General features: G+C 42.6%; 1 protein-coding gene and 1 pseudogene across 12 annotated transcripts; one reads left to right on the top strand and one right to left on the bottom strand.

The window, feature by feature from the left end:
* Positions 1 to 24,108: 24,108 nt before the first annotated feature.
* On the bottom strand, positions 24,109 to 252,863 carry DYNC1I1 (dynein cytoplasmic 1 intermediate chain 1). 12 transcript variants are annotated; one of them, XM_040964608.1, is made up of 17 exons: positions 252,753 to 252,860; positions 245,736 to 245,850; positions 243,070 to 243,211; positions 232,806 to 232,865; positions 220,557 to 220,672; positions 126,423 to 126,512; positions 123,661 to 123,666; positions 119,590 to 119,752; positions 117,833 to 117,932; positions 114,090 to 114,215; positions 81,851 to 81,997; positions 77,887 to 78,000; positions 74,830 to 74,963; positions 70,563 to 70,707; positions 42,936 to 43,076; positions 39,075 to 39,203; positions 24,109 to 24,249 (listed from the first exon to the last, which is right to left on the bottom strand). In XM_040964608.1, exons 1-17 carry the CDS (start codon positions 252,858 to 252,860, stop codon positions 24,139 to 24,141), a joined length of 1,947 nt encoding a protein of 648 aa, XP_040820542.1. In that variant the 3' UTR covers positions 24,109 to 24,138. The 12 variants fall into 12 exon arrangements, with proteins under 12 accessions (XP_040820542.1, XP_040820545.1, XP_040820544.1 ...); XM_040964611.1 differs by having other exon boundaries at positions 243,070 to 243,160; XM_040964610.1 differs by having other exon boundaries at positions 39,078 to 39,203; positions 243,070 to 243,160.
* On the top strand, positions 61,202 to 62,056 carry LOC121145867 (annotated as a pseudogene).
* Positions 252,864 to 259,269: the final 6,406 nt, after the last annotated feature.

The raw sequence follows: 259,269 nt of genomic DNA, 5'->3' as shown, positions 1-259,269 counted from the left end.
GTGGCTGTTTCCAGTGCCTCCATTGCTTCTCCCTACAAGGCTAGGAAACTGAGGCAGGCCTACTTACCTGCCTGTCCAAAGGGGCTAGTGCCCTCCCAGTGTCCCACCCCTACCCCAATGCTGAAGGCCCCTGGCTTTGTTCTGGTCTACCTCGTGATGACTTGGGGGTGGTAGGAGAGAGACCTGACTTTCATAGCAGCTTCTCCCCTCCCCATCCTCCAAAGAGGGGAAAACAGGTGGAACTGGCTACAGATGAACACCCTGAGGCTGGACTTCTGGAGACTGGGTGATGCTGTCACCATGCCCCACCTTACCTAAACCACAACCACTTGAGGAACCACCTGGGGTTGCCTTAGTGCCAGCAGCTGGGGTCACACAGGGCAAATTCATGAATCCTGGAACACAAATAGGGTGATTGAAATGCCCACTGAGTTTGAAGCTTCAATTTTGATTTAGCCAAAATGTTGACCATCGTTGGGAAACAGTGTTTAGAATTCTGTGCTGACATGGTATTGAATGGTTGGCCTATAGAAACCTCAGACGCTTGCATTTAGACAGAATTCTGGAAATGTTTAAAGTATACCGCTCAATGGGCACAGAATCAGAACGGGAGCAAATTGTGTTTGAAACTGTTGGTCACCTCCTCCGAAAGGGTAAGTCAAGGTAGAGATCAGGGGGAAGGAGGGAGATCTGCCCCCCTCCCGCAGGGGACTTTGATTCTTAGTGTCTCTCTCTCCACTTAAGCAGCTTCTAGAGACACATCATTGTGTCTTTCCCCAGGGCTGAATTTGAATCCTTGGCACAGAACAACAACAACAAAAACCCTCTAACTTGAAGTTCTTGGTAATCAAGATGCTTTTGGAATGTGGATTTTTTCCAAGAATCCTTAAAAAGACATACGCCCTGCTCAGAGCAGTGAGGTGCTGCCCTGCCCTGGAAGGGACCTGATTGGGAATGGTTTTGACCTATGGGGAATATCCCTCACCAGAAAGGGCAGCCTAAGGTTTTAGGGAAACATCACAGGTGTTAAGAAGTGCTGGTTTCACCAGACTGGCACACACGAGGGCATTGCCACCTACATCTATGAAAACGGGATGGATTGAGCTCCACAGCCTTAGGGGCATTTATTTCCCTTTCGCTTCCCCTTCCTTTTCTTTCAAAACCTGGGAGACTTACCTTCCATCTGCTGGTTCACTCTAAGTTCCCCAGAGCAGCTGGGTTAAGTCAGAACACAATCCAGGCCTCACCTTGGTGGCCGAGACCTTGGACCTGGAGCCATCAGCTGCTGCTTCCCGGGGTGTGCGTTGTAAGTAACTGACCTCAGCAGCAGAACCGGATTCCACACCCGGGTGCTTGGCTATGGGACGCAGGTCCAAACACCTGCTCTGCATCTTAGGTTCTCTTCACCAGCTCTTGGTTGCTGTTTGGAAGGATGGATGTTGTCAGTGTTTCCCCAGTGAAAGCACCATTCAGATCTTTTCTGTTGCTAGGATTTAAAACAAATGAAAACACAGTCTAATGTATTGTACTTCCTTTGTAATCCAAGTGGATGTTTCATTTAAGCAACTGCTGCCATTTAACATTGGTTACTTTGCATCAGGTGTGTCACATGAACCGTGGAGAAAAATTTAAATTCTTAATCTTTGCTCAAAATAAAAACTTTTTTTAAAAAGTCACATTCTTTGAGATGACTGCTGCCTTCGGAGGGAGGTGGGTCTCAAATCATTTTCCTTAGTGATGGAAGTCTTGCCTTTTTCCAGCTCTTTCTGTTTCTCAAGTTCAGCCTCAGCGCTAAAGACAATAGGACCTCTTCTTCCAGAATGGTTGTTTTTGTTTTTAGCTAATGCATTAATTGGCTCTACAAAATGCACGTGGGACATTGCTTTCATCTGCTGGGGTAACCCAATAAAATAATGTCGCTTGCTTTTATATTGCTAACTGTTAAGGAGATTTTGCTCAAGGCGAAACCACAGCCCCCCTGGAATAACTTTAGAAGGCACAGTAATTGCCTTGGCTCTCTGAGGTTGCAAACCCACCCTGGCGCACAGGCACCAAGCCCTCCTGTCCTTCCAGGGCTCCTGTCAAGGCTCCAGAAGGCGCTTCACTTTGCAGTGGAGTCGTTGTTGGGGAGATTTGGAAATGATTTGCAAGAGAAAGCAGTGTGGCGCAGTAGTTCAACGCCGCCATCCTTTGTGAGCACCAGTTGGAGTCTGAGCTGCTCCACTTCCCAGCCAGCTCCCTGCTAGTGCACCTGGGAAAACAATGGAAGATGGTCCAAGTTTCTGAGCCTTCAGCACCCACGTAGGAGACCCAGGTGGAGTTCTAGGCTTCTGGTCTCAACTGGCCCAGCTGTGGACCTTAGAGCAATTTGCAGAGTGAGCCAAGATAGGAGATGTCTGTACAACTCTGCCCTTCAAACCGTTTACAAATTTTGAATTAAAAAATAAGTAAAACAAACTTTCACTCTTAGAATAGACTGCGCAAACATGCTATCTTCTGTCCCATAAAGTGGGCTAAGAAATACAATTTGGTAAACAAGCAACTGGAACATTCTTCATTGCCTCCGCCCCTGCCCCAGCCTTCACTACTTGATCCCAGCTGTAGCTGTGGTCTATTCAGTTGCTTTCAGATGAGAAGGAAGCCAGTGGCTTTGTTGCAGCTCCGAGTCTCCGGCCACTAGCGAGGACTCGGTGAGACCCAGCAGTTCCTGCCGACAGCCCTTCCTTCTACCACCCCAGCCCCCTTGAGGTAGGTGCGCTCCTTTCTCTTGTTTAAAAAGTGAGACCAGGACTTGGATTCTCTGAGTTGGCGAGTGGCAGAGCTTGGATTTGAAGCCAGGCCTCCCGGGCAGCCAGCTCTTGCCGTGAGCATCTGTTAGGGAAGCCAGGTGCGGCAAGCTCTTCGCACAGCCTTTGCCCGGCCTTCCTGCCTGCGCTGGTTTTTCCATGGAGCTGTAACTGTCTTGGCTTAGGACAGAAGGAAGCAGTGGGCTGAGACTCTTGTCCTAGGAAGCGGGTTTGGTTCCTCTACGGGTACTGGAGCCCCAGCACCAGGTGACTCCTGAAGAAGCTTTGAAGTATCCCCTTAAACTGTTTTTTTACAACATGTTCAAGTCAGTGAAGAGCGCATGCAGGTGGCCCGGGAAGCCTTGGCTTCAGAGAGTCCTGGAAGGTAATGTGGAAAAAGCAGAGAAATCAACAAACAGTTTACAGTGCAATGCGATAGGATGCCAACTGCACTGGGCCATCCTAAAAAAAAATTGCTGTAATTAGGAAGTGCCATTCTTCTACCAAAGTTGGAAATAATGGAAAAGTAAGTTGAAAGTAAATGGCGATGATACTCAGCCTGCAAGTGTGTGTGGAGGGAGTGGAGACAGTTTATAGAACATGGGACTTGCTGAAGTTATTTTTGGACAGGAAATGCGCATCACCACCAGTGGTGGAAAAGTCTGTGTGTCCCCAAGTGTCCTGCCCCCCTAAAGTTAAGAGAGACTGCGGTACAACTGTGTGTGTGTCTCCCTCATTCTTAGACAAAGGAAAGCAGTTCAGATTCACACAGAAATGTACAGCGTTTTGTTTGGGGGCAGATTTTGAAATATCTGTCTTGAGATGGTATGTTTCAAAGTGTGAATTTTTGTTTTGGAGAGATTCCCTTGGGGCGGTTCTAGGTGGACAGGTGAGCTCCATCAGCTTGAGGATGTGTCTCCTGGCAGTTAACTGCCCGTGGACGAGGCTGCTCTTCACCTGGGCTAGCTCTGAGCTGATCAAAGGCTCCCACTGTGTTACAGTGAGGCCAGAAAGATGAGAAATTGGGGTTGAATAAAACTAAAACAGGCATTCTGTTTTCATCTTTAGAAGGAATGCCAATGTTTATTGACTTTTACTGCTTCAGAAAGTAGAGATTTCTCCGCTTTTTCGTTCTCTTTTTTCCTGCCTCGCTGTGTGGTGTTCACCCCTCGTTCCTAATTGAAAAGGCAGGTCACTCTCAACTAATGTGGAACTTCAAGTTCTTTGGACCACTACTTAGAAAATACGTGGTTTCCTGCTTTCCTTCTTTCATACTTCCTTCCTTTCTTCCTTCATAAAGCTTGCCTGTATGAGAGTAAAGGTAGAGAAACCACCCAATCTTTTTGAAGTTGGAACGTGGGATTGTTTCCTTTTTTCAGTTTAGACATTTTCTTGATATGGTTAATATGTAAGCCGCCCAGCACTGCACATACCTAAAGAAGATATTGAATTCTGTAATAATGGCATTTGATGTAAATTAAACTGCTTATTTTAAAAACTGTCCACGGGCCCCGCGGCATGGCCTAGCGGCTAAAGTCCTCACTTTGAACGTGCCAGGATCCCATATGGGCGCTGCTTCTAATCCCAGCAGCTCGACTACCGATCCGGCTCCCTGCTTGTGGCCTGGGAAGGCAGTTGAGGACGGCCCAATGTCTTGGGACCCCATGCTCACATGGGAGACCTGAAAAAAGTTCTGGCTCCAGATGGGCTCAGCTCTGGCCATTGCAGTCACTTGGGGAATGAAACAGCAAATGGAAGATCTTCCTCTCTGTCTCTCCTCCTCTCTGTATATCTGACTTTACAATAAAAATAAATAAATCTTTAAAAATAATAAAAACCTGTTCAAAAACAAGTTTCATAAAAAAAACCCCTGGCATATTATCAGAAACCCAATGTAAATATTAAATGCTTTTACCTCCACAGACACTGAAAGTATGCATTTTAAAATGCAAGACAGATGTTTATTTTTGACATTGTTTTTTGTCTTTTGTAAAGAACTAATTAATTTCTTAAGGCTGGCTTCATTTAAGCTACAGAGAGAAGGGGAGACAGTGAGAGCAAAAGCAGGAAAAAGAATCTTTGATCCACTGGTGCAATTCCCAAAAATGGCCATAATGGCCAGACCTGAGGCCATAACATTGTGTTTTTATACTCTGCATATTAATTGTCAGAGATCAGAGAGAACGTATGATTTCTCCTTGGGACTTAATTTACTCAGCATGCTGGATTCCATATTTTCTTTGTTCAGCGATCAGTTGATGAACATCTATGTTGGTTTCATGACTTAGCTGCTGTAAAGTATGCTGCTATACACACAGAATACAGATAATTCTGTTCAGGTTTTTTTCATTTGGATATATTCGTAGAAGCTGGATGGGTTGTAGCATAGATCTATTTTCAGATATCTGAAGAATATCCCTGCTGTCTTCATGAATGGTTGCACTAGTTCACATGCCCACCAACAGAGGATTGGGTTAATTTGCCACACAGTCTCACCAGTATTTATTTATTGGGTTTTTGAGTGGTAGTCATTCTAACTGGGGTGAATCCTCATTGTGGATTCTATTTGCATTTCCCTGGTAGCTAATAAACTTGAGCATTTTTCTTAGGTGTTCTTTGGCATTTGAATTTCATCCTTTGAGAAATGTGTGTTCATATTCTGTGTCCACTCTTAACTGGATTGCATGTTTTACTATTCTTGAGTTTCTAGAAGTCTTTATAGATCTTGCATATTAACCCTTCATTAGTTGAATAGTTTGCAAATATGATATCCATGTGTTGCCTGCTTACTCATTTTATTGATAGTTTCCTTTGGTGCAGAAGCTTCGTTGCTTGATGCAATTGCATTTGTTTATTTTTGCGTCTGTGGCCTGTGCTTTGGGGTCCTTTGCAAGAGGTGTTTGCCTACACCTCTGTCTTGCAGAGTGTTTTTGATATAAATCTGATGGCTTCAGATCACAGATTTAGATCCTTGATGCATTTATAATTGTGTGTGTGTGCATGTGTGTGTGTGTGTATGTGTGGTATAAGTTAGGAGTCTTGTTTCTTCTGCACAGAGACAGTTTTCCTGCCCTAGTTGTTGAAAAGTCTGTCCTTTCTCTCTGGATGGACTTTGATGCACTTGTCAGTAATTCGTTGGCTACAGGTGTGCAGTTTCATTTCTGAGAGTTTGATTCTGTTTGTTTGATGTTCTGGTCTGCTTATGTGCCAGCATCAGGCTGCTTAGGTTGCAATTGTCTTGTGTACATGTTGAAGTCTGACATTGTAATGCCTCCAGCTTTGTTTCTGTTGTTTAAGATTGCCTTAGCATGTAGGTCTGTAATGTTACTATATAAATTTTAACATAGCTTTTTCCTAGATCTGAGAAGAATGTCTTTGGTATGTTGACTGGGATCACATGCAATCTGTATATTGTTTTCAGTAATATTGACATTTTGGTTGTCAGTTCTACTAATCCATGAGCAAATGGCATTTTTCTCATGTTTCTGTCTCCTTTTTTAATGTTTGTAATTCTCACTGTTAATCCATGGTTACATTTATTCCAAGATAGTCAAATTTCTTTGCATCATGAAAAGAAATTGCATCTTATCAATTTTCTCTACATCTATTGAGATAATCATGTTTTTAATCTTCAGCTTATTAATGTGATATGTAGCTTTTTTTGTTGTTATTTGCAAGTGTTGCACCATACCTGCAAACCAGGGATAAATGCCGTTTGATCTGGGTAAATGATCTTTCTGATTTGTTGTTCAGTTTGATTAGTTGGTATTTTATTGAGGATTTTTGCATATATATTTATCCAGAATATCAGCCTATGATTGTTTCTCTGTATCATTTTCTGGCTTAGGAATTGATGTGATGCTGGTCTTGTAGATGGAATTGGAGAATTCCCTCCATTTGAAACATTTCAAATAGATTTTGAAGTATTTCTTCTTAAATTAGATAGAATTCAGTTGTAAAGTCATTGATATATATATGTTTGTGGTAATTCCTAATAATTTTTTGTATATTTGAGGTATATTGTATATTGTGTTTGAGGTGTATTGCATATTCTCACATTTTGTTTTTCAGGTTTGATTTTACTGATTTGGCTCTTCTTCCCCTCCCCCTCTTTTTATTGGTTACTTAGCTCAATGGTGCACTGATTTTTTTTAAGCTGATTTTTTTGCGGGGGATGTTGGCTGGTGTTTTATTCTCTAATTGGACTGTTGTCTAAATTCCCTTTCAGGAGTTTTAAATGTCTCTGTCTGCTTCCGTGACTCTGTTCATTGAGTACCATGTTGTTCAGTCCTTTCCAGCTCTATTCCCTGATGGTCAGAAAAGATACATGTATAATTTCAATTCCCTTGATTTGGAGGCTTGCTGTATGGCCTAGCATGTGGTCTGTCCTGGAATAGGTTCCACGAGCTAATGAAAAGAATGTATTCTGCATCCGTAGGATAAAATGCACTAAGGGCATCAACTAGATCCATTTGGTTCATAATAGTAATTCTGTCTAGTCAACCAGTCAAATGAGGAAAGGGGTGTCTTCAAATACCCCATTATTATTATACTGGAGTCTGTCTCCCTTTAAGATCCTTTAGATCCGGTAGATCTCAGCTGGCTTGGTGTTGGGTGCACATTCAGGATAGTCACTTCTTGTTGAATTGATAACTTGACCATTATGTAGTATTGTCTTTGACTCTTCAACAGTTTCTGTGTTGAAGTCTGTTTCGTCTGACTTTAGGATGGCTACACTCATTTTTCCTTTCTTTTGGCATTGGAGTATCTTTTTCCATCCTTTTACTTTCTTTATGTGTTTTTTCCGTGGTGAGGTTTGTTTCTCATAGGCAACAAACAGATTTTTTTGGGGGGAGGTCCATATATTCAATGTCTGTATCTGTTGGTTGGAGAGTTTAGGCCACTTGTATTCAGGGTTTATTGTGTTCAGGGTTTATTATTGAAAGGTAATGGCTAGTCATAACCATTTTTTTTGGATTTTTTGTACTTCTTTTTAAAAGATTGATTTATTTTTAATTGGAAAGACAGATCAGATTTATGGAGAGAAGGAAAAACAGAGGAAGATCTTCCATCTGCTCGTTCACTCCCCAAATGGCTGCAATGACCAGACTGAGCCAATCCAAAACCACGAGCCAGCAGCTTTTTCCACAACCCCCATGTAGGTGCAAGGCTTTGGGCTATCCTCTACTGCTTTCCCAAGACCTAGGCAGGGAGCTGGATGGAAAGTGGAGCAGCCAGGACACGAACCGGTGCCCATGTGGGATCCCAGCTCTTGCAAAGTGAGAACTTAGCCAATGGGGCCATTGTGTTGTGACCTCCCTTGTACGTCTATTGGAAGATTCATACCTTCTCATTTCTTTCCATTTTGATTAACTCTCCCTATTCCTATGTGTAACAAATCCTTAAGCGTGTTTGTGGAGCTGGTAGGTTTGTAGCACTCTGTTATGGAAAGTCTTTTTTTCCTCTTGTGCAAATGAGAGCTTTGCTGGATGTCATATTCTATTGGCAGTTTCTTTCTTTTAGGACCTGGCTAGCCTACAGCATTTTTTAATGATAAATCAGCTATTAGTGTAATTAGAGGTCCTTTGATGTCAACCTGGTTTTGCTCCTATGTGCATTTTTAGAATCTTTTAGAGTCTGTTGGAAAGTTGAACATGAGTGCTGTGAAGACCATTTCTGTTCATGCCTGTTACGACTTTGGGGTGTTCCTGCACTTGAATGTCCCTTTCCACATATTAGTCAAGTTTTCTGCTCTTGTTCCACTGAATAGACTGGTAGTAGTAGAAGTAGTATTTTCTATGATAAATTTGTAGATATAAGCATTTCTAATCTTGCCCCTTCCCTTTTCGCGCGTCCTGCTTTTTCTCTCCCGTCATTTTCCCCAGGGTTATCACAGTAATATAATCCTTTAGTAACAGTTGCAAGTTTAACATTCTACACTGTATCATAGCACTGTAGTTGAACATAGAAAATCTAATATATACTGTCAAGATATATTTAGCAGTTTCATTGGAGTCTTCTTTTTTATTTGACAGTAGACACGCCTATTTCAGTGTATCATCCCTTCCCAGTATGCTAGTCTCCACTATACAGCTAATTGATGAGCATATATGTATACGCTTGGTTCCCTATGTATGTTTACTTTGTATTTTGCAAGAAAGTTGTATTATATCAGTGAGAATATATTTGTGTTTTGGGAGTAGCTAATTTCACTGAGCATAATGGTCTCTAGCTGGGACTATTTTGTTACAAATGGTAACATTTCATTCTTTGCTTGGCTTTGTAAGTAGTCCAGAGAGTAGATACAGCAGTTACTTTATTTTTCTTTCAGTATCTGGGTTGTTTCCTTGTCTTTGCTGTTGTGGATTATCCTGCTGTGAACACTGGATTGCAGGTCCATTTCTCATTCGCAGACTTCACTTCATTTGCATAGATTCCCAGAGTAGGATAGGCTGATTCATGTGGTCAGTCAATTTTCAGTTGTCTGTCCTCTCTCCATACTGAATTCTATAGTGGTTGCACTAGTCTGCACTCCCGCCAACAGTGGATTAGGATACATTTTTCCCCCACATTCTTGCCAGCAGTTGCTAGTTGATTTCTGTATGTAGACCATTCTCACTGAGATTAGGTAGAACCTCCATGTTGTATTTCTCTGATAGGGAGCTAAGCATTGCTTCCATATGTCTATTATCCACTGGAATTTCTTCTTTTGAAAAATGCCTGCTCATCTCCTTCACCAATTTCTTAACAGGGTTGCTTGCTTTCCTGTTGTTGAGTTTCTGAAGCTCTTTATAGAATCTAGATAGTAGGTCTCCAAGTATGCACAAAATTTTCTCCCATTCTGTTGATTTCCTCTTTGCTAATCATTTCCATTGCTATATAGAAACTTCTTAGTCTAATATAGTTCCATTTGTTTAGTTTGGCTTTGGCTGCCTGTGCTTTTGGTGACTTTTCACAGAGATCTTTGCCTATGCTTGTATCTTATAGTGTTTCTGTTTTCCTCTCCTAGTTAGATGGTTTCTGAGTGCAGATTTAAGTCCTTGATCCATAGAGATAATTCTTGTGTAAGAGAGAGACAAGTATCTTGTTTCTTATGCAAATGGATATTCAATTGTCCCAATAGCACATGTTGAAAAGACCAAACTTTATCTTGGGTTATTTTTGCTTCTTTTGTCAGATTCGTTGACTATACATGTGTGGGCTCCCTTCTGGGGTTTCTGTTCTGCTCCATGGATCTTCCCTATATTTCTTCCAGTACCAGTCTATTTTGATCATCACTGCCCGGTAGTATGTCTTGTGGTCTGAAATTATGACTGCTCCAAATTTGTTTTTATTCTGTAAGATTGCCTTGGCTGTTCGTGGTCTCTTTATATTTTTAAAAGAATTTTTGTATCGTTTTTCCAGCTCTGAGAAAGTTGGGATTTTTATTGACTCTTTAGATTGCTTTTGGTAAGAGGGACATCTTGATGGTATTGAGTGTACAGATCCGGGAACAGTATAAATCTCTCCATCTCTTAATGGCTTCTACTTCTTTCTTCTGTAATTTTCTTTAGAGGACTTTCACATCTTTGGTTAGGTTTATTCCAAGGTATTTAAGGTTCTTCTCCACTATTTTTTTGAAAATTTATTTATTTTTATTGGAAAGGCAGATATGCAGAGAGAAGGAGAGACAGAGAGGAACATCTTCCATCCGATGGTTCACTCCCCAAGTGGATGCAATGGCTGGAGCTGAGCCAGTCCGAAGCCAGGAGCTCTTTCCAGGTCTCCCATGTGGGTGCAGGGTCCCAAGGCTTTGGGCCATCCTTGACTTCTTTCCCAGGCCAAAAGCAGGGAGCTGGATGGGAAGCAGGGCTGCGAGGATTAGAACTGGCTCCCATATGGGAATCCTGGCGCATTCAAGGCAAGGACTTTAACAACTACGCTATTGCACCGGGCCCTTCTCCACTATTTTTAAAGGGGAATGCATTCACACATTTTTCTCAGTCAGGGCCCAGGGGAGCTTCTAGCTGCTTGGCAGGGCCCGGCGGATGTCTCTCTGACCGCCTTGATGCAGTCTCACCCCCTTTTTGCATGGACACTCAACCTCTCCAGTAAGAATTCTGTAATCTGTTGAGGCATTGTTGTTTGCCCCTGTGAGGTGGCTTCTGTAACTGATGTGAGCTTGGGAGTTAATGTCACTGATAATAATGTCTTGGTGAGTGGGCCTTTGACAATTTACACACAGGAGCACAATTAAGCCCATGCCATTTCTGGACACCTTATTGGGTAGTTAGCCATAGCCTCAGAATCCAGCCCAGACATGTAGCACACCTACTGGGAAAAGGCTTAATAAATATTCTAAATATTAATGCAAGTGAGGGGAGTAAGAGCTGAAACTGCACTGGCAATAAATATAGTTATTGTTATCTCAAAGGCTAGCCTGTCTTTGCAATTTCTTTGGAGCATAGGAAATGTAACTGTTTTAGCCGCTTTTACAATTTTTAGTTAGAGGAATTAAGGATGCTTTTATTAAAGAAATATGCTTTTAGTCTAAGGCCATATCACCCTGAACATGCCTGATCTCCTCTGATCTCACAAGAAATATACTTTTAATTGTTGTTTCATTGTTTATGGGGTTGTAGAGCCCATAGTTGTAGTGGGGGGATATACCATTTGAAACTTTTGTCTTGAATTTTTAAGTTTTTTTTTAACCTATTTTCCCGTTAAATAATGGGTAAATTGTAGAAATAGAAATGTGGTAGGAATGTATTACTGATTAGCAGGTAATCGCATGTGCCTTGGCCTTGGAGTCCTGGCTGTCACTCCATGGCTACTATTGAAGAATGAATAATGGCTTGCTTTGAAGAATATGAATACAGTATTTTGCAGAATTATCTTTAGGGGCACCTGCTTGGCCCTGAAGTGCAGACGGAATGATCAAGTGTCTGTACTTGCCCCCTTAGTCTTGAAGCAAAAATAGAACAATTAGTTGTTTGTGTAGAAGCTTGTGAGGTGTCTGAGTAAATAAAAAAGGACAGCTGCTTCTTGAGCTGTGGCGAGAGGGCTCCAAGTGACAGTGTCCATGTCTTTCCTCATCGCCGACTCCACGTACCCTTCCCGAGCTCCGAACTCAGCTGGAGCTGGACTCCAGCACCTGGTCAGGGTGAATAACCTGTCTGATGTACTGCTGGATTCTGGCTAGTATTTTGTTGAGAATTTTAGGATTTGTGTTAATCAGGGATATTAATCTATAGTTCTCTTTCTCTGTTGTCTATCTGGTTTTGGTTTTACATTATATTGACTTTATAGAAAAAGTTCGGAAGGATTGCCTCTCTTTCTATGCTTTTGAGCAGGTTGTGAGGAGTTGGAGTTAGTTCCTGAAAAGTTTGGTAGAATTAAGCCATGAAGACATCCAGTCCTGACCCTCTCACTGTGGGGAGGAATTCAATGCCGATTCAGTCTCCATCTTAGTCTATTTAACAGTGAAGTCAACTGGTCCTGTTGTGGATTTTTTGTTTTTTAATTGGGATAGTTTTTGTTGCTGATTCAATCTTTATCTTAGTTATTGATCTACAGGTTTTCTGCGTCCCTGTTGCTCAGTTTCGATAGAGTGTATGTTTCTAGAAGTCTATCAATTTCTTCTAGATTTTTGAATTATAGGTATATAACTGTCAGTAGCAATTCCTGGTGACTTTGTACCCCTGTGGCGTCTCTCATTTCCCTTTTTATCCCCATTTTATTGATTTGGGTCTTCTACCTGTTTTTATTTATTTTTGGTTAATTAGGCTCATGGTGTATCAATTTTATGATTTTTTTTTTTACTAATCAGCTTGTCAATTCACTGATCTTCCATATCTTTTGAATTAAATTTGTTAACTCTCTACTTTTAATTTTGTTTACTAATGCTTGGTTTTTCTGGGTCTTTGAGGTGCACTGATAGATCATTTTTGACACCTTTTTGATTGCTTGGTATCAGCATTAATTGCTTTATACTTCTTAACTGTGCGTTTGCTGCAGCCCATACATTTGGATATTTTATGCTGTCCTCTTCATTTTTTTCCCCAGAAGTTTGTACTTATTTCCCTTGTGGTTTGTTCTGTGATCTACTGTTTATTCAACAGCATCTTTTTCAGTTTCCATGTGTTTAATATTGTTGGAATTTCTTGTTGATGTTCAGCTTCATTCCTTGGTGGTGAGAAAAGGGGTTTCAGTTGTTTTGTATTTGCTGAGCTTGCTTTATGGTCTAGCATGTGGTCTAGCCTGGAGCAATTTTGTGAACGGATGAAAAGAGTGTGTATTCTGCATCTGTTGGATGAGGTGTTTTGCAGGTAACAATTAGGTTCATTTGCTCTATAGTACTGATTAGCTCTGTTTCTTTGGCTTTTCTGCAGTTGATCTGTTCATGAAAGTGGGGTGTTAAAGTTTCCTGATATTTTATTAGTTCGACTTTAGATTCATTAACATTTGTGTAAGTATTAGGCGCCTTGGCGTTGGTACAGTTACTGCAGTCACGTCTTCCTGTTGAACTGACCCCTTCATCATTATGTGATGCACTCTTCATCTCTGCAATAGTTTTTGTGTCAAGATCTGTTTTGTTTATTCCAAGAAATTGAAATGGCTATGCCTGCTCGTATTTTCCTTTCCATTGGTATGGAATATCTTTTGCCATCTTTTCAATTTCAGTCTGTGTCTTTTTCTTAGGTATATTTCTTGTAGGCAGCAAATAGTTGGGTCTTTTTTTTTTTAACCCATTCGGGTCTATATATTCTTTTGTTACTTATGATGAAATGAGTAGGTTTCATTTTTTTTTTTTCACAATGCAGATTTAGAAGCCGTGGGGCTCCTCCCTTCCCTCTCTCTTTCTCCTAGCCTATATTCCCCATTTTATTGTCTTCATGAAAGTTATTTCTTTTTAAAAAAGATTTTATTTTTATTTTTATTGGAAAGTCAGATATACAGAGAGGAGGAGAGACAGAGAGGAAGATCTTCCATTTGATTCACTCCCCAAGCGGCCACAATGGCCGGAGCTGAGCCAATCCGAACCCAGGAGCCAGAGCTCCTTCTGGGTCTTCCAAGTGATTGCAGGGTCCCAAGCCTTTGGCTCCCAGGCCGCAAACAGGGAGCTGGATGGGAAGCCGGGCCACTGGGATTAAAACCAATGCCCATGTGGGATCCATTAGGCTACCACTCAGGGCCTGACTCCAAGTTATTTCAATGGCATCTCTCTCCAGGAATAGGTTTAACATTCCAATGTGCAAAGCTATCAGGACAAGTAGGAAAAAAAAGGAAAAATGCATATCTTATTATTCAAGAGTATAGAGACAGACTGTGAGCAGCAGTTCATTCCTAGTGTGTTGATTTCACTTAGGAAGATGCCATTTTTGTGCTTTGTGTAATGGTTTTCTTATCAGAGACAACATAGGCCATTTGCATTCAGGGCTATTGGAAGCTAATGTCTGGTCTTACCATTTCTGTATATTCTTATTGCTTGTTTTGGATTCTTTTTTTTTTTTTTTCGTACCCATCACGTGAAGATTTCCTGCCTTCTCATGCTGTTATCATGGTGACTATTCTCTCTTTGCGTAGCACATCCTCAAACATCACTCATAGGACTGGATGGGTGGTAACAAATCCTTGTAATTTGTTTTGGAGGGTCTTTGCTTTGTCCCCAAAATCTATCTTTACTGGATACAATATTCTGGGTTAGCAGTTTCTTTCAGTCCATGAGTCTCCACTCTCTCCTAACCAGTTGGTTTCTGATGAGAAGTGAGCTGTAAGGCCAACTTGGGGGGGGCGGGGTCTCTGAAGATAACCTAGCACATTTTACAACCTTTGTTTTACTGTGGAAAGTTAGAACATGTGTTGGTAAAGGTCATTTCTGATGGTGCCGAAAAGGTGTTCTGTGGGCTTCCTATTTTTGGATGTCCCTTTGTTTCTGCACATTAGGGAGCTTTTCTGTTGTATTTCACTAAAAAATCCGTTAATCCATTCTCTTTCCACTTCTTCAGAAATTCCTAAGATACATCTGCTGGGTCACTTAATAGCATCACATGTATCTTGAATTCCATTCTGGGCTTCTGCTGCAGGGCTAGCATTCCACATGGTTTGGGGTTAGCTGGCATTCCACATGGGTTAGGGTTAGCTGGAATCCCAGCAGCTCCACTTCTAATCCAGCTCCCTACTGTTGTTGCTGGGAAAGCAGCAGTGAATGGAAGCAGTGTGAGACAAAAGAACCTGCACCCCATAGAGAATGATCCTAGCAGAATTTCTAGCTGGAATCCGACATAAGACAGGAGACCTTTTAAGGCTTTAAAGAGCACTGTCACACAACCTATGCAAATGTTTTTCAAACGGTGGCAGAATTATGCAGGTAAAAGCTAAGAGGATTTATACTGCTGTTAAATGAAATTTTACAAACTTGGGTCATCGGGCAGAAGAAAATGATATCAGATGTTAATTCGAATTGATATAAAGAAGTGGAAAGTGCCAAAAGGAAAATGGGTAGACTAAGAAATAGCACATGTTTTTAATGCCCTTAAAATAATTAACTCTTTAAAGCAGAATCATGTATTGTGAGATTTGTGGCATGTATAGCAATAAAATGTACAGCAGCCCAAAAGGAGAAGAGGGTGGATATAAAAGTTATCACTCAACGCGTAGGAGAACACGCTTATCCAATAACTGGTCTAGCCAGCACTTACAGAGCATTAAAAACACAGAACACATATGAAAAAATCCATTTATCCAAGACTGGACACACAGTTGGATTCTGCATTTTGGCTGTTGTGAAATTGCTACAATAAACAAACTAGGATACTTATTTCTTGGATGGATAAGTTTCCATTTTTAAAAATATTTACCCAGTATGGAATTGCTGGATCCTGTAATAATTCTATTCCTAGTTTCTTTCTTTCTTTTTTTTTTTAAATAAATCCTTTTTTTTAAAGATTTATTTTTATTATTTTTTTATTGGAAAGGCGGATATACAGAGAGGAGAGACAGAGAGGAAGATCTTCCGTCCGATGATTCACTCCCCAAGTGAGTGCAACGGCCGATGCTATGCCGATCCGAAGCCAGGAGCCTCTTCTGGGTCTCCCACACGGGTGCAGGGTCCCAAAGCTCTGGGCCGTCCTCGACCGCTTTCCCGGGCCACAGGCAGGGAGCTGGATGGGAAGTGGGGCTGCCGGGATTAGAACCGGCGCCCATATGGGATCCAGGGCGTGCAAGGCGAGGACCTTAACCACTGCGCCACTGCGTCGGGCCCTATTCCTAATTTCTTGAGGAAATTTTGCACAGTTGTGCATAATTACTATGTTAATTTCCATTCCTATTTTCCTTACCATTATTTGTTGTGCCGATCCTTATTCCAGCTGGTGAGAGATGGCAACTCCTGGTGGCCTATTTGAATTCCTTTGGTTAGTGATGCTGAGCATCTAAATAATAGAATCATTGGCCACCTGTATATTCTTGGAAAAAAAATCCATTCGGGTCATTTAATCTTAATACCTCTATGCAATTTTTGTGTCTGTTTTTGTTTTGTTTTTTGCTGTTGTACTCTTTAAAAAAATGTTCCATCAGATGAATAGTCTGCAACTATTTTCTCATCCTTTCATTGTCTCTTCTTCATATTTCCTTTGGACAGAAGCATTAGTGTGATGTAATCCCGATGGTCAATGTTTGGCCATGGTCATTGAGCTTTTAGGGTTCTATCCAAACTTAATGCATATTCATCTAGAGGGTTAAAAGTCTTAAGTCGGGCCTGGCGTGATGGTGCAGTGGTTAAGGTCCTCGCCTTGCACGCCCTGGATCCCATATGGGCGCCGGTTCTAATCCCGGCAGCCCCGTTTCCCTTCCAGCTCCCTGCCTGTGGCCCGGGAAAGCAGTCGAGGACGGCCCAAAGCTTTGGGACCCTGCACCCACGTGGGAGGCCTGGAAGAGGCTCCTGGCTTCGGATTGGCTCAGCTCCAGCCGTTGCGGCCGCCTGGGGAGTGAATCATCGGACGGAAGATCTTCCTCTCTGTCTCTCCTCTCTGTATATCCACCTTTCCAATAAAAACAAAATAAATCTTAAAAAAAAAGTCTTAAGTCTTTCAAGTCTTGGAGTTCAGTTTTGTACACTGTGACACAGCGATACTTTTTCTTTTGCTGTGAACACCCAGTTTTCCCTTCTCTGATGTACATTTTTACTTCACGTGCCCAAAAATGGACTACAAATATGTGGATGAATATAATCAATGATGTCCCAAGCAACATACATGTTTATTAAATATTTGATATATTTAAAAGGCAGAGTGGCACACAGAAGCAGAGACACAGGGAGACAGAAGTCCCATCTTGGTTTACTCCCTAGATGGTCCCAACAGCCTGCGCCAGGCTGAAGCTAGGAGCCTGGAAGTCTACCTGGGTCGGCCAGGCAGATAGCAATGATCTATGCATGAGTGCCATCCTCCTCTGCTTTTCCAGGCATGTTAGCAGGGAGCTGGAGTGGAAGTGGAGTAGCTAGGATTTGAACTCATGCTATGTTATAGGATGCTTATGTCTTAGGTAGTAGCTTAGTCCACAATGCTGCCACTCAATATAGCTTTTTAAGACTTTTTTTCATTTGAAAGGCAAATTTATAGAGAAGGAGAGAGCCCTTCCATCTAGTGGTTTACTCTCTAAATGATTGCAACAGCTAGAGGTGAGCTGACTGGGAGCCAGGAACATGGAAGGTCCTCCAGGTGTCCCACTTGAATGCAGAGGCCCATGGACTTGAGTGATCCCCTACTGCCTTTCCAGTACATAAGCAGGGAGTTGGATTGGAAGTAGAGCAATTGGTAGCGGGCTAGTCTGTTGAGCCACCAAGCTGGCCTCTCAAAATAGCCCTTTGACATTCATTCCTGTTCTGGATGTTCCAAATGCAATTTTGTAAATAGCTGGCTAAAATCCCATTTTGTAATTATGCTACTATTTATTTATTAACTCAATTCTTGATAAACATTGGTGTTTCCAGTTTTAGGCTTCTCCCACACCCTTGTCTGACAATGAAATAGATACTCTTATGTGAATCTCTTTATAGGCCTGTTTGCACAGGTAAATACTACTAGTGTCACTTCTCAGTTAAGTCTGTGTAACTTAGAAATGTTCTGCAAAGCAATGATATTTTGAATTTTAAATTTCCACCAATAATGTATAGGATGCTTTCTAGAGTGTCTTTGCTTGTCACAGGTCACAAATGTGTTCTTAGGTTTTCTTGCACACATCTTACTGGTTTTGCTTTATCATTAGATTTATGATACTTGTTAGATTCATTATGGTACATAAAGTCAGTGGTTATGGTTGACTCTTTAAGCCTATGGATATCCAACTTTTTTGGCAATATTAGCTGAAGATATTAAAGTCCATTAACTTAGCATTCTTCATAAATGCTGATTTACCATATATGTACAGAGCTAATTATGACCCCAAATTTTCTTTTTTTTTTTAAGATTTATTTTTATTGGAAAGGCAGATATACAGAGAGGAGGAGAGACAGAAAGATCTTCTGTCCACTGATTCACTCCCCAAGCAGCTGCATTGGTCAGAGCTGAGCTGATCTGAAGCCAGGAGCCTCTTCTGGGTCTCCCACATGGGTGCAGGGTCCCAAGGCTTTGGGCCATCCCCGACTGCTTTCCTAGGCCACAAGCAGGGAGCTGGATGGAAAGTGGAGCCACTGGGATTAAAACCAGTGCCCATATGGGATTCTGGTGCTTGTAAGGTGAGGACTTCAGCTGCTAGGCTACTGTGTAGTGCCCACAAATTTTATTCATTTGCTTATCTTTTCTACTGTCTGAATTCCAATAGGTTTATATTAAATCTCAATGTTGTGCCATAGATAACTATTTACTTTGAATATCCATTTTATGTCTCTTGTATCTTTAGAATTTTTAGAATTCCACAGTGTTTCTTTCAAATCTTAAGAAAAAGAGGGAGGGGAGACAGAGAGAAGTTTTCGATCTGATGCATCACTCCCCAGGTGGCCCCAACAGGAGCCCCAACAGCCAGGTCAGACCAGAACCAGGAGCTTCATCGAGGTCTCCCATATGGGTGATGGCAAGGACCATCTTCTGCTAATCCCAAGCTTTTCCTGGGGGAGCTGGATTGGAAGTGGAGCAGTTGGGACACAAATTGGTGTCAATATGGTATGTCAAAGCTGTTGGTGGCAACATTCCCACTGTGCCACATGTGATTCTTGTGGTTCTGACGTGGTTCAAAGGGTTAACTGCCAACTGCAGCCCTGGCATCCCATATTGGAGCCTGTTCAAGTCCCGCTTCCTCTGCTTCTGTGTATGAATGTGCCTGTGAAGGCAACAGGATGGACCAAATGTCCACATCTCTGGACATGTGGGGAGTAAGCCGGAGGCTAGATGATTCTCTGTATCTCTGCTTCTTCCTCTGTCACTTGACCTTTTAAAAAAGTAAGTAAATCTTATATTGAGCAAACTAATCCCTACATTAAATAAGACCTAATGTATGATTTCCCTTATGAAGGCCAAGAACAGCAAAAATCCATCTGCATTGCGGAAGTCACCGCCATGACTGCTGGGAAAGTCACGGACATTTGCTGTGCTGACTTTGAGTTGTGCATCTTGTGGTTACATGGATGTGCATAATTGTTAATAATTTAATAAAGCAAACTCATTTTTCAATTTATCATATGTAAAGCATACTCCAGTATAAAAACTCAATGCAAATTTTTTTTGTTTGAATCTCATAACCTTTAATTTTCTTGGTATATTTTCTGGTAGGGACCATTGGGCACATTTTAGTCTATCTTCCATTTCTGTTTTAAAGATTTTTTCTTGTTGACATTGAACTTAGGCCTTTAAAAAACTTGCTACTTTTTCAGATTAAAAAGTTGACTGAAAAAAAATCAGGAATGACCTTCTATAAAGGAATAAAATTATTTATTTTTTTTTATTGGAAAGGCAGATATACAAGAGGAGGAAGAAAGAGAGAAAGGAAGATCATCGTCTGATGGTTCACTCCCCAAGCAGCCACAACACCTGGAGCTGAACCGGTCTGAAGCCAGGAGCCAGGAACTTCTTCCAGGTCTCCCACGTGGGTACAGGGTCCCAAGGCTTTGGGCCATCCTCTACTGCTTTCCCAGGCCACAGGCAGGGAGCTGGATGAGAAGTGGGCCCGCTGGGATAAGAACCAGCACCCATATAGGATCCTGGGCATGCAAGGCGAGAACTTTAACCACTACGCTATTGCACCAGGCCTGGAGTTTGAATTTCTAACCTCACCCATGTGACTATATTGAGGTGAGACTGAATGGGGTTTAAGTGGAAGCTAAGGTGGATGTCAAGGAGGCTGTTGCTAAGGATGGCAGTGATGGTGATGGTCTGAGCTGGCTGATGGTAGGCTATGCTTCTGGTCACTTTGTCTACATCAAATGGATGACTGTGTGCGTAACTCAAGGCTGTGTCCACTGTCTTATCGCTCAGTCAGCCCTGGCTGCAGCTCTAACACTGCTGTCATCCATTTCCAACTTTTACTCATAAGCCAACCCATTTTATACGTGAACAAGGCTCTGACTTTTTTTTTTTTTTTTGAGCAGATCTTGAAGAATTTGCTCTTCCAATATGTGCTGCTGCCTGCCAGCATGGAGAAGGGGTGTCGCTCAGATCCCGTTGGGTGACGTTAGCCTTCTGGAGTACTTGCTGGTGCAGCACACTTATGGGTAATTAATGTGGATAATTGCCTGAAGGTAACTCCCACGTCACAAGGATCTCCTTGTAGGTCTCGGAACTGATGGCTTGCAGTGGGCCGTCCAGATGTGGGGTATGTTTATAGGCCGTTGTGCAGGGCTGCATTACTACCAGCGCCTAGTGACAACTAAACCTAGTGACAAGGATTCTTCTCTTTCAGCATCCAATGGACCACTTGCTCAGGCACCCACACTGCATGCAGCACAGGAAACAGAGATCAGCCCAGCCCTGAGGCCAAACAGCAAATGCACAGTGTTCTTTCCAGGTAAGTTCTGCACCAGCTACGCTTCCAGTTTCATGGCACCTGCTAATCACACTGACCAGCTGGAGTTCCCTGCACAACTGGATTCTGCTGGAATCTGCTTTTTCATTCTGAGTCCCACCCAAAGGCTCGCATGCCACCAGTACATTGCCAAGACACTATTCTTAAACACAGACTGAATTTACTTCAGGACCCAGAGACCCACCAGGTATGTTTGTGTGTGTAAATGTGTATGCTTCAGCAGCTTGTCTCCAACTTTAGAAGGCATAGGTCTGTCTGTTTGCTAACTTTTTACTTTGCAAGCACTGGGGAACCAGTACAGGTGCCAGTTTGTGTCCTGGCTGTTCTACCTCCCACCCAGCTCCCTGCTTTATGGCCTGGGAAAGCGGCAAGGGGTGGCCCCAAGCCTTGGGACCCTGCACACATGTGGGGGATGCAGAAGAAGCTGCTGGCTTCAGATCAGCTCAGTTCTTGGCTTTGGAGCCATTTAGAAAGTGAGCTAGCAGATGGAAGATCATTGTTTCTGTCTGATCTGCCTTTCCAATAAAAAAACTTCAACATGCTGAGCTGTACCTCTTTAGTGTTTTTGAAGTTGCACATCCCTAAATTTGCCCTGGATTTCTGTACCATGTTTTGGAGTTGTGGGGTTGTGCTAACCCCGAGGTCTCAGGCTCATTGTACTACCTACCAAGGGGCTAAGGGACCAGGATGAATATGTTAGAAGACCAACAAGAAAGTTGCTAGTTTCCGTATAACCTCATTTTGGGCCATAGCCTGAATGTTTGTGTCTTCCCCAAACAGCAAAATGTTGAGGTGGACCGGGCCAAAATCAAGGGCCTAGAACTGCATGCTGGTCTCCAAGCACTTGGGTCCTCTTCTGCCTTTCATGGCATGTTAGCAGGGAGCTGGACTGGAAGGGGAGCAGCCAGGTCTCGAAGCTGCTCTCTGCTACGGGATGGTTGCTTTTTGGCGGCGGCTTCCCCCGTTGTCTTTCAAGGGAGCCCCACCCCAAAACTTAGTGAAGCCTAAAACCCCAATGAGAAGACTGTTGGAGATGGGATCTTTTAGTTTAGGATTTGTTTTCATTGGAAAGGCAGATATACAGAGAGAAGGAGATACAGGGAAAAAGATACTCCATCTGCTGGCTTACTCTGCAAATGCCCTCAGTGGCCAGAGCTGAGCTGATCCAAAGTCAGGAGCTGTTAGCTTCTTCTGGGTCTCCCAAGTGGGTGCAGGGTCCCAAGGCTTTGCGCCGTCCTCTACTGCTTTCCCATGCCACAAGCAGGGAGCTGGATAGGAGGTGGAGCAGCTGGGACTTGAACCGGTGGCTGTATGGGATCCTGCTTGAGATGAGCAGACCAAGCCATTGTGCGGGGCCCAGCATAGGATCTTTCAGGAAGTCATTAGTTCATGAGGAAGCCCATGAATAGGACTAAGATGTAAGACCGGATTTCTTTTTCTATCACTTCAGGATATGACAAGAGTGACCTCTGCAACCTAGGAAGAAAGCCCTGATTGTGCATCTGCTGCGGCCTTGACCTGGACGCCTGCAGAACTGTGAGAAAAAAGATTTGTTGCTTGCAACACTCATTCTATAGATAGTCTGTTAGCTCAGCATGCACTAAGACATCCTGGGGACCAGATGGCATCACTCAAGAACCAAGGGGTGGTCTCGGCGTTGGGCTCTGTGGTGGGGTGTAGACGCCCGTGAGCTGCCGTAACCCTGCAGGAGCCTGTGAGGCGTGGTGCTTCGCACGCCTACAAGCCACCAACTGTAACTTGAGGGTTTCTGGTTTACCGTTAGGAACTTCACGGTAAAGGTTACTTGAGTTGGTTGGAAAAAAAAAAAGACGTTTATTTTGGTGCCAAAAAAATGAGATCCATTCATAGCTTTTTCATAATAGGCATTTTCCATAATAACCTTTGAAGACCTCACATGTGTGGATTTCAAAACAATTTTGCATCAAAATAAACGTATCATTTTAGTTCACTTTCTGTGGATGTTTTGAAATACTTCTGTGTGTTTGGGAAGCTCTTACCCCCGTCTTTTGCAGTGCATTAAAATTGATTTTGACACTCCCTGTAAACCCTAGATCAAGGGGCGTGTGTCCACAGGGCACCCAGGCTGGCTCCTTCCTGAAAAGTCAGAAGCTTGCCTTTGTTTCTTCTGACTCAGCCACTGTTTATTTTCATTATTTCTAGGCATGCAAAAATATTCTGAAAATGACCGAATTTTACAGGCATATTTCCTTGTTGGGTACTATTTTCTGATACAAAGTATTTCTTAAATACCTGTACATTTTGACCCACTTCATTTCACCATTTGTACCTCTGATAAAGGAGACAGGGCCAATTTCCTCCTTTCCTCTGCCCACCCCAGACAACCACGTGTTGTCTCATAAGAACTGGGGGGGGTCTTAGCCGGGTGGGCTGGCCTTAAACTGCCTACCAAACGCGCCCTAATGTCTTTCTAGTCCTGGTCAAAGCAATATCTAAGCCAGGCTCTTCCCCCATGGAAAGGATTTACCCACACTGCTGCAAGACTGGGATTGGAATGTTTTATTAGCAATTCTGGTCCTACTTAGGAACTACAGACTTTTGTCAAGACTTGTGTAAACGACAAGTATCAATGGTCAACTCTATTTGAAATATCGCTCAAGTACCTAGCAATAATAGGCATTAAAAATTCATTCTATTCACTACAACCAACCTCTAAGGACTCTGGGTCCTGGGCGGAACTGGCATACAGTAATTCTGATTTGGAACTTAACGTAACCTCCAGAGTGGCGTGGAGAATACAGTCCTCTCATTATGCACATGCTCCGGGATCGTTTATTTTAATACTTTCAAATAAATATGTTCCATGCAGCACACTACAATAAATAAGGAGCAGCAATGTTCTCCTAGTAAATCCACTCATAGCGTGCGTCACCGCGCAAAAGACCACATCGCAAGGCTCTGGCCCGCTACCATAGCATGAGGCACGCCACATCTGTACCCAATCATATCTGGCTTCATATGGATTTAATAGAACTGCGCCAGAAGTGCATGTAAGCACAAATTGAACCAGAGGTTTCCAGCTATTAAATACAGCTACTAAGCAGTTAAAAGGCAACAACTAAGCCCCTAAAGGTTCCCTTCCACCCCACCCCACCCCACCCCACCCCACCCCCTCGTTGTGAAACACAAATACTCTGGTGATTCTGGGTCTGTGGTTGGCACGGCAGGACACACCCGGGCTGCTTGGCGAAAGGCCGGCACGACGATGCTCCAAATGCCACAGCAACACTGATACTGGATGGACATGGAAGAAGGCGGACTCAACTGCAGATGCTAAGCCCTGGAAGGTGGGGGCTGCGGCGGGAGGTCCCCGTGGCCTCTAGGCAGCCAGCTCCACTGCCCCCTCTTCCTCGCTGTCCGCTCTGTTGGCGCGGATTTCCACGAGGGTCCTGGCGAACCGGGTCCATTCGTCATTGTGTGGCACTGCAAGCTGTAGAGCAAAGAAATGCATGGAGACGTGAGGAATGAGGCATCTTTTACAACTGGGGGCTTGGGTGCCTGTGACCCTGCCACCAGAGGTCGACAGTATCCTTGAAAGCGAAACCAAATGTTCTAACTTCAGAGAACAATGTCATTCTCGTGGAATGAGAACTTACTCTAAGCCATACAATTATAGCAGACATGTGAAATTCCTTGTTTCAGTAATGCAGATTCTTCCCAAACTGAACAGACTCACAGTGCTAAATGGCATTATGGAGCAAGGTTTCAAATAAATGTGCTGGTGCCTCCCTCATCGATGCCATCGATTGATCCCTTTCCTGAAGTGTTGCTAATGTTGTCAATAGACACGGCAGAAGAGGAGCTTTCGTGTGCAAAGAGACCCTCCCACCAGGACACAGGGCTTGACCTTTACCAACAAAACCTGTGTGACAATTACAAAGGACGGGCAGGGCAGTCACCACTTATTTACCAGGAGTTCTAAGCACCTTAAATATACCAACGCCCATTTCAAAAGATATGTGCTAGGACTCTGCAATAGAAACTATTTCCATTTGAAAGAAGGGGAACCTGAGGCATACACAGATTAAGTAATTTGACCAAGGGTGCAAGCTAGCCAGCCTCAGTGCTAATGCACTCTGCTGCCAATGTCTGCATCTCTAGCCAGTGTGCTAAACGGACTTGCCAAAAAAAAATGAGGGTGTATGTGCACACATCTAATGACTTCTGTGGACAATTTAGCAAGCAAGGATGAAACCCCAACTCCCTGCAAATTGTATGTATGTATGAATTTTTGTTGGTTGTTTTAAAAGATCATTTCTCTACATAGCTTCCAAAACTATAGTGCTTAACGGCGTCAGGCAAGTGGTTGGACTAGAAAATGATTTGAAGATGAAAAACAGGACTGAGTAGAAATCTCAATGATTCCATATAGGGTAAAATTGATTTAGGCTTTAGAACCATTTTCTTTGGGATATTACCTTATAACACGGTGTAATCCTTTTCTATGTATCTGCGCCACACTTGCTACATACTCAAACACACATTCATCCAAATCAATAGGCACTTTCAAAAATGAACAAGGACAAGGGAAATAGCTGCAGACACTGGGATCATTCTGCAGCAGGAAAACGACCCACTGCACAGAGCCACATAGAGAGAACGTTTGCTTTTAAACTGTCAGACGCTGTGAACCCAAAACTTACTGCAGAGTAGCAACATGGCTTCACGAAGTATATATCCTTAAGGGTATAGTCCTGAGAGTAAGTTAGCAGACTAGATAATTCTGGAAATATACAGGTGGAGGACACTCTTTTTTTTTTGACGTATTTTGAGAAGTAGTTTCAATAAGGCAGCTTGTTTAGTTCTGAGTTTCTTTTTAAGCATCCACACAAGTTCTCAATTGCAATGAGTGAATCTGTTAACCCTCTGCTCAGATCATTTTCCTTACTTTGGGCTCCTCTGTATTCCAGCATTACTTCTTTTTTTCTTCCAGTTTGGAAGATTATGCACTTGGGGAAGTGAGACCCTTGCCTTCAAATAAATCATGCAAAAAAGCTCACAAACATATACGTGAAACAACGGCAGGGACAGGTCCACTATTTTTTTCCCCAACAGTTTCAAAAAGAATCACAAAAAGCCCAGGAAGAGAGTAAAAACTCACGGAAATAGTTATCACTTTTTCGCTTAAGAGGAGAGAAGCAAGCTAAAGCTATTTATCCAACGAGGTCCTAGACGTTTATATATTTGGAAAACAACACAGACAAACAAATAGCAAAGCACTCACTCAGTATGGCTCCTAAACAAAGCTATGGTTGTTAAAATGGCTCAAGTTTAAGTTAGTATGTTACCACACAGAATAGTTTCCGGAAAGGAAATACCAAAACAGGTTCATGTGTTGGGTGCCAATAGCAATAAGACTAAGAAGCAACTTGAGTAAAATGATAGAATATTATGGTTTGGACTATAGGCCCAGGCAGTTTCAAACAGAATTATCAATGATGCTGCATCAGATTGCACATCTGACTTCTCAAAGGTGAATCTGTCAACTTTAAACATCACTGTTATGCAAAAGTGACCGAGTGGGAGCGGTACACCTGACCTCTACAGGGATGGAACTGGAGCAGTACACTTTGCCAAAGTACAGATCGCCCCTGACAAAGGTTTCCATAGTCGTCTGAGTATGTCCCTTTTGATCGGTTAAAGTTTCACACAGGTGGGCAAAACGTAATGCAATTGTTCTGCTAAGTATTTCCTGTCCAAAAGATTGAATGTTGCATAGCAAAATGTTATGGGTCAGAAACAATTCCAGAGTATTACGGTTGCTTCTAGAACGTGAATGAACTCACCTCCCTTAACATCAGCCCTTTCTCATGTACTCATCTACAATAATAGCTCAATGAGTGTAGTGTTAGATTTAGAAGGTGAGATACAGATGTTCTTATTTTTAGGTTTATCACCCTCCGGAAGCACTCTAAGTAGCATCTCGGCTTGAACGTGTGAGTGTATATTTACAAGCTGTTTCTACACCTAAAATAGTAACTTTTGCAGGTGAAACCAAATGCCCAGTCATTCAAACAGGTGTCCGGACCTACAAGTCAGCCACTTTGCTCATCTCAATCTCCATAGTTGGAAACACAGTCTGGACAGAGCTGTCCTCTGTACCCTAGGCAGTTCCTGCAGTAGCCATCCTCCTGGCTCATCAGCTATTGCTAGCCATGGGCACTCAACAGCATAAATCCATTTCTTTCTGGGAGCCTTTTAGCCCAGTGACCTTACCTATTCAATTGGTGGGGGGAAAAAAACACCCTTTTGTTAAAAAAAAAAAAAAAAAAGGCTGCTTTCCTGTCCCAACTAGCACACACATTTATGCAAAACTCATTCAGTTAGCACCGATTGAATACCAATTACCTGCCAGGCTCTGAGTTAGAACTAAAGCTACAGCAGTACATCTTTAGGGAAAATGACAACTATGAAATACAGATAGAAATTAACATGTTTTTATAGGTCAAAAAATGTATGAACACTGGCACACAGTTTTAAAAAATTCTCCCTGTCGTTCCAAAAACGCATAGTCTAAAATTTATCTTCTTACGGTGACAAGTACAACGTTGCCTGATATCTGTTGTGTGTCAAGCAAGTAGCAGGGAAGCGAATGGCAAGTTAATAACATTGTTTCAGCATGTCTTCAAGTTTCTATCAAGTCACTGAGGGGGTAGGTCTACGGCCTCACTGCGGATTCACAACCCTGAACTCGTTATTGTGTGGAATCACTCTAACCCATTTTCATTTGTGATAGGGGGAAAAAAAATCCGCAAGTACCTTCTTCTGATGAACAATTTCAATTAAAAATGAGAAGCAAGAGGAAAACGGGACACTGCTAAACCAGAGGAGCACGCTTCAAGGACTCCTACAATGATCTTGTGTTGCTCTAAATCTGAAGCCACAGCACAGCTCAGGGAAGAGGACACACGTGTTCCTCCAGATCCCTGCAGCCACTGCCCCGGTAGCCAGGCTGCCCAGTCTCTCTCCAACAGCCTCATTTTGCTAACTCAATGAGGCACTGCAACGCCCAGCAATAAATCCCAGCTTTCACCCACACGGAGTGATACTACTTTTGGACCCGAGGGAACCAGGGCTGGAGGGAGTTACTGAGGTAGCGATCTAGCCACAAGGAGGAGGCGAAATGAAGCTGGCATTTGGACAGGAGACTTCAGTCCTGCTGGCAATGAGCAAGCGCTTAACCTCTCATTGCCTCAGTTGTCAATAGGGATTGGGGGGGTCTGGCCCGTGATCCACTGGGGCGTGGAGAAGAGGAGCAAGGAACGGAAGTGAACAAAGTCCGGCGAGTTCATCAGGGAACAGTCACTCATTGGTGGTCCTGAAATTGTCACTCAAACGAAACCGCCTGGAAACGAGATGCATGTGGCAGGTCTATTCCCAAAATCTCCCTGTTTTTAAAAATGTTACCTTAAAAAAAAAAGTTGCTGTTAATAGTTAACTCTGAGGGCTGGGAGTCGTCTGTGGAGGAACCCTGTGGAGACCCTCCTTGAAGGGGCAGGGAAGGCAAATGCTCCCAGCCCGCGTTGCTAAAGACCACATAACTCAGTCAAGGTATGAGGCAGCCCAGGGCCTCACCCCGGGGCAGAATCGCCTGCATTCCAGGGCAGAGCAGTGGGCAGGGAAGTGTGAATCACCTGTTAGAAGATTCTAAAGATTGTTGTTTGTCTTCGGAGGCTGTTGGGAGAAGGGTCAAAAGTGAAAGCAGAGCAGCACGGTGGTGGGAAGATTTGGGGGGTTAGGAGGGGAGAGATGGCTCTGGGGGGCTTCCGCATTTCCCCACTGCCCTCAGGGATCTGTCCCCCGAGAGAGGGCTGGGGCTGCCTAGGCACCCCACTCCACCTCCACGAGCTCCGCAGCCCAACCACTGGGGGCCTGGGGCCGTGGAAAGTCCCTTCGACTTGGAGGACAGAGCCAGGGACCCCAGAGCCCCCCCAGGCCATGCTTTTGTTCCCGTTTTTTTCACAGCCTGTTTGCTGCAAAGCCAGCGCGTGGTGTGACCAACACAGTGTGAGAGTAGGCAGCTCCGACTGATGTTAGAAATGTTAAAGACCACCAAACTAGATCAAGTTTAGCACATTGGTACATCCTAAACACAATGTTGCTTTCTCCTTGCAAGTTTTTGCCCTCTTTTTCCCCCCTATTTTTTTCTTTCTTCACCTCTCTAGAGTATATTTAATTTTTTAAAAGCTCGTATCTTTAAAAACAAAAAAAGCTTTCCTAAGCAGTCCTTGAATCACAGCTGTTTTGCGCGAGCTGTGTGTGTAAAGACTCCTTTTAGATCTTCACAAAAATTCTGGTTACTTTTCATTGCTCAGTTAAAAAGCAATATATAATTATTCCATGAGTGCAGACGCACACACGGTGTTCTTCCTTCACGTATGATCAGTGCATCCTCATTTCTAAGGTCCCGGTTCCAGGACTTCCTGCAATGGGATTCTACGGTTTCACCCAACGTCGTAAGAGTTTGTAACTGCTGAACATGCCGTTATAAAAATCAAGGGGGTTTTTATAACCAGGGTTAAACATACAAATATTATTCATGTGTTTCTTTTTATAGGCACATGGCTAACCATTTTGAGCAGTCCTCAGTCAAGCCTCCCTCCTTTTCTAAAGTAATTTTTCAGGGTTTATAATGCCCAGCAGCTGATTTTAAATAGCCGTGTTGTCAACAGGAATTCCTACTAGCCCAATGCTGCATTTCTTGATGGAAAAAAAAAAATCTGTCTCAAACATTACTTAGTTTAAAAGTAGGTTGATTTAAAAAAAAATACCCATCTTGGATAGTTAAGACATTAGGAAAGCACTCAGTCATTTTAGTTTGGTTTCTCAGATACATTAGGCACGGCAAACACATTAAGTGGGTAGGACACTGGGTTTCCAGATAAATATTCCATGGCTGTGTGGTTCATCGGCATCTTTGTAATTTTTCAATTAAATGGAGTCATTACAAAAAACTCTGAGACTATTAACTTAACCGCTGATTCCAAACAGATACAAAACAATTCATCTGAATTCACCCAAAAATTAAGATTTTGCTGTTACAGACTTCTTTCCGTTGACCCCTTCACGCTAATGCCGGATATTTTCGGACGCACTTGCAACAAACGAACGGCGCATACGTTGGTTTCACAGAATGACTGCTAACCCCCTCCTAAATCTCTGACAGCCGTTTAAAGGACCATTCTCGATGTCCCTAAATTCAGGAGGTGAGTGGCTTACTAGAGTACAAGTACTGTCTGTACTCGGGACAGTTTTTTTTTCTTTCCAGGACAATTTTCTTTGCCACACGCACACAGATGGCATCCAAGTGGGAGGCCGTATGCACCCCAACAGCCATGGGGAGGTCCCGGGCATCCACGCTGCAGGGCAGCCTGGGATAGCCCAGCATCACAGCAAACAATGAATGAGACCACGGACCAGAACTCTGGCCAGAAAGCAGGATGCAGGGGGCACCGGGGTGCTGCCGTGTTCTACCATGGGTGGCCAGAGCTTCAGAGACGCTGAGAGAGAGAGAGAGAGAGAGAGAGAGAGAGAGAGAGAGAGACAGCGAGCGAGCTGTGTTAGCCTTTGCTCTGTGGAGTGTGCTACTGCCAACAGGGGGGCGAATGGTGCTGTAATGCATCGCAGTGCTCGAACCTACTGTGTGTGGATGATAGCTGACTACTTGTGAATTTGTTTTCCTCCAAAAATCCTACCTAAGGAAACTGCCCACTAACTCTGGACCTTTTCTGCTACTTCTGGTCCCTTTTGCTGGAACTTCCAAGTGACTCCTTTATTTTTACTGCATGTTTCTCAGACTGACACTTTGAAAACACCCGTTACTACCTAATTAAGGAAAGAAATGAAAGTAGGGCATAAAAAGTATCCAATAGTTACAAATAGGCGTCTTTCTCTATCAGCCAGCAAAATCCAAGGAAATATTTATGGACTAGTGCCTTGAGAAGCACATAGAAATGTCTTCCACATCAAAATTTCGCATTGTAAGTAGCATAGCAAAATTCTACGGGTTTTAAGTCACCGAGATTAAAAAATCAACAGAGACAGCAGAGAGGTGAACGCACAGGTTAATGTTCATGGTTCATGGTTATGTTAAAATCGTCCCCTTTCTTCCAAAGTCTTTCAAGGATTCTACATATATTTTTTCCTTCTGTTTGAAAGAATCATTTCTATCCAAAGGAGAAAACGCTAAAAACAATGGCTGCTGGGCAATCGCAGAAAATAAACTTCCTAAACTTCACTTTTTCTGTAGCACAAAACAGAGCAGGAAGGAGGGAAAGCGTGTGCACTCGAGCCAGTCCGTCCTGCAGCCGAGCAAACATCCCTGCTTTTCTAGTACATTCCTAGCAACCGCTGCCTCGCAGTAGTTTTGACAAAAAGAAGGCTTATTGCTAAACATTTTAAAAACATTCACCAAGGTAATAAAAGACATGTCATTCTCTCCCACCGAATGTTTGGGCATAAAAGAGTAGTTTTATAATGCTGTTCATGATTTACTGTATCTATAGTGTCCAAAAAAAGCACAATGAAAAGGAAGCATTTTTCCAGTGGTTTGACAACTCTTGGACTCAGTGGTTACGCTTTCATTACACCAGTGGCCAGCTGCTCACTTTTAAAAGCACAGGATGGAGGAAATGAGTGGAGACCGAGGGGTAGGCACTCTCCCTCTGAATCTGTTTTCACCATAGCCTGGTCTGTGCGGCTAGAGTGTGTGCCCATCCGCACGCAGCCAACCTGGACGCTCTGTTCTGAGTGTGGCCAACAAGTAGGCTTTCCCCGGGGAATTTCTACCTGGGGACCCTTGGCTCATCCCTCAAGAAGTTACTGAAAGTTGATCTGGGTTCAGGGTCAGCCACCTGAACTTGACGGACCCCCAAAGGGAAGCTAGTCTTCGTTATACTACAAAGCACTGCTTTTTCATCTAAAGGAATTTAATGCTGAGACCAATAAAAAGTGATGAGTCCATCCAAAGGAAACTGCCAGTGGGCCATTGGAAGGAGCCGAGGACCGGCCGGCCCACGGATCACTTTCCTGTGTCTACCAGCTTAAGAGGGAAATGGTAAACTGTCTTCTTTAGCCTTAGAGGCCTGGATATTCCTTCAATAATATTTTAATATTTAAGAGCTGTTCCGATAGCTGACATTCTCAAAAACTCATGTAAACACTCCTTCCAAGTAGAATATAATTCACTCACTTCATTTCCCAACTCACACAGCATAAACATGCAGAACCAGACCTGATTTCACACAATGTAGCTAAGCCAAAGGCAGCACACACACACACACAGAGGAAATCAACAGTGCACTGTCACTTTCTACGCCGAGAGGAAGCTCCGATGAAGACCACTCCAGCTGCGCGCTCGGCTTTCTAAGCTGTGATTTAAGACTACTGTTTTAGGTGGCAAATCTTCAAGATAGAATTCAGCAGTTTTGAAATTCTAAAACTAAACACAATTTTGTCAGCCATAAAAAAAAAATTAACACTATAATTAATGGCTGCTTCAGACCCCAAACTGCTATTGAAGATGACAGTTTGAAACCACAGAAGAATCATAAAATAATTAATTATACAAACTGGTTCTTGCTTCAGAGTATTTCATTGAGTGTTGCAAATTACTGTATACACGTTAATTTGGCTTTTATAAAATTAGATGCTAGGGTTTTCTTTTAATCAACTACCCCATAGTACATATAAATCAAATATTTTCTTATCAATTCAGGAAAAATTCCTTGAAGACATTAATCCTGTAAGTCCATTTTCTTAAGCTGATGCTACCTGTGTAAGCACACTATTTATATAATAATTAGTTTAATCATGGTCTTTTACATATATAATTATCAAGATGAAAGCTACCACTATTAAATTTGCTATGAGTAATTGTAACTTTATTTGGAATTAATAGTACCTTTTATTTTTGAAATTAGGCACTTTTTCTCCTCAGAAGAAACCGGGTTAATACTAAAATTACAATCATACTTTATCCAAATTATTTCATTTCGAATGCTACAATTTAGCACAAAAACTGAATTTATATATTATTTCAAAGTGGCTTATTTTATATAATTATCTTATTAGTAGCACTCCAAATCTGCCTTTACAAATGTGCATCTCAACTCTGAGTTCATTGTATTTCCAGAGCTGTGGCTGCAACACTCGTAATTCATGGAAAAGTCACCAAGTCCAGTGCAGTTTCTGTGTCATGAAAGACCCAAACGTCATCAACAAAACCAGGTGTGTGGACTTCGAGTTTCTGTCTGAATGGCTGGCATCACAGAAGAAATGATATCCAAGCCTTTCTTTCTACGGTGGGCAACCCCAACGCAGTGCTCAGTATCAGCGAGTAAGAATGTTTATTGTTATGGTGGCTGTCGTTTATCCACTAAAGAATAAACCATTACTTGCAAATATCTTCAAGAATCTGGCAGGTGCCTTGGGCACTCCTCCCTGGACTTTGCTAAGCCGAGGCCAGGATTGCTCTGCAATTCGGGAGGTGGCCAAAGCAGCCAGGTGTACCTTGGGCAGGGCAACTATCTCCCTAAAGCACAGTAATGGGAGCAACCGATTTTAAATGCAGTTCTTTCGCAGAAAAGGACTCGGGTTTAACAGTTCTGATTCCAGTAAACTTCATATTTTCGGAACTGTACAGCCCCATCTTCACGTTTACACACATAGGCTTCTTGCGGCAAATCAACGTAATCCTGTCCTACTGGAAAACCTGAAGGAGATCCGTAAAGTAAACAGTTAGGGACTAAGTGTAATCCACACTCGAAAACCACAACCACGCTGTCTTTCTGTCTCCCAAAGCCATGTGGACTCTCAGCGCTCCAACATATTAGCTGCGACCACACTGACCTGTCCTGTAAGACACAGAGAGATGGCTGGATAACTCTCCTGCTATTACTCTGCCTGCCTGTGCAGACCCCCCGAAGCTGTCTTCCTACGAACACATCTTATATTCTCAAACATTTTGACCATCATTCTAAAGTGCATCACACAGGTCATTTTCCATCTTGCAATTCCATTCAAATAGACTATAAACTTTTATTTTAAAAGTTTAAAAAGTATGCAAGTAGACACTGAAAACTGTAACTTTTTAAAAACAGTTACTTTGTTCTCCCATACTCACATTTTCCAAGATTTTTTCCAGGCTTTTAAAACATATTATGTGCTGTATTTGTTGATGTATATTATGAACTGAATGCTATTCTTTTGAGCTCCTAATAGTCATATCAAACAAGCTATTTGAAATGCTACCAAAGTTAAGAATTAAAATGTAAAGATTTGTGACCGTCTCCTAAGGCAATTACTGAAAGGGATAACAAACAAAACTAAGACAAGAAAAATTAAAATTTCCCAAATCACAGTTTTTAAGCTCCCATTTTATTTTTCAAACCCCGCTTTAAGCTGAAAATGATTTGGGAATTTGGTCATGGGACTACTGCAAAAAAAAAAAAAATGTAATCAAGGATTGGAAACCTACATGCATTTATCACAACTGAAAACAAAATCTCCCCTGGAAGAGGTTAATGGAAAAAGAAATAATAGGAGGTGGAAGATAAACTGCTTCTTTCTAAACTGGCGCTGCAAGCAGCATTCTAACTAATTCAGATAAGCAGCAAACATGGTTGTTAGGGGGTATTTACAGCAGCCGCATGTGTGACAGCGCGGAAGCATTAACAATGGCAGTGGGCTTTCTAGAAAACACATCTGCAAGAAAGACAGGTACACAGGCTGACTGTCAATCACCGGGACACGGGAATAATTCTACCCTCACTGGCCCATGGGCTCTTCAAGTCAGCTTCCTAGATGGAGAAAAGCTTGCTATTCAGTGGGAAAAGCCACAGTGGTAATTTTCATTTCTAATTCTTTAAAATATGTGTGTTCACACATCATTTGAAAAACAAATCCAACAATGAATAACAGCTCTCTCCAAGTGTATTCTAAAGAGAAATACACCTGATATTTTCAGGTTATATTTAGAGTTAATTTATGACTTGTTATCTTGCCCAGCCCTCAATTAATTGAATGGGATCATATGCCACCCAAACAGACTTCATCCCTTAGTTTGGGAGTTCTCACAAACTTATTCAAGAGCTAGGCTTTTTTTTTTTTCTTTTTTTCAGATCTCAGAAAATTTAAATAGTGCCGGCACCCACTAAGTAACTTCTGAATGCACAAATAGAACAGAAACTACAGGCAAATAATGAAAAGCAGTCTCCTCTTTCCTTGGCTTGGTGTAATAACTTCTATTTATGCTAATGGGAATAAAGCACCTGCTCTGTAAAGAAAATAGACCTCTATCTGTGAAAATAAATATGTATAGTGTATTTTCCAGATAGAATGCTGAGATCCAACAAGCAAGAATGCGTGCTACATAAACACAGCGTCATGTGTCCCACCCGAAAACTCGGATGCTCTGTATTTCCCGCTTTCGTCAGAGGTGCTAGGATACCTAGCTCTGCCATTGGAATGTAACAAAAAGAATAAAACAAGGAGGATGGAGAAAACTCGCTGTGATGATTTCAATTTCACATCCAATCCTCCTCCGCTTTCCCCCTCGGAAGTTCATAATAAATGGCATCAGAGAATCTGGACCCAAGCCTCGGCCCTCCGTGATCCTCTGGATAATTGTACATAATAGAAGGGGGCCCGGCACGGGGCTGGAACTCCCTGCAGCAGCTGCAGCACCAGCTGAGACAGGAGCCAATATTAGTAATGGGTGACACCCAGGTCCCTCTCCTCAGGTGCCAAAGCTCACGGGGAGGGAAGTCTCCTGAACTCAAATGGGATCATCTCCGCTAGAAGTCACAGAAGTCTTGATCAGGGAACTCAGGAGCCACGTGGGCAGCGAAGGCCAGGTGCACCCATCACGGAGCGCTGATTCCCCGGTCCTGCTACACTTTCAGTAGTTTTCATGTGATCATGATGGCGTTGTAGGTTAATTACAATCCCAGTATCAGCTTTATATGTGTCCAGAATGGTTATGATGTCACATCATCACCCTTCTCATTCAGTATTTTAAAGATTATTTCTTAAAATAAGAAGATGCATTCAACAGCACATACTTCATTTCTTGAACTACTTCTCCCTGGTGATGGAGGCAAAGGTTACCTCGTGAGTGGTATTAACAACACAACTCTCACGGACAAAGCTGGCTCTGGGCTTACTGAAAAATTTTTATTACAGGACAATAGCAGCATAATGCTAAACCAACAACATGGCTCTCTTAAGACAGGGCTCAATGTGTTGCCCAGGTCCCACACCCATAATGCCAGCCTCCCTCAGAAAGTCGGACCTTGGCACGAGATAGCTTTCCTCTCCCACCTAGCAGGAGTCTCGACCATATCAACACCAGGAGAAGGAACAGAGATGCCACCCACGGACGGGCATCCACTCAGTGCACTGGGCTCCAAAGGGACATGGGTCAACAGCGTGCACGGCACCCTTTGCTGTCTCATACAGATAGCATGACGGTCCTTTTCCTGGTGCCACAACCCGCTCAATGCTGTTTTTCGCTTTTAAATAGTTTCCTGCCCAAACCCAGTCTCTCTGCCCAACCACACACCAGTCACAGATTTGAACTCTGATTCTCAGTGGGCTGGCTCACCCTATGGGTGCCTATCTGGCTTTCTGTAGCTGCGCATTGTCTCAGGCAGTGGGAAAGCACAATGATATCCCATCAGTGCTGGTCGGGGGGGACGGCACAGCAGTCACTACAGCAATGGCAGAATGTCACAGCGGGCTTCAGTCACAACCCAGTCATAGCGAAGTCACCCTGCCCTGAGGACATGGCACCTCCCCCAGTGTGCTCTTCAGAGACTCACAGGAAGCCATGGAGGCGAGCAGGGAGGCAGAGAACAGCCTCTCCTGACCCCGAAACAGAGATGAGATACCTTACCAGAAACACTTAGAACAAAACTCTGCAGTTAGGATGAAATTATTTGGTTAAGTCAGTTGCTGTGAGCTATGGTTGGTTTTGTCCAGTACCAAATAATACAGGAAGAACTGTTCAAGTGTATAAGCCTATCCTGATTTCCGGTCATTCCGAGAAAGGCTAAAAGATTGTAATATTACCTACTCTCAATAAAATACTATATCCTTTTTCCCCCAGTAGTGAATTTGTAGGGATAAACAAGTCTACAAATTGTTTGGCCTATTATATGTCACAGGGAGTTTTCTATAGCCTGTCTAGACTGCAGACAATAGGCGAGACCAGCCTATGGCTGCAGACATTTCTTTAGTCTGTAATATCACTTAGAAAAGTAAGGGCAATAACACAAAAATGAAAACCAGCCTGACCTGCCAGGACCATAGCAGAAATCCGAGTGTAACAACACTTTCCAATTTAGAAATGATGATAGCGTCTTAGAAAGAAGTTTTAGCAGCCACATATCAGCCAAAGCAACTTTGCAAAAATCATATATACCCCCAAATGAGTCATTTTCAAGAAACTATCCATAGCTACAAAACCACTGTATTTCAGACCATTCCACATATGTTATATTGCTTTCTTCCTGTGCAGTGATGTGTTCCATATTATTTAAGTCAATAAAGATTTTTTTTCCAAACGCCCTTTAACAATACACCAGATGATCAAACTGTAACCCTCTTGGAATACATCAAAGGGAAATGGGATAATTCTAGTCGCATAAAATAATTTTTAAGTTTTATCCACATTCTTCTATTTCAGCTGAGCTTGCTTCCAGATATACTTCTATCCTGTAATTCCACTTATCAGAAAGAAAAGCAAGAAAGGGAGAGCAGAAATGGAGTGAATGTGAGAGCCTGGTTTCTTCCTAATCTCCTTTGCCCTTTTTCATTTTTTCGGAAATGATTCCCTCAAGAGTACTTATCTTTTCGTTGTTTAGTTTTATATTGGCGAAGATCATGCAAAAACATGAATCAAATATTAAGCACACTCATTGAAGAAAATACTGCCATAAAACTCTTGGTGGTATTTCCAACCCAGCCAGTATTCTTTTTCCCAGAGACTCTAAATTGCATCAACAGGCACCAAACCATTTGCATTTTCTCCACTGGGGGGCCGATATTAATTAACACAGCCATTGTCACCGTTACAATGACTCAGCTCCTGGCACCAGGAGCAGTCAAGGGGGTGTCCCATCAAACAGACAGCAAGCAACAAACTCAAGAGACCCTGCTGCGTTTCTCAGAGCCCACCATTTGAGAATGGAAAGCTCCCATCTCCGAAGTCCTTCAGCTTCAGCTCCCCACTGTATTTTAAAAGAATCTCAGGCAGCTGGTTTCAACTCTATCAACTGTACCATAACAGCATCAAGTAATACATCATCAGAAGTTCCACCATAGAGCTAACCATCTATGATTGCCAAGTTTATAGCATGATGACCAAGGAAGCCATGAAAACCCCTGCTCCATGCGATCAGCTAAACCCATCTTCCAGGTACTGAGAGAACTTTCAGTGTAAATAAGGCGGAATGCACACAGATGTGGGAAACGCCTCCCACCCCAACCCCTAGCACGTTAGATTCCAATTATGCCAAGAATATTTACCCAATGCTCATGTTTTGTTTTGCTTGAAAGTGCAATAGTTTGTCTTTCTGGAAAACATTCCTTAGCCTCACCCAAAATGAAGGTTTTTGTTGATGTTTTCTCATATAGTAAAAAATAAGCAAATAAGCTTAAGCATGATTGATAGGTTATGCAATATTAAATACAGTGCAAACATCTAAAGAGGTTTTTTGGAAATAAAATAAGCAGATTTTCCTTTAATATGTGCCATGATACTCAGACCTGCTTTAGATATCCTGTAATAAGATATCAGAAAGGTATCTGTCCCACATAGTAACTTTGGGAATCTTTTATAAAACTGATACAAAATTCTGATTAACCTCAGATGTTTTCACTGGCTGCACTTTAATTAAAGAGAAAACCATATTCATTGCAATTTAGCATCCCAACTAAAACTTGACTTTTCAAAGCAAACAACCAATTCCAAGTTCACAGTACGACGAATTTGGCAAAGTTGTCATTCTCCAACTGCTGGTAAGTGCCGTGTTTGCGCACAGGGCTGCTGGGAAGTCTGAGTACCAACTAAAGTGTCCTGGGCCTGGAGGCCGGAGAGCGAATGAGGCCCTAAGAAATCTCTCCGAATTCCCACTGAAATCAACAGAGACCTGCCAGCACACTGGAGTCACCATGGAGTCACATCAGGGGTTCCTTAGGACTTCAAGCTACAAGCATAAATTCAGTAAGAACCCAAAGGAGCCAAGCCACAGCTACCTCTCCGACGTCGTAGACCCAAATGCGGCCTTCAGAGTCCCCCACTGCGACCTCCTTGCCAGCCTGGGCCCAACGGACGCGGTTCAGGGCAGATGCCCCCTCAATGGCGACACTCGCTGTTGGAACCTGCCGAAAGAGTTGTGACAGGGGAAAATGATTTCTAACTATGAATGGTAAGCACACGAATTAACAGTGACATGTTGAGCTGGATGAGTCACGGCTGCCTTTGTGGGCATGAAGTAATACATACATTTTTAACCACATATCTTCCTATGTATATACATATATCTGTACATAACATAGGTATCTGTATACATGCATATCCATAAGCCTTGTGCAGGATAAAAGAGGGACATTCGTGGAGGAAACACTGTGGGCTGCAAGTTGGCACCTCCAGTTCACCCTATAATAATCATTACTATAATTATTCATGTTTTCACGTTTGGGGTGTTTGTATTAAAGGATATAGAATGTAGCCACCCACTTGTGGAAAATGCCTTCTGTCAGGACAACACCCTGGGGGACCACTTCCCAAATCCTAGAGGTGGGGGTGGGGAGAAGGGGCACAGACAGAGGAAGGAAGGAAGGAAGGAAGGGAGAAGTTGAGGTTTGCAAGGGTTTACCTGCATGCTTGGTTGTCAACATCTGGCCACCCCCTCAAACACACCCCCCACCTCACCACCATCTCCATGAGGTGTCAGCTGCACAGATTTCTTTTCTAGAAGACTCAGGTTAATGACTTTCATTTGTACCTTTCACAGTCTCCTAAACCTTGGTAAACCCCGCAATCTCCCGGTTGTGAGCTGACGGTGTGGCTTGGAGCCGCTGTGGTTCCGTGTAACTGGTACCATGCAGAGAAGCAGTGGCACTCACTACCACTGCCCATCCCTTGTGTTGTTAAAGGAGCTCTTTTTCACAATTTGGGGAACATATAATTTATGAAGAACGAGTCCTTTTTATCCTGCAGCAGCCTTCGCTGGTTGCATGAACTTGGGTCATTCAGGTTGGAAGTTTTTCACTGTCCATAAAGTTCAGATCTGCTGAGTCCTCTACAAGAATACTAAGCAGGAAATAGCATGCCACCAAGACAGCAAAGGGTACATGCTGAAACAAACAAACAAAAAAATGTGGCAGAAGGAGAACCACCCAGGACCTACACGCCACTGTCTCAATCTGTAGCCAGTGAACACAGACTGGCCAGACGGTCAGTCTGCGCCCCAGCACTCCCGGCCTTCTGCTGCTCAGAGAATTGAAACCCCCTGTTTACATGAAATCTCTGACCCAACACCCACTTCTAAAATAAAAACTATCATATGTAAGAATCTGTGCTTAAACTTAATCTTGAAATAAAATTTTCACCCGCTTAAATCATGACATGTCAGTTGTGAGCAAAATTATACAACAGCAGCAAACAAAACAAAACCAAAAAACCCTCCCACATTTTGTTCTGTGCAAATGCACCATTTCTGCAGTAAAGGTACATGGTTGGAGCTTGAACTTGTAATCAAAGCCTTTAAAAGCCGGGATGAATTTAGGTGGACCGTAATTCTGATCATGCTTTTTATTATTAGCGAGCTGCATGGGAAACAAATCCACTATTCAGCCACAGGGTCTCAAGAGTTAATTTTTTACATCATCGTTTACAAGGATCGCATAGGACCCTATCTCTTAATTCTATGAGTATCAAATTTTATCTAGCTAGCGTTTCAAAAATCAAAAATATTTTGTACCTCAATATAATAATCACTAATTCCCTGATCTTTTCATATGCTTAAAAATTATGACTAAAATATTTTTAAAATTGCATTTGCAATTTAAATACAGCAAACTGAAAAAAAATATGGCAAACATTTTGTAAAACCTTCTTTTTATGGCTTAAAAAATACTATCAGAGCCTATTATAGTATATGCTAGAAAAATGCATGAAGGAAATGACTAAAATATATTTATATAATGTGTATTTAATTGGTAATGACTTGTCAAAAGCTGCTGAATCCATAATAATAAATAACCCATGTGCTGCGTCTGACGCTTGAGCTCTGGTTTTACAGACGTTTTCACATTTCCTGGCTCAAGCACAGTACCAGCAAAGGGGGCATGCATGTGTTTATGCAAACATACAAGGCAGCTACCGTGAGCAGAGGTGGCCAGATAGGAACCAGGCCACAAGAGCAAATGGGACAATTTGGTCTCAACACATAGCAACTTGAACAGCAATTACAACCCTAACAAAACCTGCTACCTCACTAGAAAAATCAGGCTTTAAACAAATTCATCCCTAACCTGATGAATATTTGAAAAATCTTACTAAACTTGCTGGGAGACAAAAATGCTTTGAGGGTATGAAAAAGCCTGCAGCCAGTTCCTGGACTGCGAGCAGAGTTCAGGTCCCTCCACCCAACTGACTTCCACAACACTGCCTGCTTTGGCATGAAAGCATTCAGCTACCTACGCTTAGATATTTCTTTACTGCTATCTAGAAAATTATGCTCGGCACTGTTGAGGTATCAGCTTTGTTTTATTTAAAAGAAAAGAAAAACCCACCAAGATTTAAACAAACCCCAGGAATTACTAAGGAGTTTGTCCTGCACTCAGCTCCTGGCTAGGCGCTGGTCATTACGCACACATCGGCTCAACAGACCTGGATCTCGGGTGAGCGCCTGCCATGTCCGAGAAGAGGTTTGTGACTGGCTTGCTGTGAGGGGGTCTGGCTAGCACAGAGGAGCAGTATGATTCTAATCAACAGTGATGAAAGACTGGGAAGCCATTACAGGGCAATGCAGTAACATCTTTCTATTAAAAACAACCACAACGTAAACATTTCAGCAGTCCAAAGAGCGACGATGATTCACCGCGTCAGGCCCGTTGGGTCTCTGCGTCACAGAACTCCCAGCCTCCTCACTGCGTTTCTTGTTGGGCAAAGACTTAAACGGCAAGAGGGCAAGGACAGCACTGCTCGCTCTAGGGACCCCGAGATACAATGTTTCCATACCCATACCTGAGGGGGTCTGCCACCCCCACTCCCTACCCCTGTGCCCTGGGAGCCTGCCCCTCCTCAGCCCTCCAGCTTTGGGCTTCCTAATTAAAAAGGCTGCGCTGCTTCCTGCTCCCAACACTTCAAAAGACCTCGCTCTCCTCCTCCACTGACTGGCTTGCAGCCCACAGCACTCGCCTGTCTTGCCTCTCTTACCTGTCCATTCTCAATATGTGCAGATCCGGAAGGATCAGAAATCAGAGCCAGATTCACAGCCGACTTCAGTGTATCAAATTAGAAGCCATTCACTGGCCATGTGAGAAACTGTCCCAAGACCTGAGTTACCTCCACAGTTTAGGGCTGCTGTGCGCTTGGCATCACAGGGCACACCTAGCCAACAAGGATATTTCTTCATCATCAAGTGATTTGCTTTTCCCTCGAGAAGACTCCAACTGGAGCACCTTAAAGTAAACCCCGAGTTTAGAGACAAGTTCCAATAGAAATAAATATCTGTTCTTGAGGTCGTCATCTGAGACATGTACTTTGGATTTGGGGGGAGGGGGAAACTGCACAGGTGCAGTTTGCCAACAGTCAACAGGATCTACTCTTTGGGGAGTGAACAAATGGCACACACCGAGAAACAGCCCCATTCAGAAACAGCGTGCGCCACAGCCAATGGATCTCCATGCCACTCGGGGAGAGGCACACGCAGTCATCATCCTTGTGCTTCCGGAGAAACCAAACCAAACCAGAACCCCCAGTGCAACCGCCTAGGGGGTTGGGCCGAGGCGCGAGAGCGGGTACCCCAGCCGGTCCCAGGGCGCTTAAGGTGCCCAGCAGGGTCTGCGTGGGCTCCCGACCGCGCTGCCACCCGAGCCGCTCACCTCCGTGTCGTTGTTGAGGTTCCAGAGGTCCAGGCGCCCCATCCCGTCGACGCAGGCGAAGAGCGCAGGGTGCACGGGGGACCACATGACGTCGTACACGTAGTCCGCGTTGTCTTCAAAGGAGTAGAGTGGCTTGTTGTGCTGCAGAGAGGAGACACCGTGAAGACTCCGTGGCGCTGCCGCTGCCCCAGGGCTGTCTGGGGAGCCTAATTAAAAACTTGGCACATTTCACCGAGTGTCATAAAACTGCCCCAGATGAAAGTCCCCGGGAAGGGGACGCGGAGCTTTCATGTGACTGCCACTGTCCGCTGGCGTAAATACACCGTGCGGGGTGGAGGGCGCACCGGGGTCAGAGTGGGGGGAGGCAGCGGTTCCCACCCGGCTGGCGGCCGTGGCAGGGGGACATTCCAGGCAGGTGGACAGGCCCGCCCCCTCACTCAGCCAGGCCCCCGAGCTCCGCAGGGTCACTGGGAGCCCGACCCCAGCCAGCAGCGGTGTGCCCGGCCCAGGTCCGCGGGTGCGCTTGGCGGCACCGGGTGCCCAGCGCATGGAAGGTGACGCCTGCCACCTGGTGGTGCCGGTGCAGTGCTGCGACAGCTGTGCTGCTGGCCTGCGGTGCTGGGTGCTGAGCTGTGGACAAGGGCCGGCAGCACGCACTAACGACCCATCTCTATACAGGAGCAGTTCTTCCAGAAGAGGAAGCCACTACGGCTCCATGTAGGGACTCCCGAAGCTACGCAGAGGGAACCCGACTTTGTGGCTTACTGAGATTTTCTTTGAACCACAATGTGGTGTTCTGGGGCGGGGGTGGAGAGGGATGAGGGGATGTGATCCAAGACCCTTCCTGCATTAAAAAGATTCTACTCGAGAGCCCTATAATAAGAGAATGGCATCCTTGATTTCCGTGAATATTGTCACGTCAAAACAGCACCGAAGTCAGAGGCAAGTTTGAAAGTACACCAGAAATGAGATGTAATTGGACTTCATGAATTATTCATCCCATCTGGCTTGTCTTATTTTAATTTCTGCATAATGGCTTTACTAATCCCTGATCAATTAATGTAAAATGAAATTTAAATGATAATGAAAGCTCTAGAGAGAAAAGAAATTAAGTATTCCTACATCCTCTGACGAAAATCTAAACAATGGGAGTTACCTCCCCATTGGCCTCAGTGCTCCCGTCCACTGGTCTCTCCTGGCCACGGGCGGTCCGAAAGCCTGTGCAGCACCCAGGCCGCGGGACCTGGCAGGGAGTTGCGATTCTGCGGAGGATGTAGCGGGAGTGTGTCTGCCCAGGCTGGCCCTTGGGCATCAGTCTCTGCCAGGGCCCAAGTAATGCACAGCCAGAATGCGAAAACTTGTGCCACTTCCACAGAACGCTAAGATCTAAGGAGGCAACGATGAGTGGCTTCTTTGGCTGTGGATTACACTGCTTTGATATTTAAAATTTGCAGCTTACAAGTAGGCAAACATTTTAATACACTAAAACAATAGGACATTAAGATGTGTGATTGTGTGTGTGAGAGACAGAGTCAGAGTTAGAGAGAGATCTTATTTTGAATTTAAAAATAGCTGACCAAGGACATCATTTAGGAAGGAATATGTAACATTGAAACACCAAACAATCAAAAATTTCCCCGAACATTTGCCTTGGGTTTGGTATTTTATAATTCTGTATTTTTTGTGCCAGTGTAAGTTTATTAGGCACCATTTTCTGCAGCGTGGCTTGAAGCCAGTTCTTGGTTTATTGGCTACTTAGGTCTTGTTCTTCCTCACTGATTGCACCTAAGTGATTCAAACTACTTTCCCCAGAAAATTGGAATACTCAATGACCCCAGAACTCAGCGTGATGGATGGTATCATTTTTCCTAAATGAAATTATTTAAAGGCACTTGGAGTAGCTGGTGCTTCCCTGGCCACTGTGAGCAGAATTCCAGCTCTGAGACAAGACACTGCCCACTGCCCATCTCTGTCGCTTGGCAGGGCTGAAGGTTCGGGAGTAACACATGGTCCTTCAGGTCAGCGGTGCAGACACTGGCGCACACCTCCTACAAGTCGTGTCTCAGCGTCTTTCAGTGCCCCGGCTCTGACTCCGAGGACTTGGAGGCCTGAAGATGCACGCGCATACAGGCAGGCAGAACCCAGCACAGCACAGCACTTGTTTCCGGGATCAGTGAAAGCACCATCAGCTTCCAACGCTCCTCCAGAAGCTGGCCTTACTTGATCACTCATTCCCTTAATACACGGGCCGCGCCAGTGTTCTCATCTGCTCTCTTGGGCTTTTTCTTCTTTCCCTCTTTCCTCTCCCTCCAGTAGTTTCTTGCCCGAGAAATTCAGTTAAAATTGCAGTGTATTTTGGAGACCACCTCTTAAACATCTGGAAATGATGGCTATTACTCGTGCTATCAAAGACCAACATCCTCAGGGTTAAGAGTGTGGAGCCAAATGCTCGTATTCACCAGCCCTCCTCCAAACTTCTTCGTCAGCCGTCGCCCGTAGGATCAGACCTTCGATGGCAAGGCACCTCGGAAGGACTCCTAGGCTGAGTTAAGCAGGAGTCTGGGAGGATGGAGGAGGGCTGCTATTTTCAATGGCTTCATTTAAACTTGATAAATACACAGTTGGGGCAAGTCTTGATTGGGATTGATTGAACTTATCAGTATAACAAGTGGGTTGATGTCTACAAACTATTATTCCCTGTGCATAACAGGGGTCTAAACTCCTAGGTAAAGTTGGTTTTTTCTTAACCAAAGAACTTTTGTGAATATTAATTATACTTTTTGATGAAGAAGGGTTTTTTTTTTAAATCATTTTATTCTCTTCAGGCTCACAGGGTAATCTGAAAAGCTGACTGACAATGTTTCAAATGCTTAACCTAAAAGAAAATTTTATGGCCAACATTTTCATGAAAGAATCAAAAAACATTGGATTCCAAAGACTGTGGTTTTGAATTTGCAAAATGTACATTTGTAGATGCTCAAACTTGCTGCAACCTGCACAGCCACTGGGTTTGGAAAGCCACAAGTTCTGAACCAGAGACTGTGGAAGGCAATTCGAACACTGATTTGGGGGAGGAGCCCTCCCGTATCATTTGTATATGTAAAAGCCACAGAAGCTTCATGACTTTAAATATTTACTCTGCAAAATACTCAAGTCCATTTAGTAAAATAAATATTTCCCTACCAGCATGTCAATGTTGAAAGTGTCTTTCCAAACAATCATGTCTCAGCAGACAGAAACCTGCTCACCTGGGTGTTTCTGTTCCCAAAGCCATGTTTAGCATCAGTGAAGTGTTGGAGACAGGCTACACTGCTAACATGGCCAGCTGCACGTGTGGTGCATGTCAGTGAAAAACAGCCCTGATGCTCTGCATTTAAGGGAAGTTTCCAGGGCTGTGCCAATAGGGCAAAAATGTCCAGACCCACTCCGGAGGGACAGGAGAATGGGGGAAGCCGGCTGGCAGCTACCTCCCAGACAGATGTAAAGGCCAGGTAAGGGCAACTTGTTGACAACCTGTCGTGTCTCTCATTCTTGTCTCACGTTGTCTAATCTAATCTGCATAAAATCGCTGTAAGGTAGACTGCATTTACAGAAAAGAAAATTATAGCTCAAGAAAGTCAGTCAGTTTCCCAAGGTCACGAAGGTTGTTAGTGGAGCAGGTAGATTTACTTGTCAGGTTTTCCCATCCTCTCACCATGGGAACAGCACAGGCCTACGAAGAGTCTGGGTCCGCACAACCTTAGGAAAGCAGCAAGAGACCCATCCCCTCTTCTCAATACGCCCTATATTTCTTTCAACTGTTGACCAAGCATGCACCAGGTAATTTGCAGCAACAGTTAAAAACCACAGCAGCCTTAACTCGTCTACTCCCCTTCCCGGAGTCTGCTCTTAATAAGTCTGAGGATGTCACTCATACATTGGCCAGACTCATTAGCCAGGAGCAGGACTCTTAGTCCTCTGAGAACCAGAAAACAACAGGAACAGCTCTGAGTCCACCCAATGAGATCTGTTGCTGACTATGTGCTGGGAAGTCCATCCAATGAGCTGGGAGGCAGAGCTGTGGTCCAGTTTCCCAAATGTCTGGATAATGTTGGGTGAGGGACTCTGCTTATATGATCACAAAGCTGAAGTCACTAGAGGAGCAGAGAAAAAGGTGGGAGAAAGCAGAAAAAGCTACAAACACTGGACATCCTTCAGTTTTCCCATCTGTGAAATGGGAAGCTGGAGCCACTGACGCCAAGGTTCCCGCTGGCTCAGTCATTCAGTGTCTGTGGGCTGCGTCTCCTAGGATGCATGCTGGTCTGGGGTTCTATGTCCTTTCCCGTGGTCAGGCAGAGTGGAAGGAAGTAGGAGGATGTTTTTCCCACAGTGCTATTCAACAGCAAATATTAGAGCTAAAGCCATCTTCCTTGATGTTCTGTGCAATTCCTGTCACAGTGATGTTTACTCTTACTTCGCATTTCTTTAAAATGTGTGTGTGTAAAACTATGCCAGGGTGTTTTTTAAAATGAGAAATGTGAGCTTATGAAGCAGTAACAGTCCTTTAGGTGGATGAACTGGAGCAGGACTAAAGTCTACTAAGTTCATGTAGCAGAGACAAATAGTGAAGACTTTAAAAAAATGAAAACTTCACAATATACATGAACATTTTCCAATCAAGATTTGATGCGTAGAATTTCTGGTTTTAGAAGCACACTTCTGAATGCAAATATACCTTCCTGTCTTCCAAGTTAACTATGATTTCCCCAATCGACTTCCTGTGTCTGAAGTTAGATTTGTGCCAAAGTCGCACTTAGGGAATATAATGTTTATATGCATATGTGCGGAGACAACTTTCCTCTTATCAGGCATCTTGTGGCATCCTAATAGGAGTTAGTGTTTTGAAGGTTGAATAGCAAGCTTTGCATTCAGATCTCTCCTAAATGGCCAAACAGAGTGGGTACTGAGGTTGCAATCATCTCTAAATGCTCAGTTTTTTTGAGTCCCCCCAAACATGGAAACTGCTTTAGGAGGTGAGGGTAGTGTGGTTGGTGGTCCTATGTGGTGGGGCGGGGGAAGCGACGTGTAGCAACATTTCTCAGTTTTATTCTGAAATAAAAAAAAAAAACAAAATGGAAATTTACCTTGAAAATGAAATGATCTCCTATTGGGAAAAACTATGGCCAAAATAATAAACAATGAGTAATAGGAAAATATCCTTCAAAAATTGTCCTGTGGCTTCCTGTGAAGTAATTAAAATAAATAGCCAGCTAGTTCTTCCAGGAAACATGAAAATGGGAGACCACAATCTTGCCTTTAAAAAAACCACCAAAGGACCCCAAAACTTCAGGCTGACACAAAAATGGATCCCTCTACCATAAAAACACAGTGGTTACACAAATAAACCGAAACTCACAGACCACACCACTACACCAACCTTCTAGATCCCAGAGAGGTGTCGCACATGTGGTCCGACTACTAGAACATGGTATTTACTGTTGATTAGGAGAGCTGTCACATGCAAAACATGCCTTACATTTATCCTAATTTGGGGGGGGGGGTGTTAATATTTAAATATTAGAATGATGCCTAATTAATTCCATCAGCTTTTTTAAAAACCATGGCTCTAAATTCCAGATTAGACATGAACACTTCGAACGAGTTGTGTTCAACAGCATAGAGTTAGGGGGTTTATTTATTATTTGAGCAGATTATGCAGAAATATCCAAGGGTTTTCATTGGAATTCATTTGAAAGAAGGTTATGGAAGCCCAGGAATTTAGCATTTGTCTTGCTAAAAATGTACAAGTTGTGCTAAGTAGGAGCTGAAGCCACATGGATGCTGCTTGTGGCCCTGCCTTCCTCTATTGCTTATTTGCATGGACGAATCCTTTTAATCCAGGAGGCGCCACCAATAAAGAGGCTAATTATCCACATGAAGGAATGTGTGCCTAGTCACAGGTTTTGACTAGTAGCTGACTGAGGAAAGCCATGGAGAAAGCTGCAAGCTTTGCTTAATTCATAAAAGCAGCACCCCCTGCACCTGCATGATTTTTTTTTTTTTTACAAGTATCAGCTCTGCCTAAAGGTTCTCCAAAAAAACTAGTATCTGAGTAGCACATATCTACGGTGAGCTATAGTGAGACCTCCAAGCAAGGGGTGGGGGCAGGTGGGTTTTGCTTCTGAATCATCTTGCGCTGCTCTCCTGCACTGCTGTGGCTCTTCTGGCCTGTTCTGCCTGCTTGCTTGAGCCAAGGCTGGACATGGTGATCAGTATGCATCCAGAAACAGATTTAGCGAAGTGGGCTAACCGGAGGTGACTGTCCTACTGAGAGCCTTCTCCTGGGTCGGCGGTGCTCTTGGGGAAGCTCGTGGGATATCAGAAGGGTGGAAGCAGGCTCCAAAGAATCTCTCTCAGGTTGCACCTGCTTCCCACTCTTTCTACTGAAGGAGGCTGTTTTCCTACCCAACACAGTGTTAGACAAAAGAGCAAGTGAATGTGTGTAATGGTCAGGTTGATGATGTGACACCATTATATAGGGCTGGGGGGACAGAGATGGACCTGATATTAAGGGGAAGAGGGGGTAGTGAGGCTTGAAGCCTTGGACAGGTTGGATAAATAGGTCAAGTGGCATTTGTAGGATTGGGTTTTACTACTTATTAAAATTGTTTTTACTCAAAAGGCAGAAAGAAGGTTCACTGGCTGGTTTACCTTCAAAATGCCCACAACAGCCAGGGGCTGGGCAGCCTAAACTTCATCCAGGGCTCCCACATGGTTAAAAGGAACTCAGCTACCTCAGCCATCTCTTGCTACCTTACTAAATGGGCAGTAGTAGAAACCTGGAATTGGGCATGGAGGCAGGAACTGAACCCAGGCAGGAATTGGGTCCAGAGCAACTAGAGTGGTATATTAGCTGCTCTGTCAAATGCCTGTCCCATTTACTATTTACTTAATGTCAAATTGTACAACCGCATTTTATTAGTGGGTAAGTTGAATGGCAAAATATTTCCAAATATCTTAAGCTATTTAAACTGTTAAATCCTTAAGTATTTAAACTGTCAATCTCTACTCTAGCATCTGACTTAAAAATCATGTCTGTTGTAAATTGATTTTATATTGAGAAACACACAGTTCTTACATATTTAAAACTATGCAATTATAAACCTAAACTCAAGTATTACACCTGGATTCCTCACCCATACTAATTTCTAAAATGCACAAGCTAACTTTTGCCAGTGCAAGAGTTATTGTGACACTTAATGACTTAGCACAATTCAATATAACAATTAACATTTAAACTATAAATAAGGGTAACACACACACACAATTTATGGAAAACACACTTTCAATTCCATTTTTCTAGGAACTTTTTGAAGTATTCTTATACATATCAAAGGTATGTTTTTAGAGAAATGATAAGGTTTCCATAGCCCTATATTCCTATGTCTTCTGGGATAAAATGAAATCCATCTTTTGTATTAAACACATGTTAGTACAGCTGATATTTTTATTTATTTTAATGGTGGAGAGAACCAGTATAGACAATTACCAAGAAGCAGATATTGGAAACCTTTTGGTCAGATGTAGAATATCTCTTAGACGCTTTTGCTTTGTAAAACATTTGTTTACCACCTTTCTGGTTCAGCTGAGGCAGACTGGAAGGAATCTCTATATTCTAGAGGCACACATGCTGAACGAGAGGTGAGGGGTGCTTGATGTTGCAAGTAGCCTTAAGAAAATGGCCTGTTACCAACTTTGGGTCCCAGAAAACACAAAAATTTAGGAGATCACAGAAGATGTGCCCCACATGAATTTGGGCACATGTGGGGATGAAGACAGATTTGAGTGGGTTTTCCATTAGACATAAAAGTCAGGAGGCACAGGGAGATGGGGGAGGACCACATCAGACTCGAACAGGGCCATTCTGTATATGCCCCTCTCCTTTCCTCGTCGCTGCTTTGGAAGTGAATGTTGAAGAAGGCAACCCATGTAGGGTATCATTCAATTACGAAGACACACCTTTCCATGTGGGTGGGCTAAAGGAGCCAAAGAAAGGTTCCCCTGATCCTTCACATTTTGTAATGGGAAAGGCCAGTCAGCTGAATGCAGTGCAAGTCTCCAGTGTTTGCACTCAGACGAATTATTCACACACGTCTGTCTGAGCAGTCACAGCCAAAGGCAAGTGTGGGTGGCTGGAAGTTCAGGAAGGAGCAGGGAGCAAAAGTGGAGATACTAAGACAGGAAGTGTGAATACAAGCCAAGTCGGGAGGTGACTTTGAGATTACATTCTTGTGGTTTCTGTCAAATTCAGAGTATTCTCCCTGGGTGAGCTCACAACAATGTTCAAAAGAAAGAAAAGAATTTGATGATTGGGACAGGTAGCTTTATAGAAAGCCTGTTTTAACATCTTCTAGCTTATGTGGGAAAGGAAGGTGGGGAGGGAAAATGGGTCTGGTGGAAAAAAGGGCAGCCAATGCATTTAGTCTTGTGGTTAAGACACCTGTGGCCCACCTCATAGGACCTGGGTTCAATTCCTGGCTGTTGCCCCTGGCTCCAGCTTCCTGCTAGTGCAAGCTCTGGGAGTCGGCCATCCACATAGGAGGCCTGGATTGCATCCTTAGCTAGGGGTGTTGGCCCTGGTCCAGCTCCAGTGGCATTTGGAGTTATGGACTAGGGGATGGGAGCCCTCTTTCTCTGTGTCAGCCTCTCAAATGATAGTTTTAAAAATGCCCTTTGATGGTGCTAGGAATGGGCCAGGCTGCTGCTTCTGTTGGTGAGAGCAGACTGGGGGCTGAGCCAGGATCCAGCATCTGCTGCCGAATGTTGAGTTGGGGGGTGGGCCATCTCAGACTTGGCCACAGTACCCTCTGGCATGAGCAAGACCCAGGGCTGGGACCAGGCCTAAAAGGAGACTCTCTTGAACTCCCCTATTGGGTCACAGCTTCTATGGCTGAGCATGAGAGCTGGAACTGGGGTAGGCCAAATTGGGCTGGGTTGCTGCATCCTGATGTGCACAAGAGCCTTAATGGGTATGGGCAAGCCAAGCTAGTCCACAGCACCAGTTGAAAAGTTCCAGGGCTGGCTACAAGTCATGTCAAATAGCACTGTAGTATCCCTTGGCAGGTGCAAGATCCAGGGCTGGGAGCATGCCTGGCAGCGGAATTGTGGGCACTCCCCTGCTAGGCTGTACCTACTGCTGATGAGCATGAGAATTAGGTTTGGGGGCAGGTTAGGCTGGTCAAGGTGGTAGCACATGTCAGCATACAGGATGACTGGGTTTGGGGGCTGGGCAGGCTGAGCTAAGCTGCAGCACCCATGGGTGTACATGAGAGTGAAATGGGATGCAGCTAGGCTAGGCTGCAATGGAGGCTGGCACATGCAAAAGGTGGGGATGGGGGAGGTTCTGGTGGGGATTATTGAGGGTTGGCCCAATCAGGCAGCACCACCAGCTGGAATGCATAAGGACCAGGTCTGTGGCAGGCTGGCTGGACTAGGTTTAGCCACAGTGCTCATCAGTTTACATTGGGGTTGGGGCAGAACTGACCAGGCAGCTGATTCCATGCATCAGCATGTTTGTTGGCTGGTGCAACTGATGCATAGAACCAGACCCTGCCCTAGCTGGTGCCCCCAAGAGTAAAGTCTGAAGTCAAGTCAGGTAAGTTTCTTGGGGGACTCCCCAGCAGAACTGCTGGACTCTGACCCTGGCCACAGGGACAAGTCACAGGATGTGTGGTCCCACCTTGGAATACATGTATTGGGACTGGAACTCCTTGGTTACTAACGCCTGTGTAATGAACAGCATGCCCAGAGGCACACAGGGGACATGACAGCCAGCTCATCTAGGGCCGCAGGAGACATTGAATGCCTTGTCAGAGGACGGAAAATAGAACAGGTTGGACAATTCTCCTGGCCAAGCTTTACAGCATGTTTCTAGGTCTGTAGATGCACTAAGGTGGACTTTATCAACCAACAGACCTTGGAAAATCTCTCAACTCTGGACCAATGAAACCAACAACTTCTAAGAATCATTAAAACTATTCAGGTAACATCCTTGGAACACTTTTCCCTGTATTGGGGTCTCTTAGGTATCAAAGGACCATCCCCATTCCCAGATGCTGATGTAGTTTGACAGCAGGGATCAGCCCTTTTCCCTTCCTCCTCTGTGGATATAGAAAAAAAAAAAACCCTCAAACATTTGTCCCATCCTCCTCCAGACCTGACCCTCCCCATCCTAATCAGAGGCCCAAGTGGGCATGCATTCCTCTCAATTATGTAAACAATATTAAAAATTTTAAAAATTTAAGAAAAAAGTTTAAAATGCCTCCTGTTGTCTTTTAAGGGCTACTGGTGGTAAATTACTTCATAAGATGACTTGTTAATCATGTTGCATATTTAGATATTATGTTTAGATATTGTAATAGCTATAATCTTAACTTGATTTTTTGGGTGTTTTTCCTCTGATTTTGAATATTCAATAGGGTGTTAAAAGAAGTAATAAGGATAAAAGCTCTTTGTGAAAAATTTGGAAAATGTCTCCTTCAATTGAAGTTGGTCTAACCTGCCTCAGTGAAGCACATATTACCCCATTGGTGATGATTTATTAAGGATGGAACACAGACTTTCTAATTTTGATGTTTTCTTGGAAATACAAGGCCTGACCTCCATTCACAAGCACTTGTAAATCCAAGTAGGAAAATTAGAATTAGGATGTAAGAAGAGACTGTCTTTTGACTTGGTGATCTTTCCCCCCTCTATTCCAGAAGGCTTTGTGGCATTGAACAAGTTAAGCATGCAGCCAATCGTTGAACAAATGCACCACAGAGAGTTCTAAAGAAGACAGGCAGACTGGATAGCTATTACTAGTATCCTGCGATAAGCTGATTATTACACTCCAGTACTGACATGGCTCTCATGTTCCTGATAGCTAAGACAAAAGGGAAAACAGAGCAGATCACCAGGAGGTCTGCAGATTCCACCGTCTTGAAGAAAGGAAGAATAGCAATTCCTCCTCCAAGCCACATTCCTGGGGAAAACTCAAGGAGGAATTTACCATGTCTGCAAATCCCTGGAAAATAGACGGGCTCTCTGCCTTGTTTACACCAAAGAAAGACAGCAGGTATGCAGCCAGGTGCTAAAGTCTGTGGCACAGATGTTAGGAGCCAGAGGAATTCAAAGACTGGGAGTGGTGGTGGGGTGGGGGTTTCCAGGTTCTGATGTGGTCAAGGGAGTCATTACCTAGGACAGGTGAGGGAATCCGCCTTGCAGGACAGACAGACTCTGAGACACGGGCAAGATGACAGTTGGGGAGAGAAGGCGGAACATGCAGAAGCTTGGCTCCGCCAGCTGGGATGGCGTTCCCAGATGAGTGCAAGCGTGGGAGGTGGGGACAGCCTCGCTGGACTTTGGGGACAGTGGAAGAGTCCGCACGGTTAAGGCTTTTCGTGCAAAAATGCTACTGAGTGTTTCTGGTTTTCTAAGGCGCATGCCTGCAGGACAAAGCCTTCTTATACAGTAGTAAATAGCAGAGGTGGAGTAGTGTAGGACAAAATAGATGTGCATATCACACACAGTGTGTCAGTGTTTCTGGCAGAACAGTTCAGGTAACAATGCAGGGAAGGGTTCAGTTGACTGTGGCGACATAGGTCTAGAATGGAGACGGAGCAGGCTTTGGAGCCCATGCTTAATGGTCATTCACAGCAGGTGTTGAGGGAGAGAGGTGAGGTGGGAGAAAGGGAAAGAAATAACGATTATGGTGGTGAGAATTCTGAAAATCCAGCAAAGGTGGGACAAGAGGGTGATGGGGAAAGAAGCAAGTGAGTCTCAGAGTGAGGCAGGCTGCCTGGAGACGGGTGGCGGGAGCGGGGCACCAGGAAGAAGCCCTTTACCCTGCATTCAGTAGGCAGCGGTGCCTTGATGGTCTCAGAGAGAGAATCATCAGAAGACTGGCTTACATGAATTTGTATCTCATTGAGTGCGAGTGAAGTTATCTTTGGACATAAAGTATCCATGAGTCATTTGAAAGACATAAGTATCAACTGGGGAAGGGTGATTAATCTACTTTTCCACGTGGAGATTCTGACAGCCTGTCACAGGCCAATGCTCTTGACTAAAGGAGCCCAGACCCCATCCACACAGCACCGTGCACCTTGCATTGTCAGTAAAGTACCGCAAGAAGCACTGTCATGACAGAAAGGCCTTTGCCTTCAGCATCAGCAAGGTCACCTTTCTTGCTAACCATGCAGCATACATACTTCCTGCCACTTTCACTCAACATCCACTCCTATACAAGAGCCTGACTGACTTAGGAGGGACTGGAGCGAGTCTGTTGCCAGGTTAAGGGACAGAGGGAAAAGACCTCACGAGAAGCTCATTACTATTCGTATGTGCTGTCCATGGCCGAGGGTCTGCTATGATCATGAAATACCCTTGGCTCTTATCTTGCACAGAAGGTACCCTCACTCAAACATCTATGCTACAAACCTGATCTCCAGTCCCTTGGGTCACTATTTGCAGGTAAAGCTGATAGAGATGGATTAAGTTGAAGTGAGGTGCCATAATGGTGGGCTGTGCCCCAACATGATTGGTGCAGTTAAACCACATGGAGAAGACACAGGGAGAAAACCACCATTGGCAAGCCAAGGACAGAGGTGCTGGGAGAAACCAACGCTGACGATGTCATCTTGGACTTCCTGCCTCCTCACCTTGGCAGAAATCCATGTCTGCTGCCTACGGCCCCTGGGTCCTGTGTATGGCAGCTAAGCAGAATAAAACGACTCTTCAAGGATAAGCATTTTCTTCTTTCTCCCTCTCTTGGTCACTAGTGTTGACCCACATGGGTCCAGGTCTCCAGCTTTACTTGAACTAGAAATGAAATTTCTGTTTGACTTAGTCACTTTTGCCTGAAGGCAGACATCTATTTTTTTTTTTTTAATGTAAACTGCAGTTTATTTAATTTTGCCACCCTCTGCAGACTCAGCCTCGACTCCCCTTTCTTTCAGAAAAGCCGGTTAGAGGGTGTGAGCAGGAGAAGGCCTGGCATGGCCTGTGGGGAGGGGGCCTTCTCCCCCCAGGGACCGGGTCAGTCTTTCCTGAGCCCCTTCTCTCAGCTGCCTACGGATGAATTACTGCAGAATGGCCTTCCAGGCTGGAAAACTTTCAAAGCATTTTCGCACACACTTGTACAGTTCTGTTAACAATGGGATCTATCAAGAAGCAGGCAGCAGGCTCTGCCTAAAGCAGCGACAGGCCATCAGAAGAATACCTTTGACTCATCTGTTTTTATAGAGGATTAATGATGCCGCAACAACCCCTATCTATCGCTTGATTTTGACAGTTTGCTGCGAGGGTTGTATTGTTTAAAAAAACAAAACAAAACAAGAAAGTACCAAAGAGAGAGAGTGTTTTATTTTGCTACATTTCCATTTGTTAACAAAACTCACCATAAGGAAAACCAGAGGTCATTAACAACCAACCAAAACATGCCTGTCTCCAGCACAATTACAGCCCCCTCGTCAGGAAAACACAGCTCTGCCGAAAACCCAAATCATGACAAATCCTTCACTTGAAAAACTCGGTGCAGACTTGAAACCACCTGACTTGACGCTGGGTTTGTGCTCCCTAAAATTACCTAGAAAATACCATAATCTTCTCCCCGTGCGGCTGGAAGTCGGCCAGGAGCCTGGCTCCACAGGCGAAGGGCAAAGCTACAAAATCATGTCTCGGAGACGGCTACGCCCTTTCTCCCAAGTCCACTTGGCTCAGGGACAGAAAGTGAGGTCGAAAGCACATTTATTCCGGCCCTGGGCTTTTTGGCCAAAACTCAAGTCTCTTCTAGAATACACACAAATGAAATCCGAGATGCTATCAGCCTGACTTCAGAAGTCACATGAATTGATGCTCGTGTCCCCTGTGAGGGGTGGAGAGTCTTTGCCTGCTATTTAATGGGGGCACCAGTAGAACTGTATGAAAAAGTCTCTGGGATTCCCAGAGGGGTGGGTAGCCAAGATTCTTAAGTACTAAAGTCATGCTTGGTAGTTCGGGGTGTGTGCTATGCGTGTGCCAAGAGAGGAGAGAGATTCCCTTGCTATATGGAACCTAGCACCCAGATTGAGTTAACTCTTGAGTGTGTGTGTGTGTGGGGGGGGTATGGGTTTACAAGGACTCTATTGTCAGTGTCTGCTTGCTTGGAAGGGGGTTCACAATCATGGGCAAGCCCCCAAAGTCCTCCAGCCTCCTCTGCTGGAAGCTGTACTTCTTAATGCCTTCCCTTACCCCGTGTCCATCTGCTCTGCACCTCCTGTCCCTCTCTCTCCAGTTTGGGATGGGTGAGAGCCAGGAGAGGTTGTTATGTAATTTTTACCTCCTGCTGAACTGGTGACAGGCTCAGCTCAAACAGCTCCCTGAAGTAAATGCCTGCAGGACACAGATCCCATGGCCAGCCCTGGGGCAAGGCAACTAGGGCAAGACCACCCTGTGAACCAGTGGGGCCAGCTCCTTGCTGCAGCCACGTGGCCACTTACAATCCCCTCTGCACACACAGTCCTATGCAGTGGCACAGGCTTTATTCACGCTGGTTCTGCCTTGCGAGAAAGCACCAGTCTTTCTGCAAACCTCCCCTCCTGCCCGGCACCATCTTGATCAAGGTGCAACAGAAGGCAGGAAGTCCCCACCTTTCACCTTATATAAAAATCCACTCTAAATAGACCAAGGATCTAACTGTGTGACCTGACACCATCAAATTACTAGAAGATTACTTCGAGAACATTCTGCAAGATATAGGAATAGGCAAAGACCCCTGGCTCTTGGCTTTGGATAGGCTCAGCTTCTGGCATTGTGGCCATCTGGGGAATGAAATAGCAAATGGAAGATCCTTTCTCTTGGTTTCTCCTTCCCTCTATAAAATCTGCCTTCCCAATACAAACAAATAAAACTTTTAAAAAAAAGTGAAGGAGTGGGCCCAGCATGGTAGCCTAGTGGCTAAAGTCCTTGCCTTGCATGTGCTGGGATCCCATAAGGGCTCCAGTTCTAATCCCAGTGGCCCTGCTTCCCATCCAGCTCCCTGCTTGTGTGCTGGGAAAGCACTTGAGGATGGCCCAAAACCTTGGAACCCTGCACCCATGTGGGAGACTCAAAAGAGGCTCCAGCTCCTGACTTTGGATCATATCAGCTCCAGCCATTGCAACCTTTTGGGGAGTGAATCAATGGATGAAAGATTTTCCTCTCTGTCTCTCCTCCTCTCTGTATATCTGACTTGGCAATAAAAATAAATAAATCTTAGAAGTGAAGGAGATTTAAATGATTAAGGAAGATCCTAAGTGAGAAAGAAGCTGATGAATTGTAAAGGACCTTTTCTTACTTTTCAGTTGGCCTTAGTTCAAGCCAATGAATTAAGGGACAGGAGAGAAAGCTATTTCACTGTATTGCCAATTCCACAACATTCCTTTCCAGAAACTTCCACAGAGCCTGGGAGCGTCCAGTAGTAAACACTGAGGTCTACTTCCCCAGAATTTATGGGAAGACCAGTTACTTCAATTGAGAAGGAAAAAGAGGAGTTTTCAAAGATTAATTATATTTATTTCCACTATAAAACCCTTTAGAAAGCAACCGAACAAGTTTCCCATATTGACTACCCCAAGTTTCATTAAGCAGCAATGTGTCCTAACAGGAAAATTCTACTCATTCCATAGTATGTAATATTGGCAAAGTAACATGCAAAGACAGAATAGAAATGAACAATCCAATATCCTTTTCTGAAAAAAGAGTGCCTAATTATGTATTGAATGGCCAAACAAGTTGAAAAAAATATATCTGTAAGGATATCATAAGTGGTTGATATGAGAATTTCTAAGAAGTCTCCCCCTGCAGATACCTGCCCTGGATATATGACACATGAACTACCTATACCTTCCAGTTTTCAGTGAGTACTTATGAAAGCAGATGTGAAAAGACTCACAGGACATTAGATGACGGATCAAAGAACTCGTCATAGAAGTGTGTTGGCACTAATTAGTATGCAGAAAGGAATTTTTTGGTTCCAATTTATTTTTTTTCTGAAAAAAACTAAAAAAAGCAACTGAAGACACAGGGTGGAAGAAAGTTAAAGGTCAAGTGTGCAGAAAGATCGAAGGAGTCAGTTCCACAATGAACCATTCCAGATGAGGTCACACAGTGGCAAATCATTAAAAACACACTTCATGAGGTGTGACACCACGCATGATGCCTACCATGCAAATATTCGGTGAAACGCAGTGTCCAGGGTTATGATGATGGCAGACACCAGGATCAGGCTGCACCACACATTAAGTGAAGCAGTGAATTAGGAGGGTGAAGCTATCCGTTTTCCACTACTGAACATGACAGAGCTCACCGACCATCAAGGGGGATGAAAGAATCCACATTAATTTACAGGAGATCTGATGGAGCCGTCCTCAGAGGGAGCCTTTGCTTGGACTCTATTGTGACTGCCTAGTGAAGGTGGGGTGTTCCAAGCACCCACACTTCCCCTGCGTGACCTCAGGAAGCAGGAGATGAGTCTCCTTTGAGCCTGAACTGTCACTCTCGTTATGGTCAGAGGCAAGTCCCACTCCTGCTCTAGACATCACGGCCTGCCTCTCAGAGCCAACCTTTCTGCATTCTCCCTGGTCACTGCCCCTGTCCCACGAAGCCACTCTACCAACCAAAGAATAGCCACCATCACAGTAGCAGTGGTTTTGTCTAATAAGATGACTAAGTCTGCTTGTTGGGTCTTCTCTATGCTTAGCACTACTAGCAAAGCAGCTTAACACTACTGGGAAAATTAGCTCAGCAGGCAAAAACTTAGACTCAGGGAGAGGCTCAGATGGGAAGTGGACAGCTGGGTCACAAACCAGTGCCTATACGGGATTTTGGCACTTGACAGAGAATTACTCAATTGAACCATCACACCATTTCCCCGCAACTCTGCTTGGAAACAATTTTGGAGGGCACTCTACGCTTGGATGGTGTCTTGCATTTTTCCCCTCCTCAATTACCTTAGTTTCTCAAATACTTAACAGGATACAGAAAGCCTAAGTTTTCTAGCTAGTGCATTTTTTGTAAAAAAAAAAAAAAAAAAAAAAAAAAAAGCTAATTATGGGGTATGGGGCCAGAACTATGCTGTAGTAGGGTAATAGGCTAAGCAGTGTCAACCTCCCCTAGGGACGCCAGTTTGAGTCCTGGCTGATCCACTTCTGATCCAGTGCCCTACTAATGACGGGAAATCAGAGGAAGATGGCTTAAGCACTTGGATCCCTGCACCTATGTGGAAGACCTGGAAAAAGCTTCTGGCTTCCTACTGGCTCAGCCAATAGAAATGGCTATTGTGGCCATTTAGAGTGATCCAGTTTTTGGATCTCTTTCCTTCTGTCTATAATTTTGCATTTCACATTAAAATCTTTTTAAAAAGCAAAAAGTAAAAAGTACATGGAAAAAAGGAATTAAAAGATGCTGATTAAAATGCTAATTATTTTTATTAGCTTCTGGAAAGGCAGAACGAGAGAAACAAAGAACTCTATCATTTGCTGGCTCACTCCTCAAATGGATGCCACATTGAAGGCTGGGCCAGGCCAAAGCCAGGAGCCTGGAGCTCTATCTAGGGCTCTCACGTGGATGGCAGGGGCCCAAGCACTGCTGTTTCCCAGAATGCAGTGGGAGGAAGCTGGATGGGAAGTCGGGTGGCCAGGACTCCAACAGGCTCTCAGGTATGGAATTTCATATAGCAGCTTAATCTATTGTTGCATTTGCCCCTAATGGTCGTATTTCTAAACTATGGCTATGGATTGTAATACCATACTCTGTAATAGTAGCTTCAATGTGCATTTTTAAATGCCCAAGGTTTATTAGCTGGCACGTAATATAATTTATAAAGTACCTTCTAGGTGCCAAACAATAGGACAGGTGCCAAGGATATGGTTAAAGAGTTCTCAGTATTACAAAGGGTGGCAACCCTATCAGCTGTATACTCATTGTCATGTCAGTAAACATATTTTTACTATTATGCTATTTGTAACATTGCCATCTTTAACATTTGCTATGGTGCATCATCAGTTTTGGTGAATATATGTCAAGGGTAATTTAATGTTGTTCCTTAGGGAAAAAGTTTCCCATCTTTTTATTCACAAGAAATTAAAATTATTTTCTAGTAGCTAAGAGGAAATAACAATTACGTTTAGACAGGTAACATATATTTGCTGATTTCACAGAAGTCAGTGGAAAATTGAAGATTATCTTTAAAATTCTTTTATGTATTTGAGAGAGAGCCAGCACCCAAGATGTCAAAGAGAGGACATGGTGAATCCTCTGGTGCAAAATTCTGCACTTCCCCGGGTCTCCTCACGGGTGCCACGATTAACTGTGCTGATAACACAGCATCTCTGTGAAGCGGATCAAGGGACAGCTGAACAGACTTCCTGACACCAGTGTTGGTGACACTGTGATGGCCACGTTCAAGAAGGACCAGCCAGAGCTCCGGAAGAAGGTACATCCAACAGTGGTACTTCAAACATGGAAGCCATGTTGAATAAAAAATGGGGTTTCTTTATTTTGAAGATATTGCTGGGGTCATGGTAAACAATAAAGGTGAGAGGAAGGGTTCCGCCATCACTGAGCCATTTGCAAAGGAGTGTGCAGACTTGTGGATGGAATCCAACACAGGCAACACTGCAACACTGATTATACGGTGTTTTTGTAAAAAAAAAAAAAGAGAGAGAGCACGCCCATTAAAAAATATTTGTTCCCCACCACCCAAAAAAGAGAGAAAAAGGGAGAGGGATTAAGAGTCGGGGCAGGTAGGGGTGGACACTGAGATCTTCTACCTGTTGGTTCATTCCCCAGATTGGGCCAAGCCAAAGCCAGATGCCAGAAACTCCATGTGAGTCTCTCATGTGTGTGGGAAGGACCTGAGTACCCAAGCTGTCACCTACTGTTTCCAGGGTGCATGTTAGCAAGAAGCCGAAGAGCAGAGTCAGCATTCACGTCCAGTCACTCTAACAAGGAACATGATTACCCAACCAGCAGCTACCTGCTGGGCCAAATGCCTGCTGTGAAGGTGATCTGTTTAACTTGCACATTGTCATCCCCACAGTCATCATTTTGCTAAAAGTCTGGAGGACCGAGGCATATGTTAATTGCTAGGACAGCTCATATAATGTCATGATACGTTTGGAAGAAACCGGGGATTTCCATCAATCAAGTGTGTGCTGTGAAAGGTTCTTGGATGACAGCACCCCACAAGAGTGTCCAAGAACCACATCAAATACCAGAACATGGGTAAAGTCAGGCCACACTGTATACCTGACCAGTTCAACATACAGGAATCTGATGGGAAGGCCCAAACATCGAGTGCAGAAAGGATTTAGAAGATAACACCATTGCCGGTAGAAGAAATGTCAGCTTTTTGAAGGTTACAAGAAGGCTGCCCTGGCAAGTACAGGGCAGCATCAGGATCCCAAGTCCACACACAGTTGTACTGAGACCAAAAGAAATATTAACCCAGTGTTTAATTGGAATCCACTGAAACTTTCCAAACTGGATGCAATGATAAAAAGTCCAAAGGCTCGTAACTTGTCTAGCCACTAAGCTAAACTGCAGCACAGGAAAAAAAAGTTCATCCAAAACCTCAGCAGAGAAGCTGAGGGAATAATAAATGTTTTAATCCAGCCAAGAGTACATATTTTATTTCTAAGCACCAATTCCAGCATTTTTTTTTGATGGATGGGAAGTTTAATGTGCTGAGATATAGTAAAAGGTAAGAGTTGGTACTCAGCAGGCATTCCTCAGGCAATGCATTTTCTTCTCTGGTTTAAAAAGATCATCAAGGATTGACTAAGGTAGGCAGCTTTAATTGTACTCTGAAAGCAGCCCCACTGATACGTTTAAAGCAAGATGTTCCAGAGGAGTCGTTAACACTACAAATGCAGTACACCCATCAAAGGAAATGAAGATGATCCAAGGACCCTTGGAACAGGCCAGGAAGAAGTCCAAGTTCCTTTTGCAGGAGCAAGTCCAACATCAATCTTGGGGATGGCCAAGGGCAAAATCACAGTTTCGGGGGAAAAGGCAGAAGAGAAACAGGTAGGGAGAGAGGCAGTGAGGTTGGGCGTAGGAGCTTGGTTTTTAGCCGCTGGAGGGATGGGGAACTCAGGAACATACTAAAAGAGATGGGGCCAAACAGGAGAAACCACAGGGACAACTTAAGACAGTCTTCAATGGGAGTCAGAGGCCCCTCAATATCGTTTGGGTCCCCCCACCAAAGACCCATTCAACACACCTTTGATGGGCTATGCTCCTAGTCCTTGGACTCTTCCATGTTCTGTGTATGTGTTCACCACCAGAGTAATACTTTTTCATATACATGGCTTCATTTTCACTCTTCATCTACTAGGGTAAGGGTCATATGGTCTATTTCCTGTATTCTTCTCACATGCTGTCTTGCATGAAGGTGATAACTAATTTGGGGTTTAAAATACATTGCCCCATAAACCCTTGCTGGATAGAGTTGGAATATTAGCTTTATCTATAAACGCGGTTGTGTGGAACACTGCTTTTCATTCCTTCACCCGAACACCAAACTAGCTCCCCAGGTTCTCCAACACACTCCTGGGAGGATGGAGAGGGGTCCCTGAAAGTCACTGAAGCACTCCACAGGCTCTATAGGATAGAGTTGGACCAGAACTCCACAGTGGTGTAGCCAAAATCTCCTGTTGGGTAGTAAGGACCCAGCCACCTGCACTATTACCTGTTGTCTCCCAGGGTGTACGTACATCAGCAGGAAGCAGGAATCAGAGCCCAGACAATACAACACAGAAGGCAGATACCCCAAGAAGCACCTACATTACTCTGTCAAATACCTGTTCCAGATTTTTTTCACCAAAATACACTGAATGCACCATGACCTTGCCTAAAGTATTCACACACGGCGATCCCTATTCTGCCTGTATTTCAAAGCAAAAACCTTTGCTCTTAGCTTTGATATTGCTGTGGTCTGCATGTTTTCACTTCTACTGTTGAACTTTAATTTGCACTGCATCAGTAGGAAAAGGCGGGAGGAAGTTATGATGTCATCATGGCTCTGCAAGTGTGGGTGGGGCTAATGGGCTGTGAGTACAAGTGTCTGGCCTTCTGCCTCAGGAGGACGTAGCATTGTCTCTGAAGCTGAGGCTTCCTCGACATGCTGCACCTGCTGCTGCCTTGACTGTGGCCTTCCCAGCCTCTAGAACTATGAGCAATCAATTGTGCTGTTTCTAAACTACCCAGTGTATGGTAGCCTAAGTGAACTATCATGGGTATCTTAAGCTACCTTCCAGAAATTTCCAGGGTCCTCAGCTTGAGCATGTTCACCTCCACCCCACATCTGCTCCTCTCCCTGTCTGTCCTGGCTCATTTGTGGCATCATTGTCCTTACATTCAGGTGCCTAAGGCAGAATTGTCAGTTGTTCCTTGACTCCACTCCCCCATCTGGCCAGCTGGTCACTCTATCTGGTGAATTGTCTCTTGGGCTTCTGACTCCCACAAGCTTAAAGCCTACATTCTGATCCAGATGGTCAATGCAGTCTTCTGAGTGGATCTGCCTCTGGGTTTAGCAGGTTGATATGAACAAGACATAGGCTTTGGATCACACAAACTTGAGTTTGAACCCATTTCCCCACTTAGCCACCGAATACACCAGATAAAAGCCCTTTCTGTGGTAATTATCTTTGCTACCAAACAAGATACTAGCATCTAATCACAGGTGATTGTGAATACGTAATAACCAAGGTGCTTAAAATATTTAGCAAACTAACTTGTACACAGTATAAGCTCAACACGTTACTTTTGGCTACCCCTACAAACACATTGTCTATAGTATTGAAAAGCAAGCATTTAAAAAATTAAACCTTAATTACCTCTAAAAATGCATTCTCATAGTCCATAAAATAAAAATCCACACAGTCAAAATAGACTTCTCATTCCAGGGTGGCCCCCTAATTTGGTCCCCATATTTCAGCTGTTTGGAGCAAAATGGCTATGTATGTGTTTGTTGGCTCAGCTGCCTGGAATACAAAGAAACCCATTCCAATAAAGCCCCTGCTTCAGTGTGAGGTCTTCCCTGAGTGTGGTTTATGAAGAATGGTGTGGTAGTGGTAGGGTAGGATGGAAAGAGGGCTGTGCTACGGCCTTAATCCTCTCTCTTCCCACCGCCTGCTTTGTGCTAGAGTTGGCGGATTGACATCTTCTCTTGTATCATTTCTCCCCATCTGTCAGTCCTAATCTCACCAGAACTGACACCCCACAGTCCTTCCGTTCCAGATGTTTCCATCATGTGCTTCCCACACTCCTGGGTCTCTCATTCTATGGTGAACTCTTTTGCCTCTGTCTTCAGCCTTCTCATTGGAAGCCCTCTCTGCCGGGGCCCGAGTGGCATCCCAGCTCTTATTGTAAGCTCACTGCATCCCCAGGTAGAAACTGCTTGTTAAGGTGACTTCTGTTTTGAGCCCGAGTCCAAGGGTCCACTTTCTACTTGAACCTCATGGCAATTTCACTGGCCTCTCAGCCTCCTGCACAAAGTCTTACCACTTTCAAGCTCAGGCCGTTTGGCTGTGTCATCCTTTATTCCTTCTGTGCTCACTTTCTGATTCATTGAGGACATTAGCACTCTGATCCCTGGCTCCTTACCCAACCTTGCCTGGTGACTGTCCTGCTCACTGCAAAGCCCAAAGCATGTTGACCTTGGACCTTTGGATTCTATGCCCTCCTCATCTTCACTAGGTTTTCAGCTTCTCATGTGGCCACAACAACAACAACTACTACTTTTTTTTTTTTATGACTTGGAACTGCTCCAAGTGTGAAATACTAAATCCCACTTTCCAACAATCTCTTTTTTTATTAGCTCTTATTCAATTCCTTCCTTCATTCTTCTTCTTTGATCTTATAGGAGCGTCCAATGGCTTGCTCCCTTTACGTTCTCTTGTCTGTTTCCATTTCCTTTCTTCTCCCTTGCCATCCTTCATCTGGAACATCAAACACATTCTTATTCATAGCTCCAAATTTCATGTTCTACCCTTTCCATCACACTGGGCTGAGGGGCTTCACCCCCTAGCCATCTGATTGTACTTCTCATCCATGTCCACACTGCTACTGTCAAGCTATCTGGGAGGAGATGAGCCCTGAAGACTGACACCCATGAATCCTCTTCAGGTTTTTGATCTAACTCTTCCTGTTTCCCCATGTACTGGGTGCAGTCTGCTCCTTCAGGCCCCGACTCCCCTCACTCAACAGCAGATTTAATCTTCTAAGAATAAAGCCATCAGAGTTGACTTCCATTCACTAAACCTACACCTACTTGACCACCAACCCCTCCTGTTTTCCTATTACAACAGACAGTGCTCACACACACACATAAGATTTGTTCCTCCAGCCACCCTGCTCTTCACACAACATTTACAGATCCCTTTCTCTACATTGTGAAATTTTTCTAACCTGCTTTTTCAGGAGAATAACTTAAACAATAAAAGGAATGGAAAAAAAATCATTTTTTCCAATACTTTCTCACTTTCTATTTACTCTTTATCCCACTGGAGTTCCTGTCTGATCCTCTATAGATTTGAAAGAAACAATATTAACATTGGGCACCAGTGGCTTCTAAGTGTGTAAATAAAATGGACATATTTTAAGTATTATTACTACTCCCCTGATGTATTTCTCACTGTATCCAGTCCACCCTCTTATTTCTAGTTTATTGTAGAAAATTTCAAACATGTTCATAAATAGAATCACATCAATCATCCATCTTCAATAACCCAATGCACAGCCAATCATTCCCCCTGCAGCCATATGCCCCCACCCCGCCTTCCAACCACTTATTTTGGAGCAAATCATTGACATATGATTTCTTCTGTAAATATTTCCGTATCCATCCATAAGTAACTGAATAATTTAAAGTGGTCATAATTATCACACCTAAAATAGTAATACAGGGATGTCATCAAATATAGGTCATCATTGACAAGTTTCTTATAATACCGACTTTCAGTTATTTCAATGGTTTGAAACAAGATCCACATAAGATCCATATTTTGAAATTGGTTGGAAGACATGTTTTTTTCTTTTAAAGTTTGATACATAGTTTTCATTTCTATTTTTTCTGTCCTTGAAAAACTTGATGTTTGTGCAGAAAAGGAATCAATTGCCCTCTAAGTTTCCCCACAGTAGGGATTTGGGATTGCCTTTCTGTGGCTGAATTCAGTAATTGGCACTTGTGTCTTCCACAGCCCCTAAATTCAGAAGTGACTTTGGGCTTTCATCATTCATGAGGAACCCGATACCCTAATGGGTATTCTTTGCCCAGCAGAAGCTTTTTTAACTTGGCATATAAATGCTTTGACAAGAACTTTGTCAGTGTTTGGTAGCTTGCTTTCTTTCTATTATTACAAATTATCTAATGTACAAAACTATGCACAACATTTTAGGCTCCAGACCTAAAATCAGTCCATTTTTTTCAGGATCACCAGCTTCTTTTTTGGTGTTTTTATTTAGGGGGCACATGCTTAGGCACCAGGAGTGTCACTGTCAAGAGATTGCTCATTATTTCTAGAGCTTTTTGGCAGATGGACCAATGAATATGTATTAACTTGTATGTATTTAACATTACTCACTTAGCCCATTTATTTAAAATGCAGAGAGAGAGGGGTGGGAAGATAAGAGTGTGAGTGCGAGCACTTGCCAATCCACTGGTTCATCCCACGAACATCTCTTATGGCTGGGCTGTCAGGAGCTGTTCACTGAATCCAGGCATCTCATAGGAGTGGAAGGGACCCAACTACCTAAGCTATCATTTGCTACCTCCGGGACCGCTGTTCTCCAGAAGTTAGATAGAGAGCAAAGCTGAGCCTGGGACCCAGGCACTTTGAAATGATAGGTGGCTATTTTAAGAGGCAGGTTCATGCTGGGTCAAATGCCTGCTACCTCTTTTATATTTAAATATAAAATCATGAATTCTTGCCAATATCTGCGACTGAAATTCAGGATTAACACTTAAATTCATGCGCCTGCATCTCCTTTCAATTGAGCAGGTAATCACAGCTCTGAATGAAAGCGGCATCGCTGTTTATCAAACAATACGATACAAACAGCAACCTCAGTAACAGGAACTACACAGCCATCAGCCACAGGAGCACGAGGAGTTATCTCAGATTTTTGGAGATTTCTTTTTAATCCTTAAAATATATCCTTCAAAACAGACTGAAATCATTTCCAGGCATTCTTTTCTGTAAGGTTCTGCCATCCATTTGAACCACACTGCACTTGGTTCATTTCATGTTACTTTAAGTTGCTTGCACATCAGTTTTAAATTTCGGTATGATTCCTTAAGATATTTTCATGATTCCAAGTTTGAAAGCACAAAGAAGATAGATTCAAGGAAATTTGGCTATTTGTTGCTTTCAGCCTCCTGCCTTCATGGAAGTAATTTTTATGTGTGCAGTAGATAAACCATGCATATTAAGCAACACATAAATATGCCTCTGAACAATAACTTATTATTTATACTTCTTTCCACATTTAAAATGACAACAAAGAGATCAGGGCCTAACAGTATGTAGAAGTTTTTGGTTGTGGTTTTTGTTTTTTCCCTACACATGAAGAGAATGTCCCAGTGCAGACAGAACAGACATTTGTTTTACCTGGTGCCCTATACCTGGAAACTTTTGGGTCCTTTCTCGTCTTTCGTTGTTCAAATAACTTTTTGCTGAATAGTTTACATTTTTGCTACTACAAGAATATTTTGAAAAATTTAGGAAACATGTTATGAACAAGATACATTTAGTTTGGGGCAAAAAGAATAAAATCCAGGGTCCGTGTTGTGCTGTGGAAAGTTAAGCTGCTGATGGAGAGAGGCTGGGATCCTATATGGGTGCTGGTTTCTGTCCCAGCTGCTGCACTTCCCATCCAGCTGTTGGCTGAGGTGCCTAGAAAAGCAACTTAAGATGGTCCCAATGGTTGAGGCCCTGCCACCCAAATGGGAGAAGAGGCTAAAATTCTCGGCTCCTGGCTCTGGCCTGACCAAGCTTCCACCCCTGTGGACACTGGGGAGTAAGTCAGCAGAAGGAGAACTTCTCTCTATCACTCTCTTTCACATAAATAAATTAAAATGTTGAGTTCCATGAGCTTCCTGAAGCACCCTTGTAAGCTTTGGCATGGATTCACAGCAGTGGGAATTGCTCAGTTAAAAAAATTGTTTTTTGATATTGCTAAATTCTCCTTTCTGAGTTCTGTTATTTGGCATCTCCATGGCAACACAGGCACATGGCTGGTTTCTTTCTGTTCCTCGCAGCGTGTGCTAGGAACATTTTTTTGTTTTTGTCAATCTGATAGTGGAAGATCAGCTTCCTGACTTGGTTTTTGTTTGCCTGTCTCCTATGGGGATGTGCATCTTTTCAGAGCGAAAGGCTTCTGATCTCTTGCCTCGGTTACCTCCACTAATACCCCTTAAAGCCGTGCACAAAATTTAGAGTTTAATTTTACTTGTGGTGTTACTTTCAAATCTTTTTCACTAGCTTCATTTCCTTAGTTTATTTCCTACATATTCCTTTTCCTCCAAATTCAGTTGTAGTATTTAAAGCCCACTCCTTTAGGAATATTATGGCTAGTCTGGCTATTGCTAAGCACATAGCTGCAGCCCAGGGTCCTCTCTTCTATCCCCCAGAACAAGCTGGGGAGACTGTGAAAGGCATCCCCTGGCTGCCTCAAGCAGCACCAGCATAGTTCTTTCCCAGCATACCCTGGTGCTCCCTGGGGCTGTGACGTTAGCAGAAAGCTCTGCAGTCCAGGCCACCATCCTGGGTTCTCTGTGCCTACTCCTGTTTTCACCTTTTTTTCTTCCTTTCATCCAATCAATCATCAGTTTTTGGGATTTTTCTCTCCAAATGGTTCCAAATCCACCAACTTCACTCCACCTCAAGCTACTGGCCTGTGTCACTGTCATTTCTCCCCCAGACCACAGCACCTTCCCTGCAGAGCTGCTTTGCTTCTCGCTCTCAAATACTGCAAGAATTACCTTTGAAAAACACACATAATCCAGGGGCTCCCACCAGATGTGAAAACTCCAAAGGTGCCAAAACAAACCAAACGAAACCTGCCCCTTCCCCCACTCAAAAAAGAAAAACATACATACACACACACACACACACACACACACACACACACACCCACAGAACACAAAATCCAAAGAATTCCAGCCTCATATCTTATGTCTCTATTAGTACCCAAGGCCAATGAGAAAGAGCTATACAATTCTAGAAGGAAGTAAGAAGAGGAGCAACTTGTCCTGTGGGAAGTCCTGAGATGGGGGTAGGGAAGGGGATGTTGTGGGTGGGTTCTAGTGGTGAAGGGCGACTTCACTTTCAACTTTATTAAAAAAAAAAAGAATCAAACAGTCAATGTTCCCACACATTAGTCTTTTGCATATAAATAACAACAATTGGCTGAGAAAGTCTTGGCCAGCTTTGAGGCAGACTTGGGCAGCTTTGGGGCAGTGGATTGTAGGAACTCCTAGCATCAAGTCATGTAGAACAAGGCTTCAGGAATAGCCGACTGCTAGAACTCCACCCCCTTCCCTGGTATTTCACTTTGGCACTTCACACTCAAAGGCGCTCTTACCTTTGTGGTCCACAGTTTGACAGTCCAGTCAAATGATGAAGTGACAAACAGGTGAGAGAAATCGATGGGGCCCACTGCCATGTGGCAGTTAATTCCCGTCACTGGTCCTTGGTGACCTTCAAAGACCTCACCAATGCCTGCCTTGCTGCATGAAGAACACAGGGGAGAAATTCAGTAACCTTCAGGTAGACCTGGTTGTCTTGGAACAGAAGTCTTTCTCTGCATCATTACTTTTCCATCATTGAGAATCGCAGCCACCCAGCACAACTCTACCTTCACAGTAATCTTGAGACAACTTGTTTGCAAGCATGACCGTAATTTTAGTGATTAAAAAAATATCAGAGGGCAACATCATCTTTTGAACCTTCAGAATTTAATATCAACTTTTACCATCTAATCATTTTCCACAAGTGCCTCAAATCTTATCATTGTTCATGCAACTATCTTTATGGTCATGGATACATCTAAACCTGGAAGATTGTTATCCAAGAAGCTTATTTGATTTTTGAGTTGGCATTTTCACCATGTTTCATTTTAATTGCTTTTGGGGACCCTATTTAATATGAAATTACACATATGCTCGGGGGAGACAAAGTTTATTCTCTCAAGAAATTTCTTTTGCTGGCATAGCTCAAAAAGATAACATTCTGGAAACTTTTGTTATGACAAAATACAACAATAATCTGATGACTCGTAGAACATGGAGGAAATGATGCATCCTTACCATTGGAAACAGAGCAGAGATTTGCAAATCAGTAATCAAGGATACATTTATAAGGGCAGGGGTCTTTCTTGCTACTAAGTGTCTAACCAGTACATGCTCAAGAAAAGTTTCTTGAATGAAATGGCCTGACAAGGACAAACTTTGCTTCTCCATGTCAGAAACAGAAGTATTATTTGAGAAATGACATCACATTTTAAAAGGTGCTATATATATTCAATCCATAGCCAAGCTGGTATTATTTCCAGACTTCTATTATCACAAAACAGTTTGCATAAAATCACACACAATTAGGAAAATCTGAGAGTATACTCAAAACGCTGTGTCTTAAAAATTCATGGGCAAGAAGTTATAAATACAGCAGAGATACAGGAATCGTAGAAATTCAGTATTATGCCACATAGTTAAAAATGAATTCAGTTGTTAAAACATTTAGACTATTTAAATTATTAAAACATGTAGAGCACCAATAAATGTCAATGTACCGAGTAAAATTTAGAATCGTGAGCAAAGTGCAACAGCCTATATTCCATGTAACAGGCACTCAAAAATTATGCCCAATGCAACTGCTCACAGCAGCCCTCCATGTGCTCATTTACATAGGTTCTAATGAACACTAGGAGCAGATCTTTGAAGTGGCCCCTTGTGAGACCCCTTTCACTCTTTAACAGCATCCTGAAGTGGTTTATAGGGTGCAAAATGGGGACCTTGTTTAATTTATGGAAGTGGATTTGCACCTTCCCAACGTTAGGGGAAAGACAGAAATATTGGCCTCTCCCTGTAGCCCTATCTGATCCATTTACAATGTCAGCAGAGCCAAGGGCTGATACTTTATGGCTTTGCCAAGATCTGTGTTTTACATTTCAGATGGGTAGACCAAAATAGGAAGTGAAATGATGTTAATTGTAAAGGGAGCTGTAATGTATGCCACAGGGAACTTTCATTTGAACTTTTGTGCTTCAAACAGACAAGAGCCATGGAACAAAAATAGGTATTATGTAAAATAGTGACATCAGTAAAAACAAAAAAATATATAAAAAATATCTATGAGTGTGTTTCAAAGCCTTCTCTGGTAGCCGAGGACCAAAGTAATATCATGGGGTAAGTCAATTAGAATCATGGCCTAGTGTTGATTTAAAGATTCCACTTATTTTTATTGGAAAGGCAGATTTACAGAGAGAAGGAAAGGCAGAGAGAAAAATCTCTCATCTGCTGGTTCATTCCTCAAGTGGCTGCAATGGCCAGAGTTGAGCTTATCTGAAGTCAGTAGCCAGGAACTTCTTCCAGGTCTCCCACATGGGTGCAGGATCCCAGGGCTTTAGGCCATCCTCCAGTGCTTTCCAAGGCCACAAGCATGGAGCTGGAAGGGAAGCAAAGCAGCCAGGACACAAACCAGTGTAGTTATGGGATTCTGCTGTGTGCAAGTTGAGGATTTAGACACTTAGCCATCATTCCAGACCCCTAATGTTCATTTTTTAAAAAGAACTTTTGAATTTTTAAAAATTTCTTTTTGGGGTAAATGCAGTGGCATATAAAGTTAATCTTCTGCCTGCTAATACCAACATCCCATATGGGCTCAGGTACCTGTCCTGGTTGTTTCACTTGTGATCCAGCTCTCTGCTAATGGCCTGAGAAAGCAGTAGAGGATGGTCTATGTCCTTGTGCCCCTCCACCCATGCAGAAGGACCTGAAAAAAGCACCTGGCTCCAGCTTTGGATTGGATCAGCTCTAGCCCTTTGCAGTCTTTTGGGGGAGTGACTGGCAGATGAAAGACCTCTATGGCTCTCCTTTTCTCTCTGAAAAACTGCCTTTCAAAGGAAAACATTTTAAAAAATATTTCTTTTTTTGAAAATCAGCATAATAGTAGTGGGTGGAATGGTCGGGGGAATTACACATTCCCTGGTACACTCCCTACATTACTGTAACAGTCAGGACTGCATGAGGCTGAATCCAAGCACTCCACCCACAGGGTGGCAGGGGGCTTGAGTATTTATGCCATCTTCGGTTGTTTTCCCAGAAGAATCAGTAAGAGGCTGTATCACAGAAAGTACAACCAAGCCTCAAACTAGCACTGTAATTGGTAGCTTACCCTGTGACAACACAATATCCACAAGCTTTATCCTATTGATTCTAATCTGTGTGTAAAGTTGTGTGACTCCATGTTTGGGCTACTGCATTCTCTGTGCCTTTGTGCTACTAACAATGCTCTACCTGTGTTAGATATTTGTGCATCTAACTGTCCCCTTGTCATTAGTTTTTTGAATACATGAGCCAGACTGAAATAACTATCTGCCTTGTATCATCTGACAGTGAGTTCTGTGACAACTAGAGGTGGCACAAATGTTTGTATGAATGAAAACCTTTATGACATCAATTTATATGTTAAGACATTAGTGAGTACATGAGTGGGTGGTTTTAGCCAGACTTTCTGGAGTAGCAAGGCCAGGCATAGAGCTGCAAGGCCTGTCTTCCTACGTCACCTCCTGGTCATGAGCATGTGAGCAGGGCAAATGCTGCTTGTTGCCATGTACACAGCAGCAGGGACCTCACAGCTTGTATTGTGTATATGGAAACAATCAGGCAAGTGAGGCACAAAGGCTTGTCACTTCTACAATGCACAGAAACACTGCAGAATGTGGCTCCCCATTAAGTCTAAATAGGCAGGGATGAGTGCAAGCAATGATCCATCAACTGAGCAAAGTACTGAGGTGTAGAAGGAATTCATCCCCAGTGGGAGCACAGCGAACCTTCTAAATACAGGGAGGCTGCCTGTTCAGTCCTGCATCTAACTATACAATCTAGTCCAAATTAGTGGATTGCACTTTTGTTGGTTCCTCAGTCAAGACAGAGTTCTCATCACTTGGGAACCGGAGGGTAGTTTGTGTCTCTCATACTGTCCCAGCTCCATTGAGTGTTGAGTAAAGGGTCCTAAGAACCTTATCTGTAGTATTTGGACCCTGCTTCTTGAGCCTCCACATAGACATTTAGCTTGCCACTTATTACGTATGGAAAGAGTTTGGTAAGAAACCTGGAAGATGAATGGTGAACCGGATGTGATCCAAATTATTGTAGGAGCATGTCAAAAAATATACAAACTAGTGAACAGTTGATAGTTGATGTCAAACACTTGATAGTGCCATTCTGAGAACTCTATTTCAATATTCTCCATAACACTTAGCATCTTCTATCTATTTATTTGTAAGTCATTTGCCCCCCAACTAGAATAAGAACTCAACACTTAGTTATTCCTCATGGTTTCCTTGTTATGGCGCCTGTTGGTTCTTTGCAAGTATTTCAAGAATGAACGAGTAAAGATCATTCCACGGCATTTAAAGGAGGGAGTCATTTTCTTTGACTAAGAGAACCAGGAAAGGTTTTATTCTAGAAGGAGCTCTCTGCCTGCTTTTGAACAATGGAGAAGAGCTAACGAGACACAGAAAAGTTGGGTTCTGTAATTTCCTCAGAAATACGTTTCTCACCATGCAAGATGGATATAGTCTAGGCTGCGAGAACCTACATTGACAAGGTAAGACAACAGAAACTCACCTTCCATGACGACAAGCTGTGTAGACTGTGCCCTCTTCACTGCCAACCACAAAGTTATTGACATCTCCCATTGGGAAAGCCATTCCGGTAACAGCGACAGGCTTCGACTTATTGTACACCAGCTCCATGCTCTCCTACCAAAACACAGTGTGGTTATATTTCCATCTCTCAACTCCTTGCTATGCCAAAGACAGCATGGAAAAATCATTTGGCTCAATCATCTGTTTGCCTTTTCCCAGCTGTGCCAGAGACCATGCTTTCCTGCCCCTGACATTCACGTGGCTGTCCATCTCTGGTTTCAGGTTGGCTGGATTTCATCAGTGTGTGCTGTCACTTCTTAAGTCAGGCAGACATGACAGGTGAGAATTCTGAAATTAATGGTGCAGAAACTGAAGATAATACTGTAATGGTTACGCTTGTCAGCCCTAGGCTTTAATAAAACACACAATACCCTTATATTTACAAACATTTTCAAAATCAATTGTTCCTGAGAATGCACAAGTGCTCGTATCGAATGGACGAAGCACATTTGTCAAAGCAGGATTATGTGTCTTGCACAGACTAAACCCAGAGCTGTCACGCAGGTTGTAAAGACTGGATTTCATAGGGACTAGATGTCCTGAAGGGCAGCCACTAAGTGGCTAGGCTAGAAGGCCACAAAGCCATGGTGACTCAACAGGTCTTGGAAATTATACACAAGAGTCTTTATATACAATTTTTACAAATAAGTTATTCTATTCATCTTGTTTTCTTTGTATATTCTATTTATTTCCCTTTCATTAGAAAGGCAGAGAGAGAAAGGGACAAATCAGTGTTCACTTCCCAGCTGCCCATACTTGGCTAGGTTAGAGCTGGGAACTGGGTACTCAAAATAGGTCTTCCACTTGGGCGACAGAAATGCCACCATTAGCGGCCTTCCAGGGTCCGCATTAGCAGGAGCTGGAATTGGAAGCAGCCAGGACTCTAACCTGGTACTCCAATATGGGAGGTGATATTGAAAGTAGTATCTTAGTCACTGCACCAGATACTTGCCCCTAAAAGGATTTTTAAGATGGGATATTCAAGAGTTTTGGAAAACCTACCACTGAATTCTGTTTCACAGTAATGAAGGACACAGGAGTATTTCTGCCTATTTACATCTGAAATCATTTTTACAATCCTTCTGGGGTATCATGTCATTGTAGTTGCTTGGAAGTCTAGCTTGGGAGTCTAGTTTTTCTTATATAAACAAACCAGACCATTTTAGCACTGTCTGCCCTAAATAGAAAATTCATGTGGATAGTGTGGGCAATGCAGACCACAAGGTCCTGGGATGTGCTCCACAATGCAAAGAGTCACACGTGGCAGGCCATCAGCATCTGGGCTGGGAGAACGTTGTAACTGCTACAGCAAACGTGCCCATTTGGGGTGCTGTGTATCCCCAACGTCAGTTGCAAGGCAGTGATGTTTCTCAGCTGCCCACTTTGGGGAGAGCAACCAGGGTACCCGTCAGATGCTCTTTGCTCCACCTCCTCAATAGCCATACCATGAAATTCTCCATCTCTACAGAGAGGTGGGCGCTGTTAAAACTAATAAAAACCATCTCAGTATCCCTGCATGACTGGCTTACATCTAAACGAATGCATATCATCAGAAGAGGCCCACTTAGAAAGTGCTACATAGAGGCCTTGTTCCTGTGTGTTTACACTCTCCACACTTTTCAAGGAAAACAACACTTTGATGAGAATTGTAAGAAAAGGCCATATAGCATGCACAGGGCCTGAACTGTATAAAGTTCAACATCAGCAAGCAGAGGGACCTATATATAGTTTCTTTGTTTGCATACATATTTTGAAATTTTAATGCCTTCTGAAATTGTATGAGCAATTCTAGGTCTATTATCCTTGGGAAGAGAACAGGAATATTAAAATTCAGAATTATCTTGTAGATATCTATTTTGCATTTTCCTCAGCAGCTTTGAAGGTTTTTGACAAAGGTTAAAATAATGAACTTGTCTTGGTATTTTAAAAAATATCTTTTGCTTGAAAGGCAGAGAGAGAACAGAATTCCCACATGCTGGTTTACTCCCCAGATGACTGCAACATCCAGAGCTGGGCCAGGTTGAAGCCACGAGTCAAGAAATCTATCCGGGTCTCCCAAGAGGGTGGCAGGCACTCATGTACTTGAACCATCATCTGCTGCCTCCTGGGCACACATTAGCTGAAAGGCAGAGTCAGGCGTTACATCGACCCCAGGCACTTGAGTACAGGATGCAAGCCACCCATTTTTTTTTTTTTTATTGGTATTTAGTTGGAGGTACTTCTTGTTATGCACAAAGAAATGTGAAATGCATTCTACGAGAAACTCTGCATGATGTGTGTTTGTGTCTGTATGCACACACACACATCTATATGCATACATACATTCTGGACGTTCCATGTAGCTAAATTTCTGCTTCCAACGATTTCCCACTTCTGTTCCTTCAACTAGTTCACATCACAACAAACAGTAGTGCTTTGTAAAGTTTGGAACTACTTCATTTACGGCTTCTCATTTGTGGAAGAAGGAAGGGCAGGAGCCATACTACCGACCATTCCAGAGGCAAAACCAGATTGTTTGACACATTTGCCATGCACACAGGCAATTGTCTGGGCTGCAATACAAGCGAGGGCTTGGGTTTCTGTTTTGTTGGGACACCTATCTTCCCAGACAAGCCCCAAGTGGGATAGCCCTGAGGAGTCCTAGCCTCATTTGCCTGTGTTTAGCTGTACAATTGGTGAGCACAATTTACGCCACAGGCAAACTTGTATAATGACTGTGATTTAAAATGGATTATTTCATTTTCACATGAAACTGACCTGAGGATTAATGTATTATGATAATTACATGATTTGTGGTATAGGAAATGGGTTTTGGCTTCACTCGGAGTCTGCTGAAACCAGGCTCTTCTCTTTCAAATGCATCCATTGCGCTGATCTCCTATAGGATGTGAGGGTTTGGTTTTCAGGAGCCATATTCCATTAAGTCGGTGTCTCTTTTAGCCAGGATGCTCTTTGGTGTAGGGGAAAACAAACTCACCTGTGGCGTGGAGAGCATGTCCAGGCTCCAGGAACACATTTTCCCATCAGTGGAGACAGTGATGAGGTTATGAGCATTCTGGGTCCCAACAACATTTACACAGTACACAGGATGCTGTGAAAACGTAAACACACAGGATCAGCCACAGAGCCAGGAGGAAGTGCTTACATTCGAGTCACAAACACATTACTGCACAGCAAGGATTAAAGAGTGACATAACTCCACCAGAACACAAGCCTCCAGCCATTTGCCACTTTTGATTTGAACCTGATTTCTTTCTGAAAGCTCTGGCAGTAACACAGGGCAGTGGGAATACTTGCAGAGTTTCACCTTGTTCATTGAGACGCGATGCTAAGACACTGAACCAAGGAGTGCCCAGGAGGATGGAGGGGGCAGACGCAGCCCAGGAGGCCAAGCTGCAATACCTAAGTCCCTGCCAGCATAGGCTTTCAGTAACAGGGGACAGTCCTCAAAATGTCCAGACTGTTGACTTCGGAAGGTGTAGGTGTCCAAATCTGGAATCCGGACCTGTGACTATAATGTGTCAAACAAGTCTTTATAAACAGTGGACCTTTTGAGACAGAGGCACGAATGGTGTATTGTTGGAACAATCTATTCAAAATTGTCCTCCTTTATGTTACTGTAAAATATAGCATAGTGCCGCATTAATTTATTTTTCAAAATAAATTAATTTTGGAGGCTAAGCTTTGGCCCTGGCCCCGAGAAAGACCATTTATGCATCTCGGGAATGATGGAAGACTCTCTAATCTTCTGTCACAACTGCACAAGATTAAACCTCCTCTGTAGAGCCTTAACTCAATGGTGGGCTAAAATCATTTGCAGCTGGGCCCTCAGCAGTAAATGGAAGGTTAGCAAATGCAGTGCCTAGCAACAATTTGGGCTGGATTTCAGGCTGCTTGGTCATCAGCGGCCAAACCACAACTTGCTCCATGCAAATAGCAGAGGGTCTAAGCCTTACTGGTGATGAGTTACTGTCCATAATACCTAGCCACAACTACAATGAAACAATGTTTAATATTGGAAAGTTGGCATTATAGAAAGGATGCTTCCCCAGCTATGATTATCATATAAACTCCTGGTCAGGACGAGTGGTGATAATTATCCAGAGGAGGTACTCAACCACGCGGTGGTCCCAACTCCACTTAGAGGGCTGTTGAAAGAGAAGCCAGTTTTAGCACTGATTCCTGGCAAGGTTTTCCTTCCACAAATGGGGACAAAGTTCAACGACATCCTTCCAGGGCTGTACAATCTTACAGATCAAAATGCTATAGTGATTTGAATATTCATAGATTCTTTTATGTCTCCCATATTCTGTGCTCCTAAATCTTGCCCTACTTAGACAAACTGATATCAATTATTTCAACTCTTCCCGGACTATTTGGTTTCCAGAACCTTCCACAACCATCCCAGTCAGCATTTTTTTTTTTAAACTACGTGTTATGCTGCCTGAGTTCTAATAGTGAAGGTAGGAGAATGAAGCAAAATGCTCCACTTAAATTCTGACCACCAGGAGATGCATGTCTGGTGTTGACTCATGTGGAACAACATGAGAAAATATATAACAATATGCCTTTAGTATTCACGCATCAGTTTGAAAGAAAAGAAACTGCACAGAGGCAGACCCTGGGGCATGTCTACTATGTGCACACACAAGGCTACTTAATAGAAAGGAGCAAGGCAATGGTATAGCTCATTTTCCTGGCATAGATGCCAGATTGTTTTTATTTACTTTAGGAATAAACTTACTGTGTGGCAGCAGGATTTTGTTTTAATTATGATTTCCTGTTGTCCCAAATGCATATGTGCGGTGGGTGTGAAAGGAAATTAACAGTAATCTGTGGTGGGCCTCTTTTTCCTTTTTGATCCTGGTTCCAATCAGCCAGGCAATAATGGAGGTGGAAAGACAAACACAGAATTAGGGCACTTTGAGCTCTGGATGAGACAAAACACAACTAGAAAAGTGTGCTTTGTTCTGCTTCCTTACAGAAATGTTATTCTGTTTGATAACGTTAGTGTTTCAGGTGTGACAATCATTCTAACACACACACACACACACAAGTCAACTCTTTGGAACAACTCTTGGTTTTAAATTCTCTGCAAGACATTCTTGCTAAATCCTTTAACATTTGGACTGACAATTTTTGAAATTGTGCAAGATGCATTTCCAAGACACATCTTTCCAGTGAGCCAAGAAACGGTGTCACACTAGTAGACCAGACACGTGCATAAAGCCTGCCTTCTCTTGGACCCCAATTTTTTGTTACTAGTTTTTTTCTTTTGAGAAACAGGGTAGGCAAGAGCCATTTCCTAAGATTCCCAACAACTACTTTCACCTGCACGTGTCTTTGGCTCCAATGAATTGAAATCAACGTTGTCTTAGTGTTTGTCATTTCCCACTGTCAGTCTTCAAAGACTGGAAGAATTTTCCTCCTTGTGGTCTTCCCTAGTGCAGCTAGCAATCCTTCTTCAAGACAGAATGGCTGGAAGGCCAGCACATGAGACAGATGGGGCAACCACATTAAAAAACTTGAGAACAATAGCAGAGCTATATCATTGGGCATAATTTGGATATTGGAGAGAATCCAGTCAGTTATCCTGAATGTCAAGGTAACAAGAATTGATGGAGACATGCCTGTCTTCTCATTCCTCCCAACAATTGCTATACACACCTGTCATTCTCTTAAAGGAAATGACAGAGTAGTTGTCTTAGGAGCACGACACTAAAGCTCTCTACTAAATTATGGGTAATGGTTTTGAGATGTTGACTTTTAACCCTTGGGATTATATTGTCACTGCAGACCTTACATTGACATGTATACCACGCATTCCAGAATTTAAAGCCACAGTGCCTCCTCAAATTAGCAATGGAAAAGGCCTGTGGCTATTGTCCCTAGACCTGAACTGTTTACTCTTCATGGTCTAGTTGAAAAATACTTGCTTCAGGGCCCGGCACGATGGCGCAGTGGTTAAGGTCCTCGCCTTGCACGCCCTGGATCCCATATGGGCACCAGTTCTAATCCCGGCAGCTCCACTTCCCATCCAGCTCCCTGCTTGTGGCCTGGGAAAACAGTAGAGGATGGCCCAAAGCTTTGGGACCCTGCACTGGTGTGGGAGACCCAGAAGAGGTTCCTGGCTTAGCATAGCATCGGCCGTTGCGCTCACTTGGGGAGTGAATCATTGGACGGAAGATTTTCCTCTCTGTCTCTCCTCTCTGTGTATCCGCCTTTCCAATAAAAATAAAATAAATCTTAAAAAAAAATACTTGCTTCTTCCTTGTAATTCAAATGTGTAAGGCTTCTTTAGGAAAAAATTCCATAGCTGTCTTGCAAAGTTCCTTTCTTTTTTGTGTAAATTTTTACCCTCTTGACTCCTGGTCCTTGGGATGTCCAAAGTTATTATACTCTGTTCACTAGAGCCTGCAGATTATTAACAGATTTCTCTGAAGCCAATGTTTGCTTCATCTACTTTTTTCCTAGGCTTTTTTTAAAAGAAATTTATTTAATTTTATTGGGAAAGAATCAGATTAATGGAGAGGAGAGACAAAAAGATTTTTCATCTCTTGGTTCACTCCCCAAATGACTGCAATGGCTGGAGATAAGCCCAAATGAAGCCAGGAGCTTCTTCCAGGTCTCCCACATGGGTGCAGGGTCCCAGAGCTTTGGGCCATCCTCCAGCTTTCCCAGGACACAAGCAGGGAGTTGGATGGGAAGCAGGGCAGCTGGGACAAGAACCGGTGCCCATATGGGAATACTGGTGGGTGCAACGTGAAGATTTGGGCACTGAACCATTGTGCCAGGCCCCAGATCTTTTTAAGATCTAATGACTATGTACGAGATTCTTCTTAACCAGAATTGCTGGTACTATCCACACTTTTGTGAACGGTGGTGTTTGTCTTTTGGGTCTTGAGCAGGGTTGGCAGAGATATGACAAACGTTTGACTTACTGTGTGTGCAGCTGCTGACAAGGGCGTCCGTTGCACTGGTGTCCTTCGGTGACTGCGATTGTCCCAGAGGACAATCTGGCCGGAGTACGTCCCACCAACCACCAGGTTTGGATGAAAACGGGCAAAACACACCGACATCACAGAAGACTGTGGGAAAATGGAGCGAGAAGCACTGTCAACTGTGGTAGAAAGGACAGTGACCCTTGCTTGTGCCTGAAAAAGAGTTCATCACATGTTGGCCAACAAAGCAGCTGAAAGCTTGGCATGGGAAGTGTGTCGTTAGGAGGGAATTTCTATTCCAAGGTTGGCCAGTGGTTCCTCCTTGGAACCTGAAATTTCAAGTTCTGGCCCTGTTGTCAAATAAGCATAAAACCTATCTTAAGTACATCGTTGTTTTGTGGTCTGTAAAGCTTGCTTGATGGACATTTCCCATCAATTGAATGAAACAGCAAGAGAACTAATATTAACGCCCCACTCACAGCCTCACAAAGCAATTCTCCACTCTAAGGGTATGGTCACATCAAGTTACACTATGTGTAGTGTTGAGAAAGGCAGAGGAATTCAAACCCCAGGGTCTTTAAGAAGAGGTACTTTTTTTAAAAAAATATATTTTGGTTTTTGGATTACTGCAGACTTCTAGGAAGCGAGCTGACCTTGAGTGATCTAACCGGCTTCTCCCTAAATTCCCACACCTCCCACAGTCATTCTCCCTGCCCTTGATCCTGACCACTTCACACAGTTCTTCGTGTTGTTCTTTGGCTATTTTAACGGATAGCTGGCAGTGGACTCTGGTCTGCATTGCCTGGGACTGTCATAGCTTCACAAATGTGGTTTCTTGGCACCACATTTTATAGGAAATGACTTATTTGGGATACAACCATGATGTACTCAGCATCAGACAAATGACCCATTCAGAACTGTCCAATCTCATGAGTCCCACAGTAGTCTGTGTATACATGTATTTATAGGCTGTACTCATGGTTTTAGTACATACATTTTAATCCTGCAACTGTGTTCATTGACCAGTCTTTGAGAAATTATTTTGTGTCAGAAGAGCATTGTGCCAGGAACAATGGGAATCAAAAGGTAGACTTTGTCTGCAATGCACTTGCGCCTTGATAAAAGGAATTACAAAACACAGATGAACTGAGCTGCTGCCAGACTATCCAGTGCCTTTGCATGAAATAGGAGACAGGTGCTCCCTTTGTAGAGATATTGCCCTATAGGCACGGAATCACTTTAGCAGGCAGGCAGCGAGGTGAGTTTGTCACCCACTTGTCTTTTCAGCCTGACATCCTCACACGGGGCACACCAAACAGCATCATTGATGGATGTGTGTGGTGGCTCAGCCATGGGAGCATGCGTGGGTCTCTGTGGAGGTTGGGGGAAACAGATGGGGGAAAACTGTTTTATGTAGAAGAGGGTGGAAATGGTGGGAAGGTTGGAAAGACTTGTCCACCAAAGGCGACAATTCTCCTGGTCTTTTCAACAAATGTTATTGGGACAATTGGATAGCAGCCTGCAGAGGTAAGAAGCAAGACCTGCACCTGTCACATTATACAAAAATCAGCTCTAAATGGATCAAGGACCTAAATCTACACCCCAAAACCATCAAACCAAGAAGCACTCTCCAAGATATGGGAATATGGAAAGACTTCGTGGGAAAGATTCCAAAAGCATAGGCAGACAAAACCAAAATAAACAAATGGGACTACATCAAACTAAAAAGCTTCTGTACAGCTTCAGAGACCCAGAAAACAGTAAAATAAACACACTCTCCAAAATAACAACCCTGTGAAGATACAGGGAAAGAAAATGAATAGACATTTTTCAAAAGAACAAATGCAAATGGCTAACAGACATATAAAAAGATGCTCAGGCTCTCTAGCTGTCAGGGAGATAAAAATGAAAACTACGCTGAGGTTCCACCTAACACCAGTGAGGATGGCCTACATTCAGAACCCTATTAAAACACCTGCTGGTGTGGATGTGGGGAGAAAGGTACCCTCCTTCACTGCTGGTGGGAGTGTAGGCTAGTACAACCTCTATGGAATCAGTATGGAATATGCTTAGAGAACACCAAGTGAACCTGCCATATGATTCAGCTATCCTGCTCCTAGCAATATACCCAAAGGAAGTGACAACTGCATATGAGAAGGGGATCTGTGATCCTATATTTACAGCAGCACAATCTACAATAGCAAAGACATGGAAACAACCCAGATACCCATCCAAAGAAGAGTGGTTAAAGAACCTGTGGTACATCTACTCCAAGGAATACTACTCAGCCATTAAAAAGAATGAAATTATACCATTCGTAACAAGCTGGTCCTAACTGGAGACCATTATGCTCAGTGAAATAAGTCAATTCCCAAAGGACAAATACCATATGTTCTCTCTGATATAAGGCAGCCTTCACACAAATTTTAAGATCAATAACCTTTTCCATACTGTTTCACTGCAATCCATGCTTTGGATGTCTTTATTTTCATTTCTTCCAAATGGTTTCTCTTCTCATCCAATTCTTCACTGACATGTAGTGAACTGTGTGAACAGCAGCATCATTTTACCAAAGGAGCTTCTGTGTTTTCTTTTTCATTTTTTCATCAATACTATGGTGATTCAGTAGCATGTTGTTTAACTCCATAGTGCTATGAATTTTTTTTCTTTTAACTTCATTCCTGTTGCTGAAATTGTTTCATGGCTTCTCTTTTGGGAGAGAATATTGCTGACGGTCTAATGGAGACTATTATATCCAGATGTGAAGATACAATGCAGTATGCATCTCTACTTCCAAATCAATAATGGACTGCCAGTGAAACTGTTAGATATATTTTGACAATAGGAGGTTGGATTATCTGCCATTGTCTGTGCCAGCAATCTCAGGATGCAAATAACAGACTGATGGACATGTCATTCTCATGAAGGACTATACTATTGTAATAATATGGGGTGGAGAATTTGGGAGGGGGTAGGGAAATGGTAGACCTTATGTAATTGTACCATAAAATCAAAAAATTAAAATAAAATTACAAACTAAAAAATGTTCTCATGGTGAAACAGCTCTCCTTATGCCATGTCTCAGAAATGCTGGTTGTTTCTCCCCACGGCCCAAAGTCCTGTGCCCTTGGGCTAAGTAAGAGACGTCTTTGACTGACACTGTTTGGATCTTTTGGGGGAGAGGGTGTGGCAATGAGAAATCACAGATTTCTGAGAAAACTAAGATTCAACACTGTAACTGACACACCAGCAAAAACAATTCTAGCAGAAAATAAAACTGCAATCTTTTCCCAACTATAAGCTAAATGTTCATTTCTAAAAACAAAAATAAACCAACCTCCAAATCTCCTCTCAGCCTAAGCACTCTTAGACGCAGTCTCAGATACTCTGACTTAAGAATGCAGACTATTTTTCAATGTCATGGTTTCCTAGTTTGAATGATTTTCAGATCCAATTCCAGGAACATGATGCGACGGAGAACATGCTCATGCCCCAATCTGGTTTTCATAAAGTTCAAGAATAACTCTCAATAATGATACTGAATTAAAGAAAAAGAAAATAATGCTGGTCAGCTTCTTGTTTTACACATCCCACAGAAATGATTCTTAGCTTTCAATTGATGAAATTCTTATGTTGCCTGAGCTATGCTGGAAACATTTTTTTTTTAAAGCTTCAGAAAGACTTAAAATTATCCAGGTGGTATCAACAATTGAATTTACCAAAGCTCAAATCAATATGGATAAAGGAATGCCATTCAATTTGAAAAATACAGAATTCCAACTACTTGATTGCTTCCGTGTTTCAGTGAAATCCCAGCAAATACCTCTCCAAATCTTGCACAGTTTGCTCAGAGACCAAACCAGAGCCCAACCAATGGTGGACCTATTTCACAGGGCTGGCAGTCAACCAGAAGCCCACCCCACAGACTTGGAGCTCTATCTACTGCCCATGTTTTCATCCATTCATTTGTTCCATCTTCTTGCATTCATTCAAACGCCAACCATCATCTAAAGATCATAAAACCATTCGGAACCATTTCAAGGATGTGTATCTGGCCCGGTGATTAAGATGCTTGCCTCCATCAGAGGCCTGCGGTCAGTTCCTGGTTCATGCTCTTGACTTTAGCGTCCCATCAATGCAGACTCTGGTAAGCTGTGATGAAGATGCCAATCCCTGGGTTCCTGGACATTCGCTTGGGGGACCTGGACTGTGTTGCCAGCTCTTGGCTCCAATTCTGGCCCAGTGCTGGGCATTATGGTATTTGTGGAAGGAATCAAGGGGAGCCTTTTCTCTGCCTCTCAAAAACTGTCACATAAACCCTTTGTTTTAAATCCATCATTTTATTTCAATTTAAGAAATACGTAATGCTGAAAAGCAGTAACAGCAATCGTAGATACCAGAATCTGCTATATTTTGTGGCAAACTCATTTTTATCGTACATTGAGAAGGAACAAGATTGGATTTTATTTTCATTTTATGTTTAGAAGATGAGGTGTAATTATGTTCAATCTCTATTTTCTTCTTCCAACTGAAAGGCAATCACTCACACATGCATACACAGGGAGGGAGGCAAAGAGAAAGACTTTCCATCCACCCTCTGTCCAAACGCCATTGTAGCCAAGGCTGGGCCAGGTTCAGACCAGGAGCCTAGGGTTCCATCCAGGATGCCCACGTGGGTTGCACCAGCCCCAGCCCTTATCTGCTGCCTCTCAAATTGGACAAGCAGCAAGCTGGATCAGAAGCTGAGCATCTGAGACTCAACTTGGCATTCTGATAACGGATGTGGTGTTGCAAGGTGCAGCTTCATCACACTGTCACAATGCCTGCCCCCATTGTCCTGATATTTGAAACATTACACTCATTATTTGAAGGTTCGTCAAAAAGCTCAGAGGAAATGGCAATGATTTTGATGGAAAGCTTTTTGAAATCCACGCATAGTGTCTTCATCAGATGCATTTTCTGTAAGCTTTTTCAAGACTTATGATAAATTTAAATACCTAATAAATCTCAATGCAATACTGGTATGTTGTACATACATATACCTACACCCAAGATTTCTGGGAGATAAGCTACACTTGACACCGTCATTCAGGCAGTAGGACCTCAGCTTTGAGTAAAGTTGAGAATTAAGTCATTTTTGAGGATGTTTTTAAGTCCTGTGTGTTTGCTATAATGGTGACCAACAGACAAGTGGCCTGACTTTGGTGGTCTTCAGCCCCATGTTTAGGTTCCTTTGGATATGTGAGAGCACTCCCCCATTGACTAACAATGTGAGTACCTGCTCTCATTTGGGGAGTCTGTATCAACACGTCTCAGGGACCAGGGTCCCTCACCTCGTGCCATTCACCTGCTTGTGGATCCACTCATTGCTGTTGCTGTGACTGTCACAAAATTCACCGTCGGTGCAGTCTATGACAACATCATCCTGTCAGTTACACTTACTGTAAAAGCACTTTTCAGAAAAACTGGTTGAAAAATATGTTGTTGTGTCATCCTTGCCTTCGAGTTTTTTTTTTTTTTAAGTTTTGGATTTTGCAACTGGTGCTATGGCACAGCATGTTAAGCCTTTGCCTGCGATGTAGCATCCCATATGGGTGCTGACTCCAGTCCCAGCTGTTCACTTCCGATCCAGCTCTTTGGTAATGCACCTGGGGCAGGAGTTGAGGTGGAAGAAACTCAGGGCTCCAGCTTTGGCCTGGGCTGGCTCAGCCAAGCCCTGGCACCTGCAGGCATTTGGAAGGTGAGTGAGAGAATAGAAAACCTCTTTTTGTCACTCCTCCTCTACTCTGCCTTTCAACTAACTACCTACCTACCTACCTACATTTTTAAAAGAAAAGGTCTAGATTCCTGTGAAATTGAGAGCACTCCATTCTGCCGACTCACTCCCTAATGCCTGCAGTGGCTGGGTTGCAGCGGGACCTGGGAGCCTGGGGCGCAGTGCAGGGTCGTCAAATGGATGATAGAAACCCGGTGACATTAGGCATCACCTACAGCTTCCCAGGGGCTGTACAGACAAAGCCAGAGTCAGGAGCAACTGTGACTCACCGAGCTATCCCAGCTGCTTGACTAAAAGTCACTACCATGTAGTCTGCATTTTTAAAATTAAGACTTATTGTATCTCTATTGGAAAGTCAGATTTATAGAATGAAGAAGAGAAGGAGAGAAAGATCTTCCATCCATTGGTTTAGTCCCCAAATAGCCACAATGGTCGATGCCAGGCCAATCCAAAGCCAGGAGCCTCTCCCGGTTCTCCCAAGCAGGTACAGGGTCCCAAGGTTTTGAATCATCCTCTACTGCTTTCCTAGGCCATAAGCAGGGAGCTGGAAGGAAAGAGGAGCAGCTGGGATACAAATTGACATCCATATAAGATCCCGGTGTGTGCAAGGTGAGGACTTCAGCCACTAAGCTATTGCACTGGATCCTGTAGCCTGCATTTTTAACAATGCATCTTCCAACGTAAATTTAATGGAAGCATTATTAATAAGATATATTATTTTAAATTTTTCATTACTTTCCTGGGCATTATAGCTAATTGGCATAACAAAGCATTATTAAGCTATTTAATATTTTATAACAAACTAATTTTTAAATCAACTAATTTTTCTTGTCATTAAGAATAGATGTTTATGTATATATTTTTATAGCATTATTTAATCTTCTAAATTTTTTAAACACTACAACTTTAGAATTATTTTAAAAATGCATGCTCATCAAGAACTTGTATCAAATGGTTTCCATGAAAGGAAAAGCGACTATGAAGTTGGATGATATTAGTGAAAGTAAGATTTACTGACATGATTTGAAGTGGGTACTCTACACGGCTGCTCATTTTTCTGATGTGGCGATGTTGTTAGTTAAATCTTGGGCCCCGAAACCTGATAAGCTCCTATGTTAAAAGCTTGATGTACAAGTGGCAGGTCCAACTGGCTACAGTCTAACACACACTTACAGAGGCCACTTAAATGAGGAGTCACTAACGCCAAGGAGATGGAAATCCTGCTTGACTGTTGGCACAATGAAGGGACTTCAAAAAGCTACGGAATGCTCAGATTATGAAAAAGTCACGTACGAGTTTCACATTTTTTTTGCAGTGAAATAAGCTTTCCTTGAATGATTTTTTTTTCATGTTTACTTGAAATGGAGGGAGGGAAAGGGAAGAGAGGGACAAAGAGGTGGGGGGGAGGGAGAGAAGGAGAGAGTGAGAAGTGAGGGGTAACAGGGATCTCCCAGCCATTGGCTCCTACTAAAAAGGCCCATTAAGCTGAGGCTAGGTCAAGGCAAAGCGAATATCCACTTGGATCTCTCACGAGTGGGGAGACCTAACTATAGTTGAGCCTTTCGTATGTAGTGGAAAGATCATGAAAAAACTATGCATGAGTTTCCATTTTTTTGTACCAAGATATCTTATGTGTGGTTTTAAAAATTTTTTTCATATTTACCTGAATGGCAGAGGTGCGGGGGCGGGGGGGCGGTGCGGAGGAAGGGAGAAGACACAAAAAGGGGAAGACAGGGAGAGGAAGAGATCTCCCACCCATTGGGTTACAGAGCAAATGCTCCTGACAGCTGGGGCTAGGTCAGGCCTGAGCCAACGTCCAAGAACTCCTCCTGGGTCTCCCATGGCAGTAGCTGGGACCCATCTCCTTGGGCCATCACCTCTGGGCTCCCAGGGTTACTTTAACAGAAGTTGGAATTGGACATGGAGCTGAGACTCCAACCCAGGCACTCCAGTGTGGCACGCAGATATCTCCAATGCTGTACCAAGTGTTGCTCGCAAATTCATCTTTCAATTTCACTTTTCCATACATTTTTGAAGCTCTCTCCTGTAGTCCAGACAAGGGAAGTTTTGAGACTGTGTCACAAGGTCTAAGCCATCTCTAACAGTTGTGGGTATTTGGGAGGCTACCTTAGGCCAGGTGTTCCTGGGAAAACTTGGTTTGCTTTTTGTGCACACTGTCCCTGGTTGTCCCTGCCAGGGCCACCTTCCTCTTTACCCTCAGTGTCGCTCATCCCCTTGCACATGAGCTGGCCTCCTGAGCAGGGGTACTTGTCCTCATTAGTGATTTTCAGAGAAGTCAGCTTATTTTTTATCCCTTTTCCAGAAGGAATGCCACCGAGACAAGGGAATGGAGACCACTGCTGACATCTCTCTTCACTCACTGCACGCCACGGCGTTCAAGTCAAGTCAGCCCAAACCCCTGTGTGTATGCTGCTGTGGGGCTGTTTTCTATTTTGTGGAGCTAATCGACGCCAGCTTAAGGAATTGGACTTGCCTTTAACCACAGCCCTCTGAGCCCAGGGCGAAGAGCCTTTGGTCACTGCCGGCTGGGATGCTCGCCCTCTTGGGCTCACATTTGATCTGGTTGCCCATGTCCTTCTCTGTGTGGCACTCTGCCCACTCCCACAGTCATCACACCTAGGTAAGAGGAATGAGGGTCATGTACTCAAAAGCATCCAATTTCATGTACCATCTCTTTGGGGGTGGGGAGAAGTCCCCAGAGAGGGAATGGCATATTGTTGCCATATGCTGTTTAATGGTGGCTGACATTTTATTTGCCTAAAAGCAAATGCTTGAGTGTCAGTGGGTGGTGAGGCAGACACATCAAATGCGTCTGGCTACCAGTGAACTTCTGTACATTTCTGCTAGTACCTAAGAAACCCGCAAAGATATCTCTTTTGTTAATGGAAACACATGTGCTTGGAGAACTCGGGTGGATACCATTATTTGAGGCAATCAGGTAGTACCATGCTGGTGCTACGTAAGGATGGTATGAAAGAGGTGAAGTCAAGATGAGTGATGAGTTGGGGAATTAATTAGCATGACAAGAAGGGAAAGGGACAAAGTTTTGGAGAGTTCCCCTCCAGAACTCTCCAAAAGCTTCCTGTCTCCAAGTCTGCCCATCACACACATGTCCATCTTTCTGACTCAGAGAAGTAGCCACCTGCTAAAACTTGATACCCTTACAGTGCAAATGGTTAGATGCAAACACCAAATGAGCATCCCTGCTGCTTCTTGACTCAGCTTATTTTAACAAAAAGCAGCCAATGCTCAAATAATCCTTTGCAAATGATGAGACCGCTATCACTCTGCTGGTATTTCTTACAATCCCTTTGCTTTGGAGTGCCTTTTATGACCAAGAGCTTACCACGTGCTTCACCTTATGCTGGGTACCAATGATGCAAATGGTAGTGTTGCAAACCACAGAGAGATATCGCTTTACATTCACTGGGTAGAGGGAAATAATGAGCGTGGAGAAATGACAATGCTCACTCCGATGCTGGTAGGAATGTAAAATGGGGTAGCCATTCTGCGAAACAGTCTCGAAGTTTCTCAAATGTTAAGGAGTTATTATATGTCCCAGCTATTCTATTCCTAGGTATACATCCAGGATAACTGAAAACAGACATCTATACAAAAAGAGGTGCATGAATGTCCACTGTAACATTATTAATAGTCCAAAGTACAAGCAATTCAAATGTCCATCCAACAAAAGGTGGTAAAACCACCTTTGCTCATGAGCTCTGAATGCAGTATGCTATGTAGACAAGTCACAAAGCCCACACTTAGGGGATGGCGCTGTGGTATAGTGGGTAAAGCTGTGATTCGGGGCATTGGCATACCAAATGGGCATCAATTCAAGACCCAGCTGCTCCATTTCTGATCCAGTTCCCTGCTCGTCTGCCTCGAAAAGCAGCAGAGAATGGCCTAAGTGCCCAGGTTCCTGGACCAATATAGGAGATCCCGATGAAGCTTTAGGACCTAGCTTTGGACTGGCCCAGTCCTGGCCATTGCAGCCATTTGGGGAAGGGACCAACAAATGGATAATTTTTTCTGTATAATTTTTTTTTTCAAATGAAAAAAATCTTTTTTAAAAAAGCCACCCACAAACGGTCTTCAAAAAGTTCCTGTGAAATGTATTATGGAACTGTATTAAGAAATGCATTATGGAAATGTATGTATGGGCTTCAAAATTTTTGGTATCAGAATCATTTAATTCCTTTTTCCACAATACTTTGAAACACTCTGATATTGTAGGATCAGTTACGTAAAATGTCCAGAAAAGGCAGATCCATACAGGCAGGAAGCAGATGAGTGGTTGACGAAGGCTGGGGAGCAAGGGGGAATGACTACTGAACTGACTCTTGGAAACTACCTCCTGGTAGTTCTACCTCCTGGTAGTTCTACCTCCTGGTAGTTCTACCTCCTGGTAGTTCTACCTCCTGGTAGTTCTACCTCCTGGTAGTTCTACCTCCTGGTAGTTCTACCTCCTGGTTGTTCTACCTCCTGGTTGTTCTAGTGTTGTGAAGCTTAACTCTTTTAGGCCCTCATTCTTATCATTGTAATCTGTCATCAGAGCAGGGAACCAATGATTTGCAAGGTGACTTTTACATCTGATTATCATGCATTTGTCCGATGTAGCACCAGTGAACAGTTTCAATAGTTGAGTAACTTCTCATATATTATATATGTATATATATATGCATATATATACATATATATTTTTTTCAGAGTATTAAACAGGCTCAGAGAAGTAGACGTTTTCTTAAGATCAAATGAACAGAAAGCCACAAAGCCCTGACTTGAATGACAGCCTGGATGCATATACAATGGAACGTCCTCAGCTGAACGCAGGTGCATTTGCTCCTTGATATCCACACTTTTGACTCCCTCACCTCTAGGGCACTGGCTACTACACACAGACCCTCATGCCTCCCCACTTGCCAGAGGAGCAGGTGGCTCTCTGTCTGCTGGTGTGAGTCTGAGGTTTCTGTTGTGCCTTAGAGACCTCTCACCTCCCAGGCTATCAGTTGACTACGGAGCTAATTAGTGGCAATTGTGGTGGTGTTTACCGAGAGATGGGTACTTCCCATCGAGGACTGATTGAGACCAATTAATCATTTTATGAGTAACTACCGAACAGCTAGCGGCTAAGTCACCAATTGGGGAATCTGTGATAATACTTTGTTTTCATCTTGCTACTATGCAATCCAACCAATAACACTGTTAAAAACCCATTAAGTTTTAAAATGAACGTGTCTACTCCCCCAATAATTACATGACTGATTAACTATTGTGAAAAAATGTGCACCAGTGTGCTTTAACGAACTGAAGAGACTTCCTACTTAGAGGTGCAGACACACGCCCTGTGGAGCTAAACTGCTATCTTGAAGTACTGAGAAAGACAAGCACAAATTGGGTTTTAAGTGCTTGCAATAACATTGTTGCAAAAGGCAAGGGTAAAGCTATCTTTGTGACTGTCACGCAGTGGCAAACCACCCTGAGTTCCACCAATACCTTTCCCACCCCAGGCAGTTTGATGGTTCACAAAAGACCTGAAGACAGAGAACTAGAGGCCCAGAGGGAAAGAAAGCTGTCCTGGAGAGCTCACCTCTATGTTGAGGTTAAATATGCTGCTAACACATGCTTATTTCCCTGCAAGTTCAACAGATAAATGAGATCAAACTCCTTATAGTACACCTTGAGCTAGCTTCTAAAAGGAAACAGTAAGTTAATCAAGAGATAAACATGGGTGAATCAAACTTCCTCTTGAAGCAAATATTTTTAAAAATTAAATTCACAGCACTCCAGGGCCTTTTCTCAATCCACAGGGTTTTAAAGGCCTATCTTAGCACGAGCTCTAGAAAAATATTCTCACAGCATTAAAGAAACCATGTGTCACTAGAATCCTATCCTGAACCATGTCTCTTATTGAGTTGTAAAGGTGATTAGTGATGACCAGTTGGAATAAATGTGATCACAATTCCTAAACATATGTTCTAGTACACCCCAAATCTGTGTCCATCAACAATCAGAATGTAGTGGATACAGGATATTTTGCATCATGCAAATCTAAATAAAAAAATACACAGGACAATATTTTCCTTAATAAACAAGAAAAAGAACTAGTTCAGTAACCATTTGTTTTGTTTATGGCTTTGTGGCCATAAAGTTGGAACTGGTGGCCTCTGGGACCCACAAAATGCTTGGAGCACTTCTCTAACAGTTGGAAAAAGAAAGGTGTTCAGTGGCGCTGAGGCACCAGGAAGACCATGAGAGTAGATGATGAAAGAGTTAAGAAAAGCTTCTTAGCCCAGCTAATGAACTCCATCCTGCCCTGGTGAGACCACCCTCCTTTCAAGTAAGGGGTAATTTAATATGCATTTAATTCAGTTGTGTTCGGGCTTCATCCAATCGAAGAGCATCACTGTGATAAATTACAATGAATTGTCTGCAAAACTTCACAAAGTGACTGTCACAGACCTGCCAAACAAGGTCCCTATGCCTGATGCTGCAGCTTCCTTGTCTTATTCCTCTCAGAGCATGCCAAAGCTTGAAAATATTTCCGATAGCTCCTCCACATTGAAAGCTACAGGCTTCGAGCCCCATCTGATTAGATCCACAGTTTTTGGCTGTCTATATCAAATCCCACACTTGAAAGTGAAACCAGCACCAAGACCGGCCAAATAATATAGCCAGAGAACAACATGGCTCCCTAGGTTTCCAAAGGTTTTTCTTTTCACATATATATTTTCCCTTTGTAATCCACACGTCTGCTGGGAAGTTGGTAAGTGAATGGCATCAATTCCTTGCTTAAATTCTGAAAAAGCAGCTGGAGTGAAGGAATCCTGCGGTTAAAGGGCAGAGATTGAAAGAACAGAAACGTCAGAGGTGCTCTCTAAGGACGGTGACACTATGTGGTTCAGGACAGAGCTTAAGAGAGCTCCTCCTGGAGAGAAGACCGCCTCTTTCACTTAATGGCTACATAGCAGGCAGTTCCAGAGCTGCAGTTTGCATATTCTCACTGATCCTTCATTAGCATAACTGATAAGATGTGTCTTAAGTTACTTACTTTCTGCTTTGGTCAGAGGACAACAGTCCTTCAAATAACTTACTAAGATTAGGAGAGAATGGCAGGGTAGAATTTTCCCTTCCACACCTGTAGGATACAGATGTAGTGGGAAGATCCATGAAGGGGCCATGAAAACTGGCTATGATTTCACATTCACGCTGGCTGACTCTATGGGCCAAACAGAAAGGGCAGGCTGGATTGGACGTGAGCTTTTGTTCTCTCTGCACCTTTCCTGGCACTCAAGCTATCTCCTGAGAACTAGTAGGCCTTGGCATTGATTTCCCACTACTTATTAGCAAACAACCACATGCACATCGACTGAACGCAATTCAATTCATTGTCTCACAGTCCAGAAGGCCAGAGTAGGCAGGATCAAGAAGGTAGACACAGGGCTATCTTCCTGTTGGGAGGTTCTCTGGGAAAGCTCATCTTTTTGCTTGTTTCTACTCTTCTTGGATCATGGTCACCACCCATCTTCAAAGGCAGCCACAGACAATAAAGTCTGTTTTCGTATTATGTCTCCTGCTTTGCTTCTATGATACATCTTCTTGGACCCTCGTGTCTCCCTTCTTTTACCTGTAGGGTTCTTTTGCAATTAAATTGGGTCCACTCAGAGAACCCAGGTAAACTTCCCATTTCAAAGTCCTTAAGGCAATCATATTTCCAAGGTCCCTTTGCCACATGCAGTAACATTTATAGTTTCCTGATCTTAGCATCTGGACATATTTGGGTGGCCATTATCCTGCCTACCATTACTACCCAAACATATGACAAAACTAAACATCTTAAGAGAATAAACACTTTCAATTAAGTCTAAGATTAGCTAGCTTCCACAGCTCCTCAAAGTTAGTCAAAAGTGTTGAGCACACTTTGGAGCACTTCCAGACATACAACCTTCAGACTCAGTCAAGTGATATTCACCTTATCCTATGATTTGGCATAAAAAAGTTTCCTCTGGTTTTCTACTTTTCTTTTCCTGGTGCAATATAATTCGTTGTGACAGATTTTCCTAACCAGGCTATAGAGATGGCTCACTTTCACATTGAGACAGTTTAAGGCTCGGCAAGAATAGAGACGTAAAACTCTTTTCCACATCCCTTGTATCCTAGTTTAGACTTAACTCTTTCCTCCAATCATCATTTCAAAGGGATCAACTACCAGAAAGACTATAATCTTCCAATCTTCAAGAAGGAATAAAGATGTACAGAGCATATTGGAATCCTACCAGAAAAACCCCAAGTCCATCATTCTTAACCTCCAAGTCACGTGTCTGTTTCCAAAACAAACTCTTCAAATTCAGGTCACATTCCCTGATCTTCTCTCACTGGAGGGCAACAAACCATCACATTAGCCATCACCTACCAACCGACATGCTCTGCTGTCAAAATGTTTCTCAGATTTAGACTTGTGGCATTAAAAAATGCAACAATAAGTTGACTCCCATAGCTACCGTACCCTCCTTTTGCCAATGAGAAATTCAGGATGATTTGGCAGCCAACCTACAGGAGCATATTTTCATTTTTAGGCTTTTAACTCATCTTAAAGCGGTAGCTAATCAGGGTCATTTGAACAAACCTGGGCCATTACTCTGTCAAAATAATTACAGGAAGCCCATCTTGTCTTTAACAGAAACGCAGCATTTGGCAAATGACCACAATCCCATATCTGCCCCATGCCAGCTCTACCTAGGTAGCATGTACAAATTGTGTAAAGACTAATTAAAAATAACTAACTGAACTCTGCCTGGAAGCATGTCACAGAAACCTGTGCACCAATAATTAGATAACACAAAAATCACACTTCAGAATTTCGTATCTGGGACATTCTCCTTTAAATGGCAACGAACCCACAGTATTGATCAAGTTCAGATTTTCTTATTGAGAAACTCAAACTATCAGTGTGACCTGGAAAAAACAACTGTAAAGCTCATAAAGTATAAATTCTCCCCAGCCATTCTCCCTGCAGTTTTTCTAGCATATTTAGTACCTAGCATGTGCACATGTAGATATTCTATCGTAGGCTTACCACATCATATCACTCACTCAGTGAAATGCCATGCACAAATTCAGTTCAAGGACAAATAAATGGCTACTATATTTGTTTTCTTCTCATTTAAATCCATATTCTTGAGCAAGAATCTTGAAGAGAAACTGGGAACATTCTCATACAAGGAAATAATAATATTTAATCCCAAGAAGGAAAGAAAACAAATACTAAGTAAACCTGGCGTTTGAACAGCTAGAACATTTCCAAAATGAAAAAAATGTCAAACTTGGTGGCAGTATCTTTCATATGACCAATTCAAGGTAGTGTGGAAAGTTCTACAGTGTCTATATTTGTCAGGTCAAGTGCAATGTTGACGAAATTGGTAGACAGGCCAAGAAAAATTAAACTACCTTTTCCCAAGGCAATCAGACTGGGAAGGCAATAAGAGGTCTGTTTTCCTGTATAATTTGAGTAACCACCTCAGTTTTCCATGCTCCCCACCCCCCAACCTTCGAAAAATGTAGACAAGGGTGATGGCTAGTCGAGTTGTCACACATCTGGAGGATTTTAAAAACACATTCCCAAATGTTTTGACTATGTGATGCCAAGCATCTGGTGACGTGAACTACTCTTTGCTACCTTCCTTTTTAAGATGTTAGTCCTGCGCATTCCGTTATGTGCCACTTTTTGTGAGCTACATTTTAATTTGTACAATGTAAAAAGCACACATGAGAAGACTATGCTGGCTTTATGATTTTGATCAGGTCGTTTTGACCAAAGGATGTTCACAGAGTTGCCTTTCATTCTGAAATTATTTGAATCTTCCTCTTGCTCTGTCCTCCTTCTGCCCTCCCCCCTCAAGAACCCATCAGTGGCTTCTACAGGTCAGCACTGGCTCCTTTGTCTAAATAGTAACTGACTTCATTGGTCTCATTCCACAGCAAGGACTAGGAAAAGTGAGGTTTCTAGCTTTCCCTAATAGGAAGCAGCCCTAGGCATACCTGTGGTTCACCAACCACCCCCACACCATGTGCAGGATCTTGAGGTAGGAGGTAGGTCTTCTTCATGTGAGGTCGCCCTCCCCCTTCCTCCCCCGCCTTGAACTTGAGCTAGCTCAGACTTCCAAAGGCTTTCCCCACAAACTAACCATGCCCACCTCCACTCCATGGTTCAACCTTTCACAGTAAGTCTTAAGTCAGGTGAGGCCAGTGGTTTTGTACTGTGCATTCAACCTCACATCATTCATGCTTTTCTTTGAACTTGTCAGGGGAGGCACAGATTCCTCAAAGTCAAGGAATAGGCTCATTGTGGCCTCACTCCCTAGTACACCAGTGCGCCATTGTCTGTGTGCTCTGGGAGAGCCCAAAGGGTTGAACTGCACACAGTTGGGGGGTCTGGGATTAAAAAAATAGTTGATATGACCTAATTTTATTTATTACTATTTTTAAATTTTATTTATTATTCCATGATACAGTTCCATAGGCTCTGGGGTTTCCCCTTCTCTCCTCTCCAAATCTCCTCCCCCGACTAATTTTCCTCATGTCATTACAATAGTACAGTCCTTCACAATCAGTCATCACGCCATCATTCTGCTATTTAAGTGTTTCCTGACATTGCAGTCATGGACAAGGCAGAGAGCCCGGCGTCCTACTGTCAGGATTTATTCAACAGTTTCATTAGGACTCCATCTTTGATTTGGAAATAGAAGTAGAGATGCACACTGCATTGTATCTTCACATCTGTATGTGATAGTTTCTATTATACAACTATTATACATTCCCTCAAATGAAAAGCATAGAACAAAACCAACAGAGAAAAAGAAAATTTGCAACAACATGAAGTTAAATAACATGCTACTGAATGACCATCGTGTCGCTGAAGAAATGAAAATGAAAATCAAAGACTTTCCAAAAGCAATCAATGATACTGTGTGATCTATGAGTCAGTGAGGAAATAATCTAGAAATTATCCTCACTTTATTAAGATATAGATACAGAGGAACAAACGTGATAGAACATATTTTGCTATCTGAAGATATTTATTATTTAGTCTTATCTAATAGAAGATATTGCTGTTTCTCTTTTCAAACTACTTAAAAACAAGTACTTGAAAGTTCCATGTTCCTCTGAACCCAAAATATGCCAAAGGAAAAACATAGAAAGTCTCTTAAAGGGTGAATTGTTTCAAGGTAGTGAATATATTCAAAGTCCAACTTTCTCAAGAAAAACCAACCTACGCTTTGGGTTCTCCCCACAGCAGCCATCGGCAGCTACTATTCCTAACCTGGAGTTGGGATTCTGTCGATGAGAACTCAGCACGAGGGATCATCACTTTCACGAAGAATGTTTAGACATCCCAGTGACATGATCGCTATACGAAATATAATTCAAATTACCTCGGTTTAAACACCAACTTTGACAGTTAGTAAAATCATTTAATTTTCTGCTCTGGAAACTATTTTAATAATCTTAACCACGTTTTTAGATTATATCAACTCTTTGTGATGAAGTACGACGGAGAATCAAAATACTCTGTAAATTGAGCTCTACTGCCAAAAACAGTTGTCATTCTTCAGGAGGGGTTTTAACGGATACCCTTTCGAACGCCTTATGCTTGCATTTCTCTCCTTCCTCTATCTCTCCTTTCTTCAGCAGCTCAAAGAAAATCTAGCTCATGAAAGCCAACTCTGGCTAATGATTCCCTTCCCTTCTCTTTCTCCCATTCTCTTTCATTCGCATTCCCAACCTTGCATTTCTCTTCTCATTTTCCTTCTCTTTCCGGAGAATGACCACCTCAAAGGATTAATTCAGAACAGGCACCAGAAAATGGTAACAAGAGCGGGCAAATCAGGATGTGGATTTAGAATCAAGAGCTATTTTAAAGGAGGAGAGTTACTCAAATTAAACATATGTTAAGAATATGGGTTTGTTGTTCATGGCATACCTGCTGCTTGCAATCCCTGCCTGGTCAGATCAGCCTTAAAACAAGACCATTCCCTGGTGGAATAATCAATCCAGCTCCTTGGGCCAGCATGGATGTGAACAGCTCAGCTAGCTTGCCTTCCCCTGGCTCTGAGGGCACTGCTGGGACATGCAGGTGGCACTGATCTATGGATTATAGCCCCACAGGCTCCTGCTCAGAGAAAGAATTCAGGCTCCCAGGAGTCGGGTTTTGGGCAAGTACAAGTGTGGATTCTAATATGAGCCTTGGCATCTGTCTCTTGCTTTGTTTTAATTGATATTGCCTGTTCTGCAAGGTGTCATCTTTCTTACCATGATACCAGTGACCTTGGCAGGAAAAACTCAGCTGTCTTTAAGAAAAATGACATACAGAGCCTTAGTGTTTTTCCTGTGGGTTGATGTGCCATCAACCTAAGACTGGCGTCGAACTCCCCCCATTTGTGTGTGTGTGTGTGTGTGTGTGTGTGTGTGTGTGTGTGTCAATCTTTGTGGTTAAAGAAACTTTTGCTTGGATTATGGCGTTTCTCTTAGCCATTCAAAGCCACCATTCCAGTCTTTAGGTTTGAAAAATGTTCCAGATGTTAATTGGGGGGATCCAAGAACAGTGACAATCCCCAAGAGTCAAGCCCTCAAGAGCTTAGCAATGATGGTTTGGGATTTCCTGACTGCATTTTTGGCAAATTGTGCTCTGTAGGGAACAAGGAAAAGTTTTCGGTATTTCTGTACCTTTCTTCTCAGAGTTTCCTCTGCTGTCTTCAGGATTTTACAATCAGTCATTATCAATATGACACAATTACACCTACAGCTCATTCAGGGTTTTCATGAGAATTATGTATGATAGAAAAGAATGGAAAAAGTGTAGCAAGTGTAATATCCATTCACCTTCAAGCATCGTTGCTTTCTAAGAGTTTTGGGCTAGAAAACAGTGATGCACCACAGCTATGGCCTGAACTCATTTCATTGATACACAAGATTCAATACATAGGCTGAGCTGCCATCATATGAAATAATTTGAGGATGGGATCTCTCTCTCCCCCCTTTCAAATAAAATCTTTTTAAAAATAACCTCTTGGATTTCTCAGGATAAATATCAGTGCTACGGACATTAGGGAATCCACAAAGCATTGTGAGAAAATATTTTAAACTTAATTTTGGAATCATGCTGGCTTGAGACGGTCACAGGTCCTTTTTCTCCTTTTTTCCCCACAGTATTCCTGAACACAAGTGCTACTTCCCTAGCTAGGAAATTATACTTGCTATTTAAATGACAAGTGCGGGGCATTGCAATGCTCCTCAGTCTTGCAAGCATTGTCCAAGCACCAGTTACACAATCTGTTATACAAACAGCAAAACTGTTAGTTCTTCTAAGGTAGGCAGGCCCCAGTGTTTGGTCACAAGTCAAACTTATCCATATAGTATTGGTGTTATTCTTTAGCTCTGTAACAATCTGCCGACCTCCTACCAAGGACCTGGAGACCATAAAAACTCCTATTTACACGAAAGACAGTTTGGGAGTGTGATTATCTTTCAAAGGATCACTGAACTATCACGGCTTTCCCTAGTGAACTGTAAGATCTGGCCTTTCTCCATGATGGCCGCATCACTAACGTTATATAGAACTTGGCTCAAATGTATCTGCTATCCAAAATTCTTTCTTCCCAAGTTAAAATATAAGGCACACTATCTGGTCATTCTATTGTCTAGAACACCGGAATTTCTTTCTCCTAATTGTAATTAGGTATTTGTTAAACAGCCTATTGCCGTCACACCCTTGCAGTCCTCTCCCTAGCTTCTGCTAACCACCATTTCATTTTCCATTCCTAGGAGATGAATCTTTAGATTCCACCTATGGTGAGATTGTATAGTAGTTGACTTGAAGTGCCTTGCTTATTTCAGTTAACATACTAACTCCCTAGTGGCATCATGTTGTAGCCAATGACAGGATTCTACCATTGGCTTGTCTGAATAGTGTTGATCACATATGTAAGCACCATGCTTGCTTTATCCATTCACCAGTTGATGGACATTACATTGGTCCTATTTTTAGCTACTGTCACTATTATATGATTAGAAGATGAAGTAATAACAAATAATCTGGTTACAAATACTGAGTGCAGGGGTAGAAAAATTTCTCGGTACTGGCTAAAGATTTCTAATGGGAACACTTATGAATCCATACAAATTCTGTGCACAGGAATCTCTTTATTGTATTGTTCTCTGTGCATGAATGTGTGTGGATTCATGTGTGTTTGTTTTCAAAAAAGCACATCTACTTGGTGGCCCTCCCTTTCACCAGTGAAAGCCATAAGTCCAGTTTTCCATGCTGGGAAAGTGCTCAAAGCTAAATACTTGGCCACTTGGAAAGCTGAGCCCTCCGGAGCCCAGCCACAGTTATTTGGACATTTTTGATTCTATATCTGTCCCATGATTCTAAATCTTTATCCCAGGCTTTCTTTGCGTTGATTTATGAAAGGCCTCGAGTCCTTGAGAGAACACTCTCCTAATGGTAGTTTTAACACATCAGTCACCCGCACACTTTAGTTTGTATTGCACACTGTATGTGTGCTATGGCAGGCACATCATTAAACTAACTTTGGTCCCATGCAGACATTCTTTTGTAGGAGTTGTTTGCTTGCCACCCAGCTGTGGAATGGGCAAAGACGGGGGTTGCTGCTGCTTTTAAGTGCAACAAAGTCAACAGTGAGTGGGAGATGGGCTTTCAAAAATGGAGACTTCTGGGCTCCTGGAACCAGAATGCATGCCCTCCCTGTATACACAGAACTCCTCCACTTTTGTCTTCAAGATTAAAAATTATACCCGAAGCACAATAATCTACCAAAGTCGATACAAGTATGCTCTTTTTAGAAAGTGTACAAAAGAAAAAATCCTTGAAGATGTTACAAGAAATCTGGAATCTAAAAGGCTTGTCTGGCTCTACTAGCAAGGTGAGGGCATCTAGGCAACACTGAGTCATCTTTAAGGACATCCTGGCTTCTCTCGGCAACACACTCGGAAATTATTTTTTTCCCATCTTTCCTGTCTTCTGCAACCCACTCTGTTTGCGTAGTCTATCTCAGGAAATGACAATTGGCTGTCGAATCCCATACAAATTGATTGGATATGACAGCTTAAGGAATAAAAAGTCTGCAGAGGAAAAAAAAAAGCTTTTACTTACACACTCATATTTTAATCCTATTTTTCTATGCTGTTCTTGGTTAATTTTGTTATTTCAATTAGATCATTTAAAAATCAACACATCACATACCAGCCTCCCCTAAGAGCAATCATAAGATTTGATGATTTTTCTGATACACAGGCTAAGGTTTCAAATTTGCATTATTTTATCTACTGAATTAACTATGAATTCTAAACCAAACTAATGCTGCCCTGTGTTTTTAAACATCTCTAATCTAAACCATCTGGAGAGGAATGGTTTTGCAAAGGCATCCCTTTCAGGACACTCTGTGGATTTTGTCACTGCTTGAGGTTTTGGCAAACCATCAACATGACTATAATTCTCTTTTATGAAATATAGCTTTTGACTAAGATTTAGTTGTGTGTGTGTGTGTGTGTGTGTGTGCATTTCTGAGTTTAGGCATTTGTATGTTTTTGCTTCTGTTTTTTTTTAAAGGCCATTATAACAAACTTATTTCAAAGAAATAAAGGATTTTTCTGTATACAAGGCATACTTTAATCTCAGTTACAAAGTAATACAAAGTTATCAGAGAGGCAAGGTGGCAGTGGTAAATAACACTGTTATACGAAGGTGCTGGAAATGCTTTTTAAGCCAGTCAAAAGGAAAAATGCACATGAGCTTTAAAGAACTAGTCAAGTGATTATACAGTGATTATGACAACAGCAATTTGTTGCATAAAACAAACAACATTTTTGAGGAGATTACAACCAAAAAAGTGCTAAACTTATTTACCTAAAAAATGTATATCTTGCTTAATTCTTTGGGTAATAGTGGGCACGCCATTTTAAAATGGTAATCAGTGTTGAGTGTAACATGGAATAGGCTGAGTATGAACTATTTGTGATAACCAAGGCTTGAAAACTTTCCCTAGAAGATGATGATTCTACTCCCGCAGATTCTCTTTGATAATAAGTTCTTTCAAAGGATTTCAAAATTAAGTTTCGCTGAGGGCAGTCATCTGAAATGATTCCAAATGCAATGTGACTATTTGGAAACACAAGCCTCTGGGTTTTTAAAAAGCATGCTAGGGTCCAACAGCCTCATGTGCCTGACCACACAAGGCATGCCATACACACACATGCAAGTGCGAGTTTGTCAAATTTGTGAACAAGAAAAAAAACAAAGACAGGTTTACTTTTTAAAAGGAACTATGTGATCTGAAATCTAGAGGTTACTCCATCTCTAAAACGGCAAAAAGCAGAAGTCATGCAAAGGTACCCTTCCCAGAGGTGGTGCATCTGGAGGGGCACTGACAGGTCGTGGGACTGCAACACAGCCCACTCAATGCTGTCTACTCGGCCTTATTCACTGCCCTGACAGAGGGCATGGCCTTTCCTAGGGTTATCTTTTCTTTCCTGTATGAAAATGTTGAGGCACAGGAAAACCCAGTTTCAGAGAACAGAAGCACCTCCATTTCTGGGAACCCTGGCTACACAAGTTTCTGCAAGTGAGTTTTTCTCACCTATGCTAGATTGGAATTAGATGACAGGTGCAAACATTTGCCAGCCCCGTTTTCCTGATTCTTGCTCCAAGGTCTACAGAATGGGTTGAGCATGGCAATGCCCAGCTGCTTTGTAAGGTGTTCATGTGCCATGTCCACTGTGAAACAGAAGTGAAGGCTGTGCCCAAGACCATCAAGACAAGCACGCCAGTTACTACCGAGCTCATCTGGGACCTGTTGGTTAGGTGAACACCCTGCCCTTCCCGTTAGCTGGCCGCATTGCTCTCCCTCCCACTCCCCATCAGACCCTGTCAGTAGCGTGCTACCACTCCATGCTACCTTGGCAGCACATGCGTTGACTACCTATGCCACTCTTGCATATTAGATAGGAATTGTAGTAGATGACATTCACAGCTTACCATGTGCCTGGCATTAAGTGTTTGTACAGAAGTGCTTAACAACTCTTTGGTTCACTCAAGTTACAGTTTCAGACTGGTACAATCAAATCCAATACCAGGCTTGGTGACCCTGTATCTCACTCATAGCCAGTATGCACTTAACTACCTCCAAGGACTCAGCAAACAACGTCACTAGGAAATGAAGTTAGCTGATCAGTGTAAGGCAACTCAGGTTCCCCCTCACTGAGCATTTGTAGGGAAAAACCACAGCTAAAAACCTGGCCAATATGAACAGGGTTCAACTAACATAAATGGGTGATAGGAGATTCACCCTGGCAGGCATGCAGGCAAGCTAGAGGCTGCTTGCAGAGGGAGGAGGGCCATTTTTAACTCCAGTCAGTCATTGCTATGATCACTTGGCCACGGTGGGTACCCCATAAGTATCCTGTAAGTATCTCTTGAATGGATGAGTAATGGAATGAATGAATAAATGAAATCTAAGGCAAATCTTCAAGAATGTTTGAGCAATGTAATTAAAAATGCCAAGATTTAAGTGTTCTCCTGTATGATCATTGTGCAGTAGTGAAATGGGCAGATGTGGAAAGAATACTGCATCTTTTCAAAGCAGTCTCATTTATCATATATACACCTATTACAATAAGAATGCATATGCACCCGTCACCCACTCCAATAGGGTTCATTAGTTGAAACCCTAATTCCCAATGTGACTGGACTTAGAAACAGGTCCTAGAAGGAGATGTTTGAGGTGAAAGGAGCTAAAAGTGGTGAGAGGATATGTCCTTCCTGGCAGAGAAATCAGACAGCTCATTCTCTGCCTTGGCCACATGAGGACACAACAAGCAGATCATCGGCGAGGCAGGAGCGTCCCAACCAGAAATAGTGTCATCTGGAACTAGATGTTGGACTTCTCAGCTCCAGAAATGTGGAGTAAAATGTCTTGTTTACAACTTGCCAGATTTATAGTAACCCTGTAATGGCATGCCACACTAATGTCTGCATCCTCTCTTAGAAAAGGTGAGTTCAAGACCATCATCAGGCAGGGCAACCATTTTTCCCAAGGCCAAGGCTTCTCTGACCACAATGAACAGCTGATAGGGAGAACCAAGAAGAAAGGGCCAGATCATTCGCTTCTCCATGCCAAGGTCAGGGGGCAGGCAGGGCTTACATTGTGTCTAAAGTACAGGTAGAAAAAGTCAGATTACAGTCCAGAGTATTGGAACACGATGGAGTCCATTAAAGAAGCTGAATAAAATGTCCAAGGCTAGGATTTTCTGCCTACAGTGTGTGAGTCAGTAGCTACTAATGAAGGACTTCTGCAGTCAAACACATTTTTAGCTTGATCACTCATAAAACAGAATTTGCTAGAAGGTGTAGGAGGGTACTTCAAAAAGTGTTGACAGTGTAAGAAGAAAGCTTACTTTAATGCAAAACATTCTGAAATCTACATCTAGCTTCTATAATACATATTTCCTATGAGTCCGTTGAAGACCCTTCATACGTGCATAGCATCCCTTGTAGCAAACCGTCCAGCCACTGCCTAGGACACTTGCTTCAGTACCATCTACCTCGCTGCTGTGTCAAGATGAGGAACTGCCCAGGACATAATCTGCTGTAATCCACCTGATGGTTCACATTTCCTTAGCTGTATTCCAATGACCCTTTCTGCTTCCTCCTGTGTTATTCTTTGGTGAGGATTCCAGTAGAGGGAACAAAAACCATGAAAGCTGGAGAAGCAATCTTTCTGCTTCTAGCTTTCAGGCTCAAAGCACAAAGTGACGTCTCTGCTCTTTCAGATTTTTTTTTTTTAAATTGGAAAGTCAGACTTACAAAGAGAAGGCGAGAAGGAGAGGAATGTCTTCCATCCACTGGTTCACTCCCCAAGAGGCTGTAACAGCCAGAGTGAGCTGATCCAAAGCCAGGATCCAGTAGCTTCTTTTGGGTCTCCCATGTGACAGGTGCAAGGCCCCAAGGCTTTGGACTATTCTCTACTGCTTTTCCAGGCTACAAGCAGGCAGCTGGATGGGAAGTGGAGCAGCTTGGACCTGAACTGGTGCCCGTACGGGATCCCAGCGCATGCAAGGTGAGGATTCAACCACTAGGCTATTACACCAGGCCCAGTCTCTTTAGTTTAGGAGGCATCAGTGTCTAGCTCATGCCTCAGTCGTCAGAGCAGCCTACCCAATGGGCGTAAAGACATGCTTCCAAGCGCCTGTAGTTTCTGCCAGCGTGTACATTTAAATCCCTTAGGTCTTTTGCTACACAGAAAATCACAATCTGATGTTGCTGTTACTCTCGACTGACCCACATAATTTCTAGCACTTACGTCAGAGTTCAGTTTAAGTCATCTTTGATTTTCCCTGTCTACACTACAGGATGGTATCACCACCTACACAGCACTGGTTGAGGTTTCCTCTTCACACTTTCTGATTCTGCCGGTGGGTGGGGCACTGAACATCACATTTGAAAACGGGTTGGGTCCCACTTACATCAGTCAGCTTGTTCTTAATCATGGAGCTTATTTTTCAGTTACTAAACATCTACTATGCACTTTCATTCTGAATACTAGCAACTCATTGAATATGGAACTGGGAGTAGCTGTCAGCTAGAACTTTCTATCTTGACCGCTCAGAACCACTGCTTGCATGTTCCCTCAGCCAGTGCCAGAAGTCATCCTCTGTTTATGTATTCTACATAAACCCACACACTTATGACGATGACAGAAAACGAGTTTAAATTACTTTTGTATCTTTGTGTCCACAACTGTTTTGTAGATTTGGATTCTAGGCCACAACCACGTTTGGGGATGAGGCAAGTGCTGAGGAGGGAAGTCAAGTTCACTGAGTTGACCTCAAAGTCCCACCAGACGTGAAGGCTGCTGCTCCACAGGCTGAGGAAACACAAAAACTTCCCCAGGTCCCCTAGCCATGTGGTCGACTCACTGTCCCCTTCCTGACCACCACCAGCCCACGCTCCCTCCCATCTTCCCAGCATTCCTGGCAGGCAAAATGCTGAGATTGGGGGAACCTCAGGCACAACCAAGCACTGGGCAACTTGACATGACAACCTCCTTGCATGACAACATCCACCTTGATGGAATCCTAAAGCCAAGCCAAGCCACACGGAAATAAAAAGAGAGAGAAAACCAACGGAGTTTTCAAAGCTAGAGCGATCAGGTTATTTGCTCCTTTTCATTCCCTGTTCCTTCCCTCCACCGCCGAAATAGCGAGGGTTTGAGGTCATTGTCAGAGCATCTTGCAAAAGAGAATGCCAAGAACAAAGAAACCAAAGCAGGGAAGAGTAAAAATAAAAACCTCTGCACAACCTCAGCTCTAAACATAGCATTTCTACCTCGCCTCAGTGCAGATAATTCTAAGACTGCGATTCTGATTCTATTCATTCCATTTAAAAGAGGAAGACCACATGAGGGTAAGCCATGTGGGGTGGTCAGGCACTTAATGTAATGACAGTGTGTGGAAGCCACGACAGAAAACGGCAGGGGTGTGGCCAGACTGCGTGCCGGGCTGAGTGGTTGATTTCCATGCAAAGCCCCCAAGTATAGAGAGCCTTTGTCGCAATGAAAATAGAAAACATTGGACCAGGGCCCCCACCGAAAATTCAGCCTAGTCAAGACATGGAATCACCCATCAAAGGACTAAATATTTGGCCTTGTTCTTCACAAGAGAGAAATGCACCTTCACACAGACCTCTCTTTATAGTCACGCTAAGAGCCTGTTCGGTTTGAAAGGATGCTGAGCCGGGATCTGTGTCCTGTGCAATTGCTTTCCCAGCACCCGGAAGCATGCCTTTGTCAGCCAGAGGACTTGCTTGCATTTATCCACTTGGACAGGAATAACTGACAGAGATCCACCAGAAACAGGTCACTGAATGCCATTACTCCCAAATCCTGGAAGTGCAGTCACCATGCGCCGTCTCCTGCTGCTCCCCTCTTCAGGCCTCTTTCCTAAGTGATTGTCCCATTTTGAAATTACTGGAATATCACAGGATCATGATACATTAATGACCCAGTTACAATGAGCTAGTGTAGGGAAAGGACCTGTGTTAGTGGACTTCCCAAAGACCAGAAGGGGCACAAGAAAAAAGCTACAGGTTACTGAGGAAGGATTTTTTGGTTTTCCTCTTATATATTTCAACTCTGAGAGCTTCCCGAATTTCCCTTCAGACCTGCAAGTAGGAAAGAGAGCCACGTGGAGAAGGCTTGTCTGACAAATGCCCCGCCCAAAAACACTGTACAGGAGCTGCACAGCTTTGGCTATCAAATCCCAAGCCTCCCCATTTCTTTAGAAGGCAGTATGGGCACCTGTGAAGCCTGTGTCCCATAAAAGGGCCAGTTTGGCTCCAGGCCCTACACTTTCAGCTCACTTCTACTTCTGCTGACTGCTAGTGTGCCTGCGAAGGCAGCAACAGATGCACCGAATGTGTGTTGGAGACCCAGATGGGGGTCTGCTCTCCTTTCACCTGGATCAGTCCTGCCTCTGCTGCCAACTGAGGGGTCAAACAGCTGATTGGCATTCTCCCTATTTCTGCCTTTCACATGAGCATTTTTTTTCTGTAAAAAAAATTAGTAACCATTAACATGAAATGTCAATTGAATACCTTAAAAAAAAAAAAGCAGCCAAGAAACAGCACAAAGATAGAACCTTCCGATCTTTAAAACTTTCTGTTGAATCTAACTCAAACAGTGTCTGTCCATACTTCTGTTTTAATATTTTTGTCCGTCAGTTGTTTGTAATGACTACGTCCAATTGGACCCTTGAGTTTTGAATACTTTTAGTATGAGTTTGCAAGAAGGGAAAATAAAATATAAGGAAAATTTTAATGTAATAATACTATTTGGAATAAAAGGTAACATTTATTAAAATGTTAGAACCAGAAATTTCAGATAACTGGATAATTTGGAAAAAAAAAAGGTTGCAGACTTAGAGTTGCCACTTGTTTCTGTCTGATTTTCATTCAATTTAAAGTGAATCCTGCAATAGACTCAGAGTAACACTTTTTCAGTATACCTCAGCACTGCTATAAACGTTAAATGTGCAATGAATTAGCCTGCCATTTTCTAAACAATTTTTTAACAGAATGCTCTAGGACTACAATTACTACTCACAGACTGGGTGACCCTTAACTTTTGAAAGCTCACACCTGGAGAAGAACAACATCTTTTCCCTGTTTCTGTTGTAAAGTTCAACGAGGTCACGAAGGCAAGAGGGTTGAGCAAATCTACAGACGAAATGTAGCAGCCCAGTGGTGTATTTCATGCACGGTACCCTGACTACCTTTATTAGTTTTGCACTCCTCTTTAGTCTTTTCCTAATGATTTATCTACAATTTCATCAACTGATTTGGTAGCACCTCAGATATACTAGTATTAACAGAATTTTGGCTTCCTTTTGGCAGCCATTGAAAACTACCTCGCTTTTATACCAATGTTCTGGATATCAGCTAGGTCGAGGTGTGTCACTACCCAGAAAGCAGCACTCCCTGCCACACACTGTCACCACATTCTGCTCCAAAGGGCTCTGAGCTCACACCCCTGGATAAACAGAGTCTTCGAATCATCCACCTCCAGAGCTTACCCTGGCACCCGCCAAATTATGGAAATGCATGTGTCAGGGTAGGGATGGGAGATGGGGATGGACAAAGCCGTGAGCAGCAGGGACAGTTGGTTAGGGCACTGGTCAGACACACTCAGGCACAGCACCAGGAAAACAACGCAAGAAACATCGCTTCACACAGTGCCAAGGAGGAAATGGGGAATGAGGAGTGAGAAGAGAAGCAGCCTACCAGTTTCCTGAGCTGACTGGCGCCTTTCTTCATTTCCCCGTGGCATTTGGTGATTTCCAGTTTCTACTGCATAATCCATCTCCTGGAAGCTTGAGAAATGCCCAGGCTGTATCCCAGACAAATGAGAATGAGAGCTCTGCAGGAACAGCCCAAGCAGCAGCTCCTCTCCAGGGTAGCCACACGTCTGGGAAGGGGTCCACTGAGGCCGGAGACCCAGGTGCTTCTGCAGCTCTGCTCTGCTGAGCCCCGCCTCCCTCCATGAGTCACACCTGCACGCTGCTGTCTGGCGGCACCTCCACTAAGGTAGCACGAGGCAGAGTGAAAACCCAGCTGACCTGAATCCTGGCGTGGATAGTCACAGGCACCGGCCCTCCTCTAACGACTTACAGCCAAGGTGGAGTCAGGGGACTTTATGACCATGAAAGTAGCACAGTCCATGTTAGTATCAAAAAACTAACATGCAAATTCACCTTTTCACCTTGTAAGAAAGCCTTCCTTCCCTTAATGCCTGTAATCTACGTTCTGAAGTTCATTATTTCAGGTGTATTTGCCTAAAAGCCCGAGTGACTTGGAAATAGTAGGATTTTAAGAGTTATAAAAAACACTGATTTCCTGGATTATTTTGGGGTAGACCGGGGGTGTTAATTTTATATGACAACTTAGTGAGGTTGTGGCACCAATTCTTTGGTCAATTACTAATCTAGACATCAGCATGAAGGAAATGTTAAATGTTAACATTTAAAAAAATATTTGTGTGTGTGAGAGAGAGGAAATCTTCCTAATGCTGGTTTGTGCATGGATGCTTGCGACATCAGGGCTCGGCCAGACTGAGGAAGGAGCCTGGAACTCTATCCAGTTCTCACATGTACGTGACAAGAACGCAATTACTTGGGCCATTACCTGCTTCGATCCCATACGGGTGCTGGCTCATGTCCCAGCAGCTCCACTCCCATCCAGCTCCTGCTTGTGTTCTGGGAAAACACTGGAGGACGGTCCAAGTCCTTGAAACCCTGCACCTACATGGTAGACCTGGAAGAAGCTCCTGGCTCCTGGCTCCAGATCAACTCAACTCCAGCTATGAGGTCACTAGGGTAATGAACCAGCAGATGAAAGATCTCTCTGTCCTATCTTCATATCTGCTTTTCTAATACAAATAAATTAAGCTTTTTTAATAAAAAAAAACCCAATACATTGTAACCAACTTTATCGCATCTACTCGTGTAGAAATGCAATCACCCACTCACATGTACATATCCAAGCAGATACAGATATGTGCAGAAATTGTTGTGAATATCTGATAGTCTCTCATCTCCTGGGGACTGCTTGCCTGGAGAGCCTCTGCAGAAGGGCTCTAGAATTACATTTGCTCTTTGCTACTCATTTCTTTCCCTTCCTTCTTTTCTGCAAAGGATCAAAGCTTTCTTCCTTTCACCCTTCTAGATCCGGTCCCACGTTCCTTCTTCCATTGCTCCTAGAGTTTTGTCAGTTGAAACAAATGAACTCAACTGCAGCAACTAGGTTTTCTGGCAGTGTTCCGCAATTTGAATTATGATATTCTTTGTGGTCAGGGTTCTTTCTATGCAGTCTTCACCATGTATCCTAGATTAGCAAAATCGTGATTTTCTACACCTTAAATGATGAAGCTGTATGTCTTTTATTTGATACCTAGAATCCCAGATTCTTCAAGGTCTTTGTGTATTGTCACGGACCAACCCTAAAATTTAAAAGCGTTAGTGTTGAGTTTCTTTTCCCGTCAAGAAGGTAAGGCAGATGATGGATCTCACACCTGCCTCTGGGCACCAGTTGAAATGAAGATAGTAGAGGAAGCTGGCAGACACAGAGCTTTTCACTTAGCTCTTCTGGTGACTCCGCTGTGGATACTTAGTAAATTCAGAGTGCTTCTAGCTTTTTAAAAACTTTTTTAGGAGTATATTTTCCTCTAAAATACATATATTGGAACACTTCAGGTAAAAGTAAGTGAAAAGTAACTGCAAAACCAAAAGTAAGTAAGGGGGAAAAGCTGGTGAAATCTTAAGTTGAGATCTTCAGTTAAAAATTCTACTGAACACCAAAGACTCTTGGAATTCACATCTTCTATCTGCAGGGTCATGCTCTGAATACTAAGTGTTTTACAGCAAAATGTTGTGAATATTAAGGACATTATCAAATGGTGATTACCATGGTGTTCCTCTGGTCAGTCAACATTTTTAAACCTAAAAATTATGATAAATATGCACATTGATGAAAACAATGTGTTACTTCTTGGATTGTTTAAAGATATGCTTTCTGTAATATCAAAGTACTTTCAAGGAACTGTTTTTTTTTTCCCTAAAATGTGCTTTTCCTTATCCTATAATCCTTATAGCATTTTCCTGGCAATTCAGCAAACCTCTTAAAACTGAACCAAATTAGAATTTTGTGCTTCTATGTTTACAGCATGAGCATATCAGACTGACAAACTTGATAATCTTAAAAACAAGAAAAAGAGAGAACTGTTCTTATTTCAAAGGTTCTGAAAATAAAGGTTATTTACTATGCAGATGAGATCTCTTGTTAAATTGTTTTTGAGATAGCAAATTGGAAAAACATGGCCAGAGTTAGAGGCTCCTCAATCAGGTCGAGACTGGGACTTCGATTCCAGCAGCTCCTGTTCTCTAAACTGTATCTGATAATGTCTTAAAGTCTAAACAGATTGTAGTTCAAAAAGATACTGTGCACTTAGATAGAAAATGACACTGAGACCCCCAAGTCCACACGTTTGCCCACCCTCTTGGAAGGACGTGTCTTTCTTTGGAGTAATCACCATTCAGCATCTCTGAGTTGTAATATTTGAGGAACTGAGACTTTGAGCTGGAATGGTGGCTTTCCATTTCCCTGTGCCTAATCACAGGATAGGAGCATTAATAGAGGGTTTGGTGTGTTGGTCAATGTTGAGGCCTGTGATTTAGGCAGGGTCATGGCAACAGAGTCAAGCTGAACGTGTGTGCATATAGCATAATTTCAGCCTGCAGCAAGACTGTGGAAGTGCAAACACGTGTCACAGACTATCCACCCTGTTTGAAATGATCTCTGCACTTACAAGCCAGAGACAGCATCTGTCTTCCCCAACAATTCAAGAAACACTGCACATTATTCCTCTCCTAAGTGATCTACCGAAGTAGTATTATCTGTAAAGCAATATGACGCCCTTAAACCTCAAATTGGCAAAATCCATTGAAGCGCTTTCAGAGGGAGGAGGGACTTGACGTGGTAACTTTTTAAGGGTGTCCACGTGGGTGGCAAGCATATGTTGCTGCTAAGCAGAGGAAGCGGTACACCACAGTTTCTTCCTAAGTGCGAGGTCTTTGTAAACTCATCCTCATTTGGGCTGTTTTAAATAGAAAGAAAATGACATACAGTCCCAAGCCAGGCTTCCTAACTGTGGCCACTTTCCTAAAACATTAGGTTACTGCAGGGGAATTTTCCAAAACTGTCAACCAGTCCACGTTTAAATCCAGTTCTTCCTCTCCACGTAAGTCAGATGCAATACAGGATGAACCCAGTTTGGTTTAGTGGGAGATGTAAGCTATGTTTACAAGGCCGACTCCTACCTGACAATGGAAGACATACTCTGGGGTGGTTTTCTTAAACTTCATGTTCCAAACCAAGGCCACTCCATCTGGTTCGTGGGGAGCGTCTTCATTGTGGTTGTAAGAAGCGACCATCAGCTCAGGGTACTAAACGGAAGAGATCACAGGATGGATTGGGCTAAGATGATGCTACAAAGAAAACTGGCTTATTCCTAGACACATATGCGCTGCCACATATGATAAGTGGCACCTTCTTTTTAAGCTGTGGCATACTTCATGTCAGCATACTGCCTCTACGTCCTGTATCTAGTGTCTGCTGCAGCACGCCGTGTGTATTTATGTCCTGAGACACCAATAAGCACCAAAGTGCAAATCCTGCTCCATCCTTCTGTATCACCTTGTGTCATTTGCTTCTCTCCCCTACATTTCAGAGGCTTCCCTTTCATCTTTCTCTCCTGATTTTCTTCTCTGATCACTCTTGTACTCTCTTTGGCCTTTAGGGTCTAGTTCCAAGAGGAATGGTTTGCTGCCTTCCTGGTCTGTCTCTCTGCTCTTGATTTCTTGCTACTCTGCAGATTTTTGTATCTGGGAACATATCTAGAGATGGACCAGGAGTGTGCATAAACACATCAAGTGCAAGGAATAGAAAAAGGAGCTCACCGCTTCCACACAAAACCTACTGTTCTTCCAGCATTCCTTATGGGAGGGTCTTGCACACTAACATTACTGTCTTGAATCTCACATACTGTGTCCTATTACTTCCTCAATACATTTCTCAAGTCTGTTCTCTCTATCCTTAAGATCAGAGCCGCCTGAATTAATTCCTTATCTGGATGAAGCCTTCCTAAAAGGCTTACCAGAAGCCTATTCTCAGCAACTTCACCCTCCAACCTTTTCTAGAATGACTACGTATTTAACCAAGTCACTTTTCCATGTAAATACTTTAGGGACTCAGTATTACTTACAAGGCAAAAACTGAGTCAGGCAGAATCTTCCAAGATCTGTCACTGCTCATGTCTCCTGCTTAATTGCTTCTGAGTCTCCATCTTTCCTCCTACTGTATTGAGCTAGTTTGGTGTACACAGGTACAAACTCCATTTCTATGAGATAAGCACTCACATTCCAAAGATGGAAAGCTTCTTCATTTGTTGATATCATTAGTTCATCCTTCAAGGTTTCACGTAAGGTCTTCCAGACAGCTCTATTAGCCCCAATCCTTGCCCCCTATCCTCTCCCTTAGCATTCTTTGCATCCTCCTCCATTAAAGCTGTATGAATTTTTTTCTCACTTGTTTCTTTTATTAGATTACAAACTCTTTGTTTTCATAATTGGTTTTTATTGATCTCTGAATATGCCAAAACATTTTTATTTATTTTTTTTTACTTTAGTAACTGTGCTCAGTAGCAAGGGCTTGTATTTAACCCTTTGTTACTAAATAATGCCAATAAATAATAATAATTTAATTATAATTAAAGCTTAAGTACAAGAAACACAGCAAATAACATAAAAAGGAGGATTCTACAGTTACGCTTGGTGTTCTAAATACCAACTCCCTCCAAGTGTCCTTTATCCTGAATGTTACTAAGGAAAGTGAGAATGAATCTCACAGAAGATGCTCTTCTCTATATCTCTTTTTCTCTATTTGTTCCTGCTTTCTCCATACCCCCAGGCTACATCCCCACTGGAATAAAAACCTCTGGTGTGGACCTTGTCAAGTGAGATGGTTTTCAAGAGAGAAGGTGGGGTTGGGGGCCAGCACAGACAAGACATAGACAGGTGCAGGGGATGTCTCTTGGGTATCCAATGAGGTTCATAGGACTCTCCTTCTTTTGAGATTATGCCAACATACAGGAGACTTATTTCTCAGGGATAATTAATTGCAGGGTACATATTTGATGAGGATGAGCTATCTGCCTTCTCCAACATGGATACCGTAATGTTTGAATGGGGACCTACCACCTGTAGGTTGGCATATGGGCTAAGGTAAGCACAGCTTTCTTTCGATGGAATTCCTCAGGCTGCCTGGAGCTTCTTCTGGCACTGAATTCTGCTCCTTCACCTTTTCCAAGGATCCCCTCGGCAGCTATGTGATGCTCTAATAGACCTACTTTCTACTTTACCTTGCCAGGGACAATGTTTCCTTAACCAGCAGAATGGAGAAGAACAGGCTCTTGAGATGTCAGTTTGGGCTCAGGAGCAGGCTATGTGAGGAGCCAGAAAAGAAACTGGCAAAGCCTCAAAGTTAATGGTTTTAGACTGCACTCCAGGGAACAGGTAGTAGGAGTTAAGCTCTGCATCTGTCACTAGAAGACTGCTGCCAGTTCTTTACCGTTGCATTTCTAAACTAGTGCTTATGTACCACATGCTTTTAAAATTCTGAATTTTTTAGGTATATTAACTAATTTAATACTTGTAAGAAGCATATGAGCTAGATGCAGTCATTATCATCATTTTATGGATGAAGAAACTGAACCCAACAGAAGTTAGGCAACTGGTCTTAGGGGATACAGGGAGTGTATAAACAATTTCTATGAGGACTAACATCGTAAAAGCACCTGTGATGAATCAACCCTGTAGATTTGTGGAGTAGGGAGATCAATTAGAAAGCTATTTTCTGATATAAACACCTATGTAAGAGAGGGCATGACGTAAGGTAGGTGTTCAATTTGCATGTTGGTAGATTTCAATTGATGTCAGTGGGAGGTTTCCTGCCACCATACCTTGAATGGGATGTAGCAATGAGCTGTCAAGGTGACTCAGCTTTGCCTCATAGATGACTGCAGGTGCAGAATATAATTTTCATGTGAGAGGAGTACACATGGTGGGAGTAGGATCACGAGCCTGGTTTTGTACACACTTGAAAATTTGGTTGTGTTATGTGGGCAGTAGTGACCCACCATACTAAAGAAGTATCAGTGAATAACAAAGCTGACAGGACTCCCCAAGAGCCCAACATGACTTCCAGGGTGATAGTTTGCAAATATTGCAAAGTTTAAGTGTCCTTGTTTAAGAAGCCCAGGAGATCAAAGCAAAGTTATAGCAAACCTTTGAATTTCTTTTTCTCCTCTCAGCTCCTCTCAGGAAGCCTCCATGGGAATCCATGCTGCCATTAGACCCTTCTTTTTCCTTTGTTAATATAATTGGGACGCATCTAGATCTGCTTAGAAAGTCTTTTCAGCCAGTGACTTGATCCTGTAAACCCCACAAAGGGCTATGAGTGTAGGAGCTGAGTTGTCTAATTCTTTTTTCTTAAACTCTAAGTTAATGGATGTTTTGAAATTATGAGGGACCACAGAGTAAATCTGTATGATGTACAAAATGGAATTCAAGAGGAAGGCCAGGTGTAGAGATAGTCTGCCTGTGCTGTAGTTGAATCTATAGCCTTTTTGGAGGAAGAGTAGAGGAAAACTAAATGGAGAAAATGATTCTGTAAGTACAAGGGAAGTCAAATAAACTAGTTCACAAGGAGCGGTAAGAGCAGATGAAGATTTTAAAATGTCCACACATGAGAGCAGAATGGGCAGAATGGTGTGGCTCTTCATTTGGTACCAAGCACGTAACTGGTACTCATTAAATACAAGTAACTAAGTGGCAAACCTAAACTAAGACCGTAAGTAAAATAAGAACACCAATAGGCATACAGAAGAGAATTACAGGTTAGTGAACATATACAAAGTACAGGAACGAATCTCTCCTATAGATTTTTTCACACAGATGCATCAGAACATAAACAGAGTTTGTCCCTTGCTGTCAGCAGCTCTTACCTGGAGAGACCAGTCCATGCACGTGACCACTCGATGCTTGGACCAATGCTCGTCATAGAACTGGCGATTGAAAGAAAGGTTGGCTCCAGCCTGGACATCCCTGGGAGAGGTTGAACATGAGAAAAACATATTTCAGACTACCGAGACATTTACACTGCTCACCTGGCCTAGCGAAAGAACAAGTGTGGGACACTGCACCCAATAAAGCCAAAACATCTATCTTGATAACAAACTTATGTCATGAATTAAACTAAAGGTAGTCTTCTTTTATGAAAATCTCTTTCTAAGCCAGCACGTATGCCAAGGCTAGCATAAAATGTTGTTTGTTTTCAGTTCCCTTCTTGACAGGTCCTGAAGCACTTTCCTTCCTCTGTTAGATTCTAACCAGAAGTGGGGTGTCTTCAGAATCATCCGGCTAGCAAAGAAATACAACATAGGAGCAGATGCTTTGACATCAAAACCATCTTCCCTTTTCTTAGAACAAGAAGGAGAGGCATGCTCCTGCTCACTGTAAATTCTGATTGGCTGCTGTGGTTGCCTTCATGCTAAGTGGTTGGTGATCATTTCTACCATACTAGGGACTCAACGTGGTTTCCTTTGCAAGCTTCAGTCTGTTTTGTTGGCACTCTGCATCACTCAGCCTGTATCACTGTTGTCCAGTCTGGAGGATCTGGCCTCAGACTATTTCTTAGGGTTCTAATTAGCTGACCTATCAGGATTTTGTTCCTCTTGACATTTCCTCAGCCCCATCACCACCAAATCAGGCAAGTGGGATGAACACCTAAGCTGAATATTTTCAGAACTCGTTTAAATATTGTTTTTAGGGAATCTGTTATAGTCATTTGAATATCTTAATGATATGGTATACTCCTTTAAGAATGTATGTGAATTTTTGAAAATAGTAATAATACACAAGGCCTGATGAAAAAAAAAAAGCAATTCTGTCTTTACATATTGTTCTTGGCCAGAAGAAACACGTGGCTACCCATCAGCTCTATTTCCTTAAATGGCTCATAGAGAGTTTGCTATGCTCCTCATTATGGTAGTTGACTGCCTTTTCCAGTACATGGAGTAGTGATGGAGAAGTTCATTGAGGGCTACTTGCTCTAAGTCTTTTTTGTTATTGTTGTTGTTTATCTGTAAATGTATCCTTGCATGTGCTAAAAGACTTAAGAGATCTTTTCAAAAAGCTCATGGAGTTACACATTTTGAAAAAGCTATGCATTTATTTCAACATTCTGTACAAAAATAAGTTTATTTTTTAGTTGCATTTTCCGCAAACTTTTTGGAGTGTGTGTGTGCAATTTCACAGAATCACAAAGAAGAAAAATTTCACAGACTCTGTTGTCTTCCACATCAATTACTTTCTCCCATATCTCATGTTGAGGTTTTTCAACTTCCTGTTTATTTAGAAATCAAGGATACAGGTATTTAGTATAATAATTCAAATCCACAAATTTGTCTGTATTATTACACCAAGGATAATGTGTAAAACTCTGCCAGGCTCTACCACCTTGACTTTCCCTGGACATCAAGTACAAAAGTCTTTCATGGGAGAAGATGATAATTACAAGGAAGCTCTAAACTGGAAGTTACAGCCAAAGCCTATGTTCAAAGCTGTTGAGCAAAATCAGTCCTGTAGTTTCCTCCTCCTCTGATTTGTCAGTTTTGAAATTTGTCAGGCCATTACATGAACGCATTTATAATCAACACAACTTACAGCATCAGTTTCAAAAATGTATACCCTGGAAACTCACCCATCTTTCTCCTCTAATTCTCGACCACTGTAGTCAAAGAAGATGTCCGCATCTTCGGCCAGAGCTCTCTCAATGACGCGAATTGTTCGATCAAAAAAGATGAGGAACTCCTCGGAATGCAGAATCTGCTGCTTCTCTTCCTCTGTCAGCTCTCTGGGAGGGGCTTCCCGTGAAACAGATCAAAGGGAAAGAAAAAAAGGGTTAATTCCAACGTTGCAAGAGAAACCCAACACCTAGGAAAGACTGCTTATGAAAGATGTGGAAAGACACATTGGAACAACTGCTATGTATATTGATGAAAAGTTGTCCACCAATTCACAGCAAAGATTTTTAGAGATGTCTCCATCAAAAGGTTTCATGTCTGATCTGATTATTGAAGAGCTGGAAAAGATTACAAATGAAAATAGACTGGCATGTTTTTATCAATTGGTTCAAAATGGTACTTTCTTTAGAATTGAATTTGAAAAACAGGCCCAAGAAGGTAAAATAGATAAATCTGCAAATTTATGCATATTATCCACTATTATAAAGCTGTATATATTAAATAAGCAGAAACTACACAAATGACTCAGTGCCTTTTCTCTTTCTATTTTGTTTTAGATGATTAGTTGGCAAGACTGGCTAATTACTGCATAGCCTCCACTCAAAAGATGAAGAAATGTAATTCCCAACCCATTTCCCCCCAAGATATCTTCTACTTTTAAACAAATACACAAAACAAAGAAATGCTGATATAAAACACCCAATGATTTGTCATGCCTTATTTTCCCCAGCATGATTAATACTTTCAAGCTAAATTTCAAGATGCAAACTGAGACAAAGGGAGATGAAATAATGAGATATGTGTTATAGATCCTGAAATATTGTGTATTTCAGAGTCACAACTCAGCTAAACAGACTCTTTCTAGTAGGGATCAGAAGCATCCTCAGATTGAAATCCTGGCAAGCAGAGACCATTGCTGAAGCTTTGAGGCTGCTGGGAAACTCCAGTTTTGTTCTCAGGTAGAGAGAATATCAGACAAATACTGGCCTGCTGACTCTCTTACCAGCATAGCAGCATAGACTACAGGCAAGATCCAATGCATTGCGGTCACAGATGGAAATCTTGGGGGCATCAATCAACCATAGTTGCACAAGCTCCCACAACACTTTGATGACTGTCAGCATAACCAAGACCAATTGTGACCTGGCCAAATGATCAGAAGACTACTTTAAGTCACCTGTAGTATACTGTTGCATAGAATTATTTGAGTACCAGGAAAACCACTGTCCTAAAAAATTCACACTCTTCAGAGCCTTTCTACACAATCAGTGCAGCAGATCATGCATTTCGAGGCCCATAATGTCTCTCCTTTCCCTGCTGAAGACTGATGAATAGATTCTCAAGTTTGTATTTGCAGACAAAATTGGAATGACTGTGGTCACTGGTTCACAGCTTAAGAAATGCTTTCTAGGTAACAATGTGGCAAGATAAGATTGATCTAACACAACAGACCATCTCCAAACACAGCCTTGCTGTAGTTCCTAGCAGCCCTAGCTACAGACAGAAACTCGCTTGCTGCCTGAGTTGACAGTGCTCAGAAAGTACCACTGTGTAGTGGGGCTCTCAGAATCCCTGCCTATCTTAACTGAACAGCACTGCCCACACATTAGCTTGAGAAATGGTGAAAAGGCCAATGAGTAGACTCATGCTTTGGTTTGAGAGTAAGAACTCCACAAAACCAACCTGTAGCCAGGTGTATCCTGCCATTCACTGACTTTGAATCAGTTGAATCTTTTTCAGCAGAACTTTATGTGTAAAATGTGTGTAATGATGCCAAAATGGGAATAATGAATAAAGAGAAGCAAGCATTGTTGCATAGTGAATAAATCCATTGTCTGTAGTGCCAGCATCCCAAATAGGCACCAGTTTAAGTCCTGGTAGCTCCAGTTCTGATCCAGCTCCTTAATAACATTATTGGGAAAGCAATGGAAGATTCCCAAATGTGACTATTTGGGGAGTGAAGCAAAGGATAAAATATCTCTCTTTCTCTCTCCTTTCTTTTCCCCTTCTCCCTTTTCTCCTTTCCTCTATAATTCTGCCTTCCAAATAAATGAATAAGTACTTTTTTTTTAAATTGAAAAAGAAACAAAAGCCTAAACTACAAAATATTAGGTCCATTTTGTTTGGGTTAATACAAGTACAAAAGTAATTGTAAAGAGGGGTGCTATGGAACAGGAAGAACATCCTATTTTCAATAAAACCCACCAAGTCTTGGTCAGTGCTAATGATGACTTGAGACACTTGATACTAAACAAAGCAGAAACTCTTCCCCCTTATTCCTTTTCTTATGATATAAAAATATCTTTCTAGTGTTTGTTTATCTTTTTGAGTCATTTCTGCTTCACCTGTATCTTTCCTTGCAGGTCCATTACCTTGAATAAAAAAAAAAGTGGTGTCTGTGTAATTTTCTGTAATTTCTTCTTCTCTGTGGCTTATTGTCACTTTGATCTCAGCTTTCAGGGCACACAACTTCCCTTCTCAGGGAAACAGAAATGGCTGATCAAAGTGTGCTTGCAGAGGCCAACCTCAGATAGGTAAAGGAGCAGCCTCTCAAGCTAGCATGTTTGACAATACAATATTTGGCTTGAAATTAAATTGCTATTGAAGTAAAACAGAGGTTATATTTTGTATTCAAAGCTTTGATGTCTAACCGGGATCAAATGATGTTATTTGTGGGCATAAAATAATCACACGCATGGGATGAGTACTTTTTAAAAGTCATAAACAATATTCAACTGAGAACTTAGCTGCTTTTGATTTAGAAAAAAAAAACCTCACATATTTTAGAAATCTTTAAATGGGAAGTATGATACAGAGCATCTAGGAACTACAATCAACAACTGCATCCAGAGCTGAAACTTTTGCCGAAGTTTCATGCAAGAATAACGAGTTGACTCCTGGGGCCAACAAGAATGAAGCAAGGCAGAGTCCGTTGGTTTACTTCTGGACAGGTCTCATATTCTCCCTGAAAGATGTGCTTCTGCAAACAAATGGGCTATTTTTAACAAGTTCATAAAATGGGGCTTAATTTCACCTGCATCTTTCCTTATAGGTCTATTGCTTTGAATTAAAAAAAAATTGTATCTGTGGAATTTTTCTGTAATTACAGAAGTTAAAGAAATTAATTTAGTATCAAGACAAATAAGGACAAAGTGTAGCACAGCTGACATTTTGTTTTCTTCTAGGGAAAGCATAAAATATTGTTAGGACAATTTTTTTGTTTGCTTGTTTTTGTTTTGGCAACGCAGACATTGAAGCATTTTTACAAAGATTCAACAGATCATAATACTTTACAGATTCAGAGTGTTTCAAAATATGCTTTAAAGTTACAAAGATTATGAAAAGAATATGTAAATAAGACATAAAATGTAGATCATGACAACTTTCAACTTTCTTAAAATTGACTTAAACAGTCATTTCTTGGCTTGAAATAACAGAATAATGGCCGGGATTAATGATATTTAATATTTATAAGACTGATTAAATCTACGGTTTGTGACACAGTATTTAAATCCAATATATGTTTTACTCCAATTTCTGGTCTTAGTATAGAAATGTTTATAACTATTAGTTTAACATGTGAAAACACACTTGTCTTCAAACAGGAGCTGATCCAGTTTGCTGCATTTTCTTGCCTTCCCTTATTTTCTTATTGAATGTGCATTACATTTTTATTTACCATACACCTTAACTTCTGGCATCTAGGATCCCACAGCCTTTTTTCCTCCTTTAAAAAACACCAAAATGGGTAGTGAGACTTGCTACTTACACTGAATACTTTGCTCTCAGTTTTAAAATTGTTGTAAAAATATTGACTACAGAAATGCCTTGTCTTGTCTCAGATGGGGTAGCTTGAGATTTCAATATAAAATGATATATAAAAGAAGATCAAAAGTATGAACAAACACCAAATACCCAGGAAAAACTTGAGATTAACTATGGGCAGGGGCTGCATGGGAATTTTACAGTGAAATCAGCTGATAAAAAATCAGCAAGAAAATCCAAACCAAACTCACAACAGAGAATACCTTTCTCTGAAGTTAGTGCGATGTTTATGAGTTAATTTGTATTTATAAGAGTTAGGTTTCTGATTCTGATGTTTTTGAATTTCCAAGCATGAGGACACTAGAACATTGACATACAGAAAGTTTCCAAATTTTGATTAAAAGCTAAAATGTGTCTGCTGATTTCTCCTACGCAGTTGCAGGGAGTGGGAGTGAAAATAGTAATAAGTCAAAGCTACATTTCTTTCCTTTTTAATGCAATTCAGGGTCACATGGGCGAAAGCACCAAAAAACAGTGAGCAGTCTATCTCTTCCTCATGGTGTTTTTAACTTCCTTCCAAAAGACAAAAAAAGGGGAGGGGCCACAGATTTTTCAAAAATGCGTTCCCTGGTTTGAAACCATGTATGTCAAACTTCAGCCCAGAGGAGATTTTTTATAGCTGAGTAATAAATCCCTAAAATGCAGGGTTCCTAATGGAAGTGCTGACACAGCCCTAACTACTATGCAGCCGTGTGAATGGCGCCACGATTATATCTGCTAGAGATTCTTTCAAAAGTTTGCAAAATACTGTCTTGCTTAAAAAGAAAAAAAAAAGAGCCCTGGGAGTTTGATGCCAACATAAACATGGCTTTAACCCATCATGTGCTAATTTGCAGAAAAGCCATTAATAGGAATAAAGCACACAGTGCAGCAGGGACAGGAAATGTTCTTCCAAACTTCTTTCTGACTTCACATGACTTTAATTAGTTCCATGAAGCTCCAGCAATGGTTACACACAAGAAACACCCTGGCGCCGTATCCCCATCCCGTATGTTTAAAGAATGTTTTTGCAAAAGAGAGAAAGAGAGTTTAAAATCAGTCCTGACTTACTTTGTCCTTTGCTACACCTTGGTGCAGTCTATGCACCAGTCTTCTGCAAAAAGATGTTTGTAGTGGTTTGAAGGTGAAAATGCTTCCAACTAAACCACTTTGGGATCTCAGGAAAAAGAAACCCTCAGGTTGTTGTGAATGCTCCTGTTAAACAAGCTCATTCATACCCCAGAAGGTGACAGGGTGTGACCTTCCCCACGCCTCGGACGAGGCACAGTGAGAGGAAAGGAATACTTAATGACCATTCTCCCAAGGAAGGCTTACAAAGACTTTGCCTGCATCACTTCCAATATTTCTGCAAATTCCAACATGCCATTCAGAACCCAAGCAACTATGATACAGCTTCAAAGTCATGGGCAATGGGAAGGCTGAGTATAGAGAACTAGTCCACACAAAGGCACCCAACAAGGTCAGGGCCCATTGTGGACTCAGATGCTACAAAAGGCAAGACTGCGTATGAAAATTTAGCAAATATCCATTCATACAGCACTTGCTTTGCACCAGATACTGTTCCACATTAGCTCGTTTGAGTGTGAGAGAAAGAGCCTGAAGAACTAAATACCTCAGTGTGCTTCAAGGGAAAACTAAGGCCCCTAAAAGGGTAAACTCACTCCATCAGTCAGTAGTGATCACACAACTAATGAATCGCAGGTCCAAGAGTTGATTCCAGCCTGTTAGTTTTTAGAGCCTATGTTTTTCCCTCACTACACTGCACTGGCTGATAGACACTTGAGATTGCATAAAACAAATCCAAAGAAAACTACATGTACTCACTGAGCTCAAAAGAGCTGCAGCATTAGACAGTTTCTGACAATTAGCAGTATTGTCTCATTCATCCCCTTCTATGGAGAAGCTGAACTTGAAGTGATGTCATCCACAATCACTGACATCTGAGTAACAGTTCATTTCTGCCATGAGCAACAAGGGTTTGTACTCCGGACATACACTCCCCGTGGCCACATTCCCACAGTGGTGCCCAGTGTCAGCTGTGTACCACAACCCCTGCCAGTCACAGTCAGTGTAAAAACTTACCGTTGACATTTACTTCAAATTAGAGCTAAATTAATCGGTATTTGGAGACTCAATAGGAAACATGCAAGTTTGTTTGTTTGTTTGTTTTGTTTTGTTTTCATCTATACTTAGTTCTCAGGATCCTTCATCTGTCAGCAAGGATGACAGTTTCAAAATTTTCTTCCATCTCAATGGGCTGTAAAGCCCAAATCAACACAAAACCAGATTTTCAAGGAATTCCCATTAGGGTGGCATTATAATCAGACACACTGATCTGGAGTTAACTGTAAGTCTTGGTGCATGTACTTGGGGAAGTTCTTGGACTTCTGTCTTTCTAGTTTCTTTGACAAAAACAGGGAGGGATATTGACAAATGCATTTGCTTCAAATGAATATTGTGAAGAGTAGAAACTATGTGTAAAATGCTTAAAATATAATCAAATAGATGGCAAGCCTGTAGCACATGTTGTTATTGCCCATGGAAAATGCAAGAGGTTGTTGCTCCTTTGAAGGGCAGAGCTTCGGAAAGTACGATTTACAATGGTAGACACTGCTAATGTTTCTCTGTTGATTTAATTTAAAAAAACCCTTCAGTAGTAATGAACAAAACAGTTACATGCACTCCTTCCCTTCAATGCTGTCTTTGAGGATTATGGCAGAAAGAGTCGCACAATGAGTGTGACAGCGAGACTTGCTAGGCAACTGCAAGTGGTTTCCATCTTCTTCGCTTCTATCAGTTAAGAAACCAATGGCTCTTGCTTTGCAGGTTACAGATGATAATGCTAAATGCAAAACACTGAATCATGATAGGAAATGTTCCATATAAAAGATGTAAACTTAATTTTTACTCACCCTCTGTATCAGTAAATATGAAATAATTGCTCAGTGTCTTTCTCATGCCATACCTTCCTTCACATCCTGCTTTTTGTCTTGATTTTCCAATTCTGAATCCTGGCCAATTTTAGGTTCCACCATTTCCTCATCTTCCTCATCCTCTAGAGAAAAGAGAGAGAGAAAAAAAAAAGTCTGATGTTTTTCCTCCCTTCAAATCAAAGTCTTTGAGGGTGGGAGGCAACAATTCCAATAATTTAGGGCAAATTCTAAGTAAATCAGTCCACAATGAATGCCCAAGATAGATGTTCATGAATCTATGAATACATTATCTCCCAAAGGGGCCTCTTTGAAGGGCTCTCCACGCTGCTGAGAAAAGAGCCTCGGGTGGACACCTGCTACCCCGTCCCCAGGCCCTCGCACGTGCAGTGTCTTGGAATTGCCTCCTTGACCTCCGAAGCTTCTTCGGAGATGGCCCAAGCACAGAACTTAAAATGTTTCCACCTGGCCCACATTCTCTACAGGGACACCTGCTGTACAGATGACTCATTTCCAATTTAATTCGCACCAAATTAATTTGGTTTTGACCTGTACGAAAGGGTTAAATATAGGTCTGACCCCAGGTCAAATGCCATTGGCAAGTAAACAACAAGGGGGTAGCCACCGGCCCACCACCACCCACCCTGCAAAGGCAAAGCCATTGTCTGGGGGAAAGCAACCAACCTGAAATAGCATTTACACATTTCGAGCAGCTCATGCATTAATGTGAGTTTAATGAGCACCAACACACGGATGCCGTCAGCTACCTCTGCCAGATGTGACTGTGCCCTCCTGCCCTGTGCAAATGCAAGCACAATCTCTCTCATCCTGTGTTTCTGAGAGGCTCCTTTCATTCCAGAACACTTGCAAAAACCAGCCACAGTGGAAAAGGTTTAGCGAAGACTCAGATGTCGCAAGAAAACCCAACTTATGGGAAATCAAATGATATTAAAAATCAAAATTTGCTGCACAGTTTTTGAATCTAGTAATTGAATTATGTGGTTCAAATGGAGTTTAAGCTTGTGAATTCACGTCCATTCTACTACATATAGTTCTCAACAAGTATTTACAGACTTTCTAAGATCTGAAACTCAATGGTTCATTTTGTTCTCATCAATGCAAATCCTGACAGTGGTAAACTCCTCATTTCAATACCAAACTCTTAGAAAATATACCACAAATTCCTTGTTAAATGTCCAAATAAAAATATATACCCTCAAGAGCTTTCCCAAAAGTTCTGATGATGAGATTTGCAAGAGAAATATAAATTTAAAAATTGGGACATACAAAGGACAGCATTGTAATTTAAATATTATTGAAATACAATATTCTTTATGTATGCATGTAGATATGGAAGCTAAACCTGCTTACTTTAACCACACCATACACATATTAGATGTGAAGATATTAAAAAGATCTTCTTGGAAAGTCCTAAACAGAGCATTAATGATGATATAAGGTACCTTTCTGATGTCATGACGTAACATAAAGCCCAGTGAGGATATGGCTAGAGGCAGTGCCTTTCCTTGGTAAGATGGACATGTAAAGACAATTTTCAAGAAGTCATGCATGCAATGCAAAGTAGTTCCATTCATACATAACTTTTCCATAACATGTTTTTCATGAGTATTTTTGAAGACTTCTTATGACTCTTATGAGTGGAATTCAAAATTCTTTGACAACCACATAACTCAGATTTTAATTTTCCATAAACTTCTTTAAGTACTACTTGGAATGGATTCAGCAGCCATGCCTGGACACCTAAGAGCTGTAGGGAAAAACGCAACAAGTATGAAGATCTTCAGGCCAGTATTATGGGTTCTACTGTGACTCTAAAAATTGAAATGGTGGGCTTAGTGCAATAGCCTATTGGCTAAAGTTCTTGCCTTGCACGTGCAGGGATCCCAGAAGGGTGCTGGTGCATGTATCAGCAGCTCCACTGTGGCCTGGGAAAGCAGTCGAGGATGGCCCCAAGCCTTGGGACCCTGCACCCACATGGAAACAATGAAGGAGCTCCTGGTTCCTGGCTTCAGATCGGCTCTGCTCCTGCCATTGCAGCCGCTTGAGGAGTGAACTAGCGGATGGAAGATCTTTCTGTCTCCTTCTCTCGGCAAATCTGACTTTCCAGTAAAAGGAAAAGAATTCTGAAATTCTACGACTGGTGTCTTTGAAAAATAGCAGACACCACAGGGAGAACACCACACGATGATGAAGGCAAAGATGCTGTAATGTTTCTGCAAGACAAGCAGCAGCAAAGTTGCCACCAAGCCCCTGGAGGGAGAGCAGAGCATGGCTTCTTCCCCACAACCCTCAGGATGAACGAGCCTGAGAACGTCTCAGATTTGTAGCTTCCAGAACTGTGAGCCATTACAGTTGCGTAGTTTTAACTGCTGCCAGGGGAACTTGGTTATAGCAGCTTTTATTAGGAAATCAGCAAAACTGACTAAGTGCATCGCCTGCAATGGTCATATAATCTAGCAGAAGGGCTTTGTGGAACATCTAAGCTAGCAATAAGTCCTTATATTATTAATTCATCCAATAGAACTTTGTTCCTTTAGCTCAGTTTGCTAGAAGGAAACTACATCAAGTTCATGGAAAAAAGGAATTTAAAATGAACACAAGTTCTCCGTAAATTTTGGGAAGCCCCAGTGTGCATGAGTAGACACAGTAGTAAGTCCTTTCTTCCTCTCAGAGTTCCCAACTGCATTGGACTTCAAGTTCTGTCAGGTTCTGCTGCTTTTGGTCTGGGATTTTTCAACCTGTAACTACAACATGAAGTGAAGCGGAATTGTCACGAAGGACTAAAGTACTAGCAGGCGCCGTGCCGGCTCTCAGCGTAAGGTGGAGCTTGTGGAGGCTCTTCGAGGTGACGTCACAGGGCCTCAGTATGCATTGCTCTTCCATTTTCAGGAGGTAAGCAGATGTCAGCTTCAGCTTCTAGAAATTTAGGATTCATAGCCTTGATTTCTGTTTGCATATAACGGCTTATCTTAGTGAGAAAATCATGGCTGATCGAGTTGATTTCATTTTATCATGTATTTGTTATATTCACATTCCATTCTTACATTTGTGCTCTGAGATCTGGCTGCACATGTTTCCAGCAACCAGATGGATTGACAACTGGAGCGGGAGCAGCGCCCCAAGGACAGTGAATGACCTTGGCGTCGGGTTGGAGTACACAACTTGCTAGTTGCTGATTGGCTGAATTAGAATAACAGTACTTTCTCAAAACAGAGTGTTGGCGTAAGAATAACTAAATAAGAGAATTGATGTGAAATTGCATTTTAAACCACCAAGACAGTTAGCGATATCTATATTCAGAAATCTTTAAAAAAAACCTTGCTCCACTTGCTCCCAACAAACACAGAACATTTACTTAGTTACGTGGGTTGTACATTGTGGATAAACCACAAGGAATAATCACTACACACAACGACACAGCAAAAAGCATACTGTGTCTGACACGTTCTGTGGGAGGAAATCAAGGTAGGAAATGGAGATTAGGTCAAGTGTAGGTAAAGCTGTACCTAAAACGGGAGCCAGGAAAGGCCACCCTGAAGTGACATCAGGGCAAAACCTTGAATTAAAGGAGCTGGTTGTGTGCAAACCTTCGGAAACTAAGACTAATCACAAACAGATGCCTTCTTCCCAAACTGTGAACCCAGAAGGTGTAATGGACCAAGATCTAAGTTCATGTGTTATCAGTTATAAATAACAAATAATGGATGAAAAGTGTGCTTCCCCCAAGGCCATCTTGTTTGGATATTTGTATCTTGCTGTTCTCAAAACTGCACTGAGTTTTGGCAAATGATTTTGACCTTGTAAGTTTTAAACAACATCGAGTTCTCATCTTTTCCAAATATTAAGTCTTTAAACATTAATGCTTGGGAAAGTAAACAAAAACATCGTGACGGAAATTCACTAACACCTTACTAGAAAAATATTATTCTATGAAGGACTTATTAAAAAATTGTGATAGAACGTGTTAGTTCGTGTATAAAAGTAGGTGGACAAAACAGCAGGTTAACCAATTCTTTCAATAGAAAATTCTTAGCTAGACAGTACATTTTTGATCAACTTTTTTTTCCTAAACAACAACAACAGATTCCTGCTGTGTTTATAGTGTGTGCAGACCCTCACAAGGAGACGGAGACTCACGGAGAGACTTATTTTTTTAAAAGGAACCTGGCCTTTTTGTAAGTGGTTACAAGCCAGCTGTAGGAATTACTTTGCGTGGCCACAGAATTCTGTGCCTATCAGCCTTTGAAGGACATAAAGGAAGTGTTCCAGGGGATTTGTTGAGGGACGAAAGCACAAGAGGCTGGTCTGTTTCTCTGCATACTGATATGTTTGCCTTGCTCAGCAAAGAGAGCGTATTTTTCCTTTAGGCCCTGGTTTCCTTTCTTGCCACTGGAGTTGCTTCTGTTGAAACCATTTTCAAAACAGTTCAAGAACTTTAAAGAAAAGGATTTATGTAGGCCCTCTACAGACCACTGATATATGAGTTGTGCCACAAGTTCATACCCGGTTACATTTCCTCTGAGATTGGAGGGGAGGGAAAAAACTTACCACCCATGTATGATTTCCTGTATACCAGTCCACACAAGAAATTAAACCAGTGGAAGAAGTTAATTACCTGTCAGTCCAAGGGGCTAATTTCAAACAATGGCATCTTTTAGACACATTATTTTATTTAGCACCCGTATTCTGCCGTCTCCAGTTGCTGCATTAATTTCCCATGGTTGGAAAAAAAAAAAAGTCTCATGCAACCACTGTCCTCTTTCCCCAACACTTTCTCAAGGTCTGGGAATGAATAATTGCATGCTACGCAGCCATCACACAAAACATGCTTTGCACCAGGCTGGGCCCTGTGCCTGAGCCCCGCAAGGCTTAGGTTTCTCTTTGGCCCACAGTTCAGAAGGCACGCATGGGGGCCACTGAGATGTGCCCAAGTTCTCTTGTTGCTGATACACTCGTCATTGATGGGCCACATAATATCAAACTGCTTTCCTGTGTTGGGGATAGTGTCCTTTCTAGCAAATCTGTATTTGTAACCGCTTGCTACATCTTCATTTTCCTGTCCTTAGTTTCTTGGTGACAAGGACACAGGCAGGATCTAGGCAGTCACACTGATGTTTGAAATGGAGGCCGTGTCTTTGGAGCATGTCGGGCAAAGGGACTCCTTTTAGCAATATGCAGTAGAAGCAGTGGTGCCCAATATCTAGACCGGATTACTCCTGAGGTCCAGGGCCTGGGCTCCCCTGGGTTCCTGCCCTTTCCCAAACCTGTTCCTTCTGCTTCTATTGATTCTGAAAGCAACAGATCTCCTTCCAGTAAATCCCATTCGAGCTTGTGTCAGCACCAGACTTCCTTCCAGTCAGTCTCATGGGAGGTGGCGCCTGCTGCTTGCAACCAGAGCCCACAGCAGCACAGGGCGGGCTCTCTGTGAAGAGAGAGGCTTGTGTTACATAAGATCACTGGGTCCTCACTTTCCTGAGCCCTTTTTGGGTCTATGAGGGTCTCAGTTCCAGCTCAAAGTCTGTACTGCTGTGTGCTGACTTTGCAGGACAGCCCTGTGACGCCCTCACCTGCCACTTCTGGAAGATGGCAGGGTCCACGGAGAAGGGAGGCAGGGAGCCAGGGACTCAATCTCCTTCCTGTCTTCAGGATCTCAAAGCTATCTTGTTGCTTCCCAAGGGGGAGACACAAAGCAAGTGACCTTGAACTGTCCATGGCAATGACAGTAGGATGTACAAATGTCTTGTTCAAACATAAACTTATCCTTTATTAATTTGGGGGAGGCGGGGAAGAGAAAGGGAGGGAAGGAACGGACAAATCTTCAGTCTATTGGTTCATCCCCCAAATGCATACAACAGCTGGGACTAGGCCATGCTGAAACCAGAAGCTGGGGACAAAATGAGGGTCTCCCATGTGGACAGCAGGAACCCACACACTCCAGCCTTTACCACCTGCTTCTAGGAACTCTAATAAGGGATGCAGGTGTTTCAAGCAACATCCCAATGGTTTGTTAAGTTACTGTTAATTCAGGCTTGGCACAGTGGTGTAGCACACTGAACCTTGGCCTGTGATGCTGGCATCCCATATGGAAGCTGTTTTTAGCCCCAGCTGCTCCACTTCTCATCCAGCTGTCTGTTTATGACCCGGGAAAGCAGTAGAGGCTAGCCCAAACCCTTGAGCCCCTCCACCCCTGTGGTAGACCCAGAGAAAGCTCCTGGTTCTTGGGTTTGGATTGGCTCAGCTATGGCCATTGTGGCTATTTGGGGAGTGAACAAGCTCTTTCTGTCCCTGTAACTCTGCCTTTCCAATAAAAATAAAAATAAATCTTTCAAAAATACTATTAATTCAATGTTCATGAACTTTCGGGAGTTCTCATGTTGGTCTTTTTGGAGGCGGGGCTTTCTGATGTCTCCAGCCAAGACAGTCCTCCAGGCTGCAGACTCTGAGTGGACCATCACCCTGAGGGTCCCACAGGCGCCTCATGCTGAACAGGGTCAAAGCGGAACTCTGACCTTCGGCTGCACTTGCCCCATGGACTACATTCTCTAATTTAATGTTGCATCACTCACATCAGACAGAGGAAGGAAGGAGACAAGGAGGGCGGGAAGGAAGAAGAGAGAGAGAGAGAATTTCTTCCATCTGCTAGTCTACTCCTTAAATGCCAAGAGCTGGGAACTCCGTCCAAGTTTCCCATGCAGGTGCAGGGGCCCAAACACTTGAGCCATCTTTATTTTCTTCCCAAGAACATTAGCAGAAAGCTGAATTGGAGGTGGAGCAGCTGGGGCTTGAACCCAGCACTTGGATATGAAAGTTCCACACTGCAAACAGCAGTATAACCAGCTGTGCCACAACACTGGCCCCTGTGCATGATCTTAAATGGCATGATGGGTTTGGACTTTTTCTTAGAAATAATTATGCCATTTAATTTTTTTTTAATTGGAAAGGTGGATTTAGGTAGAAGGAGAGATAGAAAGGTATTCTGTGTGGTGGTTCACTGCCTAAGTGGTTCCAACAGCTGGAGTCGAGCCAATATAAAGCCAGGAACCAGGAGCTTCTTCCGGGTCTCCCATGTGGGTGCAGGGTCCCAAGGCTTTGAGTCATTCTCTACTGCTTTCCCAGGCCACAAGCAGGAAGCTGGATGGAAAGTGGAGCACCTCGAACACAAATCAGTGCCCATAGGGGATTCCAGCAATTGCAAGGCAAGGACTTTAGCCACTAGGCTACAGCACTGGGCCCCATTATCCTACTTTTAATCAACATAAATCTGAGGCAAGGGGAATGCTCAATGGAGCTTTTTAAAGCCAAATTGCTTTCTTTCCTAGGCAGTCCTTTGTGTAGATTCTGAGAATCACTCCCAAGGAGGCCTGATGTTGAACGATCAAAACAGTAGAGGCCGTAAGCTGGCTGCCAGGGGAGCGAGCAAGGCTGAAATCAGCCGCCACCTAGAAGGCAGCTGCAGCGAGCAACCCACAACGAGCATCTGGCCTCGCCTGACCCAGTCACCAGTGGCTGTGATGAATTGGGCTGCAACTTTAGACATGTGTTTGTACAGGAGACAGTGGAGGCTCTCGCACAGGACTTGCTCAAGTCACCTTATCCTTGGACCAGCCACTGGGTGCAGCTTGCCAGCTTTGCTGAGAGCCCAAAGCAGTCACCTTCCCAATCTATGTCACAGCAGCCAAAATAAAGTATAACAGGCACCGCTGAGTGCTTGCACAAACCGAGCTGGATGCCTCCGTGCTTGAAAAATATGCAGGAGAGACATACTTTGTGGGATTTTCAGTAAGCACTTTGTTAAATATACTACATGCTAATATTTAAAAAACCTTCACTTTCTGATCTAGAAAAATCTGGCCGGAGCAAAGAAAACATACATTTCTCATCATCCAGAGCGCTCCTGTTAACACTCCAGGCCACATTAGTTCTCCCTTTCAGGCTCTAACATGACAGTACTTGGAAACTTGACTTCCTGAAAGAATGTCACCCAAGGCATTGCAAATGGGAGGAAATGAAAGAAAATATTCAAAACGAGAGGGGCAGCCTGAGAACAGCACTTTTTTTCTTTTAGCAGTTCCGTCTGAAACTTGCAACTGTGCTGATATATAACACTTGTGTCTAAGTGCGTATTGATTTGCACCAGCTTGGACTGCTCGGCGGGGCTGGAAGGAGAGTGTGCAGAGGTGACTTCTCAGGGATCCTCAGGTGGGAGTCTGGATAACATCTAACGCGTGGGGATAGGAACTCTTGCTTGCTCCGTGAAAGCCTCCAGTAGCTCCCTGATTCCAGGATTAGTTCAGCATTTCTGAGCCATCACCCTCTTATTTCAACTTCGTTCTCAAGGCAGAGCAACTCCTGATTCAACGGTGCCTAGAACAGGCCAAGCGTGCCGTCATAACCCACCCCACTCCAAGCTTCCCAATCTTTAGTTTTTCATATGTTTCAGACACAGATTCAACGTATTTCAGCCAGTCACGGACCCTCCAGGGGCTAGCTGGATGTACTAACTCACCCACAGAAATCACATATTTATACTGTTCATCTGAAGTGGCAAACTGGTTTTTATGGGAGGTGAAAGATGAGATATGCTCAACGAATAGATTCATGCTTCAAGCCAGGTCTCAGTGCTCCCTTTCCATGAGCCAACCATGCCACTGGCCAACTTCAGAAAGCAGTATGGCTACTATATTCTGTGAATGAGGTCTTCCTAATTCATATAGACACAGTCTGTGTGGTCATCCTTGGCAGTGCTGTTTCTATACACACACACACACGGTAGTAAACTCTGAACACTTAAAAACACAACTCTTGATTGCTTTCTTTTTCAGATTAATCTTTTGTTGGTTATCTACACCTTCTTTTTGCCAGTCTTACTGCCCATTCTTTGATTAGTTCTGTAGTTTCTCATAATGGAAACCTTGCTGATGAGAAGGAAAACAGGAGTCGTAAGCTCTCACTTTCTGCAGTAACTGGCAGGCAGTTCCCACAAGAAGGCAGTCCTCAAGTTCTCCAATACCTGCGTGGTTACTAGGTTAGGTTAGTAAAGTAGAAAACAAGCAGAAACTGTTTAGAAACATGACTTTTTTCCCATAAAGTGTTCCTAAGGAGAAGGCAAATGTCATTGCTAAGAATCGTCAGTTTCCCATCCGTCACTCTATGTACAGACTGCTTTGTTCTCAGCATTCTTTTCACGAACAGGTTTAAGTCTTACTGATTCCTTCTCTTTGCATGCGCCCCTCTTGCGCATCTCTCTCTATCCTCTCAGTTTCCACCTCCTCCTCTTTGGTTAAGGCTACCACAAGCCTTTAATGTGTTTTACTGTCATGCTTGCCTAGCGGGTGCTCCTATCCTTAGCCTCCTTCTGCTTACCCTTGGCACTAACAACACCATCAGACCAGGCTTCTTGAGATAGAATTCTTCATGTCAGTTTCCCCATGGAAACCTTTAGTAGCTTCCATGATATGTAGAACAAAAAGTGAGTATCTTGGTCTAGTCTTCAAGTTATCTAATGTCTGATTTCAATACATTCTTCCTATCTAAATTTCTTCTATGCTCTTGTTCTACCTCCCCCTCCTCTGTCTCACACACACACACACACACACACACACACACACACACACACACCTTCAGTTACTGCACCAATCTGTTTGTTGCACAAGTCCACACACATCACCCATCAGAATTCCTCTCTTTTACAAATGTGAGCACCTGCTACAAGCAAGGCACTGTTTCAGATGTTGAAAATAAAATAGGCAAAATGTCCTGTCATCATGGACTCGGCGATGTAACGGAGATAGATACTATGCAAAATTTACAAAGTATGCAGTAAGTTAGAGACTCACAAAGGCTAAAGACAAACACAAAAAGTGGGAAATGATGTGCCTGATTGTACACAGGGAGCAAGAGAGGTCCTAACCGAGAGGTGGTGTTTGAAAAGACCCAAGGCAGTGAGGTCTGAGGACACCTAACGGGGGTGTATCTAACATAGTGGGGTAGGGAGCACAAAAGTAGTATTGAACTTGGGGTTTTCAAGGCCACAAATAGTTTGTCTTCTCCAATTACACTGGGGCAGGTGTTTGGATGCTGCCTGGGGTGTCTGCAACTCAGAGAGTGCCGATTCAAATGTCTGTGCCTCCACTTGGAATTCTGCTTCCTGCCAATGCACACGCTGGAGGCAGTGAGAGAGAGCTCAAGTACTTAGCTCCATGCCACCCACGTGGAACATCTGGATGGAGCTCCAGGCTCCTGGCTCAGCACGGTAACGCTTTGCCTGTTGTGGACTTTGGTGGGAGTAATGAGTGGACTGAAACCATTCATTCTCTTTCCTTTTCTCTTCCTCTCTTCCTCCCTGCTGCCCTGTTCTCCTCTCTCTTTCCTCCTTCTCTCCCTCTTTCCAATAAAATGAAGATATATTTTAGAAATCTAGCTACAACTTCAGAGTTAATTCTGATAGCCTGCAGAGACCCAGATCTTCCCTTCTGTGCCTACAGGAAGGGATTTCTCCTGCCTCCCTCCTTAAGGGCACTTCAGCTGAGCATCTCATACAATTTCTTTATCCCATCAAAGTTATTTTTAAATATTGTGATGTTTATCATTCTCCATCTTTTGAACTCACATTAATTATAAGTAGGACATGCCTCTTTCTCGCTCTCTCTCTCTCTCTCTATATATATATATATGAACTGTTCTCTTCTCCAGTTGCCGAAATTCTTGGAGTAGGATCCATTAACTATATCTCTAAGCCCCTAAATGGATGTTGACTAAATGTTTTTGAATTCTGCATTTCAGTGATCTCTGATTTCCCCAGTTCTAAAAAGGGCCTCTTTCTCGGTGGTTTCTCCTCTATTTCAGCTGGATCGTGTCTTCACTAAACTTTCAAATATTAATGTTTCTTTTTCTGAACTTCACCGGGTCTCACGATCGTGGAGAACAACTCTTGCCTGAAATCACCAAAGCCTCGCTACACTCACTAGGAGGGTCACACTGCTTTCCCTGGGTGTGTTTCCTGTCATGGCCACTGGCTGGTAGGTAGGTATTAACTGACCACTTAGACTCTATTCAGATCTACTCTCAATGCCACAAGGAAACAATGGCATTTACTTGCTGAGTCCTGGCTGCCCAGTTCTGTGCTAAGTATCTTATGTCCATCAGCCCATTGAATCCTCGTAATAACTCACTGATGTGGATGTGATCAGCTTTCTCTATCCCCAAGGAAACTGGGACTTAGAAAGTGAAGACAGTCTTACTAAGGTCAAGGAACTAGAGGAAGCAATGAAGCCAAGAACCAAACCTGTGTTTTTCCACCTCCCAAACTCCTCTGGTTTACCGTGAAATCGTACCACACAGCCTAAAGAGGAAAGGGGAACTGTAATTGACATTTGTGGGTTCGGCCACCCAGAATCCACCACCCCACATCTTGAATTAACAGTCCCTCTATTCTTTGGTGGACATACCCCTTCTCACTGTGTGCACTGAGAAAAATATTTCTTACATCTTAGGGAAAGACTTGTGTCTGAGGCAATGGTTCAGGAGGCCTAAATCTCAGTATTTTAGTTGTTGTTCTTGTTCTGCTACTACACTGACAATGTAATTAACTAGAGCATGAGATGTTTCTAAGTATGGAGGTACAACTACTAATTAAGCTATGGGACAGGCATTTAGCCTGCCAGTGAAGGCACTCGCCCCTCTTCAGAGGACCTGGGTGCTGTTCCCTGCTCTGAGTCTTGGCTCCAGCTTTCTGTCAGTGCACACCCCGGGAGGCAGCAGTAACGGCTCAAGTAATTGGACTTCCAACATCCAATTGGAAGACCTGGATTTTATTCCTAGCTCCTGGATTGGGTGCCAAACCCAGCTTTTGCTGTTGTAGGAATTTGGGAAGGTGAACTAGCAGATAGGTTCACTCATTATCTTTCTCTTTGGCTCTCATTCCTTCCTCCCTTCCTTCCCTCAGATGGTAGGTGTGAATGAAGACCATCTGGGTAAACTACGACCTAAAGTCAATGTGTCCAGCAGGAAACTGTTCACTTCTGCTCCTTTAGAGTAAGATATTTTCCTTGAAAATTCAAGATGGGCTACCCTTGAAGAAGTGGACTTTTTTTTTTTTCTTTTGGATTGGATAACTGTTCTGTCTAAACTGGGACAAGCCATTAGGAAAGTGAATCCCTGCCCTTTATTGGACTGGTTAGTACTTTAAGGTAAAATGAGTCTGAGTGACCCATCACAGGAAGTATAGGAACAAAGAAATAGTCATGGCCAAGAGATAGGAATCAAAATTGAGAAACAGCTGAAGCTAACTAGCATTTCCTGAAGTATCTATGACCTAGACTTTACTTATAAAAGTCAATAAACTTTTTCTGTGACAAGTAATCTTCGTATTGGTATTTCACTTGCTTCTCGGCCTTTTGGCTATTTTGGTATTTCACCAAAATCTATATATGGTCAAGATCCAAAAAGTATCGAGCACCTACTTCATATTTCTTCTATATAATCTCTTTCAATATGTACACCATCTCAAAAGATACAATGTTAAACGGGTAAGTCCATTTCCATACTGCTTGGGTTCAAATCCTCCTTCTATAATTCAGAAGGAACCTTCTTGGATTACTGAAGTAACACTAGTGCCCCAGTTTCTTCTGCCATTGAGAACATAGCCTCCTTGTGTAAGGGAGATATGCTAAACACTATACATGCAAGGCATATTTTATTATTACTGATGACAAAAGTAAGGCTCAAGAAGGTTCAGTACATCATACAGCTGCTAAACCACAAAGGCAGGCTTTGGAATTTAAGTTTTTGAGACTACAAATTCCACTGGCACCATGCTGCTCAAGAGAGGCTGTGAAGGATGGAGATGCTTACGGGCTTGGAGTTGAGAAGATACCTATTTCATGGGAAGAAAAGGTCCTGCAGACTGTTGTCTTCTTTGAAAAACAAGGCTGCCTTGTGGCATCATTGAAAACAAGGCTGCCAGCCATATTCCATACAATGGACACCCCATTTCTCTTTCCTTGTCTACCTTACATTTGGTCAGAGTTCCAGCTTGGTAGGTGGGCTACTTCACTATACATGTGGAGACCTGCTGTAGGGAGATCTTCCAGTTTCCTGTCTTCTCCAGGCATGGGTAAATCCAACCATCTCTTAGGATGCACAGGTTGATTCTGCTTCAACAGAGAGCATGTCTCTTCTCTGCTTCAGTCAAACCACCTCATAAGCCAATAGAGCAATGGCAGTCTCTGTGATGGGAGGCAGGACCTCCCACTTGATTAGTGTCCACAGTCTTGTAGATCTATTTTCTATAAATGAGATGTATCTGCCTCTTTAGCATTCTAATTCTTGAGAAGGTGGAATTCAGAGGGTTTTCCATTTTGTATTTTCTTTTTCTAGCATGAAATAAACAGCTCAGAGAAACTGACATGCCTTCCATCTGGGAATGCATGAAAATTCATTACAGTCTGATTCTCAAGGAAGATCATTAACACATTTGTTTGCTTTTATCCTGGCATTAACAACTTTATTTAGGGCTGAATTATTTCCCTTGGTTTTAATGTCAAGTTTTCCCATTGGCTCAAATATGAAGTCCCTTGTCTGTCAATGTAATAATTTTCTATTAATTATAAAAGAAGAAAGCTGGCAGTTTGAGAGTCTTAAGGGAAGCATTTGTTTAATCCAAGAAACTGATTTTCCAGTTACTTGGACTAAGTACAACTCTCAGTTGTGGTCAGATTCACAGATTTCAAAGTGCCCCTTGTTTTTACTTTCTGGTCAGTCTAGACAGACATGGTTCTTTCTTTCATTTTTCAAGCTGTCGAAACACCATGTTGGTAAAAAGAATCTAAATCTTTATAGGAAAATTGGAGCAGTACTTAACCAGAGCCTTCCTAGCCTTCTACGGAATATCCCTCCTAAGAGACAAACAGTTCAGTGGCACTGGAAGAGATTTCACTTCAAATACTCCATGTGAGTTTGACAATCAAAGCACAGCAACAAAGATCATGACTGGTATTGTCCTATTTGGAAGGGAAATAATTCAGTGGTTAGAGCATGCAGTTAGGATTTTTTGCTATTCTATTTAAGTTTCATTGTAGGTATCCCCAGCCAACCTAAATAGTCCTCTTTAATAAATCTTCTATTAATTGTAATTGGACTTCTATTCCTTAGAGAGTTCAAGGCAGAGGCTAAGCTTTACTGAGACCACAGAAGTGAATCAAGAAAGATGCTCAAACTTGAAGAGTTGGTATTTGGGCAGAAGCGTGACAACTACATGTAAATACCTACACCAGAATAAAGAAAGCCTGGAGATGTGTGATGGGAATTCAGTAAGGCTGGGACAGCTTGCGGAAAGGGGAAAAGGGAAGCACGTGGAGTTTTTATGCCATTGAATTTGAGCTGGATTGAGATGATGAAGTCCATGCAAGGTGGAAGAGATGAGAATGCAGAGCATCATTCTAAGAAGACAAAGAGCACGGATGAAAGTGTTAGAAAAGGAAAAATGAGAAGAGTGAATGGCGAAGATGAGTAGAGGTGATTAATATCAGGACAAACACCACAGTAAGGCCACACATACTCCCTGCTGAGCCACTTCAGCACCGTTCACAAGCAGCGTTGGAAATCAACCTCTCTCTCTAATCTCAAGAGACTCTTTTTAGGACCTCTAGGTAATTAGCAGTGCCATGACCCATGAGGGCAGTTTTTTTCCTCAGAAACTTTCCAGTAGTAAAATATCTACATATTCTCCTCCACTTTCACCCTGTCTCCCTTGAGATAGAACAGGGAAAACATGATTTTTTTTTTGGATTGCTTTTGTTACACAAGATTTAAAAGATTCCTTAGTCTCTTTAAAACTTAAATTCCATTGGTAAATCAAGAAAGCTAATGTCTGAGCCTCTTACATAATAGAGTTGCATGAAACAATGGGATCATGGATATAGAGCTGCTTTGTCAGTAGCAAAGGGCTATAAGGTGTTAGTTATTAAATGAGATAATTGTAATAATAATTATAGCTTCTTTCTGTCCAATAGCCCACACAGACACAAAAATGTGCATGGTAGGAAGAATGCGACACAATGCAAAAACAAAAAAAAAATCTACTTCTATTTATCATGGAAACAAAAGGCTGGAAAGACCCATGGAAGGCCTACTGGGTTGTTGTAGGACTTGAGGATGAGTACTGTAAAGTGCATAACACAGTACAAACAACAGAATATGAATAGGGCTTAGACTGTGTGAGACAGCTCTGGGTCATGGAGACTAGAGACGCTCATAAGGTATGGGTCATCTGGACAGGCATTCAGATAGAAAGCTAAGCACAGTCTGTGATGGGACTGACTTTTTAAAGGACACAAAAGAGCAAGAAGAGCAGTGGATGAGGGTGTTACCAGCTGCAGCACTAAGGGTAGATGCTCTGGGCTCCCTCCAGTCACACCATAAACATAGAAAATTAAGTACAGTCTAGGCTCTAACTTACATGATTTTTGTTCTACTCTAAAATTGTGAAAAAGTGATACCTATTCAATGTTAAACGCAATTCAAATGTTGAATCGCGATCTTTTCTTGGGGGAGTGATACATATTACAATCCTGTCTATGGTCAGCATCAGCAGTGAGCTGCAGTTCCCCATCAACCATGTGATCATGAGGGGAAATATCCAATATGGTGCAGTGCACTGTGTTGCTAAGTTAAGAAGTCTAGGATGTAAGTGAGGTATGCTAAATACATTTTAACAAATAATAGTTTGCAATTATGATGAGTTCATCAGGACTGGTTTCTGTATTACACGTGGGAGCACTCAGTCCAGTGTCCCCAAAGGTCTCTCCTACATGTTCAACCAGCCTACATGCATGCTTAAGTCAGGAGAGCATGAGCATACACTCAAAGACATGGGAAAGGAAAGCCATGTGGAAAGGCAGCCAGGGAGGAAAATGTTAGCAGCAAGAAGTTACAGCCTGGAAATCAGTTTGAAGCCTTGAGTTTGGGATAGAGTAGTTAAAGTAAGTCAGCAAGCACATTTAAAGTAAGTATTATCTGGGAGCCAAATATACTTGAATCTCTACATTCTCTGGATTCAACCACAGACTAGAAACAGTTGGGAGAAAAATCATATCTCCATGGAACAGAAGCAGGTTCTCTTGCCTTGTCATTTTTCATGAAACAATATAACTACTGTTTACATAGCATTTATATTAGGTGTTGCAAGTAACTGAGATAATTTTAAGTTTATGGGAATATATCTCTAAGTTATAACTTAGACATATGTAAAGTGTCAGACCATTTATGCATTTAACTGAATCTTAGGATTAATTTTCTGTGAATCCCAGACATGACTGCACTGGACATTCAACAGCTTCAGTCCCAGCCAGAGTGGAGCCAATGGGCCAACAAAGAACAGAACCACCACTGCCAAGGATTTGTTCTAAGGGCACTTGACCAAAATAGATTTTTTCTTATTAGATACACCAACCTCCATCACTACCTTTGGCTACTTTGGAACAACCTTAAGGTTTCAAAATGTTTCCTTCAGGGGCACAGCCATTAAAGATGTCTCCTAGGGTGCCACAGTCCATGCCAGAATGCCCGAGTTCAATCCCCATTCTGCCTATTTCAGCTGCTGGGCTAATGTGCACTCTGGGAGCTAGCAGGTGATACCCTATGCACTTGGTTTCTTGTCATCCACGTGGGAGACCTGGATTGAGTTCCAGGCTACTGGGTTCAGTCTGCCCCAGGCCAGGCTGTTGCTAACTTGTGGGGAGTGAAGCAAGGGATAGAAGTCAATCTTCTGTCTCTGTCTCTCATTCAAATAAAGACAAATATATGTAAAAATTACGTACGTATATGAGGAGGTTTCAATTTCATTTCCCATCATTCCATATTATTCTGAATGTTTTCACATAAATGCACAATGAAAACACACAGCTGAAAAAAATCCATGGAGATAGCTCCAGAAGTATTGTGAAATGTAAGGATAAAGTGCTTAAACCACACAGCATGACTCTCAGAAAATCACACTAAAAACCAGGTAAGGGAAAATTAGTATTATTTTCTTCTTTTTTCCCCTCCTCCTCATCTTCCTGCTTCACCCTCTCCCAGGCTGGTGTTTCCATCGACTGGATCAGTAGTTGCCAGCCATGGAGCTCAAGGCCTCCTGAGCACACAGCATTGAAGGAAGAGGTATTCTGGAACTCAGACCTGCTGACTCTCTCTGCTCTCCACCTCTCTCAAAGCTGTGGCAGCAAGACTGTCCACTGATGGTGCAAAGCCCCTGTTCTACTCATTCTAGAGGCAGAAATGTGTCTCGGCGGAGGATTACCTGACATGCTCTCAGTAAACCTCGTCTGTCAAGATTACTACTACCTCAGTTGTGCATCCATTTCTTCCTTTCTCTTTTACACCATTGGAATGAAGTCATTAGATTACAGAGTTATTTAAGCACCCCCATGGCATCCAGCCAAGCCACTGCAGGCCATCTAACCCTCACTTCCAGAGCCCACGGCTGGCAGAGAAATGTTTGCAAGCACAACTCTGCTCCATTAAAAATCCCGAGATTCATTTTCGGACAGGCTAATTAGACCAAATCACTCCAGCAGGTCTAGACGATGCTGAAGAGGGTTTAATGTTTGGATGGGAGCCTACTGCACTCCCCTGGGCTCTGCTGCTTGGATCCATCTGCAAAGCACTTCCTTCCCTTCTTTGCACAATGTCAACTATTGACCTTGTAAGAAGTCTGGATCCACATTATCTGCAACTGTAGGAAGCAACTAGGAGAGGGTGCATGCCAATTCTGTATGAAGTATTCTTGCAAAACCCTCAAGTTTCTATCATGGATTTACTTCTTTATTTAGAAGCAAGGAAATTAAGGTGGCAAGTTAACTTTTCTATACATTTAGGAGGGAAAGAAAAAGAAAGAGCCCTTCTCTGTACCCACTTCTTTTGGCTTTTGTTCATCCCTTTGTATTGCAGTGCTAATTCTAAAATGAAAATGGGGACATTCCACCTCCCTGTTTAAAACCCCAGCATTTCCTCATTCTTCACTCAGCATAAAGGCTTGCTATTTGAGATCTCCTATGAGCTATTTTTTTTTTGCTTACTTTCTTAACCTTGTCTTTGACCACGCCTTTTAGTACACTTCACACTCCAACTATCGAATATACATTTAACTGCTCCAAATAGGCAGGACTCTGATGTGGTTAGCATGCCCAGCACTGCAACTTGCTTCCTTGGCTCCAGAATGCTGCATTGCACAGTGCCAGAGGGACATTGTTCCTAGTAGGACTATTGCTTATTGAGCACTTAATAAATGCTAGGCACTCTTCTTCTCAATGATTATTTTGTTGAATTATTACAAAATCTATCAACCAAATACAATTATTAGCACCATTGAACAAGTGAGGTGGTCAAGTCTTAAAAAAAAAGTGAGCTTGGCATGGTAGCCCAGCGACCAAGTTCTCACCTTGTAAGTGCCAGGATCCTATGTGGGTGCCATTTCATGTCTCAGCTGCTCCATTTCCTATCCAACTCCCTGGTTGTGGTCAGGAAAGCAGACAAGGATGGTCCAAAGCCTTGGGACCCAGCACCTCTATTTGGCTCCTCTATTTGGATTGGCACAGTTCTGGCCATTGCAACCACTTGGGGAGTGAACCAGCATATGGAAAATCTTTATATCTGTCTCTCGTTCTCTCTGTAAATTTGCCTTTCCAATAGAAAGGAATAAGTCTTAAAAATTAAGTGATTGGAGATGTAACCCAAGTAATCTACCCTTATGATACTGGCATCCCATATGTTTGAACTGAAGTTCAAATACTGCCACTTCTGGGTCAGCCCCCTACTAACACTCCTAGAAAAACAGTGGAAGATAACAGAAGAATTTAAATTTCTGTCACCCACATGGCAGACCTGGATAAAATCTGGTTTCCTTGCTTAAGAACACTTTAGCCCCAACTGTGGTGGTCATTTGGGGAGTGAACCAGTGGTTGCAAGATTTCTTTCTCTTTGTCTCTCTGTCATTCTGTCTTCAAAATAAATAAAATAAAAATGTTAAGTGTGAGGTCAAGTAAGTTCATAGAGCTGATGAATAATCGAGCCAAGATATAAATTCACATTTAATTTAGGTTAAATTAAAGGTATTAATTTCCCTACCATGCTGCCTGATTAGTCAGTTCCACAAAATGATCTTCTTCCTGTTTGCTTTTATCTTTAAGACTGAAAACCCTTCACTGAGTCACCTAAACTAGACGCTTTGGATCCACCAGAAATGTCCTCACTATGTTGATCTCCACATGAAAGAACCCTGTAAATTTCACTTTCATCTCTGCAGGAGATTATCTGCATTCCCTCATTAAAATGTCCTAGAAATCCCTATGAGAATGTCACTTGATCTTTCTGAAAATGGTGGCACATAAAAAAATCTGTAGATTTCCCCCATGGTGCTAGTGATCAATGGAGCAGGTAGAGACCGGTAATGCTGCAGACCATCCTGTTAAACACAGAACTGCTGCAGAGAGTAAAGACTTAGGCCAACGCTGAGAACCCCTAGCCTGTGGTAGAGCAGATCCACTTGGTCTCAGAAGGTATACAGCTGTGGTTGTGATGAACCAAGTAACACTCAGCCTAGCCTTCTTCCTCCCTGCAAAGGCTCTTGAAAAGGATGCTACTTCAATGGATTGAAATGTGGCTGAGAGAGCAAGGCCAGAAGGATGAGCTCTGTGGTCCTGGAAATGGAGAACTTGAGCTCTTTCAGATTCTCCTCTGCCTGTGTTCTTTCATGCAAACACCATGATCAGCAAGCCATTTGATTGTTTCAGGTGAACTCTGTCTCCTGACACAGGAAGCCAGCTGCAGGAGTCCTTTTCCTAATCCCACAACCTCCACTTTCCTCTTTCACTCAAGAATCCTCAGCAGAGGGGCCGGTGTTGTGACAATAGTGGGTAGAGCCACCACCTGTGTTCCTGGAATCCCATATGAGTGCTGGTTCGAGTCTAGACAGCTCCACTTCACATCCACTTCCTTTTAATGTATCAGTAAAACAATGCATGATGGCCCAAGTACCTGGGTCCATGTATCCATGTGGGAGATCCAGAGGAAGACTTCAGCTCAGCTCAGTTCCTTCCATTGTGGCCATTTGGGGAGTGAACCAGTGGATGGAAAATCTCTCTTTGTCTCTCCCTTTCTTTCTTTCTGTAACTCTGATTTTCAAATACATTTAAAAATCCTAAAAAAAAAAAAAGAATCCTTTGGCAAGATCTGGGGTTGGGAACTTCTGGAGGATAAGCAACTTGGAAATGTTGAGTCACTAAGCTGTGGCAGCAGCAGTTGAAGGGAAAGAGCCAGAAGAATGTGTGTATTTGGGGTAAAGATTGGCTGTAGGGGCAGTTATATTATGGTAACAATGGAAGGGGGCGGTGGTCAGGTGGGAAACAGGCTTGCCCTAAAACTCACTTTCTAAAGGCCCAGGCTTTACAACATGCCCCTGATTTTGAAATTCTAAGCAGCAATTCACAAACTCCTTTTGGCATATAGAAGTCTGACAGAAAGTCGCAATGAACACCTTCTAATCTTTGGTAGTAATGTTTCATGGAATGAAGATGTAGATGATTTTATAAAGTATCTCATCATCAGTTGCGAATTGCACTGTCTTCAATGCAAAGTAATGTCATCATTCTAGAGTCAAGGAATAGCAATCATGCAGAAAAAAGATTATCTGTAGACAGAGAAAGGACAGCAGTATCACAGCTGGGATTGGGTACTGAGTTGAATCTAAATTCTTAATTTGAATATTTAATTGAGTATAACTGAATATTAAATTAAATATTTAATTGCATCTTAGAGTTCCACTAGCCAGTTTTTTTTTTTAAAGATTTATTTTTATTATTTTTTTTTTATTGGAAAGGCGGATATACAGAGAGGAGAGACAGAGAGGAAGATCTTCCGTCCGATGATTCACTCCCCAAGTGAGCGCAACGGCCGATGCTATGCTGATCCGAAGCCAGGAGCCTCTTCCGGGTCTCCCACGCGGGTGCAGGTTCCCAAAGCTTTGGGCCGTCCTCGACTGCTTTCCCAGGCCACAGGCAGGGAGCTGGAAGGGAAGCGGGGCTGCCGGGATTAGAACCGGCGCCCATATGGGATCCCGGGCGTGCAAGGCGAGGACTTAACCACTTGCGCCACCGCGCCGGGCCCTCCACTAGCCAGTTTTAACAAACATCTACCATGAATGCTGAGCAAGATAAGAAAAGGGGATCCCTTTCCCAGAGTACTCAAAGTTTATTTAGGGAAGCTAGCAAAGGAGTACTTCATGTTGCATATTATTCAATACACATTGCCTTGCAGGCAGTGATCCCTGTGGGTCTCATGTGCTGGACCGTGACCAGCAGCACAAACTTGGACCTGGAGCAAGCATAAGGATGGATTTTCTTATAGATCGGCAGTCACACTGTGGTGTGACACCTCTCCTCCAAGCACAGAGAAATCATTTATTCTTCCATTAAAACACCCTCAAAATGCTAGCTATTCTTTTGGCTCAAGTTCAAGTCTTCCAAATCTGGTCCAGAGTAATACTTGAGCACCATGTTTCTCTCTACAACACACATCCATTCTTCCGGCTCCAGTTCAAGGTCCCCAAGGCATAGACGCTTTCATTAAATTAGAACAGATTTATAGAAAAGAACACCTGGCATTGACATCCAAACACACATTTAGAGTGAATGAGGAAACTAGTGTAGGCTGTGTTCACAGCCACATCAAATAATTATAAATTCAATGCAAATTTTTACTGAACTGAGCTTTTGTTACTTCATATAAACTGGTCCTGTCTGAGTTTTTAAGGTGAGCTATTTCATGTGTTTCCAAAGGCAAACTTTTAATACATCTTTGCTTTTTTGCTATCAGTGATAAAGAGCAAGTTGGCTTCACTTTAAAAATTTCTGTCATTAACTGAACTTTTTCTTAGTATTTGTTTATTTTTTATTGGAAGGGCAGAAGGAGAGACAGAGACATCTTCCATCCACTGGTTCACTCCCCAAGTAGCTGCAATGGCTAGAGCTGAGCTGTTCCAAAGCCAGGAGACAGGAGATTCTTCCAGATCTCCCACAAGGGTGCAAGGTTGCAATGCTTTGAGCCATCCCATGCTGCTTTACAGGGCCATAAGTTGGAAGCCAGATGGGAAGTGAGGCCGCTGGGACGTGAAGCAGCACCCATAAGGAACCTTGGCACTTGCAAGTTGAGGATTGAGCTATTAAACCATCATGCCAGGCCCACCAATTGAGTTTTTAAATTGCTTTTAAAAGAAAAAAGGTTAAGTCTTATTATATAGCATATTGTTTGATTTTTAAAAATGCACTTATGGTTTATATAAAGAGAATCCATGTATTTCATATATACAGTTTTTTCTCATATATACAGTTTTAAGAATATAATAATACTTCCCCACACTTCCTTTCTCATCTATCGATTTCTGCAACACCATACTTTGGGAAACCAGTTTGATCTTAAGAAAACTGTCTACATGTCATGTTCTGGTGTGGTAGTTAAGGCTATTGCCTGCAACACTAGCAGTCCATGTGGATAGCAGTTCATGTCATGGCTGCTCCATTTCTAATCCAATAGCCCTGCTGACACAGTGGAGGATGGTCCATGCCTTACCAGGCATGTTGGAGACCAGGATGGAGTTCTTGGCTCCTGGTTTCTGCCTGGCTCAGATCTAGCTGCTCACTCGGGGAATGAACCTGAACATGGACAATCTCTCTTTCTCACTGACTCTCCCTCTCTCTGCCCTACTGCCTTTCAAATAAATCAATCATAGGCCAGGCTGGGCCAGGCCAAAACTAGGAGTCGTGAACTTTGGCTCTCCAATGTGGATAGTATTGTTCCAAACCACTTTGGCCGTCAAAGCTCTTCCAGGTGCATCAGCAGGGAGCTAGATAAGAAGCAGACTATTCAGGACTGGAACTAGGGCTCTGTTAATGGGGTGTCAGTGATGCAAGCAGCTTTCATACACTATACCACAGCACAGCTCCCACATGTGATGCTATGGTATGGCACGTGAACTAGGCAATGATGACAACAAGCAGATCAACATGTCCATCGCCTCGGATACTCATCACAATCAGCACAAATGCCTTGAGCTGAAATAGTGATGAACCCTCAAACAACTTCTGAGTGGTCACTCTTTACTCCTTTGGTTACTTGTGATATTTTGAACCACAACACGTGACATATAGTCCTGACATTAGATAAATACACTGTAAAGGCAGCAAAAAAAAAACCCTGGAAAATTACCAGTGAAAACTTGATTATAGTTCAACATTCAGCTCCCATGGCCTATACTCTTTTAGTAGTTCATTAGTGTAAAGGTGTCAAGTGGCCAAATTCAAGCCATGCTCTGCAAACACTTGCCTACCCTAGCACCACCCCATAGAACATTCTGTGACTACAAGACTGGTCTTCTGTCCAATCCAGTGGCCATGAAGCCATGTAACTATTGAGCTCTTGAGGTGAGGCCTCTGAAAACCAAGGAACAGAATTTACATTTGAATTTCATTTTCACACTAGACAGCATGAGTCCAATTAATTGTCACAGTAGCAGAGATTTTAAGAGATCATGGAAAATATTTTAAAATAGAATTGCCTGATTCTAGAAGGATTACACTTTTGAATCTACAAATCCTACATGCCCTTACCTCTAACACCTTGTACCCTTCCAGCTCTCCACGTCCCAGCCCTGCCACTACCTCAGAGCTCATGTTTTCTTTCAGCATCCAAAGAGCTATTGCTGGAGCAGTGAATGAATGATGACCAGAGAGCTTGGGAACCCCCTTCCTTTGCTAACAACTCCAGTTAATGAGATCTCTGTTGCTCTCATGACAGTTAAGGGTGTCTGGCCAATGTGTTGAACCAAGGTGTTTGCGTCTGCATAGAATTAAGTCACAAGTAAAGCACTTATTTCTGACAGCAGATTTATAATAGGAAAACTCAGCAGGAATGAAGAGTTGGAGACCCCAGCCACAGGCTTTTCATAAACTTTGCCTTGATTTAGTGACTCCAACAGCCAGCAAGGAAGACTAACAGCAGAGGTAATCCTATCATCTTTACTCCAGCCAGCACTAGTCCATCTTCTTGGCTTCCTCATGCTGCTAACATGAATTCAAATCATCTGTGTTTAAAGTTACACTCGGTGATTGACAGGTCTTTAGTCTCAGGCCACATTGAAGATTATTCTAGATATCTATCAGTTATTACTACAAGCACAGTATGATATTCAATACCTACAGTGAAAATTGTTTTTAACAGTGTAATGTTTGATCTATTTTGAAAGAGATTTTTAAAATAAAGAACTAACCATAACCAGGTGGCGAAATTGAAACATGTTTATTTTTTCCCCCTAGTTTTCTCTTTCTTTCTTCATTTCTGTCTTTCTTGATAGGTGAAAGGAAATGAAAGAAGAGGAATATCCCACCCAGGCTGTTCCATTCACACAAAGAGGAACATCCTTTAGGTTCTACAGCATCTGCTGCTTAAAAGGAAAAGTTAGGAAGTAGAACGAGATACTTACAGTCGTCTGAGGTTTTGAGATATTATTTCTAAAAGATGCTAAAGATTTTTGCAAAAATATAATTCCGTAAGAAATATGAATGTGTCGGGCCTGGCGGCGTGGCCTAGCGGCTTAAGTCCATGCCTTTCGCGTGCCGGGATCCCATATGGGCGCCGGTTCTAATCCCGGCAGCGCCACTTCCCATCCAGCTCCCTGCCTGTGGCCTACGAAAGCTGTTGAGAACAGCCCAAAAGCTTTGGGACCCTGCACCCGTGTGGGAGACCCGGAAGAAGTTCCTGGATCCTGGCTTTGGATCAGCATAGCATCGGCCATTGCGGTCACTTGGGGAATGAATTATCGGACAGAAGATCTTCCTCTCTGTCTCTCCTCCTCTCTGTATATCTGACTTTCCAATAAATAAATAAATCTTAAAAAAAAAAAGAAATATGAATGTGTGTAGTAAGATGTGAAGATGACTGTGAGGGGTATATATCTATTTCATTTTCTAGAATGCTAGATGTGACTAGAACAAAACTTTACCTACGGGAATCTTCAGAAAGTTTAGAGAATATGCTTGTGGAAAAAAAATGCAGGAACTTAAAATTTTTTTCATCCATATAAACATTTTAAATTCTGTTTCCCATGAACACTTTTTAAAAAGACATATTTATTTGAAAGACAGAGTCAGAAAGAGAGAAACACACACACACACTTCATTATTGATTCACTCCCCAAATGACCACAACAGGGACTGAGCCAGGCCAAAGCCAAGTGCCAGGAGCTTCTTCCAGGTCTCCTATGTGGATGTAGAGGTGGGAGGTGCAAGTACCTGAGCCATCTCCCATTGCTGTCTCAAACACATTAGCTAGATTGGAAGTGGAGCAGCCAGGAGGCAAACCTCTGCCCATAGGAGATGGGATTCTGATGGTGCAGGCAGAGGTACCACAACAGCAGCCTTACTCCTCTTTGTGAACTTCCTGAAATGTTCTTGTACTAATGCACACACATACCTTTTAAGACACTGAACTTGCACTGGGATATGTTAACCTTGTGTAATGTAGGCTCTAGTTACTCTGGTCAGCATAATTCTACTCCATGGAGGATACTGGAGTCTCAAGATTGGCTGGACAAGCAGACTTGGAAGATCTGATGGAATCCATTGTTTCCTGAGCTCCACACTGAACTTGGCTGCACACTGCAGCAAGTTTAAAAGTGAACAAAGTGAGAGGCCAAAAGTCATGGGATCCATGAAGAGAGAGAATGAATGTGAGAAACAGGAAGTGATGGAAGCCCACTGAACATGTTTTCTTTGAGCACATTATACAGCACCTATTGTTGCTTTGTTTACAGAAAAAGGTTTTGTGCCTGATGCAGAAATCACACAGCTGATTTACAGGAGGGAAGCACAAAAGTACTGAGCAGGCCCACGTGCTCCCCTGGGCTTGTCGAGGATTTTAGCTTTACCTCCAGGTCAGGAAGTAGAGCAAGAGGTTATGCAGGTTTGGCCAGCAAAGTGAGGATAAAAGGAATGGGGGAGGGGAGATCTGGGCACCTGATCTTGAATGTACATGTTAGTGTTGATGAAGTATCTCTGGTTGCTGGGCTCCCAGTGACATTTTCAAGATCTCTGTAATCACTAGTTGTCACTCTTGGCCATTAGTGAAGAGAGTTGCAAAGGGGGAGGGAAACATAAGGCAAAAAAAAAAATCTACACCTTATGTCAGAGGTGGTAAATGCATTAAGAGTAAGTTGGCACTGAAGTGAGAGTCAGAAGGACATGCTGGAGGACAAGCGGGCAACCTGGGGAGAGTGGCTTCAATCAGACTGAAGCAGAAAGACAACGAGAGTAAAGGAAAGGGAGGCAGGGAAACGTGACAGAGTGAGAGGGAGGTCCCAGGGAGAGAATCTTACTCTGTCATCAGCCTCATTCAGTCGCAGCTCAGGGCATGCATTTTAGAACCAGGCAGGCAACCAAGGCCTTATTAAGTAAAAAGATCCTTCCCTGTTTGTCGCTTTGGGTATTTTTCCCATCTGCAAATAATGAGGCCTAAATGTCTCAGAGCGAGATGGAAAGGACTCCGTTCCATGAGGCTGTGGGGAACCACAGAGAAATAGAAACAGGACCCGAGCGGCAGAACGGTGGCAAGGGGGCTGTGGGAGGTCCCCATGGTGGGAAGCAAGAATGCGCTTGCATGGGGAAGGCTCACGAGGGGCAGCTTGTTGCTGCATGAAGGCCACAACACAGAAAAGATCCACAGGGTTCTCCCACTCAAAATAATAAGGCAGTGCCATCCTGCCGTGGTAAGTATTCACTTCCTGGTTTTGTGACCTGGAGGCAATGGAAAAGCGGGTCCAGACTGACTTTGGGAATCTGCCATATGAAAAGCTATTTGACTTTCTCAATCTGCAACTAAAGGTTGCATTGAATGTGGGGTTCAAAAGCTGTCATGGACAACTGTTGATAACGGGCAAAGGGCACCAAGGGCCAAAAGGCCTTCTTAGATCCCAAGCAATTTCTGGAAAACCAAATGCAGAGGGGGCAGTCCCACCTGGCCCTGAATGGGACCACCGTGTTTTTCCATCACTGCATAAACACAGTCACCTTGAGGATTTCAGCTTAATCCCCATCACCCTCTAGGACCTGCACTGTTGAGGAAGGTCTGAGAAGGAGAAAGCAAAAAGGAGGGCCATTAGTAGGTCTCTCATCATGGGTTTGGGTTTGAGAACAGGGATACGGAGGAGAGCTGAAGCCTAGACAAAGAAACAACTGTCACTTGTCATTACATCATAAAGCTTCGCAGGGCTGGTGTTAACAGGTGTAGCCACGCCCTGTGATGCTAGCATCCCGTATGACTTCTGACTGTTTCACATGCAATTCAGCAAGGGAAGATGGTTCAAGAGCTTGCGCCCCTTATGGGAGACCCACATGGAGTTCTTGGCTGCTTCACCTGGCCCAGCCCTGGTTTATGAAAAATTTTAAAACATACTTATTCTTATCAAGACATACTGATCTTTTTTTTTTTCTTTTCAAGCCTGTTCATTCTTAGTTTATCAAGTGCTCTCTTAATACAAGGCATTTTGGATACATTGGATAATGAGACCTGGTATCAGGGGCACAAAGATCAAAGCAAGCAGAGGGTTGCCCCTCAGCAGGTACTGACCTCTGCATACCTGCACCAGAGGTCATGCCAACTGTTCTGCATCACGCTAATCCAACACTGGCTATTTTATCAGCTTCATTCTTGTGGCCGTGTCCACTCACTGTCATTGGGTTTCTAAGCTGATCTTGGTCCTGATTTTCACTTCTCTGAGGATGGCCGTGGTTGTGCATTTCCCAGTTGTCTGTGGCTTCCCAATACTCTCCAACCCCTTAGATTGAATCTAACTTACTCTTTGGTTATGGTTTGTAATTCAGTTTTGCCAAATTCTGCCCTAGAGTTATAGATGTCAATAAGACAATGGTAAGTAAAACTCAATGTCCCTCATGCTTGCATTAATTTAAGCTAATGTTTTATGTGTAAGATTGGCTGACACTCATCGAACAGACGCATTAGCTTTGCCATTGATTAGCTCATACTAAAGCACATCTTTGCTCAGGAGAAGTAGTAGATACAGAGGAATCCATACAAATCCCTATTTATATCAAGGGAAAAACAAGCAAGCAAAGAAACAAGTTCTTCATCAAGAAGGAGGGGCAGGGTGTTGACATTTGGTCTAGTGGTTAAATGGTCAGTGGTAATACTGGTGTCCCACTAAGGAATATCGGGTCTACTTCCCAGCTCTGGCTCCACAGTCTGGCTATCACGTACCCTGGGAAACAGCAGGGATGGCTTAAGTAGTCGGGGCCATGTAACCCACACAAGACCTGGAGTGAGTTCCAGGATCACAAACGTTTGGGAAATAAACCAATAGATGAGAAGAGAGCTCTCTAAGTTTCTCGGTCTATCTGCCCCTTGAATAAGAAAACACGTAAGACAATTTAGAGAAACATTCAAAGCAGAGCAAAACTTGCAAAGCATGCCTCAGTGGTTTTAAACCAGGCAAGTACTCATCACATGTCACTAGTGTCATTTTTTCTAAGATTTATTTTTATTGCAAAGTCAGATATACAGAGAGGAGGCGAGACAGAGAAGATCTCCCGTCCACTGATTTACTCCCCAGGTGGCCACAATGGCTGGAGCTGAGCCAATCTGAAGCCAGGAGCCTCTTCCAGGTCTCCCACATGGGTAAAGGGTCCCAAGGTTTTGGGCCATACTCGATTGCTTTCCCAGGCCACAGGCAGGGAGCTGGATGGGAAGCGGGGCCGCTGGGATTAGAACCGCTAGGCTTTCATGCTGGGCCCCTAGTGCTCTCTTAATACAAGGCCTTTTGGATACATGAAAGTCACAGGGCACTTAGATTTTCTAAGCAACCACCTCCTCCATCTCTTTAACAGAATATTCCTTTCTATAAAATAATAAAATAAATGTCAAGTTGCCTAGGAGTGTGCTAAACATTTACCAAGGGTGGAAAAAGGGAAAGAATTCAAAGTGAGTATGTATCAATTAGAACTTTTTCCGCACAAGATTCCTAGTAGTGAAAAAAATTAAAATAAGAACCTAATTTCAAACTGCCGAAGGCCTTAATTATACCCCAGCCAAATGAAAAATTAACAGGTGTACTATCCCGTGGACTGGTGGACGCCCTCTGTCCATATGAACACTCCATTCAAGTCCACTTCAGTTAAGGCAGATAGTGAGTTATGGAGAAGGAGAAGTATTTAAAAAAAAAAGCCACATCTCCATTTCACATCTACTTGCTAATTATAGTTCCTGGCAGTAGTATAGAACAAGAACAAAACCCCCCAAATCCTCGCTGCCGAGAGCTCCATGCTGAATGGCTTTCATCTCAACATTTAAAGGAAATCCAGCCAGGCTGGTGAACAGGGCCCATCAGCCAGTCCTAACAATTGCCTAGGATTTCCTTTTTCCTTTTCCAACAATCTCAAGAATTTTTCTTGCAGGAACGCAATTCCTCATTAGCAGCCTGCAACTCCAGTGAATCAGGCTTAGGTTAATGGCCACTGAGAGCCAAACATGCCAATATGCTATAAATTAGCTTTCCACCAAGATGAGTTTTTCTTCCCATGCCTGACTGGCCCCACCCACAGCAGTAACTGTAGCTTAGTTTTCCCAGGATGCCTGAATTTGCACGGGTGAGTATGTATATTTCAGAAGGGATTTATACGCATAAGGTCACAGAGAAACCCATTTACTTCTCCCCTGGTGTTTACCACAAAATGAAATTCACCCCCTTTCTTTAGCTGTTCCAAAAGTAAGCCATGCATCAAGACTCAAGGGCAGAGTGATCATCTGTTTATTGACATAGTTGCTTGTTATGAGAAGGAATGAGGAAGAGAACAGAGACAGTGAGAGAGAGAGAGAGAGAGAGATCGTCCATTCACTGGTTTACTCCTGCAAATGCCTGTTGAAGTCAGCAAAACTGAACTCCATTTGAATTTCCCACATGTCAGGGTCATGTGGGAAATGAGCCACATGAGCCATCAAAAATCAGCTGCCTCTTAGGGTGCACTAGCAGGAAATTGGACGGGAAACAGAGGTAGTGAAACTTAACGCCTACATGGCTGGTGAGTGTCCCAAGTGGTGGCTTTATCTGCTTTGCTACAATGCCTGCCCGAAGCCCTATTTTACAGAAGATTTTTTTGAATTTTGAAGGAGTTGGAGAGAATTCACAGAGAGGCCCAGAAAACCCTTTGGATTTACTTACTGTTTTGTTTTTTCTGTTTTGAAGTTTCTCAGGCGTACTCCCATAGTGCTTGGAGAAGCAGCTTCCTCCTTTTCTCTTTCTCTGGGGGCAACACTCATCCTGACATGAAATTTCTATCATTTGTTTAGGCAGAGTTTTCAGCGGTCTTAACTCTTGTACCCAATTCAACCGGAAGTAAGGGAGCTGGAGAGTGAGGTCAGGGGTCAGAGGCAAATGAGGCGATTGTCCCCATTGTCTCTACATGGGCAGGAATTCCCAGAGGAAGACTGTGTAAGCACACATGGAGCAGGTCCTGCACTAACCAGGGCATATTCCACCCAAGCACCTGCCACCTATAGGTGAAAGCCTCTGTAGTAGAAGATTCTAGAGGGTGGATCAAGGATGGTAAGATATGAAAAAGACAAGTGATGGTGAGCACATTCCTCAAGAAGTAAATCTTTAAATTTTTTCACACAGGACATCAGTTGTTTGAAGTTACTCTAGCCTCTGCATTCAAAATGCATGACAATGCAAAGGAACAGATAGCATAAAGACATAGATACCAGCAGGAGTGGAAATATACAGAAGAGACACGCTGAAGACGGGCAGATCACACACGTGCTAGGTGCTGCACCCACGCTATTTGATTAGATCCCCCAAATTATCCTTCACCATGATTGTTGCCCTCCACGGTTGGAACAAAGGAGCAGTAGGGAATGCGAGCTGCCGCAGGCTTTGGCAGCACTGACACAGAATCACTGGCCTCACTGTGTCCTTTTTGCTTTCCTCATGCGTCTCTCCTCACAGAATGGGCCAGAAAAGTCTTATCCCCCGAAATGGTCCCTTCTTTCTGCTTTCTCCTCCACAGCACTCACCACCATCTGCATCTGCTTGTTCAACTGGCTTGTGGCATTTCCTCCTCCTTCAACAGAGCTGTGAGCCCCTGAAGGCAGGGGCTGTCATGTTCCACGGAATGCTCTTAGCAGAGGCCTGTCTCAGGGCAGAAATTGAAGCGATATCTGTTGAATGAATGAATGCATCATTGAATGAATTGTACGTGTTGTGGACCATGCCTCCTTCCACTCTACCTTGGCTGATTTTCAATCAACATCCTCAAATTTTACAAACAGGGTGGCTGAGCATGTGTATGAACGGGTGGGCGTATGCTGGTTCAAATGTATAGCGGGTTGCAAGTGACAAAGAATCACAACTTCTAGGTGCTGATGAAGATTCTGGAGGGGTAAGTAGGATTTTAAGAAGCTGGTTATATTTGCTTTTGTGATTATTTCAGTGTCCTCTATCAGCAGGCCTGCTTCGCTGCTCTTCTCAACACTCTAAGTTAAGATGAAACAATCCAAAATAGCAGAGAGAGTATCTTTCTTCACATTAAAGTCAGTCTGTATTTTGGTATGTGGATGCTTTAAAAAATATCCACTGCCACTAATCTGTTTTTGGATCTCAAGGTATCTGATGTTTAATGCTGAGAAAGGGAGTGGTGGGGAGGAAAGGCTCCGAGGTTTGCCTATTTCCTAAGTAGTTTTTAAAATAAAGGAGAAAAGCAACATGGTGCTCTGAAGTGACTTTGTTAGAGGGGAAAATCAGCCTTACATATGACTATTTCAGGTGGCTTCCTTTTAAAGGAGCACTTTCTCTCCTTCATAACCAAGGCTCAAGAGTGACAGCAAGTATGAATTCAGATTGAGAGAATAACTGCAAAATGAAGACTCTTGAGCACAGATTACAGATGCTGCCATAGATTTAGTAGAAATACTTAGAAAAATTTTATTATACTACTATCCTAACTTACAATGAAATAAAATATTCTAGAAAATAAAATCTAAAATAAACATCAATTTTCATTAAGACCATGTAAAACTGCTTTCTTCTCCTTTACTTCCAAATATTTATTTTACAGTGAGTTGCATACTGACTAAAAATACACTGTCAAAAGTACATCTGATTAAAACGAAATTATTCTTGGGCCAAGGGCGATGGCTTAATTGGCTAATCCTCCCCTTACAAAGCACAGAGATCTCATATAGGTGCTGTTTTATGTCCAGGCTGCTCCACTTCCAATCCAGCTCTCTGCTTGGGGCCTGGGAAAGCAGAGGAGGATGGTCCAAAGCCCTGGGACCCTGCACCCATGTGGGAGACCCAGAAGAAGCCCCTGGCTTTGGATTCACTCAGCTCTGGCCATTGTGACCACTTGGGGAGTGCAGCAGTATATGGAAGACTTTCTCTGTCTATCTTTCTCTGTGTAAATCTGCATTTCCAATAACAATAAGTCTTTTGTTAAAAGGCTGACATTATCCTCAAGAAAGTTGTTTATGATAATAAATATCTCAGTAGAGTTATCCATCACTAATGCTTCTATTTCTGTCATTATTTCTGCTAGTTCTACTATTAATTCCTGCAGCTGTACCACAACTACTCTATTATCAGCACTTCCATCCTTATTATCATCATCACCAGCACCTCGCAGTCCACAGATGGCTTTGGATACAGGATCTCATTAGATCACCGTTACCAATGCACACCTCTCCATGTGTACTACAGATAAGAACTGAAAAGAGACTCAGTAACTCAGCCACGTCGAAGGCCACTATTTGAAGTTGGATCTATCTGATACCATTGCTTTTTTTAAAAAATTAATTTAAATATCATAAAAAAGATTCCCACATTCCAAAGGAACAAATCGCCATACAAAATTATTCTGTATTTTCCCTAACACACTAACACATCCATTCTCAACAAAAAAATATTGATCATATTACTATGAAAGGGATTGCCTTTGCCACATTAGTTTCAATATAAAGTATCTGCAAGCAATCAGCTTCTATGTTTTGGAAACTTGGGAACTTTGTCAAGTTCCACACTACCATGAATGTTATTATAACAGATTAACCTGATAAAGTCTTAGAGAGCAAAGAGGTGCAACAATCCTGCTGCATGTAGGATATATCCATCTAGGTAAGAGTGCCCTTTCTCCTTCTGGGAGAATGCAAATGAAAGGAAAACATCTTTGACACGTGGATGATAAGAAAACATAACAAACGCCTCACGTGTCCCCAGGGGGGATTTCAGAAGCACTCCAAGTTTCACACACTTAAAGTCTCAGGTATAAGAATGAGATGTAGCTGAGTAATCCTAAGGAGAAACACTTCAAATAGAGACGCTTACAATAAATTAGGGTTCATGCATGTGTGCAGCGATACTGTTTAACCATTAAAAGAATGTTACTAACTCCGATGTAAAATATACTTTCATATTAGCAGAAGACACTGCATTAAATGTGAACATGTATTTTGTATAGATTTTGTGTTTTATTACATATTTAACATAGAACTAATATGCAATATGTAAATGCTATAGCAAACCATTATATATGCACAGGTGACAACTGTGTCCCAAGATGAGTTTTATTTACAATTTTTCTCAGGGTTTTTTTTTGGTATAATAAAATCTTACCTATAATGAAAATAGATTGTGGTTGTAATAGAGAAAAAAGATAATGTAACATTTTTACATGTCTTAGGTATTTTACTGAACCACTTAGAATGTAGTTTGCATCATGACATTTCATCCTCATCACTTTAGCAAGCATCTCACAAAGCAAGCACAGTCTGCTGCAAACTGTGACACCATTATCACACCCAGGGAGTTCATTAGAGCATCCCAACATTCTCTAATATCCAATCTATATGCACGAAGATTTAGTTGTCCCACAAATGACTTCTACATGAACATTTTGACCCAGGAACCAGTTAATGTATATGTTTTAAATACTGAATTTGTTCAGTATCTATTTTTTTTAAGAAAATATATTTAAGGCATACATGTTTTGAAATGCAAGGACACTGTGAAGTGATTGCTACAGCCAAGCAAAGTGTCACCTCACCATTCTCAAAGTCATCCCTTTTTCTACTGTGTGTGTGTACACGCGCAGTACAACGCTTCAGATTCACTGTGTAATAACATGTCAGTGTGTACTGCTGTTAGCCATAGTCACTATCATGTGATCTCTAGATTAGATGGCTAGCACTTACATGTTCTACTGAAACTTCACATTTTTTAACAAAATCTCCACATTTCTGTGAATTTGACATTTATGAATCTACATATAAGTAAGAAGAGTTATATTTGGCTGGCTTACTTCACTTAGCATAATGTCCTCAAGGATCATTCATGTCGCTGCAAATGGCAGGATTTCCTCCTTTCTGAAGGCTAAACAGAATCCCATTGCAGGTGTGAATAAACACACTGCATTTACCTAATCTATGCATCTACGGATGAACATGCAGATTATTTTATAGTTACGTCTATTTATAATGCACTAGTCCAATCTTCCCTCATGCACTTTTCATAAAGATTCACATTCTGATAGAATTGTCCCTACTCTGACTATCTGATTATTTCCTTCTGGAGTCATTTTATTTTTAATTTTGAAATTTTTCCTTTATCTTCTGTACTTCTTTCAAAGCAGCTTGTTTTTCGAATGAAAGGATCTCTCTTATATTCGAAGTTTAACTTTCTTTCCTCACTTTTCTCCTTTGCATTATTTTTTTCTCTCTGCATCATTTTTATGCTTTGTGTTTTGGATATATATTTTTAATCTCTTCTTTGGTGATATATTTTTACAACACTCCTTATTTTACTGGAAAACCAGCAAGAGATTGAAAAGAAAATATGAAGAAAATATGATGCGGGTATATCAGTAAATCTGGTCACTATCTTGATGGCATCTTCCCAGATTCTGTGAATGTCACAGGATATCATTTTATAAAGAACTGTTTATAGCATAGTTATTCAATTATGGCTATCACTGATGCAAGTTTCTTAGGAATAATTCATTCAAAACAATTAGTTTAGCATTAGGTATTCCATTCATTTCTCTGTCCTTCACAGCATATCAGTCACATACAATGACAGATATTCAAAAAAGTTCATGAAAAGTTTATATCATGAACATGTAGCTAATGTAGAGTACAAAAAGCGAGAGGGAGATCTTGTGATCCTGTTGTTGCTTTTGGCCCTTGTTTATACTCCTGTGGCACTGCGGTCTTCCTGCAGCTTACTCGTTGAATATTATGGTTAGTGATGAATTAAGCCTGTGATTATTTTGTGAATTAAAATTATGCCCTTGCAAAAATTTTGCTAAAAAGAATGAAATTTTTTAAAAAACCTCATGCATACATTTTAAAATGTTTTGTACCAAAATAAAGTTGTACTAATTTATTTCTGTATGTCTAAGCAGCACCCACTGGAGGCACTAAGTAGATAAAACTTCAATCCGAAAAGAGTTCCTCTAAGATCAATATAAACTATCCAAAAGTTGTAGAAAGAACATCAGATGCATGATGATGGCTGGTTAGGATAGAGAAACCACCAATGCCTTATGAAAATTTTGCGGAGTCAGTTTCCCAAGGCATTCATCAATTTCCTTCTAGAAAGGACAAGAAGATGCTGAAGATGAAGCCTGTGGCACAGGCCACTTGTATCAATTTGTTAGGAAAGCATTAACCGTATCCACATCCATTTAAGACAACTAGCCACTACCAGCAGAAACAGTGACCAACACCATCAACATCTCAACTGGCTTAACTTCACACAATTCTAACTTTACAATTAAAGCAGAACAAATGTTCTGTACAATATGTACCAAAACTGTTGCACTCAGAACAACTGTAGAGAAAAAGAGAGTTTAATACAAATTTTCAACAAATGGGATTAAGATCCTAAAGTATTTCTTCCACCAGTTGTTAACAGGAGATAAAACAGGGCTTTGCAAATAGAATGCAGAAGACAAGGTACAATTGAAGCAGTCTAAGCAGTCTAGGCAAGACCAAAGCAGACCCATTAGAAGCAAAGTTGGGGCAACTGTTTTCACTGGATGTTTGTGGAATTTTGCTTGTTAACCTTTTGGAAATGACGAAAAATGGAGTGTACCTCTTTGGATGGATTTTTAAGAAGTTAGCTAGAGCTTTAGCAGAAAAATAGCCAGGCAAGCTTTACCAGGGCATCAGCTCCACCACAAGCACTCCGGCCCATCCCTGCTCATTCCCAAACAAGGGCCAACGAGAGGAGGCTGACGGCTGCTGTGCATTAGGTACACACCTAGCAGTCACCTGTATGTCTTTTGCTAAGAAATATCTATTCAAGTCTTCAGTTCATTCTACATTAGGTTATTAGGCATTTTGTTTTGTTTCAGTATTGAATTTTTGGAGTTCCTTACCTACTCTGGACGTATAGTTTATAAATGTTTGCTGCTCTCACTAACAGTGTCTGTTCATTCTGTTGAGTGTTTTCTTTGCTGCGCAGAGAGTTTTAATAGACACAATAGATGGGAATCTAAAAATATGGCAGCCATCCAGGAAAGTAATGTGATGGCTCCTCAAAAAACTAGAAACAACTACCATGTGATCCACCAATTCATTCCCGGGATCTCCAAAAAGGTTACTACGAAAAATCTGTGTATGGATTCCAAACATGTTTGCATGAAATATGCTTAATTCTGCTTTCAATAAACATTTTGATATGCTCCTGCATTCAGTGAAATTTAACTACCTTTAAAAAAAAAGAAAAAATCTCCAATACATAACAACATGAATGCACCTTAGGAGTATCATGTTACATGAAATAAGCCAGTCACAGGAAAAAAATCACAGAAAGACAAACATCATGTAATTTCTCCTGATACAAGTTATCTAAAATAGTTAAATTCATAGACTCCAAGAGTATAATGGTGGCTGCCACGGGCTAGGGAAGCAAGGAAGAAGGACTTAGTCAACTGGCACTGAAAGTTTTAGTCAAGCAAGTTGAATTAGCCCTAGAGATTTAATATCTGACAATACACTGGTAGTTAGTAATGATTACAGACTTGAAAATGTTAAATGTTCTTAACATCACAGAATAAAAAGTGGAAATATTAGAAGCCTCTGTTGTTTTTCAATCTTAAGATGCTATAAATTATTCTTTCAAAACAGTAGTTTCATGTATACCTATTTTTCTTAGGCTAGTGTTAAAAACGGTTTGCACTCTCAAATGACCATAAAAAGTGGTAACTTTAACATTCAAGCGAGGTAAGGAGAATCCAAAATGAGTCCTTAAAAAATCGTGAGTAAAATCTATCAGGTAAATAAATACATGTAATTATACTAACATTTGATAGAATCTGCAGTATTTCCAGGTTTTTTTTTTTTTTACTCCGTGAAATTGGTGTTTTGTCACACAATATTTGTCTGCATGAAACCAAGAACCATCACTGTGTGCAAAAGAAAGACTGAAATCTTTAATTTTTATTTGAAGGTATGTAACTGTTTTTCAAAGAGCTGTCTCCGTGTTTTAGAGGTATTCAGCCAGTTATAAGTGATGTCGAACTCCTGGTCCTAGAATTACTAAGAAGAAATTCCTCCATGGGGGCTGCTTAGCCTTTGTAAGTGCTCTCCCCATGCAGCCTATAATTTAGAAAACAAAGCTCTTGTCACTAATGTGAAGCATGCCCTTCCACACCTGGTGATATACCTGTGTGCCTCACTGGAACTCCAGAGCACTTTGAGAACTTCTACTACTGTTGAATAGTATTTTCTATTTTTCAGTTGGCTGTAGTTGACTGTTTTTAGGCTGTTTTCTTCTGTCTCTATGTGGTGTCTAGGTCAAGAAATGAAATAACAGAGTTTGCTGTAGTCATTTTCCTCTTTTTCTGTCCCAAGTCAACCAGTCAATTATTCTTGGCACTTAAATAAAGATAATCATCAGTGGCAAAACGATTTTCTACCCTACTGTAAAGGATATGGACTGTGATTGTTTTCTAGGCAAATCTTACGTTGGCACCAATGGGTGACCCCAGACTGAATTTATGAATTGAGAATAGGTATGTCTAAGTATTGAGTTTCATTTTATGTTACTCCCTGTACCACCACCAGGCTCAAAATAAATCTACCTAAAAATAGCAGAGGAGAAAAAGCTGAAGGAGGCAGAGCACAAGCAAGTTGAAGGTGGGAATATCATTAACATGAAATGTTTGCGCAGTTTCATGTGAGTTTTAAAAAAATAGCAACACTGCCCCTAACTTTAGGCAGCTCTGTTATTGCCTCATAATGAATCCTAATTCTAGCAATATGCCTATTATGAACAAAATTTTGGATAGATTTTAGAGTTATTTATTTGTGAAAATACAGGTTTTTGCCAATGGTTAGTACCATTTCCATTTCTAAGCTACCAAAAATGTTACTTCACATGAATAAGGATTAGCATTTTTTTTCTTTACTAGAAGCAAGACTATGACAATTGTAGAAACTGTTGAGCTTTTGTACTGGATAAAGTTTTTGAGTCACATGAGTGTGCCAGGAAGACTTCCACTGAGGTTATTTTTGTCGTTCCCAATGACCCTTTCATTCTAAGCACACACTATCATGTATAAGAATTCCCCAACTGCCCAGGTTATCAATCAGTCTAGACTCTTTGTGTTGTTGAGATAGCACTTTTGGTATTTTATCAGAAATAAAACGAATATGACATTTCACCATTTCACATCCAAATTACATTTTAACAAGAGTTTACAAATATAAATCTTTGAAAAATTATTACACTTTTCAATGATGTGCTACTCTGAAAGTCTGGTGAATTGCAGAAGTCAAGCACGCTAATTCCAGGCCACTGGAGCTGAGGTCACTTCCCAGGCTGACTTAAACAAAACCCACTGCCATGATCTGAAAGTACTTAATGTGAATGCAGCTCATGGTCCTCATCTAAAAATCAAACAAGTAGGAAGTTTCTAGAAGCTTCTAATCCTATGATTTCATGTTTCTAGCACATATTTCATGGATGTAGTTCAACTGGGCAAGCTTACAAGTACCTTTTTCAAAGCAACTTCCAATTCCTTCACTTGACCCTTCTGTAGAGATTTTCAATTCCATTCGGGCCTTTTACTGAAGTGGGTAATAACTAATAAGTAGAGATATGGGATTTCTGTCCTTAATAATGTCTACATTCATATTTTTTAAATCACTGATGGAATTAACTGTTCTTCCATTCATCTTAGCCATGGTTAGCAGGTTAATTTCTCTGGTGCAAGTGTGCTGCTATATTGTATATGTGATTTTCCAATATTGGAAGGGAAAAAATTAGAGATTAAAGCCAGTCTTCACTGTGCATTCTTTTTTGCAGTAAAGCTACAAACAAGCTACATGTTCACCAGGAGAGGACAATCAAGTTAAGTCTGTCCTGGTGCCGACACAGGAGACAGTTAAACCCAACGAGAAACTGCAGCACTTCACCCTGATGAAGATCAAGGTACACTACTAACTGAAGCAACCACTACCAGCCAACCATGCAACAGTGTAATGCCACTTACATCAAAGTAAACATGAAGGAAACATACACAGTCCATGTAACCTAAACCCACCACCTTCAAAAGAAGAAATAGCTACAATAGCATCAGCAAGTCCTCTGGGAGGCCTGTCCATGGGTGTTTTATACTTTCTGAGCCACGTGGCTCATGCTGCAGCTGTAGCACTCTGCTGCTGTGTGGTGGAAGCAGCCAGAGAAACAGGCAGGCATGTGGGCATGGCTGTGTCTGAATAAAACTTTCTTGACAAGAACAGACAGACACTGAACAGGCCCTCAGGCCATGGCTTGTTGACCACAGGTCTAGAACACCACACACTGGGCAGATAACAAGGATCATCAGGAGGATGAAATAGTCAAGGGGAACTGCAGTTGCGTGTGTATTGGCAGATATCTTTGCACTGAAAACATCTTCATCAATTACTTTTAAAATGAAAAATATATTGGAGTCGCAAAACTAACAATGTAATTAAAGGAATAATTAAAAACCATTTCACCTGCCATTTAAAAAAGTGAAACCAGAATTTGACAAACTCTTACAATCTTCCGAAAAAGCATCCATGAAGCAATCTCCCTGCCAGGAAAATGCCAGGGTTTTGTTCTATCAGCCCTCCTGGGTCCATTAGAATATTGCAGCTTGAAGCCTGCTGGGGTGGAATCCCACTCCAAAATGCTTCCAGCGCCACCAGCCTCTACAGTAGGGGAGGACAAGCCACCCTGTGGTATGTTTCCTTTTAAAATATTTTTTTAACATCAAAAACACATTGCAGGCTGGGGAAGACTTCAGGGACATCCTGCACAAACAGGCTGCATAAGTCTGATATTGAAAGTCAGTCTCGTTTTCATGATTTGCCAGGCCCCGGCCACATCCTAGAGCTCCAGATAGCCAATAACATCTTGTAATTTTTTAAATGTGAACACCACTCAGGTGGGGACCAAATAGTGAGGTTTCAGCTTACCTCTTAAAATGTAAACATGAAATTTCAGATATCCATGGTAACCAGACCTCCTGCCACCTTCGACACCTTCTCCTTCTTCAAAAAACGAAGGGTGGGAGGTGGGAGAGCAAAAAGCATTTCTGCGGTGGGCAGCAGTTACACAGCTGCCCATTAAAGTGATAACATTGAAATATAAACAGCCAATCCTCTTCATCATTTATTGACGAATGACTTACAAGGCTGCCAGTGAAATTCTTTAAAAACCTCCTCAGTCACGTTAGAAATTAAGGCACCCACCAACAGCTAGCTAGGCTGACAAGCAATTGCAAATAATGCCACCACGATTGTGAGTAAAACACTAAGTAGTTATGGATTTGCATGCCAGTGTTTAACAGCAAAACAAAATCTTAAAAACCTCAATGTGCCCTAAGTTTCTCCGTCTGATTTCTACCAAGTCAGCCACCAGTCAGCTTGAAACAGGCTCAAGAACTCGAGCTGTCCTGGCTGGCAGAGCCTGCCAGCCCTCGGGCTGAGAGCCCTAAGTTACTGCCCCAATCCAAAGCTGAGGCATAAGACCCGGCATTTCCTGGACTTCTTGAGTCCAGCCTTTGCTATCTTTCTTTCCTTGGGAAATTGTTCCTAAGAGCACACATCTGTATTCAATTCAGTACACAACAGAAATACTTGGCAATGTCCATCAGTAATAGAATGAAATAACAAATAACAGTCAATTCATCCAGAAGAATGGGGGAGTGAATGAACTACCATGATACACAACAGCATGAATGAACCTTCAACATAACAGTCAGTAAAAGACATCAGCCACAAAAGGTACTGCATGACTGGATCGGCAGAGAGTTGAACAGCATATAAACTTGAGTGGATGTGTCAGAAAGTGCACCAGTGGGCACCCACAGGAGAATAAGGACTGCAGCTCGGCTTCAGATTCCAGGTTTCTCCTCATAGTCTACTAATCCTCCTCCACATTTTGCCCTGGTGACCAGTGGCAAAAGCACAGCCACGCCACAGGACTTTCATGCTGTATATTCATAATGTGAGTTCTTTTTCCATCTGCTCACTAGGCATTGGAAAAAATCATGTGTCCCAACACCAAACAACTGCCATGCAACAGTTCTTGAGCAGTTTCAGCTCTGGGCAGGAAGTGGGTGAAGCAGGGCCCCTTCCAGAAATGCAGTCAAGGAAGGGATGTGTGTTTACAGAACAGCATAGCCATGTTCAGTGTAACGAAGACTGTTAAGGTTTTGCCCAAAAGGTGATCCCAGGGCAGTGTCTTCTGCTTTCAGGGGAAGGAGTTCCTCAGAGGGCGACACTGGGATCAACTCTGAGTGATGAGTCTGAGGATAAAGGGGCCAGGGCAGGTGGCATGAGCAGTACTGGATGTATTCTTCAGACTCTTCTAAGGGTGCTTGGATCACACCCATTGGCAAGCCCCTCATCTTGAACAAACTATCTCTAAGACTGTACCAGCTATGCCACACTGGTGCATGTGAGGAAGAAAGGCAGGGTGAAGCAACTGGCCAGGCGGCTGACAGCACTGTTCCCAACTAGCCCAGCAACAACTGAAGGAGCCACCCAGGAAATTTCATCCTTTTGAAGCACAAGAGTTGCCTTTATCTCCATTTTGCAGTTGCCCCAACTGAGACTCAGTGACATTTGCTCACTGCCTATGACTGTACTGCCAGCATGCCTGCTGGAAGCTGGCAGGCATCCCACTGCAATCTGACCGTGTGGCAGACACCACACATACCCTTGGAGCTTGGAAGGAGGCAAGGCATCTGTACCCCTCCCCCCACAGTCTACAGGGGAGCCACGTAAGGGCTGGCTCCAGCCAGTTTCCAATCTACCTCAGTCACAGAGCCTCTTACAACTACCTAGGGTGATGTCTTCTCCAGGTTCCTGGGCTCGTGGTTCCTATACTGCCAGGCAAAGTGTGATTTTTGGAAGGAAGGAGGATTCGAGAAGTGCAGGAAGTGGCACAAGCAGCTAACATTTGAGCTGCAGTCAGACCATACCCGGAAGAGGTTATCTGAGAAATTAGGACACACAGTCCTTTTGCTGGAGATACACTCAAACAGTCATAACAGGGATAGAACTGAATTGCCAACAGGGAAGTAAAGCGCTGTGTGCTCTCCTGACCAGGGAAGCTGGGCCATTTCAGAGCACCAGCAGAGGGTGCTGGCTACTGAACGGGACTCTATATTTCCTCTGCCTCGTTTATTGCTGCCACATACGGTCTGATAGCAAACTGCTGAAATCTGGCCAAGTGTGGCTGGGCAGGGCCCGGGCTTCCACCCGATACCACAACACAGCTCTCATGCTATTTCAGGCCTTGGGCTCCATGCAACAGACGCCAGGGCCCTCCAGTCTGGCTTGTGTGAAATTATGCAATGGTTTGGTGAAGTCAACAAATAACAAGAATGAAGCACATTTGGGGGAAATCAAAAGGCAGCTGGCACCAGTTCAGGTCCCCTTAGGAAGTAAATAAGGACAGCTATCCTCTGATGCCTCTTATCAGAGGGCTGGCTCTTTAAGACACTTTTCGTTGGAAACTAACTTCAAAGTCCTACTTAGGTTACCACGTAAAACCAGCACCAACATTTCCACGCCCTGTTAGGTTACAAAGTAAAACTATTGCCCAAAACACTCCCATGCCCTTACCAGCTCCATCCATCTATATTTTCTGCCTCTTGCTTTATCATTTTTAAGAAGCTAACTTATCTGAAAGGCAGGATAAGAGAAAGAGAGAGAGCTCTTCCACCAGCTGGTTCATTCCCCAAATGGTTACAATGGCCTGGGTTGGGCCAGGCTGAAGCCAAGAGCCAGAAACTCTATCAACCTCTGCTGTTTTCCCAGGCACATTAACAGGGAGCAGAATTGGAAGTGGAACAGGGGGAGTGAGGGAGGGACTCGAACAGGTGATCTGATATTGGATGATGCTGTCACAAAAAAAACAGCTCAACCCACTGTGTCATGAAGCCAACTTGCTGCTTTATCCTTTAACTGTTATCCTACAATCCTTCCTCCCCCAGCCTCAGGGGGGAGACACTTCTCAACACAAGGGACCATAGAACAGGTGACTCCAGTCAACTTGACATTAATATCTACTTTTGATTAATCTGCCAGTCATGTTCAGTTTTGCTAATTGACCATATAATGTCCTTCAGGTCCAACGCAGATGCCAGCTGTGCCACTGACACATCCCTAGCCTCTCTCCGCTGTGTGACACATACACATCTCGCTCCCACTGGATGGCCATCCAACTCCCTTGTAGATGATACACTTTCTGAAGATTTTTCCAAGACTGAAGCCATTGTTGGCTGCACCCATATAAATGTCCACAGAGTTCATTATAAGTCTATCAGATGTGTTAAGGACTTTCATGATGCCATTTTAAAAAAATGAATACTCCCACCTCCCTCTTCCCATTTAGCTTGGACAGATCCACATGCTATAATGGAATAATCTTTAAACTATTAAACTACAACATTCTTGGCTCGAGGGTTCAGTTTGTCAAAATAGTTGTACTATAAAGTCATAATCTTGCCATGTAGTTTGAGGAGATGGTTTGCTAGGATTTGGATTCCCTTTAAAGGACCTTAGCAAAGGCAAGAAAAGCAACAAAGGCCATGTCCCATATCTACATCTCCCATGGGCTGACCATGTATGATTTGAGAATGACAGGCAGCCTTCATAGCAAAAGGAATCTTGTGTGTGGGAGGGGGGAGATGATGATCATTACAAGTATAATCAAGAAGGTTAGCAATCTGGCTATGAAGACAGCACTGCCACGTAGAAAATTAATTTGAATCACACATCTCACTTATGTTCTCAACATCACAAGTTTGTGTAGCTTTGGTTGATTTATTCATTTGTATGAAAGGACATGAAAAAGTCAGTGTACTCAAATCCTTGAGAAAACTACCCTTGAAGCTAAAATATTTATATTTTCCCAAATAAAATAAAAATTAGGCTTAAAAATGTAAAAAACTACAAAATAAAAAATGTTACAGCTTTAACATCCAGATAAACATTATTAATAATTTTGTGCAATTATTTTCATTTTAAAAGATATTTATTTATTTGAAAGTCACAATTAAAAAGAGAGAGAAAATGATGGCTCCATCTTCTTCCCACTGGCTAATGCCCCCAACGTTCAAGGGCCAGGGCTGGGTCACACTGAAGTCAGGACTCTGCACCTTTGTCCAGATTTTCACATTAGGGTGGGGGCCCAAACACTTGGTCATCTTTGGCTGTCTCCCCAGGCATGTTATCTGGGAGCTGGATTGGAAAGTGAAGCAGCAGCGTCTCGAACCTGCACCCACGTGGGATGTTGGTGACAAAGGTGGCGGCTTTACCTGTTTTGTCACAGTGCCGTTTTGTCCATATTTCATCTTTTCTCTATATACACAAATATATTTTCATGTGGGCTACTGTTGTGGTATAGCAGGCAAAGGCCTCCCGTGTCAGAGTGCGGGCCTGCATCCTAGGTGCTCCACTTCTGATCCAGCTTCCTGCTAATGAGCCTGGGAATACAACAGCTTTGTCCTGGCCCAACACTGGCTATTACAGGCATCTGAGGAGTGAATGAAAGATGATGGTAGGCTTTTGTGGAGTGAAGTAGATCCTACTCTATTTCTCTCTCTCTGCATTTCAAGGAAACAAACAAATCTGTTAAATGATTATTTTATCCAAATCAAATCATATTCGCACATTTTAAAAAGTTATTTATATTGTCACCTGCTTTATTTTTCTTTACTTTAACGCATGCCATAAGCTGTCACTTAAATGACTAAATGGCATCTCATTGCATACATGCATCTTAATTACTTGTACGGGCAGCCCCTAAGTAATGGTATTTATAGGTTTTTCATTTTGTGACGTTATAAACAATGGTGCAGTGAGCATTCTTGCAGTCTAGTTAAGTCTTTTCTCTTATCCTTAATTACTTCCCATGGGGATAATTCTTAGAAATGTAATTTCTCAGTGTGTGCACTATTTGAAAGCTTACAATGGCAAGTATTAACAACCTGCCTTTCAGCAACAGGGTGACAATTTGAGTTGTGCAGCAATGACAGAGGGCACACCTTACACCCTGGCTAACACTTGCTCTACTTTAAGCAATTAAATATGTGAAACACGACCCCTTGTTTAAATTTGGATTTCTTGGATCGAAATACTAAAATGCTTTATTGGAAGCTGGTAGTCCTTCCGTGAGTTTGTGACCACGGATATCTAAGTGAACAAAAGAAAAACTGAAGAAGATAAAACAGCATTTGGAGTAGAACAGCAAGATCCGGTGAAGTGTAATGCTACTCGCCATCATAAAACAGACTTAAGAGACACACAGCGAAGGTTTGTTCCAACTTTAAGCACAAATGTCACTTGTGAACGAAGCTCTTACTCTGCATCTGTGAAAGATTAGATCATTTCGTAAAGTGGCTGTCAAATTTTGGTGATTTTCTATTTTCTAGAGAGCTGAATGTTAAAAATCAATAGAAGCACGACTGCATTCACACCGCCTTTCGAACGGTGAGACAGACTGAGGCCCTGCAACCTTCAAAGCCATTGCTGTTTAGAATCTTGGGAAGGAACCTATTCCAAACTTGCAGGATCGCAGCTGGCAGGCTGTAATTTAGAGTTGCATACAGGATAATGTGTATTAGTCCATTACTAAGCTGTAAGTTGACACCAACCTTTGGAATTGCTTTCTCAGAGGAAATGTTGAAGAGCCAATGCCTCAATCATTTCTAACAGGGCTGGGAAAAACATTCAGACAACCCATTAGATCCTTTCATCTCACATCTTGATGATTTTCATCAAAAGGGAGGTGGAAAGGGGGTGATTAGACACAAATTCTCACTCTGGTGAACATCCAAACATGTAGTTTTTAGCTCAAGACATTGATAACATATTGGCAAGTCTCGTCCCCACTTAACGTGAACTGCTTCAGCCACCCAGATATCCTAATGGTAACAGACAAGCTTAGAGAGCAGGGCTGGGATGGGGAACAGATACTCAAGCCAATACTGCAATCCATATTTTGACAAGTGAAAGACATTTTTATGAATACCAACAGAAATCGTAAGTCACCAAAGATTAGGCTGAGAGATTCGGCTCCTAAGCCCTATGCTGTGTTGTGCTCTGGTTGCAAGATTGGAGGGTCGCTCTTTGATGGGGCAGAAAATTCAGCGGTGATTGTAGGGGTTTGGTTTCAGCTGCTTTCCAGCCTACTGGGTGACTCCACGGGGGCCCCTATTTTCTGATACAGCAAAGACAGAAGCCCACACCCACCCCTGCAGCCTGGGTTACTTCTGTCACAAGTCAGAATGGGTTTCTGTGGCTTCAACAGCCACAAGCTGAAGCCCTCTGCCAACACAAGCTTTCTACAGGTTTGTTTTGGGTAAATAGAACCTGATCAGAATCTGGGCTTTCCATCCAAACAGGCAGAAAGCTAATGATCAATCAAGATGCTTCCTAATGTGTGACTAACATACTTCCTCCTTCTCTATTCTTACAAAAAGTGCTGTTCGATGGAAATGTAATGTAAGCCACACATGTAGCCTTAAATGTTCTTTAAACTGCCTCTTAAAAGCAAGAAAAAAATAATTTTAGTATTATCTATGTAATAGTAACATCCCAATATAATTTATTAAACATAGTGCAGGAAGCATAGACAAAAATGTTCCCATGGCTTGGTGCCAATTCCCGATGCCCCTGGTGCCAGCATAGAATTTCTGTAAGTATCTGTCATGCAGGGTCTGAATTAATATTCATAATACTTCTCTTCATTCAAACGCCTTGGTATAGCAAAACTGTATAATTTCCAAATGTGTCTAACCTGTTGAAAGCAACAGAAAGAATGCTGAACAGCTATTATGGGAGAGTTTAAGTTACTCTGCCATAATAACATGCTATTGTTTTAACCATGTAGAGAACTTCTGCAAATAAGCTATAATAAAATGTCGCTGGCCCATCAAAATGATTCGAGTACAATCTTTCTTCACATAATGCTAGCTATAATAATAATAACAATAATAATAATATAGTACCTTGCTGTTTACAAAGCATGGTTTACATGGTCTCATTAAGAATCACAAGAAACCTGCTGAGATTGATGCTAAAAGGAGTGAAGTTCAAGCCCTTGGTTGCTGGCTTTCCTCCAACTTTTTGCCTACTTCAGTCACATGGATTATTTGCCAGGACAATATAGGGGGTGTCTAGGTTTTTAAAATATTGCTGTCCATAACTCTTCAGGATTGCTCAATTAACTCTGGGCATCTTTTTTTTTACAAAGTCCTTGTCTTACCAAATCCTGGTCAAATAAATTCTAATAACCAAACATTTGCTTTATGATTCAATTACATTTAAATGGTGAATTGAAGGCCTTAGCCATGGAAGTCCCTTTATAAAGAGGCCTGCCTCCTGTGAAAACAGTTAAACCCCTAGATAACTCCCTCTCCTAAACCTTATCATCACCCCAAGAAAGCTCTGGAAGCAGTGGAACCCTACCTTGAAGACCAACTTCTGATTTTAGGGAAAAAAAATCTGTTGTGAGAAAAAGGTGAAGAGGGCAGTTGAATGAGAAAGGATTGGTCACAACCAGAAACTCCCATATGGAAAGGCACTGTGGTGCAGTGGGTGGAGCCATGGACTGTAGCACCAAGATGAGCAGTGCACAGGAGTGCTGGCGTGAGTCCCGGGCTGTTCCACTTCTGACCAAGCTTCTTACTGGTCAACTTGGGAAAGTGGTCTAAGATGACCCATTCTTGGATCATCCTGTCATCCAGGTGGGAGACCTGAATGCAGTTCCAGGCTCCTGGTTTTTACCTGGCCCATCCTCCATCATTGTAGCTTTGGGGAATAAGCTGGTGGATGGAAGATTCTCTCTCTCACTCTGTGTCTGTCTCTGCCTCTCTCTCTCTTTCAAGTATTTAGATACTGCTCACCCTCTAGGGTCCTGTGTCCATGCAGGCTGCTTTTCTTTAGCATCTTAAGCCAACAAGAAGGAAAGGCAAAGGGAACATGCTTGTGTAGGAATGAAAAATGTACCCTGTGGCTAATTACATATCTGCAACATACGTACCAGCTCACCATCTTACACATAAAAGCACAGGCAACACTGGGCACCACAAAAGTCCTTCTCCCTCAGTCTGGAAATGGGAAGATTGAAAGTGGGACCCATACCTCATGTGCGGCTTTCCTTTCTCTTCATGTAAATGCCTCACAAGGTACAGCAAGGATGGCCAATGGAGCCGAAGAGGTTTCGGTTCCCCGAGTTCAACAGCTTGATGTGCCTGGGAAGCCCCCTCTGCCAAAGCGAGCTTAGCCAGCAGTCGTCCCCCCATCTCGCCTTTTGTGTCCTAGAGAAACACAAAGGCTACTCGCTTTGGGACAACAGTTGAAACACACTTCAAAATATGCCAGGTCAGGTTTAAGGTGGTTTGCGAGCCACCCCCCAAACACCTTTCAGCCCACTGACACAAAAAAAGAGAAAAACAAATCCCCAAAGAAAAACTTGATTTGCCATTGGATTTGAATGAAGACTCAAAATACAACATAGTAGCTGTTGGGTTTGTCATTGAAATTGCAGTTTTATATTTTTAATTGCTACTAGGAAAAAAAAACTCTTTGATTGCACTTGATGAAATTAAGTTTTGGCCTTTTAATGATTAAACAGGGAAAAATTCAAGTGTGTTCCAGTTAAGATTTTAAATTATTATGCATGTTTAAAAAGGCAGTACTATCTTCTGGAACATTATTTTATCTTGAGGCTGGATAAAATATTCCCCAGTTGCATAAAGCACTTGCTCCTCTGAGTTCTTCCAAAACAAGTAAAGCACTCCTTCCAAAATTCAGACAGCAAGCATTTACTGGGTTAAAGGGAAAGCCTCGAATCGTACCACTCATGGGCGGGTGACAGGCGTCACTTCAGAAAGGAGAGTGACACACACATTCATCATGGGTTGTGTGTGATGGTCCCGGCCATCACTGCTCAGTCAACACCCCCAGAAATATGGTGCACATTCCATGGCCAGTGTTTCATTTTGGAAGACAACCAAAGTGTTTGTGGATGAGAGAACACATAGAGAACCCACCAGGTCCCCAGAGACTGGATAGCACAGCAAGATCGTCACGAGGAAGCCCACACCATGTGCTTCTTACTGTGAGCAGAGAGATCTGACCCAGCCTGTAGTTGCGCATTCAACTAAGAAGAGAGAAAGGAGAGAGCCAGCCGTGCAGTGAACCCAAGGGAGACTGGGCCCAAGATGGAAGCCTTGAACTACGCACAAGGACTTGCCCAGAAAGCATCTCCTTGCCCTGAAACACAGGGCATGTAGGAGTCATAGATTTCCTAGCATTCACAGAATAATCCACAACGTACAACCATGGCAAAGGAGGTCTTGAGCCAGTCTCCACAGGCTTATCAACACCCCCTATAGACCGCACACCCTTGCTGAACAGTTTGAATTTGTTGGTAAAAGGTCATTTCTCCATCTCGATGCATCTTTACCTTACTTCTAAGAGTCCTGCATTTATTGATGTAAGACAACACAATACCAATTTAACAGATTCCATTAAATTTGATTTTTTTTGAAGGTAGCAGGCATATTAGCAGGGACGTTGAATAGAGTGGCACAAAAGTCATTTGGTGGTTATCTCTAAATCAGCTCCAAAAAATTCTAGGATGCGTGGGAAGAGCCTAGCGGGGCCTTTGAGTCCCCCAGAGTATTCTCCATGCATGGTCTGCGGCCTTTGAAGCAGACCATGTGTGATGCAATTTCCCATGACACTGGGGTTCAGAATTCCAGCGCCATTGTCATCAGGTCACACTCGGGGGGCATCCTTTCCACATCATTTGTCACTGTTACCCTTGGTCTCCTGCCTGAGGGTCTGTCTGCTCCCATCACTGTGTGGCTCCCCCACCTTGCCCTGCCAGGCTATACTCCCTGTTAGTTGCTGGGCACAACTGCTCTGGGGGTGTGGGGTAACCCTCCATCTCCTTGAAGACACAATGTGCACTTCAACTACTTGGGGTGCAGCTGGATGGAAGGTTGGCTTGTACTTCTCTTTACCTCGTCCCCCACTTCCTCGCATCAATGTGGACTTGTGCGTGTGTATTTTACACTGTGGCTATCATCCAATAATGCACTGTTTATGCCATTGCTCAAACTTCCAGCTTTGGCCATGGAGAGACCTTTGTTCCTAACAAGATGGCTTTCTGAACATTTAATACATCTTTCCTGTCCTCATTTTGTAGTTCTCCCCAAGTGAAGCTTGCCAATCTGCGTGTTGACTCATTACCGTTTTACATGTCATAGTCAGATTCTACAATGTGGCATGTGACAACTTCCACTGGGGACCCTGGACACGCTCTTCTGCAGTGGAGAGTCTCATGCTAGGCCAGGTCCTGCGTGCTTTTTTCTTTTAGGGAAAACGATTGGCCGTTGCAGCATTTCCCACACGAGGTGACAACTTTTTGCCTTTCACATATTTCAACAACTTGTCCCACGAAGTGCTGACTGTTAGAAGAAGCTGATCTTAAAATTTCCGTCAACATGAAACCAGCCATCAAACTTCATTCAGCTTATGTTGGTATAATAAGCAGACATGGGGGTAAACAGCAGGGAGACCACCAAGAGGCAGAGCTGGTGGCGTGACAGCCTGCTGGCTGGCCAGAGCCAGCACTGATTGGTTTTGGTCTCCCTGGAGGAAACCTGTGTTACTTTGCTGGGCCAGTCAGGATGTCCTCTGTCCTGATGTTGTAGAATAGTGACACCTGCAGAATCAGCCTTGATGGAGTAGCTGCATTACCAGCGTTCCAAGGTGAATGACCTTACAGCAACAGGAGAGAACACACACCAGGGCTGTGAGTTGGCTGGGAGAGGAGAGCAGCCAAGAGTCATGAAATCCCCACTCCTGATCATCTTGGGGTGTTCTGCTCCGTGCCTAGGTGACCATTTCCTCAGGGTCCCCTCCATCACCCTTTCTGGCTTCAAAGGCCACAGGAAGAAACTGGATGCTACAGTTGTCGAGCAGTGTTTTCCACATGACCCCACGACCATCAAGCGCTCATGCCCTGAACATTAACCTGGAAATCGTGATCCCAGAGACACCGAGTTTGCTTCCAGGAGGACCATGGTTAGCGTTCTTCATTAAATACGCTAATTCTTTAATGTGGTTATTGGAAAGGCAGAGGGTGAGGCTAGAGCCCCCACACTGGTCCAAGGCCTGGGGTCAGGAACTGCATCCTGGGTGAGTTCAAGTTCAGAAGGCACTGCTTGCTTGGGAGTGAATTGGCAGGAAGCTAGAATTGGAAATGGAGCCAGAACTTGAACCAGGCACTCTGATGTGGAATGCCTGCCCCTTATGCTAGAGAGGGAGCCGACCACAGAGTAGGGAGATGGCACACAACCACGTGTCTCAGGACCACGTGGGGGAAAGTCAGTTGTGTGTCACTTCCCTCCTTGGTCTCAGCAGCTTCCCGTCACCTCTGGGAAATGGATTCATCTCTTTTCCTAAAGAATTTCTCCAGCTCAACCACTTTGAGAGATGCCAATGGCAACAAACTGGAACACACACACACACAAAGACAGTTGCTACTGTGCATGTAATGCACACCAGAAGTTAGGCAGATGTGTGCACACAAACACACAACACAAATACATATACACGCAGATACACACTCATGAGATGTCCATCAAGAGGATGGACACAGGTGCACACACAGACATCCAGAAGGACACACAGAGCCATGTACACACACACAGACCCAGCGACAATCACTGCCACACATAACTATACACAAAAAGCCACACACTCACACACTGACACACACACACTGCCACACAGTCATAAACACAGACACATAGACATATACACCGAGCTGCACACATACATACACTGACACACAGACACAGAGCCACACACACACACACAGACATATACAGACACACACAGAGCCATGCACACACACACACACTGGTACACACACGCGCACACTTGTGCCAGGCCCCTCCTTCAGAAATCCACCTCTCCACCCTGTCTCCTGCTCGGCTGTGACCCCCAGGCAGGCAGCACCTCCATCCTGTTTCCTTACGTCTTAGATGAGGGCAAGGGAAGAAGAGCAGGGAAATGCTTGCAAGGAGTGCTGCAAAACCACAGCAGAAATAAATCACAGGGTGAAGAACAAAGCTGGACCAAGCCCTAAAGCCCAGCAGCATCAGGCCATGCTGCGCAGGGCACCAGGCGCCGTCCAAGGGGCTGCAGGCCCATGGCAACACCAGGCTGGCAGCAGCTAACACGGGGGCCACCGCTCCCAGCCACCGGCCCACCCGCTGGTGTAGAGGGGCATGGGGCGGCAGGGCGAGCTGACCTCCCACAGGCCACCCAGACAGGCCCTTGGGCCTCTGCCTTCTTTTTCAAGGTTTGTTTTAGATACTCAAACAGACAGTTCTTACTGCTGCTCCAATCCCAAACCTCAACCACTGGTCGCCATGTTTACAGTTCGGAATTACAGTTTCCCTGGGTCCTCCAAGGCTTCCAGTGAGAGGTTTGATGGATGCACTGCTGCCAGCCCAGGCCAGGAGGCAGTGCGCTGCGCCAGTGTCCAGCAATTAGCTAATGGAAGACAATTTTCATGTTGCAGAACGAAGGAAAGAAGGGAGGGAAGGAGGGAGGGAGGCAAGGACCAGGTATGGGCTGGCCCAAAGGGGCACCTGTCCACCCTCTTCAAGCCGGCAAAGGTACTCAGGGCCGGCCACGCACCACCATCTGCAAGTCCCCCGGGGATGGCACCAGGACACTTTCCTGGCACTATGTGGCAACCCTCATGGGGCTGGAGAGCAGGGCAATGACCTGGAACTGTGGCAGGCAGCATCTCCCTGTGTCAGGGGACAAGGGGCAGAGCATTGCTCCTCCCCCAAGTAGGGACTCACCCACGAGCCAGGAGAGGCTGCGTGGGAGCCTGTAAAATTGTGTCCGACTCCCATTCACTGCACAGCCACCCGCCCCTATCCGCAGCCACCCAGGAGACCAAGGTGGCGCAGATATTTTTGCGTCTTTGCACCAGGTCACTGGCAAGGCCAGCTGGAAAGCGAATGTGTAAACAAGTTTTTATTTTCCCTGTCGGTTGGCCCTCCATGAATAGAACTTTCACAGAAGAACCTCAAGCTGATGGAAAAAGTAGATAAACGGCCCTCTTGCCCTAACCCATCACACTCATCCCTAGTGGGGAGTCAGCTAAGGGCCTTGCAGATACGGGAAGGAGAAGCGAATGGGCCACTGGGGAAACGCATGGCAAAGAAAAAAAAAAAACAGAAACAACCTTGATGAATTGAAACCATTTTCTCATTCTGATTACTTTGACTAAATGAAAAATAATGCGCATGTTTTGAAACTGTGGGATGCTGGCAGTTTTCTGGAAAAAAATAAGCCAGGAGTGCCCTCTGCTGGCCACGTTTCTGCATTGCGTGGAATCGAAAATGGGGCGTGAAGGCCAATCTGGGTTTGGGAGAAGAGACTATGCCAGGAAAGGAAATGCTGGGTGCTCCGGCGAGAAGGTGAAGGGTTAAACTGTCGCTGTTTATCACTGGGCAGGTAAGCATCCTGTCACAGGCTCTCGTGTGGGATATACAGCAAGAAAATGGAAGAACAACTTAGGTCTGATAGAGTCCAAACATTTATCTGCTGAAGTTTCAACATCCCAATTCACTCAGAATTTCCCTCTTTAGAGGAAACTGAAAAAAAAAGCACTCACTGAGATTTGTAAAATTGCCATAATAGGAGCCCCTTTTCCCACACATGGTTAAGCCCTGCTCACACTCCAGTTTCAAATTCAATGGAAAAAAAAAAAAAAGCACACTCTTCGATCAAAAGGCTGTTGTTGGCAATGCAAACTAAGAAAGCCCACGGAGAACTGACTTGCTCTAGGACACCCTGCATTTTGGGAAACGCTTTTGGTCTTGGAGGAAGGTAACTTTTAGCTAGGCATGTTCTGCTTGCGGCTGGCAGAGACCAGCATGGCTTGGCCGCGTCCTTGGTGAGGTGCGTGGACCCCGGTGGCACAGTTGGGGTGGAGCTGAGCAGGGATAACTTGGCGCTCTCTGTTCGCACACCCAGCTCTTCCTCTCCGGCAACCTTGCTGTGTGCGGCCGGAGGACAGGCCTCCAGGCTTCGTTCTAGTTTCTGTTTCAGAACTTGGGAGTAGGGGAGCCCTTCCAGGGCTGCACCCCAAGACAAGATGACACAGCCTCACCTGACCGGGAAGCGCATGCCTGGCGCTGCTTCCCTGTGCGAGTGGGGGCAATTGCATTCCATGATGGATTTCCAAACCGTTCATGGGGACTAGACATGGACTACATTCAGATTTCTTTAGAAAAAAAAATTGGTGGCACTAAAATAAACTGCTCACTGAGCGCGGTTTCCCGTGAACGTCCGGAAATGCCTCTGTGCACATTTTGAGCCCTTAGGCGTGCAGAACAAATTGTCCTGATTTCATTTCACGGGCAGGGAGGAAGTCAGCGTTTTCCCAGATTGCAATTCGCCACCACACTGGGAGACAATGCCACGGAGAAGCCCACAGGAGCATTCCACGAGCCTCCAGGCCCGCAGGCTGTGCCACGCAACAGCAAGGTCAGGGTTCTGGCCCCACCCCGGTGAGCCCCGGCTCCCCCAAAGATCACGCCCGGGAGGGTCGGAATGCGGCCATGCGGCAGAAGGCCCAGGCTTCGCTCTTGAACCACCCGTCTGATTTGAGCTAGGAGGAGTCTATGTAACAGGCACGCACCTGCGGCTTGACCCGCTCCCCTTCGCCTGCAGGCTGCGAGCAAGCCGAGAACTCCTGCGCATGCCCTCGCCTCGCACGAGCTTTCCAATTGCACACCAGTGGGACCACTAATAAATGACTAGGCATCTTCACTTTGAAATGCTGGGCCAACATTAACTAATTCGACCATGTGATATTTTCAAAGGGATAATTATCATTCTCATATTGCAGTTGGGGAAATAAAGCAGGGCGATCCTCACATGGAAAAAAAGGAATATTATTTCATATTATGACTATTCTGTTCATCGCCAGCTCTCTTAAAGGGCGAAAATATCTTGTCTGCATACAAAACAAGGGAAAAAAAGATACAGGACCGACCCAACAGAGGAGAGGCGCGCAATTTAAGTTTTCTTTTTAAGCCATCTGTTCTCTGCCTTCATCTACAACCCGTGGAAAGAAACTGCAAGCAGCTTATAAAAAGAGGTTTAATACAAAATAGATAATTTGAGGAAGTTCTGATAAAAGGGATCAATAAAAGCAGGCAGCAGGAGGGCAGCCCATCATCCTTGGTTGCTAGAAGGATCCTGACCTTCCTAGTGGGCAACGGGAAGGAAAGCCTGAAACAGGCTCTGAGTTGTTCTTGCAGGAATGCAAGCCATGCATGTGCCTTGTTCAGGCCTCCTTGCCTGGTGTTCCCAGAAAGCCACCCCAACTAGGGGCCACCTGCACTAACCTGATGTACTTCTGACCACGGAAGAGATCTAAGCTCGCTTTAAAGCCTGTCTGAGCAAAAACAATAAAAATAAATTAATACCATAAAATAAGTAAGTAAAGGCTGTCGGAGGTACAGCTGCCTGGGACCAGAGCTTCGCCACTAGTGGACGACAAGGGAACTGCAAGCAACTGCTTCTGCTTGCCCTGGGAGGAGGATGCGGGTCTCTCCTCCACTTGATCCCAGCGTTCCTAGCAGGTGTTTTCCGTATCATGCAAGAGATTAGAAAGTAAACCATGGAGAACCACACTCAGAGCTCTTCTGGGGAACAGATTGCAAGTCAAACTCAACCTCAAAGCCTGGCAAGGATGGCATTTTCCCTGGATCAGAGCGCTGCCCAAATCGAACCCTCACACCTAAGTTTACCATCTCCCGGGAGCATGCGCTTTGTTACTGCGGTTAAATCCTTTTCAGCTTTGCCTATCACAACCATCTCCTTAGCGCCAAGGAACCATTTGTGGGATAAGGTTCGATGTTCAATGTCATTTCAATGAAATGTACAAACGGTGTCGTCTCTGAGCTTGTCAACAGCTGTGTTTGTCACCTAGGATAGAACCATGCACCAGGCTCTGAATAGTCCTAAATAGTCATGCCATCGTGGATGATATGAATGGCTGGCTTTATTATTTTTTTATTATGAATTATTTTTACTTTTGATGATTTTTACATAGTTGATTAGGGTGATAAGGGTCAAGGGCTATAGGGAGGTGGGTGAGATCACCATTTCCACAGTCTCTTTTTTTCCTTCCTGTATCTGGGGGGAGGGGAGAGATAAGGCAGGAAGTCACACCCAGCCTTCCAAACACTTTTACGTCCTAGGATGGAGGACAGTCACCCAACACCATCCCAGGGTCCCCAATGCGGGGCATGCTCTGAGGGTCCTGTTCATGAGGTTTCAATAGTTCAACAGTTCTGAATTACTGCCAATCTCACCACTCCAAGTATAATGAATTCTCTCCAGAATCCACTGGTTGACACAGTCCACTTTAGAGTCTCCATTTGCCCAGTTATTCACTGCCAACATTTGGCTGGGGTAGCTGATCAATAATTCCTCCATTAACACTTTCATGGACCATCTTTGTCAACAGAGATACACAGCATTAATTAAACCAATGTAATTCTTTCCTACCCAGTACAAACTTCGGCCTTCATTTATGGAATGTGAGGGCGCAGCTGTTATCAGAGCTCTAGGAGGGCTGGCCCTTGGCACAATGCCACTGCACAGAAGTCCAGCATCAGCTGTGGCCAATGGTGTTTCTGAACTCAGGATGGTCCTTCACTGGCTAGACGCTGACTACACTAAGACCCAGGAAGGACAACAGCCTGTGCTCAGGTCTGGTGCAAAGGCAAATTGGACATCAAACCAGGCAGCATCTCCCTCAACCTGTGAAGCTGGCTGTCACCTTGTCTATTACAGGCTTAACACAGGTCTTCCTTGTGCTGGGAGCTCACACCATACAACTCCCTGAGCTGGGAGGGGCTCACACCATACAACTCCCTGAGCTGGGAGGGGCTCACACCAGTAGAGTTCCTTGTGCTGCGAGGGGCTCACACCATGGAGATTCCTGTCTTGGGAGGATCTTCTTGGGATCAGAACTGGATTAGCTTCATGGCAAACAAGGCATTCTTTCTGGTTGCACCTGCTGGGGAAGCCCTAAGTCCTACTATAGCCACACTTAGATGACTTTTCTTGAAGTCTTCCAAGCTGCTTTCTTCAGAAACAGAGCTCCCATCATGCCAGCCTTGTTCATCTTCCATGGTAAAAGATTATAAATGTTTCCCTCTATTCAAGGGAACCAAGATCACAACGAAGACTGTGATTAAGACTGACAAGAGCCTATCTTGGCTGAGGCATATGTTATGGCTGCCAACGTGGACTTCATGCCAGTTACGTGCAACAGTAAGTTGTTTCCAAAACAACTCGATGAGAAGGTGATGGATGAGCTCTGCAGAGAGGAGGTCTAGGTCATTTTCTACACTCAGGTAACTAAATCTAGGTTTACATGTTACATATGTCCATCATTTCAACACTAATCTTCACTCTTCCAGAAGCTATCCAAAGACCGATTCAACCTGGTTTCCCACTATTCATTTTCAGGAACTCTCACTCTACCTACTGCTTTCATTTACCTGCATCTAAACCCTTGTTTCACTGAGTCCTCTGCCTGGGAGGCCCTGTCCTGCCCTTGAGATTCCTGACACCTTAATTCACCTTCAGAGCCCAGCAAGGCATCCACTTCCATTTCACATGAATCCTATGTGTGTAGATCACAAGCTAGGATGGTCAGATAGTGTAATAAATAACAGGAAATCACTGGCTACTGGACATGGAAGTCCTTAATCCCAATTAATAACCTGGGACAAAGATGAGAAGAGACGGCACAGTGAGAGACTCAACTGTATGACCTCAGTTGTGATGTAATAGTACAGTCAGGGTTTAGACAGTGATAAGGAAGGAAGGGAGTCAAAAACATAGTTCTCTGATAAGGAGGCATGCACAGGCTCTACAATAGGCTCACTGTTAGTGGAAACAGGAGGAGACACAATTGCAAGTCTTGTTGTTTTGATGGGCCAAAGGAAGCAAGGATCAGAGCCTTCATCATTTACTATCGCCCTGGGGTAACATGGCAGAGACGTGGCGGACAGACCAGGGAATGCCTTCTAAGCCCAATAGCACATGGTTTTCCCTGTAACTACCTCCTCGTCCAGGCTCCACTTCGCCTTGCACTTGCCACAGGTGCGGTTTCAAATAACCATCTGTCAGAGAATTAGCAGTGTATTCAGATACCAATTTTACTTGAACAGGCCTATTTCAAAGAAGTAATTTGTCATGGCTGCATATAGCACTAATATCCCTCTCATCTTATTTAGTTAATTAACACATTGATGATTTCCTCTGTGCCGAGTAATGTATTGGATAAATGATAGAAATTAATGAGAAAAATTGAGAGGGTCCTTAGAACAGATAGGATAATTGTTCCAAAGGGTATTCCTGTCCTAATCCCTAGAAAGTGTGACTGCTATGTCACATGGCCATGGAGAAATAAAATCATGAAACTAATGCTGCTAATCAGATGATGGAAGATTACTCAGGTGACCCCAGTGTAATTTCTGATATGTGGAAGAGGCAGACGCAGCAGGAAATGAGATGAGAAAGACTCGGTGGATTAGGACCACCAGGACGATGTGACAGTCAAGCAGGCTCTTGTTTAGGGAAACCACAGAATTTTTTTCTTAAGCATATTCATGGGCTTTACATACATTTCAATAATTTGCACCAAAATGAAATTTATTTTTAACTATCATTTTATGAACTCTTTTTTTTTTTTTTTGCAATCTCCTGGTATTTAGTGAGCATCCATGAGCAGGTGAGTTCTCTCCTAGGAGCTACAAGACAGATTTCCTGAGTATCCAAGGTTATTACTGGAGAACAACCAAAGAAATAACTAGTCCAGAGTAACAAAGCAAACAGGGTGATGTGCTAGAAATCCTCAGGGGGTGGGAGGAAGGGGAAGGAGACAGGTGCAATGTCAGGGTGAGAAGACCTGGTTAAGCAGGTAACAAATGCAGGGGCGGAGGCAGCATCTCAGGGGAAGCAGGTGGTGGCTCAAGAACTGCGGACACTGCACCATGCGAGACTCAGATTGGGTTCTGGGCCTGATAGCACCTTGGTCCAACCCTCCACACTTCTGAGATTTTGGGGAGTGAGCCAGTACATGAAAGATCTTTCTCCTTTTCTGTCTTTGAAATGAATGGAAATAAATAAATAATACACACTCTTCAAAATGATGAACTGAAAATAGCATCTGAACCTATTTGTTTCTATGACAAGTGGTTTTTTTTTTCTTTTTCTTTTTCTTTTTTTTTACAGCCAAAGACATAGTTAGGAAGTGTCCTTCTGGAGATCTAGAAGCACCCAAGTTGTAGTTTCAATTCCACCCCCCAAGTTTCTCTAGTTAGCCACACATTTTGCTGTTTCCTTGCCAAGTGCCACTTTTATGAATTTTTGTTCCACCAGGCTTCTCATCCATTTGTAGCTGCCTTAGTCCACAGTTTTCTTATTGCCATTTTTTTTCTGTTTTTGGAGATTTACTTATTTGAAAGGCAGAGTGACAGGGAAAGAGTGAGAGACCTTCCAGTGGCTGGTTCACTCCCCACAAATCGTGGCTACCCCTTCTTTATTGCTAGTGTCCGATTACAGAGAGCTCAGAAGACGAAGAAAAAAAAAGCCTGAGTAGAACAAACCTGGATATTTATGAAAGAAAAGAAAGGCATTTTAGTGGGGCATCTGTCCCTTTAAACAATACGAGTCACCAAAGTGTGGTTTCATAGTTATTTAAAACACAGTTTAAGGAGGAATTAAGCTAAATCACTTAAGCTCTCTAAGCAGCCTTGCTTCCCCAGCTTCCTTAGAGGGACTGGTCTGTTCAGCCTCCCCTTTGCAATCTGCAGCTCAGTCACACACAGGCCTGCTGATCTCCAGCTGCCTGCTTTTTCTTGCCCCAGAGTTCCCAAATAATGCAAACTGGTGGAAAAACATTTGGATACAAGCACTTAGTCCAGAAACAAGTGACTGCAAAAGCTACCAAGTGTTCTAATTCAGAACACAAGGTTCTTTTATGTTGGGCTGGTCAGTGGAAAGGTCAAAGCAAAGATAAGTTTGGGCCTTAACCTTGAAGGATGGATAAAATTCTACCTTACTCATTTCTTGGTAGGCTAATGAAATGTCATTTATAAAAAGGAAACACCACAGACACAGGCAATGCTGTCATCATTCCAATATCTGCCTGATGCTAGGAGATACAAGGCCCTGATAGAATGGGTCACACTGTAAAATGGTACACAGATGTCTCAGCATGACCAGGGACCCCCATGTGAGTGACGCACAAGTCAGAGTGGAAAAGGGGTCCATACTATGATAAGTCTGAAGCTGGAAATGGAAGAAGAAAATGGCCTCTTTAGCCAAACAGGTGCAAAGAGGACAGGGCTGCAGCTGAGTAGGTCTACAGCTCCAAGTCTACAACCCTGTCCAATCTCAGGTCAGCATTGCCAGGAGCTATCCAGGGTACTGACCAATTCCAACCTAGTTTCTGACTAGCGGACCAAGGCCTGCCTTGGTACTTCAGCACATGTAACACAAGGGCCTCTTTACCCTAAGCTCTCTGAAATCACCATTACCCATGATCTCAATTCACTCCTTAAATCAACCTATACCTTGTCTGCGGTCTGCCACAGTTTATAATTCTAGCCCATCACTTAACCACTCCAATTAGTATTCTAATAGATAAAGCATAAATAATAAATTGACCCATTAGCTTAAACTACGTAATATCCACAGGAGAACTGTGGAGATGAACTTAGAAATGCAGGCTCAAAGTGGGTTATGAAAAGTATCAATTATTTCAGTGATAAGGAATTTTGAGTTTATGCATAGGGTTCAAAGTCCTGAGTGTTATCGATACAACAACATCAGCCAAAGAATGTTAAGAACACATATTTTGAGATACACCAGGGGCTAATGAGGAAAGATTCAGTTGGTAGACATAGTCCAAAGAGGCTAAAATGGCTTTGAAATACAAGGACAGTTTAACCACTGAAAAAGATTTGAGATTTGAAGCAAACAACTTTCAAAGAAATCATCACATCACACTCCAGTGCTTATCAACAAGAGCATCACTGGTGCATTTATGGGTAGCTACGTATGCAAAACCTCCCCCAAAACTAATGAACTTGTAATTCGAATGAATTTCCTCCTGCTTGTACCCCATCTTTTTGCTCCACCAGGCACCTCTCTTTGTTGCTATGAAAAGAACAAGTTCTCCCTGCTGAGTCTCGGTCACTGCTCCTTTGTATAAACCCCAGGCAAAGCCCACTCTCTGGGGCTCACTCAGATATGTTCTTAAAACAATTCTTCCTGTGTACGCTGCAGCCCCTCCAGCAATGCTCGGAAACTCTGCCAGCTCCATCATTCATGGGTGACTGGGAAGGCAGAGCCAGGGATCACTAAATGTGGCTGGTTTATGTCCAGGTTCTTGTTAACAGTGCGATGGAGGTGGTGTCAGAAGACCCTGTGATGCTGATGTTAGTGAGCCCTCAGATGGAGCACATCTAGGTCTGTTTCAGTTTGAAAACACAGGGCTAGCCAGGCCCAGGGGTCTGCTGATCTGAATATGCATCCCTACAAGTAAGACCACATCTTCAGAACTAGTATTTCTAAATGTCAGGACCTTCTCAGGGCATAGCTTCTGCTCTCCACTGCTTTGCACTCAACCCACATCCTATCCCAGAAGCAGCCCCTACTTCCCAGTATCTGACACTCAGCTCACTCACAGTACCCTGCCAGTGATGCAGATTCTCATTTTAAAGATTTTATTTATTGTTATTGGAAAGGCAGATTTATAGCAAGAAGGAGAGACAGAGAAAAAAGATCTTCCATCTGCTGGTTCACTCTCCAAATGGCTGCAGCAGCTGGAGCTGAGCCAATCCAAAGTCAGAAGCCAGGAGCATCCCCTGAGTCTCCCGCATGGATTCTGGGTCCCAAGACTTTGGGCCATCCTCTACAGCTTTCCCAAGCCACAATAGGGGAGCTGAATGGGAAGTGAAGCAGCTGGGACAAGAACTGGAGTCCATATAGGATGCCAGTGCCTATAAATGGAGAATTAGCTAATTTGAGTCATCATGCCAGGCCCTACAAATTCTCTTTCTTTGAAGCCAAACAAATGGATTACCTTCTGCCTCTCCTGGTTTTTAGCAGAGTCTGGGTGAACTCTGGAGCCTCTGGAAGCTTCAGTTGCCTTCAGTAGCAAACAAAAATATAGACAATATAGAGTTTTCTGGAGGAATGGAATTAAAAAGGGATCCAAAGCACCACACAAGGCCTAGGAAGTGAGAGAGCTCAACAAGCTCCAAGATGGAAGTGGTAATGAAATGATGACACTATTACATCATGTCTGCTCTTACAGAATACTGACAAGGGCAAGAACACTTCAAGTAGAGTCTCTCTTCCAGCTTGCCTCCTCATGTGAGGGTCATTTTTTTTTTCCACATCATTGTGTCTTTCCTCAACCCTGGTACCCAATGGCTCCTGCCCAACTGGGACCCACTATGACTAACCTTGCCAGTGCCTGCCTGCGGAAGGTAGAACACTGCAGAAAACCCAGGGTGCCATGTTTTTCAAAAGAAACACTGCTTCAGAAGCATTTGGAAAAAATAGAGCAAAGCACTTTGAATGGGTGGAATTTGATTTTAGAACAAAAATCATGAAAAATGAGAGAAAAAGCTCTGAGAAAAAGTCAAATTAGAAAGACTCACTTAGAGACCTGGCATGTTGGTGTATCAGGCTAATCCTGTCTGTGGCTCCAGCATCCCATATGGACTATGGTTCAAGTTCTGGCTGTTCCACTTCCCACCTAGTTCCCTGCTTATGGCCTGGGAAAACAGCAGAGGACCAGGCCTCAGAACCTATGTGAGAGATTTGGAAGAAGTCCCTGGCTCCTAGCTTTGGATCAGCTCAGCTCTGGCCATTGTGGCCACTTAGGGAGTAAGCCAGTGGACACAAGATTTCTCTCTTTCTCTCTCTGTAACTCTGACTCTCAAAAATAAAAACAAATCTTATAAAAAAGACACATTTAGGGTGAGCATTTGGTGCAGATATTAATCTGCATACAGGCACCCCACACTGGCTTTCCAGCCCAGCTCACAAGTCTAGCTTCCTGTTGAGACACGTAGAGACAGCAAGTGACAGCTTGAGTACTTGCTTCCCCAACACCTGTGTGGGACAGCTAGGTGACTTTGGCTTAGTCCAGCCCCTGATGTTACTAGCATTTGGGGAATAAATCAGTGGATAGAAAATCTCACTGCCTGTCAAATAAATTCTTTTCGCAAGTTTTATTTTCATGTAAAAGATGAAATTTATATATATTTTCTTTCATCTTATGCATTTCCAGGAACTTTTGGAAGACCCCCTCACACTTATTATCATAAGACTAATCATATTCAGTTCTCCAAACTTTCTGTTTCTCCTAAGTATGGGTAAAGGCAGCAGAGGATACTTGGTAGGAAGACAGGATTGATTGGGAAATCAGTAATGCCACATCTTTAGTAGTACTGTACACCGCAGTCAGGGAAGCCATGTCCACCTACAACTCCACAGTGCTTAGTGAGGTCAAGAAAGTCCCCCACATTAGCCTGCAAACAGCCAGCATTTTTGGAAAAGCAAACCACGGAGGCTACCAGAATGGCAGCTTTCATGGAGTCCTCCATGGAGGCAAGGTGGGGCCAAGAGCTTAGCTCAGAATTAATCTAAACTTCAGTAAGATGGCCCATTGTTTTAGTCTAACAACAAGGGCATGTGGCTGGGCTTTCTCTTGGCAGTATTTATAATGGTTTGAATAAAGAGCATATTGAACTCTCTACACTGGGGAGAAAGCACTCAGAATATTTCATTAGGAGGAGACATGTACATTTAAAATACATCATGTTTTAGGGGACTATGTTTTCCATGCATGGAGGCAAGGTATAAATATTATTTTTAAAAATGTCACATTCCTTAAAATGCTATGGCTTCCCCAATATATAACATGAATGTAAACAAGATGTCTGTCAAACACAGCTTTAACGGAGTGCTTAACACAGCAAACGTATAATATGTAACTATTATTCTCGGTTCTCTTAATGAAAGAAACTAAGGACACTGCATAAATTCTTCAGCACATGTTCCACGTCTCCAGCTGCCCTGCACTGTAGAACATCACACTAACAAGAAGTGATACTAACAAGAAGCTAAAACCAGCGTAGCAAATGGGGCATTTAAATGTATAGAAACATGCTGGCATTCACAAAGAAAGGGGCTATTCGGGAACTAAATGGATCCCTAGACAGACATATTTTAGTTTAATATTTCATGTCTTTTTCTACATGCAAGTTACTTCAGTTCTGCTCAGTGACAGAAAAGGTATCCCACTGAAGAACAATGAATTAGCATACAGTTATCTTCAGGGCTCATATGCGAAACACAATTATCTTAGGGGAGACAGCCACCTGAATTTCATCCAGGTTCTTGGGGCACTTCAGAGTCACTTAAATGTCAGCAGGCCTAAAGGCAGCAACTAAAGAGACAAAAGACTGCACTGCTTTTTCCATGCAAATCACCTTACAATTCATGTGGATTCAGGCAACCTGGACCAATTTGTGTACTGATCCATTCAGGCTGGAGGCTACACCAGGGGCCTTATTTCCTCACTGAAGAATTCCATATCCCTAGGAAATTCAGTTCTTGCTCAATGAGACCCAAAGCTGCTTTTATACCAAAGAGGACTTTGGGTCAAAATTCAGAATGAAGAAATGACTGGTCTTTTTGCCTAAGTTACTCAGGTGTATGACCAACCCTGCAGCAGGTGGGAACTCTTTTCTGACCATGTGACACTCCATCCTTTTTTTATGGCCTTCTGGTTGCACAGCCTCCATAGGGGAGCATTGCCAATAAAGCAATGCTGTTGCCCAGGACCGAACATCTTGAAGATGCCATCTTCGTTAATTAGAGCAAGCTTCACAATTAAAAGGAGCATTTGGAAAACAGCTCGAGAGCAAGTGCTTGGGGAAGAAAAGGAATAAGTACAAGCTATTCTTAAAAGGAATAGAAAATAACTTGTTGGACTTGAGATGATTAAAAATGATGGTAGGGTAGCACCATGCTTCCAATAGAAGATTATAATCTAGCTCTCATTCACTTGATTTTTGTCTTTAATCAGGTAGCAAACAGGTCCAATGTTTCACTGTATTAAACATTCGTAGACCTCTGTCTCTCACACTAGAACTGTATTAGACCTCAGACTCCAGGATCTCGGCCCAGCACACAGAGGCAGGCAGTGTTGGTCTGAACAGGTTCCAAAAGAACTCTGCTCCAACCCAACTGGGCACTGGTCAATTACTGCAGAGCATCATTTATGCTGAAAGGGATAGTTATCTAGGCCTAAAATCAGCTGGAAATGTGGCTGCTGCCATGTCAGCAGTCCTTCGCCAAGGCGCCAGTACATTTAGTTTGGCTCCTTGGTCGCCAGTCATTTATTTGCAGCCAAGTTGATGTGGGTGCTTAAAAAAGAGGATGCCAAGTTTGTTTGTCATACCTTATTTCTTTTTCTCTCTCCTCTACATCCAAGAAACAATTGAAGAGGAAATGAAACACTCTAAACATTTACTATCTTCCTTTTGCACCAGTTTCATATGGGGAAAATATTTCATCCAATGCACGCATTTGGTTTGGAAGAGGTAAAGCACACAGTACTTGATAGGGTACAACTCATTTCCTGTAACATTATTCAGAATGGAAACCCCATAGAGGACACATGATAAGTAGTTTTCATTCAATTTTTGTTCATATTACTTTGAGATATGGGGGATGGATGTCCACGATTAAATACCATAGAATGCCCTTCCCAAACAGACCAAGATGTCAAGAGAACCCCAAGCCTATTATAGGATTAACTCATTCTATTTTCCTAATGTGATACTATTCAGAACCGGTTTTGATGGCGAGTGGATGGCATCAACGGGCAATGGATTTCCAACTCCAAATTTTCTTAGTGATGACCTCAGTTTGACTCCAAATCCAACTGCACGCATCTGACCTCAAGCACAGCTTCCCCAGCAAACCCCTGCTTGTCCTGAATTTGCTTTCTAAAGCAATGTGTGTCCTGTCAGCAGGCCACACGGATGGTAATTATTATATTAATAAGGCTACTGTTCCCTAGAGATGCAGCTTTGTGGTTTCCAAAGAGCCTTCTAGCCTAGCCAAAGGGTAGGCAAGATTCTTGTAGCGGTTGTTTTGCAATGGTTTGTGGCAAAGAACAGCAGAATGTCATCAGAAGGAAACAAAAATTAAAGGGGATGGGAAACTTGAGCACAAACACAAACTAGGGTTCCTTTCCACTGGCATGAAGAGCAGAGGCATGAGGCCCTACTGGAGATGAAGGAGGACAGGCCTCCCAACCCACGGGGCTTCAGGAGACCCCTGCAGATGCACTCCTCCAGGGCTCATGAGTGTTGGTTCTGCAGCTCATCACTAGGGCCCCATGGGCCAGATGCCCTTTCATGTGCATGATTTAGACAGAAGCTCTCACCATACTGATGAGCATGTAATTTACCTACTGTGAGCTGCCCTAACAGGAGAAGCTCTGGGGGACAAAAAAATGAAAGAGATTCAGAGAGGTGGGATAGAGGTCAGAGGATGATGGCTAGTTAGAAACATCTGGGTGATACGCATAGAAACAATAGAATGTCCAAAATTTTCCCCCAAAAAAGGGGGGGGGAATCTAATGATGCAATTTCTTCCTGCTCTGAGAAGAGCAGGAAGCACCAAATGCAAGTTGGTAGTTTTGGACATACTCCACATGAGGGTTATCCAGATCTGCGATTTTAATAGCTAAGTAGCACAGGCCTTGTTCTCCTTGCTAACTACTGCTCTCCATCTATTTTTAAAGGACTACATCTCAACATGATCATCAAAGATGTCCTGGGTGATTGGGACTTGGTGGCAACAACAGACCAGATCTTGTAGTCTAGAATGGGCTGAGCCCAGAATCGAATCTCCAGAGTTCGTGGCCTGACCTTTGGCCAGGCCTTGATTTTAGCCTATGCATGACCAACATATAATTCAGAGTGAATGGCTCAGGGAGGGATCCAGCATCAGGTTTTTGCTGTTGTTAGTTTCCAAAGCTTCCCTGGTGATTCTGGCCTACAGGCAGGGTAAGGACCCCTTCTTCCCAACAAGCTTGCTGTGGTTGGGATTCCGTTTCTGTATCTACCGAAGGCTCCTCTGTTGTTTTGTGTTTCAGACACCTAGAGGTTCCTTCATTCATCTACCAGACATGAATGTGATGTATATTGCTTGTGAGGAGCTGTCTTAGGCAGCAGAAGTCAATCAATGAACTAAATAAAGTTCCAGATTCGTGGAGTTTCCATCTTTGAAAAACACACCAACATGTTCTCAATTCTGGGAAAATCTCAAGCTAAAAAGTCTACCTTCACTGGGAGAAGTGGCATATCAGCTTAAGCCTCTGCCTGCAGCAGTGGCACCCATATTGTCTTTGGTTTGAGAACCGGTTGCTTCACCTCTGATCTAGCTCCTGTCAGCAGAGAATGGCCTAAGCACTTGGGTTCTTGCACCCATGGCTCCTGATTTGGGACTGGCTCAGCTTTGGCTTTTGCAGTCACTTGGGCAGTGAACCAATAGAGGGAAGATCATCTTTCTCTCTTTCTCTGACTTTGTAATTCTTCCAAATAAAAGCAAATAAATTCTTTTTAATAAGTATGCTTTACTTGGAAACAACAATGCATATTAAATGACATATTAAATTTTTTAATAAGGGATCTTTCTAGAGAAATTTTTGGGTTTGTATTCTTTTCTAAAGACAGTTTGATTATGTCATAAAGAAATCTTAGAGTTTCATCAGTAGAAAGACAGCCCTTACTGTCCGGGGCATTGGATTTAATCAAACTTTTCTTCATGTTCATAAAAATTGCTTACTTTTATTTGATGAAAAAAGAAACAAAGATAAAATCACAAATTAATAAATAATTTTTATGCAAGTCCAGAGATTGGAGAAAGTCAGTAATTCTTTTGCAGAGATGTAATTTTAAGTTTAAATATGAAAATAAAACAACAGCAAAACAGAATTCAGATAATTTCACTGCCTATAATGTTACTCATAATTTGAATTTGTGTAGTACTTCAGTCTATGGGCAAATACCTACCTGGGTATATTTCAGATCCATGTATCCTTACATCACATCACCCCAAAATGTTTATATATAAGCAGCATATTGGGCACAGAAAGCATAGGGAATTGGGCTTGGGAAATTTGATGATATTCAGGTGTGTTATCTAAACCAAGGACACATGAGGGTCTTGTTCCAGGACTTGTTTTAGTCTATTAGAAAATTTTGGGACAAGGGTCTGCATTCAATAGTGAGACAATCAGTTGAAAACTCAAGGGAATTTGCTAAGTGAACACAAAATGCAGAGCCCCCAGCAGGTGGCCAGGCTGGATAGTTGAATCATTAACATTTTGCATATGGTGCTTTCATTAGGACTGGCTGACCACATATGATGGACAACCTGTATATGTTTGCAGATGTGCTTACGTGGCCATCAAACCTGCGAGGAGAGGTTCCCACCCCCAATCTCCACTTGACTGCTGTGGAGGCAGTGCCCAATCCAAACCAGCAGCTCAGCGAATAAATGAGTTGCTTTGACAGGAAATTCCAACAGCAATTTTAATTCTGATCAGGCTCCAGGAAATGGAAAGAATAAAAACACATCAATTATAGTGACAGGAAGTTTTAAATCACATGGCCAGCAGCTGCTGCCAAGAGATGTGTTTGCCAGCTTTGTGAAGGAGCTTGGTAGTATGTGGTGTGACCAAAATTTTACACCAAAATGTTATAGGCTGACATCACTCCTTAATTGTATGTTATCTCTCTACAGGAAAATGACACACTACTGAAAATATATCGTCATTACAAAAAAAAATGGTGAGAATTTAGAATGCATTTACTACACACACACACACACACACACACACACACACACACACACACGATCACAGAAAGCAGAGCTGCATGACAAGGAGGTCCCAGCCATCTATGACCACTGAGCACCTTTTTTTAGTCCACACAGAGAGGTGGCTCTCTCTCTTCACATCATAGCAAAAGAGCTAACGTCTTGTTTCCTGCCCTCTAGGATATGTATTGAAGGGACTCTTTGCCTCTGATGGGGCATTTCCTAATACTTTTGATCTAGGTCTTCAGGAAGGATGGCCAAAAGAAACTGTGGGTGACAGAGAGCAAGCAAACACAGAACAGGCCGCCCCCGTCCTGTGACAGCAGCAGGAGAGAGGTGCGCTGTGTCCATCAGGGCTTGCCTTCCAAAGAATTTGAACTCAGAGTCATTCCAGACAAATTATAATGCAAGTTCATTTCCCAAGGATTTATACAGTGTTTTCCTACACAGTTCAAAGAGGGCTCAGAACTTTCTCTGGCTTCTTGCCTTTTCTGCTTCCTGCTTAGGAACCTGGGGAGAAATGTTAATGACCATGCACTCATAAACAGCCTAGGGAAGGAGTTGTAACTCAAATTCTACTTTTCCTCACCCAATTAAAGGCTTCCCCTTTCCCTAAAATTCCATGGGCACTGGCATCATACTCCCATTTTAACCGATAAAGTCCTGGTTTAGCAACTTTCTTTGATGATCTGGAGACGGTTCTTCCATGTTAGTCTTACAAGTTAGAAGTCATGGCCTCGGGCAGATATTTAAACATCCACTTTTTAACTAAGGGTCACGATTTTAGATACATTAGACAAAGGGAAGAAACCAAGCAATATTTTGCCAACAAGTAACATACAATGGGTTTTAAATTTTTAAAAACAAGCCATCCGTTGGGTAGCTTCGGTATGAGGATAGACAGAGATAAAAGAGAATTAAGGAGAAAGATTAGGGGTGGGATGTTCTGCCCTCCTGGACAGTGGTCGTAATATCTTACAGCTTCTTGTCATTCCCACAACACACAGCAACACAATGAAGTCATAAGCAGCGTGTTGATTTCTCACCAGCATTTCCTGCCTGCGTTCAGAGGCAACGCAGTTCAGTGGAAAGAGTTTGGGAAGCTGAATCAGACTGAGGTGTGTGTGAAAACTGTTCCAAAGATTTAGTTGATGAGTAATTTCAGGTGAATTTCTTCCTTTCTCTTTGTCAGCCATCTCATCTGAACAAGGGAACAATGCAAGTGTTTACCTCATATGGTTGCTAAGAGGAAACAATCTTGTTAATTTATTTTTATGTATTTCTATTTGTTTGAAAGTGTCAGAAGTAGAGATAGAGGTGAGAAAGACGAGAGGCAGAGAGAGTGAGAGAGAGAATGAACAGTAATGAAGGAAGGGAGGGGGAGAAAGAGATCTAACTGGTGATTCATTCTCCCAAATGCTGTAATAACGAAGACTGGGCCAGGTAATGCCAGCTCTCCCACCTCCCTGGCAGAGGCCACGATCTGCTGCCTGCTCAGGTCAATGCCAGCTCTCCCACCTCCCTGGCACAGGCCACGATCTGCTGCCTTCCCAAGTGCGTTAGCAGGAAGCTAGAGCAGAAGCAGAGTATCTTGGACATGCACCAGGCATTTTAATGTGAGAAACAGGCATGCCAAGTGGCAATTTGATCCCTGGACCCACCCTGAAACATTGACTATTAAACAGTGCTCAGTATAAGAATCAACCTGCTGTCATAGCAATTACATAACAAACATTAGCTAACACTGCTGCCATACTTTTACCCATCTCTCCCTTTGCCATGCTGATTATGCCCCGCTTAAGCTTGCTGCTTTTCTCCCAGACAACCTGCTTCATTTTAGCCAAGCAGATACTGACAGAGAAGGCAAGGCTCCTTTGCCTGCAGTTCTTAGCAGCCGAACTGTTGGATACTCTTGTCTGTGTCAAGTTGCTGTATAGTATCTGGAATTGACCGAGGAGGCAGCCACCTGCAGGGAGCCTGCTACTGTCAACCCTAGTTTCTCTGCAGCAGATCAACTTGTACAATTAAGCCAGTACCAGAACTTCATGGTGTACTGAGTGAGTAGCACGTGCTTGCTCTTCTCTTAAATAACTTCCTTAGGAAAGGGAGAGTAGAGAAGACGGGTTCCTCTTGCCTCTCTCTCAAGCTGCCCTTGAACCGAGGCTCCTTCAAGGCCAGACAGCCCTGCTTTCATTAAGTCCTAGTGTAACAGCTCTACCAGGTAGAACTCTCCTAGTGCTACTAACTAGATGAGTCTATGAAGACATGGACATCATCTAGTTTGAAAGGAGACATATACATTTCCTTGAACCCCATTTTTGTGGTGCCAATGCAATGTACTGACTCATGGTCCTGCCCCTAAAATGTGTATGTTGAAATCCTAACCCCCAAAGTGATGGCATTCGAATGTGGAGCTTTGAGGGAGATAATTATGTCAGGAGGAAGGAGACCTTGTAAATGAGATTAGTGCCTGTTGCATATGCAAGGACACAGCCAGAGGTGACAGATGCACTAGCAAGTGGGCCTCTCCAGACACTCACGTCACCAATGCCTTCATCCTGGACTTCCAGCCTCAAAGAAAAAAATTATGAGAAACTAATTTCTGTTGTTTATAAATTACTCTGTTTATAGTATTTTGTCATAGCAGCGCAAATGGAATAAAATGCCTAGTAATTTTAGTTCTTCAAGGATAGAGACTGGGAGGATGAGAGGGGGAAAAAAGGTATTTACAATATCACTAGCAGAACAATATTAATGTATTAAAAGCTTAGCAAATTGCATCAGTAGCAATAGCAGAGGACAAAAACACAAGGTTACATTAGGAAGTCTATATTGTTTGAGAAGTGACTATCTACTGGGGAATCAAATACATTTCTGTTTCACTTCAAAATCTTTACTGTGACTGTTCCTAGGCCAGACCTCTTATAAGAGATTCCAAACCAAATTCTTTAAGTCCCAACGCAGTCAGCACATTGCTGTTTCATTTAATATTCTTGTTTCCTGTTCTTTTTACTTGGTTGTGTTTGACATCTGTCTATATTAACTACATCTTCCATTCTTTAACTAACTTTGGCAGCTCTAAGAAACAAACTCTTTGAGTCTGACGGTGGTGTTCCCCAGGCTTCCCTAGATCTGTGACTTTTGCACCATCAGCAGTCTGATACCTCATTTTGTACACGAGGTAGTTAACATTCATGGATTGACAGCACCATGATGGCCCCTATGGAAACACGGTTGGTGTACATTCTGAACCAAGCAATCGATGCCACTATAAAGCCCAGGCAACAGTTATGCTGAATTTTAAGGAAATTTTTGGGAATGATGTTTCATGTTTGTCATCTTTAGAACCTTGAAGCAAAAGTCTGGACATCTGCAAATCAAATTGCATGACATCACAGGGTCACTTCCATAGACATGCACTATTTCTTTCACATAGGCATTATACACTCCCAATCCTTCCATTCTTTAACTATGAAACCCAGAGAAAAGTTCCAAGAAACGTATGGATAAGGCTTTCTTGAGTTGCAAGCCCACACTGCAAGTATAATCAAAGCATCCCCTTTTTACATTTCTGAAATTATCATTACGTAATTATTGAATTTCTCCTCAGATACCTCAATGTCACAACCAGTTGGGATGAATGACTGTATTTTTCTTTGGGAATTAGCCTATTACAAGAGGGCACTGAAATCTGTTTTGTTTAGTAGCTAAAGTCCCCTTTCCAATGCCTACTGTGACAAAATATGTAAAAAATTAAGAAACAAAAAAAAAAGGTAAAACTAACTTAAGAAATGTGATAAGGGAAAAAATCCATACTGAATTTGCTATTATTTATTATTCAAAAAGAGGCTATAGAACCTGAGCAAAGAACTTATAAGTGATAACTTATGGAAATGCTATCGTGTTTCTTCATCTGAAAGATGGTAGTGGTATCATTCATGTTCTTGCCATAACATTCCTATAATGAAAATGTTCACAGAAACAAATCTTACCAGAACCTATGACTTAGGTGTACTACCTAAGACAGCATTGGCCACTATAGGTACCTGAATTTGGGAGGTTAAAGTACCAAAAGGGATTAAGAATCAGCCTGGGCAAGTAAGTAAGTGAGGAAGTCGGCAATGTGGCTGATGACGGTTGAGACTGTCTCCATCTCTCTCTCAGATCCAAGTTTTGATGAGAGTGAGCAGACTAGCAAAGTATATTCTCTACATCCACTTTGGTAGCCCTTGCTTATCTGGTACAGTCAGTCAGTTCCTTGCTGACCTGCAGGCTGAGCCAACCTGAGCATCACTGGTGTTTGCTATGAAGACCTAAGCTCAGAAATGCACTGCTAGCCCAGACGCCCAGAGCTACCCACACAGACACAAGTGGACACAAAGTGGAGATGAAGACTGCATTTTTCTCTATTTGCTTCTATTAAGTTGCTGCTGGTTTTGACTTCTATGCTTAAATGCAAGACAAAACAGTGAAGTAAGTTTTGTAAACACCTGTTTCCTTTGGGAACCCACAATCTATATTGGCTTTCCAGGGCTGGAACACCACAGGATGGTGCCTTATACAGCACACACAGAGTTCCTCACAGCTCTGGAGGCTGAAACCCAAGCAAAGTGCAGGCAGGATTGGTTTCTGCTAAGGCCTCTTGGCTGGTAGAAGCCCTTTCCCCACCATGGCATCGCAAGAGGCTCCCTTGGTATATGCCTGTGTCCAATTCTCCCTTAAAAGGACACTGATCATTCTGGATTAGGGACTGCCCAAATGACCCCATTTTAAGATAATATTGACATTAAAGACCCAATCTTTAAATATAGTTATATTCCAAGGTTAGGACCTTAACATATGAATTTGGAGATTGGGGATACAATTTACCCCCATAATCCTCACTAGCAGGATCATCTGTAGGTGTCATTTCTGTTACATCACACATTTGTTTCTATGAGCCTTGTCTAGGTGGGAATTTAATAAACCAGTGGTTCTCCAAATGTAGGGTCCACGCCAGCAGTATTCACTGTAAGCACTTACTGGAAAAGCAAATGTTTGAACATAGTCCAATTCTGAATCAAAAATGCTGAGGGCAGGGCCAAATAACTTATGCTTTAGCATACTCTTTAGATTTTTTTTTTAATGCCTAGGGATATGTGAGAGCCACTGGTTACTACCAAGTGACAGCTTTGACACACTAGAATACATACTGGTAGAATAAAGCAGAGAGTCCTTTAAAATCAAAATAATCGCTTCCCAACTTGTACATTTTGGACACTTTGAATTTTAATGTTATTCTTTCTCATGGGGAAAAACAGCATTTTATTGGGTTATGTCTACTGTGTATTATTGGCAAGTAAAATGTGGATGCAAAAATGGAATTCAAGCATGAGTTTATTTTGATGCAAAATTTTGAAAGTGATGCAATTTTTTCATCATACAACATTTTCATGAACTTTCTGAAGATGTCCTTCACATGAGCACATGTGCACAGCTATATATTTTTACATGAAACTACATATGTGTATATTTTTCTAGTTCACAGCTTAATGATTAAACTATATTTACTAGGTATATCTTGTATTTCAACATACTCAGATCAAATCCCAACTTCAGTTCCCACCCAAACATTTCTCCTTCCTTGAAAGGATTTCTTCTGTGTTGAACTGAGCATGGTTGAAAATTCCTTACGTCACATTATTTTATTTTAGAATTACCAACATTACAGAATTAAGTGGAGATTTGCTTTCTTACGTTCTAGAATTACAAGTCAGTTCAACTGAGCAGACAGACGCTTTTCTTCCTGCTTGAGATCCAGAAATAGAAAAATTACTCCTAGCAGCTACTAAGTCAAGTTTTAATTGCTGTTGTTTTAGTCTCAAATATTTCAACAGCAAATAATGAAATATAAGAAACTCAGAGGTGGCCTGTTGAGATGAATTTTTATTCCTTTTGCAGACAACAGTCTTCAGCAATATTTTGTCTAAGAAAATATTACATATTGATAAGACACTCCACACACACACACACACACACACACACACACACACACACACACACACCCCTCTTGAGAATAAAGGGAGGATTATGGCAGGTCTACTCGACTTTTATCACCTAATCAAACTGGGAATTCTCACCTTTCCTGAGCCAATTACAAAAGCCTTTTTAACTCTAATTTCATTTTCCACTTCAAGAATATCAAACTATCCAAATGATAAATGTTATTCTTGGTTAGTCTGTAGAATAATGGTATTTTCATGAGGGCATTCAATCTCAATGGAACGGGGGAGGGTGTTTTAAAGCTATGCCAGCATGGCAAGAGGAGAAACGGAAGGTCCAGAGAGCTGAATAGTAAGCAGGGTGAAGCCAAGGCCATTGGCATCAGTGAATGCTGAACAGAGACGGGCCTGTATGTCAGCACCTCCCAGCAGGGTAGTGGATCACACACAGGTTAACGCTGAGACTTTCACCTCTACTGAAAATTAGGCATGCTGGCTCACAGCATTCTAAAATCAGTAACACAGACTTGTAGTCCCTAAAATAAGAATTTTCTTGGTTACAGGATGGGCCTTAAGTTCATTTTGGACTCAGTTCAGATGGCATCAGAAATGGAGTATGGTAGCACTTTTCTCCAACTATCTGTGAAAAATCATTTTGCCGTTTTGGAAACACGGGGTCCTTCAGAAAGTTCATGGAAAAGTAGAATTGAAGCGGAAATTTATCTGGGTGCAAGAAATGCTTTAAAAGGCATGCACAGTTTGTTCACCTTTTTAAAAATGCTTGTACATGTAATTATTTTTTTTTTATTGAGCTTTTAGTGTATTTGGAAATCAGTAAAACTTAGTTCCTACTTGCAGGGAAGTGTAAAAGGAGATGGTGATAGGAAATGCAGACGCTATAATCAGGGAATAACCATTTTATAAGTGTTTAAATGAGAGAGATGGGATGCTTAACCAAGAGGAGTAGGTCGGGCAGGTTCAAAGCATGGAGAGGGGCCTGGCAAGGCGGGAAGAATGCTGCAGGTGGCCAGAAGAGATGGAAAGGGAGAGATACGCCTTGCAGGGGGACAGGAAGAGCCTTAGCATAAGGCACAGAGTAAAACTGATGCAAGTTTCAGGATCCCCTTTGATTAGGGCACTGATCCTCTCTCCCGACTGTGCATTCTAATTATCTGGAGAGATTTTAAGACCCTACCCCAGACCAATTATTCAGAATCCCTGGGGTGAAGCCCAGACATCTGTATTTTAAGGCTTCTTCATGTGACGCTAACACACAGCAGGAGTGGGCGAACCCCTGGACCAGAGCAAGAGATTGAATCAAGGAGTGTAGGAGATGAGACTGGTTGGTGGATGGGTGTCACACATGTCCAATGTCCACGAGACACCCTGTACATTGTCAGAAGTTCCTGAAACATTATCAGCAGGGTAACACAATCACAGCTGCCCTCTCATTCACACTGAATATAGATTCCTCAATGTGTCATAGCAACAATGGGATAAAGACTCTCCCAATATCTTGTTATCTTGCAATATCTTGTGGGACATCACTCATAATAGCAATGTTACCATCTTTTTCTTTGTCATAAATCCCACCTCCAATCTGAGCTCATCTTTCTTACCTGTCAGTTTATGTGGAAGCAAGTGTTACCCATCCCTACCCCCACCCCTACCCCCATCCCTACACAGTTACCTGGAGCTTTCTCCTTCCACTGGACCACCTCCTGTCTACAACCTCTGACAGCTACCCTGTCCTGCTGGGCTCTTAACTATATCTTGACAATAGGATGCTGGACTTTTCTACCATTGTCTATACTACTGTGCAGTGACACACTTAAACAGAAGAATGATGGACTTGTGTCTGCTGTTGAAAGACTATACTATTATAAATAATACAGCAGGACTATGTGGGAGGGGAAATCCCTGAGCCTATGGAAATGTACATGAAAAATAAAAATAAAAATAACTTGTTAGGCATTCTTTGCCAATCCTAACAGAGGGGCTAACATAGACTATACTCCCCAGTCATGTTTTCACTGCCTAGAAAGAAAAACTATGGAAGGAAATGAGTCAAGAAGAGTATTCCTTCTCTGCTATTTTCCTATTCTTACCAAATAAGAACAATGTGCAGAATCAAAATTTGAGTCTATGCTTGAGGAGACTTTTGTTGGCTCCCTCTATAAAGTTATTGAAAGATTTAGCCTTTAAAAAATTGCTAAGTGCAACAGAAGTCTTCATTTTGTTCTAAGAGAAATCAAAGCCCGGTCATTAATATTTTCTAGTACATTATTTAAAATTGTGGCTGAGAACCAACTTTATGTTAATTCCTGTTCACTAGGAGAGAACCATTGAAAAAATTAGAGCAAATGAACAAAAATTCAAGAGGAAATTCCATAATGTCCCATTTTTCAGACTTCAAAGAATAATACATATACCAGATCTTCTAAACTACTGCCAGATTTGAATTTCTTAAAAATATTTCACTGCCAACATATTGTGAGTGTTGAAATACAATCCATGCCTCTCGCAGCTTCAGCAAACATATTTAACACATGTATGCATACTTTAGTTAGTGTAAACATGACTCACTTAAGTAGGAAGGTTTGTGTGAATTTTCCTATTTCACCACCATGTCATTACATGGAAACAACCTCGAGTCGGCCATGAAGGGTTTTCAATCATCTCTTACAGAAAACATCGTTACACATCAGCAGAAACTCCGTGTAGTCAGGAGGCATGGCACGCCGACTGGAGGCAACTCTCTAAACCACATGCAGTTTTAATTAAATTCATTAAAAATGCTGTGTCACTCAGTAGATTTGAAGGCTAATAGAACCACTTAACAATAGCCAAGATCTAATCCATTGTGTCAGAACTAATCATAATACAAATGCAATTTCTCACCCAGGGACACATCCAAAAAAGTTCACGTTGAGCAATTGTAGAGCCTTTTAAAAAAAGTAATATTTATAAATTATTGCAAGATGTTACCAGCCTCAGACCATGGCTACAATTTCTAATTCCTATGAGTTGATAAAAGGTACTATTAATAAAAAGGCACATTTTGGGCAGCTGACATAACTAATTGATCAAGTAATTTGAGTCAAATGACAAGATTCACTAGGAAACCCGGACAAGGATGAAATCACTCAATTTTCCAAAAGCCAGAGGTCTTGAAAAAAAAAAAAAAGAGGAGACCACAGAAGACTTTTATGCCTAACCAAAACCAAATAAAATGATCCCAAAGTACAAATAGGCTTCAGATGATATAATGTGACGAGAGATTTCAACTATGTAGGCAAACCTTTCATTTTCCTACCCAAATATGCCAAGCCAAGGATTACCTACAAGGGGGCAGGGGAGTGCTATTTCCTTGGTGTGCTGTCTCTGTAAGGCTGGAAAGGAAAAACTTTCCCACCTCTTCAAATTTCACCATACTTCCCTAAACTAATGCTCGACATAACACTTGGATCTCAAAATCTGGGTTAAATTAAAACAAAGTAAGAGCAAATGGTCCCAGCTGAATGTGAATTTACCGAGGCTGACACTTCTTATAACAGTTCCTGGAAGATGCATCAGCTCCAGCCCACCCAAGGATCCCTGCGGCGGCCAAATCAGTGCTTGTTCAGAGCACCTCAAGATGACAGAGACACTCCTGCGTTCAGCTGGATGACTCTGCTGAGGTTACCACTGGGCATGAATCACAGGGAGAAAGGAGCAGCTGCCCGAGCTCTCTATCCAGGTACTTAAAGAAAGGTGGTGTCTCCCTCCCTCTCCTCTGCTTCTGGAGGAGACGCACACTTCTGAAAGCTCATCATTGAGAAGAAATTCTAGATTCTGGCTAGAACACAACCTTAATCCATTTTACGAAAGGCAAGTTGATAGATCTATGCATTTCCTAGGTCCTCACACAGTAACACAATACCTCGCATGGAAATAACAGTTCAAGGCATTTTTCCATTTATTCTGTACACTATTTTTCTTAACACAAAGAGCAATGGGAGATAGGAATATTGTGATATCACGCTGTGAAATCAAAGTAGTTTCTGCAGGGTAGGAAGGTAATTTTTGGAAGAGACCAACGTGGGAGAAAATAGGAATAAAAAAATGTAAATGGTTAACCCTACAGATGTTACATATGACACGATGTCCTTGGCTACAGCATGAATGGAACGGATGGCAATCATGGGATTAACAGTGCACAAAACAAACCTAGTACATCAGCCTGAGCGTTCAGCAGGGCCACATTCATAGTCAAAATCATTGCTTGTTTTAGTAACCACAGAGAAATAAATTTTACACTACAAATGTAGGTTGTTGGGTCATTCCCGGGTAGTTTAAATGCTACCTGACGTTTAGGAATTGTCAGTCATGACGTACAAACTCATCCGAATTGTTATAAAAATGAAATCCCTGAGCTGAAAATTTTATAGGATGTCTTATTCTACATTTCACACATTGACCCTATGGAAGTGTAGTGATCAATCTTAAAATTTTTGTTTATTTTCATAGAAAGCAGAAAGAACAGCAATCTCCCTTCTTTCTTTGAGAAAGCTGTCTGCCATTGTGGTTTTCCAGTTGGCATCTGCACACAGGCGGGCAGGAGGACAGGGCCACCACTAAGGTCCCTCCATGTCCGCTTCCACCAGGACCTTCACAATCATTTCTCTATATGGCTGTTTCCTGTTCCCAGAAAGTAAACCCCTCCCCTCACCTCAGATCCCCTTCTTGGTCCAATTATGTTGAGATTCTTTCCAGCACTTTTATTTCTTTGAAATGGCTATCTTGCCATGATTTCGGGAATCCTTGCTGAGATTCTTAAGCCAAATAAATAGCACCCAAATGAGAAATAAGACAGAGATAAAGATGCAAGAGGGCCAGAATAACGCGTTCAGTAATGACAAAGTCTGAGGCGGCAACTGGCTCACCAAGAAAGCCAAGCGCATCTACGCCATGGTTTCCTGCAAGCGGTGGGTTCCCTCCACTGTTCCTCACAGCTAGGTAAGGGCAGATACGTCAGCCCCGCCTTTCACGTGACTGGAATGCCATCCCTAGCTTAACGGTGGAATCTGTAGCCCCTGCAGGCGTGCTGGCTATGCTGGCTCCCTCAGGAAAAGCCCAAGATGACTTCAAACTGCCTGGCTTGTTTCTGCAAACTGACCAGAGACATAGCTGCACCTGCGCTAGCAGTGGAGGCTGCCGGGTAGGGTGCAGTGGGTAAAGGGATGTTAAGAAGTCAGTGTGCCCCACCAGCCAAACCTCACATTAAAAGAAATATCAGAAGTAAATGGCAAGTGTGTTCCACGGGGGGAATTTTCCCTTTTTCTGTGGGAGGCTTGAGTCAAATACATACTAAGGATTGGAGATTTTCAATAATCAGATTAATAATACCACTCCTTGCTAAATTCTGAATTAAGAACTCAGGAGAAATAAAAGGAATAAATGTCTAAATCATTATTAATAAAAAAGGGATACGATAGCCACTTTAATTTCCAGTGAAAGAAAAACTGGACTTGTAACGTCTTTTCCCCAGATTCATGATCTTGATTCTGCTTACAACTGACGGAATTCTTACCCAGTTCATGCATTAAAAGGGGCTTCGAGATGACATTCACATAAAAGAAATAGGGTTCTCCATGCATTGTACCACTGATGAACTACTATATGCAATCAAGGAACACTGACCAATAGTTGCTATCAACCAAACTCCCATACTTATATCCCTATTTGGGGAAAATAAGACAGGCAAAGGAGTCAGGGCTGTTTGACGGAAGCTCTTTCTTCCTGAAAACCAGCAAGAGGGAAAACAGGGATTCCTTCGTTAAGGAGCATTTCACAAGGCTTAGAACATGGCTGAGCTTCCAAGCCTTCAATGGGACGATGCATATTTAATCCCATGACTGCTAAATTATATGGGGATCTGTCCTGCCCCCATTTTTGTGTCATTCACTTATTGTTCAATACAGTTTTCTTTCTTTCTTTCTTGATGCCACAAGAGCCAAGCATGCCTTGCTTTCTACTCTTTGGGGACCATCACGTTGCTTACTCCACTTTGAGAGTTTGTCAGATCACACATCTGGGAAGTGGTTCACTTGACAAATGCCTGCAAGAGCTGGAGCTGGGCCAGGCCAAAAATCAGGAGACTGGAACACAGTCTGTCTCCCACACGGGAGGCAGGAACCCAAATGCTTAAGCCATCACCTGCTGCCTCCCAGAGGGGATATTAACAGGAAGCTGGAATCAGATGCAGAGCTGGGATCCAAACCCAGGCCCTCTGCCATGGATGCACATATCCCAAGAACTGCAACCACGGGGCCCGCTGCCTTTTCCTGTTTCTCCTTTATTATGGGGCCATGCTGCTTGGCTCACAGTCTTTTGCTTGGAGCACTTTGAACACGGCATCCCTCTGTTTTCTGGTCACCATTGGGCAGTCAGCCATTTGTCGCGCTGGGAAGCATCTGGAAGTAAAATGTCATTTTCTATTGCTCTTTCCAGGACATTCGCCTAGTCTGACATTGAACATTTAGACTATGGAGCTGTTAGTGTAGTCCTATCACAGTATGTGGAGCCGTTTGAGATTTTTTTAAAAAGTTTTTTATCAAAATTGAGAAAGTTTCATCCAGGACTTCTTTGAATACTTTTTCTATCCCTGTTTCTTCTATCCATCCTTCTGGGGGTTCCTTACAAATATGCTATTAATAATTGATATTATCTATTTGATAACATATAGCAACCATATCTTCACTCAGTTCCTTACAAAAATGTTTCCTTTATTTCTTTGAAAAAATTAATAGAATCAGCATTTTTGTTAAATTCATCTGGTTACTTCCCAAAGTATTATTTGTTGCCTAAATTCCATCCTTCAACATAGTTCAGAGTTTCTGAGGATTTTTTTGTCTGCCTCAGTATCTTATATGAGGATTCTCCAAGGCATTTGTGGAAATGAAATGAAAATTTAAATTTACTTTGGTGAACACATTGTTTTGAAACCCATCAGAATGCAACTTTTAAAAAAATTATGGAGTCCAGCACAGTGGCCAAACAGCTGAAGTCCTCACCTTGAACGCACTGGAATCCCATATGGTCCTCGGTTCTAATCCCGGCAGCTCCACTTCCCATCCAGCTCCCTGACTTTGCAATAAAAAAAATAAATCTTTAAAAAATTGTGAAAAATGTCTAATATAAAAATTTACTTTCAAAGGTTTTGGCATCAAAATAAACTTTTTTAAAAAAGACTTATTTATTTTTATTGGAAAGCCAGATACACAGAGAGGAGGAGAGACAGAGAGGAAGATCTTCTATCTGTGGATTCACTCCCCAAGTGACTGCAACAGCCAGAGCTGTGCCGACCTGAAGTCAGGCGCCAGGAACCTCCTCAGGGTCTCCCACATGGGTGCAGGGTCCCAAGGCTTTGGGTCATCCTTGACTGCTTTCCCAGGCCACAAGCGGGGAGCTGGATAGGAAACAGGGCCATTGGGATTAGAACTGGTGGCCATATGGGATCCTGGCAGCGTGTACAAGGTGAAAACTAGCCACTAGCTACTGTGCTGGGCCCAAAATAAGCTTATTTTTAATTCTATTTTCTATGTGCTTTTTTGAAGTATGTTGCAGCAACTCTGGGTGCCGCTACCCCTTCTCCAGGTCTCTCACTGCTAGCTGCTAATCTATCATCTAGCACCAGGCTCGGTTGCTTGGAAGTCCTCTCCACTCCTACCATGGCGTCTCTGATACTGCCCGGAAGGGTGCCAGGCATGGGCACGGGGCTTGTCATCTTGTTGTCAGCAGGCGTTTACAGGCCCTTCCTCAGCCCCTTTCTCACACTATGTCAATAGTTACACTCCACTAATTGACAACTGATTGCCTGTTTTCAACAAAACTTCTAAACACAAAATTCACCACAACTGATCCAATTACATTCAAGTTAATTCATAGGGATAATTTTTGAGATCCGTTTTTAAGGGTTCCTGTAATTCAAAGAGGATTCTTATTCTCTATTATCTCCAGAAAATGTTAAAAAAAAAATAACAACCAGGGAACACTGAGTAAGAACAGGTACTTTCTGGAGTGAAATCGATCGGTGTGTGCAAGGTTGAAGAACGTGAGAAATGAGCAGTGGGCTCTTGAATCACACTCCTTGCTGCGGAGTCTGGGAGGAGAGCATTACGCAGCAGGTCTCACTCACCACAAGAGCACCAGGCCTGGTGGGCAGTGGCTGTCCTGAGAAGGTGGAGAGGATTCCCGTGCACCTCCCTCAGCTACTCTGACACATGGGAACCGAACTGACTCTCTTGTGCCGTGGAGGACAAAAACGGTGCATGGCATCTGGAGATGGATTCCCAAACCAAGAACAGGCTCGGACTTGAGGTCTGGAGACAATGAAAGCCGAGCCACTAAGTCGTCGCCAAGCAATAGCACCAAGCCAAAAGAGGAGGTCACAAACTCCCCGGTCACACACATGGTCACACTGGAGCCAGTGTTCAAGTGGGCAAAGTACATCAGCTCCCTGAGCAGCGGTTGTTTGTCCTCACGCTGCCAAGGACTGGGGAAAGGCAAGGGTCCCTCTTATCTCCCAAAAGGCCATGGACTCATGGGAGCTTCACTTCTCTGCCCTTGGTCTTTGGCCACGGTCTTAGGGAGAGAAGCTCATGAAAATGGAGTTCTATGAGAGTTTAGGTATTTCTACCCAAGATTAGTGGAATATACTACCAGACATGGTTTAAAACAAGAGAAGTGACATAGACTGTTTATTTCATAGGTTTTATCCCTGACAACCAGTAGTGCTATGGACAGCTGCAGACAAAATAAAGGGGCTATATTCTTTCTGCGCTTCTGATTTATAAAGTGAGTAAATCCTAGAGCAGCACCACAAAGCCAAGAATGCATGCGTATGCTTGGCACATAATAAATTTTTTTCTTTTTGCCTTCTCTTTTTTCTTCTTACACCAAAGTAGATGTTTTTTCCAATATGTATTTTTGGCCATTCAGCATCCAAACACCCTTTTTCGGAGGGAGTGCATTAAAACAGATCAAAGCAAACTCACACACTCCCCAAATATTACTGTGGTTGAATTAGGGCAATTATTTTTCTGCCCTGTCCTCCTGGCTAACCTGGGAGCAGACAACCTGGGCCTACCTAGTGAACTTCCACATAGATCCTAACGTCCTCAAGGAGCATTGGCAAGGGGCAGGGATCAATGGGGGTTTTCAAGGCGGCAGTGGTTCCAGAGTTTAAACCCCAAGTTTCACATGGAGTGTCTAATGGCAGCAGGTTCATGTCCAGGCGGGTTCTGTGGTATGTTCTTGCTTGCTGTCAGCCACTCTGTCTGTCACAGCAGAATGCCACACTGGGTGGCCTAACCAATCATAATACATTTTCTCACACTTCTGCAGAGTGGGAAGTCCAAGGCTGGCCAACTCCGTGGATGACATGGACTTTCCTTGTGCACAGCAGCCTTCTTGCTGTGTCCACAGGTACCCTTTCCTTGGTGGGAACACATGGGGGGAGAGAGAGAGTGAGAGAGAGAGAAATCTCCCTTTCTTCCTCTTCTTGTGAAATTGCCAATCCTGCCGGATTAGGGCCACACTCCTGTGTCTTCATTTCACTTTTATCACCTCCCACAAACTGTATTTGCAAGTATTGCCACTTTAGGACCTAGGGTTCCAATGTATAGGAATTTGGGTATGTAAGACCAGGAAAGCACAATTCACTCCATAGCAACGGTGTGATTTCCTTTCTGTTTCCAATCTAATTCTCTGAATTTTTCATGAATTATATCAAGTGCCTCAAACCTCCTCCTGACCACCAAACCTATTTTCTATTTTAAATTAACCAGAGTCAGGGTCTGCTGTTGGCTACACTAAGCCCCAACTGGCAGAGGATCCACAAGCAGAAGAGAGTCATTTGGGGAATGGGTGTTGGTTGTCTGCCTAGCTGGTGGTAATGAAATTGAAAATTCCAAGTTCAGGAATGGGAATCTGTTAGGTGAAACAAATAACTAAATACATTTTTCTTATGGCAATATTCAATGAGATGCAATTGAAAAGACTAGAGTATCAAGTTGCCCCTCTTATTGAATGATGTAAATAGCATGAATAAAGACTAGAATGAGGTGACTCCTTGCAAGGGGATAAAACAGCTTAAATAAATAAAAGGAATGCTCAGATCTCTGTATTTTAGCTCAAGGCATAGGCCCAGTGACTCTATCTGATTGGGACCAATGTGTTCAAAAAACATTTGTGAAAACCAAATATGAAGTTTAAAATATGTGTGTTCCTGGATGGAATCTGTTGAATTGCCAGGATCACCGGCGGGTTTAGCTAACAATGATGGTAAAGATCAGGAAATAATGAGAAATTGGATGTAGAGGGAAATACAGGGACCTGCAAACACCTCTAAATCGCTTGGCAAAATAAGCCTTGCCTTACAGTCAAGAGCACCAACCTCCTTTTTCCTTGTGGTTTCATCATCCCACATCAGGGGATGCTTGAGCTCTACGGCTCCATCCACACTCCTTGACCATTTCATCCTCAGCATGAGATAGGATGCCAGCAGGACCTGGAGTGTTGGCTGTAGCTTGTGCCTACATGACCCAGTTAATTTATGAGTAAGAGGGTCTACTTTGAAATGGCTATACTATTTAGAAACTCTGGTTCTGCTGATCTGCTAGTACCCCAAGGATCTGTGACAGACCAAGCACATGACCCTAATATGGAAGTCAAAGCCTTTAGACTTCAGAGCAACAGAGTAGCCTCTCATTATGTTAGTTTTCTCCTTTCAAGAGAGAGGACTTGGTTTGCTACTGGATGCAAGCAGAGATTAAAATCTGTCCATGTGAAACCAAGGTACTATGAAAATCTAAATATGCTTTATAAACTGTAGAGTTATCTGAGCCGCCTCACCATTCAACCAGGTGAACCCTGTGTAATCTCATTGTTACAGGCAGGTGTTCTATGCTGGGCTTAAGCAAATAACACACAAGAACCAGTGTTAATACTGCTATGGCATTTTCTCTCCTCCCTTGGCCTAAAGGGAAATGCCCTGTGATTAGCTGTACAAAAAGAAAACACGTAGGCCCAAACTCTAGAATGTTCTAATTACATGTTGGCATAGGTAGAGGTAGGTTGCTGGAGCTTTGGTGACTATTTGCCAAAGCTTACACTGATGCAAAGAACAGATTTCACTAGCATATTCTAATAGACTCTTGGGATATGGAATTTACATAAATGTTATTTTGGAGTGAAAAGGGTGGCATTGATGCACAATTTTTTTTTTCAAAATTTCTGAGAGTCCTTTGAAGATACTTTCTACAAGAAAAGGGTTTCTCTATAACAATCCATGAGCAATGGCTGATGTGTTGACTGAAAGTTGTGACTAAAAGGCACGGACAATAAAAGGCTTAGGAAAAATGTATGAGGAGGGATTTTTCAAAATGAAGCTAAGATGATGTAATATTTATGGACAATCAGAAGTCATACATTGGGGTGGTATTTGGCAGTAAGATACAGCTTAGAGTGTTTGCATTGCATATTAGAGTATCTAGGCTCAAGCATTGGCTCCATTTCCAATTCCAACTTCCTGTTAATGTGTCCTCTTGGAAGGAGTAGCTGATGGTTCAAGTACCTGGGTCTCTGTCACCTGCCAGGGAATGTGACCTGAGTCCTGGGTCCCTGGCCCAATCTACAGTTACAGGCATTTGTTGAGTAAAGCCATGAATGGAAGAGCTCTCTCTTTCAAATACGAATGGGTGAACAATTTTTAAAGTGATTTATTGTGAAAAAAGGCTCTTCGTAATCAGATGAGTTGATCTATTCCATAACATCCATCTTCCTCCTGTGACCAGATGCACAAATGTGAACTCCATGCACACAGCAGCAAGAATGCAGGTTATCCAAATGGCTCAGGTGTCTTGACTGTAATTGCTCTGGCTACAGACCTCCCACAGATAAGCCTAAACCAGCAATAATAGACCATATCTTGAAATAAACAATGAGCCAAGTCAATTACTTTGGTCCTTTTCTGTCATGAAAACAGCCCTGTTTTCTCTGGAATCAGTTTTCCTCCTCGGTTATAGTTCTAGTTTACCAATCACAGGCTTACTGAAAAGTTTCAAGTTGGTTGCAGTTATTGGCTCAATCTGGCAGCTTCTCTTGATTTCTGCCTATCATCAATGTGTTACAGAATATACTCCACTCAAATTTGCTTCCTGCTTAAATTAACCATAGTTTCCAATGCTTGAAACCATAAACTCTGGGGCACTTTCTCTCTTCTCTTTGACCTCATTTTATTTCTTCTCTCACCTGGCCGACCGTTATGTTACTCTATGAATTATGCCAAGGTATGCATATATCAACACATCAAGTCACAAGCTTCATGTTAGGCATGCAATACAAAGTATCAGTGCTCTTCGTAGGAGCGATGAGGGTTGACATTGGTATACGTCCTTCGAAAAGCAGTGTGTAATCCATGATTAGACAGTAACTTGGGGGTAACAGTGAGTGTGAAAATCCACAGGTTGGCTATTTTCACAGTGAAATGTACTTAAATCATCAAACCTTAGAGTTAGAAAAAAAAATTCTCAGAGCAGCTTTGGTGTCCTTGACACGGACTTGGAGGTCCTCAGCCTCCTTGAGTTTCATGACTCAACTTCTTGCTTTTAAAGATCTTCTGAGATCCCTTAAGCTCATATGAAATCCTAAAGATAGGAATCTATGGTAGCTTTAAAAGGACAGTGCCTTTTGTTTCATCCAAAATATTTATTTCTAAATTCCTTGAATACACAAGACATATTAAACCCATGACTTGGTGCTTACAAAATATACTGTGTTGATTAATTAACCTGTTAATTCACAGAAAGAAAAATCCCAGACCATGTTCCTAAGATACAACCATTAATTTGTCAGTGTTCCTAAGTATAGTACCTAGACACAACTTTGACACTAAGGTCTCTTCTAGAATGTCCAGTAACAGCACATCGGTTTTTTTTTTTTACTTTTTGCTCTTCATTGGAAGGAATATTCTGGCTAAAATCTTTATTTGATTAGAATTCTATTGTCCCAGCCATGTCATGATTACTGGGTGCCTTAAAGATATGTAAGGTTAAGTGTGAAGTTTGTCCTTCGGGATATCACGACTAGTCGTATCTTTTCCAATACATACTGTAATGTCAAATATAAATTGAGGATTTAACCATGAACATTCTCCTGATCACATCTGAAAAAGTGAATCAGTGATAGAATTACATACCCCACCCCCCAAAAAGAGAAAACTGTCTGGTCAATATAAGCACCTAAAAAAAAAAAAAACCAAAAACCAAAGTGTCAAATATTCATAGCACTTAGGTAGACTAAATGGGGTTTGACTTTCCAGGTACTTGTCACAGGGATAGGGGGTCTATGCTTTTAAAGAAAATTAAAATTCCAACAGAGAAATCCTTCAACCTTTCCGGTACAAGTAGGCTGGAAGTTCCACAGTTTGTTCTGAAAGAGACTCAACATTTTAAATAAGCGATAGAGAGATCGTCCAACTGATATGGAGTCAATGACCAAGGTTGGCCAAACCTAAGCCAGGAGCCAGGAGCTTCTTTTCGTCTCCCTCTGGGTGTAGGGGCCCAATCGCTGGGGCAATCTTCCACTGCTCTCCCAGGAATATTGAGTGGAAGTTGGACATTAGCAGGAGGTGGAGTTGCCAGGTCTCAAGCTGGCATGAGAGATGCTGGCACTGTAAGTGGCAACTTAACATGCTTAGCCCGCTATGCCACAATGACAGTCCCCAAAATGATGAAATTGTGAGACAGTATTTTTAACACGTGAAGTTATTAAGGTATGTTAATAAGACCAACAGTGGGATATAATATTTCTCTCGCAAAGCGTTAGACTAGCCTATTCAAACTCTTCCACAATAGCTGTGTTTCTATGATTTCTATTTGTATTGAGCAGATGGGGTATCCTTAAGTGTTCATAGGAAATGTGTGTTACAGAAAAACTGTGTGTGGATTTAAAAACTTTATGCACCCAAATAACCTGATCCTTAAATTCCATTTCCTGTGAACTTTCTGAAACACCCTCATATCTTAGTGAGAACGGGAAGCCAAAGCAGAGATTAACCTACCCAAACACATTTTTTGAAAGTACTGCCAAGGTGAAGCAAGAGCCTTGTTCTGCCGCCCCTTCCAAGCTCAAAGTGCTAAACATACCATCTCTACAAGGCTGAACCGCAAAGAGCGTTCTGCTCGAGGTGGGGCCAACCCAGGCTGCCTGGGTGATTTTCTCTTTCAGCGCTGTGTTAGTCAGTTGCAGCACCTGCCCACGATCTCACTTGCATGAAGTGCCTGGATCACACTGCCTCCTCGAGATGCTCATCATCTCTTCTCTTGCTGATTCCTTCAGCAGCATCCCATTCTTAATGTCCTCCATTGATGTCTAGGAGCCCTTTCTTGGTCCCAAGCACAGAGCTGGGCTTGAAAGCTGGCATCTGCCCACCAGCAGGTGGCATTCTAAGGGACAGGCACATAACTGCCAATCACACACAGCCTGACACAGAGGAAATGACTGCATGGCAGCATGAGGAGGGGTGTTGATAAACAGTTACCAAAAATGATCTTCCTGGGGAAGACAGACACTTTCACTGGCAGTCAAGGTAGGCTAGAGAGCGTGCAGAAGCATCTGCCAGCACCTTGAAACATCTAAGTAGTTAATTATTTCTCATACATACAAAATCAAGGCGTGAGAGGGCTGCAAGGGGAATGAGCGGCCAAGACAAGGCCACAAATTTCCCATTTATATGCCATTATCATAAGAGGAGAAATAGAGAATTCTTTAAAACCATCAACAGGTTGTAGGAGATTGCTCCCAGTTCATGTAAACACCTTTCCTGCAGGCAGAGACATTGTCCTCCCCACCCCCATCCCCAGGTCCCTTCCAGAACTTGACGTTTCTAGGGATGGCTGGCAACCCTGGTGTCATCGGGCAGCACGTGTGGAGTGCTTGTTGGGAGCCCGTCACTTTCTCACTATGGCAAACAGGCAGCAGTCTGCCTCCCTAACCTCAGGGGTTCATGGGCAGATCCACGGGATGTTAATAATGGGTAGAGCAGAGGCAGTTCAGCAGGAAACCACAATTTTTCTCTTTTCTTACTACTTGGAAATAAAAAACATGTGTTTTGCAACAATGTGGAGGTAGAGAGCGCCTGCTCCAAATCCCTGTTCCCCAGGCTCAGCCCCTTGCTCTGCAGCAAATGGTCCAGGCAGACAAGGAAGAGCAGGCTTTGCCAAGAGAACAGTACTTTTGATGACTGGATTCCTAAACCTTCCCCCCTTAAATCATTCTCTCAAGTATTTCCTATGACAGGTCATTATGCCACAAATCAATATGCACTCCAAGGAGCAGCCTCAAAACACTTTGCAATGGAGGAAAAAGGGAAAAATCCACAAGGCCGAGATGGCTAGTGTGAGCAACTGAAGGACCACAACACCCTGAGATCATCAGCTTGAGACCCGCTAAACTTTCCAGAGTCAGCGACTTTAAAAAACATCACCTTCAGAGAGTCTGACCCATCACAAGCTGGTGTGCATCTCCAACAGAGTGCCTAAAAAGTTGTTGGAAATGCAATGAGAAGATAAGTTTCTTTTGGTACAAAAATTTCTTTTTTGGAAAACATGCAAATTAAGAATTTTCAAAAAGTTTATGGAAATGCATAGCATGAAAAAAATGCATGGGTTTTCAAACTTTTTGATACCCAAACAAATGCATTTTGTTTATTTGAAAGACAAAGAGAGACAGTCAGACAAAAGATACCTTCTATCCATGGCCACAGTAGCCAAATCTGAGCCAGAATAAGGCTAGAGCCATGTGGGTCTCCCATGTAGGTTGCAGAGATCCAAGCACTTGAGCCATTAATTACTTTGTTTCTTCCAACGTGCCCTTTAGCAGGACACAGGAATCAGAAACAGACCCAGGTCTCAAACCAAGGCACTGTGATATGAGATATGGGCTTTTTATCACTGCACCAAACATTAGTCCTAAAATTATCTTTTAATTTTCCTTTTGATGCTGTTTTGGAGGCCACCCTAAATATGCCGCACTAAAGGGCCCAGCACAGTGGCTCAGTTGGCTAATTTGCCCCCAAAAGCACCGGGATCCCATATAGGCACCAGTTCTTGTCGTGGCTGCTCCACTTCTGGTGACCCCCCCCCCTCACTTGTGGCCTGGGAAAGCAGTGCAGGATGGCCCAAAGCCTTGGGACCTTGCACCTACAAAGGGGACCTGAAAGAAGCTCCTGGCTCCAGGCTTCAGATTGGCTCAGCTCTGGCCATTGGTGGTCACTTGCGGAATGAACCAGCAGATGGAAGATATTTCTGTCTTTCCTTCTCTCTGTAAATGTCTTTCCAATAAAAATAAATAATAATAAATATATACCGCATCAAGAGTTTTATTGCATTGTAAAACAACAGCGAGTTCTTTCTTGCTTCTGAAAGGCTGCAGCAGTCATGAAAACATGGGTCATGGCTCAAATCCCAATCCAGAAGCCAACTTAAACCCTCTCAGTGGCAGAACCACACAGCCAGTTGCTCTCCCCTTCCCATGCTCCTGCCAACCACCTCCACACAGCAGGTGAGGGGTGGGTACCTGGTACCCTGGGCAGGCAGGCAGCTGGACAACTGCAGCAGTCAAGGTCAAGATATTGTCTGCGGTGAGAGCGCAATTTGCTGAACCCAGATGTGAAGGTTTTCCTGTCCAAACCCATCAGGATAGCTTTCATGTCAAGAACCCTGGTAGCTGGCTTGGAGTTCAAATCTCTATTGTGGAATTTGAACCAGCTCGATGTCCATCACCACAGAAAAAGCTCTAAGGGTCTTGTTAACAAAACAGAATGAACTTCTGCCAGCAGCTGAGAAATAAATCCCTTCTTTCCTGCTGCCTGGACCACAACCTAATGAGGGTTCCCCAGCGCTCTCTGCAGTAATAAAATGAAACGTACAGACTTTGCCTTTGATGTGTCCCAGCGTAACAGTTTAGACTTGATGCCTTTTCATCCTTAATTTATCTTCCCTTGTAAATATTCCTCTACCATTTCCAATAGCTTAAGTACACACATTTTTAAAAAAAATAATTCACTCCTTCTTCTATTTCAGTTGTAGAACTCCATGTTATGGGTCAGATTTGGGGCTAAATAAACATACCTCCGGCAATAGCTTTGCACATACCGCTGGCAGCAAATTAACTCAAACAAATGTTTTAGTTGGGTAGCAAGGGTGCTTTTTAACGATCTTCCATTCTCGTCAGAGAGCCGGTGGACAGACTCACCGAACTCCCAATGGTTTTTCTAGCTGTATTTTCTGCCATACTAAACCCATGAATCTCCAGTTTGGTGGGTTGGCTGGTTTCAAAACTGACCACCAGAGGGTGCTACTAGTTTGTGCCTAAAGTGATTTTCACTCAAAGGTCCTGCAATCAGAGAAGACCCTTCAGTAGTAATCCTGTGTGTAGGCCACACAGGAAACAACATCTTACTTTGTTCTGCTGCGTGTGTCACAAACCCACACTTGAAAAACCTCCATAGCTTGCCCAATCAAACCACTAATTTATGCATTTTCTGTAAATCAAGTAGAAAGTACTAATTAATCACTTCTCATCCTCCTGCCCTTGGTTCAGTCTTTACTACAGAATGACCCACCGAGTTCTAACATCCTCCTCGCCACAGCAAACAAGAAAATAGCAAGCTGAAGAGAGAATCTGCTTTGCCATAACAACATCAGCGTTTAACAGTAACGCATGTACCTCTTTCCAGCACACACACTTCACTTTGACGGAATTCTCGGCTTCTGGACAGAGTTTCCATGCATCACCTACAGCTTCTCTTATTAGTTTATTCCTACGATTCACTAAGATTTTCAAGGAGTTTTTCTATTTTGTATTTCTGGGATACACAAAAGAGGTATGGAGTTCAATATCCAGTCAATGATAGAGAACTTAATCGCAAAATATGTGTGCATTGTAGTCAGAAATGATTGTGTGTTGTCCCATAAACTGCAAGAGCAAATCAGGGCTCAGGGAAGCTCTCCAGTGAAGGGCCAGATGAAAGATGTCGGGCATTCTGGAGCGCAAGGGAAGGCCCTTTAACCATGATGGCAAGAAGGTGGCCATAGATGTGGTTAGCGGGTAGCTGTATTTGAGTATCTCTTGATTTCCAAGAAAATGTGAGGGGCTGCAGTTGGCTGATGCCCGCAAATAATGAATGTGATTCATTGGCACCATCCGGAGATGCTCCTCTTCCTCTGTGCTTTGGTTTTGACAGTGTGATTCCGCACGTGATGCACCTGCAAGCTTACAGTCCCTGAGGAGGAATATCTGTGTGTCCCCTTTCTGGAACATTCCCAATGAAAGCCACAGGAGCCTCCAGCTTCCAGAGTCATTATATCTGCAAAGATTTCTTACGGCAAGGCGAGAAATCAATAGTAAGGGTGCATGTTCCTGGCGACTTATCCAGCAGTGACAAGGAAAGTAAATAAAAAGACGGCCCACCTTCAGATTGATGTGTGGCAAGCGGGGTCTGGGTCTCCTTGGAGTAAGATACCACTTCCCGTGGCAGGAAATCCACTTGGGTCACCTTCGTCACCCCCAGCTTATGCAGTCGCCTTCTGTAAGGGACAAGGGACAAACACTCAGAGAAGGAAGGCACTCTATTCACAAGAACGGTCAGTAACACAGCAAAGCACAACAGCCCAGACACCCACCACTCTGGGTACAAGGAGCAGAGTCAGGGCATGGGCTGGTCTGGGTCAAGACACTTGGCTGTGTGGCCCATTTGGGCTCCCATTCATTGGGTGATGTCAGTGAAATCCCTCGTGCCGACTCTCAGTTTTGCTATCTCTAAACCAAGGCGCTGGCCCAGCTCAGCTGTGAACGCTTCTGCTCTGAGAAACTCTGAGGCTACTTGGTGAAAACACAGAAAGAGAACTGTCATTCACAATATAGGATCCTAGTTACTTAGTTGCAAAGTGACACTTCAGGAGTGAGATGCTCTCCCAGACAGCAGGAGGCCGACTGGATCCTAAGTCGGAGTGCCACACTGCCACACTGCTCTTTGCTGCAGACAGGGAACCCAAACAGAGCAGCGTATCAAGACTGGTTAGAAGGACACTGGTCCAGCCAGATGTGTGAAGACAATCCATGTTCTCAATGAGGAAGCCTGAGCCAGGGAATTCAAAATTACCTGTCATCGAGTTAAAAAATCATTTCTGGGTGCTTGTGTAGGGCTCCAAATGTTGGCATGCCCATGATGTCACCTCTTCATGCCACCCACAGAAGGTGTTATTACTGTCTCCATTTCACAGGTAAGGAAAAGGAGATTTAGTTTTAGAGACAGGTCCAACTACAGATGACCTTGAAGTGCTACAACCAGTGGGAGGACACCGCTGACCAGAGTCCTGACCCCTCACGTGGTCCAGCAAGCTAAACTCCTATCCAGGGTCTTTAACGCTAAGTTTTGAGTTGCTGCAGAACTTATCTCCAGAGTCACCCAGGAAGCGGCCATGGGGGGATGTCAGGTGGCTGAGCGCACAGCTGGAAGCTGCAGGGCTCAGCAGCTGCTCTGTTAACTAAAACTTCTTCCTGGTCTCCCATGTGGGTGCAGGGTCCCAAGGCTTTGGGCTGCCCTTAACTGCCTTCCTAGGCCACAAGCAGGGAGCTGGAAGGGAAGTAGAGCAGCCAGGATATGAACTGGCACCCATATGGGATCCCAGCGCATGCAAGGTGAGTACTTTAGCTGCTAGGCTATTCTGTTGGGCCCAATAAGCTCATTATTAAAGTTATTTTCTCCATAAACTCCCTGAAGTGCCCCCATATAATGAATATGCCACATATATATTGTGTATATTCATGCAGGTAATTCACATACGTGTCATAAAATGGTTTACAAATCATTTTCAGTATACAGATTTAGTGTTTTAGTATTAGACACATCTTAAAGATTTCCAGCACAGGGGTTGGTACTGTGGTGTAGTAGGTGAAGCTGCTGCCTGGTATCCCATGGGGAAGGGCTGTTTTAAGCCTTAGTGCCTCCACTTGCAATCCAGTTTTTTGCTAATGGATGTGGAAAGGCAGCACAAGATGGCCCAGGCACTTGGGTCCTTGTAGTTAATGTAGGAGACCCCCAGGCAACTGGGCAATGAATCGGCAGATGGAAGATCTCTGTCTCTCCATATTTCCCTCTGCTTTTCAAATAAAATGAATTAAAATTGTAAAACAATTTTCAAGCATAAAGGATATGTGAGCCTCTGTCAGAGACAGTTGTCATAAACATTGATCCCAAATCCAATGCTTCCTAGCTCTCTGGGATCAAATAATATATCCCCTAAACAGAAAAGTCTAATTTCTTTACATCATTATTATTTGTCACAGATTTAGTGAGAACATAATACCACAACCAGAAATTTCCATAGACAAATTTCCAAGCATATCAGAAAAATAAAATCTCTTCCTGTCTAGGAGTCATTAAAGCCATGAGGATGAGATCTTTATCACCGAGTTTGAGGATTAGCTAACACCAATACTTGCAAGTCACAGACTTTGGTGCTTGGGCACCGTAAGTAGATGCTGGATCCTATATCCCTATTTTTAATTTGTCTTTGTAACTGATTGCTCTCATGTCTCCACCTGTAAAGGTCTGGAGCTGAGGATTATCTCTATCAATAAAACACACGAAGCACACTCACTCGCAGATTCTTCACGTGGGCACATCACACAGGTAGCGGCCGCTTCCAGGAGCCCACTGACTTTTGCTTTAACTAAAAATATCACTGCTGTCAAGTGCTATTTCAAAACAGCCTCCATAGGTGAGCTTAGCCACTGACACAAGGTGTCTTCTCTTCTCAATAATTACTGCCAGGTATCAACCAGTTTCTTAGCGCTGCTGTGTCTGTGAATCCAGGGTCTCAGCCTAACCCAAGGCATTGCGAGCAATAACAACTGAGTTGTGCTCATGTGATTGTTCCAAAACACTAACTGGTTGAACATTAGACTTGTAGTTCTACTGGTTAGAAGATGAATCTATCTCAAATTGCTTGTAAGTTAAAAAAAAAAATTAACAACTATTATAAAGGTACTGCAAATTACTGTGCTTTTAAAATTGAAAAAAACTGCATTTATATTAAATGTTTGGTATAATTCATGGCTGTTTTAGTAATCATGTATTGACAATATGCCACTTCTCACACATCATCTTATCTTAAAATTTTCTATCTCAGTGCAATTTTAGATGAGAAAAACTGAGGTGGTTTGATAACGAAAATTTCCCCAAATCACAAGGTGCAGCCCTGTGTTCATTCTAGAAGCACGAGGAAGGACTTTTGAGACAGATTACTGTTAGAACACAATGGAATGATTATTTTGAAAGCAAGGACTACTGCATTGCTTCCAGCCCTAGTTACATAAAATTTCAGAATTAAATAAAATTCTGGTAGTCTGACCAGCAGGTGGTGCCCTTTCACAGCAATGACCTTCCTCAGACATTTTCCCCACCTGGGCACTCACTGCCTGCCTTCCCCGCACCAGCAGCCTTGCATCTCCAAGTGCCAGCTGATGCATGACCCATCCGTGTAGGCAACCTTACAACGCAGATCTTGCTCAATCTCCCTAAAACATTTCTACAACTTAACAGCTGTCAAACTGATTACATAACGATGTGCAGTCACTGTTTTCTTTAAAAGTCTGAGCACTGATATTTTGAGGGGAGGGAAACATTGAGTTCATTCCTTCTCTGTAATTTCCCATGGCCAAATGTTTGCCTAAAGACTCAAAAGTGAGATATAAGAAAACACAAACTAAAACAAAAAATTCAGCTAAAACAGTTTGAACGTTGAGTATCATATTCTTCCTTTTTGTTCCAGGGCTCATAATTCTTTTACTCAAAAGTGGAAGTTATCTTCTTTAGCAAAAGAAGGAGGGCTAAACACAGTATGATAATACCAATAGGGTCCCTGTTTCTTGTTATTGGGGTGTAAATTCCCTCCTTGCTCCCCAGGTCTGCCTCTGGGGTGTTTCTCCTGCCTTCATGCTGCCGCGACGTGCGGTGCACGCCCTGTCACTGGAACCCAAAGAGGCCACTCTGTTCAGATCTCCTCAATCTTCCTTGCCTGGACTGCAAGCCTGCTCATCTATGCCTCATTTTTATCTCTACCTTGAGGCTCCATTCAGTGTCGGATACAGAGACGGTGCTACGGAAATGTTTGAGGAAGGAAAGGAAGGAGGGAAGAAGGAAGAGAAAGAGGAAAGAGCACAGCAGAACTGCAAAAGAGTTGAAACGATCTGTGTTCTGACTGACAGCATTATGACATCAAGCCACATAATTTTACTTTCATGAATTTTTCAAGATAATGAGTTTTCACTCAAATTTTACAATTTTGAACTGAATTCATATAGTGTAAGAAAACAAGAAAATTTCCTAGAAGTACAACAATGCCACATCCGCTGGGATGAGGGTCATCCTCTACTGCTTTCCCAGGTCACAAGCAGTGAGCAGGATGGGAAGTGGGGCCACTGGGATTAGAACCAGGACCCATATGGGATCCCAGCAAAGTTAAGGCAATGACTTTAACTGCTACACTATTGCACCAGGCCCCTCATGTACTTTTAAACCATTGTATATCTTCAGAAAATGTTTGTAAGAATTCTTTGCCCATTTAAAAATAGGGATATTTGTTTTTTTGGTTGCTGAATCATTGGAAATTAATAATTGAATACTAGGCTCTTATCAGATATACGGCTTATAATATTTTTTCTCATGTTGTAGGTTGCCTTTTTATTTTCTTGATGGTGCTTTCGGAGTGAAACAGATTTCAATTTTAATGATGTATTATTTAGTTTAATGATTGTCTTTTAATATATATCTAAAAACCATTACCTAGCCCAAGTTCATTGGGATTTACACCTGTTTTGTAAGAAGCTCTGCATTTCTGCCAGTGCCATTCACTGCCCTCTCCAGAGAGCAAACAAATGGGGCCACCTACCTCATCCTGGGCTCAGTTCTGTAAAACTGTGACCTAATTAAATCTTCGATCTCTACATAGTCCATTGCCTCAGACAACCGTTGACTGATTACGGTTCAACTTCAGCCGTTAGCCTGTGAATATGTAGCTGTTTCATGCTTTTTTAAAAAAAACATTCAGTGGCTAGGATGAGCATGACAGCATAAAAAGGCTTTATCATGAATGTGGATCTTTACTGTTGCCAAATACACTGGTGGAAGGACGGATCTGGAGATCTGGAACTCACAGAAGCTCTCAGAGCATGTGAGCAGGAGCCTTCTTCATTGCACGAGCTCATCAAGCTCATCCCGGGTGAGCTGGATACTCTATGACTCACGTGGCGATGGTGCGACCACAGACAACCACGAATTGCATATGGCAAACCTGATGCTTGCACATTTCATATTTAATAAAAGTGAAGACAAACATATCTATCATCCTCATAAGAATTAGTTTCAGACAAAGCTTAGTAAGACCAGCTGCCATGAGCATTTCAGATGCCGTTTAGTTAATTTCATCACTGAGACAAAGTTGCAAGACAGATCTAACTTGACATTAGTGGGAGTCTGTCAATGCTCCAAGGAGGAACCTGTGGCAAGAGACAGAAAAGCCAGAAATAAAATGCAACCCGGCCGTCTAAGAAACTTCAAATTTCATAAATTATGCATCACAAAGATGCTGAGAAGCAATCTTGGATGACAGTTTGAGAGCATCCAAGTCTTGAAAACTATAATGCTAATAGATCTTGTGGTAGAGGAGGTGAGTGAGCGAATAAATGGATGTAAAGAGGCCAGGAAATCAGAAGGGTTCATTGTAGTAAAGGGAAGTTTTTGGAATAGGGAAGAATCTTCAAGGTCAGATTCTCTCAGACATAATGGATTATTTGGCCAAATGCCAACATAGGCAAAAACCAAGGAACCAAAGAACTCTGCATTCAGCCCACCCTCGTTCTGATGACTTTTTTCCTTGTTCACTTCCACATGATATTTCTTTCCTGGGACACATGAAGGATTCTGCAAGAGGTTTCCTTGGGGCTGCTTCCCAAGGCCTGCAGCGATAATGGTGCCATTTCCTTCCTGATAGGATGTTTATATGGGGGTGAATGGAGTTCTGGTGATCTGACAAGGAACTACTTTGGTCATCATGAATGTCAGCAATGACAAGCCATCTTTGAGTAAGGCATGCTGCCAGAATTATGCAACACAATCTGAACAGAGAATATGTATCAAAATATCAATACATATCAAAATGACAATAATAAAAGCCAATAATAAGTGAGACAAGGGAATAAAATGGGCATGCTAGTAGGTGTTTTAGTGAATGAAGTCAGTGTTGCTGCAAAGAAAAGGCCTTGTCTGAGTCTTGAAGGACCAATGGGGCTCAGCTGAATGGGAAGCAATGAAACAGCACTCCATGGTGCAGCCCTACAAATGAAAAGATATGGGACTGAATTCACATTCTATCCCTGTGTGTCCAGCTCTTCTGCAGAGAAATTATGGGTTGGGAGAAACTGGAAATAAGTTAATAGAGGTTTATAGGAGGCAGATTACAACAGTTTCGAATAGGAACAAGAGAACTTGGACTGCACAACATACTGTAGGCAATGAGAAGTTACTGAACAAGAAGCTAACGGTTATAAAGCTAATTTCTTATAGCAAGTATATGAAAAACAATCCAAATTTCCCCCACCCCTTTGACAAAGCATGGGGAAATGACCAGTCCTTAGAAACTGAGTGTGGGAAAAAAGGGGAGAGAGAAAGCAGCTAACCAGCAATGTGGTGTGGAGGGCAGGTGCAGCAACCAGAGAATCCAGGAAAAGCAGCAATTCAAAAGAGAAATTACTGGATTTGTGACCAACGGTCTGAGCAAATGTGGAGGCTTAGTGCAAAACAATGACAAATTACCAGGAATGGGAAGGAAATGGTGCCGTTTAACAACCTTGGGAATGTTCAAGGGTAGATACTAGCAGTAGAGCTGCAACATCAAGAAAGGGAGTGACACTGAGATTATTTCAAAGCACCATGCCTCTGAGGATGAAAATCAAGTGGAGCCACTGGAAGACAGCAGCAATCTGTAGGAGGGTCTGCTCTGGGAGAATGAATACTTGAAATCCTCCAAGATGAAGGAGAGTCAGGAAGTGTTTGCTTTCCAAATGCTCCAGCAGTAGACGCCACATCCTGCTGTAATTCAATGCCAGTACTACATCCCAATGACTGATGTGTAGATTTGGGAATGGGACATGACAGGGAGCCCAGGGGAGGAGCAGGGTTCCTCACAGAGGAAGTGCTTAGATGTTCTTCTGCCTTGCCAACACACTCAGACTCATCTCCAATGCTCAAAGTGGGAGCTTTCCTCTTGGTCCTTGAGAAGGAACTAGACAGCTGACCTTTCCCAATTACCCCTGGAAAGATGCGTTTTTCATTCTTTTAGGTTCACGTTTTAAAAGTTCGTTTTAGGAATTTTTCTGCATCTTTTCTCACTGCACAGTTGGCATTTGGTCAGCAGTGAAAGTATCTTCTTGAACAAATGCAAGAAGATTTGGCTCAGCCAGCAGGCTCAGCCAGCAGGCAAAGCCAAAGAGCTTACCTTGGATTTCACAACCAATGGATTTTGCAAGACTTCTGTGGTAGCAGAACAGTCCAAAAAGCCCTCATTGTAATAGACCTTGACAGCCTTGGTGGAGATTTTATGAGAATAATAAGCCCAGAGAGTACAGAAAGGTGCCTTCTTCACTGCCACAGGCCCACGACCACATGATGACAAAATCTTTTGCAAGGACTTTTTGATGCCTTGACCCTAGGACAGGCTTCCACAGACTTTGCAACATAAAGCTGCACAATTACGGAATCCTTCAAGACATTGAATACCAAATGACAAGCACAACTCCTTACTAACGATCCTCCTATTTTTTTGAAACCTGAGTTGCTAGAGTAAAACAATTTCTTAATTTTCCCTCAAAGCTCTTGAGGAGGGAGAATACGAACTAGCAAAATAGTGGCTTCTCAACAAATGTTTGGGGACAGATGATCATTACAAAAGATGAGTAAAGTGCTTCCTACCTCTCTTGTGGCAAAATTGTTATTGGAGCTATTAACATCCATTTATTAAAATTTTTACAAGTCAGAATTCATCTACATTTGCATATTCTAGCCTGCATTTTACTATTACCTTGTAATACCCATTTCCATAATTCATATATGCATGCATGTACATATAATATGCATATACATATTATACCCACATTACAAGAAGCTGTTGTGCTCCAGTTTCTGTAGTGTCATTGAATGTCATTGCAGGAGTACAGGTTGCCAGCCTGCTCAAGAACACAATGCATGTCACCCTCAAGAAAGCAACAGGCATCATTATATGGGAAACCTTGAAAACTAATCCAAACCAGAGAACCAGACAAAGTGCAAAAGAGACAAAAATGTTTGACAACATTTGGAGATTAAGATGAGGGTTCCTTTATCAAAGCAAAACAAAGTTACTGCTGCTCTGCTAGGCAAACAGCAATAACTTTAAAATATGAAAAGACTTCCTGAAGTCACACTGGATTTTCTGCAATGCCATCTACCCTCTTGTAAGCATACATGTTTCTCTGGCATCAGGGAAAGGACTGGAGTGAAACTCAGCAAATTGTTAAGCTGCACAGAAAGGCCAGAGAGTTGAAAATCCTGAGACAAAAAGGCAAATAGAATAAAATCGCATGAGTGAATGCTCGGAAGGTTGGCCATGAAGGTCTAGTTTAGGATTGGACAATGCATACGTGTAAGAAAACCACCTCATGCCAAGGAAAGAACTCCATGAAAGGGAAAAAGGGAACTGCTCCAGGCATTTAGACAAGAATAAACACTTCCTGTTCCCACTAGTTAGGCTGGAAACACCTTGAGATGTATGGGGCGGCAGGCAGAACACGCACAACCGTGTCTTGTGCTGGTAGTAGGAACATTCTCCCACGTAAACCATAAACCTGAAAAGCAAGACCTAAGAGAGCAAAGCTATTTTCAGGTGAGTTAACCATATTGCAGAACAAATCTCTAGAGTTTTGTAGGGATCCAAAAATACATGATGCTCAATTAAGTTATATTCACAAAGGCTGAGGGCAATCAAAAATTTCCATACAGGTAAGAATTCCCAGATACCTGCAAAAATGTCCAGACAGGATGGAGAACACCTGCCAGGTGGGCAGTACAGGAGGCTCAGACCCCTTTTGTACCCACAGGTAGGGCAAGCAAGCAGCTACAGAGCAGGTACATCAAGAAGCCGACTGATAGACTCATGTACACCGGGGAACAAAGAGAACTCTCCCTTTGAAATGCATAGGAAATGCTGAGTGCCCTCTGCCATGAACCTCTCCCCAACCCAGCCATTACAAGGCTAAAAGAATTTCTTACCAAAAGACCTTTAATATTAAGTATGTTAAAGCATACCTATCCTATATCACATTCATTTTGTTACTCAGTTATCTTGAAAAATATTTAAATAGAAAAATAATCTTCCATATTTACTCTTGTAATTAGTATTTTTGAGATCTTTATTATTTTATAGAGATCCATATTTTCATATTGCTTTTCAAGAAAAACCACATTGTCATGAGAACGAAAAAGAAAAATTGCAAGCTGGAGGAAAATATCTACAAGTTACATATGAAATACAGGACTGAATACAGAGTGCACACATAACTCTCAAAATTCAATCACGAGCAAACAGTTCAGTAAAAACAGCATTTGAAAGACGAGGACTCACGTAGCCACTTCATAGACCCCTATGCCCGCACAACTATATAACGGAAAACAACAATTTAAAAATCCAAAAGAGGAAGACAGATGGAAAATAATCATATAAAAGGTTAATCGATATCATTAGACATTAGGAAAATACAATATGTATATTTCATTCTTAGTAAGGTTAAAAGTAATTTTTTAAAAGGCTAAACCGGGCCCGGCGCGGTGGCGCAAGTGGTTAAAGGTCCTCGCCTTGCACGCCCGGGATCCCATATGGGCGCCGGTTCTAATCCCAGCAGCCCCGCTTCCCTTCCAGCTCCCTGCCTGTGGCCTGGGAAAGCAGTCGAGGACGGCCCAAAGCTTTGGGAACCTGCACCCGTGTGGGAGACCCGGAAGAGGCTCCTGGCTTCGGATCGGCATAGTATCGCCCGTTGCGCTCACTTGGGGAGTGAATCATCGGATGGAAGATCTTCCTCTCTGTCTCTCCTCTCTGTATATCCGCCTTTCCAATGAAAAAATAATAAAAATAAATCTTTAAAAAAAAAATAAAAGGCTAAACCAAGTACTGTCAAGAATGAGGCATAACAAAGATTCTCAGAAACTACTGGTAGGAGTTTATAGTGGTAAAACTTTGAAAGCAGTGTGACTATTTCATGCAAGGTTAATCATGCATGCAACATAGGAACCAGCTATTCTATTTATTACTATCTGTCTCAAATATAGTAGATTCCCCTAAAAAAGATTTGTACATAAATGTTTATAACTTTCATTTGTAATAAGAAAAAGATGGAAATAACCCAAAAAGTTAATGGATACGTAAATCCTGGCATACTCTGGAAAGAAATCTCACTCTACAATACAGAGGTGTGAACCGCTTAACCACACCAAGCCTAAGTGAATGTCAAAATGATTGTTCTCAGTGAACTGGTCAGAAAATATTTACCACATAACTCCCTTTATAGGATATCAAAAGAAATCCAAACCAATGGATAATTGTAAAAGTTAGGTCGGTTTGTTCGACGGTCAGAAGGGCAGGGAAAGGCAAGAATTTGCATCACAGAACGTTCAAGGTGATGGACACAGCCACTTGTTGATTGTGGCGATGAACATCCATGTTAACATTGATCTTTCACAATACTTTCAGCATCTCTAGCTGACTCCATGTCAATGGTACTCCAACAAAGCTGCTAAATCAAGTGACAGCAAGGTATGGACTATGGTCAATTCCATGCCACAGCTGGCAAAGAAGAAATAAAACTGTCTACAGAAAAAGATTGCTATCTGGATACACTTCATGAAATGATGCATGAGCCTTGCGCACCTAAGCCCTGCCAAGAGGAAAATTTTCATAAAGGCAACATTTGACTCTGGGGCAGCCCTCCTTGTGAACTCCAGCTGAACCATTCTCAGTGAACCGACCCTACTCCCTTGTCTCTGACTCACTGGACCCCATCTGAAGTAAAGGCGGCATGCAAGACGAGAGAGACACAGACAGGCCATCTCCCTAGAATAAGTCATAACTTTAATTTACATAATCAACCATGAACTGTTGCTTGGAAAATAGATCTAAATGGGAGATTTTCTAACCGTTCCACATCAGCAAGTGTAATGTAGCATAGCTACAATCTGTCTCGAAATCTGTTAATTTGAGTGCGCAGGAGTCTCTGCCAGTTCCCTCCTTCTATCTTTATCACAATGATAGGCTGAGGCACTGAACTCTGATGTTCCCTTGGCATTTTGTTATATAGTCTTGTTTCTCTTCTTAAGTACTATTTCTTGATCACTAAAGTTATACAAATGGGAATACAGCATACAACAAATTGAAATATAATAATAAACTAAGTAATCAAGACTTAATCATGTTAAAATAAAGTTACCTAAAGTGTTATGACATGTCCTTGGTTTAGCACCATTGTAGGTCAGCCAAGAACTTTCGCAGATGGCACTGAGCCCATCACAGACTAGGTTATTCCACCTCTCTTTACTGGAAATGATAGAAACCCACAGAAATGCAGGCCCAAGAATTTCAGGATAAAAACAATAAATGAGAACCCACTTTTGGACACACTTGCTTTATATACACTAAGCATAATAGTTTCATATAAAACTGCAATAAATTTAGCTATTCACACTTTGACGTATCTAGTGGTGTTTTGGTCAACACAGTTAATAACCAGCTAGGCATGGAAGGGGGATAGCTTTGTTTACACCATTTGCCAATTTTTGTGCTACAAATGCTTACACTGTGGCTGATTTCAAGATGATTTGGCTGAAAGTGAAGTTGGAGAGAGAGGCACAGAATCAGCCTCAGTGGAAACGCCCCATGTGTGACTGCAGCAAAGCCTAATCTACAAAAGCACTAGTAATTTCTACGATATATTTGTGTGTTTCATTCTTCATGCACTTAATTTCAGTTCTGAAGCTATCATTTAACCTTGACAATATATTTCCATCCGGGAAAAAAATATGATCATTAGGATATAGGAATCATTGCCCAATGCATCAAATATTTGAGATATTTAATAATTTTGCTGTTTTTAACAGAAATCTATCTTCTCAAACCTAATTCAAATTAATTGCTTATTGTGACTATTCTCCAAAAGTGAAAAGGAAACAAACAAGATGCACATTTTATTATTAATAATCTTAGGCAAAAATTAAGCTAAGGCGACTTGTTAGTGAAGGGGAGGGTGGTTAGGGTAAGAGCCAAGCACATCTCCCATCATGTAAGTTGTGTGCCCGGTCTCTAAGTACAGATATGGAACATGTTTGCTTCTTTGCTTTGGGGCAGTGTTGCTTTGCTATGATAAAAATTAGTAAAGGGAGATTGAAAGCCATCTCTTTGTGGTATTTTCCACAAACAGAGACTTTCTTCAGCAGGGTAACGAACAGAAAGAAACAAGCTTATTCAACTAGAAGTTCAACAGAAGAGGAGAAGAAACAAGAGCAATAGCTGCTCCAGCATTTCAACACAACTCTGGCAAAGAAATAATTAAAGGAGTAACAAAAGAGCAGACATATACCCAAGTTCTGAGTCTGACTGCAGCTGGAGCACTGAGGGGTCTGTGTCCCACTGCAGGGTCCTAATCGTGCAGCACAAAGGAAAAAGAACACAGAGAATTAACAAAACGGGAAGGCAACAGAACAAATCCAACCAAGTCAGTCATCAAGGCAGTAATAGCATATACGGTACACACACAGAACATGTCCCCACATCTGTAGCCCTGCCACCCCTCCCCAGGATTACCCAACCATAAGAGAAAGTAAGGCACCATCCTTTTCTCTGAGCATCTGTTTGATGTTGGAACCACGGTGGTTTTCATGGAAGCAAGCCGAGAGCTTGATTTTCAAACTCCACACACATCACCACCTCGGGTTTTGCTTTGTTTTGCTTTGCACTTAAGCCTGATTGACTGTAGCATGCAAACTGCTGCACACATCTCTGCCACCCCAGAGCCTGTCCACATGTGGAGGTTCCAAGCATCTTCCAGGCAAAGGAAGAGAGCTAAATGCAAATGGCCCAAGACAGGAGCTTCTAGGAAGCCCGGGGCATGACTGCGGAGTTGGTGAGTAATTGGCTTCCTTGGTTAGTTACTGCAAAAAAAAAGTGCATGAGAATTTTGACTCCTGTGCCTTGTCATGTTTTTTATTGGCACAGATTACACCAAGATGATTACCCGATCACCCACAGTATCATTTGTCTCTAAGATGACAGGGATTCATTATATCTTGCATATTTTAGACATTTCTCACAAGAGAGAGGACAAGGAAGCAACAGTTTCCAAGGCACTCAGCTTTCCTTCTATTTCTCCTTTAAAATAAGAAACGTTGAATAAATCTTATGAAAACAAGGCACACAGGCAGTCTCTCATGCAGCTTTCCAGTTTCTTGAATAAAAGAGTTGCAGGTGACTCAAGCATGGAGCTTTCTAGTAGGCAACTGACGGGCAGCACAGCCACTCGAGTCAGGCAGGTGCAATTCCCACCTTGCCTCTGGGCCTCACTTGCTCTGTGACACTGAGGTGATGTATAGATTCTCAGCCCAAGGCCTTTGCTTGGAAAGGGGACCACAGACCACAGAACTGAGCTTGTAGGAAATGCAGAACCGGGGCCCTACCCCAGATATACTGAATCCATATTAATTGAACAAAGTCCCCACTTGATTCTTGGGCACCTTGAAGTTTGAGAAGCCCTGTTTAGTTCCCTAGTCGCTTATAAGAAAGCTTCTGATCTGGCCTGCAGCCGAACGGGTTTCCAATCCCCTCTCTCCCTCATTTCATGCCACTCATGGCTTCCTTGATCTTGCCACTGGAGAGCTGTGGGTCAGGACTTGGCTTCTTTCATACCTTGGGCCAACTGTCCTTCTCTCTTTAGTCATGTGATCTCAAGTGGCAATTTTCCCCCTTCACCTGGTTTCATTGTCTTCATAGCACTCATCTTCAGGACTTTTATCAGCTCATTTATTAATACTTGTTATTTGACTATAGAATTCAATTTCATAATGGCAAAGATAGTTACATCTTTAGTTTGCAGAGATATGGCTAGAACCATGCTGGCAATACAATTATAACAGAAACACACTTCAAACAACTTGTGGCAAAAAAAAAAAAATAATTAAAGCTTGGCTTTTTTGGGTACAAAAATATTTGAAATACACGCATAGATTTTTTTTCTTAAAACAGATTTCTTATGATACTTTCAAAATCTTTCCTAAGCATAGATTTCAAGTCTTTGCACCATAAATCTTGTGACGTACCCTAGTATTTGTTAAATAAGTGTGTGAATGGTTCTCTTGTTTTCTACAAGGATTTTAAATGCAATTATCTCTATGAGGCACAAAGTAAGCACTGGAAAACAGTGGCTGCTAACTACTGCCATGACCACCCTCCCTCCTGTACTCACATTTCTGTGAATCAATGCCCTACCTGTGTGACAAATCTCCCATCAGCTCTTCCTGCAGAGGGCTCAGGTGGCCGTCTCTCTGTCTCCCTTATCAACTCTAGCTGGGCTCCTGTCCTTCTTATTGAATGTTCCAAAGCATGATTACAGAGGTCCAGTGGGAGCACCGCCTGGGCCACTCTTTCTTAGGCCAGTGTTCTACAAACTTTACTAAAATCACAGATGCCTGGAAATATGGGACGATGAAGATGGTAGGGGTAGGGACTGCACTGAGTTCTCAGGGTGGTTCCACTGTGCCACCGAGAGACACTCCACCCTCAGCAGCAAGTGCAAACACCTGTAACGCTCTTCTGACCAGCTTTTTATTTTTTGTATTAAATTGCCTTTTAGCTTTCCTTCTCTAGTTGAAGTAATGTTTTTAAACCAAATGACAGATTTTTTACTCACCATTTTTTTAATCATCAAGAATCTCTTGTGGAAAATTTAATGAGGATTAGCCCATTACTTATTGCATGTTTAAAATCTAGGCAGCTTATTTATTTATAAAGTGAAAAAAAATAATGAAGTAAGTAAATATATGGGGAAATTAATGCATCATCAATTCTCTTCATACAGAAATCAGTTTTTTATTATAAAGTAGTACTACTTTTTGAAATGGCCTGATAAATACATGTAGAGGAAACATTATTTTTAACAAGGAAATTCATTTACTTATTCTGCAAAAAGCTATTGAAGCCTAATATATACATTGCTATGATGATATGAAGAATTCGTAAGGAACCTAGGATTCTGGGGAGATAAAGCAGATGAATAGTTTAAGAAAACCAGGCAGAGAGCAGACATGTCATCACCAGTGTGCTGAGGACTTGCACATGAGAATTCTACAGTTTGGTGAAGCACATGAGCCCCAGGGATTTTTAAGCCTTCTGATACACTAGCAACACATACAAGGAGAGAGGCAGGCCTTATTACTTGCCCAGGGTCTGGCACAATTAGAAAGTTTCAATAAATACTAGCTGAAAAATAAATAAATGCCACAAAAAGATCAAGGGCAAGGTTGGGCATGACTTCCTGACACTGAGTGTTTGCTCTGGGCAGCTAGCCAGGCATCCGACCGCACTTCCATCATCTCCTGGCATCCAGAGCAGGGAGCCGCATTTCGTCTGATGAGATCAGTGATTCCATCCACCCTGGTTCTTGAAGGACAGGCTAGGATTTGGATGTAAGCTTGCTTTCGTCACTGTCTCCTTTCTTGGACTTGGCTGACTGAGTTAGTCTACCAAGTCTTGTGAGATTGTTACATTTTAGATGCAATTTACAAGGCAGACAAACCAAAGATGATTGGCAAGTTTCCCTCTCCTGGAAGGGCAGCTCCCTGGGAAGACAGTAGCAATGTCTTTGGATGGACAGAGAAAACTGAATGTTGAACTTGTGTAGCTTTCACCGGCTCTTCCCCCATGTTCTCATCTTTCTGCAAGGCCAGTCAGATGCTCTCAGTGCTGTCCCAAGATTCTCTAATTCCTGGCGTCAACCCTTTCTGACTTTTCTGTCTAGTATTTCAGGGTTTGAAACTACCCTGGTTTTGTTGGTTTGTTTCTTTTCAATGAGTCATATTTACGCTAATGTTTCAGCTAACTTATTTTTTTAAAGAAAAGACTCGTTCATTTTTATTTGAAAGAAAGAGTTACATGGAGGAGAAACAGAGAAAGAGCTTCCTCCCACTGGTTCACTGCCCAAATGGCCACAATGGCTGGAGCTGAGCCAATCTGAAAGCAGGAGCCTCTTCTGGGTATCCTACATGGGTGCAGAAGTCCAAGGCTATGGGCCATCCTCGACTGCTTTCCCAGGCCATAAACAGAGAACTAGATTGGAAGTGGAGCAGCCAGGATACAAACCAGCTCCTATATTGGATGCTGGTGCTTGAAGGTAGAGGATTTACATGTTGAGCCACAGCACAGGCCCCAGTTATAACCGAGTTCTTAGGTTAACTCTCTGAGGGTCTGAGGGGATATCCTGAATCTCTTTCAGAGGGGATTGGCCATCTGCACAGTGGCTGAATCAATCTGCAAAAGCATCTGCAGCCTCATCTGAGGGCTGTTCTGGTGTTTGGTCGGTGTTTGGTCACACAGTGGGATCACCAGTTCTTGGTAGGCCAACTCATGCCATGTTTTCCAACACTGTTTCAAAATACTAAGGTAGGAAGCTTTCCATATAATGGGAAATAATCACTTCCATATCCAATTGTACACATCGCACACAGGCTTCCGCCATTGCATTCCAGAAAGATTTTCACATAACAGGCAGTTTATAATTGGCAGATCAATCTTTAAATGTACATATTTTTAAAATATTTGTCTATTTTGAAAGTCAGACCTGCAGAGACAGAGGAACAAAGAGAGAGAGAGAGAGAGAGAATGAATTAGCTAGCTCTACTCTGCTGGTTCACCCCATAAATGACTGCAACAGCCAAGGCTAGACCAACCCAAAGGCAGGAGCTTCATTCAGGTCCTCCCAGGTGAGTGAAAGGGCCCACACACTTGGGCCATCCTATGCTGCTTTCCCAGGCACCCTGGCAGGCAGCAGGATTGTAAGAAGAGCAGCTGGGATTCAAACTGGCACCAGGATGCTGGTGCTGCAGGTAGTGGCTTAACTTGCTGTGCCACAGCGCCTGCCCTACACCTGCTCAGTCAATAAGCATGTGGCTCATGCCTAATTCATGTCAAAGCTCTAGGCAAGTGAGGGGAGCAGTGAATCAGAATCACTTATCACACAGGAATGCGCCTCACATTGACTTTAGACCATTGACAGTGTGGCTTCATTGCTCATCTCTATTTGAGAGCAGTAACTCCATAACATTTCTCTGGACCCCACCTGGCAGTTTACCAGAAGAGGGGTACTTAGACTTATTCTGAAATCCATAAATTTGCATTCCCTGAAACTGTAACAGTGTCTTGTAGACAGTAAGTTCCCATCAAGGTACTGAATGAACAGATGCTCAACGAGTAATTTGGTAGACTTCACCTGCCATTTCTGCAGTAAGATGTAAAGTGTGAGGGTAAGCTGACCAAGAAGACATTATTTTTATGTTCTCTATTAAAATATTAAAAAATATTCTATTAAGAAGAATAAGGCAGGCATATTTGCTTAACCCCCTTAATACTCATCAGAGAAGTTCCAAGGGACTCATTCTTGTGTGGCATGAAATGGCCGCATTGTCCCAGGAGAGCTTTTAGAGTAACTGAGGAAGGCAAGCCTATGTTGGAGATTCTGCCCACGATGCTGGTTTATGCTAAAAATCATAAGGGATCCTACCATCTTCTCTACCACTTAGCGTAGCATCTGCAGCCAGTCCCTGAGCACCTGCCTTGGAACCCATCCTTTCATGTTCTCCGTTCCCTCTGCAATGGAGTCCCAGCTGAAGAGCAAGCTCTTCTGAGTCCCACAGTTCCTCTGATCCTTTCTTTCATGACTTCTCAGACAAACCAATTGTACATTACTAACCAGAAAGTGGAACCTATTCGGGCCCAAATGAGCATAGTGCCAAACAGAACCTCTCTAGCCAACATCGCCCCCAAATACCTAATGCATAAAAAGCCATTTACAAAAGTGATCATGAATAATCAGGACATGTCTGAACCTAGCAAACTACTCCATCTGCCACTTTAATGAAAATGATGTCAATCAAGTAATGATATGTAAATAATGAGCTAATATTTTGCTTCCCAGCCTTCTCTCCCAAGGACTGGCAAATGATGTCAACGAAGATTTCTGATGTCTGAAATAATGTGGGCACAATGCGAACTATACTCGGGTCAGGCTCTCCTTTTCAAAGTCCTTGTCTTAACCTACTATGTAGGAATCCTCTCTCTGTTGGGTAACACCTATGCCTGAACAAGGAGTGCAATACAGACCATTTTAACCTGCATAGGAAGCCTACCCAAGCTGGATTTCACATGAACATAGGACCACCATTCTAGAGCAAAGACATGCTTTCCCTAAATGTTACACAAAACTTCTGCTGCCAAACAAGCAGCCTCTCTAAAAGGAAGGTCAACAATGCCTTACAGAAGCAGATGCTCAGACTGTGTGACTGTAACCACATGGATACACACAGCACACTCTGCCTGAGGGCAGAGTGATTAAGATACCAGCATTTTTAAACCAATCAGTGAATGTGCTACCTACAGAGAAAATCCCATAATGTAAATTTTATTTTAATTTCCAGAGATTAGCTTTCAATCAGCTTTGAATCAGTGTCTCCAAACTCCCTGAAGTCTAATTAGCTGGGAGTATCTTGTCAATTCCTCTTTAAATAACGATCATTTCATTACTTATAAACACAAAAGTTTAATGGTGCTATTAGCTTCCACATGATCTTGGATTATTTTATTGTATTTTCACCTTATGTGCCCATGATGCCTTCCCTTTGCCTCTGATTCATCAGATCACCTTTGAAGATAATGTTTCCACCAAAAGACATACTTGCTGACATATCCCACATGTGAGTTCCAAGTTTAAAACCAAGCTCAGGCTTCTGTCTCCAACTTCCTGGTGTTGGCTGCAGCACCGGGGTCCCTGCCCCTTCCTTGGGAGGCTTCAGTTGAGCTTCTTCTGGATTCAGCCCTAGTGTCACTGTAGGTATTTAAACTCTCTCTCTCTCACTCTTTCTCTCTCTCTCCATAGGGACATCAGTTCGTGTCCCAGCTACTACACTTATCATCCAGTTTCCAGTTTATGGTCTGGGAAAAGCAGCAGAGGACAGCCCAAGACCTTGGCACCCTGTTCCCATATGAGGGGTCCAGAAGAGACTCTGGTCTTCAGTAATCTTAGCTGTGTCCATTGCACCCATTGGGTAAAGAACCAGAGGATGGAAGATCTGTCTCTCCTTGTCTCTGTAAATCTTGCTTTGAATTAAAAATAATCGTAAAAAAAAAATACTGAGAAAATACTGATGAAAAAAGAAATGCATACATTCTTCCTATATGCCTGACTCCACTGCTTTCAGATACCAGTTTCTTTAATTCTCACAATAATCTTAAGGGATTGGTTGTGCATCATTTGCATCAATCATTAAAGATAATGTAGAGCAGAAGTATAAATTATGGAACTTGATCTACATGTCTAAATTTAAACTTAACCTTGTAGCTACGTTCCGTAGGAAATGAATTCTCTGTGCACATCATTGTCATCATCTATTAAATGTGAGAGGACAGTTCATTCACTCAACAAATGTTTATCAGACACAAAGTCTATGGATAGATTCTGAAATATCACTTATTCCGTAGTTGAGAAAAAGTGACACTTTCTTAACTAAGCAAAAGCTATTCTACTTAAAGGCTATAAAGCACAAGGACATATGTACAGATATATGTATGCATATTCTCTCAGACAATTTTAAAAGCAGAAGTATGGTAACATATTTCTCTATATTAAAATATCCTTGAATTTTTGAGTCAATATCTGTTCATCATAGCATGACACCTTCATATTATGCAGAATTTCAGTTGCATACAGTAAAGATTTTCACCAATGTCTATGTAAAACTCATCTTTTAAATGTTTCATTGATAAAATTTAATTTTTTAGTCAAGATTTCATTCATTGCCCCATATGTTTCCATCTGATTAACTGAGCAATGATCAACCAATTATGCAAAAACTGGCCAAGAAGAAAGATGTTATGAACATAATTTGTGAAGCAAAAGGGGACTATATTAACAGAAGCAGAAGTTGAAAACAAATGTAGGCACTTTGAAAAATGTAATTAAATTACACTAGAATAATTTGAAATTTATTAACTACTTCGTTGCTTTAAGTACGTTTTTTAAAATATTCAGTCACCTGCTCTTAAAATCTGATAGAGATTTGTGTTGAGTTTCTTTAAAAGCATTATTTTGAGTATACCAGTTTTCAGATTAGCCAGTTACCATGATCGTAACAAATGTTTAACAATTTGGGCTAATACCAAAATTCTAGTTTTGCTTTGAAATTTTGGTGAAGAAATGACAAAACTTATCTGCAATTTTAGGTATGACCAGATGTGTTAATTTCATTCAGAAGTTCTCTGCTGAAAAAAAAAATTAATTTGAAACACTCAAAAACCTACCAGGTAAGTTTATGACGGCAGTTATAGTCCCAGAAATCACCAAGCTCTTTTCCCAGGCTCATGTTTTATGAACTAGTAAAGTTAATAGGGACTGTTTCCAAAGATATTTTACACCAAAAGATATTCTAAGCAGAATTTTGAAAACTCAAACATAACATTCTTCTGCAATTTGACTTTCATCTCTATTATATTAAAGCAAACATGTACATTTGAATGGAATTTTCCTAAGTTCAAAGCCAGAGTAAGATATTGCTAACATGTTTTCCTTAATCAAGCTTTGTATTCCCTTTGAAAAATATCACTTTTTTGGTGCCAACTTTCTTGGATTGCTTATGAAGCCTGCACTTAGGAGGGGGTCTGTTCACTGACTTTTAGTTACCCATGCTTGCCAGTACTTCCCTAAAAAGAACTGAAGTTAACTGGAGTGTACAGAGGTGAGAGCAGACTGTACCCTTTCCAAAACGATTTACTAAGTCAAGAAAAGGGGGGGAAATCAATTGCAGCAGAAGGAATAAAGAAATGAAGAGTGATGGTCTCTGAGCAGGGATAATTGCACCTGTCCCAAGAGTAGTAACAGCTCAGGTCAGCTTTCTCTGGTAAAGTTTCAAAGGGCTCATCAACTGTGAAATCGGGAATAGAACTTAACACAGCTGCCAACTGCACCCTGGAAGCTAAGCAGTAATGACACAACACCACCACTGTATAGAACAGTCAAATATATTCACTTAATGTGATCATTCATACCCGCTCTTGAATACCTGTTAGATCTTATACAACTCTGTTATTATTACTGTTTTTTCTTCTCAAAGACCTTTTGAAGTGTTCAAAGCACAAGATGACAGAAGATGTTATGCTGCCCCAAATCACAAAGGTGATTTGCTAAAATAAACCAGCCATGTGTCCCTAAAAGCCTCTGCTTTCATTTGTCACAAATTGGAAGCAGGGCCTCCTGGTTTTGAAAGGCCTGATCAAAACACAGTCCTCCAACCTGACGCATACCACCCAGCAGACGTGAGCGAAGTGATTTCAATCTCACACGTTGGCTTCTGAAGACAGGCGAAGCCTACAGTTCAGGCCAATGTCGGACGACCCTCAAATCCATGTTAGCATTTACCAAACTGCCCACGCCAGTACAGAAACAGAACACAGCGTGTCCCCTCCCCCCCACTTGCTTGCGACAATGCATTAGGTTAGAAAAATGCACCATTTTACATTTCTTCCCAATAATGCATATGGTATGCCCTCAGGAATGCTCTCAGCTCAGGACTGAAAGGCGTGCAAACCAGCCAAAAGGCAGACTTGTTTGAGGAACTGTGCTATGAATGAGCTGTTCCCTTTTTTAAAATTTTGTTTTCATATGCAGATTAATTATTTTATGACTTTTCTAAGAAATGAAGAACCAAAGCCAGAGGACAGAAGACATAAATTGCCACGCCCCCAGACCCCATCTAGCCCTTAACTACCTTTAACAAACATCACTAATATTTAGGAGATGATTCTAGAAACACTGAAATGTCTTGTTTCTCGTGACAAATTGGGAAATGCGGAAAAACTGGGTCTGTGTTCCTACATGAGTTCAACCAACATGAGCGGTGAGGAAGCCATGTGGCCTTCCGGGGGGAGGGGTGACATGCTGTCTCAGGTCCTCCCACACCCATTTGTATCACTTGTCTATAGCCATACTGGGAATCCCGGTAAAGGGAATGAAGATTAAGAGTTGCCATGACTACAATTAGAAAATGAATCTTTTTTTTTTACTGTCTAGCTTTTACTTTCAGTTACCACTTCTGGGGTCAAATGTGATGATGTCTACGTTCATTTCTAATGGGATAGAAATTAGGCAACTAACTCAATAAACAACACACAAGTAGTTGTAATAACAGTAATAATAATAATGAAAACCCTGGGCAATGGGTTCTCAAATTCATCAACTCCATTAGAGAAACAGGACATTGACAAAACTGAATGTTGGGTTCAAACATTTCAGTGTTCTATTCGGAAAGAGAAGTTTGTAAATGAAAAACAAATAAGGTAGTAAACCAAAACGGAAGAGAAGGAAGGGCTGTTAAGCAAGACACATGTGTTAGCTCACACAAGGAAGGGATGATGTGCAATTATTTCTGGTTCTCAGACTCTTTGGCATGCCACTAAACAAAGCACACTATCACCCACTGCAACATAAAATGGCTGAATATGCATGCAAGTTCATGCACAATGAAGTGTTTTAGCAGTGTGCGTTAGTACCCCGGACATCCCACAGCTGGTAAAGAGACCACAACTCTTACCTTGTCAATGGTCCCAGATCTCCCGAGTCCTGGCTTCCAGCTTCACTGGGAGTGCTGACTGATTTCGAGGAGGGAGACATAGGGGTTGGGACTAAATAATGAAAATAACAGGTATCCCATGTTAAAAAATGCAGAGGCTGCACTGGTGAAGAGCAGTGTCAGACACATCCAAACAAATGGGCCCAAAGTAAAGTGGTTGTATGGCCGGGAGAGATCGAGATGGGGCAAGAAAAAGACAAAGCAAAAACAAAACAAACAGAAAATAAAAAGGAAAGAAAAGGGAGAGAATCAAGTGAATTTTTTTTTAATTTTGGAAATTAAAATTTGAAAAATGAATTTAGAGACAGTTCATTTAGGGATTCTGAGGCTACGTCCACTCTAACAAAGTAAAACGGAGAATCAAAATCATTCTCAAGACAATTCAAGCCAAATATTCCCCAAGTGTGAACTATCCAGTTAATTCCAATTCTCCATTTTATTTTGTTAGTATAGATGTGACCTATTACAAAATTAAAAACAGGGTGTCTATAAAACCTTAAGATCTTATAAAAAAATGTGATTCTGGAGGACTGTAAATGGTCAAGGAAAGTCAGAAAAGCCTGCTGTGTGTCTGTATTTGAAGGAAACTCACTGTCCATGTCAGATAAACTGTCATTGTTATAATAGACTGGGTGACAGAGAGAGAAAGGGTAAAATGTTAAACCCTGTAATTTAAAAATCTCTTTTAAAACAAAGACCATGACAGGCTGCTTTATTTTTACATTTAATTATTAGTTTCAGCCCATTGTGCTGTTTACTCTGCTTGGGAGTTGTTGTCTTTGCTTCCAGCAGTTCTAAAAAGCCACCATGTTATGCACAGAGCTGCCTTTCCCAAGGCAGGAGAAACGAGTTCCAAGAGCAGGGTCACCACAAGCTGAAGATCTGAAAGGGAGGCTAATAAAAGGAGCAGGCCAAAGGTGAGGTGACCGTCCTTCAGCCAAGATGGCTTCAGCCAGGCAACATGATGGGCTCCTGGTGTCACATATGCCAGAGCAGCCACAGGCACAGTGCCATTTGGCATCAATCACACACAATTTTCTTTTATTCATCTACCAGGGTATAGGGATTGATTATTTTTTTTCCAAATCCCATAACACAATGTTAGTTCTATCAAAAAGCTAGAAATTTTCTCACATGGTCCCACAGTTAATTCATTCATCCACACTTTATGCTCAGAGGGTAGAGAGAGACAATAAGTGGAGATGGGGTCCTCCCTGAGGGGACCTGTTGGCAGGGATATGGTGACAGTTCAGAAGGAGATCATGGCTTAGGGATATGCAACTGTTTTGTCTTTAAAATGCTGGGTTCATGTTGGCTTGGGGAAATTCCTGTCGTGTTGTAATCAGTATTCACATAGCAACAACATTTCAAAGGCTATTTGAGAGGTACAACTAGAGTTCTTTGCAAAGTATTTAATTTACATTCCATGACAGCCAAGTCCAGGAAGTTTTACCAACTTCTCAATGGATGCCATAGGTCAAATATCCCATAGGTGATATCTTCCACAACATAAAGAAATACAACGGGTGACCTCCCGAAGGCTTGTCACATCATCGCTGGACTGATGGGTTCACCAGAGATCGGATTGTTTGTAATATGTTTCAGTGGCATTTTACTAAGTTATATCTAGTGATTCCTCATAGACTCACCTATACTACAAGAGTTATTCACAATATTCATGGAAAATGCACATTAAGTGGGTTTCATACTGTTTTCACCAAAAGAAGCTTATCTTTTAATTCCATTTTCCACAAACTTTGGAAGCACCCTTGCTATCTTCTTACTTATCTGAAAGTAGACACCTATCAGTGTGTTGCACACATTTTGAACATGACATCTGCTATTATATTTAATTTGATGTAACATTTAAGAAGGTTTTTTTCCCACTGTATGGAACATCATACAGCTTTACAGATACCCCTGGATTATTTTCTCATGTATGGAAAACAAAAGGATAAAAGAAAAATGAAAATGATGTAACACATGAGCGATATATAGGTAAGTGACAGCAGAAACAAATTATGCATAAGTTGCCTTCAATGCAAGAAAAAATTCAATATCCAAACCTTAGAGATAAAATGAGGTCATAAACAATCATTTAGAAATGAATGAGTTCGAGGAGGGGTTTTGCCAATTAGCAATGAAATCAAGATCTTCAATAGAATCAAATAAAAGTCAATTTGTTAATTAGCAACCCCTCTGCCACGTTTTCAAGTTTTCCTTCAATGTAACTGCTGTGCATTCTATGTTCATCATGGAATAATTCCACTCCTGGAGTGATTATGAAATTCATAAGCAGATTCACAATATTTAGATTGGTGAAGAGAAAGTCAGCCATGGAAATGAAGAGCAACTTAATTTCAGAATCTCAAGACTCCCTGCATTTAGCAAGTAGCAACCCCCGCTAGTCACACAGTGGATCAGGCTGCTGTACCATCCATCGGTCAGGAAACAGCCACCCAGCTCCTTCCAGCCCCCTCAACCCCCAAACTGCAAGCAACCCGAACAGTAAGCCAGAGACTTTAACAAATGACATAGCGCAAAACAGTCAACAGACTAGGAAAGCTGGACACGGAAGATCCCATGCAAGTCCCATGTGAGGACAGTAACACAGAGCCGTCAAGTACCTAGTGGGGGCTCGGGGGAGATCCCGATGCTCTGCAGCAGGGCCTCCGTCTCCCGACGCTTGCGGTCCAGATCCGAGTCATCCTGGACCGGCTCTTTCTTCTGCTGCAGATCAGCCTAGACAACACAGACAGGCAGTGAGAAACGTGAATAACCCAACCACACGCGTGCTGTTCCTTGCCTGTGATGGCAACTGGTGAAGGGTAATGCAGACCAGCTCTAAACAGATTGAACCACATGTGCGCAAAGGGTGACAAACACTGCCGTTGTGCCACTGAAGGAGCAGGTTGTGTTCCCTCTTTGGGGTAAAGGCTTTCTCTCACAGAGCTAGGAAAGCCTTTCTCGCACTTGGTTCTGGAAGTTTGTCTCATTTGGTTTTGGAAGAAACCATCAAAGCCAAGGATTTATAACTGGGGATAGAACTAAAAAAAAAATCTGTGTGCTTCTATGGCCCTTCTTGTCCCCCTCTGGGGCCTCAGCTCCCAATGAGTGTGGGCATGCAATAGTCACACTCTGTGTTTGGGGTTATACAAATAAGAAATCGTTGGGCTCTGGCTGGAAAATTGAATTATTCATGAAAATCTATAACTGTAAAATATACTACTTTTGTTGGCAGTATAAATTTACAATGATTTAAAAGAAACCAGGCTAAAATCTGTATTAGGATACATGAGCAATATTGTTATGGATCTCATGACTTTTTTTAAACGTTATTACTTGATTGTGATTTTCACTGAATTTCATTATAACTGAAAAGAGAAAATTTTCATGGAGGAAAATATGGTATAAGACAGTTACATATTAGTTTCCCTCATAATTCTGTCTTCATGGATGTGTCACAATGGCTGGTGTTGTGGCACTGCAGGTTAATCGTTATCTCTGACATGGTATCTCATATATGTTTCTGATTTAGCTTCCCGTTAATGTGCCTGGGAAAGAAAGAAAAGATGGCCCAAGTATCTGGGCACATTTCAAAGCACTGAGTCAATTTACATACTAGCATGTAAAGGAGAAAGGGTTTTGACCCACTCCCAGATGGTCACTTGGGTGCTGATTATAAACTATGTGTATCTTTGCATACGACCCTGGACACCCCGCCTCTGACTATTCATCATGGGGTCCAGTGCATTCACACTTTCGAAGTCCATCTGTCCCTAGAGGGAAGCTACCACGCGGGAGGCCCATGAGGACCCTGTGGGGTTCTACGTCAGGCACTGTAAAACCACACAAAATTCTAAAATGGCACTTTCAGTTCTGTAAGTAAAAGTAGCAAAGTCCATGGGGTTTTCTCCAAAGTTTTAACATTATGTTACTGAAGCAACTTCCAAAGTTTACACCCATGCAACAGAGGCAAAGATAGAATTAAAATGAGAGAAAAAGAAATGTTACAATAAGGATTTCAATCAAAAAAGGAGAACTAAAAGAAAATGAATTTATCATAAGACTTACTGAAATATAAATGAAATAAAAAGCCCATGTAAGGAACCCAGAGTGGAAGAGTATATTATTACAACAAAAACATAATAATAGCTGAGCGATCAGCTTCACCAAGGGAAGGTCCTTGAGTATTTTCTTCATCACAGTATATTTCATACAGATGAGCTCCTGGTACACAACAGGTACTCAATGAAACATGTATCATATGGATGAGTTAGGATCTGCAATGGCAATTGTTACACTTACAGAAACTTAGGACTATATAATAACTTCCTTATTGAGGCCAATTTCCCCCAACAGTACCTCATTCAGGAAACCCTTTCAGAGGTTAATGTTGGAATAAAGTTACCCAAATATCAGGTGACCCAGCCCTTTCACCCAAACCACTTCTATATTCCAGCAACAACAAGAAAATCTTTAACATTCTTGCATTCTTTCAAAAAATTTACTGAAGGTTAATTAAATGTCAGTGAAAAAAGGCTGAGAAGTCTTAATGAAACCTACATCAAAAGATACAGAAAAAGGTCTGCCTAATCTTTTCCATTAGAATAAACCTAGGGCATCTTATTAAAATCTTCATGCCATGTATGTCTTCTGCAGAAAGACACAAGATCTATTTGTGTTTGTTTGTTTGTTTGGCATTGTTTTGTTTTATAATGTTGGTGGCACACCTCCACTAGTGTAATCACACATGGTGCAAAAAGTACAACTGCACTTGATCTCCAAAATTCTCGGACTCTGCTTCTGCATTTTGCAAGTTTTAAAGAAATAGGCAATATTTAAAAATGGCAAAAGTCAATAAGGATATGCATTTCAAATTATGCTGAATTGCTGTCTTGGTTACGTCAAACTGAAGTCATTTGAGGAACTGTAATTCAGAAAAGGCCCTTGACCTGTCTTTGCTACTTCACCAAGCCACAGAGTCCTTCAGGAAGGTGTGTCCTCTAGGAAGCTTACCTCACTGAAGCCAAGTTTTCATGAAATCAGGGCTGTGTCTTAAATGGTGGCCACTACTTTAACACCAGATTTCATCTGCAATACTAAAGTCAAGAAAATGGCTGACACCCGAAAGGGCATACAGTGATAATTTTATGCACATATACAGTTATCTGAATTCTGTGGAGATACCAACCTAAATGGTCTTAATTCAGAGTTTCCAGAATTAGGCATGGTCACCCAGTTTAGTATGAAAGAGCAAGGTTTTTTTCTTTTTTTTTTTTTTCAATCTAAATTTTATTTCTTGTATCTAAGTGCAAGCATAAAGAAAGTTCATAAAAATGAATTATAGGGCCCAGTGCAGTAGCCTAGTGGGTAAAGTACTTGCCTTGGACACTGTAGGATCCAATATGGGTGCTGGTTCATGTCCCAGCAGCCCCGCTTCCCATTCAGCTGCCTGCTTGTGGCCTGGGAGGGTAGTTGATAACCTCCCAAAGCCTTGGGACCCTGCACCCACATGGGAGATCTGGAAGAAGCTCCTAGCTCCTGGCTTTAGATTGGCTCAGCTCTGGCTGTTGCAGCCACTTGGGGAGTGAATCATTGGAGGGAAGATCTTTCTGTCTCTCCTCCTCGCTGTGTGTCTGACTTTCCAATTGAAATAAATAAATCTTTTTTAAAAAAAAGTCAATCTATGAGCTCCAGAATATTTCTAACTCCTCAAACAAAATGAAAACAAGGAAAAAACAAAACAAAATACAACTCAGAGATCAATGCAGTGGCCCAGTGGACTGGTGCTTCCCATAGACTCAGGGCAGGAGCTTGCAACGAAAACTGCAGAACGGAACCCCCGAAGCTCGGGGAGGCATCTTCAGAACTGCCCTGTGATGTGTCATCCAGCGCTTTCACTATAGACTCCTCCAAGGTCACACGTGTGCTGGAAGTGAACTCAACAAGGAGAAGAATGCAAACTTTCTCTCAAAAACTTGTGGTCTCTTTGGAGAGAAAGCCCCAGCAAAGAACAACTATGAAGTGCTAAGCGGTTTGATCAGGACAAAGCCGAGGCACAGCTCTTGTCTATCTGTGGGTGGAGAGCAGGTTGAGGACAGCTTTCTGGAAACAGTGAGATTTCAGGTGAGAACCGACAGGCAGGCATTAAACACCCAGGGGAAGGGTAGCCAAGAGAGACAGAACAATGAGAGCCGAGAGAGGAGACCGTCAGCTTGGTCTGCGGTGTGGTCTCCAGCAACAGGAAGGGCAGCAGTCAGCCAAGTGGTGAGGGTACCAACCAACGCTCCCGAATGTCTGGATTGGACCCCCAGTTCCAGAGACTCATCCCAGCTTCCCATTGATGTGAGGCTGGTTCCAAGCTGGTTCCAGGCTCAATTCAGATCCATCCATTGAGAGAAATGAAGCGGAACTTGGGTTCTCTCTCACTGTCTCACTCTCTCTCCTCCATCCCACCCTTCCTCCCAGCTCCTCCCTCTCTCTCTCTTTCTAATATAAAAATAAATACATTTTAAAGGAAAAAAATAAAGGCAATATGTCAGTTTCTCCATCGAGCTGGAAATTGGGTGTTAGAGGGAAAAGCACTGGAACACCAGTCTCATCAGTGACGCCAGCCCAGAACCTGGTCATCACTAAACTGAGTGCAGGGACACAGAAAGACCCAGGTTTCAAACTGGACACCTGGCTGGCTGAGAGGTCTTCCCTGATACTGAAGAAAAAGGGGTTAGGGGGTTCCTTCTCAAGTTTAGATCTCAAGGACCCAGATTTTCTATTTTCTTATGAAAAAAAAAGAGGGGTCGGAGTAGATTACTTTCAAATTTCTTTGAGCTATAGAATGTCATAATCACAAGAAACCAGGGCGTGGGAAAATGCTACTGCAATATCGGGGTGTTCTGGGGACATGGGCTCACCAGGCGAGAGCCTGAGAAAAGGACGGAGCCATGCCAGTGGCACAGGTGCAGCTGCCCCAGTGCTGTCACAGAGCCCAGGGAAGCTCTGCCCTCAACCAGCTGTGGAGCATTTCCCAGCCCCATGGATCTCACGGAGTCTTTATCCAAGTCCATGACCAAAGCCCTACTCTTTCTTTCATCTATAGTAAACAAGTCCAGAGCAATTCTCCCTGAAGGACATAGTGTGTCGGACAAAGCTGGATTCCCAGCCACGTTCTACTCAAAACCCGTGTATGTCATTGTTGAGCATTTGTCATCTTCCGCACAGCCCAAAGCAAACCAGCCCCATTGGCAAAAGATGCAAGCGCTGAACCGAGGAAGGATCTTTGTGCCAGGGGATATGCTGCAAAGAGCAGATTTTAAACCAGGATGGGCCTAGAAGACGATGCAGTCCACAGCATTGCTGGGTTGGTATCATAGGATGAGAGACTAGCAGTGTGCATTGTCACATGACTCTATGGAGTGTTTCTTTATCAAAGGCTTAAAACATCCCGTCCATTTAGGAATGAAGGAAAAAAGACTTCATTCCATGTGTCCTGTCACCTGCTACCCACAATCTCCCCGAGATTTTTTTCTTATCCTGTAACAAGAGAAATCTCCATCATCAGGCAAAACTGCCTGCTGTAGAAGCAAAAAGGAATAGCCTGCTGCTATCACTCATGTTGGCCCGTAATTTCCCCAAAGTGTGTAAGATGAAAAAAATGAAGCAGACAGATGAAGATCACACCACATTTTGTGGTAATTCTGTGAAATTTAAGTCGGATATCAGAATGTCAGTTTAAAAAGAAACCAGTTATTAGTGAAGGATAGCAGGTGCTTTAAAACTGCAGGAAGTGTTGACATTGAAGGAAAGGAAACATAATAGCTTAATGCTTTTTTTGGCTTTGCAAGTGAAATGAGTAGCCATTCCTTGTCACTTCTTACCTCTATTTCACTCAAAAACTACATCTATAACTGCAAAGATCTCCAAGAGAAAAATATTATGCATGATGTCAAGGACACAGATGATGGTATCAATCAAAGTGCGATGGTACAGAGAAAGTCAATATGCCAGCAGGCTGAAATGCAACCGCAATTAGGCTTTGTCAGAAAACAATAATTGCTATAAATCTGTTGTCCTAGTCTGCTGGTCTTACAGTACTAACAACATTTATTTAGAACATAAGGCATCAAAAGACATTGTCTTTTTCTTTAAGGAAAAACTCTATGCAAAGGCCAGGGTTGAGACGTAGCAAGTAAAGCCACCACTTGCAGCATTAACATCGTGTTTGGATGCCAATTTGTGTCACAGCACTGCTGGCTAAGCTAGAACCTAGGGCTTGCACATCTGACACTCTAGTGCTGATGTCAAGGCTTACCTCTGCTTATGATCCAGCTTCCTGCTAATGTGCAACCTGGGAGGCAACAGGTGATGGATCAAGTACGTGTGCCCCTAAAGAGGCCTGGGAGACCAAACTGGAGTCTAACTCAGTCCCATGGTTGTGGGTATTTGGGCAGAATGGAAGCTATCTTGTCTCTCTCCTCCTTCCCATTTGTTCTTCAAATCACTTAAATAAGTAAGTAAAACTTTTAAAACCTGTCTTCCAGCTGTAATTGCTGACAATTCTGTTTTTCAGTATTGTATCACTAACTTGAGTAGTGGGGGTACAGCTATGCCTTTACCAAACTTAGGATTCTTATTGACCAAGGAAAACACATACTCCTGAAGAAGCTGTGAGGGATCTCAGCAGATGCTGGGTTGCTTTAGAACCCCCCAAAAAGATTTCCAACTCACAAGGGAGAAGAGTGAACATTCTATTCTGCTTCCAGGTGCATGGAAATCTTCACAAGAATGAGGTCTGCAGGAATGACTGAGCATGAAACTTTTTATCCATTTCATACACAGAACAAACAACCTGGGAGGGAATGACAAGACTGACAAGCACCTTCGCTAGAGCAGTGAATTCTGGGGATGTTGCCAAAGTTGGGAGAAGGAGGCAAGTGGAAGCCGGTGGGAGGAAAGTGCTACTTCTAAGAGTTTGCCAATTCAAGATCACTGCCCCTAATCACCTGTCTCATGATGAAGGCTGACTTCTGGCCATGCAATGCAGAGGACACACCTTCCTGAAGGACTCTGTGGCTTGGTGAAGTAGCAGGTCAAGGGCCTTTTCTGAATTACAGTTCCTCAAATGACTTCAGTTTGACATAACCAAGACAGCAATTCAGCATAATTTGAAATGCATATCCTTATCTCCTGCAGAACACAAAATAAACTAGCCCATTTTCAACTTCTCACCTAATATGTTATAGCTGGTGTTTTTTTAAACGCTTTTCTTAAATTAACATTTGTTAAGTACTAACTGTATCCTAGTTGCTGTTGAATGTTAGGCAAGATTAACCAATATTTTTACAACTCCCCCAAATAAAGAACTGTTCTTCCCATGAGGAGGTACAGTACATGGAGATACAGAAGGTTATGGAGTGTCTAGTTCCCAACAGTAAAGAGATTATACAGAACTATTCTAGTCTGGGATGAGTCTGGCATTGGGTGGTCTCCAAAGCAAATGCTGGAACCATTCTTGAGTGACTGAATGGTCCAGCCCTGCAAAGACGTCACTGTTCTGAAGTTGTGGACATCCACTCCTTTGCGCATGTTCCGTGCCCATAATAATCAAGTGATTTTCTTCTTTTCCCCTTACCCCCAGGACTCACCTCTTTTTTTTTCCTTTCCTCTTCCTTACGTTTCTTCTCTTCTCTAATCTGTGCCAAACGCTGTTTTTTGCGCTCCAATTCAGCTTTCAAGTCACTTTTGTCAGACATGTTGGTTTCCTTGGAGAAAAAGAGGAAAAATAAAGATATGTGTATATAAATATCCTTTCTGGATTATCACTCTCAAAGCCTCCAAAAGGAAATGTGACTTGGAAATATGACTTTTTGATGATACAACAGGCTGTATTATTTGACCAATATCAAAGACATCAAGTCATCCCCGGACTGACTATACATTTTCTCCATCTTTATAACTATCTGGAGGCTAGCATTTGGAGTAGTTAAGATATCCACATAGGAGAGCTAGACTGAGCTCTGAGCCTTTGGCTTTCACCCGGCACAGCCTTGACTGCCACTGGCACTTGGGGAGTAAGCCGATGGAAGGATCCCCCTGTCTGCCTTCCCTCCAAATAGGTGAAAATAACTAAATACATTTTAAAAAATCAGAAGCAGCACAATGTTACCACCTAAGCTAATGAATAATAGCAATTTCATTTGAAGAACCAATGTATTTTCTACACAAATTCCTTATTGAACAAACAAAAACATAAATAAGGCAGGAGAAAAGAAACATCATTATAACTTCCAGTTTAGATGACAATAGAGCAACAGCAATACATGCCCTGAGAAAATAGGCTGTCATAAACGCTGAGGGCTCTGCCTGCTCAAAATTCTGTGGACTCAATGAACCTTCCTCCACTGAGCTGCGTACAGGGAAACTTCATTTTGCCTAACATTATATGCTACAGTAAAGACAGCTGCTGAAAACTTACCTGCTCATCTTTTTTCTGCCAAACTCCTCCTGAACTATCACAAGTAATATCATCTCCCATACAATTCAATTTCTATACAACTTACATTTGCATACTAAAGGCAGCATTATTTACTTGGGCACTTTCCATTTTTCAAAGGAAAGGGTGTTTATAAACACTAGAAATGGGAGATAGCGCAGTGGCAAGTCAATGGGAAAACTGATCCAAATGCAATTGAATCCAATGTTAATTGTGATGACAATGCTATTGGTAATGGTGCCAGGAACATTTTCAAACACAAAGAGTTAGCAGAAGACTCTTACAAATCATTTAATATGTGTCCCTTTCAAGCCCTCCAACAGGAAACTCTAAGACATGAAAAACCCTCTGGCCCAAATCCCCAAATTAAAGAGGGAAAAGCTGTAACCACAAATGTCATGAGTATTCATTTGTGCACTAATTGTGCACAATTATGATAAATCTGTAATGTATTCCTAAGCAGAAGAGATTTACAAAAAGTAAAAGGAATTATTAACAAATCAAAAATGAACAGTCTTCAAAATTCGATCACCATCCTTAAAACATGAAGCACAAGCCTGCAGCCTCCTAACACACACTTCAGACACACACATAGTCATGACGTATCTTGTGCCCCTGCTGTGTATATCCTACTTGCAATGAGATGGCAGAAACTTGCGAAATAATAATGGTAGGGGCAGAGATGCTTCCCAACCATTCACGGTCATTCCTGTCTTACTTCTCAATACATTTCTGGTTATTTAATCTGTGCTGAACATCCTATAAGATATAGGGATATGAATGAAGGGAAGAAAGATCAAATTTTCTTTCATGGAGAGTATAATCATGTGGATTTGCGGCATGACTGAAGATGTTCTCTGAGATATTACCTTATCGATTATCTAGTAGCAGTTCCCTTAAATTCATTACCACACTTAATCACAATAATTCAAGGGGGGAACCATTGTTAGTATGAATTCTTTTTCTATAATTAGGATGAAGGAGGCTCAGCAAGACCTGGAACTGCTTAGTCAATATGTGGTAGAATCCAAATTCAAGCTTGCCTTTGCTTTAATCTAATCTACGGATACTTTAGATTGCCAAAGTGCACGTTGAGAGGTAATGCAGAACAAAATAATACAGATCTGCAAGGTAGACCAGAATAAACACTGAGGACTAGGTAGAGTTTGAACTGGATACTGAACAATGGCCGAATTAGGGAAAGAAAAGAGGATCTGAATGGACAAAGATGGCAAAGTGGGAATTAGCAGGTTGAGTGCAAGAGATGTTAACGAGGATGAGTCAAGAAATCTAAATTTCATGAGAAGAGTGGGTGTGCACAGAGAATGTCTTGAAAAGACGGAATGGAGAGTTCTGTTGGATACAACGGGTAATAGACACCCATAGCTGTTTGAAAAAGGAAAGTGGCAAAATGAAAATGGAACTTGTTTAGCAAACTCTTATTCCTGCTTGCATAAGAGATAAAAACAGACACTAGAAGATAAGACAAAACTCTGGGAAATGGTGGCAATATCTTTTGGAGCTGTTTGTGCCTGCACTGGCTGAGAGTTGACTATAGAGGGTAGAGAATGCCAGCTGGAGGCGGCACAGCAAGGAAAGGCAATGTAACCTTTTGTAGTCTTAAGATGAGCAAAATGAGACAACTCAGTCACAATCCGATGTTGAGAGCACAAAGAAACTCAGAGCAGAAGGGAAACAAGGGGATTTTTTTAAAGCAACTTTCAGTGCATGCTAACTTGGTCATCAGTGGGTCTATGCCGCAAAGTGCATGCATGTGCTACAGATGTGGTCATGGGGACTAGAGAGGGAAGGGAGCTGTGGAACGGAGTTTCAAATCATCTATGGATGAAGAGCTATTTTTCTTGCGTCACAAACGTAAAGTCCTAAAAGAGGTGTACAGCCAGAGAAGGCAGAGCACTGACAGTCACAGTCAGGTGAGGGCATCGTCTGAGAACTCAGCCCCACCCAGCACCAACAGGTGGTTCTTTCAAAGGTGACTTGGACTCAAGCGGTTAGCTCCTCTCATCTTCCTTCTTGTAAGAGAAAGCCCCAGAACTAACAAAGGCAAGTTCATCACTGAAATACTGACTGCCGGCAATACTCAACACCAATAGAAAAATTTCCTACCAGTAAAGATTTAAAATTGTGTTCTTGAAGGCTTTTGAGAAGCTATATGCACTCTTGTCCACTAAGGCCAATCTGATTGAGGCGCTTGACATTTTTCCTGCTGTCAAAATGGAATGTACAGTCATGAAAATCGTGGTTAGATCGATAATAATGTCATCACAAGCTAAAAGCAGAGAGGGTGACCTTTGTTAAAAATTCTACTCTCCTTCACATTTTGCCCCAGCAATTGTCTCACTCTCCCTAGTTCATCAAGTTTCTGGCACAACTTCCAGTTACGTATTATGGTCATTAAAGGGAGCAAACCTTTATGTAAGGTCATCTTCCACGCATTGTGATGTTATCAACCACAGGGAAGGTAAGGTGTGTCTATAGTACATTTCTGCAAAATGCAAAGGTTTTCTCAGCATCCGTAAATGTATCTGACAAGGTTGATCATGTAAGTTGGTGTTTTCCATGCCTGGAGCCCATATTTTAAAATAAGAACACTGAGGGAACTGGTTAAAAAAAAAGAAAGAAAGAAAGAAAAGGTATATTTTGCATAGTTGTTTTAAATAACAAGTCACTGCCAATGCAGTGAAACTACAACGCTAAAAGATGCAGCAATACACTGCCTTCTACTTATTGATTTCCATGTCCATTCCCAAACAGCCCCTAAGCATCAATCCCCAGAAGAAAAAAGATCTCAAGAGAATGCGTCACAAAGGGAATGGTAAAGTACACATTATCACAAATGAGTGAACCTTTACACATAGTGAAATGGCTTAAATAGGAGCATTATACGCAATGTCAGCACTGCCCCCCACAGTCACTCCCCAGGGGCTTGCCAGTCTGACCCACTAAATCCCCCAACACAATGAGCAAAACAAACAGAGAAGCAAATCCTGAGGTACATGAGGTGGCATGAGTTACCCAGAGCCTGGTGGCTAATGTAGGTCACTGCAAGGCATTTCTGTTGCTCTCAGTCTAAGAAAATAAAGAGGCAGAGAGCTCCCTGCTGCTTAATTATTGCTCACTTACTTATATACATTAAAAAACTGGTCTCTTTCATTTACAAATGGGTAGGTGTCAGCTACATAAATCAAGCCCACTTCTGGTTATAGAGCTTCTCCTTGCCTGATCACATGTTCTTCCACCCACCAGCCCTACAGGGTTTGATTCCAGCAACAGCTCAGTCTTACCCCTGCACCTGCCATGCTGGCTTCAGTCTAAGCTTGTTTGCACTGCCTGCCAGGCATCCTTCCTAGCAGAGCCCCATATTCTGAACACTGCCTATTGCCATCTTTGTTTCCGCACTATCTTTGACCCATCTTCACTGCCAAATCCATGTTCATGATCTTCCCCTGTTATAGGAAAACAGGTAAATCTCTCAAAGCCTTGGGACCCTGCACCCGCGTGGGAGACCTGGAAGAAGCTCTGGGCTCCTGGCATCAGATCGGAGCAGCTCCAGCTGTTGAGGTCAGTTGGGGAGTGAACCAGCTAAGGGAGGATCTTCCCTTCTGTCTTTTCTCCGCTCTGTTTATCTGCCTTTCCAATAAAAATAAATAAATCTTTTAAAAAATAATTTAAAAAATGACCTCTGTGTCTAAGTTCCACAAGAGGAAAAAAAAAATGGGAAATGAGGGTACAAGCTCAACATGTGAGAAACTGAGAACCAAGGAAGGATGCAAGGGGAGTCAGTTACACACCGACCCTCGTGTCTTTCCAGTTTCACTTGCATCTTACACCCTCACATTTCTCGTATTCACACACCTAGAGAGAATTTTCCATATTTCTGAACTTGACAACGAGACCTATTCCTTTCACTTGCATTTCAGCATATCTAGTGATAGTATAGTTGGTTCTTGTTGAGAATCAAGCATCTAACAGAGAAGGAAGGTTTGAGCTCTGTTGACACAGCTGCTTCCTGAGGCTTAGCTTCTGAACAATGCAGATTTCCATTTCCTTTGGGTTGTTGCTGAGTTGGCACGATTTTGAGATTCCATTGCTAATGCTGGCATATGCAAATGTATTTTTAAGCTTAAATTCGGAATCCTGAGAGGTTTAAATCACTGCCCAGCTGTTGCAAGACTCTTTCACAGAAATTCTCAGGCACAAGTTCTCTTCCTGCTAGAAAACAATTGTGCTTGCCACTTCCTCACATCAGCTATCAAACTTGTCATCTACCATGCAGTATGTTTAAGAAATATGATCTTTTACAGTTTGATTTCACCTGTCTGGTTTCTCACAAAATACAGCTGTTGCCTTCCACACAGTTGGGAAGCCAATGGATGAGATGGTCTAGAAATAGTAGCCTAGTTTTACTCTCCCATGGCCAATACAAAGAGGATTGTCAAAGTCCCAAGAGCCAGTTGGCTGCTAAAGACTCATGAGGATGGTTGGCTAAACTTTGACAGATATCAGTTTACACAGAAAACAAAATTTTTGACAAACTCACAAGGGGACATTGATCCTCCTTGCTCTTCCGAGAGTAATGCTCGAACATTTTTACATATACTTTATGTTTCTGAAAAATACAATGATCTCCAGAAAGCTTTGCTCATGTAATTTATTTCCATGAACATTAATCATGTCAAAATGGAGGCAGAACTTCGATTTTATTTAATTAAACAATTTTATTTTTATTTAATGTAACATTTTTACAGAAAAATATATCTTCTAATAAAAATGAAGTGTTTTTAAAATTTTCACGTCTTTTTAATATCTAGTTTAACAAAAAATCAATTGGATTCTCCTAGCTGCTTGAACATTCAATCTGTTATGCTATTTCAGTTGGAGTATGTGAAGAAAATCTGGCCTCACACAGACATGTAATCTTAAAAAGAGGAGTATTTTAATAGCCTCTTCAGATAATTGTGGATATTCTTCAATTTTAAACCAAAAGTCAATGAATAGCAGCTTCTTAAAGGTCAGTTGCACCATGAATATGAAACCTCATCATTCAATAAGCCTTTTGTACTCTACAACATTAAAAATTCATCAATCTATCTTAAACTATGACTATTATCCATGAACTTTTGTGTTGGTTATTTTTAAAATATCAAAAATTGAAAAATACTTAATTATGTATGTACCCTTCTAAATGCTGACAAAACTTACTGTATAATATTAAAAAATCAAACAGTAATATCTATCAATTTCTTGAAAAATCTGTAGGTATTATAATGCTGTCAAGCTCATAGAGGAAAATATACATTTCTCCAAATTCTAATTTTTGCTTAAAAGTTCAAATTTTATCACTATTCACAAACATTGTCAGTTGGGCTTCTGAAATGACAAGCTCATACCACTGGTTTTTAAGAAAATGTCTGCCAAATACTGAAATCTGTCAGTTGTTCTTTCAAGCAAAAAGAAGAAATGGTTTCTTTTTTTTTAAGGTGGGGAAGGGAGGGTAGCTCAGCCAGTTGAGTTTGCAGTTCAAACTGTAACACAAACGCTCTTTGTGTGGTCAGCCACCACGCTTTGCAGCAGAAGTGTCTTATGTGTTTCAACACATTCTGCTTGCCATACGGATACTGATAGAGTATCCTGTGTCTGTGTTATAA

The sequence above is a fragment of the Ochotona curzoniae genome, unplaced genomic scaffold (assembly GCF_017591425.1).
Source record: "Ochotona curzoniae isolate NIBS_2020 unplaced genomic scaffold, NIBS_Ocur_1.0 scaffold_3835, whole genome shotgun sequence".
Taxonomy (NCBI): domain Eukaryota; kingdom Metazoa; phylum Chordata; class Mammalia; order Lagomorpha; family Ochotonidae; genus Ochotona; species Ochotona curzoniae.
The sequence above is the reverse complement of the archived record's forward strand: the minus strand, read 5'-3'. Positions and strand labels throughout refer to the sequence as shown.

Excerpts from the sequence above, each read along its gene's own strand:
- DYNC1I1 (XM_040964608.1), bottom strand. The coding sequence starts at position 252,860 with ATGTCTGACAAAAGTGACTTGAAAGCTGAATTGGAGCGCAAAAAACAG. Across the intron at positions 245,851-252,752 it reads AGGAAAGGAAAAAAAAAGAG|GCTGATCTGCAGCAGAAGAA; the intron begins GTGAGTCCTGGG and ends TGTGTTGTCTAG. Across the intron at positions 232,866-243,069 it reads GATCTGGGACCATTGACAAG|GACCCTGCAGTGGGACACAG; the intron begins GTAAGAGTTGTG and ends CTGCACGATTAG.